This window comes from Dama dama, chromosome 29 (assembly GCF_033118175.1).
Source record: "Dama dama isolate Ldn47 chromosome 29, ASM3311817v1, whole genome shotgun sequence".
In the NCBI taxonomy this organism is placed as follows: domain Eukaryota; kingdom Metazoa; phylum Chordata; class Mammalia; order Artiodactyla; family Cervidae; genus Dama; species Dama dama.
In genome coordinates this window covers 71,496,157-71,774,394 of record NC_083709.1, presented here as the reverse complement: position 1 = coordinate 71,774,394, position 278,238 = coordinate 71,496,157, and the positions used below count along the sequence as shown (strand labels likewise).

Genomic DNA, 278,238 nt, shown 5'->3' with positions numbered 1-278,238 from the left:
CAGGAAACCAACACACTCCTGGGGCCCTGGGTTGAAGCCATGTGGTGGGTGGATAGCTGGAGACAGGCTGACGATCAAAGTCACCCCACCCTGCTGAAGCAGACCGCTGGCAGAGACTGTTCACACAGTGACTAGAGGCTTTGAAACCTGGTCCGCCAGCAAAAGAGTATAGAGAAGAAAATTCTATTTCTAATCCACCTGTAAAACGTGTGGATTTGATTTTCAGACTATCAAGTATTGAAGGTGAAAGGCAGTCCTGAGTGGCAGTGCCTCGCCCGCCAGGCCTCTGGCTCAGGCTCAGAGACGGTTTGGAGTGGACCCAGCCCACCGCCGGCACCTCGACCAGAGCCCGAGGAAGACTCATGGATGGGTCTCCTAAACGTGTGTGGTAGATAACCCTGCGTGCAAAGCCTCCAAGCCTTGGCCTGGATCGTGCATTAGAGCACGTAATAGAGAAAACAGGATGGTTGACATTGAGACAAGAGGGGACCAAATCGGTTTCGGTAGACTTGAGGTTCCCTGGACTGAGGGAAGAATGGGTACAGAGTCCAACCGGCTAGCAGACAAATGCGTTGGGGCTCTGCTCCTCACCAGAGGGCACTAACTTTGCCTCCACACTTCAAAAAAAGTTTTATTGGGGTATAACCGATTTACAATGTAGTGTTAGTTTCAGATATACAGCAAAGTGAATCTGTTATACAAACACATACGTTGTGTAACAGAGTCACTTTGTACAACAGATTCACTTTTTCCTTTTCAGATTCTCTGCCCACATAGGTCATTAGCATATTGCGTAGAGTCCCCTGTGCTGTCCCCTGGTCCCTATGAGTTACCTATTTTATGTAGCAGTGCATATGTGTCAATCCCAGTTTTCCAATTTAGCCCTCCCCCTCTTACTCCCCTGGAACTCCATGCTTATTTTCTACAAATGTGACTTTACTTCAGTTTTGTAGATAGGTTCATTTGCAGCCATTTATAGATCCCACGTATAAGCAATACTGTACGGTATCTGTCTTTCTCTGTCTGACTTCACTCAGTGTGACAATCTCTAGGCCCATCCATGTTGCTGCAGATGGCATTATTTTATTCTGCTCTATGCTAAGTAACATTCACTGTATGTGTAAACCACATCTTTATCCATTCCTCTGTTAGTGGGCATTTAGGTTACTCCCATGTCTTGGCTATTGTGAATAATGCTGCAGGGAACTTTGGGGTGTATGTATCCTTTTGAATAATGGTTTTTCCCAGATTTATGTCTAGGCGTGGGATTGGTGAATCATACGGCAGCTCTATTTTTAGTCTTTGAAGGAATCTCCATACTGTTCTCCATCGTGGTTAACACATGCCCACCAGCATTGTAGGAGGGCTTCCTTTTCCCCCCCATGCCCTCTCAAGCATTTATTGTTTGTAGATTTTTTGATGATGGCCATTTTGACTGATGTGAGGTGATACATACCTCATGTAGCTTTGATTTGCATTTCTCTAATAATTAGTGATATTGAGCATCTTTCCATATGTATCTCCATGTCTTCTTTGGAGAAATGTCTATTTAGATCTTCTGTTCATTTTTTTTATTGAGTTGCTTTTTGATATGGAGTTATTTGCATATTTTGGATATTAATCCCTTGTCAGTTGCTCTCTTTGTGAATATTTTCTCTCATTCTGAGAGTTGTCTTTTCATTTTATTTATAATTTTCATTGCTATGCAAAAGCATTTAGGTTAAATTAGGTTCCATTTGTTTTAATATTTTTGATATGAGAATAAAATCACCTCTGGATTTTATAAAAATCCTTCATGGAAAATGGTGAGGGTCAGAAATATCATGAGATTCAATAAATATAATTACCTATATATTTACTAACAGAAATAGATACAATAATCTCATAAAAACATGTTTTACCACCTAACTCGCTTCTACCTCAGAGACTTAGTCTATGCCACTGTGGTCCCTAAACTGTACGTTTCCCAGTCGCTGTGATGAAATGTCAGTGTTTTTGGTCCTGTAGTTCCTGCAGTTTCCTGTTGTGATGTTATAGACTGATGTTTCCCAAGAGTAATTTTTCTATGAATAAACAAATAAAAGTGAGAAGGACTCATATAGAGCCTTTATTAAATATTAAGGCATAAGCAATTCTAGTTTAAAAATAAAAGAATTATAATTTTAAGTGCAAATTTGACTAATTGTGCTTTTCAAAAGCTACTGTCAAATCTTCTTCACAACAGTAAATCATAAGTTATGATTTAAAATTTTCTTGTGAAATAACACCTGACAAAATGAACTTTAAGCATGACATCTCCCATCTAAACATATTCTTAAATGATTATTTCAATTTAAAATGTTTGAGTGGAACTGGAACATGTCAGTTGATTATCTTTCTATGAAGCACCACTAAGTTTATGAGACCTCCAACAGTGAGTAAGAACACCACCTTGGCAGAATCTTAGTAGTAGTCAGAAGCAGAAGTTGTGGGAACAGGTTTACAAGACTTGGGGTCTAAGCAGAAACAGTCTAAGGTGGACTTTTCAAAATGGGAATGTGACTGGGTTTAGGCAAAATTCATGACACAACAGTTTTGATTTTGAGGTACAAAGGCAATTCAGTAGATAAAAGATAGTCTGTTCAACAATCATGGGGCAATTTAATCATTATGCAAATAAAAGATAAACTTTCACTCATGCACATTTTATACAAAAATTAGTTCAAAATGGACTGTAGACCTAAATGCAGAACCTAAAATAATACAACTTTTAGAAGAAAAAATAATAAAAAATCTTTTGTGACCTTGGAGTAGGCAATTATTTCTTAGCTATGACACCAAATAACAACACATAAAAGAAAAAAATCATAAAGTGGACTTCATCATGATAAAAATATCTGCTCTTCAAAAAAAGCATTCACAGTTGAGAAAATTTAGGAGTTATGGACTGGAAATGATATTTATAAGTAACATACTTAACAAAGAACTTGTATCTATACAGAACATTTAAATAACTCAATAAAACTCAATAATAATACTTGAATAGGCTAAGAGGAGATTGAATTAATGATCAAAAACATGCCAACATAAAGGTCCAGAACCAGACAAATTAACTGGTAAATTCTACCAAACATTCAAAGGAGAATTAATGCCAATCCTTTTCAAACTTTTCTAAAAAATAGAAGACATGGGACTACTTTCAGACTCATTTTATGGAGGCAACATTACCGTGATACCAAAACCAGACAAGTACTCCAATAAATAAATAAATAAAATCAATAAATGGCTCATAGAAATACTAATACAAATAAATACAAGAATCTAATAAGAGCATGTTTTTATAACCTAATGCATTTGGGGTCACCCATTTCTATCCCAAAGATTTAATCCCTGTTGAACAATAAACGGGCTTTCCAGGTGGCGCTAGTGGTAAAAACCCACCTGCGAGAATGGAACAAAACAGAGAGCCCAGAAGTGAACCCACAAGTATAAGGTAAATTAGTGTGTGACAAAGGAACCGGGAATATACAGCGGGGAAAGACACTCTTTTTAATAAATTGTGCTGGAGAAACTGGATGATCACATGTAAATGAATGAAGCTGGGCTACTATCTTCCACCATACACAGAAATTAACTCAAAATGGATTAACAACTTGAATGCAAACCATGAAACCATAAAACTCCCAGAAGAAAACTTAGAAAAAAAAATACTTCTTCTCCTGGGTCTTGGAAATTATATTTTGGATATGACACCTAAAGCACAAGAAACAAAATGAAAAACAAGTCAGTCTATATCAAATGAAAAGCTTCTGAGCAGCAAAGGAAATAGTAAACTATAAGAAAAGGCAACCTATGGAATGAGAAAAAGATATTTGCAAACCACACATCTGACTAATAATTAATATCCAAAATATATAAGGAAATCATACAACTTAATAGCAGAAGAATCAAATAATCCAATTTAAAAATGAACAGAGGAGAAGCTAAAGGCAAAGGAGAAAAGGAAAGATTTACCCGTTTAAATGCAGAGTTCCAAAGAATAGAAAGGAGCGATAAGGAAGCCTTCCTCAGTGACCAATGCAAAGAAATAGAGGAAAACAATAGAATGGGAAAGACTAGAGATCTTTTCAAGAAAATTAGAGATATCAAGGGAATATTTCATGCAAGTTCAGTTCAGTTTAATTGCTCGGTCGTATCCAACTCTTTGTGACCCCATGAACCACAGCAGGCCAGGCCTCCCTGTCCATCACCAATTCCTGGAGATTACTCAAACTCATGTCCATTGAATTGGTGATGCCATCTAACCATTTCATACTCTGTTGTCCTCTTCTCCTCCTGCCCTCAATCTTTCCCAGCATCAGGGTCTTTTCCAATGAGTCAACTCTTCGCATGAGGTCGCCAAAGTACTGGAGTTTCAGCTTCAGCATCAGTCCTTCCAATGAACACCCAGCACTGATCTCCTTCAGGATGGACTGGTTGGATCTCCGTGCAGTCCAAGGGACTCTCAAGAGTCTTCTCCAACACCACAGTTCAAAAGCATCCATTCTTCAACACTCAACTTTCTTCACAGTCCAACTCTCACATCCATACATGACCACTGGAAAAACTATAGCCTTGACTAGACGGACCTTTGTTGGGAAAGTAATGTCTCTGCTTTTTAATAAGCTATCTAGGTTGGTCATAACTTTCCTTCCAAGGAGTAAGCGTCTTTTAATTTCATGGCTGCAATCACCATCTGCAGTGATTTTGGAGCCCAAAAAAATAAAGTCTGACACTGTTTCCCCATCTATTTCCCATGAAGTGATGGGACCGGATGCCATGATCTTAGTTTTCTGAATGTTGAGCTTTAAGCCAACTTTTTCACTCTCCTCCTCTCCTCTTTTACTTTCATCAAGAGGCTCTTTAGTTCTTCTTCACTTTCTGCCGTGAGGGTGGTGTCATCTACATACCTGAGGTTATTGATATTTCTCCTTTCATGAAGGAGATATACTCCTAGTACGTGAAAAATGCTCAATATCACTAATCACTAGGGAAATGGTATTTTGCAGAAAGTTTTACCTTCATTTTAGGTTCAAAGGATTATTAGCAAAAGAAGCCACTAGTTACACACATAAACAATTTCAATTCTTTACAGAACATTTTTTGACTTAAATTCAATATACAGTCATTAAAAGAAAAAAAATAGAAATAATGGAGAGAAGTACCAGTGTATATACATCACCAGATTAAGTCAACCTACATCCAGACATAAACAGTGCTGAAAATTCCCTTGTTAACAGCAATCTGGTGTCCCAGCTGGGAGAGGATCCCAGGCAGTGTGTCCATCTCGCGAGTGAAACTTCAAATTTCAGTTTCAGGGGCTCCTACTTATACTCTCAGACCAAAAACTGATATCATCATCATATGCAAGTGCAAAACTGCAGCTCTGGTTTTATTTTAACTTTTTACAATGCTATTTGTTTCACCTAAAGAATCATGAGATTTCATTAGACCCCAAGGGATTAACCAGGGATGCAAGAATTCCAAGATTGACTTTCTTTCTTATCTAAAGTGCAGCCTGGCTTGCTGTGTTTGCAGGCAGGCACAGAACCTGGGCAGTGTCCAGAGAGGTCAGAAGCAGGTCAGAGGCCTGATCACCTGCTTCTGAAGCCTGAACAAGACTTCCTGCATTTTAATGTCCCTAGTAAATGGAAAGCAAAACTGCAATGAGACATGACTTTATGTCTGTTAGTATGGCAATCATCAAAATGATAAGAGATGAGAGTTAGCAAGGATTTGGAGTTTTAAAGGGAACCCCTTTGAATTCTTGAGGGTAAAGTAAATTGGCGCAGCCTTTATGAAAAGCAGTATGAGGTTACCCAAAAAATTCACATTGGAACTGCCGTATGATCCAGCAATTCCACTTACGGGTTTTTAGACAAAGAAAATAAAAGCAGTAACCCCAAAAAAAATCTGCACCTCCATGCTCACTCAGCATTATTTACTGTAGCCAAGATATGGAAATAGCCTAAGTTGTCCATTGATGAATAAATATCTAAAGAAAATGTGGTCAGTCAGTTCAGTCGCTCAGTCTTATCCAACTCTTTGCAAACCCATGGACTGCAGCACACCAGGCTTCCCTGTCCATCACCAATTCCCAGAGCTTGCTCAAACTCATGTCCATCACGTCGGTGATGCCATCCAACCATCTCATCTTCTGTTTTCCCCTTCTCCTCCTGCCTTCAATCTTTCCCAGCATCAGGGTCTTTTCAAATGAGTCGGTTCTTCGCATCAGGTAGCCAAAGTATTGGAGTATCAGTCTTTCCAATGAATATTCAGGACTGATTTCCTTTAGGATGGACTGGTTGGATCTCCTTGCAGTCCAAGGGACTCTCAGGAGTCTTCTCCAACACCACAGTTCAAAAGCATAAATTATTCAGTGTTCAGCTTTCTTTATAATCCAACTCTCACATCCATACATGACTACTGGTAAAACCATAGCTTTGACTAGATGGACCTTTTTTGGCAAAGAAATGTCTCTGCTTTTCAATATGCTGTTTAGCTTGGTCATAGCTTTTCTTCCAGGGAGCAAGCATCTTTTTATTTCAGGGCTGCAGTCACCATCTGCAGCGATTTTGGATCCCCTCCCCCCAAAATAAAGTCTCTCACTGTTTCCATTGTTTCTCCATCTATTTGCCATGAAGTGACGGGACCAGATGCATGGTATATATATGTAATGAAACATTCCATTATTCAGTATTTAAAAAAAGAAAATAATCTTGTCATTTGAGTTAACATGAATGGACCTTGGTGCCATTATCCTAAGAAAAATACTTCAGAGAAAGAAAAATACTATATTATCTCAGCTATATGTGGAATCTAAGGAAAACAGAAGAAAAAAAAAAAAAAAAACAAGCTTATAGATTTAGAGAAGAGACTGTGGGTTGCCAGAAGTGGGTAATGGGGAAAGGATAAAATAGGTAAATGGTATCAAAAGGTTCACAACTGCAGTTACATTTAAAACAAATAAGTCATTAAAATGCAATGCACAACACTTAGACTATAGTTAAAAATACTGTGGCGCATATTTGAAAGTTGCTAAGAGTGTAAATCTTAAAAGTTCTCAATACAAGAGAAAACAATTGTGAAACTACGTATAGTGGCAGGTGTTAACTACAATTACAGTGATTATCATTTTTCAATATGTACAAATGTCTAATCATTATGTTGTACTCCTGAAACTAATATAATGTATGCCAATTATACCTCAATTTTTAAAAATATTAGTAAAAGCAAAACAACACGTCCTTTGAAAAAGTGTCCAAAAATTTGGAATAAACATTTTACCAAAGCTATATGGGATGCAAATTAGCACATTAAAAGCTATTCTATATCATACTCATTGGGGAAATGCAAATGAAATTCCCAATGGTATTCTTTTACATATCTATTTGGTTAAAATTAAAAAGACTGATGATAGCGAATGTCTCATTTATAGTGCCTAACTTGGAAATGACACAAATATTTATCAGTAGCTAAAAGGATAGACAAATTGTGGTATATCCCTATACTAGAATATTCAATAATAAAGATAAACACAGTGTAGGTAAGTTATAGAACATAGATTACTTACACAATAGCTATGTAGTGGAAGAAATGAGGCAAAAAAAACTGTACATGTGATATAACTCTTTCTATAAAATTCTATGTGCAAATTAAACTAGCATCCTTGGTGGTGAGTTGATGGGAAGAGCAAAGAGGGGTGGAAGAGAAAGTTTATAGAGGAACAATAAAGATCTTTGGGGAGATGGATGTGTGTGGAAAGGTGGGAAGGTGACGCCATGGTGCTGTGCTTTGGTTTCAAAGCATCAGATTGTGTGCTTCAAATATGTGCAGTTTATTTAAAATTGATTATACCTTCAAAAAGTTGTTAAAAAAAGGAAATATCTCCTTACAAAAAAGCTAAAATATTAGGTAATTAGCATTATTATTTTTCCTGAGTTTGAATTCCCAAAGACACTGTCAAATGTACTTTTCGGTGAAACTTTCCAATGAGTCCTCCTTGGTCTTAAAAGAAATAAGCTCCTAAGTCACATTTCAAAAGGTCAGATAACACTCTCCACTCTGCGAAAGTGTTTCTTACACTAAGAAAAACAAACCATCTAGTTTGCTAAGGAAAAAGGCTTGCAGAACCAGGAAAATGGAAACAGGAAGCTCACAGGAACTAGCCAAATATCCGTTGAGAAAGAGCAGGACAGCATCCAGGAAGCTTTCCTCTTTGTAGGGAAGTAGTGGGATAATGGAGAAGGCAATGGCACCCCACTGCAGTGCTCTTGCCTGGAAAATCCCATGGACAGAGGAGCCTCGTGGGCTGCAGTCCACAGGGTCGCTAAGAGTCGGACATGACTGAGCGACTTCACTTTCACTTTTCACTTTCATGCATTGGAGAAGGAAATGGCAACCCACTCCAGTGTTCTTGCCTGGAGAATCCCAGGGATGGGGGAGCCTGGTGGGCTGCCGTCTATGGGGTCGCGAAGAGTCAGAAACGATTGAAGCGACTTAGCAGCAGCAGCAGTGGGATAAAAAAATGTAACTTCACTAATAAACATTCACCAGATCTTCCTGAAGACAGAACAAAATCCATCCTTCCTGCCATAGGATAGAATGGCCTTCTCACATGCTTGAAAGATTAGTGAAGGACACCAGGACGTGCCATGTCAAAACATGCCACTTTGGCATAAGGATGCTTTTGAACTGAAAGAAATTGAGAATCAACAGATGCAGGAAGAACTCTTACTTCTCCTTTTCTGTCTAAAAGCAGGGCATGAATTTCCCCTATGACCCTGCTCTCCCCTTCCAAACCAGAAAGAAGAGAGTGACTCTTGTTACCAGAGGTGGAGAATGGGGGCTGAGATGAGTCTACATAAGCAAATCTTATGAAATTGACATCTATCTCCCATCAGTTTCCCCCATGTATTTCCTACTCACTTTCCTGTAATTTGTCAAACCTCAAAGCCCCAAATCCCTTTTTCTTGCTAAACATGGAATATAAGTCCTTGAGATTAACTGCTTCCTTTAGTTTCACTTCCTTTCTTTTGGACTCTCCTACACATGAAATATGAATAAACAACAAAAACGTTACAGTTTTTTCTCCCATTATTCTGTCTTCTGATAATTTAGTTTGCAAGCCTCTAAGATAAGCCTAAGAGGGTTGAGGCAAGAAATTTACTCTCAGACATTAGCAATAAAGGGGGGAAAATGTTTTAGTAATGACGTGGGGATAAGGTTTGGAGCTGATCAAATCACCTCAATGGTCACATCAGTCTTGTATTCTGAGCAGCTCTCCCTTGGCATCCTTGCTCTGTCGCCATTTCTCATGGTATCTGGTAGCACTGCAGTGTCCAGAGATGCAATATGCTCTCTTCAATGTGAGGCCTTTGCTGTTCTTATTGTTCAGTCTCCAGGTCACGTCCTGCTCTCCACAAACCCGTGGACTGCAATATGCCTGACTTCTTTGTCCCTCCCCATCTCCTGGAGTTTGCCCAGGTTCACATCCATTGAATCAGTAATGCCACCCAACCATCGCATCCTCTGTCATCCTCTTCTTCTGCCTTCAGTCTTTCCGAGAATCAGGGTCTTTTCCAATGGGTAGCCTTCCCCTTCTCCAGGGGATCTTCCCAATCCAGGGATCGGACCCAGGTCTCCTGCATTGCAGGCAGATTCTTTACTAGCTGATCTGCAAGGGAAGCCCTCCAATGAGTCACCTGTTCGCATCAAGTGGTCAAAACATAGGAGCTTCAGCTTCAACATCAGTCCTTCCAATGTGTATTCAGAGTTGATTTCCTTTAAGATTGACTGGTTCAGCTTCAACATCAGTCCTTCCAATGTGTATTCAGAGTTGATTTCCTTTAAGATTGACTGGTTTGACCTCTTTGCTGTCCAAGAGACTCTCAAGAGTCTTCTCCAGCACCAGACCTGTATGCTGATATTATTTTAGAAACTATTTCCATACCTCCCTTTAATCTTATTCAAGCTAAAGTCATTAAATTCTTGTTTTAAGCCCTAAGGCAGTACAGCTCACACTGCAGAGTCGTAATAAAGCTCCACATGCTTATGGATCTCAGACATGGTATCAGTGTCAGCCTCTCGATTACACCAAAAGCAATTCTGCACTCTTTCATTTCACCAAACACGGGTAAAATACTTCTGCTCCTGCTACTCGGACACAACTGAACGACTAAATGCAGCTACCTGGGAGCCTGTAAGAATTCACTGCTACTGTGCTTTCTAAAAGAAGTTTCTGCTCTCACGCAAAATTATCCCCCACATGGCAAGGCTTTTCTTTAATCATGCGGATAGCTTCATTAGGGTTTTGTGTTGTTGCCGTTGTTTTGTTTTTTTACAATAGGGCAGCTTGATAATGTATCTGGGAATATTCTTCCTGGTAATTCTAGTCTCCTTGATATCAGTAGGTCAGGCGGTCTGGTATTCCCATCTCTTTCAGAAGTTTTTCCACAGTTCATTGTGATCCACACAGTCAAAGGCTTTCGCATAGTCAATAAAGCAGAAATAGATGTTTTTCTGGAACTCTTGCTTTTTTGATGATCCAGCGGTTGTTGGCAATTTGATCTCTCGTTCCTCTGCCTTTTCAAAAAACAGCTTGAACATCTGGAAGTTCACGGTTCACATATTGCTGAAGCCTGGCTTGGAGAATTTTGAGCATTATCTTACTAGCGTGTGAGATGAGTGCAATTGTGCCATACTTTGAGCATTCTTTGGCATTGCCTTTCTTGGGGATTGGAAAGAAACTGACCTTTTCCAGTCCTGTGGCCACTGCTGAGTTTTCCAAATTTGCTGGCATATTGAGTGCAGCATTTTCACAGCATCATCTTTCAGCATTTGAAATACCTCAACTGGAAGTCCATCACCTCCACTAGCTTTGTTCATAGTGGTGCTTTCTAAGCATGACTTGACTTCACATTCCAGGATGTCTGGCTCTAGGTGAGTGATCATACCATCATGATTATCTGGGTCATGAAGATCTTTTTTGTACAGTTCTTCTGTGTATTCTTGCCACCTCTTCTTAATATCTTCTGCTTCTGTTAGATGCATACCATTTCTGTCCTTTATTGAGCCCATCTTTGCATGAAATGTTCCCTTGGTATCTCTAATTTTCTTGAAGAGATCGCTAGTCTTTCCCATTCTGTTGTTTTCCTCTACTTCTTTGCATTGATCACTGAGGAAGGCTTTCTTATCTCTCCTTGCTATTCTTTGGAACTCTGCATTCAAACCTATATGCAGGTCAGGAAGCAACAGTTAGATCTGGACATGGACCAACAGACTGGTTCCAAATAGGAAAAGGAGTATGTCAAGGCTGTATATTGTCACCGTGCTTATTTAACTTATATGCAGAGTACATTGTGAGAAACGCTGGACTGGAAGAAGCATAAGCCGGAATCAAGATTGCCGGGACAAATATCAATAACCTCAGATATGCAGATGACACCACCCTTATGGCAGAAAGTGAAGAGGAACTAAAAAGCCTCTTGATGAAAGTGAAAGAGACGAGTGAAAAAATTGGCTTAAAGCTCAACATTCAGAAAACTAAGATCATAGCATCTGGTCCCATCACTTCATGGCAAATAGATGGGGAAACAGTATCAGACTTTATTTTTGGGGGCTCCAAAATCACTGCAGATGGTGATTGCAGCCATGAAATTAAAAGACGCTTACTCCTTGGAAGGAAAGTTATGACCAACCTAAATAGCATATTAAAAAGCAGAGACATTACTTTGCCAACAAAGGTCCATCTAGTCAAGGCTATAGTTTTTCCAGTGGTCATGTATGGATGTGAGAGTTGAACTGTGAAGAAAGCTGAGTGCTGAAGAATTGATGCTTTTGAACTGTGGTGTTGGAGAAGACTCTTGAGAGTCCCTTGGACTGCAAGGAGGTCCAACCAGTCCATCCTAAAGAAGATCAGTCCTGGGTGTTCATTGGAAGGACTGATGCTAAAGCTGAAACTCCAGTACTTTGGCGACCTCATGCGAAGAGCTGACTCATTGGAAAAGACCCTGATGCTGGGAGGGATTGGGGGCAGGAGGAAAAGGGGACAACAGAGGATGAGATGGTTGGATGGCATCACCGACTCGATGGACATGGGTTTGGGTAAACTCCGGGAGTTGGTGATGGACAGGGAGGCCTGGCGTGCTGCGATTCATGGGGTCGCAAAGAGTCAGACACGACTGAGTGACTAAACTGAACTGAACTTGATATCAGTAAGATAAGGAAGAGAAAAACCTTTGTTAAACGGTGCTAAGAGAGCTTATCCAAAAGCCAGGGTGGGGGGACAACTAAAGGGACTTCTGCCTATTCTCTCTATGTTATGCTAGGACTTTATTATCAGGCCTGCCTGTGGATTATCTGAATCTCTAGGCATGTACCTTTGTTTAGAGAACTTGCTATTTATTATTGATAAAAAGTATGTTGTAATTCTGAAGGGGTTACCTTGCTTTCTGTAAGATAGAAATTCAAATAAACTCTGTCCAGTTTGGATACAAATGATTCCTGTCTGATAGAGATAATCTCCAAAATTCAGAATGATGTTTGATCTGAATCAAAAATGTAGCTGATTTTAGCTGATTTTCCCTATAGATCATTAGCTATTTTTTATCTGAAAGCTGTAATCCTATTTAAGAATTCTCTCCTCTAGCTACTATAAATGCTTCTACCCCCATCCGGTTCTTTCGAATCAGCACTACCATCATGCCGGGTCTCTTATTAATGAGTTCATTAAATCTGTGACATAGACTCATTTACATCTGCATGAGAGTCATGAGTTTAATTTATGAAACTGGTACCTTGACAAAGAGCCCTTGTGAGTAGCACCAGGTGTACCAGTCAATAAACTGTGGGCATTCAAAGAGCCACCTGCATGGACACATTCACTGGGAAACTGGTCATTTCAAACAGTATCTCTGCCATCTTTTCCCTGATTTTATTTTGGTTCATAAGAACTAAGACTTTGCAATATCTAGTAGACATGTGAAGTTTCTCTGTTAAAACTGTGTAGGCTCAGATCTGTTTTACACTCATATATTTTTTAATTGAGACTTTGGACTCTGCCCTTTTCTACAAAAGAATTAATGCCTAGTGCTTTGAAGTGTGTCTGATAACAGTCTCCCATCCAAGGCTGAAATTTGTACTGGAAAGTTTCAGCCTACAAATCCACACTTCCTCAACGCTGAGAAGTCCTTACTCACCAGCACTTCTGGGGCGTGGTTGTTCCCACTGTTAGCCTGGGGAGAACCTCTACCACTTCCTTCTTCTTGGTCTTCCCCCTTTCTTGGGGAGATTTCTTGAACACTACTGCTTCTCCTTTTCCCTTGGCTTTGCCTGTCTTTTAACAAGTCTAAACATCCTTCTTTGTTAGAGCTATTTCCCTTGCAGTCAACTTCATTGCAATTACCTTGATTGATGAATATTGGTAGCATCCTCCTATCAAAAAGAATTAATCAAACATCAAACCTGATGAATGGGGATTGATTCCACTCTTACGAGCTAAGAAGAGCTGAGAGGATACTGCTTCCATGAATGTACTTGTGAATTTTTTGGTTATGAAGTTTTGCATCCCTATACCATTTAACAATTGTATGCCTGTGAAACTGAATTTTAAACTAACACAGACTCTGCATTATTCAATTCAAAGAATACATTCCACTTACTATCCTGCACCAGAACAAATGTTGAACTAGGACCAAGGATGAATAAGCCATCTCAGCATCCCTCAACCAGGTCATAGTTCAACTGAGTTGATAGACATATACACATAGCACACGAGATTTATTTTATAAATATTATAGAGGTAAGAACCAGGTAAAAGTAAGGCATAATTAGGGAGAAACACATCACTGAAAGAATCTAGAAAGGTTTACAGGGGGCATTATAATTTTGGTGGGCTTTCAGCATCACCTGGGATTTGCTGAGTCAAAATCTGAGTAGGGAAAAATGACATCCAGATGCAAAGCATTCTGTTAAAGAACTGAAAACCTGCTTCTTTTCCGGGTCTCAGAAAAATGAAACCTTCAGTCATAGTCATTTCTTAGATGTGTTATTGTTCAAAAGACATTTTTATAAAAAAAAGATAGACTAGACTGAGGCTGTGTGTAAATTAGATTCCCTCCAAAATGTCATCACTTTTTGATTTTGATTAAAAGAAACACTTCCAACAAGATCCTACTGTATAGCATAGGGAGGGAACTATATTCAATACCCTGTGAGAAACTGTAACAGGAAAAAAATATGAAAACAAATGTATATTTGTATTATGTATATAATTGAATCACCTTGATATACAGCAGAAATTAGCACATTATAAATCAACTATGCTTTAATAATTTTTTTAAAAAGTATTTCCAAATGTGTGCCTCTTTAAAGGCATACCATAAAAGCTATGATTTCCCTAATTCCAAATCAGCTTTATCTCCCCTCTGCAGCCTCCTTCCACAGCCACCGGAGGATGAGGACTGGTACCCCAGGAACAGCCAGGGGCTGGAGCAGGAGGCGCATGTGAAGAACCTTCAGAACCCAGTGGAATGTTCGGCATTCTCTCTCATTTTCTCAAATTGCTTCCAAAGTCACCCATCTTCTGTCAGTATAAACAGTGAAAATTCTCAAGGTCACATGGAACCACGGAGATTAAAAACCAGAAGAAATGGTTTTGAGTCCCAGTTTGACAGATGGACTCTCTAAACTTGGGAGTTTAACTGGTGGGATGAGATCTGGGGAGATGGACTGGGTGGATACACACCTGGATTGGAAGCTCTGGGGAGAAGCTGGTGCTAGAAATAAAACTGGAACCTGTCAGAGAATGCAGGATTATAGGAAACCTATTGAGCTCCATGAAACGGTGCAGGATTATAGGCGATCAACAAGAAAAGGGTGGGTAAAGAGAAAAGGAGCAGAACTGAGGACACTGAACTCATTCATGAGATATTTCACCATGGAAAGAAGGAGCAGTAGATGAGGGAGAATGGCAGCAAGACTCTTGAGAAGGGCAGTTGGTAAAGGAAATCAGAAGAAGGCAGGATAAAACACTAAGACTGAATATACAAATGGAAACCTGGCCAGACCATATATAAAGCTAGAACTCTGACCCACTACCTGCAGTGACCTGACCAGGAGCCCAACCCCTTCTGTGTAATACCCACCCCAACAAGGCGTTCTGCTAGAAGCCAGATTTTAACTCTATAAGCGATACAGGAAACCAAACAATAACTTCTGCAATAATCAGCTCAAAATGCTCAGGACTTGATTAATAATTGGCAACTTCCCTAAAAATTGTGTCTTACTTCCATCTTCAGACCCACCAGAGAAAGCCAAATATGTTCGCCTAACTACTCACCTGGAATGCCACCCTGCTAGGTAGCTATCTGTCACTTGTCCACACCAAGGGCTTGCCCTCAGGGCCACCTGAGCCGCTCTTTACTTCCCACTTGCCCTGTCTGCCGTTGCATCTCCACCCAACACAAGTGGTAGTGGCTGACTGCTTTGCTGTGGTGAATCAATGGTTTGTTTTAATTTAGTTGGTCTGTGTGTGTTTCCACACATGACAGTTGAATGCTTCCAGAAGGCAAGCATGTTGATGGGCTGAGTGAGATGAGAAAGAAATGAATGTGCCCCGTGTACTTGGCAACAGGGAGGTCACGGGCGACCTTGGTGACCTTGTCATTTCACGCGAGTCCTGGGACAAAAGCCACATGTGAGTCAGCTGAACAGTCAATAAAGGTTAAGAAAACTGACACAACAAACACCAACAAATATTTCATGAACATTTTACCCAGAGGAAGAAAGGTAATTTGTACAGTAAAGGACTGCAAAATACAGAGATTTTTTTGTTGTCTGTTTTTGTTGTTCAGCCGCTCATCCGTTCCTGATTCTACCGCAGTTGCCAGTAGGAATGAAGGAGCTGATGAGAGAAAAATGCTTCTGTTTTCTTAATTAAGTGTGAACTAAAGCTATTAGCTGAGAATGAAAGAGAAGCTAGTTGGTGGGAAGTTTTCATAGACGTTTAGAGAGCAACTTACTGGAAAATATAGCAGGATTGCATAGCACAATTAATTGTCTCTTTCTGATTAGTGATCAAAAATTTAAAGTCAGTTTGATCAATCCAGTGATGAGATCTGTTCCACCTTCTTCTCCCCAAGTGCAGAAAGACTCACATTGTTGTTAGGTAGGATTGGATTTAGGGGGAGGCAAATGTATGGAGGCAGAAAGGATTTAAAGAGTTAAGAGTATTTTTGAGGAAGAGATCATAATGTTGTATGATGGAGTCTAACCTGAACAAGGAGGGAATTAAACCATGTATTGTTGAAAAACAGTCGCCTAGTGCTCGGTCTAGCTTCCCAGTGAGATAGAAATCTGGGGTAGAGATTCTGAAGCTACTGCACTAGAAGGATAGAACTTGTGGTTGAAATTTTGACTACTTAATAAACATATTTTGGAAATGGCACAGGTTCTAGTGATGACCACAGTTCTAAAGGTGTGATGCAGTGGAAACTGATGGAAGAGATTAAAGGGCAGGGAAGCAGTATAGCTATAGATCCCTGGTGTCATAATTCAAAATACTATAGGTTGTATAACAAACAATGTTCTCAGTTCCAGACCTCAGGAGTTCAGGAAATGTTACAACATGTATAATATTTATATTCCTCAAATCCACTCAGCTGAGATTTCAGGTTTCAATGACCTAGGTGGGAGAAAGTGACACCCCATCATTCTTGTCCCTCCCTCCCTCCAACCAGAGTCACATCAAGGTTCCAGCTGCTCCTGCAGTGAGTTCCAAGGGATCTCCTCTCCTACCACACAGCCTCTGCGGTGTACACATTGCCCACCTTTGGAAACGTTGCTGCCTTCTTGGACTTCCCATCACTCTCCCCTCTTTCTCCCTGATCCTCTCAGACACCAGACTTGCTCCTAAAGACTATCTTCTCTTGCATGAGGACCTGCAGAGAGCCCCAAGCAAGGAAGTAGAAAACTGGGTTACCAGAATAAGTGAGAGAGGAAGGGGAAATGCAGGAGAAGAAACAAGATTTAACATTTCCATAAATTATTCTGACAAAATTAGTATAGTCTTGGTGTTGGTGAATATATATGGTATTTTCTGAATACAGTAAGCATGCTCTAAAATGTAAATTGACTTCTGTTTATATAAGTGAATAAGAGATTTTGAAGTCTTATTATGGCTTTTCAAGTGCCTATACAAAAATCTAAGCACATAATGGCTCCATAATCAAACATTATTATTTATTTTTAGTCCAAAAGTCATTAGAGAGTAATTTTCTATCCTACTGACAAATTAACAGAAGAAAACAAAACAGAAATGCCTTTTACTTTAAACTTGCATTCAACTTTAGGAGTTAAGATAATTACAACATATCCATTCAATCAAAGGAAGCTCCCCACAAAGGAAGGAGTTATAATTAAAAAAACAAAAGTTATATTCTTGGTATTGAAAATGACCAAATAAAAACCCATCAAAGCTAGAAACTGAAGAAAAAGAAATTCATTCTCAGGAGGTATCCAACTTCCCCTGACCTCTCTTTGTAGCTTCCTGGGGTTAAGTCATTCTTATCTGTCCTTTATAGAGAATTAAACTCTAAAAATGTAAATTAAAAGTACACCATGAGTATTTCATCGCTGACTGCACCTCTGTGAGCATGTGGCTCTTCTGGTTCAATCTGAATGGCAGTCCCTGGCCTTGCTGGGTGATGTGGGGCATTCTGACACCGCGTCCGCTCTGCTGTGGGAGACGGTGGGTGGGCATGACGGTGCCTCCAGGAGGATTTGTGCATATTACACCGCCAGGACCATGACAGATAAACAGTGTAAATGAGAGGTTTAAAAACTGTCATGCGATCCTTTAAAATAAAAGTAAACATAGTAAAGATGAATATGGTGAAAAAACTAGAAAGGACTCTCTAGAAGGATACATAAGGGGCTACAGAGGCCCCGGAGGCAGTGAGGAGTGGTGACAATGAATGTGAACCTTACAGATCTGGTAACTGGAGCTCCCAGAATCTCAGCTTTCCTTTCTATTAAGAATCTTAAGCCCACAAAACAATTCAGATTGTCCTTTGACTGAATAGATAGTTAGTGTTAACCATTCTAATCCTAGTGGTAATTGGTGTGTATGTTGCCTGAATTTAATTTTATTAACTTAATTTGACTTATTTTAATCAATTTATTAACAAATATAACATTTTAATAAATATAAAAATATTTCTATTAAAATAACAGAAAATAATATAAATAGCAAATATTTTGAGGCTACCCTGGAGTACAAGAAGTAAAACATCCTCAATGTGTTTTTTCCTATTGTTAATACATGTGCATGTCTAAATAGCATATTATTTGAGTTTTGTTTGTTCTTGGAATTTTTAAAAAAGATATTACAATAAATGTTGTCTTTTTCCACTCAACAGTGTTTTTGCATGATATGCTCAGTTTGTCCTGCAGAATTGTAGCACTTTTCAAAAAACATTTATTTATTTTAATTGGAGGCTAATTACAATATTGTGGTGGTTTTTGCCATACATTGACATGATTTTAAAGCTGAATCCAGCCTCTGTACACTGACACCAAAATAAATCTTGAAGACAGAGTTTTGGATGAAGTAACATTCCTTCAGTCCTGAATGTTTTTGGCAACAGCTGATGATGGCAAACTGCAACCTCTCTGGAACGGAGGGTGCTTGTCAGATAGTTAACACCTTTCATTGGGTGGGGGTTTTAGTTCAGCAGAAGAGCTCAAAGATAATGGAAGATCAGTTCAGTTCAGTTGCACAGTCAAGTCCGACTCTTTGCGACTCCATGGACTACAGTTAGCCAGGCTTTCCTGTCCATCACAAACTCATGGGGTTTACTCAAACTCATGTCCATTGAGTTGGTGATACCATCTAACCATCTCATCCTCTGTCTTCCCCTTCTCCTCCTGCCTTCAATCATTCCCAGCATCAGGGTCTTTTCAAATGAGCCAGTTCTTTGCATCAGGTGGCCAAAGTATTGGAGTTTCAGCTTCAACATCAGTCCTTCCAATGAATATTCAGGACTGATTTCCTTTAGGATGGACTGGTCTGTTTGGATCCCCTTGCAGTCCAAGTGACTCTCAAGAGTCTTCTCCAACACCACAGTTCCAAAGCATCAATTCTGCAGTGTTCAGTATTCCTTATAGTCCAACTCTCACATCAATACATGACTACTGGAAAAACCCAAAGCTTTGACTAAACAAACCTTTGTTGGCAAAGTAATGTCTCTGTTTTTTAATATGCTATTGGTCATAATTTTTCTTCCAAGGACCAAGTGTCTTTTAATTTCATGGCTGCAATCTCCATCTGCAGTGATTTTGGAGCCCAAAAAAACAAAGCCTGTCACTGTTTCCATTGTTTCCCCACTATTTGCTGTGAAGTGATGGGACCAGATGCCATGATCTTAGTTTTTGAATGTTGAGTTTTAAGTCAACTTTTTCACTCTCCTCTTTCACTTTCATCAAGAGGCTCTTTAGTTCTTCACTTTCTGCCATAAGGGTGGTGTCATCTGCATATCTAAGGTTATTGATGTTTCTCCCAGCAATCTTGATTCCAGCTTGTGCTTCTTCCAGTCCAGTGTTTCTCATGATGTACTCTGCATAGAAGTTAAATAAGCAGGGTGACAGTGCACAGCTTTGATGTACTCCTTTCCCAATTTGGAACAAGTCTGTTGTTCCATCTCTAGTTCTAACTGTTTCTTCTTGACCTGCATACAGATTTCTCAGGAGGCAGGTCAGGGGGTCTGGTATTCCTATCTCTTGAAGAATTTCCACAGTTTGTTGTGATCCACAGAGTCAAAGCCTTCGGCATAGTCAATAAAGCAGAAGTAGATGTTTTTCTGGAACTCTCTTGCTTTTTTGATGATCCAACAGATGTTGGCAATCTGATCTCTGGTTCCTCTAACTTTTCTAAATCCAGCTTGAACATCTGGAAGTTCATAGTTCACGTACTGTTGCAGTCTGGCTTGGAGAATTTTGAGCATTACTTTGCTAGCATGTAAGATGAGTGAAATTGTGCAGTAGTTTGAACATTCTTTGGCATTGTTTTTCTTTGGGATTGGAATGAAAACTGACCTTTTCCAGTCCTGTGGGCACTGCTGAGTTTTCCAAATTTGCTGGCATATTGAGTGCAGCACTTTCGCAGCATCATCTTTTAGGGTTCAAAATATCTCAACTGGAAATCCATCACCACAGCTAGCTTTTTCATAGTGATGCTTCCTAAGGCCCACTCGACTTCACATTCCAGGATGTCTGGCTCTAGATTGGTGATCACACCGTCATGGTTATCTGGGTCATGAAGATATTTTTTGTATAGTTCTCCTGTGCATTCTTGCCACCTCTTCTTAATATCTCTGTTTCTGTTAGATCCACACCATTTCTATCCTTAATTGTGCCCATCTCACTTGACATGTTCCCTTGGTATCTCTAATTTTCTTGAAGAGATCTCTAGTCTTTCCCATTCTACTTTTTTCCTCTCTTTCTTTGCATTGATCATTGAGGAAGGCTTTCTTATCTCTCCTTGCTATTCTTTGGAACTCTGCATTCAAATGGACATATCTTTCCTTTTCTCTTTCCTTTTCATTTCTCTTCTTTTCTCAGCTATTTGTAAGGCCTCTCAGACAACCTATTTGCCTTTTTTGCATTTCGCTTTCTTGGGGATGGTCTTGATCACTGCCTCTTGTACAATGTCATGAACCTCAGTCCATAGTTCTTCAGGCACTCTGTCTATCAGATCTAATCCCTTGAATCTATTTGTCACTTCCACTGTATAATCATTAAGGATTTGATTTAGGTCATACATGAATGGTCTAGTGGCTTTCCCTACTTTCTTCAATTTAAGTCTGAATTTGGCAATAAGGAGTTCATGATCTGAGTCACAGTCAGCTCCCCGTCTTGTTTTTGCTGACTGTATAGAGCTTCTCCATCTTTGGCTGCAAAGAATATAATCAATCTGATTTTGGTGTTGACCATCTGGTGATGTCCATGTGTAGAGTCTTCTCTTGTGTTGTTGGAAGAGGGTGTTTGCTATGACCAGTTCATTCTCTTGGCAAAACTCTATTAACCTTTGCCCTGCTTCATTTTGTACTCCAAGGTCAAATTTGCCTGTTACTCCAGGTATCTCTTGACTTCCTACTTTTGCATTTCAGCCCCCTATAATGAAAAGCATATCTTTTTGGGGTGTTAGTTCTAAAAGGTCTTGTAAGTCTTCATAGAACCATTCAACTTCAACTTCTTCAGCATTATTGGTTGGGACATAGACTTGGACTACTGTGATATTGAATGTTTTGCCCTGGAAACGAACAGAGATTATTCTGTCATTTTTGAGATTGCATCCAAAGTACTGCATTTTAGACTCCTTGGTTAACTTTGATGACTACTCCATTTCTCCTAAGGGACTCTTGCCCACAGTAGTAGACAGAGTGGTCATCTGAGTTAAATTCACCCATTCCAGTCCATTTTAGTTCTCTGATTCCTAAAATGTTGATGTTCAGTCTTGTCATCTCCTGTTTAACCACTTCCAATTTGCCTTGATCCATGGACCTAACATTCAAGGTTCCTATGCAGTATTGTTCTTTACAGCATCGGACTTTACTTCCATGACTCAGATCAGTTAAAAATATTGGTAACAGAGACTCAGTAAGACTAAGAAATGCAGGGCAAGACAGCACAGCTTTAAACATGGAAACTTCCCAGCAGTCAGCCACAAAGTGCCATGAAGCCCTAGCAGGGCCACAGAGTGAGCTAGAAGCCACATAAGAAGATACAGACCTGGAGAGGTGGTGGGCACCATCTAGACAGCATGTTCCAACACCATTTGTTTCCAACAGATTGCAGAGACAGGATGAACTTTCACCCAAACTTTGGTTTGTATGTCAAAAATGATGACCCCTCTTCCCAAACACACACACACATACAAACACATACACACAGCAAGAGGTTATGGAGTGATATGTAGTGAGGTTTTCTGAAAAGAGCAAAGAAACCTTCTCCAGCTGGTCCAAAAACTGCTTGAAAGAGCAAGGAAAAAAAGATGACCTGGGGTTTTTGTGACTATTAGGAATTGGATTTGGAAAAAATATTTTCATGTATGGCTTGAATTTCCCACCTATACCAACGTGATCTCTGGTGGCCTTGGCTTGCAGTTACTTGAAGCAGGGCTTTAGTTTCCCAGCCAGAGACTGAGGTTGGGTTTTAGCAGTGAGAGCATCAAATCTTAACCACTAAACCAGTGATCGATGACAAGACCCAGGCTCTTTAGCTTTGCAGAAAAGCATTCCCACAAAGACAGAAAGTAGTGAAATAAGAAAAGTGTTTATCACGAGGAAAAGGGTACAAAGCATGTGGATAGATATACCTGAAGTCAGACTCATGTCCTCATGGAAGTTTAAATCTCTTATATAGAACATTTCTTCTAGTTTCCTTTGTCCAGTAATTTTGGTTTGCCTGGTTCAGAGTCCGAATTTGGTATATTTCAGGATCCTCCTAAGAGGTCCATGGGCAGTTAGTATCACTCCCCTTTTGACCTAACCTCCAAGTCTGTGCTTGTGTAGTCGGGGAGGTCTCTTCAAGAATAAGAAATATATGGTCTCTTATCTTCTATCTGGGCAGGGCTCAGCCTCTACCCTCGATTGTCCAGGTAATTTCAACTTGGTGTATTTGTCAACAGAGAAGGGACTCCAACCATTTGCCCCAGGGCCCCATTTATCCCCTGACTCTCATTCTTGAGAGTCCCTTGGGCTGCAAGGAGTTCCAACCAGTCTATCCTGAAGGAAATCACTCCTGAATATTCCTTGGAAGGACAGATGCTGAAGCTGAAACTCCAATGCTTGGCCACCTGATGTGAAGAACTGACTCTTTGGAAAAGACCCAGATGCTAGGAAAGACTGAAGGTGGGAGGAGAAGGGATGAGATGGTTGGGTGGCATCACGACTCTATTACAGGAGTTTGAGTAGCCTCCGGGAGTTTGTGATGGACAGGAAAGCCTAGCGTTCATGGGGTCACAAAGAGTTGGACATGACTGAGCGACTGAACTGAACCGAGTCAGGATATTAGAGCAGACAGGGGCTAAATATGAGCCGAGAAAGGGCGGGGGGCACAGGTCAGGTAGCAGGAAATCATGCATCTTGTAAAGAGCAGGGGCACACAGGCAGACAGGCAGCACTCTCCAGACTGACTGGAAATCCCACTTGTTGGAAAGTAGACAAAAATAAAGGTAAAAACAGACGGGAATCTCCTGCATCCAAATGTAACATGTTTCTCATTATGCTTTTATTACAATGAAATTTGTTTTGCTCAGTCACTAAGTTGTGTCCAACTATTTGCAATCCCATAAACTGCAGCACGCCAGGCTTTCCTGTCCTTCACTATCTCCAATAAAATTAGCCTTGTAGATAAGACACCATGACATTTCTGATCTAAGCTAAATAAGGTTAAAACTCCCTCCTCCCCTTGGGGAGATGGAGCTGGGAAGAAAATCAGGGAATACAACACCCAAATTCCTCCTTCCCCAGTGAATATTCCACCCTTTCATTTGTATGCCCCTCATAACTGGCTTGCTAAAGAAACCCAGGGCAGTGGCTCCTCACCTGTCTGCCTACTTTCCATCTCAGAGCATATTCTTGCTCAAATAAACTCTCACTTTACTTTCTGAGCTTCCTTGCTTCATCTCTGAAACCTTTCTTGATAAAGAAAGAAACTTTAACTCACCAGGAACAGGAGTTATCATCAACATTGAGGGAAAAGAGTCATGTGTCTTGGCCTAGGACCATGTGTCTTGATGGCAGGATTTCTAAAAATAAGAGAAGCACTAGGACCTCACCTTTTGCTGCTACTGTTTCTGCAGCCTGTGGCTCTATCACAGAAATATTCATGGTTCTCAAGTTTATAGAACCTGAGGTTATAGACCCTCAGGTTTATAGAATGTACAACATCCTTGTGGCAGTGTGGGAGTTAATCAACCATCTTTGTGGCAGAGGCCACAGCTGAAACCTAGTAGGAACTGCAGTTCCCTCCTGGGTACAGAAGTCCCTCTGTGTCCCTTGTTTCTTGTTTTAAAATAGGAGAAAAGGCATTAGTTTCCTAAGCCTTCCCTGAGTCCAAAGAACAGGCTCAAGCAATTAACAAGACGATAGATTCATAGGGTTCCTAGTTTCATTTAAAGGGGTGTGATAACATTATATGATGCTTATCTTCAAATTATTCTACAGAAACTAAGACACCCCACCCCCCATTGTGGATGGAGGATGGTGACTATAAGCTGTGACAGTAAGCAGAACCCAGACTAGTTGAAACCAGAAACTTGAGATTCCAAAGACATCATCCTGTTACCTTTTTTTTTTTTTTCCTTTTTTTTTTTTTTTTCCTGTTACCTTATTACCAGCCATTTGGAAGGAAGTCATATACCCTGCAGCCCTCACCCCAAATTTTGCCTTTGAAAATTCTTCCCTGAAAATCAGTGGGAAACTCAGGTCTTTTGAGCACAAGTCATCAGTTCTTCTTGCTTCATCTTCACAATAAATATTCCTCTGCTCCAAACTCACACGTCTCAGTTTGTTTAGCCTCACGGGGCATTAAGCATACGAATCCGTGTTTGCCAACATTACTGTAATGACAGTAACATGAGGGTCTCTGAAGGAGGACGTGTGTCACTGTTAGCAGCATCTGTGACCCGAGGCACGCCCAGTAACTGTGGAAGAAGGAAGAACGGGAGGGGAAGTGGCAAGGGAGGAAGCAAAGAAGAGTGAAGAAGAAAGAAACAAAAGAGGAAGGAAGAGAAAGAAGGAAGTCTGAATACGGAGGGAAGAAGCAAAATCACTGAAAGAGAGGTCACAATTTGACCCACTCGGAAATGCAAAATTTATTGCAAGAACTGAAGCAACAAACAGACAAAAAGTTGTTGATTGACTTTTGTGCTTCTGCAAAATAGGTTCTGAATTAACTTTAACATCTTCTGAAATACAGCCTCATAGCCTTAGTCAATACTGGGTCTAAGACTATAGTTATACTTTGGGTTCCCACCAAATTTAAAAAAGGCTCCATTTCTAACCTTGGGTAAATTATTGAACATAAATTATAGGAGACCATTATATCTCACCTTAATTGTAACAACTGTGGTCTTGTCTATACTCCTGTTTTTCCCAAAAATATCTCATAGTGGGCATAGCATTCTGATTCAATGAGCAATAAAATTAAGACTGGCACTTTAAAGTGTCTTGACAAAATGGGACACTATGGACCATCTCCTCAGTCAAAATATTTAATATATGGCACAAGGTAAATAAAACTCAACCCTCAAGGACTATCCCCACTGAGTTACCACTGAACAGCCCACTTAGTCCTGTTCTTATACTTGGAAAGAAAGAGTAGTGCTTCATGATGGATTACCACAACCTTAACGCCATGTTACCATCCATTAAATCCCCTGTGCCCAATGTTATTGAAATCACAAACTCAATCATATCAGAAACTGATAATATTGCTAACATAGTTTTGGCCAGTATGTTTTATTCTTTGTCTCTGTCAACAGCACCTTTGCTTTTATCTCCATAGAGACACTGGCTTCATCCAGCTTTATCCAGCTACCCAGGAGTACCTCACTTGCTCTGCCATTGTATACCATCTTTACAAACAAGATCTTAACTGTATCCAACTTTCTCAAAGAGCACAATTATGTCATCACACTGTTGACATCCTCCTCCAACGAGATTCATTTAGCATACTCATTAATGATTTTCTGCTAGTTCATAAATTGCCTTTTCATTTTGTTGTTTTTTTTTTCTGTGTAGAAGTTTTTTAGTTTGATGTAGTCCCACCTGCTGGTTTTTACTTTTGTTGCTTATATTCACTATTCTTTTTCTCCAGAGCTTTCTTCACTTTGGCCTTTTTATTTTGATATGTATTTTACAATAATATTACCAAGTTCTTTGAAAAGCTCTGTAAAATCTTTATTGAATTTCTTCAAATCTACAGATGAGTTTAGGAGATCTGACATCTTAAAGACCTTAAGCCTTTATATCCATGAACATGGGCTAAAACTTCATCATTAAGTCGCTTTTATAAGTATTTCATTAAAATTTTTATAGTTTTCCACAATCAGGGATTGCACAAAAAGGATGTGTTATTTAAAACTATGTATTCTCATTGTTGCTATTATATAGAAATGCCACTTGTGTATATATTAACCACATGCCTTGCCATTTTTATAAGCTCTGTTTTTTTAATGTTAATATTTTCAACTCCGAAATAACCTATTGCACATGGCTATTATGAAGTTAAAATGAGGAAATTCTACGTAAACTGTCTAGCTTTTTAAGTGTACCCTATCAACTCTTGGTTTGTACTGCTTTTCCTTTGTTCAAATACATGTCCCTTGGTTGGTGCTGAATGAATTTGGGAACCCAGGACTCTGGAAGTTGCCTCAACTAACTATTGCTTTTTCCAAGACAATAAAAAATAGAAAAAAACTGTGTGTCCTTTCACTTATGAACCTTATACCCTGTAAGACTGGCTGAACTGCAGAAGTCTTTGTCCTTGGGTATTGTGCTTTGGATTTCACCAAATGAACTAAGCCTGTGAGAGTAACCACTCACCAATCTGCACTAATTTCACTGAAACACCTTTCTCCCAACCCAGCAGGACAGCGTGACTTGATGCACTCTTCCATACACATTTGCATGCAATGAATATAAGATCGACTATTTCAAAAGTTTATAGTCTGTCGTTTTGCCACTTTTTTTCACACATAAAACACACAAAGAAATAAAATAATCAAGAGATTTTATAGATGAAAAAGCAATAATCTTTGATATTACAGACTTTTCAGAACCAAAGAATAATAACAATAATAATAGCATAACACCTTTAACTCAATAGCAATTTTCTTTTCTTTTTTTTTTAATATCAGGTTTCTTACAAAGAAATCATATACAGCTGGATGTGAGAATAAAAGTAAAATGTGACAGAGTAAGAGAGCAAATTTTTAGAAGTTACACCCCCAAATTTGTCTAATGTATCACATGTATACTGAAGACCAGAATATAGACTTTTCATCTTTTCAAACATTTCTTACATCTAAAGTTTTATTGATTAAAATTTCAATGTCTTCAGCAAAGGAGTTAATTATAAATTATTGATAAACATGAATTATTTTGTTGATTAAGATTCAATCATGTATGATGGTTATCAGAGTTTCTTCTCTAGGAAAGGCTTTGCTAATCTTTGAAAATGTTAATGGTTTACCTTTTTATGAGTATTGTATTAAGAATCAGTATCACTGAAATTAATGAAAGTTAGTACGTAACTGGTTGACTTTCAAAGCTAATAATGTTAAAACATTTTAAGCTACATAGAGTTTTCATAGATATTGATCCTTTCAAACAAACAAAAAAAATCCAGTGTTTTGGCTTTATATGAAAATGAGTCAAAGAACAGCTTTTTACACTGCATTCAAATTTACTTATAAATACCAGCTTGAAATAGAGGTCACTCCTCTAAGGTTTTACCATTCAGGGCAGTTAACTCATTTCCCAATGTGAAAGGCAGTAAAACACTTCCTTGATGGTCTTCTTGTCACCATTTTCCTTCTCAAAATGAAGTTCCTCTGTGGGAGAAGGTGAGGGTGGGATGTTTCGAAAGAACAGCATGTATATTATCTATGGTGAAACATCACCAGCCCAGGTGGGATGCATGAGACAAGTGCTCAGGCCTGGTGCACTGGGAAGACCCAGAGGAATTGGGTGGAGAGGGAGGTGGGAGGGGGGATCGGGATGGGGAATACGTGTAACTCTATGGCTGATTCATATCAATGTATGACAAAACCCACTGAAATGTTGTGAAGTAATTAGCCTCCAACTAATAAAAAAAAAAAATATTTATGACAAAAAAAATAAATAAATAAAGGTAATGGTCTTAAAAAAAAAAAAAAAAAAATGAAGTTCCCAGTTTGTTTTCTCTGTTTTTCTATAAAGAAAACATATATACAAGAAATACTATATATTTAAGTTGGTTCAAACATAACTGCAGTTTTGCACTGTTGAAATTTGCCAGTTGATATTGGAATACATTCTTAAGTAAATGTGGTTATGTTATACATCATTTTAATGCATGTATCATTCTTTATTTTTTTTGCTAATTACTTATTACTTGATGTTTATTTTATATTATTTTAGACTATGGGCATGATATTAGACAGAAAGTAAATTTGAGCAATTTTCTTATTCTAATTCAAACTGGGTCATGAAACAGTGGAGGCAACTGACAACATCAGTGACTCACTTGTCCCAGGAATTTCTAACAGATGTGCGATGCAGCGGTGGTTCAGGAAGTTTTTTGAAGGAAACAAGAGCCTTGAAGGTGAGGAGCATAGTGGCTGGCCATTGGAAGTTGACAACAACCAATTGAGAGCCATCATTGAAGCCGGTCTTCTTACAGCTACACAAGAAGTTGCCGAACAGCACAACATCAACCATTCTATGGTCGTTAGGCATTTGAAGCAAACTGGAAAGGTGAAAAAGCCTCATGAGCTGATCGAAAATATAAAAAATTGTAAATATTGTAAAGTAATTAGCCTCCAACTAATAAAAATAAATGAAAAAAAATTGTCATTTTGAAGTGTCATTTTCTCTTATTCTGCACAACAATGAACCATTTCTCAATCGGATTGTGATGTGTGATGAAAAGTGGATTGTATATGGCAACCAGCAATGACCAGCTCAGTGGCTGGACCACAAAGAAGCTCCAAAGCACTTTTCAAAGCAAATTTGCACCCAAAAAAGGCTATGGTCACTGTTTGGTGGTCTGCTGTCCATCTGACTCCCTACAGTTTTCCGAATCCTGGTGAAACCATCGTATCTGAGAAGCATGCTCAGCAAATCAGTGAGATGCACTGAAAACTGCAACACCTGCAGCTGGCACTGATCAACACAAAGGGCCCAATTCTTCTCCGCAACATCGCCCGACTGTGCATTGCACACCCAACCGATGCTTCAGAAGTTGAACAAACTGGGTTTGCCTCATTAGTCACATTTGCCCGACCTCTCACCAACAGACTACAGCTTCTTCAACCATCTAGACAATTGACTAGCACTTCTTCAAGCATCTAGGCAACTTTTTGCAGGGAAAACCCTTCCACAGGATGCAGAAAATGCTTTCCAAGAGTTCTGTAGAATCCTGAAGCACAGATTTTTATGCTACAGGAATAAATAAACTTATTTTTCATTCGCAAATATGTTCTGATTGTAATGGTTCCTATTTTGATTAATAAGATGGGTTTGAGCTCAGTTACAATGATTTTAAATTCACAGTCTGAAACCACAGTACTTTTGTATATATATATATATATATATAAATATATATATATATGAGATACATTGCAATTGATGAACTAATATTAATACATTATTATTAACTAAAGTCCATACTTTACATAGAGTTCACTCTTTGTGCTGCACATACTATGGGCTTAAGAAAAGTATAGATATAATCCACCCCTATATGTAAGAAGTAGTTCTATTCACTTAAAACCCCCTTTGTTTCACCTATTCATCCCTTCTTCACCTCTAACCCCTGGCAACAACTGATCTTTAAACTGTCTCCATAATTTTGCCTTTTCTAGAATGTCACATAGTTGAAATCATGTAGTATGCAGTCTTATAAGATGGTTTCTTACTTTGCAATATGCTTTTCAGGTTCTTCACATCTTTTTGTGGTTCAATAGCTTGTTTCTTTCAATGGCTACTATTATTTTATTGTCCAGAATAAACCTATTGAGGACATCATAATTGCTTCCAAGTTTCAGCAATTATGAATAAAGTTTCTATAAATATGCATGTGCAGGTTTTCATGTGAACATGAGTTTTCAGTTCATTTGTGCACATATGAAGGAGTATAATTGCTGGATTATATGTTAAGAGTATGAATATTTTGTAAGAAACTATTAAATTGTCTTCCAAAGTGACTGTGCCATCTTGTATTTTCACAAGTGAGGAACAAGCATGTATGTTGCTCCACATCCTCATCAGTATTTAGTGTTGGCAGTATTTGGATTTTATATCTTTCTAAAGTGTATGCAGTAGTACATCATCGCTGATTTAATTTATGATTTTCTAACCAGACAACCTGACCCACCTCTTGAGAAACCTACATGCAGGTCAGGAAGCAACAGTTAGATCTGGACATGGAACAACAGACTGGTTCCAAAAGGAAAAGGAGTACATCAAGGCTGTATATTTTCACCCTGCTTATTTAACTTATATGCAAAGTACATCGTGAGAAGATGTACTAGGCTGGAAGAAGCACAAGCTGGAATCAAGATTGCCAGGAGAAATATCAATAACCTCAGATATGCAGATGACCCCACCCTTATGGCAGAAAGTGAAGAGAAACTAAAAAGTCTCTTGATGAAAGTGAAAGAGGGGAGTGAAAAAGTTGGCTTAAAGCTCAACATTCAGAAAACTAAGATCATGGCATCTGGTCCCATCACTTCATGGCAAATAGATGGGGAAACAGTGGAAGCCGTGTCAGATTTTATTTTTGGGGGGCTCCAAAATCACTGCAGATGGTGATTGCAGCCATGAAATTAAAAGACGCTTACTCCTTGGAAGGAAAGCTATGACCAAACTAGATAGCATATTAAAAAGCAGAGACATTACTTTGCCAACAAAGATCCATCTAGTCAAGGCTATGGTTTTTCCAGTGGTCATGCATGGATGTGAGAGTTGGACTGTGAAGAAAGCTGAGCACCAAAGAATTTATGCTTTTTTTTAAACTTTATTAAAAATTATTTCAAAAAATATATTTCAATTCTGAGTAGAATTACTTGCCTAACATGCCTAATCATGGATACTAAAACTTTTTAGATGATTCAGGATCTGCCATCACCCTGCTATGACCCCTATGTCTGTTACACCTCCCGAGGTTCCACAAGAATCACAGTGGGCTGAAAGACTCAGTAGCATCAGTGGAAGTTCCAAATTCAATATTCCTACCTGGAGGTTTGTCAAAGAAGCAGCAAGACTTTTCCACTAGATGCTAGTATTTGGAATTGATGCTTTTGAACAGTGGTGTTGGAGAAGACTCTTGAGAGTCCCTTGGACTGCAAGGAGCTCCAACCAGTCCATCCTAAAGAAGATCAGTCCTGGGTGTTCATTGGAAGGACTGATGCTGAAGCTGAAACTCCAATACTTTGGCCACCTCATGAGAAGAGTTGACTCATTGGAAAAGATGCTGGGAGGGATTGGGGGCAGGAGGAGAAGGGGATGACAGAAGATGAGATGGCTGGATGGCATCACCAACTCATGGACATGAGTTTGAGTAAACACCGGGAGTTGGTGATGGACAGGGAGGCCTGGCGTGCTGCGGTTCATGGGATCGCAAAGAGTCGGACACGACTGAGCGACTGAACTGAACTGAATGGCGAATGACGTTAAGCATTTTTTCACACACTTACTTGCTATCTGTATATCTGCCTTGGGGAAGTGTATCTTAAGATCTTTGTCCATTTTTAATTGTTTTTCTATTGTTCAGTTATAAGAATTGTTTGTATATTATAGGAATCAGTCTTTTATCAGATATCTTTTTGCAAATATTTTTCCCAGTCTGTGGCTTGACTTTTCATTCTATTAACAGTGTCTTTTGTAAAGTAGAAGTATTTTATTTTAATTAAGACCTATAGCATTTTACACTGAATTCCATGATCCGTTTTGAGATCCATTTAATGTATACCAAAACTGTAAGGTCTTCCTCTAAATTCACTTTTTCGGCATGTAGATATTCAGTTGTTCTAGCACCAAAATAACATAAAGAGAAATAGACAATCTGAATCAGCCTATATATACTAAAAGATTTGAAACTATAATTAATAACCTTCCAAAAAGAAAGCACTAGGGTCACATGGGTTCACTGGTGAATTTTAGCAAAACATTTTGGGGAAAATGCATGCTTGTTCTCTAAAAATAGAACTAGAATGAATACTTTCTAACTCATTTTAGGAGGTCAGCATTATCATAATATCAAAAGCATACAAAGCATTATAAAAAAAAAAAGGAAAAATTCAGACAAATGAATATAGTTGCAAGAATCTTGAACAAAATATTAGTCAATCAAATTCAATTATGTATGAAGAGAATCATACACCATGAACAAGTGGGGCCTATTCCAGGTATACAAAGCTGGTTTAACACAAGAAAACAAATTTGTGTAATTCATCATGTAAACAGGTTAAAGAAAAACTATAAAGTGGTACTAGCAGATATAGAAAAGGGATTTGACAAATCCAATGTTTATTCATGACAAAAGCTTTCAGTAAACTAGAAACACAAGGGAGCTATTGCAACTTGATGTTGAGAATTTATAATACACCTACAGATAATACAATATTTATTAGTAAGAATCTAGATGCTTTCTCACTAAGATTAACAACAAGGCAAGGGTATCCCTTCTCAACACATTTTTTAACATTGTCTTAGAATTCACAGCTAATATAATTAGACTAAAAATCAATTAAAAATATATAAATCAAAAAGGAAGAGATAAAGCTGTCTTTGTAGCTGATCTACATAGCATGATCAGCTGTGTAGAAAATCTTGCAGAATCAACCAAAAAACTTTGGGAACCAAAGCAATTATAGCGAGGTTGCAGGATACATATTCACATACAGAAGCTAACTGCTTTCCTGTATACAAGCAATGAACAATTGGGTTTTGCATTTTTAAAAAAAGTATCATTTACATGAGCACCCAAAATGAAATACTTAGATATAAATATGTACTATACCTCAATGAGGAAAAACTACAAACCTCTGAGGAAAGAAATCAAATATTTAAACAAATGGAGGGATACTCATGTTCATGTGTAGGATGACCATAAGTATGATGATGCCAGTTCTTCCCAATTTGAGCTACAGATTTAATACGTGTGTCTCAGTCGCTAAGTCATGCCCAACTCTTTGCAATCCCCTGGACTGTAGTCTGCCAGGCTTCTCTTTCCATGGAATCTTCCAGGCAAGAATATTGGAGTGGATGGTCATTTCCTCCTCCATGGAATTTTCCCAACACAGGGATCAAACCCACAATTTCTGCATCTCCTGAATTGTCAGGTAGATCTAGATTCTTTACCACTGAGTCACCTGGGAAGCCCATAGATTTAATTAATCCCAATCAAAATCAAAAGTTATTTTGCAGATATTGACAAATGGATTCCAGAGTTTATAAAAACCCAGAATGGATGACACAATCTTGAAGAGGAAGAACAAAGTTGGAGACAACAACATCAAGACTTACTATAAAGTGATAGTAATCGGGACCGTGTAGTATGGGCATGAGAATAGACAGATACATCAATGGAACTGAACAGACAGCCCAGAAATAGACCCAGACATACACAGTAAACTGATTCTGACAAAGGAAAAGTAGCAATATGAAGAACAAAGATTGCTTTTTCAACAAGTGGCCCTGAAATAACTAGACATCTACATGCAGAAAGGAAAAAAAAAAGTGAATTTATAAGTAAACCTTACACCTTTTAGAAACATTCAAAATAAAAATGAATTTGCTCAGTCATGTCTGACTCTTTGCGTCCCCATGGACTACAGTCCTACCAGGCTCCTCCGTCCATGGGATTTTTCCAGGCAAGAGTCCTGGAGTGGGTTGCCATTTTCTTCTGCAGGGGATCTTCCCAATCCAGGGATTGAACCTCCATCTCCTGCATTGCAGGCGGATGATTTGCCATCTGAGCCACCAGGGAAGACTTTACTTAAAATAAAAGTGAAAGTCGCTCAGTTGTGTCCGACTCTTTGCAACCCCAAGGACTATGCAGTTCATGGAGTTCTCTAGGCCAGAATACTGGAGTGAGTAGCCTTTTCCTTCTCCAGGGGATCTTCCCAAGCCAGGGATCGGACCCAGGTCTCTTGCATAGCAGGCGGATTCTTTACCAGCTGAGCCACAAGGGAAGCCCTAAATATAAAGCATAGATCTAAATATAAAATGGGCTTCCCAGGTGGCCCTAGTGATAAAGAACCTGCCTGCCAATGCAGGTAAGAGAAATGTTCCATCCCTGGATGGGAAGATCCCCTGGAGGAGGACATGGCACCCACTCCTGTGTTCTTGCCTGGAGACTCCCGTGGACAGAGGAGCCTGACGGGGCTACAGTCCATACGGTCACAAAGAGTCGGACCCGACTGAGTGACTTAGCATGCATGCACGCACACAAATATGAAACACAAAGCCATAAAACTTCTGGAAGATAATATAAGAGAAAATCTTCCAACTCTGCAACATTCTGGGAAAGGCAAAACTATGGAGACAATAAAAAAATTAGGAGTTGTCAGGAAGTAGGGAAAAAGATGCAGTGATGAACAGGTAGATCATAGGAATTTCTAGGGTAGGGCAGTGAAAATATTCCGTATGAGATTGTAGTGGCCAATACCTGTCCTTATACATTTATTCAAACCCATGGAACAAACAACACAAATAGTGAACTAATGCAGAATTTAATTAACCACAATATATCAGTATTGCTCATCAATTGTAAAAATGTACCTCTAATGCAAGTTGTTAGTAACAGGGGAAAGGGGGAAGAAGTATTGTCAATGAAATAAATGGTATCTCTATGCATATCTGCTTAATATTTCTGTAAACCTAACATTGCTCAACAAATAAGGTTTTTTGATTTACAAATAATAGAGAGAGTTGGAGATTCATATCAAAGTGCTGATTCATGAAGGTTTTAAAGATTTAACAAAAATGCAGTAAGTGATAGTTTAGGGTTGGGAGGGCATGGGATTTCTTCTTGCAGTGACAAAATTGTTTTAAAGTTAACCATGGAGACGATTGCACATATCTGTGAGTATACTTATAATTACTGAACTACACACTCTAAATGGGTGAGTTGTAGTTCTATGTCAATGATATATTAATACATTTGGCTTAAAAGTTAAATGTCCTAAATCTGTGTTATTTAATTAAGTAACAGTAGTTTTTCTATTCCTGAAGTTTATGCTATAAGGTTCTAACATCTGACTTCCTTCTTGGATGTCAATAATGTTTAAAAGCATAAAATTCTAGAGTAAACATCAATTTTTTTTAAAATTTTCAATGACAGTTACAAGAATCACAGATGCATTGACCAAGAGTCATTAAAATATTTTCCCTCCGGATCACAGGCTAATGAGCAAGATTTTCATGTCACTACTGATGACAATATTAATTTGGAGTGAAGCTTTCAGTACTTACTTTTGAATGAAAACAATTACAAAACCCTCTTCCCCAAACACACACGTGCACACACACAAATGCAGAAGAATGCATCCTCCTTCATGAAGCTACCAACTCAGCTGCTTTTAATGAAGGACCTACAAAACGCGGAGTGCATTACAAATATCCATTCCTGTCATCACCTCAGTAAGAGATGAGCAGCTTTATCATCAGAAGAAATTGAGAGAAAGAAAGAACAGATGCACATCTGGATTATAGGGACACCTACATAAGCAGCGCCCTAGATGGAAGGCTTGCCTCCAGAAAGACATTAGGTGTTAGAAGAAACACGAGAGCAACAGAAAGGAAGAAGCTTTGGAGAACCTAATTACTTTCTTTGGTTGTTTTATTTTGTGGTATGTGTTTGACAGATTGGTTGCACAGAACTGCCTTTTCTTACATGAGTGAAATTGAATTAGTGCAATTATTTTAAATTGAGGCTATCTTATTAAAAAAAAAAGCTAAAGAACAAAGACTGATAAAATGATTGCTATTTAACTGGAGTCTAGTTGGTTTACACTGTGACGGTGGTTTCTGCTGTACACCAAGGTGAATCAGCTGTATATATTTACACACGTAGGGAGGCCCTCCGAGCCTCCCTCCCACCCCCGCCCCATCCCGCCCCTCCGGGTCGTCACAGAGCCCTGAGCTGAGCTCCCTGGTATATGGCAGCTTCCCACTAGCTGTCCATTTTACACGTGGTAGTGCATATACGTCTTTGATTCTTTTTAAATATCGTGTGAAAACCCAGCTTTTAACAGGGACTTTAGGTCACTGGTATTTGGGATGATTTTGTACTCTCTTTTCCATAATTTCTAGATCAACTTCATTTCATCAAGTGAAAAATTACATTTCACTGCACTTGTGCTCCATTTCTGCTCCACGTAACATTCTCCCAACCTTGTTCTAGTATCACCTATGATCCTGGGAGATTTAATCTAAACTTGAAAAATGACACATAGATGGTTTTGAACTCTAAGCTTAGAACATCAACCAATTATTTGTTTGAATTCATAAGACTGAAATAGCCATTGGCAGTAGAGTAACCAGGAGAGGAGACCCCCTTCTTACACCTCAAACACGTACATACATGTACATGTCACATAAGTGCCTTTACTGTAGCTTTATAACAAAGATGTTTAACCATCCGACAATTAAAAAAAAAAAAAAAAACTTTGGTACTCTAAATTCTTGTCATATTCTTCAAACTTACTCTTCTAAAAACATTCGTATAGAACAACTGAACTTCAAAGGTACATTCTGAAAAGCTTCCTCGGTTTTAAGCTTTTTTAATTTATGTTTTGATTTTTATTGGGGTCTAGTTGATCTACAGTGCTGTGTCAGTTTCAGGCGTAGCAAAGTGAAATCATTACCTACACACATACCAGTCTTTTTAGGATCCTGTTCCCATATAGGCCATAGGATTGCGGAGGAGAGTGCAGTAGGTCCTTGTTGCTTATCTATTTTATGTAGAGCTCTGTGTATATGTCAATCCCTTTCTCCCAATTTATCCCTGCCCACCTTCTTACCCCCTGATAATTGTGCTTTTTACATCTGTAACTGTTTTGTAGATAAGTTCATTTGTACCCTTTTTTCTAGATTCCACATGTATCATACGACACTTGCCTTCCTCTGCCTGACGTCCCTCAGTAAGAGAATCTCGGCCCATCCACGCTGCTGCAATGGCATGATTTCACTCGTTTTAATGGCTGAATAATGTTCCATCGAATGTATGTGCGTCCTCTTTATCTGTTCTCTGTTGATGGACAATTAGGTTGCTTCCATATCCTGGTTATTGTAAATAGTGCTGCAATGAGCATTGCGGTGCATGAATCTTTTCAAATCATGGTTTTCTCCACATGTCCAGAAACAGGACTAAAAACTTTCTTGTTATATATGCATATAGATCAACTTTTAATGTTCTGTAAGCTGTAAGATGGAAGAATTTCTGCAAGTAAGTTCATACTTTTTTCTTACTCATATTTGGGCAATCACTGCAGGCTATGATATTCAGTGCTCCTGCATGCAAGGTCTCCATAAGGTAAAATTCAGAGTTTCCTGTACTTCATTCCTATGATCTATAAATACTGAAATGAGGTAACTAGAAAGGAAATTCATAAAAAAAAATAACTAAATTATTTTTGTAGCACATTGAGCATTGTTTATTAGCATATATATTTTAAAGCACTGACTTATATTGGAATGATTTCCAGGGTGAAATGATGTTTTAGAGAATAAAGAAAAATTATTTTTATAACATATGCATATATGTAAATATATATATTAGCCAATATCCATCTCTAAACCTTTTATTCTATTTAGTTAATATTCTACTTCCAAAAAGATATGTCCATGTAAAGTTAATAAAGCTTAACTTGTAAAGTATATGTCTATGTTTAAAAGAAATACAGATGCACTATAAGCCAAATTCAGTTATTTAAATTTGTATTTCATCCTATAAATTGGACTAAGTTGCATTATATAATACTCCATAGGTACTAAATAAGTAATGAAAACTAAAATTACTATTTATCTAGATGATATTATTGACCAGAAAGTATGTCCTCAATTACTATAAATATTTCAAGAGGAGGAAGATTATCTATAAAACCTTTTTCATGTGAAGTCCTGGGTCTTACAATATGGATAAAACTTTTTCTAAACATGTATATAATTTCCTGATTTTCTTTGAAGAAATTCCTTGAAGGAAAAAAAAAGCAAACAAAACCAAACAACAAAAATAAGGAGCAAACTAATTCAGTTTATGTTACTCCTTGTGTTGTTTTACTAGATATTATTAAATTGAAAATCAATTTGAAGGCTGTAGTAACATGAAATATTTACTTAAGTAGAAGCAATTCAGCAAACTTTTTAAAGTATAAGTGTTTTCAGGCACTCGGGTAATTCATTTTAAAGATGCATTAAGAAAATAGGCTGAGATTTCAGAATAGAATTTAGTTAAAGGAGGGCTGGGTAACAAAAAGTTAACTTCTAAAAGTTTGTGCCTTGATATTACAAATACCAACATAAAATGTTTCCTGTTTTCGTAGATGTCCATCGGCAGATGAATGGATGAGGAGATAGTGGTACGTATACACAATGGAATATTACTCAGCTATAAAAAGGAACACATTTGAATTCATTCTAATGAGGTGGATGAATCTAGAGCCTATTATACAGAAGTGAAGTAAGTCAGAAAGAGAAGGACAAATATTGTATATTAACTCATATATATGGGATCTAGAAAGATGGTATCAACAATCCTACATGCAGGGCAGCGAAGGAGACACAGACAGAAAGAACAGACTTTGGACTCAGTGGGAGAGAGAGAGGGTGGGATGATGTGAGAGAATAACACTGAGACACATACATTACCAAATGTAAACTAGATAGCAGTGGGAACCCCAAAGCTGGTTTCTGAGACAACCTGGAGGGATGGAGCGGGAAGGGAGGTGGGAGCAGTGTTCCAGGAGAGGACACATGTATGCCTGTGGCCAATTCATGCTGGTGTATAGCAGAAACCATCGTAATACTGTAAAGTAATTATCCTCCAAGTAAATAAATAAGTTTTAAAAAACAAGTAAAATATTACCTATTCTTTTTAGATCTCAGTGTTGCATTAAGTATTGAATGTATAAGTAAAAAAGCAACTTTACAATTCAGTGATATTTGGGGGCAAAGTTAATAGTATTTTTTCCATAAAAAATATAATGGAAGCAAGAAATCTCTATTCAACTGGAATTTTTAAATTTTAGTTAAAAATAATAGAGGCACATGGTTTTAAAAAAGTCAAATAGCACTAAAATGTTTACTTTGAAAATTAGCTTTTCATAGCAGCCATGCAACTTTTGGCAAGTCATTTACCTGCCTGTGCTTCAGTCTCCTCATTTGTAAAATGGGGATAATAATATATCTGATTCAGAGATGCTGTGAGCATTAAATGAATCAATATATTTAAAAGACTTAGTACAATGCCTGGTCATAGCAGAATTCTAATGCTTTCAACTGTTGTAAATACTGTCCTCACCCTCAGAAGTAATCACCTCAATTTCCATAAACTGTCTCTTTTGGAACATACTTTTTGTTCTTACTCTCAATTAAATGTAAATCTATTAGAGGGGAAGCTCAGGATATGTATTCACATTTGATTGAAGTTAAAATTTCAAAATTTGGAACACATCTACATGATTCATTTTTCTGATTCTTATTGACAGAATATGGAATTCTTGTTTTCCTATTTATCTAATCCAAAATATCCAAAACATTTTCAATGTAGAGAGTAGATTTGTGATTGCCAAGGGTGAAAGAGGGTGAGAGAGGGATGGTCTGAGAGTCTGGGATTAGCAGATGCAAAACTATTATAAACAGAGTGGATAAACAGTAAGGTGTCACTACACACACAGGGAACTATATCAATGTCCTGTGGTCAACTGTAATGGAAAAGAATATGAAAAAGAATGTATATCTATGTACAACTGAATTACTTAGCTATACAGCAGAAATTAACACAACACTATAAATCAACTATAAGCAAATAAATTAACGGGGGGAAAAACTACTTTCAATGTCTGAATAATAACCACCTTTCAGAATTCATCCTGAATTTATAACTGGATTTATACATATATCTTTCTATCTCAAAAGGTATTTTATAAAGGTACGTCATAGTTTCAGTCTTTGTCATCACTTATATGCTTATGCTTTGCTAGAGTTTGCCTGGAAATACCATGTGGCATAATTGCCTATTCCACACATGAGGAGCTGGGAAGGGCATAAGGACTCATAATAGACTGAGGTTCTCATCTGATTTAAATAATTAGAATTTCAGTCTCATAAGCAACAGTTGAAGTTTTTTTTTTTTGTTTTTTGTTTTTTTTGTAGGCAACTAAAGGGATGGAGGACAACACAAGTAATAATATCAAATAAAGGCATACACTGGAATGGGATCCCCAGGTCCCACCCCAAGGCTTTTTTTGATGGGGTATTTTGGTTTCATTGAGAGGCCGGAATTCCTGGGGATGGAGTTTCATGATTAAAAAGTATGGGACAAACCTCTCTGTATTACTAATTTCAACACAGAATAATGCAACTGTATTACACACCTCTCAATTTAGAATACGAATACCATTATAAGTGTGTTTTGGGGACATTACTGAAATTCTCTAAATCACTTTGATATCCTTAAGTTTCTTAAGGCATTTATCAAAACTTTACAGGAACAAAACTCGTCTTTATTGCTAATAATTATTGGACTCAACTCCTACTTCAGGTCACAAGTTTTTAAAGGACTAAACCAGGATTTCCTTAATAGTGAAACTACAAGGCATGACTGTACTATACCGCAATTCAGTAAACTCAATTATAAATGTTACAATTCCTTTTGACAGTAAGGAGCAATATAATTCTTTGTTAGGAGCAACATAATTTGACAATTTTTCTTAAGAAAAGGAGAATTTATCAAAATATGAGTTTGGAATCAACAAGAGGCTGAAGGACTGAACTTGGGAAATAAGTAGAAACCAAACACCCTGGATAAAGGATGGGAGTGGGTCCAGGGCAGAAGCATATTTGCCTTTTGGTGGGACTCTGCTGCACTCTTTATCTTTGCCTGTGTGGAACCAACCAAAAGCTAACAATCCTCTTCTTTTTAGTTTTTTGAAGAACCTCCCCTGCTTCTGGGCATATATTTAAAGGAAACAAAATAAGAATCTCTTTAAGACATCTTCACATCTATATTCACTGCAACAAGATTATTAACAACAGCCAAGATATGGAAGTAATCTAAATGTCCATCAACAGATGAATGAATAAAAGAGATGTGAGGTATACACAGTGGGATATTATTCAGTTTTTTAAAAGAAGGAAATTCTGCCATTCGTGACAATATGAATGAACCTGGAGGACATTCAGTCAGTTCAGTTCAGTTGCTCAGCCATGTTGGACTCTTTGCGACCCCAAGGACTGCAGCATGCCAGGCTTCCCTGTCCATCACCAACTTCCAGAGCTTGCTCAAACTCATGTCCATTGAGTTGGTGATAAACATTCAGCTCAATGAAATAAGTCAGACACAGAAAGACAAATAATGCACGATATTGCCTAAGTGAGAATTCTAAAAATAGTCAAACTCACAAAAGCATAGAGTAGAATAGTGTTTGCCAGGGGCTGAAGGGAGGCAGAAAAGTCAAAGTGTTAGTTAAAGGGAAGGAAGTTCCAGTTATGCAAGATGGACAAGTCCTAGAGATCTTCTGCACAGCCTTGCAGTTGTTCAGTCGTTCAGTCATGTCCAACTCTTTGTGACTCCATGGACTGCAACATGCCAGGCTTCCCTGTCCTTAGCTATTTCCCAGAGTTTGCTCAAACTCATATCCACTGAGTTCATGATGCCATCCAACCATCTCATCCTCTGTCACCCCTTCACCTGCCCTTAATCTTTCCCAGCATCAGGGTCTCCTCCATTGAATCAGCTCTTCGCATCAGGTGGCCAAAGTACTGGAATTTCAGCTTCACCATCAGTCCTTCCAATGAATATTCAAGACTTATTTCCTTGAGGATTGGCTGGTTTGATCTCCTTGCAGTCCAAGGGACTCTCAAAAGTCTTCTCCAACTCCACAGCTTGAAAGCATCAATTCTTTGGCATTCGGGTTTTTTTATGGCCCAACTCTCACACCTGTATATGACTACTGGAAAAACCATAGCTTTGACTATATAGACTTTTGTTGGTAAAGTGTCTCAGCTTTTTAATACGTTGTCTAGGTTTGTTATGGCTATTCTTCCAAGGAGCAAGAGCTTTTTAATTTCCTGGCTGCAGTCACAGTCTACAGTGATTTTGGAGCCCAAGAAAATAAAGTCTGTCACTGTTTCCATTGTTTCCCCATCTTTTTGCCATGAAGTGATGGGACCAGGTGCCATGGTCTTCGTTTTCTGAACGTTGAGTTTTAAGGCAGCTTTTTCGCTCTCCTCTCTCACCTTCACCCAGAGGCTCTTTAGCTCCTCCGCACTTTCTGCGGTTAGGGTGGTGTCGTCTCTACCGCATGGCGCTTTTTAATGACGCTGTGTTGTGCTGTTAAGAATTTGCTAAGGAGATAGATCCTATATTGTATTCTTATCCCCGAATAATAATGGTGGAAGAGAAAGCCAACAACCTGCTTCACACACAGTGCAGGTCACAGCCCTGCTCTTATCTGCAGCGAGAATGACGTGGTTTCCATAGTAGCAGGAAACATATTGCCTCTCAATAGAAAATCATATCTGGAGAAATTCCCCAGAGCCAGGGGACGGTGGGTGTCAGACAGTCAAAAAAATAATAAGCACAGTTTCCCCAAATTTATTCATGTACACACTTTGCTTCCCCAGTGGTTCAGCAGGTAAAGAATCCACCAGCAAAGCAGAGACACAGGAGACACGGGTTTGATTCCTGGACTTATCTGTAAACCTGAGTAGGCCCTGGCTCCTGCTGGCTGCATCCGCCCCCCTCAAAGGACTCCATGACCTCCATCACCACGGCAAAACCCCATGCTCCTTTGGTTTTGATCCGCTTGTTCCTATTCCATCTTGGGTTGCAGGACCCCACTGGCAGAGCCGAAGGTTCATGCCCTCACATTGGCTGCAAGGAACGCCAAGAAGGGAAATCTGCCTCCTTCATTCATCGTCGGGCTGAATGAAATGATGTATTTAAAGCTTTTGAAATAATGCCTGACCTGGGGCTCATGTTACTCTCGCTGTATTTTCACGTCTTCCCAGAAGAGAGCTGTCTACGGGACTGCCTATTGTAAACTAACTCTAATAGAATTAGAATGTAATTGAAGAATCAAATTTTTAAAATTAAGTTAAATAAATAACGAACACATTTATTGAGAGAATCGGGCATGTGCTCTCATTTTCCTTTTTAGTGCCAATGAAACAGACTCCACAGTGCTCTCATGGTTAATTAATAGCAGGACTGGAATGAAGCCGCCACACTAAATATTGAGCCACCTAGGAGCACCACCCAAGCCTTACACATTCACTGTGACTGTCACAAAGTAAGCTCCAAATATCTTTTTACTGAATGACAGGATCCTCACGCTTTCTAATATATTAAGCTTCTGTAGGATTGGAATGAAAATTGACCTTTTCCAGTCCTACAGCCACAGCTGAGTTTTCCAAATTTGCTAACATATTGAGTGCAGCATTTTCACAGCATTATTTAGGATTTGAAATAGCTCAGCTGGAATTCCATCACCTCCCATAGCTTTGCTCCTAGTAATGCTTCCTAAGGCCCACTTGACTTCACATTCTAGAATGTCTGGCTCTGGGTGAATGACCACACAACCACAGTTATCTGGGTCATTAAGACTTTTTGTACAGTTCTGTGTACACTTGTCACCTCTTTTTAATCTCTTCTGCTTATGTTAAGTCCTTACTGTTTCTCTCCTTTATCGTATCCATCTTTGCACGAAATGTTCCCTTGATATCACCAATTTATTGAAGAGATCTCTAGTCTTTCCTATTCTATTGTTTTCTTCTTTGCATTATTCATTTAAGAAGGGCTTCTTATCTCTGCTTGCTATTCTCTGGAACTGTGCATTCAGTTGGGTTTAATCTTTCCCTTTCCCCCTTGCCTTTCACTTCTCTTCTTTTCTCAGCTATATGTACAGACTCCTGAGACAACCACTTTGCCTTCTTGTATTTCTTCTTCTTGGGGACGATTTTGGTCACTGCCTCCTACACAGTGTTATGAACCTCTGTCCATAGTTCTTCAGGCAGTCTGTCTACCAGATCTAAACCCTTCATTTAATCTGTTAAATCTATTAGATCCTGTCATCTAATCTAATCTTTATCCCTAATCTATTCATCACTTCCACTGTATAATTGTAAGGGATTTGATTTAGGTCATACCTGAATGGCCTAGTGGTTTTCCCTACTTTCTTCAATTTAAGCCTGATTTTTGCAATAAGGAACTCATGATCTGAGCCAATCAGTTCCAGGGCTTGTTTTTGCTGACCATATAGAACTTCTCCATCTTCTGCTGCAAAGAATATAATTAATCTGATTTCAGAACTGGCCATCTGGTGATATCCATGTGTGGAGTTGTCTCTGTATTGTGGGAAGAGGCTGTTTGCTATAACCAATGTGTTCTCTGGAAAATCTTGGTTAGCCTTTGCCCTGTTTCATTTTGTACTCCAAGGCCAAACTTGCGTATTACTCCAGGAATCTCTTGACTTCCTACTTTTGCATTCCAGTCCAGCATAATGAAAAGGATGGTTTTTTTGGTGCTAGTTCTAGAAGCTATTGTAGAGCTTCATAGAACTGGTCAACTTTGGCTTCTTTGGCATGAGCGATTGCGGCACAGACTAAGATTACTATGATGTTGAATGATTTGCCTTGGAAACAAACCAAGATCATTCTGTTGCTTTTGAGATTGCACCCAAGTACTGTATTTCAGATTCTTTGGTTAACTATGAGGGCTACTCTATTTCTTTTAAGAAATTCTTTCCCACAGTGGTAGGTATACCAGTCATCTGAATGAAATCTGCCCATTCCTATCCATTTTAGTTCACTGATTCCTTAAATGTCTATATTCACTCTGGTCATCTTGTGCCTGACCACTTCTAATTTGCTTTGATTCATTAACCTAACATTCCAGGTTCCTATGCAATATTGTTCTTTACAGCATCAAACTTTAATTTCTACACCAGACAGACTTTACTTTCACCACAGACACAGACACAGCTGAGTGTTGTTTTTGCTTTGGCCCAGCTGCTTCATTCTTTCTGGAGCTATTAGTAATTGCTCTCTGCTCTTCCCCAGTAGCATACTGGACTCCTTCCAACCTGAGGGGCTCATGTTCTGGTGTCCTATCTTTTTGCCTTTTCATACCGTTCATGGTGTTTTCTCAGCAAAAATGCTGAAGAGGCTTGCCATTCCCTCTTCCAGTGGACCTCATTTTGTCAGAACTCTTCACTATGACCCATCTATCTTGGGTGGCCCTGCAAGGCATGGTTCATGGCTTTATTGAGTTATGCAAGCCCCTTCACCATGACAATGCTATAATCCATGAAAGGCGATGGAAAAGCTGAAAGGAACTCAATCAGAGACCAAGGACCTGTCCAGCACTCCTATCCCAGGCCTTTATCCCCACCACTCATGGTCTCAGGGGTCATGTTCATTGAGTGCCTACCACTTGGTCAATAATCGTATTTGGTTTTACAGAGAAACAAGTCACATTTTCCTCCCTATTACAGAAGATACTGCTGTGATTTTGGTAGTGAAAATGCATTCAAAGAGCATTTCTAAAGTAAATCTTTCCAAATGTGAATATGTGGATGTTTTTTGTCTGTACATTCAATAATACGAAACTATGATGACTTAAGGAGTATAATTAAAGTAGGAAAAAAAAAAAAAAACCACTCTCCTTTCTCCCTAAAAATATGTCAGAATAATTGGGCTTATAAAAGCCTGGAATCACAAAGGCTGATGATGAAAACTATGTGATTGGGATAGCTCCAATTAGATACTTTCTAAAATATTTTTCTTTCTAAAGTATTTTAAGCTACAGAGAAGCTCGTTAACTGTAATAGAGCTCACTGAAGACGGATTCTTTAGAGATATGCAGAGCTCTGCCAGCCCTCTCTGCGTGGGAGAGATGCTCTCAGTTCAAGGCAGACTCTGGGCCCTGTGCGCGTGTGGTCAGTCGTGTCCAGCTCTTCATGACCCCATGGACTGTAGCCTGCCAGGCTCTTCTGTATATGGGGTTTTCAAGCAAGAGTATTGGTTTTCCAGTCCTTCCTCCAGGGGATCTTTCCGACTCCAGAATCAAACCCATGTCTTATATGTCTCCCACGTTGGCAGGCAGATTCTTTACCTCTGAGTCACCGGGAAGGCCCCTCTGTGCCCTGAAATCTGGCCAAAGCTGCACAGAGCTCTGAAGGCAGCTTGTGAGGGAGGGGCATATGCAAGAGTGCAACGGAGTATGGTTCTCGGGGACAATCACGTTTTAGGGGCCAAATAGTCTGGGTTTGGCCTGGTCCCCAGTCCTGAGCAAGCTTGGAAATATAATTTCAGAGTTTCTCAAGCTATACATGAAGCCTTTAGATTCTGTACCAGCTCTGTAAATCTTTGTTTTCATCGATTCACAATTTACCATGTAACCTCTTGTAATCATCACTAGTTTTCAGCAGCTTTGGACTTGTCACTTACCTTGACATCAGAGATCTACAGAGTTGCTTAAATTAATGAAAAATTCCATATGGCATGATATTATTTATCTTAAGAGACTGCCTTTCTATCCTAATGCTGTTCATTGATTATTAGATTTATCTACCTGTGGTTAACCTACCTCAAAAGTTGGAAAATATTATTCAGCAGAAAATAATGTTTCTAATATAGTGTGTCAAAAATTACATTAAAATTTCCAAATATAATCCCCAAATACAATTTTTGCTCCTTTTATTATGTTACCAATGATAAAATGATTGCCTCAGAGTTGAAGTTATCTTGAACAGTTTAGCACCCTCAAGAAAAAACTTTTATATAGATTTTTTTCTTATCTGAGCCCATTACTTTTTTTTAGTGATTTGTTTTGTAATAATTATAGAGAGCCAGGAATGTGCAAAAATAGGACAGAGACTTCAAGTAATCTTGGTTCAGGTTTCCTAATTGCTTACATTTTGTATGAAAATAGGACTCTATCAAAGCTGGGAAATGGACATTGCTACAATGCAGACGTATCATTTTATCACATGTGTTGGCACCACCACAGTCAAGATACACGCCTGTTCCATCACCACAAAGGTCTCCTTCCTGTTGCTCCTGTGGGTACACTTACCATCCTCCCACCCCGACCCCCATGCACCATCCCTAAACTTTTGGCAACCACTTATCAATCTCCTTTTCTGTCTTCTTGAGAATGATATGTAATGTATTCATATGGCCTTCAAATACCAGCCTCTAAGGCTGGCACAGTGTTTCACGAGAGCCATCCAGGCACTCTCATATATTAGTAGTTAGTCTTTCTTTGTTGTTAAGCAGTGTTTCGTGGTATTCATGTACCACAATTTGTTTAACCATTCACTTATTCTAGAACATTTTTGTTGTTTCTAACTTGGAGCTATTACAAATGAAGTTGCTAGAAACAATCATGTACAAATATTTTCATGGACATAAGATTTAATTTCTCTGGGATGAATGTAATGACATTTTTGAACATTTTTGGAAAACTAATGTAGGTAGTTATGTTGTTCTGTTACTCCTTACATCACCGAAAGAAATGGATGAGCCTGAATCCCCAGCTCAAGTGCCTCATAAATGACTTGAGAGCTCCTATGTGTGCCCTGAAGACGCTACTATTTCCTGTAGTGCAGGGCTGAAAATCAAGCACAAACCTCAACACGCATCTAGTTGATTTGCAATGCAAGTTGAACTTGCTGCCTGAAAGGGCATCTCATGTTGAATTAATATGAGGGTTTTGATTGGGAAAGCACTGGACCCTCTAAATTAGGATGGGGATCTGTGGGAAGATCCTGATGAAGCTGGGGACACTGAGCCCCTAAATTATGACAAATATTTCTTACCAGTGGCCCCAGCCCCAGTCAAAGTAGCCTCCCCTGACACAGGTGTCATGTAAGACAATGCTTATTCTCCTCAGGACCCATCCCTACCACATCTCTTTACTTGTGGAACTTTTACTAGACTTAGCTTCAGCAGGGCCCTAAAGGTGGAATACACACTCTGACTCATGAGGAAGTGTGCTAAATTCCAAAATAATGACTTTCTAAGTTACACAGAAAAAATATTGGGAAATGTGTGGAAATGGGTACTCAAGGCGTGGGATGATGGAAGAAAGAATGCCTTATAAGATTGGATGAGGCTGAATTTATGGATTCATAAATAAGACTGCATTTAACTTGCAGCTTAGAAAGCACTCTAGAAAATTTGGCTGGTTGGTTAGCTGATACATAGGCCAAAAGGTGGCCCCTCGGCCACCCCACCCCCCACCCCCCACTGGCATGAATATACTGGAAATGCTGGACTTGAATCAGTTTAGTGGAAAGAAGAACTGCAAAAGCTTAATGAGAGAAGAATGTTAGACTGGATTTATCATTTAAGACATAGACACCTGACCGGGGGGTTGGGGGGCGGGGTAGATCCAGGAGTTTTACTTTCCACCAATACTATTAGGAATAAATTTATGAGAAGACCATCAATATCCTTTGCAGACAAAGAATGTCCCCTGCCATATCATTAGACAAAGGATGTTGCAGCCATCAAGCCATCAGCCACTGGAGCCACCACTGATAGTATACCCTGAGGGGATTCAAGATGCAGAAAAACAGGATATTGACCTTAGATGTGCGTGTGTGCTGAGTAGTTTCAGCTGTGTCTGACTCTGTGACCCTATGGGCTGTAGCCCATCAGCCTCCTTTGTCCAGGGGATCCTCCAGGCAAGAATACTGGAGTGGGTTGCCATGCCCTCCTCCAGGGGATCTTTCTGACCTAGGGATGGAACCTGCATCTCTTATGTCTCCTGCATTGGTGTATGGGTTCTTTACACCTACCGCCACCTGGGAAGCCCTGGCCCTAGATGGTTAAGATGTACATCAAAGGAATAATTTTATTAAGCCCAGACTTTTGCAGCTTCTCATACATAGAAAAGTGCTAAATTCATTAACTTGAGATGTCTGTTTTATTGCTTGTTTGTTTTCTTTTTATTGGCATTTGATATTTTACTACCTGGGTTTTTTGTTTTCAGTTTGTGTGTGTGTGTGTGTGTGTGTGTGTGTGTGTGTGTGTGTTTGTTTGTTTTCCAGAAACCCCTGTATATCTTATTTCTCTTTGAAACAGTCCTCAGGGAAGTTGTAGCCCAGGAAGTCCTCAGTGATATTCCAAATAAAACATAATTCTGCACTTCTGGTTGTGCTTTTTTTTCTTTTCATTTGACACCTTGAAGACTCTGCTGTTGCTTCACTCAGTAATTGCATTGGGAAACCTAAATGCAATGAAGATAATTGACTCCTGGGATGATAGGAGCCAAGTGACAATATTCAGTTATCAAAAGCAAAGTGGGCATGGTTCCCTTAATGAACAGTAGGGTCAAAGCAGCAATCAGAATGTTGATCACAGTGTTCCTGGAAGTGAAATAGACGGGAAGCCTACTGAATTTATATTTATGTATATAAGCAGAAGAGTTCCAGGTCAAGGGAGTAAAAGTCTAACCTAAATCATAAAAACAGATCATTACATCCCTTCAATCCATTCCCAGAAACAAGCCAGTTTATGCTCCCAGAATCCCTGGAAAGAAGGTGAGGCTGGGTCTGCTTGAGGAAGGCCCCAAGGAACTACTAAAAGTTTGTACTATCAATCCTTATCTCAGCCTTTCCCAAGATGACTTTTGGCCTTTTACCAGGGTAACTATGCATTGGGGAAAAGGAAATATTAGACTTTTGGGGAACTACTGACTGGCTTTGAACTAATACTAATCCTAGGAGACCTAAAACATTGCCGTGGCCCTAAAGTCAGCGTAGAGCCTTATGGAAGCCCATTGATCAATGGAGTTACAGCTCTGTTCTGCCTCACAGTGAGCCCAGTAGGTCTCTGAACCAGTCGTGTGGCTATCTCTGCATTTCTGGAATGTATACTTGGAATAGACATATTTAGCAGCATCAGATTCTTCACATTTGTTCCTTGACTTGTGGAGGGAGGTTTATTATGGAGGGGAAAGCCAAGTAAAAGCTATGAGAACTATCTAGAAAAATAGTAAGTAAAATTTAACAACACATTCATGGAGGGGTTGCAGAGTTTACTTCCACCACCAAGGACTTGAAGGATGCAGGGACAGCAATTCCTACCACATCCTGTTTGGCTTGTGCAGAAGACAGATGGATCTTGGAGAATGACAGTGAATTATCATAATCTTAACCAGCTGGTGGCTCCAGTTGTAGCTGCTGTTCCAGATGTGGTTTCATGGCTTGAGCAAGTGAACACTCACCCTGGTAAGTTTATGTATTTAATCTGGAAAACGCCTCTTTATCTATCCTTGTCCATAGGCCCACTAGAAGCAGTTTGCTTTCAGCTGACAAGGCCAGTAATATACTTTCACTGCTCTACCCCATGGGTATATCAACTTTCCAGCCTGACTCCGTAATTTACTTTGGTCTAAACCTGATTGACTCTCCCTTTCAGAAGATACCACACAGGTCTATTACATTGCTGCCTCTATGCTGGTTGGCTCTAGCGAACAAGAAATAGCAACTACTCTAGACTTGTTGGTAAGGCATTTATGTGTCAAAGGATGGAAAATAGGTCACACAAAAGGCAGTGGCCTTCTATATCAGTGAGATTTCTGGGGGCCAATGGTGTGAGCCATGTCAAGATCTCCCTTCTAAGGTGAAGGATAAGTTGTGACAACTGGCCCCAACCAAGAAATAGGCACAGCACCTCGTGACTTCTTTGGATTTTGGAAGCAGCATAATCCTCATTTGGATGTGTGACTCCAGGCTTTTTTATGAAGCGACTCCAAAAGCTGCTAGTTTAGATTGGAACTCAGAACAAGAGAGGGCTGTGTAATAGGTCCAGGTTGCCATGCCGGCCGCTTTGGACCGTAAGATTCAGAAGATCCAATGGTGCTTGATGTGTCTGAGGCAGCTGTGGACGTCCTTTGGAGCCTTCTGAAGGCCCTTAAACGTGAACCGATGCACAGGACTTAATAATCGTGGAGCAGGGTCCTTCTCTCATCTAGGTAAACAGTCTGCTCTAGAGAAACAAAACATCGGCAAACGTTGTAGAAACTGGATGCTTAACCTTGGGCCATCAAGTTACCCTGTGACCCGAGCTGCCCGTCATGAGCCAAGTGGTATCTTAATCACCAGGCTGAGATACAGGATGTGCATAGCAACCCCAGCATCAAATGGAAGTGGTACATGTGTGATCAGGCCAGAGCAGGTCCAGAAGGCACAGTCAGTTACATGAGGAAGCAGCTCAGAAGCCCACAGTCCTCACTTCTGCTACTCTACCGTTTCTGTCCCATCCTGTACCTGTAACCATGGGGGTCTCCCCCACTGCGGTGGAGAGCTGACGGGGAAGATTCGGGCAAGCTGGTGTACGAACGGTTCTGCACAATATGCAGGCACCACCTAAAAGTGGACAGCTGCTGCCCTCACCCCGTCTTGGGGACATCTCTGAAGGACAGTGGTGAAGGGAAATCCTCCCTGGGGACAGAACTTGAGGCAGTTAGCTTGGCTGAGGGAGAAACACTTGGGAGGAGAAATAGTCAGACACACTGAGTGATCAAGGACTCGAAAAAGTCATGATTGGCAAATTGGTCACAAGGAAAATCGGGGAAGAGGTATGTGGACAGACTTCTTTGAATAGTTGAAAGACATGAAGATATTTGTGTCTGATGTGAATGTTTCTCAAGGGTGATCTCAGCAGAGGAGGATTTTAATTATCAAGTAGATAGAATGACACAATATTGATTCCCTCTGCCTAGAACGTGCTTCCTCAGCCTGGCTTGACTGGCTCCAAAATGGTATTCAACTCTGAACAGGAACATCACTTTTGCTTATGCAAATAAAATTCCCCAATTTTCTCCTAAACTTGCTTCTTACCTTCAAATCATTTGTGATTAAAAAAAACTTGCTGATGTGTTATTTAAAGTTTTGCTTTCTGAGGCTACCTTACCTAGGAGTTGGTGACTACACAGGGAAAGAAACTCTAATTTTTTCCTCACCACTGATCCCTCATGTTTTGATTAAGAAAACACTTGGGGATATCTGCTTAAATATTGGTCTTCCAGCTGATCACTGATTAGAAGTCTGCCTCTATCAACTACTGCTCTCTACTGTTTGATTTGTAACATCAGCATATTTATGGTTTACAGCAACATTTTTATAAGTTTATTATTAATTTTGCATAAATTCATCCTCCAAGATTTGTGTTCAATAATAATTTGTGTTATTTTTGTTCCATTTTCTTCCCTGGAGAAGGAAATGGCAACCCACTCCAGTATTCTTGCCTGGAGAATCCCATGGACTGTAGCCTGTAAGGCTCCTCTGTCCATGGGGTCACAAGAGTTGGACACGACTTAGTGACTAAACCACCACCACCACCAATAATAATTAGCTGAATTAGTTTTATATGTTAGGTTCTGTTGGTTTTCCACTCATCTACTACTGATTTTTCAGTATCATGTGTTGAAATAATTTTGATAAGTACAGAACTATTTTTTCCCAAAGTTATTTTGATATTAAACACTAATAATACATGTTCCCCTTTTTTCTGAAACTGATAAAAAAGACTTAGTGCTGAAAGCCTTAGTAAAGAAATTCTCAAATCAATGAAAACAATTGTAATTGAAGCTTTAAAATATAAGAAGAAATCTTCTGGTTTAACTGTGGCATTGTTCTTAACAAAATATTTCTATAATTATTAAATTATTTAACTTTAGGTGTTAACGTATACTAGAAATCAACTTTTTTATATATATCTGAAAAGTCAACTTGGCTTAAATATCTATTGTTGTTATTGTTATCATTTAAGTGCAACTAGGTTAGGAGAATAGGGATTCAAAATTACACATTTAACACAATTTAATTCATGAGAAAATATTTTGTAGATACTTAATAAGTCACATGTGTTCATTCTTTTTTAGCTCTGATAGCCATATAAGTTTTTTTACTGATTTTTCTGGAGAGTAAATCCTTAAAGTGAAAAAAAAAGTTTTCAAAATGGTGAACTACACAACTTCAGAATTATTTTGACATAGAAGATTGCTTGATTTTAGGCAACAGTTATACATTTTATTTGATTTAACTGTTATGAATGAAGTTTAAATTCCTCATCAAATGTACTAGAGTCAGATGAAAAAGGCTGCATTCATCTGCAATGCAGACCTCTCATTTTGCAGGAAGCACAACTTGCCAATACTGACAGGGTCATTTTTGGTGGTATCAGAATGCAAATTTGAATACAACCTTGATTCTGAGAAGAAAGGGAGAGTCCAGAAAAAAACTGAGCTGAGTGAATCCTTACTTCTCCCAAAAGGAAGAAAAAAAAAAAAAAAAAAAAATATATATATATATACACATACATAAATATATATGTGTGTTTATTCCAATCATTTGTAAAAGGAAATAAAGCAAGCACTTCTCATTTAACAAAATGAAACTAGATGGGCCTCACATGCACATGGGAAAGGGTCTGATTTCGTGGTAATTCAGGACTTTAAAGACAGGTTTCTCTTTTCAAAGCAGTTTCTTCAGTAGTGCACACATTATGCCAAATATTCAGCTGGATCTCAGAACTCACTTTCTATATAAATAAAATTAAACTGTAAAATCTTGCATGGGTATACATTATTATTTAATATGATGTGAAAAAGGGCTTCCCTGATGGCTCAGATGTAAAGAAGCTACCTGCAATGCAGGAGATGCAAGTTCAATCTCTGGGTCAGGAAGATCCCCTGGAGAAGGAAATGGCCACCCACTTCAGTATTCTTGCCCAAAAAATCCCACGGACAGAGGAGTCTGTTGGGCTGCAGCCCAAAGGGTTGCAAAAAGTCAGACACAGCTGAGTGACTGAGCACACACACGATGTGAAAATGCTCCAAGTTTATTTACAGTTTTGAGGGCCTGACCTGTCCCCTTTAAAAGTCTGTGAGGATTTAAGAGGAGCTCTATATTATTCTTTTCCACATATTTTTCTGAGTGTCTTTTGTCCAGGCAAGTACAGTGTTGCCAGAGGCCCACAGATTTATTCTCCTAATATAGGTCTAGTGTTACCAACTTATGCTGCATGTCTGGCCCCTGAAATAATCTGAGTTTGAAATGAGATTTGCTTCAGTCCTCTTATTTGACAAAAGAGAAAATTAAAACAAGGTTGTTTAAGGGATGTGCCTAAGTCCTGATGGTAGGACTATTTTATGACTTTCCTTGGTTTACTCATTTCCTGTGACTGCTATCACCAATTCCCTCAAACTTAGTACCTTAAAACAACAGAAAACAATTATCTAGAGTTTTGGAGTTCAGATGTCTGAAGTGAGTCTTCTGAACTAAATTCAGGCTGTCAGCAGGAGGCTCTGGGGGAATCCATTCTCTTGCTTTTTCCAGCTTTTGGTGAAAGCCCACATTCCTTGGCTCATGGCCACATCCTCAACCTATGAAAAACATTGCTCCCACCTCTCCTCCTGTCATCATATCTCCTCCCTCTTTCTCTTACACCTGCTCTGTCTTGTAAGCACCCTGGTGATCACACTGAGGCCCCTGGGGCAGTCCAGGATTCTCTTACCATCTCAGGATCCTTAATGTGCAAAGTCCCTTTTGCCTTTGGAGGAGATACACTCACAGGTTCTAGGGATTAGGCTGTGGGCATCTTTGGGGTCACTGTTCTCTCTAACATCGTGGGGGTTTTTGTCTGGTGGGCTGCTTCATTACAAAGCATTAACAGATACACTGTATGACTGTCTTAGTCTAAAGACAAATATAATTCAGGCTCAACTTTTTATGAGACACAGTATTCATGCTTTCTCCTAATTTTAAAAGAAGTGAAAATTAAACCAGTTCAATGGCCTGTCATACCTCATAGCTAAGTAGGCCCTGGATGAAAAAGGTAAAAATGCAACACAGCGTTGTGAATTTTCGTTTTCTTCATCTTTACACTAAAATTTCAGGCCTAATTGGGAGTTTCAGATGAAACTGTTGTTAATTACACACTGCTGTGGAATGTGCTATGACTTATGGCCACCTTTAACTTGATTCAAGTGTTCACTAAGCAATACAATGTTTTGGCCAATACCTGTTGTCACTAGACTGTTTTTAGACAAAATCCAGCAGCCACACAGGAAAGACAGACATCACATCTACATAATTCTTTTCTCAGCAGAAAATGCTTTTCCCAAGAGGTGCACTACTTAATTTCCTGCATCCCATATTCTTTTGTGCATTCCAGCTTAGTCAAAGATCCAGGAAGAAATTTATTTTCCTCTGAAGTACAAATCTACCTACATTCCTTCTCCAAATCGTCGGTGCAGTCTTCAGCACATGGCATGAAGGAAGAGTCTGATGATTTATTCTGTGACTTTTCAACTACTAAGAATGGCACATTGGTGTCAGTGTCTTTCCCCAGTGAAGGGGCAAGAAGACAGCCCAAATTCTCAGGCTGCATTGGGTCTCCTGAGCTCCCTGATTTAGTTTCTGTTTCTTTGTTTTTTTTTAATTATGCAATGTTTGAAGTGTCCTTTCCTTTTACAATTATTACAGAATATTATCTATGTTCCCCATGTTGCAGAATATGTCCTTGAACTCCTCTTCCACCCAATAGTTTCTACTTTCCACTCCCACACACTGGTTTATTCTCTATATCTGTGAGTCTGCTTCTTCATTGTTCTATTCGCTATGGTTTACTGTGTTTTTAGATTCCACATATAAGTGATAACATAAAGTATTTATCTTTTTCTGACTTATTTCATTTAACATAATGCCCTCCAAGTCCATCGATGTTGCTGCAAATGGCAAAAATTTCCTCCTTTCCTATAACTGAGTAGTATTTCATTGCATGTGTGTGTGTATATATTTATATATAAATCACTTCTTTATTCATTCATGTGTTGATGGACACTTAGGATGTTATCATGTCTAGCTATTATAAATAATGCAACTATGAACACTGGGATGCATGTGCCTTTTCAAGTTACTCTTCTTGATTTTATCAGATATACAGCCGGGAGTAGAATTGCTGAGTCATATTGTAGTTCTGTTCTTAATTTTTTGAGATACCTCCATACTGTTTTCCACAGGGCTGCGCCAATTGACATTCCCACCAACAGTGTACAAAGGGTCTCTTTTCTCAAAATCCACACCAATATTTGTTATCTGTAGACATTTTGATGATATCTCGCTGTGGTTTTGATTTGCGTTTCCCTGGTGATTAGCAATGTTGAGGATTTTTTCATGTGCCTATTGGTCATAGCCATCCCTTTTTTGCAAAAATGTCTATTCAGTTCTTCTTCCCATTTTTGAATCAAGTTATTTGGTTTTCTTTTTTTTAATACTGAGTTGTATGAGCTGTTTACGTTGGGTATTAATCCCTTATTGGTCATACTACTTGAAAATATTTGATCCTATTCTGTACATAGTCTTTTCATTTTGCTTATGGATTCCTTTACTGTGCAAAAACTTTTCAGTGTAATTAAATTCTATTTATTTTTGTTTTTATTTCTTTTGCCTTAGAAGACAAATCCAAAAAATAATGCTTTGATTTATATCAAAATGCATTCTGCCTATGTTTTCACCTAGGAGTTTTATGATATCCAGCTTTACACTTAGGTCTTTAATCAATTTTGTATTTATTGTTTGTATTTATCTACAGTGTTAGAAAATGTTCTAATTTCATTCTTTTACATGTAGCTTTCCAGTTTACCCATCACCACTTACTGAAGAGACTCTCAATTGTATATTCTTGTCTCATTTGTTATAGATTAAATGACCAAAGTGTGTGAGTTTAGTGCTGGGCTTTGTATTCTGTTCTAGTGATCTATGTGTCTGCTTTTGTGCCAGTAGCATACTGTTTTGATTACTGCAGCTTTGTAGTATGGCCTGAAGTCAGCTGAGGTCCTTGATTTAAGAACCAGCCTCCATGGGGGCAAGCTATAATCCTGAAAGCAGGAGAGTCTTGTCTTCATCGCTAACACACTGTTTGTTCAGTTGCTCGGTCATGTCTGACTCTTCACAGTCCCACAGACTGCAGCATGCCAGGCCTTCCTATCCTCCGCCATCTCCCAGAGTTTGCTCAAACTCATGTCCATCGAGTCAATGATGCCCTCACACTGTGATGTACTTTGAAAAATGCTATCTTGATCCAGCATAGAGAGCTCTGGCTAGAGGCGATCAGTTCCCATTCTTGAACAGCCTATTAACTCCATATCCGATCGTTTCCCTTACAGGGCTTTCACATGTTTGTCCACTAGTCCCCTGCCTTAACTGCTCCAGGGCCTGGTAGCTGACAATTAAGAACAACTTCTCTGCCTCAGAGCCCACTGGAATTATTTCAAGTAGCCAGTCCTAAGCCTGCTTACCATGAAATGCCCGTTCTTTCCCAAAGAAACCACAGTAAAATCTCTTGTCCATAATTTCCATTCACTCACTCAGCCTCCTGCCCTCACTCTGGTGATTCTCACGTGTCTCTCCATGGTGTGACGTGTTCCTCCTGTTGTAATCTATGAATATAATAAACTACCTTTTCAACAACCATCATCTGCTGATCTGTTGGCCTTCCCAAAATTAAATAGTAATAAAATCTATTAAAGCATGCACCTCTCTACAACAAATACTCATTGAAATAATGAGACTTTTAATCCAAAGAGTGCACAGAACCCAGAGTCACACATGTAAAAGAGGTTTGTAAGTTAAAATATTGAAACTATAATATGAATAGTAAGCCTTTTAGAATGTAAAGATGAATGAAGGTATGTTTAAGTAAAGAACTAATGAATGGGGTCTGCTTCACAATTGGTCTTATGGGAAGAAAGAAAAATGCTCATTCATTGAATATTAATTGCACATAAAGCATTTTATAAGAACTGCCTTACTTAATCCTTATCACATATGTCGAGAGGTCTCTTTGTTACAAACTTAGAAATTGAGGATCAAGAAATGAAAATAATTCTCTAAAGTCATATAACTAGCAATATGTACAGCCAGATTTTCAATCAAGTCTGACTTATCCCTGCCATTTCCAAAATGTAAATTTATACTTCTAGGTTCCCTCAGATGTTTTTGAAAAATATTCAGGAGTTAAGAATTGAGGCCAATTCACAGTAACAAGTTGAATATGGAAAAAATCTTTTAAAAGGATGCCAAAATTTTAAAGTCATTTTAAAAGAGAAGAAATTACAAAATGTGTTGGGTTTGGTAGGGGAAAAAAGTCATCTCCATATCTTGAGAGACAAGTCAAAGGCTCTGGTTACTTTGAAGCTGTTTACTTTATCAGGGAAAGATGGAAGCCTCTAAAATGTAAGCAAAGGGTAGGAAACCTGCTGTTACAAGCTGCCTTGTTTTCACTGTTTAGTCCCTGCCATTTTCACTTAATTCAGGTTTTGACCTTGCTATTTCCCCCCTGAGGGTACTGTAAACAGAATGTTCAATTACAATGATCTCAGAAGATTATTTTCCCAATAAAATTTTGATTATAGCCTATTAATTCTTTGATCAAGGGTTTTGCAGTGCAGTTTTGAATTTTTTTAATTACCTTTTTTTACCAGTGATGACTTTATTTTCTATGTATGTGTATCTTTACGAACGAGGCAGGCTGGGGAATAAAGGAATGAATAAACTTTGGTGAGAACCTATGTGTCAGGTGCTGTATTAAAAGATTTCTCATTATTTCTCTTTATTAGTTAGTTCTCAGAGCATCCCCTGGAAGTAAATATTATTCTTTGAGTTTATTTATAACAAAATTAATACTTGGAAAATCTGACCCATCTTTGCAAAGATAACATACCCAGGAAGAAATGATCTGGGCTTTGAATTCCTGTTGATTTTATGTTCTTTCTACCACACCAGGTTCCCATGGACATGGAGACTGTATCCTCTTGGTCACAGGATATGATTATCTGTATTACTTTTCAAAGATTTCCTATAATAAAATATGCTATTTACATCCACCATAAATATTCTTATTGATTACATGTATTGCCTTTAGATTCAGTGTTTCTATCACCACAAACTGCAGCTTAGCTGGGCAGAATCCTGAGCCTTCACTAGACCTGCGTATAGTGTTGTTCTCGTTAGAACTCACGTATCCAGCTCTCCCACTGACCAGAGCCAGAGAAGATGGGCCGGAAAGAAATTACAAAGTTATCAGGGGAAGTAAGCAAGACAAAGGAGAGTTGTAATGTTTTCTGTCTTCAGTGATAGAAGAAGAATACATTGGGTATCCTTCTTTTTTGATCAGTTTTTATCAGGAGGTTTAGAATTGACCACAAAGACTTGAGTTATCATATTGTTTTATTTAAATTAGTAGAGTCTATTGATTTTTTTTAATGTATATTAGACCAACTTGGTGAGAATATATGTGACTCATAAAAGTGATTTAAATTGAATCATGTCAAATCACATTTTTCTGAAACAAACTTAATGTAGCAAAGAGTTTTTAAAATGTTGATGCCAAATTGTAAAAGAATGAAAAGGAAGGTGCAGTTGAATCTGAATAACATACACAACCAAAATACAAAATACCACAGTAAATAGACAGCGATAAAATATGGTATTTCATCTGCACTACACTAACTCAACATTCAGAAAACTAAGATCATGGCATCTGGTCCCATCACTTCATGGGAAATATATGGGGAAACAGTGGAAACAGTGTCAGACTTTATTTTTTTGGGCTCCAAAATCACTACAGATGGTGATTGCAGCCATGAAATTAAAAGACGCTTACTCCTTGGAAGGAAAGCTATGACCAACTTAGACAGCATATTAAAAAGCAGAGACATTACTTTGCCAACAAAGGTCCATCTAGTCAAGGCTATGGTTTTTCCAGTACTGTGGACTTCCAGGACTGTGAAGAAAGCTGAGCACCGAAGAACTGATGCATTTGAACTGTGGTGTTGGAGAAGACTCTTGAGAGCCCCTTGGACTGCAAGGAGACCCAATCAGTCCATCCTAAAGGAGATCAGTCCTGGGTGTTCATTGGAAGGACTGATGCTAAAGCTGAAACTCCAGTACTTTGGCCACCTCATGTGAAGAGCTGACTCATTGGAGAAGACCCTGATGCCGGGAGGGATTGGGGGCAGGAGGAGAAGGGGATGACAGAGGATGAGATGGCTGGATGGCATCACCGACTCGATGGACATGAGTTTGAGTAAACTCCGGGAGTTGGTGATGGACAGGGAGGCCTGGCATGCTGAGATTCATGGGGTCGCAAAGAGTTGGACACGACTGAGCGACTGAACTGAACTGAATACTTTTGGGAGCATTGAAATGAAGCTTTGACATTACAAGGTCCTGACCCTCTTTGTGTAACAATGTCTCCATCATTCAAGCTCCTGAGATTCAGTCCAATAGCAACAATGAAAACAGTCCACATGCCTGGTTACAATTCTCTCCAATCACCCTTTAGGTCACTTTCAAACTTGAGCCTTCTGATCTACAGAGAGTGTCTGTTGCAATACAATAATGAGGAATTGCCATACATTATGAAGACTATTTTTTGGTTTAATGGAAGATGGTGGCAGAATCAATAGCATCAGTTTTCCTATGTAGTCATCACTTGAGAGGACACATGATATACAAGAGATCAGTCAATGAACTTCAGGATATATGTTTTTGCATAAATCCAGATGACAAGCAAATATGACACATCCTTTCTTGCCATATAGTACACTTTTCCTTGAAAGTGTATTCACATCTATAAATAACTCAATTTAAGGAGATATATATTTTTTCAGTGAAAATTTTAAATGCTTAAATCACAGCAATGCCTTGCACAGTAAATCAGAGAAATAAAATGTATAGGTCTAACTCTCCAGTTCATCTGGAGTTCCAGTTTCTACCTCCACTTTTGATTTTGCATCATATTTCTTTTTATGCTGAACATTTCCACTTGGAGGTTCATGTTTATGATTTTCCACCTGACAATATCTGTGCTTTATGGTTTTTACCTTCTTGTTCAAAGGAACCATTTTTGTTGTAGATCCTGCACTCAGAGCCATGTTCATATGAGCAAAATAAACTCAAAATTTAATTTAAAAATCTGCCTCATTAGGAAGTCTATATTTATGATTTTCAAATAGAATATTGATTATTCTTTATGTGGCAGTTTCATTTGTAATCATATTTTAACTGATTTGGTAAAGTAATGAGAAATGCAAGGCATGTTTCAATGCTTTGACTATTTTCTAGATGCATATATTTTCTCCTTGTTGCTAACTTTTAATAGTTTGACTAGGAAGTACCAATGTATTATTTTCCTTATCCTGTTTAAGACTTAACAAAAATCTCTGTATTAAAATTTTTCATCATAGAAAATTCTCAGCTAGTATCTCTTTAAATACTTTGAATTTTGCCTCTGCTTTATTATTTTTTCTCCTATTGAGACCAATTACACATATCTTAGAAATTTTGAGGATATCTTAAATGTCTCTTATGAGTTTAATTTCCTTGATTCCTATTATCTCTTGTGGAATCTGGAGTCTCAAAATACACCTCAGAGAACACTCAAGACAGTGGAGTATGGATTATTACACCAGCGGGTCCGAGGGGTCAGTTCCCAGCAAGGACCCTGATGTTTCTGAGACCCAGTTTTGTACCCTCTGCTCTATGACTGGTTACATGTTAGCAAGCTTTTTGTTGTATATGATTGAGTTTTACAACAAATAGGTGCTAAGAGAACAAACAATTAAGGTTAAAGGGGGGCGGGACAATGATTACACCTCAAGGGGGTGTCTCCATGGTTAATCTAACAGGGGCAGCCTGGCCTGGACTACAGTCTCTGTCATCTGTAGGGAGGGAAGTCTCCCAGAGACCTGGTTTTCACTAGCAGCAGTTCCTCACTCTTGGGCAGGGTTCAGGCCCAGTTCACATCCTGTCTTTAGGATGGATGACAGGCTTCAGGATGGAGTCTCTCCTGCTTTCCTCACACTGGCCCCAACAGTCTCTAATCCATGTTAGATATTTTTTATTGATTTGCTTCTAGTTCAACAATCCTGTTCAAAATGCTCTTAAGTTCACCATTGTCGTAATTTCAGATACTGTATTTTTCAGTTCTAGAATGACCATTTGATTTTCTTATAGACTGAAATTTTCTGATAAACCTTCCATTTTTCTCTTCTTCATTTATTTCTTAAATAAATCAGTTACTTCACTTTTTTATTTTTTAATTGAACTATAATTGATTTACAGTATTGTTTTAGTTTGCAGTATACAGCAAAGTGGTTCAGTTAAACATTTATATGACTACATTATTCATTTTTATTGGAGTATAATTGCTTAACAACTCCACGTTAGTTTCTTCTGTACAATGAAGTGAATCAGTTATATGTATGTATATATATCCCCTCCTTCTTGGATGTTGTCAGTAAAACTAAATAGTCTTATTCAGGCTTCAGAGGCATAGAGCAGAGCACTGCTGTGGGTGTCAGCCACCCCTGCTGTGAGTGTCCTAAGAAAACCATGATAGATAGGGAGAGGATCTTGGAATTTGTTAAATGCCTACAGGAGGTCTGGCCAACTACGCCCTGGACTCAGCAACATTCCAAGATTTGCAGGACAAAGCAAACAGTATTATGTAAAAACTTTACATAATACCAGAGCTGCAGTTTTGCTCACAAACTAATAATGATATGGGTTTGTGACATGGGGATTATGAGCAAGGGCCTGAGAGACAGCGATCTAAGTCTCACCCACGGAGCAGACGCACTGCCTGGGACGTCCTCCCGGTCGGAACTCTGGACTGCTGTTACCCAGAGCTTCACAGAGCTGTTCACGTCTGGGCATTGGCAAATCCAGTTTGGTGATCTGCGTACTATTGCTCTCCTCTGCTGTTTTTATTTCTTTCTTTTTTTTTTTTTTTTCTTATAATGCTAGTGTGTTGAAAGTAGACTAGATAGGCTGATAAATATTTGTATTGTTCATCTGTATATAACAAATGGCTTAGTTTGTTAACAAATCCTTTGAATCTGAGATGAAAGTGAAAACTTTTGGCAAAGCAGATGTGCCTCCCGCCATCCCGCCAATCACCCGCCTAGATCAGCAGAGCTCCATGCTGAGCTCGCTGTGCTGTGCGGCATCTCCCTGTTCGCTCTCTGTCTTACACTTGGCAGTTTATATTCTCTCAGTTCACCCCGCCTTCACCACCCCTCCATGTCCACATGTCCCTTCTCTACCTCTGCTTCTCTACTCCCACCCTGCAAAAATGTTCCCCTATACCATTTTTCCAGGTCCCACATATATGCATTAATATGCAATGTTTGTCTTTCTATTTCTGGCTGATTTCACTTTGCATGACAGACTAGGTCCACCCACATATCTATGAATGACCCAATGTTGTTCTTTTACATGGCCAAGTAATATTCCATTGCATATATGTACCACCTCTTTTTTATCCATTCATCTGCCCGTGGACATTTGGGTTGCTCCCAGGTCTTAGCCATTGTTAACAGTGCTGCAGTGAACACTGGATGCAAGTATATTTTCAAATATGATCCTGCAATCCCCCTCCTGGGCATATATCTAGAGAAATCCATAATTCAATCAGTTATTTTAAAGCCCTTGTCAACCACAGGTAAGAGCTGGACTATCTGTGATTCTGTTTCTGTTGTTGCTTTTTTCTCATGATTACCAGTTACAGCATCCTGCTTCTTTACCTGTCTGGAATTTCAGAGTGTGCCTGGCCCATCATTAGAGGACCCAGTGACATCTTCCACTACTGAAGGTGCTTTCCTTTGCTCTACACAAAGCATGAGGCTGATTCCCTATGTCAGGGGCTTAAAAATACTTAAAGATAAAATCTGCCAACCCAGAAAACAACTCCACAGAGGTATATGTAAAAGAGGCCTTTTATGTAACCAGGCAGACACAACCCACTGCATACATGTAAATTGTCTTTATGTATCAAAAAGAAAAATGAACTTCTGTCATCTTTTCAATAAGCAGGAAGTCACAACCTGAAGCTAAGTGTCTAAGCCTGAGGTCCCAGAGACAGGAGGACAAGACAGGAGGACATCTCTTTGACATACAAACAACAAGGAGGACTTGCTTCTCATTGTTTGTATTTCAAACAGATAGCTCCAGAATCTCCAAGAAAGGCATTCCTAGCATGTAAGACCAGCAAGAGTCTCAGTTAACTTTCAAAAAGTTGTGTATACACAGGGAGCCCAGGCTAGAGCTCTGTGATGACCTAGAAGGGTGGGTAGCCAGGGGAGAGAGGCTTTAGAAAGAGGTGATACATATACAGTTAGGGCCGCCTGCAATGTGGGAGACCCGGGTTCAGTCTCTGAGTCAGGATGGTCCCCTGCAGAAGGAAATGGCAACCCACTCCAGTGTTCTTGCCTGGAGAATCCCGTGGACAGATACGCTTTGTGGGCCACAGTCTGTAGCATCGCAAAGAGACAGACACGACGAGTGACTAACGCTCCGTGGCAGAAAGCAGCACAACATTGTAGAGCAATTTTCCTCCAATTAAAAAATAAAGTTAAATATGTGTGTGCATCTCACAGAGGTAGGAAAACCACTTACAATTTCAAATTTCCTAAAGAAAATGCAAAAGAGGAGTGAGGAAGATGAAGTTATCTTGATCTTGGGCAGCAAGGTAAATTTTAAACTTACCCCTGTCCGAGTTGCACTCCATCAGGATTGGGTAGCAGTTTTAGTGAGTTTTCTACGTTTGTTCAGTTCACCTCTGTTCCTTCCAACTGAGAGTCCAGGGTATCTAGTGGTTGCAGAAGATCCGTATCTTCTTTACAGCTTACTCTTGATCCAGCCAGACAACTGCTTCAACATCTCACAAATGTCTTGAGTGAAGAAGCTACTATGCGTTACAGGTCCCTCACGTCCCCGACTCTGTCACTTTAGTCCCCACAGCTGTCCCCCAGCAAAGCCTTCTGCCAAAGTAGCACAGATCCTCAGGCTAGAAGCAAGGATAGAGCCTCAGGGTCAACTCGCTGCTCCCGCTAAGGTCTCATCTCAGATTACCTTGTTTCCAGGCCCGACCACTATAGGTCTCTGTTTCCTAAAGACCCTGAGACTACAGAAGGCCTACTGTTTCTCAGAAGTTTTAGCACAGCTCTTTCACCTTCCATGCAAAATTCACCTAACATCTTCTGAGGAAACCCAGAATGTGCTTAAAACCCTTGAAGACTCCCATTGTATGACTCTGTGTAACTGCCAAGAGCTTTGCCACTTTCTCTTTTTCCCAGAGGTTGTCCTTGACTTTGGCCAAGCCCGGTCTCTCAGCCAACGCCCAGAACTAGCAAATACCCCTTAGGGGTAGGGAAACTCTCAGCTTGCCTGCAATTGTCATCCCTTCTTGACAATTGTACTTCACTTGGTTCTCATGCTTTCTATAGCCCTCCAATGTCATCAAAAATACAATCTTTGTAATATTTTCCTTTCTAGGTATTGTTAGCAAGACTGATGGTGCATATTGGTATATATTGGAAGCCTAGAATTCTCTCATGTTATTCCTTCAGGTTTCACTTTAAGGACAAAACATTGACCCCTGTTTCCTAATTAAAATAATATCCAAAACCTACAAAGAACTCATAAAACTGAACATTAAAAAACCAAACAACCCAATTTAAAAAAATGGGCAGAGTATCTGAATGCGCATTTTTCCAAAAAAGATGTACATATGGCCAATAGGTACATCAAAAAGATGTTCAACACCATCAATCATCAGGGAAATGAAAATCAAAACCACAATGGGATATCACCTCACACCTGTCAGAATGGCTGTTATAAATAACAATAAATAACAAATGCTGGCCAAGATGTAGAAGAAAGGGAACACTCATGACTATTGGTGAGAATGTAAATTAGTGCAGCCACAATGGAGAACAGTATGGTGATACCTTAAAAAAATAAAAATAGAACTACCATATAATCCAGCAATTCCTCTCCTTGGTATTTGTCTGTGTGTGCTAAGTCGCTTCAGTCATGTCCAGCTCTTTGCGACACCATGGACTGTAGCCCGCCAGGCGCCTCTGTCCATGGGATTTTCCAGGCAAACATACTGGAGTGGGTTGCCAAGCTCTTCTCCAGGGGATCTTCCTGACACAGGGATTGAGCCTGCATCTCCCGTGCTCCGGCCTTGCAGCTGGATTCTCTACTGCTGAGCCACGGGGGAAGCCCCCTGGGTGTTTGTCTGAAGAAAACAAAAACACAAATTAGAAAAAATACGTGCACCCGTATGTTCATTACAGCATTATTTACAATGGCCAAGATATGGGAGCAACCTGAGTGCCCGTCAGGAGATGAGTAGATAAAGAATATGCGGTGTACATACACACAATGGAATATTACTCATCCGTAAAAAGAATGAAACCTTGCCGTGTGTGACAACATGCATGGACCTAGAAGGTATTATGCTAAGCGAAATAAGTCAAAGAAAAACAAATAAGGTACGGTTTCAACACTTATGGAACCAAAAACAAAAGAACCAAAAAGTAATAAAATCAAGAGTTTTAAATACGGAGAACAAACAGGAGGAGACAGACCAGAGAGGGATGAGAGAGGAAACAGATGAGAGAGATTACGAGGTGCAAAACTCCAGGTGCAGAATAAGTGATTCACAATATGAAGTGTATGTATGGACGTATAGTCAATAAAGTCAATAAAACTATGTAATATCTTTTTAGTGTGACATATTGTAGCTAGAATAATTGAAACATATATAGGAATATTGAATAACTATGTTGCATAACAGGAACTAACATAGTGTCATAGGTCAATTATACTTCAAACAAATAAACAAACACACCAACTCATAGGAAAAGAAATCAGATTTATGATTACCAGAGTTGGTAGGGGAGAAGGATTGAATCAGGTGTTCAAAAGGTACAAAATTCCAGCTATAAGATACTTAAATACTAGGGACATAATATACAACATGATAGATATAATTGAGACTGATATATGTTATATATAAAAGTTGTTGAGAGAGTGAATCTAAAGAATTCCCAGCACAAGACAAATTTTTCTATTTCTTTACTTTTTATCCATATGAAATAACGGATGTTCACTAAACTCAGTGTGATAGTCACTTCATGATATATGTAAATGAAATCTACATGCTATATACCTTAAGTTATACTGTGTTATATGTTAATTTTATCTCAATAAAAATGGAAAAAATTTAAATAATAATAATATCATCTACATTTTCCCAATAATTTGTAACTATTAATTCTCCAAGAGCACAAGTTAACAAATATCATCTGATTTTTTCAAATGCCTCTGTCCCTGTAATGAGTCACTTCCTGTTTTGTTTCTTTTTCTGGACCTCTCACATTTTTTTTTAATTGTGGTACTTCTCCCTGGGGCACAGACATTGCAAAAGTCCCTCTACACCATCTTTCTCTCAGCTTTGTACTCTGACATCTAACCGGTTTAAAAATAAATTATTAATTTGTTTCTATGAGCTATAAACAAAGCAGGATTGCCTTCATTTGCTTAGCAAAATAGATCTTTTAATGAGAATAATAACTCATTAACTGGCTTGTTAGGTGTGCAGAGCTGTTTTAGAGTAGAGCCCAAGTTCAGTGCATTACAATGGCTTAGAAAATTTAATAGTTAAATTATACGCACAGCTTCCCTGGTGGCTCAGATGGTGAAGAATCTGACTGTGATGCAGGAGATCTGCGTTTGATCCCCAGGTCAGGAAGATCCCTGGAGAAAGGAATGGCTACCTACTCCAGTATTCTTGCGTAGAGAATTCCATGGAGAGAGGAGCCTGATGGGCTATAGTCCATGGGGTGGCAAAGAGTCAGACATGACTGAAGCAATCTTCACAGATTAAGTGAAGAGTACAATGCAAGAAATATTCACCCTGAAGAATAAAGAAAAGAATACGTCTTTGATGTGTCAGAGGTCACTTTAGAGAAAAGTAGTGCTCTGAGTTATTAATTGACTTATTCATTGATACAACAAATATTGATCAAGTCTTTTATTAAAAGTTTCAGTGACCACTGACTGGTGGCTGTTTAGAATTCTAGTTGGTAGAGAAAGTGATTAATCATTTGCAAATGGATTTGTAAGATGACAGACATTGATTAAAGTGCTGGAATATTAGATATCAAGGGGGATATTAACAGATTACCCAAAGAGGATATGAACAGCAAAATATGAGATGGTCAAAACTCCAAGTAACTTTACTAAAGTGCTAACAAAAAATTGATATGGGCCAAAAATAGTTTATCCCCTTCATGTATCATAGACATTGATTTGTAAAAGACTGTTCAGTTAAAAGCAAATAGCATAAATAACAGAAATTTTGGTCAATAATACCAATCTCTTGCTGTCTACTCCATAGTGATGTATTTTATGCTATAAAGTATGAAAAAATTAGAAGTCTTTATATTTACCATGGGAAAGACTATAAAATCTTTAGCAAATGGGAAGATAAGACCATTTGTGTGTTCATTATTTAAAACTGCAGCAGCGGGGAGTCCTGCCTGAGAGATGCTTGAATAGTCTTAGGTTAGAAGAAATCTAGCAAGCAGTAGGGCACTAACGAGCCGGAGTCTGGTCTCAGCAACAATAAATGTGTACGATATTTGAAGTAGTGAAGCAGGCTGTGTCTCCCCAAGGTGCAACCAATACAGAGAAATTTCCTTACACCCTTATATTCTTCATATAACACCAGCATCACCAGACTTTCAGTTATTCCTGACTCGATAATGCCTGCGGTCACAGATACTTGCATGTTGCTAGGTGATAACAAAGTCCAATCAATAGCAGCAGTCTTATTCAGCCTATTCCTGCAGATGAGTGATATATATTTGGGTCATGATTCAAATGTTAACTCAAGAAAGACTTTTAAAACCATGCCCACTAAATAGGATTAAGGAGTCAGAAGATCTGGGGTTCCTCTATCACATTCAACTCCCATCTCTAGATACTGAACAGTATTCACTTGGGGAACTATTGATAGCAAAATACTGCAAACATCAAAACACACCTCCAGTTCAGCCCTGGGTGGGAGCCTGGTCATGTGGACCTAATCTGGCCATCTCTTTATGCGAGAAGTTCCACCACTGAACTACGGACTCAGGAGAAGTTGGGGGAGTGAAACGAAGCACTGAATGCTTGACCACCAAGGATTCCGCTGCTGGGCTAAGATCACCAACAAGTCTTTTGAAACTTTATTGAGTAAAACAGAGTTTATTTATTTTTAATTTTTTATTAAACTTTGTTTTTTTTAGAGTATGGCTGATTAGCAATATTGTGTTCGTTTCAGGTGAATAGTGAAGGGACCCAGCCACACCTGTACAAGGATCCATTCGCCCCCAAATTCCCCTCCCGTCTGAGCTGCCACATAACATTGAGCAGAGTTCCTTGTGCTATACAGTAGGTCCCTCTTGGTTATCTATTTTAAATATAGTAGTAAGATGGAGCTTTAAATGTAAGTAAAATAAAGTTCTCTTGTTGTTTTTGTTCGGTCGCTAAGTCGTGCCTGACTCTGTGACCCCATGGACTGTAGCACGCCAGGCTCCTCTATCCTCCTCTATCTCCTGGAGTTTGCTGAAATTCATGTTCACTGAGTCGGTGATGCTATCTAATCATCTCCATCCTCTACTGCCCCTTTATCCTTTTGCCTTCAATCTTTCCCAGCTTCAGGGTCTTTTCCAATGAGTCAGCTCTTCACATCAGGTGACTAAAGCTAAAGACTAAACTTTGAGGATCCACAGAAAGAGAGACAAAGCCACCTCTGAAATGGGTGTTAAAGTCTCGAATACACAGGGCAGCCACAGTAATCAGACCTTCATGGGACCAGAGAGACCTATGTTCTCCCGAGCAGTGCGAGATCAGCATGTGAGGGTGGGTGGGATATTAGGGAGGTAGTTCCAAGGAAGCATGAGAAGGGGATGTAACGCAGTGAGAGGGGAGAAAGGACGGCAACTCAAGGTGCACAGATGAGCACGTGGCTACTATGAGAAACAGCTCAGTCACACAGGGGTCCCGGCGGGACCACACACCTCAGAGCTGTCCCAGCTGAAGGATGAAGTAGCTGGAGTATCGCGCCACCAGCTGTGCCATTGACTGGGAAATGAGACGGCAACCCAGGCACATTAACTTCCTGGCACTTCTGATCTTCCATATGTGTATAAGCTAGACATGCTCTTCCATAGGCAGAGAAAGTTTCAGACAGAGCCCTGGGAGTTGTAGCAATAAACCCTTAGCATTATGGAAATCTAGGTGCCAACAACACCTTCTATACACAAAGGTGAGAGGCCCGGCAGAGCGAGTGTGAACGCTAGAACAAAGATGAACTTAAAACCACCATGAGGAAGGTCTTTTCTGATTTCTCAGTAGAGAGAAACCAACAGTGATACCACAAATTAGCAGTCATTAACCACAGCAGATGCAGAGTATTTTTTATTTGGTATGCAGCATAAATATAACAAATATGTATCCATATTTATATTTATGCTTACTCTAATGGAGTATGTCTCTCATTCCTTGCCCTGAGCCAAGAAATTGGCTTTATCTTTTCTCATTTATTTATTGCCTAAATTAGATAAGCACTGATGTTTAATGAATTAAAAATATGAATGTGCTTGCCAACTGGACAGCCCTTTGTAGAATGAGTGCAGAACCAAGCTTGTTTGGGCATGAGTGAGTTGCAGAAAAGTGCTGTCAAGATCCGTGAAACACTGCACAAAGAGTTAATAAGAGAATGATGACCTGGGTGTGATATTGTGCATGGCAGAGGCTCCAAAAGGAAAGGGACATTCCCAGGATTCTTGGCTGCCCACAGATGGAATTTCTATTTTCTCTTTGACCCCATGGGGTAAATCAAATCTTGTAATAGAGCATGGGCCGCAACCCACATGAAAATGATAATTACATACTCAAACAAAAAGTATGTTGAACACCGGAAGTCTGATTTTGTGTAGGAATCCACTATTAATTTTTTAAATTAACTTTTTTATTTTCAAAATTAATGTATGTTATAAAAATTCTGAAATTTTAAAAATGTGCGTAGGAGAAAATATAAGTCCTTTGACATTCTAACCCTCTTAAAGTAGATGAGTTACTTTGGCATGTTTACTTCTAAAATGCTTCCAATTCGTTTCTTTACCATTTTAGCACAACTTTCTACATTTGGCATATTCATAATCAACAATGCCAACGTCTGAATATGACAGCATTTGGAAAGTGGGAATTGGTGATTTAACTTTTTGTCGATGGGTCTCTGTGTTCACTGAGGAAACTAAGGGGGCTCAGGAGACCATCCATCCCGATCTTGCCTGACCTGAGGATCTGGGTCAAAGACACACTCTTGGAGCGCAGAGATTATGCCCATGTGCTGAGACTACAGAGAGCAATAAAAGATGTGTGTTTCTCACAAGCGTCTCACTCTATGGTATTCCACTATAGCAGCCTAAATTGTCTAAGACAGAAATTGTTTACCAAGAGGTAACGGTCTTGCTGTAACAAAATACCGTAAATGATGTAAAAATGACTTTGGAACTGGGGAATGGGTGGAGACTGGAAGACTTTTGAAGTGCATGCTAGCAAAGTCTAGATTTCTGGGAACAGACTTCCAAAGATGATTCTAGTAAAAGCTCAGAAAGAAAAGAGAGCTGTAGAGAAAGTTTTCAACTTCTTCAGTTCAGTCGCTCAGTTGTGTCCGATCCTTTGCAACCCCATGAACCACAGCACGTCAGACTTCCTTGTCCATCACCAACTCCCAGAGTTCACCCAAACTCATGACCACTGAGTCGGTGATGTTATCCAAACAAATGCCTAAACTACTGTGAATAGAACCTTGGTAGAAACATGGACAGTAAAGGTCGTTCTGATGAAGTCTCAGATGGACGTGAGGAACATGTTATTGGACAATGATTACAACTTTTATCCTTGTTATAAAATGGCAAATAAATTGGTTGAACTGTGTTTGTGCGCTAACATTTTGCAGAAAGTAGAACTTTCAAGCAATGAACTTGGATGTTTAGCTGAAGAGATTTTTAAGCAAAGTTCTGAATGAGTCATTTGGGTCTTCCTGGCTGCTTATAGTAAAATGGATAGGAGACAAATAAATTGCAGTTGGAATTGTTAAGCAAAAAGGAACCAGAAATGATCGGTCTGCTCATATTACAAAAATCTGTGTTTGGGAAGGGGCACTAACAATGTGGCAAACCACCTTTTTGGTGAAAGGAGAGCAGAGTGGGTGAGAGCCAGGGCCTTCATCATCTTAGCAAGAACAGGAGTCGATACAGAACTGTGCCAATGGAAGCACTGCAAGCTGGGAAAATAAGGCAAAGGAAAACTGCCTTTCCAGGCTTCTTAGACCCTACATGATCGACCATATTCAGCTATGAATATGTATTACTGTTTAAGACAAGGGAGGAAGGACTCTGAAGATGCTTCAGAGATCATCAGGGCTGCCACACCCACCCAAGGACCAGGGAGCAGGCGTGGGGTGGGGGAACAGGTCACTCGACTTCAGTTTCAAAAGGTGGAGCCAAAACCCAGTGCAGCTATGAGGGCGCAGCGGCCGGGCATAGCCACAGACAATTCATAATAAATGAGTGTGACTGATTGTGTTCAAATAGAAGTTTATGGTCACTGAAATATGAGATCAAATAATTCTAACTTATAAAATATACTTCTTTTGATTTTTCCTAACATCACAAAATATAAAATCTATTCTTCATTTATGCGCCATATAAGAGCAGGTTGCAGGCCCAGTTTGACTGGAGGGCTGTAGTATGGCGACCCCTGCTTTCAATTTTCACATGGATTTTAGAATCAAATTGCCTTGTCTATAAAAATTCATGTCACTATTTTGTTTCAGATTGCATTAAATCTATTGATGAGTTTGAGGATAAATGACATCTTAACTGTATTGACTATTCCAATACACGGACACAGTATGTGTCTCTATTTATAGACCTTCTTTGACTGCTTTCATCTGTGTTTACAGTTTTTAGCATATAGATCCTGTGCATATTTCATTAGGTTTTCAACATGGTTAGTCAGCCCCAACACAATGGACATTTTGGGCTGGATAATTCTATGTTACGAGAGGCTACCTGGAGCATCACAAAACGCTTAGTGCCATCCTTGGCATCACCTATTAGACGTCAGCAGTGTGCACACCCCCATGCGACAACTGAAAATGCCTTCGGACATTGTGAACCAACCCCTGGTTAGGGATCATTTATGTATATATGATTATATATATATATGTGTGTATATGTATATAAAGAATCACATATACATAATATAATACTTTAATATAATACTGTATTATATATATAATACTTTAGACAATACTCTTTCAAATATAGAAGTATAATTCATTTTTTCAAGTTGACTTTTAACTTGCAATATTGCTTACTCATTTTTGCATTCTAGGAATTTTTTTGTAGAGTCCTAGGAACTTTCTGGCTTCCCTGGTGGCACAGTGATGAGGAATTTGCCTGCCAATGCAGGAGATGTGGGTTCAATCCTAAGGTTGGGAAGATCCCTTGGAGAAGAAAAACGGCAACCCACTCCAGTATTCCTGCCTGGAAAATCTCATTAACAGAGGAGTCTTATGGGCTACAGTTCATGGAGTCACAAAAGAATCAGACACGACTCAGCAACTAAACAATAATAATTTTCTACATAGGCAATCATGTTGTCTACAAACAGAATATTTTATTTCCTCTTTTTTCAAAAATTTTTTCCTTGACTTATTGAAATTGCTAACCTTCCAGTACAGTATTGAATAAGAATCAGGAGGGCAGATTTCCTTGCCTGTTTCCTTACCTCTCAGTTTTTCATTATTAAGTACAGTTTAAGCTGCAGGGCTTTCTTGTTACCTTTATCAGCTCTTTTAAATTCCTAGTTTGATATGAAATTTATTTGCTGTTATTCTGGAGCCAAGTCATGTCCAACTTTTTGCAACATCATGGACTGCAGCCTGCCAGGCTTCCCTGTCCTACACCGTCTCCTGGAGATTACTCAAACTCATGTCCACTGAGTCAGTGATGCCATCCAACCATCTCATCCTTTGTCGCCCCCTTCTCGTCTTACCCTCAATATTTCCCAGCATCAGGATCTTTTCCAACAAGTCAGCTCTTCTCATCAGGTTGCCAAAGTATTGGAGCTTCAATACAAAGTAAATAAGCCAGCTTACTGTGTTCCCTATATACTCACGAAACCACTGAGTCCCCAGTGTTTTGATGTGAACACCTGTGCCATCAATCACATCCTCTTATTTGTAACCCAGTACCTCCCAAACACCGACAGAGCCTGCACAGGGCTGGATTTGGGGGTTCATAGGCTCGCTTAAGAAAGACATTTTAAAAGACACAGATGTGCATGATCTGAACCTGGGGATGGGATTCACAAGGAGGCACATGAATAAGAACCACTGCTTCAGCTCATATTGTAGTTTTATTTCCTACAGTCCCCAGCAATAGCCTTCAAGGCAAACTGCGTTTTGAAGTATATAGAGCATTTGAATATGTACATGGAGGAAAGAGTCATTCTAAGCAGACGTTATAATCAGTCACAGAAACAGTGGCAGAGAAGAGTGCTTCCTGCAGTGACTTTTGATGACCGCTGGTCCAGCTCGATGACTGATTTGCTTGGAGTGTGGAGTACAAGTGCATTTAGGAAATATCTGGGATTGGAGTGTAGATGGCCTTGCATGTCAAGTACATCCAGGTTCATTGCCCAGGTAAAAGGGAGTCAGTGGAGGTTTTCAAAATGAATGAAGATATGATAGAATTATGGGCCAAGGACACACATCTAACTGCCGACTGTAATAGTAACTGATGTGCTGTGAATGAACGTGAGAGGCAGAAGGCAGGGTCAACAGGTGAGAGGAAGCAAAGGTCAGAGGTGGCCTGGGGAGCACTGGGGAGCACTGGAGAGCACTGGGGAGCACTAGGGAGCAGATCCTGGACACCAGAAGGTGAGGAGGAGGAGGAGACGTGGAGACAATTTCATTTCAACCACAGATTTCAACTTTTAAGGCCAACTATCCAGTTTAAGTGAGGATCAGTGTTTCAATTCACAAAATCAAAAATCCACCCTTAAGATTTGCTCAGTGCAGAATATCCTGTGGATACATATTGGATAAATGTGCTAACATTTCCAATGTAAATTTAATTTGCATTATCTCATTTCTGTATAACTTTTTGAAGAGTTCTCAGTCCTTTATTAAATTGCATCAGAATAAATGAGTTAAGAAGTTGGATTACTTTCTAGTTCAAGACCTATATGTAATTATCCTCTGTTGTCTTACATTATTGCTTTTTTACCTATGCTATTTCTTAACTTTAACATTTTATTTCTCATTACCCTGTATCCACACGTAACTCGAGGAAATAAAACCAGAACTAACTTTTGGGACAGTTTGTGAGAATTTGAGGACTTGAGGGACATTTTTAATGAGAATTTTTCCAAAGGATAGAAATACAGCAAAGTATGAGCAAGGCATTCTTCTAATATACCTCAGTCAATAACCTCTAAGTCTGAGTTCACAATGTCTATTTTCTGACTGATTTTTTCTCACCTTATGAAGGAGAATTCAACCTTCACATTTTACCGTAACTTTCATTATATGAGAAGTAATGACTTTGATGCTATCCCCTAAGGTTGTTTGTTTGTTTTTTTTTTCCAGGCCCATTTGCTTTTCCCCTTAGGGACAAGGAAGCAGGTAGGGTAAAACCGTATTTCCCTTTATCTTTCTTCCTTCAGATACAGCTGGTGGCCAGGAGGGCCAGTAGGGAAGGTGAGTGTGTGGGGATAACCAACCTTCTTTGGTTCCATTTTGTGAATAAATAAAAGTTTATAAACCTAGCTTCTTTCACAACCACCCAAAAGTGGAATCCAGAAGTACTTCAAGAGGTGAGTGGATTAACAAAATATGGTACCTCCATACAGTAGAGTACTATTCTTTAACAAAAGGAACAAACCATTGATTCATGTGACAACATAGATAAAATACATGGATAAAGTTTAATGCATTTTACTACTAAGATTGCTGGGAGGTGATGGAATTCCAGTTGAACTGTTTCAAATTCTGAAAGACTTATGCCGTTAAAGTGCTGCACTCAGTATGTCGGCAAATTTGGAGAACTCAGCAGTGGCCAGAGGACTGGAAAAGATCAGTTTTCATTCCAGTCCTAAAGAAGGGCAATGTCAAAGAATGTTCCACTTACCAAACAGTTGCACTCATTTCACGTGCTGGTAAGGTTATGCTCAATATCCTTCAAGTTAGGCGTTAGCAGTATATGAACTGAGAACTTCCAAACATACAAGCTGAGTTTAGAAAAGGCATTGGAACCAGGGGCAAATTGCCAACATTCATTGGCTCATAGAGAAAGCAAGGGAATTCCAGAAAAACACCTACTTCTGCTTCATTGATTATGTTAAAGTCTGTGTGTGAATCACAACTGTGGAAAATTCTTAAAGAGATGGCACTACCAGACCACCTGACCTGTCTCCTCAGAAACATAAATGTGGGTCAAGAAGCAACAGAACCAGACTTGAACAACAGACTGGTTCCAAATTGGGAAAGGAGTACATCAAGGCTGTATATTGTCACCCTGTTTATTTAACTTATATGCAGAGAATATCACGTGACTTGTCGGACTGGATGAATCACAAGCTCCTGGAATCAAGATAGCTTGGAGAAATATCAGCAATCTCAGATTTGCAGATGATACCACTCTAACGGCAGAAAGTGAAGAGAAGCTAAATAGCCTCTTGATGAAGGTGAAAGAGGAGAATGAAAAAGTTGCCTAAAACCAACATTAAAAAAATCTAAGATCATAGCATCCAGTCCCCTTACTTCATGGCAAACAGACAGTGAAAAAATGGAAACAGGGACAGACTTTATTTTTTCGGGCTCCAAAATCACTGTGGATGGTGACTCCAGTCATGAAATCAAAATACACTAGCTCACTGGGAAAAGTTATGACAAACATAGACAATGTATCAAAAAGCAGAGACATCACTTTACCTATAAAGGTCCATATAATCAAAGCTATGGTTTTCCCCTGTAGTTGTGTATGGATGTGAGAGTTGGGCCATGAAGAAGGTTGAAGAATTGATGCTTTTGAACGGTGGTGCTGGAGAAGACTCTTGAGAGTCCCTTGGACAGCAAGGAGATCATACCAGTCCATCCTAAAGGAAATCAACCCTGAATATTCATTAGAAGGACTGATGCTGAAGCTGAAGCTCCAGTATTTTGGCCACCTGATGTGAAGAACTGACTCTTTGGAAAAGACCCTGATGCTGGGAAAGACTGAGGGCAAGAGAAGAAGGGGTGACAGAGGACGAGATGGTTGGACGGCAGCACTGACACAATGGACATGAGTTTGGGCAAACTTTGGGGGATAGTGAAAGACAGGGAAGCCTGTGCTTCAGTCCATGGGGTTGCAGAGTCAGACATGACTTAGTGACTGAACAACAAATACAGTCTGTGGTAATTATGCCTCCTTACTACCTACTGTGAATCCTGCAGGTAACCATGAAACCCCAGCTGAGAAACAATGGACATCATGTTGCAAAATATTATAGACAATGGACAGCAAGCCTGGACATCTAAACTAAGACTTTTAGGAGGGTACTTATTGACAATAGAGAGTGTTGCACATATTTCACCAGAAAAATATGCCTATCAAGCCACAGCTTATACAAAAAATTGTTTTTTTCAGCTATTCCTAGGATAGACTATAGAAGCTAAAAGTAGTATGATGAATTAATAAATTATTATAAGTGTTTGAATTAAAGAATATGAGCAGACAGTAGGAGGGCAAAAGAAGAAATTGATTTTTACAAGAAGGATTTATAAGGAAATAGATAAACATGGGAGTACTCAAAGTCTGCAATAACTGAAAGGCATCTGAAGAATGACCCTACATTTTAGAGATTGAGAAAGTAGGAGAAAGAAGCCTGCAGGGGCAGTTGCTTTCAGAAATGACAATGATTTTTACTCCAAGAACAGTTGCAGTGTTTACTGCCAACAGAAAGAGAGAACCCAGTAGGAGCTAGACAGAAAGTGCATGCCTGGGGCACCCACCCTTTGGTGTGGTGGAGGTGACCTAAGTTCCATTTTCCTTCTCTTTCACTGAGGGATAAAGCTCATCTGGTCTTTCCCTCTGGAAGGTCACAAAGACCTTTGTGACAAGGTTGGGAGGGATGGGCAAGGCCTGGACACAGCGGTGGAGAGCAGGTCTTCCTCGCTGCCTACCCCTCTGTCTTCATCAGAGCAGCACCTGCCTAGTCTTCCCATCCTCAGAGAATCACAAGGTCCTTGGAACCATGTGAGGTGCAACATTTTGTCCTCAAGTGGTTTTCTCCGCTCCAGCACCCCTGCTGCCGGAAAGGGAAGCAGGCAGCACCGCAGATGCAGGAATCAGTAACACTCGAAACTCTGAAAACTACTGTGTCACTTCGCTGTCTACCCAGTCCTTATGACCACTGTCTTAGAATCAGGGATTCGGGACAAGATGTGGACGAAAACTGGAGTCACTCTGACCTGCACCCCCAGCACTCTGGACAGCACGAAGCTGCAAGCTATGCTCTCAACAGCTTTGAAATGAAGTTGTTTCAAGCTCATTGAAAGCACCTTTCCACCTAAGGGAGTGCCCAGGATCCCGGGGTCCAGGACACTGTGAACCCAAGATCCCTTTCTATGCATGGGATTGTACAATCTCCTGTTTGTCTTTTTAACTATTGGTTTTAAGTAAAGTGTTTCTTTTTGCCCTATTGTTTTTACTGAAAAACTATTTTTTAGTCAAGTTTGTCAATCTCCAAAATGCCTCCCACACCATATTGCTATGAAAAATTCCCTGAGATTTTTATACTACTTGCAAGGTGTTAAGCTTTATAAAAAAAATTTTTTAATGGGAAATACATTTTTATTTAGACAAATTTCACTTAGATTTGCAGAAGAGTTTCCAGGACCACAAAGAGTTTCCAGGAGCACAAAGGGTTTCTTTATATCCTTCATTCAGATTCCCCTAGTGTTACCTTACATAACCATTGGACATTTATCAATTCTAAGAAGTCAACATTGATACATTACTATCAACTAAAGTTTATTTGAATGTAACCCATTTTTCCACTGATTTCTCAAGACCACACACTGCATTTAGTCATCACATTTCTAAATTTTTTTCTAATCAGACAGCTTATCAATCTGTCTTATTTCTCCTGATGCTTTTGAAGAACACTGGTCAGGTATCTCGTAAAATGTCCTTCAATTTGGGTTTGTCTATTGTTGTCCCTTGATTAGATGGAGTTTGGAAAAATTGGAGGGATAATTTATTTTTATAAAAATACAGTAAGGGTGATTTGCCTGTCTCATCACATTTTATTAGAAGATGTATGTTGTCAAAATGATTTATTACTGGTAACCTTAATTTGGTCACTAGGTTAATTGGTGTCTGCCCATATTTTCTTCTATAAAGTTATTATTTTTTCCTTTCTGTTCTCTATTTATTAGAAGACAGTCACAATCCAGCCCACACTTAACAGAGGGGAATTAACCTTCTGTTAAGAGAAATAACAAAGAAACTTGGAAAGAGAAATAACAAAGAACTTGCAGACATATGTCACAATCACCATAGTAATTAATAAATATTTGGCATTCATCCATGGATATTCCCTGCAACAATGTAACTGTGATGTTCTAATGGTAATTTTCTCTTTTCCTCATTCTGCCCACATTTATTAATTGGAATTCTTCTGTAAGGAAGATTTTTCCCTTTTCCCCTCTTTCTTTATTTAGTTATTGGAGACAGAATTGAATCTAAATAGATTAAAGAACAAAAGTAAGAAAAAATACAAAGCTAACCTAAGGATAAGGAAAACAATATAAATACACCAAAAACATTAAAGACAATTAACATTTTTAATCAACAGTTGATACCCATGGAGTGTTTTAAAACACTTTGACAGGGAACAATATATATGAAGCATACTGTAAGTTTTTGAGACATATGTAAAAGACAATAAATCAAAGCCTAGCATATCCAAAAATTCTTACAGATGAGCTACCAAGATGATGACAACAAATAACAACACAAAAGCAACAAAGTTAAGGAGCTCCTATTTTTATAAGTCAGCAAAGGATATGGATGGGCAATAACCAGAAAACTACTTAAAATTCTGTTTGATAAACTAAGATATGTAAATTAAAGCATCAAGATACAAGCAGTCTTGTCAGTCAGCCTTGAGGACGTGGGTCACAATATGGACGTGGATCCTCTGTTCTAGCTCAACTTGGAGAAGGCTGTTGACACACAAGTTGGAATGATGCCGATAGCCAACCTTGCAGAGCGCTTCAGAATGACAGAATTTCCTTTGTAAGAATGACAAAGGACGTGTCAGGGTTTTGCACTTAGACCAACAACTTACCATTGTTAGCCTAGAAAATTCCGAGAAGACAACTGTGGTGCTCCTTGCTTGTGGTTTTTTATTCCAGTCATCAACATGCACCTCAGGTTGTTTGGACTGGTCAAGAACTACACGAATGCAATAGGAAAATATACAGTTAGACAAGGCACAATTTATCCTGTCAGCAAGGTATATAAGAAGCATCAAACTTTTCTTTGCCCATTGCCAAGTTATCATTGCATATCTTGCCACCAAGAATTCAAAGCAGGTGGAAGTGTGTGCATGGAAAAGACTTCAGAAGGAGTGCCTAGAGACTGCTCAGGTGCTCAGACACCATCAAGAGAAATTGGAGACTAGTAGCTGTGATAAGCAGAAGGACTCACCTATGCCAGAAAGACCTGAATGGAGGAGGAAGTTGGCTGAACAAAGTCAAGATTTTAGTCAAAAGAAATCCGTGGGGTCAGAAGCAAAAGGTGTCCAAAGGTAACATTGCTGTGTGGGGCAGATTTACTGGGGTCCTTTGGTGATCCCAATCTGCGGAAGAATGAGGATTTCACCCAAACTGTAAGAAAGTATGAGCTCACAGGTATTACCCAGGCAGGAACTGTTGTTCAGAAATTCATCTGTGAACCAGATGTTCTGTGAAAACATCAGAACAACGTTCTTCTGGTGAATGAATGGATCACCAATTACATCTTATTCACAAAGACCCAGCAAGCCCTCAGAAGGAGTTATAGCACTCACTACTTAGTGCTAGATCTTGTCCGAGAGGATACTGAGAAGCATGGTTTTTATGACTCCAAGAGTGAAGAGAGGCATTTGGGGTGATACTGGCTCCTTTGCAGAAAAACAGTGTGGATTCTAAGTCATAAAAAATTTCTACAGCATATTTTGGACTTCCTTTTGGGAATTTGAGACAAAGTGTTAGAAACTGGGGAAAAGAACTGTGATCCTGTCTCTTAAACTAAAACTTAAAAATTTGATAAAAATCAGTAGTCAATTAAAATAAGTTTTGTCTCTCTATCAGAAGTTGCTAAGGTGAATGTTTTCAATATGGTCTCTTTTTCAGGATGTACAAATCTTTTTATCTTTATTTTTGTCTTTCCAGCTGTGTTGGGATATAATTGACATATAGCACTGCCTAAGCTTACAGTATAATTATTTAATTTAAATACATCATGAAATGATTACCACAGTAAGTTTAGTGAGCATCATTTTCTCATGTAGATACAAAGTAAAAAGAAAAAAATATGTTTCCTTGTGATGTAAATTCTAGGAACTACTCTCTTAACAACTGTCATATATAACACAGCAGTGTTAATTATATTGATCCTGTTGTACGTTACAACCCTTGTACTTTTTATCTTATAACTGGAACTTTGTACCTTTTGATCCCCTTCATCCAATTCCCCCATCTCTGGTAACCTCAAATCTGATGTCTTTTTCTAGGAGTTTTTCTGTTTGGTTTTTGAAGTGTAATTGACCCACAGCACTGTACGCAACACAATGATTCAGTACTTTTACACATTACAGAGTGATCACCATTGTTTTAGCTTTAAAACAAAGGATCAGCAGCACTAAAGCCAGAAGGACATTTAATCAAACTAACTACAAAAAGAACTCAAAATGAACACCCTGGCTTTGCTACATAAGAGAAGCAGAGTGCCAAGCAAAGGTGCATTTAAGATCCTAACTTCAGTGATGAAGGGAACTAACATTCTACACAGACCTTTTTCCGTGCCGTCTTCCCCCAGGAAGGCCAAAGAAGTAATTCTTAAAACAGCAGTCTTGTAAAATACACCACTGATCAGTCATCTCCAGCTCCGCAAAATACAGGTTGTGAATGCTTCTGGCAAAAACTTTATACCCATAATTTGTTCTCCAGCACACATCTGAAAGCCAATGAAACTTTGCCAAGACACGCTTGCCAACAGCACCACCTTTGGAGGAAGGGAGAGGGGTCTAAGCCCTTTAGAAAGTTGCACAGGTGTTTTTTATACCATTCCCCCCCCCCACCCCGAGGTAGAAAGCCTCTCCCTTATATGTCTTACGTACATTCTCTTCACACTAATCTGTTGTGGCTCATGTTTTAGTACTGATCACCCACCATCTGTCTCCAGGAACAACTTCAAAGATGACATTATCCTTCCTAGAACAGAAGGAACCACAGAGAGTGAGAGATCTCGCTCAAGGATTTTATGAAATATGAATGCTTTTAGCCTTCACTGAGAGCTTAATCATCACAAAGATGAATGGGCATAAGAAATGCCACACTGGCTCGCCCCGGAAGATCCTTTGGCTCAGGATTTGGGGCACTATGAATGGCTTGTGGAAGAACACCCAGAGATCTCCGTCGAAAACTGGAGTTTCTGAAGAGCACTACTATTTCTATTTCAGCTAACTGTGAATCTGCCGTTTGTTAATTTAAGCAGAAAAAGGGTCTATTTTCTTATGCTTTTTTACTTCTTGTCCTTTTGTAGACTCTAATCAAAGTAGAATTCCCAAATAATAAAGTCATTGTTGCTGTTTAGTTGCTAGGTCGTGTCCAACTCACGACCCCATGGACTGTGGCCCTCCAGGCTCCTCTCTCCATGCGATTCTCCAGGCAAGAATACTGAAATAGGTAGCCATTTCCTTCTCCAGGGCACCTTCCCAACTCAGGGGTCGAATCTGGTCTTCTACATTGGCAGGCAGATTCTTCACTACCAAGTCACCAGGGAAGCCCCAGTTTAGCTTTATACTAAAAACATAAGCTTGTTATATAATTTTCTATTGACTAAAATTTTGTGGAGGGTTCACCAACTTATAAAGCAAGAGGACCAAATCAACTTTTTATATAATAGTTTATGTTCCTGAAAGTCATTCTGTGATAGAAACAGGACTAAAGTTAAATTTGCAATGAAAATGGAATAATTTACTTTTTTGCAATTTGTATTTCATAGCTACACCTGATGAAGGGTTTATAATTCTGCAGAGAAAAAAATACTTAAAACTGTGCAATCATATAGTCAGATCTGAATCTATAGTTTAAAAAGGGAAAATGTTAAATAAAGCAAATGCAAAAATAGCAACAACAATGAGCTACACTTCACAGCCATCAAAATGACAAATAAGGCCAATATAGAGGAACTGTGGCTCCCGAGACACACTGGATGCAGAGAAACTAAAGATGTAGTAGACCAGATTTTGGAAATAACTACAACAGGAGATCTGAAAAACAGAAAGATTGTTTTCATCTCATCAGTCCTAGATGAAGAGGTCAAGCCATAAGCTTTTGGAGTGGGAGCACTGACTCCAAGACCTTAGACTACCAGAGAACTAACCCTAGGGAGTATCAAATAGTGAGAACTCACACAAAGAAAGCCCTGTGCAGGGCACCTCATCTAAACAACAAACAAAACAAAAATCAGGATTACCACCTCACTCAGCCTTGCCCATCAGAGGGGGAAAAGGGGGAAAAAAACAAAACAAAACAAAAACTCAGCACAAATCTCACCCTATATGAAGCTTACACAAACCACTGGACCAAACTTAGGAGGGCAGAAATCAAAAGGAAGAAAGAATTCAATCTTGAAACCTGGGAAAGGGAGACCTCAAACACTATAAGTTTTTTTTAAAAAAAGAAAGAGAGCTACTACAAAAATGAAGGAACAAACTAGAAACACTGAAGTCCAAATAAATGAAGAGGAAACAGGCAAACTCCCTGAAAAAGAATTCAGAATAATGATAGTAAAGATGATCAAAAACCTTGAAAACAGAATGGAGAAAATGCAAGAATCAATTAACAAAGACCTAGAAGAATTAAAAAATAAACATACAGAGACAAACAACACAATTACTGAAATTAAAAATATTCTAGAAGGAATCAATAGAAGAATATCTGAAACAGAAGAACGAATCAGTGAGCTGGAAGATAAAATGGAGGAAATAACTTCTGAAGAGCAGATAAAGCAAGAAGAATGAAAAGAACTGAGAATAGTCTCAGAGACCTCTGGGAAAATATCAAACACAGCAACATTTGAATTATAGGAGTACCAGAAGAAGAAAAGAAAAAGGGTATGAGAAAATTTTTGAAGTGATTATAGTTGAAAATTTCCACAACATGGAAAAGTAAATAGTCAATCAAGTCCAAGAGGTGCAGAGTCCCATACAGGGTAAACCCAAGGAGAAACACACCAAGACACATACTAATCAATTAACAAAGACTAAACACAAAGAAAACACATTAAGTGCAGAAAGAGAAAAGCAACAAGTAACATTCAAGGGAAACCCCATACGTTTAACGGCTGATCTTTCAGCAGAAACTGCAGACCAGAAGAGAATGGCAGGATATATTCAGAGTACTGAAAGCGAAAATTCTACAACTGAGATTTCTGTACCTGGCAAGGATCTCATTCAAAATCAATGGAGAAATAAAAAGCTTTTCAGGCAAACAAAAGGTAAGAGAATTCAGCACCACCAAACCAGCCTTACAACAAAGGTTAAAGGGAATCATAGAGTCAAGAAATACAAGAGAAGAAAAAGATCTACAAAATCAACCCCAAACAATTAAGAAAATGGCAATAGGAACATATATATCAATAATTACTTTAAAAGCAAATGAATTAAATGCTCCAACCAAAAGACACAGACTAGCTGAATAGATACAAAAACAAGACCCATATATACGCTGTCTACAAGAGACCCACTGCAGACCTAAAGACACATATAGACTGAAAGTGAGAGGATGGAAAGATATATTCCATGCAAATGGGAAGCAAAAGAAAGCTGGAGTAGCAATCTTCATATCAAACAAAATAGAGCTTAAGATAAAGAAGATTATAAGAGATAAAGAAAGACAGTACAGAGTGATCAAGGGATCTGTCCAAGAGGAAAGCATAACAATTGTAAATATCTATGCACCCAACATAGGAGCACCTCAACACATAAGACAAAGACTAACAGACATAAAAGGAGAAACTGACAGTAACACAATAATAGCAGGAGACTTTAACACCCACTCACACCAATGGACAGATCATCAAAACAGAAAATTAATAAGGAAACACAAGTCTTAAATGATACATTAGATGAGATGGATCTCATTGATATCTTCAGGACATTCCATCCAAATGCAGAAGAATGCACCTTCTTTAAAAGTGCATATAGAACATTCTCCAGGATAGACCACATCTTGGGTCACTAATCAAACCCCAGTAAATTCAAGAAAATTGAAATCCTATTAAGCATCTTTCCCAACCACAACAATGAGACTAGATCTCAAGTACAAGAAAAAAACTGTAAAAAACACAAACAGATGGAGATTAAACAATATGTTTCCACATAACCAACAGGTTATTTGAAGAAATCAAAATGGAAATATAAAAAAATTCTAGAAACAAATGACAATGAAAACATGACAATTCAAAACCTATGGGATGTAGCAAAAGCAGTTCTAAGAGGGAAGTTTTTAGCAATATAATCGTACCTCAAGGAACAAGAAAACCATTAAATAAACAACCTAACTTTACACCTGAAACAGCTGGAAAAAGATGAACAAAAAAACATTAATAGAAGGAAATAAATCATAAAGATCCAAGCAAAAAGAAATGAAAGAAACGATAGTAAAGATTAATAAAACTAAAAGCTGGTTCTTTGAGAAGATAAACAAAATTGACAAACCTTTGACCAGACTCATCAAGAATAAAAGAGAGAAGAATAAAATCAACAAAACTAGAAATGAAAAAGAAGAGGTTACAACAGATAATGCAGAAATACAAAGGACTGTAAGAAGCTATCATGAACAATATATGGCAATAAAATGGATAACCTGGAAGAAATGGACAGATTCTTAGAAAAGTTCAATCTTCCAAGACTGAACCAGGAAAAAATAGAAATTATGAACAACCCAATTAGAAGCACTGAAACTGAAGTTGTGATCAAAAATCTCCCCAAGAACAAAAGCCCAGGACCAGATGGCTTCACAGGAGAATTCTATCAAATATTTGGAGAAGAGCTAATGCCTATCCTTCTAAAACACTTTCAAATAATTGCAGAGGAAGGAACACTTTCTAACTCATTCTACAAGGCCACCATCACCCTGATACCAAAACCAGACAAAGACAACAACAAAAAGAAAACTACAGGCCAATATCACTGATGAACATAGATGCAAAAATCCTCAAGAAAATTTTAGCAAACAGAATTCAGCAACACATCAAAAAGCTCATACACCATGATAAAGTTGGCTTTATTCCAGGGGTGGAAGGATTCTTTAACATATGCAAATAAATCAATGTGATATACCATATTAACAAATTGAAAGATAAAAACCATATGATCATCTCAATAGATGCAGGAAAAGCCTTTGACAAAATTCAGTACCTATTAATGATTAAAACTCTTTAAAAAATGGGCATAGAAGGAACCTACCTCAACATAGTAAAAGCCATAAATGATAAGCCTACAGCAAACTTTATTCTCAATGATGAAAAACTGAAAGCACTCCCCCTAAGATCAGAAACAAGACAAGGGTGTCCACTTTCCTCACTATTATTCAAAATAGTTCTGGAAGTCCTAGCTACAGCAATCAGAGAAGAAAAAGAAATAAAAGGAATCCAGACAGGGAAAGAAGAAGTAAGGCTCTCACTGTTTGCAGATGACATGATACTGTACATAGAAAACCCTAAAGATAATATCAGAAAATTACTAGAGCTAATCAGCGAATTTAGCAAAGTTACAGGATACAAAATCAATACACAGAAATCACTTGCATTTCTACATACTAACAATGATGAATCAGAAAGAGAAACTAAGGAATCAATCTCATTCACCATTGCAACAAAAAGAATAAAATATCTAGGAATAAACTTACCTAAGGAGACAAAAGAATTATACACAGAAAATTATAAGACACTGATGAAAGGAATCAAAGACAACATAAACAGATGGTGAGAGATTCCTTGTTCCTGAGTAGGAAGAATCAATATTGTGAAAATGACTATACTACCAAATGCAATCTACAGATTCAATGAGATCCCTATCAAATTACCAATGGCATTTTTCACAGAACTAGAACAAAAAATTTCACAATTCATATGGAAACACAAAAGACCCTAAATAGCCAAAGCAGTCTTGAGAAAGAAGAATGGAGCTGGAGGAATCAACCTCCCTGACTTCAGATGATACTACAAAGTTACAGTCATTAAGACAGCATGGCCCTGGCACAAAAACAGAAATACAGACCAATGGAACAAGACAGAAAGTCCAGAAATAAACCCATGTGCCTAAGAGTACCATATTTTTGACAAAGAATTCAAGAATATACAATGGGGCAAAGACAGCCTCTTCAATAAATGGTGCTGGGAAAACTGGACAGCTACATGTAAAAGAATGAAATCAGAACACTTCCTAACACCATACATGAAGATAAACTCAAAATGGATTAAAGGCCTGAATGTAAGACCAGAAACTATAAAACTCTTAGAGGAAAACATAGGCAGAACACTCGATGACATAAATCAAAGCAAGATCCTCTATGACCCACCTCCTAGAGTAATGGAAATAAACACAAAAGTAAACAAGTGAGACTTGATTAAACTTAAAAGTTTTTTCACAGCAAAGGGAATTATAAGCAAGGTGAAAAGACAACCCTCAGAATGGGAGAAAATAATAGCAAATTAAACAACTGACAAAGGATTAATTTTCAAAATATCCAAGCAGCTCATACAACTCAATACTAGAAAAACAAACAACCCAATCAAAAAATGGGGAAAAGATCTAAGCAGACATTTCTCCAAAGAACACATACAGATGGCTAACAAACACATGAAAAGATGCTCAACATCGCTCATTATTAGAGAAATGCAAATCAAAACTTCTATGAGATATCATCTCACACCCTTCAGAATGGCCATCATTAAAAAGTGTACAAACAATAAATGCTGGAGAGCGTGTGGAGAAAAGGGAACGCTCTTGCACTGTTGGTGGGAATATAAATTGATACAGCCACTATGGAAGACAGTATGGAGATTCCTTTAAAAACTAGGAATAAAACCACCATATGACCGAGCAATCCTACTCCTAGGCATATACCCTGAGGAAACCAAAATTGAAAAAGACACATCTATCCCATTGTTCACTGCAGCACTATTTACAATAGCTAGAACATGGAAGCAACCTACATGTCCATCAACAGATGAATGGATAAAGAAGTTGTGTTACATATACACAATGGAACATTACTCAGCCATAAAAAGGAACACATTTGAGTCAGTTACAATGAAGTGGACGAACCTAGAGCCTATTCTACAGAGCCTGTTATACAGAAGTAAGTCAGAAAGAGAAAGATAAATATCATGTCTAACACATACATATGGAACCTAGAAAAATGGTACTAAAGAATTTATTTACAGGGCAGCAATGGAGAAACAGACATAGATAATAGACTTATGGACATGGGGAGAGGGGAGGAGAGGATGAGATGTATGGAGAGAGTTAACATGGAAACTCACATCACCATATGTAAAATAGACAGCCAATGGGAATTTGCTGTGTGGCTCAGGAAACTCAAACAGGAGCTCTGTATCAACCTAGAGGGTGGAATGGGGAGGGAGATGGGAGGGAGTTTCAAAAGGGAGGGGAGATATGTATACTTATGGCTGATTCATGTTGAGGTTTGACAGAAAACAACAAAATTCTGTAAAGCAATTATCCTTTGATTAAAAAATAAATTAAAAAATAAATAAAATTAATGACCTGAAAAAAATGACAAATAAGATGGATAATAATAATATGTGTTGGCCCAAGATGTGAAGCAGAATTTTTCAAGCCCTTCTATGTCAGTGTAAATTATAGAGCATTCTGGAAAGGAATCTGGGCAATATTCAATGAAATAAAGTATGTATCCTAAGACCAGTGATCCTGCTTCTAGGTATGTATCCCAGAGATATTTTTATACAGGTCCTTAAGGAAACACACACAAGAGCTTGGTTCATTGTGACAGAGAATTAGAAATAATGTGATCTTTATTATTAGGTGAGTGGATGGGGAGTGGTGCAAGCTACAGAACACTCCGGAGCAAAGAACACTGAAGTAGGAGTACATATGACAACACAGGCAGATCTACGGTGTTGGGGGAAAGGATAAGACACAGAACAAGGGCTGTTGCTATTGTTGTTCAGTCTCTCAGCCATGTCCAACTCTCTGAGATCCCATGGAGTGCTGCACGCCAGGAATCCCTGTCCATCACCATCTCCCAGAGCCTGCTCAAATCCACGTCCATCAAGTCGGTGATGCCATCCAGCCATCTCGTCCTCTGTCGGCCCCTTCTCCTCCTGCCCTCAATCTTTCCCAGCATCAGGGTCTTTTCTAATGAGTCACCTCTTCACATCAGGTGGCCAAAGTATTGGAGCTTCAGTTTCAGCATCGGTTCAGGGTTGATTTCCTTTAGGATTGATTGATTTAATCTCCTTGCAGCCCAAGGGACTCTCAAGAGTCTTCTTCAACACTGTTCTAAAGTATCAGTTCTTATGGTCCAACTCTCACATCCATACATGACTACTGAAAAAAAACATAGCTTCGACTGGATGGACATTTGTTGACAAAGTAATGTCTCTGTTTTTTAATATGCTGTCTAGGTTTGTCACAGCATTTCTTTGAAGGAGCAGGTGTCTTTTAATTTCATGGCGGCAGTCACCATCTGCAGTGATTTTCAAGTCCAAGAAAATAAAAGTTTGCCACTGTTTCCATTGTTTCCTCATCTATTTGCCATGGAGTGATGAGACTGGTTACCATGACCTTAGTTTTTGAATGCTGAATTTTAAGCCAACTTTTTCACTCTCGTCTTTCACCTTCATCAAGAGGCTCTTTAGTTCCTCTTTGCTTTCTGCCATAAAGGTGTTGTCTTCTAAATATCTGAGGTTACTGATATTTCTCCCAGCAATCTGGATTCCAGCTTGTGTTTCATCCAGTCTGGCATTTCACATGATGTACTCTGCATATAAATTAAATAAGCAGGGTGACAATATACAGCCTTGAGGTATTCCTTACCTAATTTTGAACCAGCCCATTGTTCCATGTCCAGGACTAAGGGTTATACTAATGGAGAATCATTAACATAGATTAAAAGCACACGCTCAAAACAATCACATATTTCACAAGGCATATACCAAACATATTAAAGTGAGAGTTTTTCTGGAGAAAGGAATAGAAATAGTATGAGGATGAAGGTAGAAAAATAACATAAAAAACCATTGGTCTTTTGCATACACAAGATTATATTACTCTGTACTGAAGAATTTGATTAGCTTGATTTTAAGTAACTGAGTGATTTTTTTTTTTTTTTTTTAGGAAATTTTACTATACAAATGCCTTAGGGCACAGGAGAAACCAATACCTACGGAGAACTGGGTGAAGACAGAAAATCCCACAGAGAGTATATTCAGGATATAGATAAATAAAATGTGGTCTAGCCATATAATAAAATGTTATTCAGCTATAATATGTAATAAAATTCTGAGACAAGCTGCAACAAGCTGCAACACGGATGACCTCAAAAGAACAAAGGTAAGTAAAAGAAGGCTGATGCTAAAGGTCACATGTTTAAAATTCCATTTACATGAAACATCGAAAAAAGGCACATCTGTAGAGACAGAAAGCAGATTAGTGGCTGCCAGAGGCTGAGAGAGAAGGGGATAGAAGTGACTGTTTAATGGTATGGGATCTCCTTTGGGGGCCATAAATCCGCCTGCAATGCAGGCCCGGCTCGATCCCTGGGTCAGGAAGCTCCCCTGGAGGAGGGCATGGCAACCCAGTCCAGTGTTCTAGGCTGGAGAATCCCATGGACAGAGGAGCCTGGTGGGCTACAGCCCACGGGGTCACAAAGAGTCTGACACGACTGAGTGACTAAGCACACAGGGGTAATGGTTGCACAAAATCATGAATGAACTAAGTTCCAATGAACTGTGTACTTTAAAATGGTAAGTTACATGTCATGTGAACTTTACCTCAGTAAAAAAACATAATCTTCACAGATAGCAGGCGAAAGGGTAGATAACTTCTCTCTGAAGAAATGCAGCCTTGTGAATTCAATTAGTCTCAGTCTTCAAAACAGGAGGAAGCCCGTCTCCCAGACTGGATCATTTAAAGGAGAAGCAGAATACATTTCATGTCTTTGTAATGTGTTTTTGGACCAGGTTACATATGATGGATTTCAATAATGTTTTTGACTGTTTTATTATGTTTTCATTAATGATATTTATCTCACTTTACCAACAAACATCTGCATAGTCAAAGCTATGGTTTTTCCAGTAGTCATGTATGGATGTGAGAGTTGGACCATGAGGAAGGCTGAGCACCAAAGAACTGATGCTCTGGCCACCTGATACAAAGAGCTGGCTCACTGGAAAAGACTCCAGTTCTGGGAAAGACTAAAGACAGGAGGAGAAGGGGGCAACAGAGGATGAAATGGTTGGATGCCATCACTGACTCAATGGACATGAGTTTGAGGAAACTCTGGGAGACAGTGAAGGATAGGGGAGCCTGGGGTGCTGCAGTCCATGGGGTTGCAAATAGTCAGACACCACTTAGTGACTGAATAACACCAACTAGTTCTTTCAGTGGTTGCATATATATGTGGTTATTATCCATAATGTGCATGCAAAGTTGCTTCAGTCTTATCCAACTCTTTGGGACACTATGGACTGTAGCCTGGCAGGCTCCTTTGTTCACGGGATTCTCCAGGTGAAAACACTGGAGTGGGTTGCTGTGCCTCCCTCCAGGAATCAAACCTGCATTTCTTATGTCTCCTGCATTGGCAGGTGGGTTCTTTACCACTATCGCCACCTGGGAAACCCTACTATCCATAATACATAAGTCTGTTTATGAATTATAGAATTATTATACACATTAAATGCAATTTTATCATTATAATGAACACTATACCTATACAATTGACCCTTGGGTATCTCGGCAGCCCACCAAAGCTCCTCTGTCCTTGGGATTTTCCAGGCAAGAAACAGGAGTGGGTTGCTATTTCCTACTGTAATACTTTATGATATGTGTATGTATATATAGCCACACTTCTATACACTGGGGAAGTGTGACATTGGAAGTGGAGTTTGATACCTTATCCTGGAGACCCATGCAGGTTTTGTTAAGGGTCTTTCTTCTTTTTAGCTCATAAACAATGGAAAGCCATTAAATGTATTATGAAGGGGGTTGACCAATTTGGTAAACATTTTGAAAAGACTACTCCAGCTGTGATTGGAAAAGAGATGACAGGAGTCAAATGTGGTTGCAGGTGAAATGGTTATGAGTTTCCTGCAGAAGTCAAAGAAAACAGGTAACTTGGATTTGATTGATATTAAGGAAGAAGAATTTATGTAGCCAAATTTGAAATATACTTGTGAGAAGACCAGGATAACTGCATATTAAGAGACAAAGATGTCAGACATGACTGCTGGGGTTTTAGTTAGCCTAACCTATTAGATAATGTTGCCAGTTGTGCGATGATGCATTCAATTTCAAATATGGCAGAGTGGATGTGTATTTGATGATCCCTAGCATGGCTGACAAGTGATCAATACTTTCAAGTTGAGGCTGAGGCTGTATGATTGCTCAGCCCATATGTTAACTGAAGCCCAGGTGTTAACTGAAGTCACAGGCATGGGAGTGATGGATTACAGGATTTCAAAGTGAAACCAGCATGCGTTTCTGGCTAATAACTTGGGGAAGGATCTTCAAGCATATGTGAATTTAAGTTTTTATGCCAATATTTAAGTTAAAGGGAGTAAGTAGTTAACATTTAGTCCAAACTCAAAGTTGTATTTGAATATCATCCAACCTTTTCAGCCTTTTGTCACATTCTAATTAGTTCTGTATAACAAGTACCAAATCCGTTTTCTCAACCAGGGTGAACCTGTAAAAATCTTACTATGTTTATTCCCATTAAAAATAAAACACTACAGGAACCTACACCCTGAAAGAGGAAAATCCCATAACCCTTGGCTTTCTATCTCCTTATGGCTTATTGTCCTTGTCCTAGGCTGACTTCTGATAGCCAGATTCATGTTTAAATATTCATGACAAGACTAACTGCTGGCTACTTCTGTGTGGACTAGATGTATGAGCTTTCAAAGAGAATTCTTTTTCCTTAACAAATGAAAAAGCTGTGGGGACTTCCCTGGTGGTCCAGTGACTACGGCTTTGTGGTCCCAAAGCAAGGTGCCTGGGTTCAGTCCCTGGTCGCGGAACAAGATCCCACATGTCACAGCTAAGAAATCCCTGATGACACAACTACATTGTCTTTCAGAAACGAAGGAGAGACAGAACTTTCCAGATAAGCAAAAGGTGGAGGACTTCATCACCAATGGATCAATCTTACAAGATATGTTAAAGGAAGTTCTACAAGCTGAAATAGAAAGATGTTAATTAGTAAAAGAAAAATGTATCAAAGTATAAAACTCCCTGGGACAGATAAGTAAACAGTTAGATTGAGAAAATTCCAATGTTGTAAAGCTGGTGAGTAAAGTATTTATATAACATATCACTTATAAGTCATGTAAATATACCATTCATAATTCCAGTATGAAGAAAAAGATTAAAGTATTAAAAATAAGTATAACTATAAAAACTAAAGGAACCATATTTAAAGAATTAGATGAAAATATGATAAGGCAACAAATAGAGAAACTTAATGAACAGCTACAAATTGATTAAAAATGAAGCAAATACAAATTCTGGAATTGAAAACTATGATAAGCGAAATGAAAAAAATGATTAGAGAAGTTCAACAGCACATGTAAGATGGTAGACGAAAGACTGTAAACTTGAAGATGGATTAATAGAAATCAATGTAAAAAAATGAAAATATTTTGAGAAAAAATGAGCTAGGGGACCCATTAAGCACACTGGCATATGTGGAAATAGTATCAGAAAACAGGAAGAGAAAGGGGAGGAAGAAAAAAATACTTGTAGACATAACGACCAGAAGCTTACCAAGTCTAATGGAAAACATTAAAAGACAGTAAAATAAAAATATTCTCAGATAAACAAAGACCAGGAGAATTTTCTGCTAACATTCCAACTTATAATAATTACTGAAGGAAGACATTTGAACAGGAAAAAAAAAAGCTTTATTCTCTTAGATTTGAAAATACTGGACTGATTCATTAAAGATGAGGGTGTATCTGTACAAAATGTTTCAAAAGTTTTTGTTCAGTTTATTGATTTCAGAAACAAAGATGCTGGAAACTTATGAAAAATTTACTTTTTTTTTTTACTTTTATTTTTTTTTTTTCCAGTGGGTTTTGTCATACGTTGATATGAATCAGCCATGGATTTACATGTATTCCCAATCCCGATCCCCCCTCCCACCTCCCTCTCCACCCGATTCCTCTGGGTCTTCCCAGTGCACCAGGCCGGAGCACTTGTCTCGTGCATCCCACCTGGGCTGGTGATCTGTTTCACCATAGATAGCATACATGCTGTCCTTTTGAAATATCCCACCCTCACATTCTCCCACAAAGTTTAAAAGTCTGTTCTGTATTTCTGTGTCTCTTTTTCTGTTCTGCATATAGGGTTATCGTTATCACCTTTCTAAATTCCATATACATGTGTCAGTATGCTGTAATGTTCTTTATCTTTCTGGCTTACTTCACTCTGTATAATGGGCTCCAGCTTCATCCATCTCATTAGGACTGGTTCAAATGAATTCTTTTTAATGGCTGAGTAATATTCCATGGTGTATATGTACCACAGCTTCCTTATCCATTCATCTGCTGATGGGCATCTAGGTTGCTTCCATGTCCTGGCTATTATAAACAGTGCTGCGATGAACATTGGGGTGCACGTGTCTCTTTCAGATCTGGTTTCCTCAGTGTGTATGCCCAGAAGTGGGATTGCTGGGTCATATGGCAGTTCTAATTCCAGAAAAATAAATGACCCAATCAAAAAATGGGCCAAAGAACTAAACAGACATTTCTCCAAAGAAGACATACAGATGGCTAACAAACACATGAAAAGATGCTCAACATCACTCATTATTAGAGAAATGCAAATCAAAACCACAATGAGGTACCATTACACGCCAGTCAGGATGACTGCTATCCAAAAGTCTACAAGCAATAAATGCTGGAGAGGGTGTGGAGAAAAGGGAACCCTCTTACACTGTTGGTGGGAATGCAAACTAGTACAGCTGCTATGGAAAACAGTGTGGAAAAATTTACTTTGAAGCTTAAGTATTAGAATTTGCTTTATACTTCATAACTTTGTAAATTTCATGTGGTTATTGACTTAAATTTAAGACCGTGTATCTACATCTAGTGAAAATTAAATGAAATTTTACAATTTTCTTAATATTTTCAAAATTCACATGGCTAAATAAACATGAAAGAAATTTTAGTTCCATGCCTAGGTTGATGCAAGGCACAAATATACTATGTGGAAAATATGGAGTGACAGACAAGGGAATCCTGAGAGTAAGAATTCCTGGAATCAACCAAAACTATAGCGACAACTCCAGATTTTTAAAAGCCATTTATGGGGCTCAAGTAGAGATTTAGAAAGAAAGAAAAAAAAAAAAAAAAACAGTATTGTCTGAGTTCCAGATGGGATGAATTGAAACTTGACCAATATTTCTGTCTACCAGGATGAGAAGGTAGGACGGGAAGGCTCAGAGAAGGGAGATGAATGAAGCTGTGGGGCTGGATGGTTAGGGAGGGGCTATGGTCCAGCCTCCTCCTCTGCTAATTCCTGTCACCCCCACGGGCCCTTTGTGACCAGACCACACGTCTATGACGTGAGCCTAGTACTTTAGTCCCCAGGTGCACAGCTGGCTCAGTTTTCTGAGGGCAGCGGTGTGACTCAGATGAAGGAGAATCCTCTCTTTTTTCTGAAAAACACTTCTGATACTTGGCTGAACTCCAGCTCCCCTTTCTGGGTGATCGATACCATCCTCGCCTTTCTGTGTGGGCTGGGGCTCTTTCTCCTGATCCTTCCCTACCTGGAGAAAAACCCATCCTTTCCTCCCCCTAGGAAACAGGGAAACATCAGGAAGGTAAGGAACTTTGCCCAGGCCCACAAGCACACGATTCTTTCTTCTTTTCTGTTGTTATTTCCACTTTTCTAAATCACCTAGAGATTTTTGAAATGAGATGAAATGAGAAAGAACAGGGCATCTATTCTCAAGGAAGAATAGAACATCATGCCTCTAGGGACAAACCAGGCTGGGCAGGGGGTAGAGTGAATGCTAGGATTTCTACCCGAGAGATTTCTACCCTAGGAGATCTCAGACCAGGTGTCCTGGTGTGATAGGGGCTCCAGAGCATGCCCCAAACAAAGTGACCAGGGGCCGAAGACTGGATACTGAGTTCAGTGTCAGCCAGAGCACAGAACCCTGAACACCAGTTCACCAGTCATGAGCAAATGTCTTAGACAAGGGCTGATTGGCTGGCAGTGCTGAAACCCTAAGAGCCTCAGAGCAGGGGCTGGAGTGGGGTTCTGGCTTCAAGAAGCAGATACTTACCTGATGGAGCTCAGATTCACCTATAGGTCTGCGAGTGCATGTGCTTTTTGAACAGAGGAACAGTGCTGAAAGATCCAGGGTGAATCTCACTTGAAAATCCTTGTCAGTGAGTGGGTGAGTCAAAGTACCTCAGTTGTGTCTGACTCTTTGAGACCCATATATATATATATATATATATATATATATATATATATATATATAGACCTCTATACAGTCCATGGAATTCTCCAGGGCAGAATATTGGATTGGGTAGCCTTTCCCTTCTCCAGGAGATCTTCCCAACCCAGGAATCAAGCCCAGATCTCCCACATTGCAGGCAGATTTTTTACCAGCTGAGCCACAAGGGAAGCCCAAGAATACTGGAATGGGTAACCTATCTCTTCTCCAGCAGATCTTCCCAATCCAGGAATCGAACAGGGGTCTCCCACATTGCAGGCAGATTCTTTACCAACTGAGCTCTCAGGGAATCCCTGAAAATCCTTATATTCTTCAAAAAAGGAAAATAGAAAATATTTTTATACCCTTTAAATATGAGCTTAAAGAATGAAAGACCACAGAGCTCTGTTACTGAAACATAGAAAGTCATGTTATGTATGGACACTGTTTGATGCTTGTCTAGAGAGGAGAGAGAGAACTGGGTCCCAGGCCCTTGTTTTTTCTCTCTCTCAGCATCACATGGAGTGGAGGGGAAGAAGCAGGAGCAGAATAAGAAATGGAGCTTTGAAAGGTAAGTTCTGACATTCAGTCCTGTAAGCCCCAGGTGTTAGCCCTCACCTCTTCAGCCATGAGGGCCCATTTCCACAAATTTCAAGGAGACCAGTGGCAGGGCCATCCCACAGTAAACAGAACACCCAGGGAAGCTCTGGGAAGGAGAGCAGAACCCAGATATTTCATAGACTCTGTGTATAGAATGAAGCCGTAAGAGGTCTGGAAATGGGTGTTGCCCAGCAGACATGTGTGGGCTTCACTAAACCAATGATGCCTGGATTGGGAGGTGGGACCTCTGGGTCCAACTATGGACACCTTGTTTAACTTTGCTCAGATGTCACTGCAAGGTGACCCACATGAAGGGGTCTTTTGGGCCTAGAAAAGAGAACAACAGTCTCAAAGGCCCCTTGCTGAATCATCTGACTTCGGAGAAAACAAAGCATAACTTTAGTTCCATCCTGATGCTCCAGGCCAGTTGCATCTATCCGGGACTTATCACCCCCTGTCCAGAAACCTACCACCCCCTACACCCGCTCCGAAGACTTATCACCCCCTGCCCAACCACAAGTGTCATCTCAACAAAAGAATACTCAAAATATCCCACCTGATTGACGTTTCCCTTATCGCTTCCAGAAACCTCCCTATAAGTATGAAGCCTCCCTGATCCCTTTCGGCGCTCAGCCTGGTCGTTAGGCCGACTGTCGCCCCTCCTTGCCTGAATAAAGGTAACCTACTTCTGTTGAGGTCGTCTTTCCTTTTCTGCCTCGCCGGAACTATGCCTTACACCACGCCCATTCTCCCCAACAGGGGACTACAAGGGTAGCAAGGAGTAAGGATATGGAAACACTTTGTAAATGATAAATGCTTTCATGAGCTTCACTTCACCATCACTGTCAGGGATCATATGGCCTTGGATGCTGGTACTTGGGCTCCCATATCCCTGTTGCAACCCCTTCAAGGGACCTACACTCAATGCCCCATAAGTCCCCTAGGCTCCTGCCTTCATCCTCATGATACAGTCTGCCAATTTCCAGCTTGCAGAGATTGCCTGGAAGCACTGGAAGAGGTCTGGGACCTGACTTCACTTCTGCAAAGGAGGAGCATCTTCCCCTTCTCTCCTACGTGGTTCTTCCTCCCAGAGCCTATGGTGTGACCCCAGGACTGCAAGCAGCCTGGGGCTGAGCTAGGAGGGGGAGCACTGGGGCAGAGAGCGGCTAAAGCCTTGGAGGGAAGGACAGCAGGAGCGTTGTGAAGTCAGCATGGGGGCCGTGCAGGGCCATGGGCTGCAGGTGCCGACCCCTGCCTGGCCTGCCCAGCCCACCTGGCCCCGGGGCTCCTGCTTACAGCTCGTTCTTCACGTCTTCTGCAGACTTCTGAGGAGGCTCCCTGACAAGGGCGGCTTTCATCAGGTATCCAGTCAAGATGCCCCTGGGGATGTGTGCAAAGCAGGGCCGGCTGGAGCCCACCAGCGGAGTAGGGAAGAGGCCACTCCCACCATGCCCCCGCCTTCTCTGGTCAAATGGCCTCTTTCTCAGGACTCCACCCACTCTCCACACTCAGTGTCTTCCTTAGATTCTGTTCACTCACTTTCATCCGAGAGTACCTCCCAGCGATCAGAGCCTCTCTTTCTCCTGGACAGCCTTTCACCCTGGCCACTTGCTCTTTCCACTTCCCCACCATGCCCCAGTAATGGGGATGCCTGTCCTCCACCTCCAAGAGCCTCCTCCGACTCCCCACCACTAGGCTCTGTGCTGAATCTCAATCAGGGTGCCTGCATGTCACTCCCACTGGGCACCATCCCACACGGCTTGTCTCCACAATCTCCTTGGAGACCAGCCATCTCAGGGCTTGTCCACTCAAGCTGTCCCCTTTCAGCCCTGTCTTGGTGGCATGGGGCTGCCAAATCTTGGAGTCTCTCTACCATGACAAACTTTGAGTCCCAGCAAAAGCACCTTCCCTGCCATCCACCAGAGGCCTCATTTTGGGGACACCCCAAAAACGGGCAGATAGAGGCCAGTACCCTCTCGTTTGTCAACCCGGATGTCCAGAAGCTGCTGGAGATAGTAATCACCAAGAGAGTAGAACTGAAGTCTTGGAAGGAGAAGGAAAAGGAGGAGGAGGCAGGCTACCTCCCGAATTCTTTGGGGAAAAGGATCAGTTGCTGAGTGACAAGCAGGATGCCTTGGGTCACAGACACTTCTGGAACATAAAGGCAAACCAGAACAGCCGCTTGGTCCCGAGAAGCCCCGATATCCTGACACTTTGGGGGGCTGTCTACAGAAGACATGCAGCCAGCTCTTCTGGGGTGTCCCCTTTCTGCACAGTGAGTCTCTCGTAGCTGCTGTCACAATACCTGGGTCAGCTCTAGAGTTATGCCCTATCTTATTCAATGAACTCTCTAAGGCTGAAAAACTTCAAATTCAATCTAAAGTAACTTCACAGTTGCCATTGGCCCAGCCCTCGACCCACTCTGTGGCCCAGGTTCAACCTCAATCCTTGACTCCAACCATGCCCCAGTTGCAACCATCACCTGTGGGTCACATGGAGACCCAGGTCCGACCCCAACCCTTGACTTCAACCATGTTTCAGTTTCACTCACCATCTGGGGCTCACGTGGAGACCCAGGCTCCACCCCTACTCTTGACTCTGACCATACCCTAACATCAACCACGACCACAGGTTCAGGTGGAGACCCAGGCTCAATCCAAACCCTTGTCTCCAATGATGACTCACTTTCAACCACCATCTCAGGCTCACATGGAGACCCAGGCCCAACTCCAACCCTTGGATATAACCATGCTTCATTTTCAACCACCACCGCCTCGTGCTCATTTGAAGACCCAGACCCGTCCCCAACCCTTGACTCCAACCACAGCTCATTTTCAACCACCACTGTCTCATGCTCATATGGAGGCCCAGGCCCAACCCCAACCCTTGAATCCATCCATGCCTCACTCTCAACCACAACCTCAGGCTCATACACAGACGAGTGTCCAACCCCTACACTTGACAATAACGAAGGCCTAACGTCAATCACCACCACTTTGGGCTCACATGAAGGCCCAGATGCAACCCCAACCCTTTACTCCAACTATGCCCCAAGGTCAAGCACGACTTTGGGCTCAGTTAGAGACCACTACCCATCTTATACACTCTTTCCCAATCGAACCATCCTCCTCTGAAACACAGACTAGGTACCATGATGTATCTGACCCTATAGTCCAAAATAAGGCACAATCTTTCATCCCAGAAGCAATTCATACCCTAGAACATCACTTTTTGAAAAAGCAAGTAGAAAGTGGGAGAACTTTACCCTCTTTGATTAAAAAATCTCAGCAAGTGTTTAGCCAGGTTATTCCCAACCTTCCCCAGGAAAGCAGGTCTTCCCAGGCCCACAGCTCTGTCTCCATCTTCCCTGGGGATTTGATCAGCCCTGAGGTTTGGGAGAAATTGGAGCACCACATTTCCAAAAGGTTCATGGAACAAGAGAGCAGCCTGCCCTGCAGGATCCAAGCTTCTCAAAAACTGACGCAGCTTCAGGATCAATTCCCAAGGCCATGTCAGGCACAGGGCAGGGAGGGGCCCTCAAGTCCCTCTGCAGGTCGAGGCAAAAGGAGCCAGGATGCACAGAAGATGAGGGCCAATTGCCCAGCACGAACCCTACCAGGGACAGACCTGTGCCCTCATGTAGAGCAGAGCATGGGGGAGCCCATAAAGTTCTATACATGACATCAGCAAACCACCCAATGAAGGTTCCAGCAGCAAAACCTCAGTCAGAAAGAGAGCTGAGCCCAGGCAGGCAGCATCCAGAAAAAGTCTTGGGAGCCCTCATAAGCAAGAAGGCACAGCAGATCTGTGAGGGTCAAATCCCTGTGAATGTCCATTGTTCAAGACTTGCTGCCAACCACTTCTTAGGCCTTCCTGGAGAGTCAAATGCTCCTACAGGAACAGAAAACACGGGTTCTTCTCAGGATGGGGAAGCCTCTATGAACACCTGCCACGAGTCTCTTGTTGTCAGTCCTTATATTCAGCAGGAGCTGGAAGCTTCTGTATTAAAGATTCAGGTGAGGCACAGATGGGTCCTACTCCTCAAGGTCTTCGAGTTTATATTTAACTTAGAGTTGAAAACTGCTTCCTGCACACATCTTCCAAGATCCACCTTGAAGGTCACCAGTGACACTGGGGACCATCCAAAAGCCCAGCTAACCAAGGACTCGGGAAAACATCCTCAGCCCCATCCAGGAAAGAAAGTAACAAGAACGGAGGCAGTTCCCCACCTGGAGAGGCCCCTCACTGCCCCTTCATGGGCGAGTGAGGAAACCTGGCAGGCTCTGGAAGGACCCCCACCTGGAAATATGCAGAAACCCTCAAAGGCACCTCTGACTGGACAGGAAATCAAGCCACCTTCTCAGGACACCACATACAATTTTGTGGGCAGAACTTGGCACAGTGAGTCTGTCATGGAGGCTGACAGAGGCAGCCTGGAGTCCAGTCCAAGTCCAGCAACGGCCAGGAATGTGCCACAAGAGGAATTCGGGGGGTGGACCACCCCAGGATCTTGCTCTAGTGAGACAGTCATGGACCTCAATGAATGTTCCCAATCTTGCAGAGAACAAGAGGCTGTGGAGGGAGACCCTGCTAGGAAAGATAGTTTTGAACCAAGTCTACTAACCAAGTCCCAAATCATCGATATTGATATGAGGAAATCACAGTTTCTAAGGTCTAATACAAATCCTTCCTTGAACACAAAGTCTGTTGACTCAAATCCAGAAGATGCAGACTTTGATGAACAGTTTTGTAAGCTTGAGCTCCAAGGGTTCACAGACTGGCTGGCCTTGAGCCAGCCCCCCTGTGTGCGCCTTCAAGACTGTGCCACTGAGCGGCTTCTCAAAGACTGTCACTCAGGTACATTCACTGCCGCAAGCACCTTGGCTTCTCAGGCATCTCTGTCCTGTTTTGAGACCCTGTCCAGTAGAGAATCATCCAATTCCCAGATACTCGATGATGTTACGTCGAGTGGAGGGGGCAGCCAGGGACAGCAGGAGGCCCTGAGAAGGCAGCCCCAACATAAGAGTCAGCGCAGGAAGTTCGTCTCCACTGATGCGAGAGAGGCTAATAGGCAGCCCAAACTAGGACAGCAGAGAAAAGAGTTGGTGGTGCGGAGGCTCTACCAGGCCCGCAGGATGAGCCACCCTGGCCAGAAAAAGCAATCAGCAGAGTCCCTACAAAGCAAATCCCACCTGAAGAAGAGACAGGTTTCTTCAGAAAACCACTTCAGAGAGAGGATTAAGCACTTTCTGCAGTGGGTTTGCCCCAGTAAAGGCAAAAGACTGGAAAAGCCCCTGCAAAAATTCAAGCCTGCAGTAGACACTGCCCAGAGCCACAGAACTGTCAAAAGTCGTCTGATTACAGACAGCAAGGCTGTTGAGACTCAGGCTCTCGTGACAGCTATTGGACAGATCTTAGAGGAGAAGATGGCGCTTCACTGTGGACCACACGCCTCAGAATTAAACTGGTACAAAGTAGAACTCCAGACCCCATTAGGTCCACCTTACCGCTACCATAGGTTTCTCTCCTATCGAGGACAAAGGAGAGTGATCAGACAAACAGCCCACCAGCAGCAAGCTACGCCCACGGGCCACAGGTGTCCTACACAGAGTAAGTGGACCAGGCCCAGGGACAGCACGCGGCCCTTCCCACCCGGGGAGCCAGGTCCCCGTCCGGGAAGAGCCTGCCAGCATGGATCAAGAATGACAAGGGTCCCAAGCCGTCCCCTCCACTGTCCAAGGCACTGTCTTCTTCAGAAATATGCCTCTTCTCAATCAGAACATGCTTGTCACAGCTTTCCTAGTAGGAAAAGCCTTTTCCGAGAGAAAAATGTATACCATGCAGATAAAAACATGTTTTTCTCTTATTAGCACATCCTCTTTGTGCTAATGACTACTTCCTATCACACATTCTCTTGTTTCCTGAAATAGATGGTTTTTCTTATGAGACGTGGTGACTTTTGTCTGTGCCCTGTTTGGGGGGAGGGAAGGGATCAGGGTCCACTCTTTCCAGGTGCTGCTTTGACTTCCAGATGGAACAGGGCCATGGAAGGAGGTTTACCTCAGTGTGGAATACTCACCCTCACCCCAATTCCCTCAATACATCTCAGTTTCCATAATACCAGCGTTACAGAAACAAGCAATGGCATTCAAGTCTTGTCACAGTGAACTAAACCTAATGACCTCTCTCATTTCAGGATCTGGCTCTGTCTTCTGCTCTCTCTACTTTGAACTTGTGGGGCTGTAGGAGAAAGATTTGCAGAGGCTGAAATTCCCCTCTGGCTCAGAAAGTGTCAGACAAGTTCACAAGTCAAAATAAGGAGGGGATTTTAGGGGCAGTGTGTCCCGAGTCCAGAGGAGGGAGAAATCTTGTCCCCATGTCCTGGTGGGATTAGGTGATGCTGCCCTGGAAGCCCCTCCTCTCCCAGCAGGAGCTGAGTTGAGATGAGCCAGGAGTATCACCCTCCCTCTGTCTTTCTCCTGCTCTGGAGCAGAGTTGAGGATGAGGACCACACACTCCCAGCTCTGAGGGTGTGTGGTGGGGAGCATGGAGGCCCCCGAGGGCCAGTTCACCCCTGCCCCAGAGGCGAGGACAGCCTGCTCATGGCGCCCACCTGCCCTGGGTGGACGGGCAAGGGGCATGGCTGTGTGCAGTCACTCATGGTCTGAGGGTGGGACGCTGTGCCCCTAGGGTGGGATGCGGGGAAGGAGGCACGGGGCAGAGGTGCCCACAGATGGTGCAGTGACCCAGGAGCCCCTGGCGTCCCACCATCTACAGGCCCAGAGGAAAGAAGGCAGGGGCCCGCCCCAGAGTCCCCCCTCTGCTCCAGCTCCCAGAGCCCAGAGGGAACCCCTGGACCCCCTGACAGAGGGCCAGGCTGCCAGAGGCGAGCAGGGAAGCTTCACTTCTCCACAGTGTAAACAATCAGATTTCACACGACGGGGAGCTCGGGCCAGACTCGTGGTCCGTGACCTCTACCTACACGTGTGACCCAAGGAGGCTCCCAGGGGACAGGTGGGACTCAACAGGCCCAGGGACCGCAGGGGTCATAGCAAGGCTCACGTGCTCTCAGCCTCACTCACCCCAGAGCCCCGAGAGGGAAGAGGCCTGCAGACAGGGTGTGTCATGCAGCGGGTGGGAAGTCACCTGTGGAGAACGAGGGAGCCGTCAGCTTTCTCCCCGGGGCCCGTCCACACGGGGAAGTGGGAGACAGGAGTGATTCCCTAGTGCGATCTGGAGCTCTGCGTCACAGTCACTCCCATGGTGGAGAGACCTGCTCCTGGGGGTCCCCGATCCAGGAGCAGCAGGGTTGGCCCCGCCTCCGGGCCTGTCAGGACCCCACATGTGGGACCAGGCCCGGGGTGGGGGCAGGGGGCACAGGCCCGCCTGTGCTTTGGTTCCTCCCGGGAGCAGTCCTGCCTCTGGGCTGCATCCCCCACGGTGGGCACAGTGGTGGGGGCTCAGCCAGGGCCTGAGGGAAGGGCTGGGACCCAGGTCACAGAGTGGCCTCCAGAGCTCAGGAGGAGGGTGCAGAGAGCAGGGACCCTGGGCCCGGCTGCTGCAGGTCCACTCAGAGACACCACGAGGTGAGTGCTGGGGGTGAGGGCCGCTGACCCCCAGGACGCCTGTTGGGAGGAGTGACACAGAGGGTCCCTGACGGAAGGAGCCAGACCCTGAGCCTTTTCCTGCCTTCCTGGGCAGAAAGGCCAGCGACGGGTGTCCTCCACCAAGAGTCCCCACAGACACCCACACTGATCCTGCACGGGGACCTCCCACACGCCCACTCTGAGAGATCTCACCCAGAGACCGCTCGGAGCATCCCACAGAGACCTCTCCTGAGATCTCCCCCGCACACACCTCCCAGGTGATCCTTAGGATCTGAGTACCAACCCGCTGACCCGTCCTTCATGGGGGGTCTGAGGTCAGGTAACAAACAGGCAGCACAGAAGGACCAGGGATGGTGCCCGGCCCCGACCCCCACTCCCAGAGCTCCAGACATCCAGACACCTTCAGCATTGTGCTAAATGGGCACCATTTAGGACAGAGCTCCAGACATCCAGACACCCTCAGCATTGCTCTAAATGGGGTTCTCTGCTTGGGGACATGCTCATGCCTTTTGTCCTTTTGTAACCATTGCCTCTGAACAGAAGATTCACGATGTTCCACGTGCAGACCTGCAAAAGTCTTTCTTCCACAAATCTTCATTAGCTTGAGCTCTGTCCCATGGCTTAGAGAATCACAAATTTTAAGCATGAGTAAAATGCTTCCAAACTCCAGTGCAAGCATCTTATTTGTCCCGCTTCAGTCTTCACCATCCTCCAGTCAGATGGTGCCAATATCATATTTTTTTTATTTTTTTCCTTCCTGGGTGACCAGATCTGAACTCAAGATGCAGATTTCTTTACTTTGGAAACAAGGGCAAAGGACAGCAGCAGATGGGCTCTAGGAATAAAATAAACCAACAAGGTGTGTAGAGTCTCACCTCGCCAGGGGGCTGTGCAGCTAACACAGCGTTTTGTACATAACAGCTAGTGTCAGGCTTGGGTTTGTTTTATTTTTAAATGGAACAGGCTAAAATTATGCAAAAACTTTTCAAATGAATCATATATCTGCCAATATTCCTCTTTTGTCCTCTGGCAAGAAATATACTTATTTGTTTTCTCAAAATGTGGCAATGCCCTCAAATGTTATTATGCATATTTCTAAAACATGATAAAATCCTAATGTCCAGGAACCATAGTTTAAACTGATGAACTATTTAGGATTCATTTCTTAAATCTTTTAAAATGTACAATCTCCAAGACGAGGACAGGTTCTATATTATATTCATTATAGGGCTATAAAAGGACACTTTGCTTCAAATTCTGTGGAATCTTACGAAAGGTATCATTTAACCTATGCCTAATGTACACACATGGCCTAATAAAATGACCAGAAGGGTGTCTTCACATCTGAATGGAAGAAAGTGTACATAAATAATCAAAGTGTACATGAACATACACAAAGTGTACATCAGTCATCAAAATCCTCACATGTATACCAAGCCCTTTCCAAAAGGAGCATTTTAGTGATGTTACATATATGTTTCTCACGGCTCCTAAGCAACTAGTTTTCCTTGCCTTGTTAATATCTATCTTAATGATAGCTGTCACGCATTTATCATTGTTAAGTGAGATTATCCATCAGATGACAGCCCCTCCTCTAAGAAAAGCAGAACTGATGTGAGGACTCTTTTGGCCAACTTATTTCAACAAAAATTTCCTTCTTGTACTTTCCATAATTTACAAATTTATGACTAATTTTCTACCTTACTTACAATCTCATTGAATCACATGATAGAATATAGTTGTGGCGTCCTGTAGTATTCTATAGGGTGGTACTTTTTTTGTAATAAAAGTTATGCAGATAAGTTTCATGAGCATAACATGTAGGGAAAATTCCACACAGGAAATGCTTTACAAAGTGTAGTATTTTCTTTTCAAGTTGACTGTCTTAACAGTATTATACTGATTATTGTTCAGTCCTTTGAATTTAAGTTGAACAAACTGAAAACTGAAAACATAGACAAACGTCCATAATAGTTTATCGCAATAACATGTGAATGTGATTGTCGCTCAGAAGCAGTGCATAGTTTAATAAACTGTGTAAAACTGCAATGAGCAATGTGCACTAAAGCAACGTTCCCATCAGTCACGGCACCTACATCTATCATGTTACCTCAAATGAGTTGTGTGTTCAATGTTCATGACATAAACTTGCACTTTTACCCTGAATGAGACAATCAAGGGGACTCTATTATAAAAACATGGTCAGTATTGTCAGGCTTTATGGTCATGTGTTTATTGTTAACAAGATTCACCTACAGAAAATCTGTAAACTTTTCCCCATTTATATATACCAAATGGAAAAAATAAGATAATGGAGAAAGTAACAAAAGTAAGTCCTTTGCTTTTGGCATTTTTCACGTGAAACCATTTTGCTGAAAATGAAGTGGTTTTTAATCTGCAGATGAAAGATTGTCTCCACGATATTCAGGATCTATTGTCAGTCTGGTTTGAATTGAAGTGTATTTAAAAGAGTTCTCACACTGATTATAATGAACCAGAAATTCTAGGGAAAAAAAAAAAGCGGAGGGTGCAATTATGTGATGAGTTCTTAATACTCCAGGGGGTAACTTTTTTTTCCAAATGGATAAACAAGAAAAGAAATACAAAAGGTAGTCATCTACAATGTTAATTCTGAAGCGCTCCCCTCAATAGGTTAAAGTGCTGCGTCCACTTTTACTTTATAAAGAGCTCCCACAGGAAGCGTGTTGGCAGTGTTCGCGCACATATCCAGTTACACTTTCTGCCATACTCACACCATGGACACAGCAGGGAACATCAAGGTCTGCATGATCCAGCAGCTGCAAAGCTGACACTGCCTTTCTGAGATCCGTCGGATTCCTAACTATTCCTGGAACAGGATCCGTCTTTATCACTGCGCCTCTGGTCTCCATCCATGCGGACAGTTGCATTTCCCAAGAAGGCATAAGGCCGTATTACTCTGGAAGATCCCCTGGAAGAGGGCAGGGCAACCCTCTGTGCCCATGGACAGAGCAGCCTGGCGGGCTACAGTCCATAGTGTTGCCCGGAGTTGGACCCAGCTGAAGTGACTTAGCGCAACACGTCTCCATCACCCAGATTGACGGTGGCACCCTCCCTGGGCCTGTAGTCAGGCTGTGTCCACACACCGTGGTGACCATAGAGCCATTTCTCCAGGGATAAGCAATCCGTGCTCTCCACAGACACACGGAACCACAGAAATGCATGTGGCCCCTAAGAAAATAACTTTCAGGTGGCTGCAACATCATGCCGTGCCAGACCCAGCAGATGAAGATGTGGGACACGCCCTCTCTTTCGTGGCAAACCTGGAGGACACAGCTCTGTGACTTGAAGCATTTTTTTGCTTTCCAGTTCCTCGCCCTCACTCACTGTAATGATGTCTGCAGCTCTTCTTTTCTCCTCTGAATCCTGAAATTGCTCTCACTACAACCGCTCCATGTGGCTTCACAATCTCTGCTGTTTGTTTCCAATCGACACTGCAACCAAACAGACCTCTCCCAGCCACGCGCTGCCCTTAAACTTCAGAAGCAAGACCACCCTCTTTTCCTTTCATTCCTGCCACAATTTTATGCTGGTGACACATCACATGCCTATTTCCAATGTCAATAAATATTTCATTGACTGTGTAAATTTATTTTGCAGAGAATGGTCCCTGGAGTGAGATAAACTTTTCACCTACCAGTTCTATGACTTGGGCAAGTCACTCAGAGCCTCCAAATTTATTTCCTTCATTTGGAAAATGGAGCTCGAAGTTAACAGTTGCAGTGAAGCAAAAATGAGTTAGAATATTAAAACACTGCATGGCTAGTATTGAATCATTTTGTTACTTTTGTTGTTTGTATTATTATTACCAAGTTACTTGTTATTTGTTAAAGTATACACGATTCACTATTTTTATAGAATTAAATGACAAAAATTTCCTATCACAAAAGCTACTGTGTTATACATATTAAAAATTTTAAACCTTGTCTGAGAAAAATAAATTGAATATTCTTTCAAATAATTTTCAAATCTTTTTTTTTGCTGCACACTATTTAGTAGATATCCAAATACTAAATATCAAATAGGTTTATTTTAAATGACTCTTTCTGCAATCCCAAAGCCATTGCTTCTTTCACTTTGAACAAGCTGGACTCCCTGGGTACTTCAAAACCAACTCTGTTCTCTCCACCTGTTCGTACATGCTCCGTGGTGCTGAACCCCCAGGTCTCAGCTGAAATCCAGGGGTCCTCTAGTTATTTTCAGTAACAAGAGGAAATCTGATTTCAGTAATTAAATCACACAGGCCAGAGTAACAGTCAAAATGCCACGTTGTATTTCAACGCGAGGCAGCTCCTGTCCTCCAGGAGAAGAGCCCGCCTTAGATGGAGATGCTGCAGTGCAGAGCTGGGCCAGGAGCACCTAAACGTCTCCATTTGCCCTTGGAGTTGCTTCCTCTTCTTCCCAGCCCTGTCCGCTAGGCTCAGCTGCTCCCTAGATTACTCATCCTGAATTCTGACCTCTCCTCATCCAGCAAGGGGAAGGAGGGAAGGGAAGAAGGGTAAAAGAGCAAGAAAGGCTTGTGTTATGCCAGGGCTCTGATGGAAGCCCCCCATGGTACCACCTGCACTGTCAGAGGTTGAGAGCAGACTTTCTCTTGTGGGCATTTTATGTCATTTCCAGGGGCCTCACACTCACAGGGCATTGTCCTAGGAAGCATCTCCTCTGGTCGATCCTCACAGTTCCCCATTAATGGGCAGCACTCAGGTGGTTGCCATCTCCTCCTCTCTCTTGACTTGGGCCATGTTAAGTCAGCAGGGAAACACCTTTAGTCCCAAGGCTGAGAGAGCACTTGTTACCAAGTCTAAGCTCATGCTGCTTGCCAGGTGACAAGCCAATCTGTTGGGAGAAGAGTTGTTGTGGCAAAGAATAAAGGCTTTATCTGGGAGGCCAGCAGACCAAGAAGACTGCAGACTACCACGCTAGAGAACCATCTTCCCCAGTCAGAGTTCAGTCTTCTTGTATATCAAAAGGGGAGGGAGTATGGCTGGTGGGTGCAAACTTCTTGATGTTAGAATTCTTTACTGTTAGGTTAGTGAAGGTCTTGTAAACCCAAATGTTATTTTCATTTGTTTGAATAAACAGCACAAATGTTATTTTATATCCTGCAACTTGTTATCTTTATATAAATGGAAAAGTGTTACTCAAGAACAACAGAATGATCTCTGCTAGTTTCCAAGGCAAACCATTCAATATCACGGTTCAGTTCAGTTCAGTGGCTCAGTCATGTCCGACTCTTTGCGACCCCATGAACCGCAGCACGCCAGGCCTCCCTGTCCGTCACCAACTCCCAGAGTTTACTGAAACTCATGTCCATCGAGTCGGTGATGCCATCCAGCCATCTCATTCTCTGTCATCCCCTTCTCCTCCTGCCCCCAATCCCTCTCAGCATCAGGGTCTTTTCCAATGAATCAACTCTTCGCATGAGGTGGCCAAAGTATTGGAGTTTCAGCTTCAGCATCAGTCCTTCCAATGAACACCCAGGACTGATGTCCCTTAGGATGGACTGGTTGGATCTCCTTGCAGTCCAAGGGGCTCTCAAGAGTCTTGTCCAACACCACAGTTCAAAACGTAATTTCTTCAGCACTCAGCTTTCTTCACAGTCCAACTCTCACATCCATACATGACCACTGGAAAAACCATAGCCTTGACTAGAAGGACCTTTGTAGGCAAAGCAATGTCTCTGCTTTTTAATATGCTGTCTACGTTGGTCATAACTTTCCTTCCAAGGAGTAAGCGTCTTTTAATTTCTTGGCTGCAATCACCGCCTGCAGTGATTTTGGAAACCAAAAAAATAAAGTCTGACACTGTTTCCCCATCTATTTCCCATGAAGTGATGGGACCAGATGCTATGATCTTAGTTTTCTGAATGTTGAGCTGTAAGCCAACTTTTTCACTCTCCTCTTTCACTTTCATCAAGAGGCTCTTTAGTACTTCTTCACTTTCTGCCATAAAAGTGGTATCATCTGCATATCTGAGGTTATTGATATTTCTCCTGGCAATCTTGATTCCAGCTTGTGCTTCCTCCATCCCAGCGTTTCTCATTATGTACTCTGCATGTAAGTTAAATAAGCAGGGTGACAATATACAGCCTTGACATACTCCTTTTCCTATTTGGAACCAGTCTGTTGTTCCATGTCTAGTTCTAACTGTTTCTTCCTGACCTGCATACAGGTTTCTCAAGAGGCAGGTCAGCAATACAGTATACTAATGCATATATATGGAATTTAAAAAGATGGTAACAATAACCCTATATGCAAAACAGAAAAAGAGACACAGATGTACAGAACAGACTTTGGGCCTCTGTGGGAGAAGGCCAGGGTGGGATGTTCTGAGAGAATAGCAGTGAAACAAGTATACTATCAAGGGTGAAACAGATCACCAGCCCAGGTTGGATGCATGAGACGGGTGCTCAGGGCTGGTGCACTGGGAAGACCCAGAGGGATGGGATGGGGAGGGAGGCGGGAGGGAGAATTGGGATGGGGAACACACGTAAATCCATGGCTGATTCATGTCAATGTATGGCAAAAACCACTACAATACTGCAAAGTAATTAACCTTCAACTAATAAAAATAAATGGAAAAAAAAAGACACAGGTCAGGTGGTCTGGAATTCCCATCTCCTTCAGAATTTTCCACAGTTTATTGTGATCCACACAGTCAGTCTTTGGCATAGTCAATAAAGTCAATAAATAGATGTTTTTTCTGGAACTCTCTTGCTCTTTTGATGATCCAGCAGATGTTGGCAATTTGATCTCTGGTTCCTCTGCCTTTTCTAAATCCAACTTAAACATCTGGAAATTCACGGTTCACGTATTGGTGAAACCTGACTTGGAGAATTTTGAGCATTACTTTACTAGTGTGTGACATGAGGGCAATTGTGCGGTAGTTTGAGCATTCTTTGGCATTGCCTTTCTTAGGGATTGGAATGAAAACTGACCTTTTCCAATCCTGTGACCACTGCTGAGTTTTCCAAATTTGCTGGCATATTGAGTGCAGCACTTTCTCAGCATCATCTTTCAGGATTTGAAATAGCTCAACTGGAATTCCATCACCTCCACTAGCTTTGTTAGTAGTGATGCTTTCTAAGGCCCACTTGACAGCACATTCCAGATGTCTGGCTCTAGGTGAGTGATCACACCATCGTGCTTATCTGGGTCGTGAAGATCTTTTTTATACAGTTCTTCTGTGTATTCTTGCCACCTCTTCTTAATATCTTCTGCTTCTGTTAGGTCCATAACATTTCTGTCATTTATCGAACCCATCTTTGCCTGAAATGTTCCCTTGGTATCTCTAATTTTCTTGGAGAGATCTCTAGTCTTTCCCATTCTATTTTTTCCCTCTATTTCTTTGCACTGATCACTGAGGAAGGCTTTCTTATCTCTCCTTGCTACTCTTTGGAGCTCTGCATTCAAACGGGAATATCTTTCCTTTTCTCCTTTGCTTTTCACTTCCCTTATTTTCATAGCTATTTGTAAGGCCTCCTCAGACAACCATTTTGCCTTTTTGCATTTCTTTTTCTTGGGGATGGTCTTGATTCCTGTCTCCTGTACAATGTCACCTCCATCCCTAATTAATCAGGCTCTCTATCAGATCTAGTCCCTTAAATCTATTTCTCACTTCCACTGTATAGTCATAAGGGATTTGATTTAGGTCACACTTGAATGGTCTAGTGGTTTTCTCCACTTTCTTCAATTTCTGTCTGAATTTGGCAATAAGCAGTTCATGATCCAAGCCAATCAACTCCTGGTCTTGTTTTTTCTGACTGTATAGAGCTTCTCCATCTTTGGCTGCAAAGAATATAATCAGTCTGATTTTGGTGTCAACCATCTGGTGATGTCCATGTGTAGAGTCTTCTCTTGTATTGTTGGAAGAGGGTGTTTGCTATGACCAGTGCATTTGCTTGGCAGAACTCTATTAGCCTTTGCCCTGCTTCATTCTGTACTCCAAGGCCAAATTTGCCTGTTACTCCAGGTGTTTCTTGACTTCCTACTTTTTCATTCCAGTCCCCTATAATGAAAAGGACATCTCTTTTGGGTGTTAGTTCTAGAAGGTCTTGTAGGTTTTCATAGAACTGTTCAACTTCAGCTTCCTCAGTGTTACTGGTCAGGGCATAGACTTGGATTACCGTGATACTGAATGATTTGCCTTGGAAACAAAGAGATCATTCTGTCGTTTTTGAGATTGCATCCAAGTACTGCTTTAAAGACTCTTTTGTTGACTATGATGGCTATTCCATTTCTTCTAAGGGATTCCTGCCCACAGTAGTAAATATAATGGTCATCTGAGTTAAAGTCACCCATTCCAGTGCATCTTAGTTCACTGATTCCTAGAATGTCAATGTTCACTCTTGTCATGTCCTGTTTGACCATTTCCAATTGGTCTCTTGAGAAACCTGTATGCAGGTCAAGAAGCAACAGTTAGAACTAGACATGGAACAACAGACTGGTTCCAAATAGGAAAAGGAGTACTTCAAGGCAGTATATTGTCACCCTGCTTATTTAACTTATATGCAGAGTACATCATGAGAAACGCTGGGCTGGAGGAAGCACAAGCTGGAATCAAGATTTCCAGATGAAGTATCAATAACCTCAGATATGCAGATGACACCACCCTTATGGCAGAAAGTAAAGAAGAACTAAAAAGCCTCTTGATGAAAGTGAAAGAGGAGAGTGAAAATGTTGGCTTAACGCTCAACATTCAGAAAACTAAGATCATGGCATCTGGTCCCATCACTTCATGGCAAATAGATGGGGAAACAGTGGAAACAGTGTCAGACTTTATTTTGGGGGGCTCCAAAATCACTGCAGATGGTGACTGCAGCCATGAAATTAAAAGATGCTTACTCCTTGGAAGGAAAGTTATGACCAACCTAGGCAGCATATTAAAAAGCAGAGACATTACTTTGCTAACAAAGGTCCATCTAGTCAAGGCTATGGTTTTTCCAGTGGTCATGTATGGATGTGAGAGTTGGACTGTGAAGAAAGCTGAACACAGAAGAATTGATGCTTTTGAACTGTGATGTTGGAGAAGACTCTTGAGAGTCCCTTGGACTGCAAGGAGATCCAACCAGTCCATCCTAAAGGAGATCAGTCCTGGGTGTTCATTGGAAGGACTGATGCTGAAGCTGAAACTCCAATACTTTGGCCACCTCATGCGAAGAGTTGATTCATTGGAAAAGACCCTGATGCTGGGAGGGATTGGGGGCAGGAGGAGAAGGGGACGACAGAGGATGAGATGGCTGGATGGCATCACTGACTCGATGGACATGTGTTTGGGTGGACTCCGGGAGTTGGTGATGGACAGGGAGGCGTGGCATGCTGTGATTCATGGGTCGCAAAGAGTCGAACTCGACTGACTGAACTGAACTGATGGACCTCATGTTCTGTGATTACCATGTAGCCTTAGCTGTTTGAATTACGGAAACTTTTTCTAATTCTCTATTATATGCTTAATATTTCTAATGAAAATAAAATGAGCCTTGCTTTTTAAAAATCTAATCATTTGCTCAATTTTTCTCTATTGATAAAAATTGGTCATTAACTCTAAAGTTAACTACAAAAATAAAATGAACAAACAGACATAAGTCTGTAAGGAAATAACAATATATATAAATATAAGATACATGAACACATAATGAATTCTGCTTTAATTTTTCATTTCACAAACATAAATTCCAAATAGTTCTTATCTTTGTCTGTCTCTCAAATTTGTCCAAAGGATGTAATGAGAAGTATTGATGAATATAAAGCATATAATATTTTTGTTTGTGAATCAAAAATCCTTCCCAACTTTGATCCTAGAGAAAGATGTACAGGTATAAGAAAGGGGAGAGCAGAAGGAAGATCCTTGAGCTAAAGTGGGAGGTCACCTATTTAAAATAGTTCAAAAAGGCAATAAAAGCAAACCAAAGGAGGGGTACTATGTAAAGTCAGCAATATAACAACTGGGTCTCCTCCACAGAAATTGATTTCGACTGATTGTGATGTTCCGAAAACATGTTTGAAAACTTTGCTGTATGCCCTGTCCCTTTTTAAAGTGAAGCTACAGATTTCAGATTTATTGAAATGTGTCTCTTTTTCCTTTCCAAGAAAGAACCTCTCAACCTTCATTCACTTAGAGCAACTTCCTGGAATTGGCGCATGTATGGATGTTCGTGACTCTCCTGGAGAGGAGGTAAGGCATCACTTAACACTGTTCTCATTTGCACACGAGGCTTTTCTCAAGGATGGCATTAACAGCGATCAAAGAGTTCTGGTGAAATGCAATCTCTTATTTCTCTTTGTTCATTAATGTATTTGACAAATACAACTGGAGATTACTTGTTTTGAGGAATAGAAATTTGAGTTTCTTTCAGATTTGGAGCTAAAGTGCTCCCCGTAGTAACAAAACCTCAGTGCTTCCACAGAGAACTCGGGATTAGCTGGGAAGACACTTGGGGACTGGTAATTCGCCCTGGGCAGCTCCTGCAGGAAGGCCTGGACAGCGCCTGTTAGTGGGTGAAAATAGCAGCTCAGCTGATCAGGGGAGGCTCTGCTCCTGGAGGCCCCCAGGGACACAGCGGGCTCTGCTGTGTAAGAATGAAGTAGGGCACTCAGAGGAGCTGGGAGCGGGGTAGTGGTTGCAGGACCAGGAGGTCTTTCACGCACACACCCCTACCCAGGGCTCACACATCAAGAGAGGGTCTGGAATCAAACAGTCAGACAGGTTTGAATCCTGTGGCCCCCAAGGTAGGCAACTCAGGGCAAGTCACTCACCCACCTTCCCTGACAGTTTCCACACCTGCGTCCTGGGCACACAGATATTATCTTAGGTCATGTACAGGACTCAGGACAGGGTCTGGCTGTTCAGCCTTGATATTGCCTCAGCCCCTGGCTCACAGTCAGCGAGTTACTGTCACTGATGGTGTGAATCAGACCCACGCCAACACCAGGTGTGTTAGGGTGAAGACTCCCAAGTGTCACTGCCTGAGATGGCATGTCAGCGGATTTCAGAATTTAGTTTCCGTCTATGATGCTCCCAGCCTCGATGTACAGAGTAGTGAGTATGCCCCATAGTAAAGGTCATGGAACAGGAAGATTCCAGTGATGCTTCTAAGGGCAGCAATGGGCTCTGGACTATAACAGCCCCTGTGGTCTGGAGGTGGTGTTCCTTTTAGGGGCTTTTCCAGAACCAATAATAAATTCTTGGCACTGGTGGTAAAGAATCTACCTTCCAATGCAGGAGACACAAGAGCTCTGGGTTAGATCCTTGGGTCAGGAAGATCCCCTGGAGAAGTAAATGTCACCCCAACCCCACTCCAGTATTCTTGCCTGGAAAATTCCATGGAGAGAAGAGCCTGGAGGGCTAGTCCGTGGGGTCACAAAGAGTCCAACACACACAAGCATCTCTCTCATCTCCACAACCAAAGAGTCAGTAGATTTGTGGGCTTCTCTCTAGAAGGGATCTCCAAAACTGTTATTGCTCATCATCTCAGAAACAAAAGACGCCCTCATAGATGTACGTCTATTTAGGTATATGTTATACAAGCCGCAGTACAATGTACAAAAAGAAATGCTAAGTACTTGTTAGACACAGATGAAAAGGATCTGCTGCTAACCACTCTGGCTGTGTACCCACTGCACGACAGTCCCTCAGCCACAGTTCGTAGTTTCTGGGATGTTTGTAAATCCACGTTTCAGAGGTTTTCTTGGCAACGTCTAATTTTTGCCAGTCCTCGTCATTCACTGATCTCACCAGTAACTTGAAACACTTGTAGGGGAGCAGACACGATCAGTGCGGCCGCCCCTTCCCCTCCGGGTGCTTTGCTGGCCTCTGCAGCCAGCCGGTTCTTGGCAGGAAACTGGAAATTTAAGCCCCTTGTCCTTTCTGCGAGAGCCCTTTGGTTACAACCAGACAGCGTCGTCTGTAAGTCCGTGTGGACAGGCAGCCGAGACTGGCCCCCACATGCTGAGGGGATGGTGGAGGAGACCCCACGGTCAGCGCCTCTGTGTGGGGGTCACTCACCATCCCCAGGGGCCCTGGTGAGCCACATGGAACCGGTATGCCAAGGGCCACGGGAAGGGACTGCCGCCATTCTGCCCACTAACACAGAACAGTTAGTGAGGCCGCCTGTGTCGAATGCACAGAGACAGATTCAAACACCCTGCTCTGCCCCCACCCGGGCTGGCTTTACTGTCAGCTCCTAGGGTTTGCAGATGCCTCCCAGGAATGACCTCAGGTTTTCTACTAGGCCAGTAAACAAACAAAACCCTTGGTGTTCCAAAATTAAGTTGTGATACAGTTTTGTTGTTGGCCAAATAAATACATTAAAATATTTAAAATAAAAGCAAAACATAGCAGATTAAACTCTCTTTATGACTTTGATTTCCTAAAGGAACGTGAATTTTAATGCAAGGTGTAAGAAAGGCATAATCCTAGAATTAAGGCTGGGCCCTTTTAATTGAGCAAATTTGGTTTTGTAAAATACCTATCACATCCTCCTTCCTGTTCTCATTGCCCAGGGGCCCCGGACCTGCACTGCGCTGGGACAGGCATCTGGGAGCCCCCGGGTAGACACTGCAGCCGGCGTGGCCAAGCGCTGGCTATGAGGGTGTCCCCTGTCACATCCCTTATGCGCTCCGCCCTGAGGTCCCTCCAGCGCCTTCTGGGAGCCTATGACAGCTGATTGAGGAACGGACAACCCCGAGGGGGTAAAACACCAGGGATCCACGAAACCTCCAGGCTTAAGTAGTGTGGACGGGAATTAACTGTGGGGGAGCTGTGGGTGGTGCGTTAGGCTGCAGGGACCAAGTGAGCGAAGCAGTAGTCACAGCCGGAGAAGGAGATGGCAGCCCGCTCCAGTGTTCTTGCCTGGAGAATCCCATGGACAGAGGAGCCTGGCGGGCTACAGTCCATGGGGTCGCAAACAGTCAGACACGACTCAGGGACTAAACAACAAAAAATAGTCCCGGCCGCAAGAGCAGTTGCCATTGAGCGATCGATCACCTCTGGGTACCTGCACTGCTCTCGTTTCATAGCACAGAATTTTCCCTCAAATATCCAGATAACCAAATATAATATCTTTCAATTTACCTGAAGTGAACCAGGCACGGAGTAGGGTATGAGGTATATAGTAACATATCAGAGTCATCGAAATGACAACGTCACATTCACTACTTGGAAACTCCTTTAAACAATTTGAATGAGGTAGAGCTTTTATGCAGTTTCCTTTGACTGGTTGAAAATAGAGAACTGAATTGTCCAGAGTCATCCGAATGCATCAGTGATTTTAAAAAGAGTAGAGAAAAACAGTAAAGTGACATATTAAACAGCCTAACGTCCTCTCGATGTTTGCACATAATGTACAATACTGCAAAATGGACATCTTTTTTGATACCACCCCACCTCTAGCCCCCATGGACATAATTAATGCTGGTATTAGATAGCACTTCAAAGAATAGTGATTTCATTTTCTTACAAAGTCAGAGAAAATTGCACCAATATTTCAAATAAGTGAATCCTAGAGGAATTTTTATTAATTGATAAAGAAAATTTTTCTGAAGCAGAAATGGCATCATAAATGTAATTAAATTGGGGAACATAATAAAAATGTTCCCCAAGCCTCACTCATTTCATTCTGTGGTGATAAAACTTCATGATTGAACTTAAAATTTCCAGCAAAGTGTACAATGGCCCATGTCTGAAAGAAAGGCCAGTGTTTTGTTATTTGTTGCCTTTCCAAGGTTCATAGAAAAAGGAAGATGATTAAAATTTAAATGATTATCGTATCCGTATGGAGACAGAGTGTCCACACCAAGTGCTCACTGAGGGACTTTTAACAAAGGGCTCATGGGGGCAGAGGCAGGTTCAAGGGGATCGCTGAGGATATGGGCTCCCAGGGACGGGGGAAGTGAAAACAAGAGGACGGCTCCACCCCAGATCTGCAGGGGCCTGGCAGGGGAGGCCCCGAAGCTCGACCGTAGCCTGCCGCGGAAGACCCTTGCCCAGCTGAAGCTGTGGCTACAGAAGAATCCACTCGCTGCCAAGGTTGCATCCAAGGAGGGTGACGGAAGACAGTGAGCGCGGGCCCTGGTCTCTCCCGGCCCCTGCCCTCGTGTTCCCAACGGCCTCTCTCACTGGCTGAAGCCGCGTGTGGGACGGCTGAGGGGTGGAGCACAGAAAACAGTCGGCCAAACTTCTCCTGCAGAAATGTCAGAGAGTACTGAATGTCATGTGTGTTCATACATTAATCGTCTCATGCCTTTAAAATGCTTCCCACTCGGCCGACAGAACTGCGGTATATATCGGGAAGCAAACCACTTGGCAGCTCTGACGGGAACGCTTTCTGTAGCACCAAGCTTTGCCAGTTTCCCTCGGTTTATGATGGTTTTGTGTGTTTAGAATATTACCAAACTCAAATAATGGCTGAGTCCAAGAGATGACCTAAAACAACAAACCGCCAAGGGTAAGAGGCAGCGTCTGATGTGGAGGCATGGAAAGTTTATGAAAATGAAATGTCAGAAAAAGAAGCAAGAAGATTATGCATCAAGAGAAACAAATGTGTCTGTGTGCTCTCCCGCCCAGTCGCGTCTGACTCTTTGCAACCCCGTTGACTGTAGTCCACCGGGCTCCTCCGTCCTTGGGATTTTCCAGGCAAGAATACTGGAGTGGGCTGTCATAAGGATTAACACAGAGAACTGTTTCTTAGAATTATATAAAGTCACTGATGAGAACTTTTAAAGAAGAAAAAAGACAGGAAAAGAGAAACAGACTTTTATTGACAAGGTGAGTAGATACAGTAACGAGACCATAACAAGGAAGGGCTTTCCAATATATGACAAAATTGAACATCAGATCAATAAACTGCTTATAATGGTTGAACCATGTTGCCTTAAAGATGTTGAAATCCTAATTCAGCACCTGTGAAGAGACCTTATTTAGAAATGGGGTCTTTGCAAATGGTCCAGTTAAGGTGACAGTCGTTAAGAGAAGCTCTAATCCAATATGACTATGTCCTCATAAAAAGAGGAAATTTGGACACAGAGGCAAACACCCACATGTGAAAATGAAGGCAGATATCAGAGTGAGGCATCTACAAGTCAAGCAGTACCACAGACCTCCAGCAAACCAGCAGGGGCTAGGAGAGAAGTCTGGAACAGATTCTCCCTCACGTCCCGAAAAGGGCCAAGCTCTACTGACACCCGGATCTCAGGCCTCCAGCCTCCAGAACTGTGAGGCGATGAATTTCTGTTGCTGAAGCCACTTAGTCTGTCGTCTTTCATTACAGCAGCGCCGGCAGATTAATTCTCTGTCCTTACTGGAAAATAGTCACAGTGAGCAAGTGGCATGGCACTCCTTGGCTACTGGAGCTTTGGTAGATCTGAGACAATTTTTCAGCCATCCTGTTGCTCTGCAGGTAAAATTTTAAGACACCCGAGAGAGAGGTGTTCACTCAATAGTCAAGTTACTGGGGGAAGGAGCACCTTCCGCTGTCAGCACTTGCCACAATGAAGGGTGATATGTGAAGAATTAGTCAAGACAGAGTGCTAACTTAATTTTGATGCGAAAGTCCTTCTCTTTAAACATAGATAATGGTTTGACATAAGAGACTACTGCTAGATGACATGATCCTCTACATAGAAAACCCTAAAGACTCTACCAGAAAATTACTAGAGCTAATCAATGAATATAGTAAAGTTGCAGGATATAAAATTAACACACAGAAATCCCTTGCATTCCTATATACTAACAATGAAAAAACAGACAGAGAAATTAAGGAAACAATACCATTCACCATTGCAACAAAAAGAATAAAATACTTAGGAGTATATCTACCTAAAGAAACAAAGGACCTATACATAGAAAACTATAAAACACTGATGAAAGAAATCAAAGAGGACACAAACAGATGGAGAAACATACCGTGTTCATGGATTGGAAGAATCAATATTGTCAAAATGGCTATTCTACCCAAAGCTGTCTATAGATTCAATGCAATCCCTATCAAGCTACCAACGGTATTTTTCACAGAACTAGACCAAAGAATTTCACAATTTGTATGGAAATACAAAAAACCTCGAATAGCCAAAGTAATCTTGAGAAAGAAGAATGGAGCTGGAGGAATCAACCTGCCTGACTTCAGACTCTACTACAAAGCCACAGTCATCAAGACAGTATGGTACTGGCACAAAGACAGAAATATAGATCAATGGAACAGAATAGAAAGCCCAGAGATAAATCCACAAACCTATGGACACCTTATCTTCGACAAAGGAGGCAAGGATATACAATGGAAAAAAGACAACCTCTTTAACAAGTGGTGCTGGGAAAACTGGTCAACCACTTGTAAAAGAATGAAACTAGAACACTTTCTAACACCATACACAAAAATAAACTCAAAATGGATTAAAGATCTAAATGTAAGACCAGAAACTATAAAACTCCTAGAGGAGAACATAGGCAAAACACTCTCCGACATAAACCACAGCAAGATCCTCTATGACCCACCTCCCAGAATATTGGAAATAAAAGCAAAACTAAACAAATGGGACCTAATGAAACTTAAAAGCTTTTGCACTACAAAGGAAACTATAAGTAAGGTGAAAAGACAGCCCTCAGATTGGGAGAAAATAATAGCAAATGAAGAAACAGACAAAGGATTAATCTCAAAAATATACAAGCAACTCCTGAAGCTCAATTCCAGAAAAATAAATGACCCAATCAAAAAATGGGCCAAAGAACTAAACAGACATTTCTCCAAAGAAGACATACAGATGGCTAACAAACACATGAAAAGATGCTCAACATCACTCATTATTAGAGAAATGCAAATCAAAACCACAATGAGGTACCATTACACGCCAGTCAGGATGGCTGCTATCCAAAAGTCTACAAGCAATAAATGCTGGAGAGGGTGTGGAGAAAAGGGAACCCTCTTACACTGTTGGTGGGAATGCAAACTAGTACAGCCGCTATGGAAAACAGTGTGGAGATTTCTTAAAAAACTGGAAATAGAACTGCCATATGACCCAGCAATCCCACTTCTGGGCATACACACTGAGGAAACCAGATCTGAAAGAGACACGTGCACCCCAATGTTCATCACAGCACTGTTTATAATAGCCAGGACATGGAAGCAACCTAGATGCCCATCAGCAGATGAATGGATAAGGAAGCTGTGGTACATATACACCATGGAATATTACTCAGCCATTAAAAAGAATTCATTTGAACCAGTCCTAATGAGATGGATGAAGCTGGAGCCCCTTATACAGAGTGAAGTAAGCCAGAAAGATAAAGAACATTACAGCATACTGACACATGTATATGGAATTTAGAAAGGTGATAACGATAACCCTATATGCAGAACAGAAAAAGAGACACAGAAATACAGAACAGACTTTTGAACTTTGTGGGAGAATGTGAGGGTGGGATATTTCAAAAGAACAGCATGTATGCTATCTATGGTGAAACAGATCACCAGCCCAGGTGGGATGCACGAGACAAGTGCTCCGGCCTGGTGCACTGGGAAGACCCAGAGGAATCGGGTGGAGAGGGAGGTGGGAGGGGGGATCAGGATTGGGAATACATGTAAATCCATGGCTGATTCATATCAATGTATGACAAAACCCACTGGGGAAAAAAAAAAAAAAACAGCAGACAGATAACACTAAAAAAAATAAAAATAAAAATAAAAAAAAAAGAGACTACTGCTAACTCTTTGCACCATCCGATAATCTTTTGCAATGGACGTGTCATTTCATATACTCTGTGATCACTAACACAGTGAGGAATGAGCTCATGTAACCCTTTCAAGGTGAAGCTGGATATCAGGAGAAGACTCAGTGAAGGCATGAAAATATCAATACTTGCTCTCAGATATAAAATCAGTTCAGTTCAGTTCGGTTGCTCAGTCGTGTCCGACTCTTTGTGACCCCATGGACTGCAGCACGCCAGGCCTTCCTGTCCATCACCAACTCCCATAGCTTGCTTAAACTCATGTCCATCAAGTCGGTGACGCCATCCAACCATCTCATCCTCTGTCGTCCCCTTCTCCTCCTGTCTTCAATCTCTCCCAGCATCAGGGTCTTTTCCAATGAGTCAGTTCTTCACATCAGGTGACCAAAGTATTGAAGCTTCAGCTTCAGCATCAGTCCTTCCAATGAATATTCAGGACAGATTTCCATTAGGATGGCTAGTTTGGTCTCATTGCAGTCCAAGGGACTCTCAAGAGTCTTCCCCAACACCACAGTTCAAAAGCATCAATTTTTTGGCACTCAGCTTTCTTTATACTCCAATTCTCACATCCATACATGACTACTGGAAAAATGAAACCACGTAAAGGAAAATTACCTTGGATCAAGGTATCAGCTTCATCAATGCAGTAACAAACAAGAAATGGTAGGAAAGACTGTAAATTAGAAACTCCAGTAAAGTGATCCCTTTGAAGAGCATGCTATTGGTTATCTTATCATGTTTATATTATTTTTATTAGTATGACTTTTTCCCTTTATAAACAAATAGATAATTTAGCACTGGTGAAATACTTCCTGATTAAACATTTGCATTCCATTTCTGGGCAGACTTTATACAATGTGTTTTGATAGTAGTGTGCATGTAATCTCGGTGTTAGTAAGAAGTAAAAATGCACAATTGTCGTGAAAAAGTCTAGTAGAAAAAGGAAGTAAAATAGTCACACTATAATGCAATCATATGATAGCATGTAAAATGAATGAAGCAGATATTGTTTTTAAAAGAGCTATTCATGACATGATCTCCATTTTAGTAAACTCTTATGTACAGAACATTTGACTATAAACAATGTTTCAGAAACTATTTTTCCTGTAACTTTGAGCACAGTAATTAAATCCTCACTAGTTGTGTTTCCTTCATCTGTTAAATAGCAAGTTCGATGCATGAAGAAGTTCTCTCTAAGCTGGTGCTCTGGGACAACCCAGAGAGATGGGGTGGGGAGGGAGGGTACACCTGTGACTGATTCTTGCCAATGTCTGGCAAGAATCACCACAATATTGTAAAGTGTTGTAAAGACTCCAATTAAAATAAATTAATTAATTAAAAAAAAAACTGAGGACATTGTCCAGGATATGTACTTAAAACCACAAGTCATTGTGAGGGGAAGAAAAAGCAAATAGTAATAGAAAAATAATAGAAAACAGAAAATAATGTCAATTAACACATGGTACATATGTTCTATCTTACTATTAATCAGGAACATTCAAACTAAAGCTTTGTGATATGATGTCTTATTCAGAAAGTAAGCAAGATTTCAAAAGTCTGATAGTATCAGGATCTGGTTTAGACCATAGAGAAACAATAATTTTCGTATACTGTCCCTTTGGAAGTCAATTGAACAATGCCTACTAAAACAAAAAATATGTATATCTTACTCTCCAGCAATTGTATCCTTAAGCATCTACTCCAGAAAAATTATTTTTCTCAAGTGAGACATAACAATGTACTTGTCTATCTTTCTCAAAAAGTTAATTTTATATTATGGCAACATACAGGATGTTTAGCGCCTGGGAAGTATTGTGAGAAATTTCCATCTAAAGAATCATACTGCTTTGCTGATTAATGTTGCTACCCAAGAATCCAGCCTGATAGCAAAGACAGAAAGCAAAGCATGCAGAAAAGAAGCATTAAGAAGCAAAAGTATAACTGATTCTTTGTGGTATTGAAGTCTAAGCATTTTTGACAAATACATTCAGTCATATACTTAACATCAAAATTATCATAGAGAACAGCTTTTTCACCCCCAAATTTCCTCCTGTTGCCCTTCATATAACTCCCCTTTTACCACCCCCAACTCCTGCCAACCATTAAGTTCTCCAACCCAGTATTTCTTCAGAATGTTATAGAAATAAAATTCTAAAGTGTGTAGTTTGGGGGTTTGGCCTCTTTTGCTTAGCAAATGCTTTTAAAATTCAACCTGTAGTTCATGTGGATCAAATCTGTTCTTTCTTACGTCTGAATAGCACTGTAGAGTATGGAGGTGCAATAGTTTGTTTGTACATTCACCCACAGAAAGACATTTGTAATTTTTTCAATTTTTAAAAATTATGAGTAAACTTGTTATAAACATTTACAATTCTTTAAATGACAGAAATAAATTTAAACACACTTAGTGTGGCACTCAGTGTCTTGTGACAAACTCATCTAGCAAAATAGGAGTCTGAAGTTGGTTTTAGACAGCCACGTAGTTTTTAAGGGGACTACAAAGAAAAAGAGGTAAGAAGTTAGAAGGTCTATCAGGTGCAGTCAAACAGGAAAATGGCCCTCCTATATGCTTCCCTGCTCCTGTCTACTTTGACTTTAAAATGAGCTCTGTTTTCCTACTTCATAAGTATACATGTGCTTTTTAATTTAAAATTTGCATGGGCAAGATTTTGTTAAAGATACTCAGATAAGTTCATTGTGGCCTTGAGAGAATTAAGACACTAATTAGTAAGAAAAATGGGTCTTTGCTATAAGAAAAAGAATAGTTACTTCATATGATGAATTTTTATTTGATTTTTCAAGAAAGGTAATAAATTGGAGTCATGGAAATAATCAGTGTTAATAGACTCTCATTTTTCATTATCAGGAGGAGAAAAATAATTCTCCTCCGTGTATTAATAGGATTTATTTTAGCATAACTATTGTAATATTAAAAAAGCTTTCACTTTCTAAAGTGGCTCTGGTAGCACTACAGAAATGTGAGTGTTGTGTTAGTTGTTCAGTCGTGTCCAACTCTTTGCGATTCCATGGACTGTAGCTCACCAGGTTTCTCTCTCCATGGGATTCTCCAGGCAAGAATACTGGAGTCGGTTGCCATTCCCTTCTCCAGGGAATCTTCCTGACCCAGGGATCAAACCCAGGTCTCCTGCATTGCAGGCAGATTCTTTACCAACTGAGCCACCAGGGAAGCTCTACAGAAATGTGAAGTGCTCAGTAATGTAGGATGAACAGACAAGAAAGGCCAGATTGAATGAATGAAAGTGGACAGTGGGGGATGTCTTGGTCAGCTAAAGAGCAGAGGGAGGCATGCAGTATGGGGGCAGGGGAAATAGCTTTCACTTTAGGGCAAGAGCTTGTTCATCCGACAAACTGTCTGCTTATGAGAGAAGGATTTCTAAGGAAGACTCACTTCAAATTCTTTACCTCATTTATTTCCACTAATCCTTAATCTCAGTGAGTGCCTTGTCTGGACAAAGCTCTTGAAAACCACTCATGTGCAGACAGTGCTGTCAGCAAATGAATGGCTGTCAGCAAAAAGACAAGAGATGACAAAGGCTGGCCAGGGTGTGGACAGAGGGGAGCCCTTCTGACCACTTCGGGGATGTAAATTGCTGCGCACCACTATGGGAAACATATGAGGGTCCTCCAAGTGTTAAAAACGGAGCGTCATGTGATCCAGCAATTCCACTTCTGGGTACGTATTTGAAGGAAATGAAACCACTATGTCAAGGAAGATATCTGCAACAATAAGTCAAACAAAGGAAGACAAATACTATGTGATCTCACTTATATATGTGTGGAAGATAAAATAATTTTAAATGAACTCATAGACAAAGAGACTAGCTTGTGACCAGACTCAAAGGTTGGAGAATTAGATGAAGGGGGTCAAAAGATACAAACGTCCATTTACAAGACAATGTGCTGTGCTGTGCTTAGGAGTTCAGCCGTGTCTGACTCTGTGACCCCACAGACTGCAGCCCGCCAGGCTCCTCTGTCCATGGGGATTCTCCAGGCAAGAATACTGGAGTGGGTTGCCATGCCCTCCTCCAAGGGATCTTCCTCACCCAGGGATCAAACCCAGGTCTCCTGCAGTGCAGGCAGATTCTTTACTGTCTGAGCCACCAGGAAAGTCCAAGAATATTGGAGTCTATCCCTTCTCCATACCATTTTTGTCCTTTACTGAGCCCATCTTTGCATGAAATGTTCCCTTGGTATCTCTAATTTTCTTGAAGAGATCGCTAATCTTTCCCATTCTATTTTTTTCCTCTATTTCTTTGCATTGATCACTGAGGAAGGCTTTCTTATCTCTCCTGGCTATTTTTGGAACTCTGCATTCACGTGCTTATATCCTTCCTTTGCTTTTTGCTTCCCTTTTCACAGCTATTTGTAAGGCCTCCTCAGACAGCCATTTTGCTTTTTTGCATTTCTTTTTCTTGGGGATGGTCTTGATCCCTGTCTCCTGTACAATGTCATGAACCTCCATCCATAGTTCATCAGGTACTCTGTCTATCAGATATAGTCCCTTAAATCTATGGACCTAACAGAAGCAGAAGATATTAAGAAGAGGTGGCAAGAATACACAGAAGAACTGTACAAAAAATATCTTCATGACCCAGATAACCACGATGGTGTGATCACGCACCTAGAGCCAGACATCCTGGAATGTGAAGTCAAGTGGGTCTCAGGAAGCATCACTATGAACAAAGCTAGTGGAGGTGATGGAATTCCAGTTGAGCTATTTCAGATCCTAAAAGATGATGCTGTGAAAGTGATGCACTCAGTATGTCAGCAAACTTGGAAAACTGAGCAGTGGTCACAGGACTGGAAAAGGTAAGTTTTCATTCTAATCCCAAAGAAAGGCAATGCCAAAGAATGTTCAAACTACCACACAATTGCACTCATCTCACATGCTAGCAAAGTAATGCTCAAAATTCTCCAAGCCAGGCTTCAATAGTGCATGAACCATGAACTTCCAGATGTTCAAGCTGGATTTAGAAAAAGCAGAGGAACCAGAGATAAAATTCTCAACGTCCGTTGGATCATCAAAAGAGCGAGAGTTCCAGAAAAACATCTACTTCTTCTTTATTGTCTATGCCAAAGCCTTTGAATGTGTCAGTTCTGTTCAGTCGTTCAGTCATGTCCAACTCTTTGCAACTCCATGAGCAGCAGTACCCCAGGCCTCCCTGTCAATCACCATCTCCTAGAGTCCACCCAAGCCCATGTCCATCGAGTCGGTGATGCCATCCAGCCATCTCATCCTCTGTCGTCCCCTTCTCCTCCTGCCCCCAGTCCCTCCCAGCACTAGGGTCTTTTCCAATGAGTCAGCTCTTCACATCAGGTGGCCAAAGTATTGGAGTTTCAGCTTCAACATCAGTACTTCCAATGAACACCGAGGACTGATCTCCTTTAGGATGGACTGGTTGGATCTCCTTGCAGTCCAAGGGACTCTCAACAGTCTTCCCCCAACACCACAGTTCAAAAGCATCAATTCTTCTGTGCTCAGCTTTCTTTATAGTCCAACTCTCACATCCATACATGACCACTGAAAAAACCATAGCCTTGACTAGACGGACCTTTAAGGCAAAGTAATGTCTCTGTTTTTTAACATGCTGTCTAGGTTGGTCATAACTTTCCTTCCAAGGAGTAAGCGTCCTTTAATTTCATGACCACAATCACCATCTGCAGTGATTTTGGAGCCCACCAAAATAAAGTCTGACACTGTTTCCGCTGTTTCCCCATCTATTTCCCATGAGGTGATGGGACCAGATACCATGATCTTAGTTTTCTGAATGTTGAGCTTTAAGCCAACTTTTTCACTCTCCTCTTTCACTTTCATCAAGAGGCTCTTTAGTACTTCTTCACTTTCTGCCATAAAAGTGGTATCATCTGCATATCTGAGGTTATTGATATTTCTCCTAGCAATCTTGATTCCAGCTTGTGCTTCTCCCAGCCCAGCGTTTCTCATGATGTACTCTGCATGTAAGTTAAATAAGCAGGGTGACAATATACAGCCTTGGCATACTCCTTTTCCTATTTGGAACCAGTCTGTTGTTCCATGTCTAGTTCTAACTGTTTCTTCCTGACCTGCATACAGGTTTCTCAAGAGGCAGGTCAGCAATACAGTATACTAATGCATATATATGGAATTTAAAAAGATGGTAACAATAACCCTATATGCAAAACAGAAAAAGAGACACAGATGTACAGAACAGACTTTGGGCCTCTGTGGGAGAAGGCCAGGGTGGGATGTTCTGAGAGAATAGCAGTGAAACAAGTATACTATCAAGGGTGAAACAGATCACCAGCCCAGGTTGGATGCATGAGACGGGTGCTCAGGGCTGGTGCACTGGGAAGACCCAGAGGGATGGGATGGGGAGGGAGGTGGGAGGGAGAATTGGGATGGGGAACACACGTAAATCCATGGCTGATTCATGTCAATGTATGGCAAAAACCACTACAATACTGCAAAGTAATTAACCTTCAACTAATAAAAATAAATGGAAAAAAAAAGACACAGGTCAGGTGGTCTGGAATTCCCATCTCTTTCAGAAATTTCCACAGTTTATTGTGATCCACACAGTCAAAGGCTTTGGCATAGTCAATAAAGCAGAAATAGATGTTTTTCTGGAACTCTATTGCTTTTTTGATGACCCAACGAACGTTAACAATTTTATCTCTGGTTCCTCTGCCTTTTTCTAAGTCCAGCTTGAACATCTGGAAGTTCACAGTTCACGTACTGTTGAAGCCTGGCTTGGAGAATTTTGAGCATTACTTTACTAGAGTGTGAGATGAATGCAATTGTGTGGTAGTTTGAGCATTCTTTGGCATTGCCTTTCTTTGGGATTAGAATGAAAACTGACCTTTTCCAGTCCTGTGGCCACTGCTGAGTTTTCCAAATTTGCTGGCATATTGAGTTCAGCACTTTCATAGCATCATCTTTTAGGATTTGAAATAACTCAACTGGAATTCCATCACCTCCACTAGCTTTGTTCATAGTGATGCTTCCTATGGCCCACTTGCCTTCACATTCCAGACTGTCTGGCTCTAGGTGAGTGATCACACCATCATGATTATCTGGGTCGTGAAGATCTTTTTTGTACAGTTCTTCTATGTATTCTTGCCACCTCTTCTTAATATCTTCTGCTTCTGTTAGGTCCCTACCATTTCTGTCCTTAATTGTGCTCATCTTTGCATGAAATGCTCTTTTGGTATCTCTAATTTTCTTGAAGAGATCTCCAGTCTTTCCTATTCTATTGTTTTCCTCTGTTTCTTTGCACTGATCACTGAGGAAGGCTTCCTTATCTCTCCTTGCTATTCTTTGGAACTCTGCATTCAAGTGGGTATATCTTTCCTTTTCTCCTTTGTCTTTCTCTTCTATTCTTTTCTAGCTGTTTGTAAGGCCTCCTCAGACAACCATTTTGCCTTTTTACATTTCTTTTTCTTGGGGATGGTCTTGATCACTGACTCCTGTACAATGTCATGAACCTTTGTCCATAGTTCTTCAGGAACTCTGTCTATTAGATCTAATCCTTTGAATCTATTTGTTACTCCCACTGTATAATTCTAAGGGATTGATTTAGGTCATACCTGAATGACCTGGTGATTTTCCCCGCTTTCTTCAATTTAAGTCTGAATTTGGCAATAAGGAGTTCATGATCAAAGCCACAGTCAGCTCCCAGTCTTGTTTTTGCTGACTGTATAGAGCTTCTCCATCTCTAACTGCAAAGAATATCATCAATCTGATTTCGGTATTGACCATCTGATAAAGTCTGTATGTAGAGTCTTCTCTTGTATTGTTGGAAGAGGGTGTTTGCTATGACCAGTGTGTTCTCCTGGGAGAACTCTATTAGCCTTTGCCCTGCTTCATTCCGAAATCCAAGGCCAAATTTGCCTGTTACTCCAGGTATTTCTTGACTTCCTACTTTTGCATTCCAGTCCCCTATAATGAAAAGGAAATCTTTTTTTGGATGTTAGTTCTAGAAAGTCTTGTAGATCTTCATAGAACCATTCAACTTCAGCTTCTTCAGCATTACTAATCAGGGCATAGACTTGGATTACCGTGATATTGAATGGTTTGCCTTGGAAACAGACAGAGATCATTCTGTCGTTTTTGAGAGTGCATCCAAGTACTGCATTTTGGACTCTTCTGTTGACTATAATGGCTATTCCATTTCTTCTAAGGGATTCTTTACCCACAGTAGTAGGTCATCTGAGCTAAATTCACCCATTCCAGTCCATTTTAGTCCACTGATTCCTAAATTGTCAATGTTCACTCTTGCCATGTCATGTTTGACCTCTTCCAGTTTGCCTTGATTCATGAACCTAACTTTCCAGGATTCTATGCCATATTGCTCTTTATAGCATCATGCTTTACTTACATCACCAGTCACATTCACAACTGGGTGTTGTTTTTGCTTTAGCTCCATCTCTTCATTCTTTCTGGAGTTATTTCTCCACTGATCTCCAGCAGCATATTGGGAACCTACTGACCTAGGGAGTTCTTCTTTCAGTGTTCTATCTTTTTGCCTTTTCATACTGTTCATGGGGTTCTCAAGCCAACAATACTGAAGTGGTTTGCCATTGCCTTCTCCAGTGGACCATGTTTTGTTAGAACTCTCCACCATGCCCCGTTCGTCTTGGGTGGCCCTACACGGCATGGCTTACAGTTTCATTGAGTTAGACAAGGGTGTCGTCTATGTATAAGTTTGGTTAGTTTTCTGTAATTGTGGTTTTCATTCTGTCTGCCCTCTGATGGAGAAGGATAGAGGCTTATGGAAGCTTCCTGATGGGAGAGACTGACTGAGGGGGAAACTGGGTCTTGTTCTGATGGACAGGGCCATGCTCAGTAAATCTTTAATCCAATTTTCTGTTGATGGGCGGGTCTGTGTTCCTTCCCTGTGTTTGACGAGAGGCCAAACTATGGTGGAGGTGATGAAGATGATGGCGACCTCCTTCAAAAGGCCCCGTGCATGCACTGCACACTCGGTACCCCTGCCCCTGCAGCAGGCCACCACTGACCCACGCCTCCACCGGAGACTCCTGGACACTCCCGGGCAGGTCTGGGTCAGCCTCTGTGGGGTCGCTGCTCCTTCCTCCCGGGCCCTGCTGTGCAGTTTCGCTTGTGCCCGCCCAGAGTCTGTTTGCTCAGTCTTCCGTGAGTTCTGGCGGCTCTATGGTGGGGTTGATGGCAGCCTCCTCCAAGAGGGCTTATGCCATACCCAGGTCTGCTGCACCCAGACCCCCTGGCCCTGCGGCAGGCCACTGCTGATCCGGCCCTCCGCAGGAGACGCTCAGACACAGCTCTGGCTCAGTCTCTGTGGGGTCTCTGGGTCCTGGTGTGCGCAAGGTCTGTGTGAGCTCTCCAAGCGTTCTGGCGGGTATGGGGTTTGATTCTAAACTCAATTTCACCCCTCCTAACATCTTGCTGGGACTTCTCCCTTTTCCCCTGGATGTGGGGTATCTTTTTTTTGGTGGGATCCAACATTCTCCTGTCAACGGTTGTTCAGCAGAGAATTGTAATATTGGAGTTCTTGCAGGAGAAAATGAGTGCACGTCCTTCTACTCTGCCATCTTGAAACCTCAGCAGATATCCGTTCCCTTCTCCAGGGGATCTTCCCAACCCTGTGATTGAACCCAGGTCTCCTGCATTGCAGGTAGATTCTTTTAACAGCTGAGCTACCAGGGAAACCCAGAAGTTTAAAACAAAACAGATGCCCCTAAAGTTAGGAGAGAGTGTTCATAGAGCAGAAAGAACCTGAGCTCAGTAACACTGTGTCACCGTCATTTTTGTCAGATCACTAGAGATGGTCCCTGAAAGGGGAGGTCACAGCACACATCTCTGTACATCTCCTAATACAAAATAGGTGTTATCAGTGAGACTGGTCACAGCTGGAGCACAAGGGATGGCTAGGCAAAGAGACCAGATGGACACACACGTGTGGCAGTTGAAGAAACCCGGTGTCCATGGGAAGATAGAGGAACCCAGGGTCTAGCCACACTGGCCACAACCAGCCAGCTCAGAGTCTCAGTTCAGCATTACCTGGAGAGGGTCTCGGACTCCACCCCAGATCACTGTCTCCAGTCAGCTCTGATCCCTGACTGCTTCTTTTCCCGTGATCATTTGGGAGTCTCACTTGGGCCATCAGTGAGACTCCTTTATCCTGTTGATGCTTTTAGTGGCACACTGGAGATGGGTGCTGGATTTTATCTGAAGCCTCCAGGCTGCTAAAAGGAAACGGCATCAGTGACTTTCTACCTTTGCTTAAAGGTTGGCAGTTTTAGACTGAACTCTCAAAAATGTTTTTAATAGTCACCAAAATTCTTATATACTTCTGTTTATGAAAACACTGCTTTTCTTTATTCCTTGACAAATTTATGTTTCATCATCAGTTTCTTCTCTAAAATTGAATAACTGTTCAATAATTTTCTTTAAATGTTTTATCTACTGCTGATGGACTGAGTTTTGTTGCTCTGGGATTATGATCAGAGGGCTTCACCCCCAGAAATAAGGATCTCCACTGAGTCACACCTCGATCTTGTGAGTGAAGACATGACCACTCTGCCTTGGCAACCAGGTTAAGTGTTCATAGCAGTTGAAAGTTACAAGCAGTTGAAGGAAGAGACTCATTTGAAAGTAGGCATTTGGTTTTAGACATTTAAATGCAGGTAAATAGAATCTAGTTACCTAGAAAGACTTTAAACCAAGATTTCCCTCTAGGTGTTAGGAGGAAGAAGGACCATGTCATGAGGTAAGAGATGCCAGGGAGATGCACCAGGAATGGATCCGAGCCCTAGGTGGGCATTTCGGGAAGAAGTCCCATAGAGTTTGTGATGCATGCAGTACATCTGCCTCTTCTTGCTACTTTCTTCTCCCCAACCCTGCTCACCATATGTCTAGCTCTACAACATGAGCACGTGGTAGAACTCTGCAAATGATAACATTTGGGCACATTTATCAGCCACAATATCTCTAAACAGCAGTTTTCCAGCACACAAAGGAGAGGATAATCCAACTTACCTCCTGAGCAAAGGAAGATATGATCCTCCTGGATCATAGACCCAGGCAACCAACAGTGACAATCCAAAGGGCTGTCTCCGCTGCTGAAGCTCAGTTTCCTGCCCTGATAATTCACTGGGACTGGTTACAACACAACCTTCTCTTTTACTTCTACTTGACTTCAGGTTAGGTCAAGTTTCCTTAAACTTATTGCACCTCCCCTGAAATGTACTAAGATGTTTATGCATCTGAAAAGTATCTAATGCTGCGTTTGTTCTTTAACATTTAGAAAATACACTACTTGTTGCCTGCAATTCATACTTTACTTAGAGGTTTTTCTGTGGTCTCATTATCATCATCACAAGACAACCAGACCAGAATCTACTGAATCAGAATCACAACGAAAAGAAAATTTATCAAAGTTTGCAAGGACTGCTTTCCTCATACTACTGGATGACTTGCAAATACCTCCTACTTCCCTGTGGGGGAGCTCAGGGCTCCAAAAGGCTGAGAGAGGGTAAAGTGAATCTGCCGAGCTCAGTTCCTGTCAGTATCATTTTGCTGGGAATGCATCAGCTTAGGCTATTCCTGCAGCACACCCAGTAGGAAAAACATAGTACGTCAAGAGTGAAGAAGTAGAGAGGAAAGACACATTAAAGGGAATCAGCTTAGAGGAACAATGCATAGGCTTCAATGACAAAAGTGAAAAAAGGTTTGTATTAGAAAATATCACAGACTAAACACATAACTGTGAATGGAGAACTGAGAAGGGCCTGAGTTGATTTCTAAGTCAGTTACATGCTAAATGGAAGGCTCATGGGACAGAAACCCAGGTGGCGGAGCCCAGGGTCTGAGTGTCCTTGGTCCTCTCTCGAGGTCATCTATCAGAGTATCGTGGTGGCCACAAAGATGACTTCTGCAGGCAGAAGTTATTTCTCAGGAGTTTCATTGCTTAGTTCCCTAATACCCAGACTTTTAAAACTTGTGTGTCATGTCTGTTCTTGGCATTGCCTTCTCATGGCCTTTTAAGCCTTGGCTTGAGATAATTTTGCTGTTTCTAGAACAATAGATACAAGGGGAAAATATGGATATTAATCATTCAGTAGAAGGAAAGGGAGACGGGGGACAGAGAAGGGAGGTGAAATGTCGCTGGAGACAGGCCCCGACACTTTCCCCTTCCATCCAGAGATTCTTTATTGACTCTGAAATGAAATGAACATTTTCATTCTTAATGACACTCACATTTTCTTCATGAATTATGGAGCAGGAAGGACCTCAGCTTCCAAAAAGGCAGGAATGTAACTGTACCATGTGGGTCTTATTATTTGTTTCAGATCTTTCAAGGACAACTTCTTGTCCACATTTCTTAAAATGTCATCAGAAGCTTGAAAAATCTGACCCCGCCTCTTTCTCTGGTCCCTCTGTCCATCATTGTTCCCATAAACCTTATACGTAGCTTCAAGCTGCTCTGGACACAGTAGGTTCCCTGTGTTCTGTTTTGCTGGCTCACTTGATCCATTTCTATATGTCTTTTTTCCAGAAATGCCCCTCCTTACCTGGGCTCTCCCACTGCATCTTCATGACTAAGCATCTTGTCTTACCTGAGATGCTCTCTCCAGCCCCTTCGGAGTAAGTGGTCACTTCTTTCCAGGGCCCTCGGGACTCTCTGGAGGGCTCAGCTTCGTCCCTCAGCACACGGTCTGTTTCCCATAACCCGGTTTACCTTCATTACCACTTCTCTTCACCTCAGCATGTAATGACTCAGGCACATGGGAGACATTCATTAAATGCACTAAATGTATGGTGTTAGAAAGTGTTCTAGTTTCATTCTTTTACAAGTGGTTGACCAGTTTTCCCAGCACCACTTGTTAAAGAGGTTGTCTTTTTTCCATTGTATATCCTTGTCTCCTTTGTCAAAGATAAGGTGTCCATAGGTTCGTGGATTTATCTCTGGGCTTTCTATTCTGTTCCATTGATCTATATTTCTGTCTTTGTGCCAGTACCATACTGTCTTGATGACTGTGGCTTTGTAGTAGAGTCTGAAGTCAGGCAGGTTGATTCCTCCAGTTCCATTCTTCTTTCTCAAGATTACTTTGGCTATTCGAGGTTTTTTGTATTTCCATACAAATTGTGAAATTCTTTGGTCTAGTTCTGTGAAAAATATCGTTGGTAGCTTGATAGGGATTGCATTGAATCTATAGACAGCTTTGGGTAGAATAGCCATTTTGACAATATTGATTCTTCCAATCCATGAACACGGTATGTTTCTCCATCTGTTTGTGTCCTCTTTGATTTCTTTCATCAGTGTTTTATAGTTTTCTATGTATAGACTTTTGTTTCTTTAGGTAGATATACTCCTAAGTATTTTATTCTTTTTGTTGCAATGGTGAATGGTATTGTTTCTTTAATTTCTCTTTCTGTTTTTTCATTGTTAGTATATAGGAATGCAAGGGATTTCTGTGTGTTAATTTTATATCCTGCAACTTTACTATATTCATTGATTAGCTCTAGTAATTTTCTGGTAGAGTCTTTAGGGTTTTCTATGTAGAGGATCATGTCATCTGCAAACAGTGAGAGTTTCACTTCTTCTTTTCCTATCTGGATTCCTTTTACTTCTTTTTCTGCTCTGATTGCTGTGGCCAGAACATCCAACACTATGTTGAATAGTAGTGGTGAGAGTGGGCACCCTTGTCTTGTTCCTGATTTCAGGGGAAATGCCTTCAATTTTTCACCATTGAGGGTGATGCTTGCTGTGGGTTTGTCATATATAGCTTTTATTATGTTGAGGTATGTTCCTTCTATTCCTGCTTTTTGGAGAGTTTTAATCATAAATGAGTGTTGAATTTTGTCAAAGGCTTTCTCTGCATCTATTGAGATAATCATATGGTTTTTATCTTTCAATTTGTTAATGTAGTGTATTACATTGATTGATTTGCGGATATTAAAGAATCCTTGCATTCCTGGGATAAAGCCCACTTGGTCATGGTGTATGATTTTTTTTAATATGTTGTTGGATTCTGTTTGCTAGAATTTTGTTAAGGATTTTTGCATCTATGTTCATCAGTGATATTGGCCTGTAGTTTTCTTTTTTTGTGGCATCTTTGTCTGGTTTTGGAATTAGGGTGATGGTGGCTTGTAAAAGAATGAAACTAGAACACTTTCTAACACCATACACAAAAATAAACTCAAAATGGATTAAAGATCTAAATGTAAGACCAGAAACTATAAAACTCCTAGAGGAGAACATAGGCAAAACACTCTCCGACATAAACCACAGCAAGATCCTCTATGACCCACCTCCCAGAATATTGGAAATAAAAGCAAAACTAAACAAATGGGACCTAATGAAACTTAAAAGCTTTTGCACTACAAAGGAAACTATAAGTAAGGTGAAAAGACAGCCCTCAGATTGGGAGAAAATAATAGCAAATGAAGAAACAGACAAAGGATTAATCTCAAAAATATACAAGCAACTCCTGAAGCTCAATTCCAGAAAAATAAATGACCCAATCAAAAAATGGGCCAAAGAACTAAACAGACATTTCTCCAAAGAAGACATACAGATGGCTAACAAACACATGAAAAGATGCTCAACATCACTCATTATTAGAGAAATGCAAATCAAAACCACAATGAGGTACCATTACACGCCAGTCAGGATGGCTGCTATCCAAAAGTCTACAAGCAATAAATGCTGGAGAGGGTGTGGAGAAAAGGGAACCCTCTTACACTGTTGGTGGGAATGCAAACTAGTACAGCCGCTATGGAAAACAGTGTGGAGATTTCTTAAAAAACTGGAAATAGAACTGCCATATGACCCAGCAATCCCACTTCTGGGCATACACACTGAGGAAACCAGATCTGAAAGAGACACGTGCACCCCAATGTTCATCACAGCACTGTTTATAATAGCCAGGACATGGAAGCAACCTAGATGCCCATCAGCAGATGAATGGATAAGGAAGCTGTGGTACATATACACCATGGAATATTACTCAGCCATTAAAAAGAATTCATTTGAACCAGTCCTAATGAGATGGATGAAGCTGGAGCCCCTTATACAGAGTGAAGTAAGCCAGAAAGATAAAGAACATTACAGCATACTGACACATGTATATGGAATTTAGAAAGATGGTAACGATAACCCTATATGCAAAACAGAAAAAGAGACACAGAAATACAGAACAGACTTTTGAACTTTGTGGGAGAATGTGAGGGTGGGATATTTCAAAAGAACAGCATGTATACTATCTATGGTGAAACAGATCACCAGCCCAGGTGGGATGCATGAGACAAGTGCTCCAGCCTGGTGCACTGGGAGGACTCGGGGGAATCGGGTGGAGAGGGAGGTGGGAGCGGGGATCGGGATGGGGAATACGTGTAAATCCATGGCTGATTCATATCAATGTATGACAAAACCCACTGAAATGTTGTGAAGTGATTGGCCTCCAACTAATAAAAAAAAGATTAAAAAAAAAAATAAATGCACTAAATGAATCATGAAAGAAGAAATGAACACTTACATGATATCATGATCACTCCTAAAATCATAGTTTTTGTGGTCAATCAAAATATCTCTTTTACATCTCTTCTATCACAATGAAACAAGGTAGGTTCCCTGCTCAGCACACCTTTGATCTAACTTTTAATCTGCATCAAAGACCCTGAGGAGTGCTTGAAGTCCTCCGTTCATAATAGCCACGTCTTTGTCATTCAGTAATAACTCTCTGATGGTCCTGAAAGTCTGACTTTAAAGCACAACCAGGGATTGAACTTTACAAGAACACTGTAAAAGCTAAATTTTTCAAAGCAAGATAAACCTTAAAATAGATTTGATTTTTTTTTTTTTTTTTTTTGAAGACTGTGGGATGCACAACAGAGTCACTTTACAACCAGTATGAACAAATCAAGACTCAGTGAGCTGACGGTATGAGGAACCTGATAAGACATTTCAACCCGAAATGTCCAAAATGAAATATTGTGATGTGAAATATTATTTCACTGTGCTTGAATATGGCTGAACTTTCTGAAGAAATAATAGTTCTTTGCAATTTTAGAGAAAATAAACTAAGCCAAATAGGATTTTGCAATGCTATAGTTCTGGTTTTGTTCTACTAACAACGAAAATAATATATTCTCAGTTCATAACAAGTTAGAGAAAAAAACCTAGTTAATATGATTACCGCATTTTATATGTGTGTATGTGTGTGTGTGTGTGTGTGTGTGTGTGAATTTTCTTTCAACAAAAAATATAAAATCAAAAGCACAAAATGCCTAAATAACATTAGAGATAATACATAAGATGTCTATGTAGCCCGTGTGCTGGAACTGACAATTCACTCAAATGGAGTTAATTCACTTAGGAATTGAATAAGTATCGCAGACTGTTTAGTTTTCTATTGCCAAGTACTACAAAATTAGTGGCTAAAGTGACATTCATTTGTAAGCTCAGTTTTGTAGGTCAGAGGTTCAGGAGGACTTGACTGGACTCTTCTCCCGGTGTCATGAGCTAAAATCAAGATTTAGGGTGGGTGGGTGCTTATGGGGAGATTCTGGGAAACCAGTAGGCTTCCAGGGTTATTCAGATTGTTGGCAGAATTGAGTTCTCAGCGGTTTAGGTCTAAGGTTCCCAATACCCTGCTGGTTGTCACCTGGAAATCATGCTCTACTCCTAGAGGTCACCCATATTCCTTCTCACGTAGCCAAGTCCATATTCAAATCCCTCCAGTGCTTTAATCTCTGATTTCTCCTCTTACCTCTGTCTTCTGCAACCAGCTATAGGTGTTTTCTGCTTTTAAAGGCTCGTGTGATTATATCAGGATGGCTCAGACAGCCTCTCTGTTTTAAGGATAACTGCCACACAGCAGCACGCCCACAGGGCTGCCGTCCCATCACGCTCACAATTTCCAGGGCTTAACGTGGAGCCCAAGGGCCCCACGCAGACTTCTGCCAGAGTACGTTTTGGGATTAGACCCACAGCAGACCACAGAATGCCAGAACAGAAAGGAAACTTGGGAAATAGTAGCTTCACTTTCCAACTAGAGCAAAATCCTGTACCTGGAGTGAAGAGCCTTCATTTAAACACATGTAACGACTGAAAACACATTTCCTCACTCTTTTGGCCTGTATCATGTTTTGGTTTCTTTTATTTTTTGAATGAAGCACAGTTGCTTTAAATGTTGTGTGAGTTCCTGCCGTACACGGTGTGGATCAGCTATACGGACACACATATCCCCTCACGCTTGAGCCTGCCTCCCTCCCACCCCCACCCCAGCCTCGGGGTCATCACAGCCCACCGGCTGAGCATCGGCGCCCCACAGCAGCTTCCCCCGCCTGACCTTACACATGGCAGTGTACACACGTCAGAGCCACTTTCTCAGCTGCTCCCGCCTTTGCTTCCCTTGCTGTGTCCAGAAGTCCGTTCTCTATGTCTGTGTCTCTATCCCTGCCTTGCACATATGTCCATCGGCACCATTTTTCTATATTCCATATATTTGAATTAATACTATACTTTTCTCTTTCTGACTTACACCATTCTATACGATCAACTCTAGATTCATTCCCACCACTACAAACGACCCCGTTTCGTTCCTTTCTGTGGCCGAGCAACGTGTGTGCGTACTTGCTCAGTCGTGTCCAACCCTGACTCTGGGATACCACGGACCGTAGCTCTCCAGGCTCCTCTGTCCATGGAATTTTCCAGACAAGAATGCAGGAGTGGGTTGTAATTTCCTACCCAGGGAATCTTCCCAACCTAGGCATTGAAACTGTGTCTCTTGCATCCCACGCATTGGCAGGCAGATTCTTTGCCACCTGCCACCTGGGAAGCCCACGGCTGAGTAATGTTCCATTGTATATAAGTACCACAACTTCTTTATCCATTCGACTGTCAATGGACATCTAGTTTGCTTCCATGTCCTGGCTAGTGTAAATAGTGTTTCAATGGATGTTGGAGTACTTGTGTCTTTTTGAACTATGGTTTTCTCAGAGTATGTGCCCAGAATTGGGATTTCTGGGTCATACGGTAGTTTTACTCCTAGTTTTTAAAGGAATCTCCATGCTGTTTTCCATAATGGTTGTATCAATTTATATTCCCATCAACAGTGCAAGAAAGTTCCCATATCACCACATTCTCTCCAGAATTTATTGTTTGTAGATTTTTTGATGAAGGCCATTCTGCTGGTGTGAGGTGTTACCTCATTGTAATTTTGATTTCATTTCTCTACGAATGAGCAATGTTATGCATCTTTTCATGTGTTTGTTGGCTATCTGTATGTCTTCTTTGGAGAAATGTCTATTTAGTCCTTCTGCCCATTTTTTGATCGGATTGTTTGTTTTTCTACTGAAGTGCACAAGCTTCTTGTATATTTTGGGGTTAATCCTTTGTTAGTTGCTTCATTTACAATTTTCTCCCAGTCTGAGGGTTGCATTTTCATCCTGTTTATGGGTTTATGATTTCCTCTGCTGCACAAAAGCTTTTAAGTTTCATTAGGTCCTATTTACTTTTGTTTTTATTTTCAATTACTCTAGGAGGTGGGTCAAAGAGGATCTGCTGCAAGTTCTGTCAAACAGTGTTCTGCCTATGTTTCCCTCTAAGCGTTTATAATATCTGGCCTTACATTTAGGTCCTCAATCCATTTTGAGTTTACTTTTGTGCATGGTGTTAGGAAATGTTCCAATTTCATTCTTTTACATGTAGCTGTCTAGTTTTCCAAACACCACTTATTGAAGAGACTGTCTTTTCTCCATTGCATATTCTTGCATCTTTTTTCAAAAATAATATGCTCAAAGGTGCCTGGGTTTATCACTGAGCTAGCAAGAAACCTGTGATGATATTTGCTCCCGAAAATTTGGGGGGAACTAATTATTTTATTAAAATACATGCTTAAACTACAGCACAATTGCACTCATCTCACATGCTAGTAAAGTAATGCTCAAAATTCTCCAAGCCAGGCTTCAGCAATACGTGAACCGTGAACTTCCAGATGTTCAAGCTGGTTTTAGAAAAGGCAGAGGAACCAGAGATCAAATTGCCAACATCCACTGGATCATCTATAAAGCAAGAGAACTCCAGAAAAACATCTATTTCTGCTTTATTGACTGTGCCAAAGCCTTTGACTGTGTGGATCACAATAAACTGTGGGAAATTCTGAAAGAGAAGGGAATACCAGACCACCTGACCTGCTTCTTGAGAAACCTGTCTGCAGGTCAGGAAGCAACAGTTAGAACTGGACATGGAACAACAGACTGGTCCCAGTTAGGAAAAGGAGTACGACAAGGCTGTATATTGTCACCCTGCTTATTTAACTTACATGCAGAGTACATCATGAGAAATGCTGGGCTGGAGGAAGCACAAGCTGGAATCAAGATTTCCGGGAAAAATATCAATAACCTCAGATATGCAGATGACACCACCCTTATGGCAGAGAGTGAAGAGGAACTAAAGAGTCTCTTAATGAAAGTGAAAGAAGAGAGTGAAAAAGTTGGCTTAAAGCTCAACATTCAGAAAAATAAGATCATGGCATCTGGTCCCATCACTTCATAGCAAATAGATGGGGAAACAGTGGAAACAGTGACTGACTTTACTTTTTTGGGCTCCAAAATCATTGCAGATGGTGATTGCAGCCATGAAATTTAAAGACGCTTACTTCTTGGAAGAAAAGTTATGGCCAATCTAAACAGCATATTAAAAAGCAGACTTACTTTGTCAACAAAGATCCGTCTGGTCAAGGCTATGGTTTTTCCAGTAGTCATGTATGGATATGAGAGTTGGACTATAAAGAAAGCTGAGCACAGAAGAATTGATGCTTTTGAATTGTGGTGTTGGAGAAGACTCTTGAGAGTCCCTTGAACTGCAAAGAGATCAAACAAGTCCATCCTAAAGGAAATCAGTCCTGAGTGTTCATTGGAAGGACTGATGTTGAAGCTGAAACTCCAATACTTTGGCCACCTGATGTGAAGAGCTGACTCATTTGGAAAGACCCTGATGCTGTAGATTGAGGGCAGAAGGAGAAGGGGACGACAGAGGATGAGATGGTTGGATGGCATCACTGACTTAATGGACATGAGTTTGGGTGGACTCTGGGAGTTGGTGATGGACAGGGAGGCCTGGCATGCTGCGGTTCATGGGATCTCAAAGATTCAGACACAAATGAGTGACTGAACTGAACAGTTGATTTAATAATTTTAAAAATTGAATCTAAATTTTTTCTGATATGTATGTAGTAGTCTTTTACTTTTTCTATGTTTCAATGTTGTGACTTTGTTTATAATTAGTTTACTGTGGTATTTTAGCCTAGAAATACTCAACATCTCCTGTAAAATGCAGGCTGAAAAGGAATATAGTCTTCAATATGTGGCCTCATTCTATATAAAATATGGACATTCATCCAGGTGTTTCTCTCTGCTACTAAGATATTTTTCCTTTTAAAATTACACTTACTTCAAATTCAGACTCATGTGTTCTCATGAAGAACTTAGTTTTCTGAATAGGCTTCTAGAATTTGGAAAGTCTACTAAAGAGTGAAAAAAAAGCAACGTAATTTATTTTAAAATGGTTTCCTGTGGTTTAATATCACCTTATTATATCATTATTTGAAGAACTGGTACCTTGATAAAGAACCCGCCTGCCAATGCAGGAGACATAACAGACTGGAGTTCAGCCCCTGGGTTGGGACGATCCCCTGGCACCAGGAAGGACTACCCACTCCAGTATTCTAGCTTGGAGAATTCCATGGACAGAGGAGCCTGGCATACTATTCAGTCCATGGGTCGCAGAGAGTCAGACACGACTGAGAGAACAGCACTTTCGCTTCTCACCTCACTTAACGGCATCACACTGAAAAACTAGAAGAAAGTCAGTCCTGAACCGTCTCAATCCAGCAGTGAGTGGCATTTATTCACAAGTTCATTAACTAACTGAAAACTCAGCCCCGGCCCTTCCATCCCATCGTGAGAAGCATCTTCAGTGTATTTTACTTTCGCATCATGCTCCTCGGCCCTGCACACTTCACTACTGAACTAGTGGAGCTCAACAGTGTTTGATTTTAAAACAGAAACCACTCAACCCAAAGGGAAGAGAGAGAGACTGCACGCTGGGACAGAACCCCCTGAGGGGTGGGCCCTGAACGCTCCCTTCCACCACCACGGCTGCACAGACACCAGGGAGAAAAAGGAAATAATCTTTATCAATGTGACCACAAAGCACCACGCTTCATATTCTTGCAGAGAGACATCATTCACTTATTTTGGAAAAGGAGTGTTTAATTGGGGTAGAAGGTATATGCCAATGGCTTCTCTGCTCACCTCATTGCAGGGTCAGTACCAGGACTGGCTGTTAAGAAAGGACCACCACTCCCCGGGAATGATACATGAAAACTCGGGGCAAAGTGTCTCAGTGGACACAAAAATACCTGCTGTCCTGAGCAAGTATGACAAAATGCCATAGTCGGGGGGCTTAGACAACAAACCTTTCCCTCACAGTTCCAGGGAGTGAGAAGCCTCAGTTGAAGGCAGATCTGGTGTTTGGTGAAAGAGCCCACTTCCTTGCCCATCAGTTCAGTTCAGTCACTCAGTCGTGTGACTCTGCGACCCCATGGACTGCAGCACGCCAGGCTTCCCTGTCCTTCACCAGCTCCCAGAGCTTGCTCAAACTCATGTCCATCGAGTCAGTGATGCCACCCAACCACCTCATCCTCTGTCGTCCCCTTCGCCTCCTGCCTTCAATCGTCTTTCAGTGTCCTGTCTTTTTGCCTTTTCATACTGTTCATGGGGTTCTTAGGGCAAGAATTCTGAAGTGCTTTGCCATTCGCTTCTCCAGTGGACCGTGTTTTGTCAGAACTCTTCACCATGACCTGTCCATCTTGGGTGGCCCTACACAGCATGGCTTATAGTTTCATTGAGTTAGACAAGGCTGTGGTCCATGTGATCAGTTTGGTTAGTCCTTGTGCATAGACAGCCACTTTCTAGTTGTGTCCTCACAAAGAGGGGAGGAAGACAAATACCATACAATATCCCTCATATGTGGAATATAAAATATGTCACAAATGAATCTATCTGAAATGGCAAACCACTCCAGTATTCTTGCCTGGGAAATCCCATGGACAGAGGAGCCTGGTGGGCTATACCGTTCATGGGGTCGCAAAGAGTCTGATACAACTGAGAGACCAATGCCTTCACTTTAACCAAACAGAAACAGACTCAGAGACAAGACCAGACTTTTGGTTGCCAAGGGGAGGGGGCTGGGGAGGGGCTGGAGTGAAGGTTCGGGTGAGTGGATGTGGGCTATTATACACAGAGTGAATAAGCAACAAGGCCCTACGGTACAGCCCAGGGATGTATAGCACGTCTGTCGTCTTGGATGGCCCCATCAGCCTAGACAGTTCCATGCTCTTCCCTTCCTCCGTTTCAGTCTGGGCTACCAGCTGAGAAAGAGTTTTTCTCAGGTCAGTTCCATTTGTCTCTTAGTCTCCCGCATTAGCAGGCAAATTCCTTACCACTAGCACCACCTGGGAAGCCCCATTCTTATTTAAACACCCACACATTTCAGCCACATCAGGTTCTATGGATATTATTTATGGACAATGATTTCCCCCACTGATTCTTTCTCTATGTAGTGGAGGTTTAACAAGAACATGCGTCCTCCCTACTGTGTTTGCCACTCACATTATTTTCACAGTACAATTCACCCTCAAGCCTGTGGGATCCTTTTGCTAAACTGTGAGTCACTGGAAATGCAGGAGAGCGGGGGGAATCAGTCTTTATTGGTTAAGGTGGAGAAGAGAATATAGATGAAAATTGCTTTTAAAAAATTCCATAAGAGGAAAATCAGACTAAAGCATGCAAGACATAAATATACTGTGGCCAGTTTGAAGAAATAGGGAGAGCGATGGAGGATTTCATCCACATTTTTTTCAGTGTCTCTACCAGAAGAGAATGCCCTTAAAGTGTTTGTGGGCTAGCTCCCTGCCTCCCAGGTAACCTTGAGTTGTGTTTATTGTCAAGGTGTGCGCACAGTACATGAGCACTTAGCACACTAAAATCACAGCTTCAGGTCCCAAGTTTTGCAAAACACTGCAAAGTCAATGTGTTTTCCAACTAAAAACTACTTATTGTATCATTCATTCCCTTACCCGCTCTTGTCAGGCAGTTCCTCCCTAAATTCCAGGAACAAGGCACTGGCGTCCCATAGAAATGCCAAGGTGAACTACTATTCAACATAGTGTTGGAAGTGCTGGCCACAGCAATCAGAGCAGAAAAAGAAGTAAAAGGAATCCAGATAGGAAAAGAAGAAGTAAAACTCTTACTGTTTGCAGATGACATGATCCTCTACATAGAAAACCCTAAAGACTCTACCAGAAAATTACTAGAGCTAATCAATGAATATAGTAAAGTTGCAGGATATAAAATTAACACACAGAAATCCCTTGCATTCCTATATACTAACAATGAAAAAACAGAAAGAGAAATTAAGGAAACAATACCATTCACCATTGCAACAAAAAGAATAAAATACTTAGGAGTATATCTACCTAAAGAAACAAAGGACCTATACATAGAAAACTATAAAACACTGATGAAAGAAATCAAAGAGGACACAAACAGATGGAGAAACATACCGTGTTCATGGATTGGAAGAATTAATATTGTCAAAATGGCTATTCTACCCAAAGCAGTCTATAGATTCAATGCAATCCCTATCAAGCTACCAACGGTATTTTTCACAGAACTAGACCAAAGAATTTCACAATTTGTATGGAAATACAAAAAACCTCGAATAGCCAAAGTAATCTTGAGAAAGAAGAATGGAACTGGAGGAATCAACCTGCCTGACTTCAGACTCTACTACAAAGCCACAGTCATCAAGACAGTATGGTACTGGCACAAAGACAGAAATATAGATCAATGGAACAGAATAGAAAGCCCAGAGATAAATCCACGAACCTATGGACACCTTATTTTTGACAAAGGAGGCAAGGATATACAATGGAAAAAAGACAACCTCTTTAACAAGTGGTGCTGGGAAAACTGGTCAACCACTTGTAAAAGAATGAAACTAGAACACTTTCTAACACCATACACAAAAATAAACTCAAAATGGATTAAAGATCTAAATGTAAGACCAGAAACTATAAAACTCCTAGAGGAGAACATAGGCAAAACACTCTCCGACATAAACCATAGCAAGATCCTCTATGACCCACCTCCCAGAATATTGGAAATAAAAGCAAAACTAAACAAACGGGACCTAATGAAACTTAAAAGCTTTTGCACTACAAAGGAAACTATAAGTAAGGTGAAAAGACAGCCCTCAGATTGGGAGAAAATAATAGCAAATGAAGAAACAGACAAAGGATTAATCTCAAAAATATACAAGCAACTCCTGAAGCTCAATTCCAGAAAAATAAATGACCCAATCAAAAAATGGGCCAAAGAACTAAACAGACATTTCTCCAAAGAAGACATACAGATGGCTAACAAACACATGAAAAGATGCTCAACATCACTCATTATTAGAGAAATGCAAATCAAAACCACAATGAGGTACCATTACACGCCAGTCAGGATGGCTGCTATCCAAAAGTCTACAAGCAATAAATGCTGGAGAGGGTGTGGAGAAAAGGGAACCCTCTTACACTGTTGGTGGGAATGCAAACTAGTACAGCCGCTATGGAAAACAGTGTGGAGATTTCTTAAAAAACTGGAAATAGAACTGCCATATGACCCAGCAATCCCACTTCTGGGCATACACACTGAGGAAACCAGATCTGAAAGAGACACGTGCACCCCAATGTTCATCACAGCACTGTTTATAATAGCCAGGACATGGAAGCAACCTAGATGCCCATCAGCAGATGAATGGATAAGGAAGCTGTGGTACATATACACCATGGAATATTACTCAGCCATTAAAAAGAATTCATTTGAACCAGTCCTAATGAGATGGATGAAGCTGGAGCCCATTATACAGAGTGAAGTAAGCCAGAAAGATAAAGAACATTACAGCATACTGACACATGTATATGGAATTTAGAAAGGTGATAACGATAACCCTATAAGCAGAACAGAAAAAGAGACACAGAAATACAGAACAGACTTTTGAACTTTGTGGGAGAATGTGAGGGTGGGATATTTGAAAAGAACAGCATGTATACTATCTATGGTGAAACAGATCACCAGCCCAGGTGGGATGCATGAGACAAGTGCTCGGGCCTGGTGCACTGGGAAGACCCAGAGGAATCGGGTGGAGAGGGAGGTGGGAGGGGGGATCGGGATTGGGAGTGCATGTGAATCCATGGCTGATTCATATCAATGTATGACAAAACCCACTGGGAAAAAAAAAATAATAATAATAAAAATTAAAAAAGAAAAAAAAAAAGAAAAAAAAGAAATGCCAAGGTGAGAGAAGAGGAAAAGTATGAAGAAGAAATGCAATTTTTAGGGAAAGGGGGTTTATTTTAGTGTAGGATAAAGTCAGACAACTAAGATCATGTCATCCAGTCCCATCACTTCATGGGAAATAGATGGGGAAACAGTGGCTGACTTTATTTTTCTGGGCTCCAAAATCACTGCAGATGGTGACTGCAGCCATGAAATTAAAAGACGCTTACTCCTTGGAAGGAAAGTTATGACCAACCTAGACAGCATATTAAAAAGCAAAGACATTACTTTGTCAACAAAGGTCAGTCTAGTCAAAGCTGTGATTTTTCCAGTAGTCATGTATGGATGTGAGAGCTGGACTGTAAAGAAAGCCGAGCACAGAAGATTGATGCTTTTGAACTGTGGTGTTGGAGAAGACTCTTAAGAGAGATCCAAGGAGATCCAACCAGTCCATCCTAAAGGAGATCAGTCCTGAGTGTTCATTGGAAGGACTGATACTGAAGCTGAAACTCCAATATTTTGGCCACCTGATGCAAACAGCTGACTCATTTGAAAAGACCCTGATGCTGGGAAAGATTGAGGGCAGGAGGAGAAGGGGACGACAGAGGATGAAATGGTTGGATGGCATCACTGACTTGATGGACATGGGTTTGGTTGAACTCTGGGAGTTGGTAATGGACAGGGAGGCCTGGCATGCTGCGGTTCATGAGGTCAGACACGACTGAGCAACTGAACTGAACTGAAAGTCAGACAAAGAAAAACAGAATTTCTAAGGTAAATTTATACTACTTTCTTCCATTAGTGTTATGAATACACCAGAAATTACAACATGTCATGTATTCAATTGCAGGTTGTTTCTGATCTTCTCAAAATAATGTGTGAACAGTTTTGACCAACAGGTTTCATTCAAGCAGCCAAACCAATCATGAATATGGACACAGCATCACTCACAGGTACTGATCACCACTGCTGGCTTAGGAGGGATCAGTTTGAGGTGTATTGAAGCTAGGAGGGAAGAAATGAAAGGTGTGACTGAGTTAAGAAGGCTCACTTCTTCATTCACTCATTTGATGAATACTTCTGGGTTCCTTTCACCCACTCATAGGCTGTACCAATAGGTGCCAAGTAGTAACAGAGAGACCCAGTTGGGACATAGGTAGTACTCTGAAAATACTTGGCCCTGATGAGAAACTGAAATTATAGTGAAGCAGCCATAGCCCGGGCATACTAAAGTCATGTCCATCAGCCATGGAGGATCTGGCTCCGGATGCTTTCCTGCACTGCTGAGAGCTTGAATTTCCTCTGAACTGTATCAAACAAATACCAGGCTATTTGAAACAACATCTGTCACCTGCAACTTAATGGTCTCAAGTTGTTCCCCCATGTAACTCTGTAACCATTTCAGACACCCACCAATCCTTGAACAAACACGGCTATTTTTTGCCAGCTCCAGGTATGGTTCTTGACATAAGTTATGTAACTAACAGTGACCTTGCAGTTTTTGCCTTTAAGAGCTTCCTCCATTCTTAGTCCGGCTACAAAATGAGCTTCTTGAATGTCTTCTCCAGGCTGAGGTCCTAACAAATCCCAAACAGCTCTCTATGTCAATCAAGACTCTACTTCTGAAATTTGGGGTAACACTCCACATAAATGTGATATAGGTGCCCAATGCCTGGCTTAGCTGTGCTGAGCCATGGGCTCTTGTACTTTGAATGAGTCTTCTCATGCAAAGGGAGAAGTCAGAGCCCTGCTGGCTAGCAGGAGAAATGCTGCTCTCAGAATCGGAGGCCCACGGTGAAAGGATCCAGGGGCTGCCCAAGGGCAAACCTGTTGTTGAACTATTAGAAAATCCCGTCTCTGGCTTAGCTCCAGCCTGCAGGCCATCAGCATCTTTTGAGTCTCTAGTTAGAAGCTGCATCAAAAAAAAAAATAAGTGGCTGGCAAAAAGCCAGCACAATTTCTAACAAAGGAACGAGGACCAACATACACTCGGACTTTTTCTGCAAGTAGAGCACATTTTAAAAGTCAAATTCAAGTAAGTTAAGAACTAGAACCAACTTTCAAAGTGAGAATATTCTTGGCATTAAAACAAAGGAGGGGAGAAGGAAAAAAGATAGATCTATTTGATTACATGAAATTTAATAAATTTTATAAGTGAGGAAATATAATATGTAAAGTTAAATTATAACATATGGGGCAATATTTGTAATAGCCAAGAGAGGGATGTATAAAAAGACCATTCCAATCAATTAAAAGTTACAACGATCCTAATATATAAATGAGAAAAAAAAAAAGGCAAATTACAAAATCTGCACTAAAAATGGCCAATGTGTATTAAAAAAAATTGCCTCAAAAGGGTAAATAAAATTAAAACTATAAACAAGTGTGTTTTTTCTTTCATCAATAACAGTGAAAAGATACAAGACACCCACAGGATTCGGTACTGGTGACGAAGTGCTCGTGAACATTGTAGTGAAAAGGAATAAACTGAAAGGTGTAACTGCTGAAAGGAAGCTGGTAAGGTACGTGAAGAGCTCCAAGAAGGATAAGACAGTTCTGCTTCTGCGGCTGTGCTTAGTCATTCAGTCGTGTCCGACTCTGCGACCCCATGGACTGCAGCCCGCCAGGCTCCTCTGTCCATGCGGGTTTTCCAGGCAAGAACACTGGAGTGTGTTGCCACGCCCTCCTCCAGGGACCTTCCCAACCCAGGGATGGAACCCAGGCCTCTCGCACTGCAGGGGGATTTGTCTGAGACCCCAGGGGAGCCCAGTTCTACTTCTAGGAGAGTACAATAAAAGGATACTGCCAACTTTGAATGATGCATGAGTTATGTTAAAAAAACTGTAAATAATCTTGTGCAAAATAGGAAGATGTTGAGTAAATTATGAAAACATTAATAAGGTGAAATATTTAAGATGTTTAATGTATGCATAGAGCATTTCAATTACATGAGGAATTACTATGGCAGAATGTTAAAAAGAATAAAATTGTAAATAAAGCAAATATCAGCTTCAAAAATAAAAAGAAAATAAAGCTTGAAGTAAATATTTTTAAATGGTATAGTTTACTGATGTTAATTTCCTAGTTATAACAAACATAACAGAAATATGTAAGTTATGGGAAACTGGGTGGCAGGTTACATAGGAACTTTGTGTAGTACCATCTTTGCTATTAATACATTTCAGTGAATCCAAAATTATTCCAAAATAGAAAGTTCATTTTAAAAAAATGTTATCATGTATGGATGACATTTGGTAAAAGAAAATTTCAGTGAATTTTTCTTTATTTCATGTTTCCATCCTTTTGAAATTTTAATGTATGATCAAATATTCATAATATGGAGAAAAAGGAATCACTTTTTTAAAGCCTCAGATTTGAACATCCTCAACACATCAATTACTGGTGGTGGGGAGACAGAGAAGTGTATTGACTTATATATCCTCCCCCATAAAATGCAGAAATCGAGTGATGATGAGGAAACTCAGACTCCACAATGACAAAGACAGCTAGATGCATCCTGTCCGTGAGACTCCGAGAAGAGCACTGTGGCGACTTCGTCATGTCACCTCCCCAACATGGGGCAGAGATCAGCAAGGCTCTATAAACACATGATGGGGTGAACACCCGTTACCTCTGGGGCTAAATGTGGAGAGCCCTCTGGCCCGCCTGACCTATGGAAACCTCCCATGAATGCAGGGAGAGTCTGAATCCAGAAATGTCTCCAAAAAAATGATTTATTTCAGACACTCAGCCAGCAAGCAAACTTCCCAAGGAAGTGCACTCTTTAAAGAATAATTAAGAATGGGCCAAAATTAACATATCTATATGTACTGACTGCTTCTAAAGGACAAAAATATTTGAATTCTCATTGAATACACTATTCCCATGAAAAGATGCTCAACATCACTTATGTTGATTACATGATTAATTTCCTTCACCTTGATGCAAAGTCTAACAGTTTCAAAAGAGTCAAGGTCAGAACTAATGAATGTTCATGGGTGCTCCAACTTCTTCTGTGGGAAGTGTTTGAGATCTTCCAAGAATGGCCTTTTTCACTCATATTTTCACAAGTACATTTTTCCCTCTCTAGGCTATGCCTGTGGAATAGAATCACCAGCCATCCTGGCTTATTTCTCCTCCTTTCTTTGAGTCTTTTTTTCTACCAGCTTTATCAAGATATAATTTACACACAGCCCTGTATAAGTTTAGGGTGTACAGCATAATGATTTGCATTATGTACATCATCGCTTCTCGGCCTTTTGGCTAAGATCAAGTGAGTTATGTACATCATGAAGTGATTAGCACAGTAAGTTTAGTGAACATCAGTGATCTCATATACATACATAATTAAAGAAACAAATTTTTTACCTTGTGATGAGAACTCTTAGGATTTACTCTCTTAACTTTTACATATATAGAGTAGTATTAATTTATCAGGTTGAGCATTACATCCATAGTACTTATTTATCTCATAACTGGAAGTTTGTGCCTTTTGACTGCCTTCATCAATTTGCCCTTCTCCTGACCCCCATCTCTGGTAACCACAAATCTGCTCACTTTTTCTTTGAACTTGTTTGCTTTTGAAGTATAATTATTTCCTATCTTACAACATAGTGATTAGTTATTTCTTTATTTCCCAAACTAATCACCACAATAAGCTTTACATCATTAGTTAATGACAATATTCCCCACACTGTACATTTCATACCCAGGACTCATTTGCTTTGCAACTGGAAATTTTTGCCTCTTAATCTCCCTCAGCTAATTCTTTCCTTTTTAATTCCAAGTTGTAACTAACACTTGCTAGCTTTATGGTTAAAACTCATGGCGGTCCCAAACTTCTTGAGGTGGAAGTGTCTTTATTGGTGAACATGTCAGGCACCATGGGTCTCTATTCCTGTGACTGTCCTGGTCTTGGCATGGAAAGCCTTGCATCCTTCCTTGGGATGTGAAAGTGCTAATTTCGGTGATGGGTGGTTGTGGAGGTTGTAGGAAAAGCTCAGAAGAGAAGGGTTGAAAGTAACCCCAGGTTCGGTGTCAAATGGTCATGGCAAAGATTATCCCCCTGACCACTGGCTGATATCGCCGCCATGATGCGCAGTTTAGGACCGTGACTGATGCATGGCTGCTTTGACCTAAGTGTGGAGCCTGAAAGTTGTAAGCCTGAGCACTACAGCTTCTCTGCTTTGTGTGTAAATTCATCACTGCACTTTGATAGTGCTAGTTTAATTTTTAACTTTATGAATAGTGTAAATATCTGTGCTGAAATCCCCTGAAAGTGTTACTCAGTCGTGTCCAACTCTTTGTGATCTCATAGTTGCTGACAGGCTCCTATGGCCGTGGAATTCTCCAGGCAAGAATACTGGAGTAGGTAGCCATTCCCTTCTCCAGGGATCTTCCTGACCCAGGGATGGAGCTCCAGTCTCCTGCATTGCAGGCAGGTTTTTCACCATCTGAAGGTGAAGGGTTAAGGCCCCTCAGTTCAGTTCAGTCACTCAGTCGTGTCTGACTCTTTGTGACCCCATGGACTGCAGCACACCAGGCTTCCCTGTCCATCACCAACTCCCAGAGCTTTCTCAAACTCATATCCATCAGGTCAGTCATGCCATCCAACCTACAAGACTTTTATATTTTATTATTTATCTTACAATGACATTCCTCTCAATCTGTACTTGAACCCAGCCAATCTTGATCCTTAGTCCCCACAAAAACAGCAAAAAATGGGTTAAAGCTGCAAATGAGTAAATAAGGGCATAATAGGTATACCAATCAGGTAAAACATAATATGAAAATGATACACATATTCAATAGTTCCAGAATCAATCCTCCCTGCCTCCCAAAAAGGAACATGGAGTCTCATGGGACTGAGCCCTTAACCCGTGGGAGCTGAAACTTCTGGGTTAATATTGTCAAATGGAATCGAATGAAGGACACCCAACTGGTGTCAGGGAATTGTTTGGTGGTGTGGAAAACACACACACACCAGCTGAGTCTGTTATCAACAAATGGGGAAATGCACTCCATCTTTTATGGGAGGAATTGCAAAACTGAATGAGAAAGGGCATGGCCATAGAGAGAGCTGAGGATTAAGGTCAATAATTTCATCTGTAGCTCAGCCTCTCAGCGTATATGTGTGTGTGTGTTCTCCACACCACCAAACAATTGCTTTTTTGTTGTTGTTGTTAGCATTTTTAGTCTCTTGTGCTTTTTCTCATTTTCTTTCAGCAATTTATTTTTAATTTCATACTGGTGTGACCAGAAAAAAAATGCTTTGTATAATTTTTGTTCTCTAATTTTTTGAGATTTGTTTTGTGACCTAGCATGTGATGTATCCATATGAATGTTTCATGTGCACTTAAGAAGAATCTTTATTATACCATTTTAGGATACAACGTCTCATAGTGATACATGAAGTCCAGCTGGTCTATGGTCTGTTGTGCCAATGAAGGCCACGGATGTACTTGAGGGGTTGAAGTCCCATGTTCTTATTTAATGGGTTGGGCCCAAGTTGGCCCTGTCTCCTGTAAGTGTGTTTTCCCCTGTCCCTTCACCAGGTCCCTTGCCCCTGAGGGGGTAAGACATGCAGCAAGTGGGGCCTTTGGAGGCTCTTCAGTTAAGTCTGCCGTGGACACAGGCCTGAGCTCCCTCTGATGCTCTGCATGGGCAGGCACCCACAGTTACTTCTTTCAGTCTGCACAGATTCAGCCTCAGGTTCAAGACTTCTTTGGTCCTCACCGCTGATCACTGCCCACTGATCATTTTCTGCCATTCCTGCCCAACTGTGAAGCCAAAGGGCTTTAGTGATCTCTCTGTGTGTATCTGGGGGCAAGATATCATGCCGGGGCTGTTGTCAGAGGTCTGGGCTGCTCCTGATGCCCTGCTGAGTAAGCTCCAAGCGTGGCTGCCCTTTCTGCCGCACCCAGGCTCTACCCCAAAGCCAGGTTACTTCTGCTCCCACCGTCACGTCTTATCTCTGGTTGTCATTGCTCCAGATTCAATGCCAAACTTTGCCATGGAGTGAGCAGGGCCAAAGTGTTTGCTTTTCTAGGGCTAGGGCATGTTTTGAGGTGATCATGAGAAAATCAGCAGCTGGTAGAACAGAATTCTCTTCACCTTGCCTCATGAGCAAGCCAGCACATGCTCCTCCCTGTAAGGAAAATCCAAGTTTCCCACTGCCCATCTGTTTGTCCCAGCAGTCTTTCCACCACCCAATGGGCTTGTCTCCCTTGAGTTAGACCCCAGGAGTACGGCATCCAATCTGTGGGTCTTAGGAATCCCTGTCAAGGGTAGGTGTCGGAAGAGGAGCTAAGATGGCAGAGGAATAGGACGGGGAGACCACTTTCTCCCCCACAAATTCATCAAAAGAACATTTGAACGCTGAGCAAACTCCACAAAACAACTTCTGATTGCTAGCAGAGGACATCAGGCGCCCAGAAAAGGGTGGGCGTCCAGCTGCGTATTTTCCCTTTTCTTCTGAGTGTCCTCTAAGGTCACAGATGTCAAAAAGATTGTTTCTCATCCCTTCCTACCTGACTACCTGTGCTTCCTTCTGATAGTCTTGATTGTACTGGAATCCTTCATCCAGCTTTCTGTTACCCCTCATTGAGAATTATTCTTCATGTAGATTTAGTTTTGTTGTGTTCAGAGTGAGCTTCACATCCTCTTACCCTGTCATCTTGACTGATCCTTCTTTACTTTATTCTATAAATAATAAATATTACATCATCTGCAAATAGTGACAGTTTTACTTCTTTATTTCTAATGGAATGCTTTTAATTTTTTTTCTTTAATAATTTCTCTGCTAGAATTTCCAACACTTTGTTGAATAAACCAGGAGTGGGCGTTTTTGTCTTGTTCCTGATATTAAAGAAAAAGATTTCATTTTTCACCATAACTATAAGCTTGTCATAAATTGCTTTATTTCATATTGGTCTCTTCCTGCTATATCACTTTGTTGGGTTTTTTAGCCATAAATGGATGTTGAATTTTGTTAAATGTTAGTAGTACCCAGCCTCTGAGTTCTGAGATGTCTGTCAGGCCTCAGATGTGTGTTTAATTAGAAGTTTACCTTTCAGACTGCATCTTTGATGATTAGCAATAGGTCTCTTTTGTGGATCTTTCTCCTGTCTGGCCTTTCCTGCTGTAGAATTCCCTTTAGCATGTGTTGTAAGGCTGGTTTGGTGGTGCTGAATTCTCTTAGCTTTTGCTTGTCTATAAAACTTTCAATTTCACCATCAAATCTGAATAAGATCTTTGCTGGTTAGAGTTATCTTGTTGTAGGTTTTTCTGTTTCATCACTTTAAATGTATCTTGCCACTCTCTTCTGGCCTGCAGAGCTTCTGCCAAAATATCAGGTATTAACATTTTGGGGATTCCTTTGTATGTTATTTTTTGCTTTTCCCTTGCTGCTTTTAACATTTATCTTTGTGTTTAATTTTTGTTAGTTTGATTAATATGTGTCTTGGTGCATTTCTGTTTGGGTTTATCCTGTATGGGACTCTGGACTTCCTGGACTTGGGTGGCTTTTCTTCCCCATGTTAGGGGAGTTTTTGACTATAATCTCCTCAAATACTTTCTCATACCCTTTCTTTTTCTTGCCTTTTTCTGGAACCCATATAATTCAAATGTTGGTGTGTTTAATATTGTTCCAGAGGTCTCTGACACAGTCCTCAGTCATTTTCATTCTTTTCTCTTTATTCTGATCCTTGGTAGTTATTTCTACCATTCTGTCTTCCAGCTCACTTATCCATTCTTCTGCCTCAGTTATTCTGCTATCAGCTCCTTCTGAAGTATTTTTAATTTCGGTATTGTGTTGTTCATCACTGTTTATTTCTTCTAGGTGTTCGTTAAATGAGTAAATCTTTCTTGCATTTTCTCCATTCTATTTTGATATTTTGAAACTTCTTTACTATCATTACTCTAAGTCTTTGACAGATAGGTTGGCCTATTTTCTCTTCATTTATTTGGTCTTGTAATATTTTACCTTTCTCTGTCATCTGGAACATTTTTTCTGGCTGTCTCATCGTGTGTGTGTGTGTGTGTGTGTGTGTGTGTGTGTGTGATGAGCGTGACTCTATTCCCATCTTGCTAGTTGTTTGGCCTGACATTTCCAGAAGTGGAGTTTGCAGGTCAGGTCTTGGTGTTAAGGTGTGAACCTCTGGGATACTTTACTCTGATTAATATTTCCTAGGACCTGATATTCTCTGTTACTCCAGAAATTCAAACTCAGCCACAGGGGCTCATGCCTCATCTCTGGCCTGTGAACTGGGATCCCACATGCTGTGGGGTGTGAGGGAGAAAAACAAAAGAGAAAAAAGGGGGAAAAAAAAAAAAGAAAAACAGTAGTAAAAAATAAAGAATAACAACCCCGAAGGGGAAGTCCTGACTCCAATAGCAAAGAGAGAGAAATTAGGGCTGTCTCATAGACTGAGCTCCTGGGCCTGTTGCCTCTTGCTATGCTCAAGAGAACACTTCTTCTTTTGATTACCATCCTGTGGGACGTATTAGTGTAAGTCATTTAACCTCCAGAGGCAGACCATGTACAGGCATCACGTAGTGGCAGCTGCAAAAACTGGTTTCTGTCGAGGGTAGAAGCTACTTTCTGGGAGATACTGATGAGCTTGAGTGAGACGAAGGGAGAATGCAGAGACTGCCTCTGTTGGCCTCTGTTCCCTGAAAGCACCACCTTAGGCCTCTGGATTTCTATCATACCATAAGCCTGCTCCTCAGGCCAGAGCTCTTAGACCAGCAAATGTGCCTCCCCCACTGGGGAAAAGACTGTGGGCATCTTTCAGTTTGCTATCTGTGCAATGCTCTGGGGTTGATAGCCTGCCGAAAAGTCTCTCTCTGACATGAAGGAATACAAGCCTCCCATTGTCTCCAGAACCAGGTGATCAAGGAGGTTCCCTGGGCAGTAGCTACAGAAATCAGGGCACCAGAAGCCTGTAAAAGCTTCCTTCTGATAGAATCCGGTGCTCTGGAGTGTGGCAGAGGTAGCATGCAAACATGCCCTCTGCTGACTGTAGCTAGGTCTGGGGGTACCCCCTCTCCATAAGAAGAAGAAAAAATAAATGGTGCCTGCTGTCCAGAGCAGGACAGAGAGAATGCATATCCAGGCTGGTACGCCCCCCAGTCTCGGTCCCCAAGTGTTCTAGCACACTCTTTGATGTGTGTTTAAATTAGATGTGTGCCCCTCAGGCCAATGCTGTAATACATGCAAATGATTCTCTCCCACTTAAAGTCTGCACAATGGGCTGGGCCATTGGATGGGTGAGTGTGACTCATGAGCTCTTTAAGATCTGTTTCTTAGATCATGGCAGTCTTAGGGTCTTGTATAATGCATGCAATCTCTATTGGTTTTCAAAGCTAGATATTTGGGGGGCTCATTTCTCATATGTAGGTCTTAAAAGTTGGGGTACTCCATGTGGGGTTCAAGCTGTCTGCTTCTAGGGGGAATCTCCTGTTTTTGAGTTCCCTCCCTACTGTGTGTTGCAGTGTGAGAGGTGGGGTTAGTTGTGAGATGTGGTCTGCCTTCTCACATCTGATTCAGTGTGTGTTTTTTCTCTTTTGCCTGATCTTAGTTGTTGCTCAGCCAGTCTTTAGTTTCCCGAGCCCCCACAGGAGATTGTTCCATGTGGAGCTGTAGAATGGGTGTATCTGTGGAAGGTGGTGAGAAAAGCATCTTCCTGCATCGCCATCTTGAATCAGAACCTTGACAGTGTTCTTTCTATAACTTCTCTATTTCAATTTTCTATAATTTAAGACTTGAATCTAGGAAAACCATTAAATCTGTAGCTGGGAATAAATACAAACCAACCAAACGAAAATAAGCCAAGTTGTTTGTTCGGAGCTTGCTTTAACAAGGGAGTCAGCCACCATTACTTGCGTTGGCCAGAGATCAAAGCCTGGCAGGGGCTTTACAGGGGAGATAATGGGAGGCTTGGGTATGCCCTGAGTAGAGGCTGTTGGAACTGGGAAGCTTGTGGCAGGTAGCTAGAAGAAGGGCATATTTTTAACATTTGTGCTTATTTGTGGTCTTTGGCTGTGCTGGGTCTTCACTGAGGCGCTCAGGCTTTCTCTGGCTGTGATGAGTAAGGTATTCATTGCAGGGCGCGGGCTCTAGCGTTCAGGCTTCAGTAGCTGTGGGCTCCAGAGCACAGGCTCAGTAGTTGTGGCGCACGGGTGTCGTTGCTCTGGGGCATGTGGGATCTTCCCAGGGCAGGGAGCAGACTCAGGTTCCCTGCATTCCCACCCAGGTTCTTAACCACCAGGGAAGTCCCAAAGTAGGGCTTGTGTGACTGGTTAGGTACACACATTTGGATTTCTCTGGTTGGTCCTAAGCTGGAAGCAGGGAGAAAAATTAGAGAAGTTGTTACTTATTAATCAAGTCCTGGTCATTTTGGGCTGACTCTATCAGTCTGACGTCAGGAGGGGTGCTAGTGACTCAGTCGCCAAGGACAGTCGTAAGGTCCTTTCATTCGTGTGAGACTGACCCCCAGTGAAAATCCTGGACATCAAGGCTTAATGATGGTTGACACTGGTCTGCACACGCTGTCGCACTGTTTGCTGAGAGAGCCAAGCGCTGTCTGTGCAAGCCCAAAGGAGAGACAACCAGAGAACTGCATCGGGTTCCCTCCATCTTTTTTTTTGCTAGTCCTGATCTGTAGCCTTTTGCTGGTTCTGATCTGTGTCCTTCTGCTGACATAAACCATAGTAAGCATTGTCTGAGTTCCAGGTGGAATGAACTGAAACTTGACTAAGGCAGGAAGGGAGGCTCAGAGAAGGGACATGAATCGAGCTGCAGGGCTGAGTGGTCATGGGAGGGGCCACATTCCAGCCTCCTCGATTGCTGCCTCCTCACCCTCGGAGCCCAATGTGACCAGACCACGCTCTGTGATGTGGGCTAGAACTTTAGTCCCCAAGGACACACCCGGTGCTCAGGTGCCCGAGGGCAGCAGTGTGATGCAGACAATGGAGAATTCTGTCTTTTCTCTGGAAAGCACTTTTGATACTTGGCTGAACTCCAGCTCCCCTTTCTGGGAGATTGATACCATCCTCCCCTTTCTGTGTGGACTGGGGCTCTTTTTCCGGACCCTTCCTTAGCTCGAGAATAACCCATCCTTTCCTCCTCCTAGGAAACATGGACACATTGGGAAGATAAGGAAACCTTGGCTGAGACCCACAAGTACATGATCTCTTCTTTTCTATTATTATTTCTACTCTTCTGAATCACCTAGAGAGATCCCTGAGAAGGGAAAGAATAGGACATCTATTCTCAGGGAAGAATAAAGCATCACCCTCTGGGGACAACCAGGCTGGGCAGGGGGCAGGGTGAGCATTTCTCTCCAAAGATCTCAGAAAGCAGTCGTCCAGGCATGTTCGGGGGCTCCAGGGTCTCTCCCAAACACAGTGACCAGGGCCTGAGGACTGGATGCTGAGTTCAATCTCAAGTACAGCAAGGCGCGCGAGCACCGCTTCACCAGCCGTGAACAGGTACCTTGGACAGGACTGATCTGAGGACAGTGCTGAGGTCTTGAGAGCCTTGGAGTGGGATCCTGGACTCGGGAAACAGAGGCCCACCTGACAGAGTCAGATTCACCTACTGTCCTAAGAATGTGTGCGTTTTTGAGCAGAGGAACAATGACAAAAGATCCGGGTGAATCTCACTTCAAAATCCTTATGTGCTTCAAAAAAGGAAAACAGAAATATTTTTATCCACCTTAAAAATGCGTGAAAAGAAAGAAAAACCACAGAACTCTGTTAGTGAGACGCAGAAAGCCATATTCTGTCTGGACACTTAGAGAGGAGAGGCTGAGAATTGGGTCTCAAGTCCTCATATTTCTGTGTCTCAGCATCGAAAGGCGCCAGAGGGAAGAAGCAGGAGAAGGGAGAGGAGTGGGCTTTGAAGGGTATGTCCTGCCATTCAGCTGTGTGCCCCTGGAGTGAGCCCCCTCTCTCTGACCCTGAGGGCCCAGATCCACCGGCTCAGAGGAGGCCAGTGGCAGGGCCCGTCCCTTGGGAGACAGAACCCTCAGGGAAGCTCCTGGAAGAAGAACAGAACACAGACATTACCCAGATTCCATGCAGAGGATGAAGCTGGAGGGGCCTGGAGAAAGGTGTGGCCCAGCAGGCGCCTCTGGGCTGCACCACCAACAGCACCTGGAATGGGAGGTGGGACTCCAGGTCCAACTGTGGACACACTGTTTTGTTTTTTTAATGACTTTATTCATTTTAATTTGAGGTTAATTATTTTTGCACATCGTTTAACTTCTCTCGGATTCATGTATGCAGTGAATGATGCCCATTCTCCCCCACATAGGGATTGGTGAAGGCATCAAGGGGTAATGGATATGAAAGCACTTTGTTAGTGTAAACCCTATCACGAGCTTCACCATCACTGTCAGGGATCATGTGGCCCTGGACCCTGGTACTTGGATTCCAATATCCCAATTGTGTCCCTTAAAAGGACACTGCAATCAGCCTCCTGTAATACCCCTATGCCCTGACTTCCTCACCATGACCCAGTCTGCTGATTTCCAGCTTGCAGAGGTTGCCTGGAAGCACTGGAAGAGATCTGGGATGTAACATCACCTCTGCAAAGGTGGAGAATCATCCCCTTCTCTCCTCGATGGTTCTTCTCCCCAGAGCCTATGGTGTGACCCCAGGGCTGCAGGTAGCCTGGGGTTTGAACTGGAAGGGGGAGCCCTGGGGGCGGGTTATTATTAAACTCCTGGGGTGAGAGACAGCAGGGACATTGTGAAGTCAGTATGGGGCTCGTGCAGGGCAGTTGGTTGCAGATGCCCACCCCTTCCCAGCCTGCCCAGTTTTCTGGGCCCAGAAACTCCTGGCTGTGGCTTGTTCCTCATGTCTGCTGCAGACACCTGGGGAGGTTCCCTGAAGGCAACCTTCATCAGGTCTCCTCTCAAGCTACCCCAGGGCAGATGTGCAAAGAAACACCTCCTGGAGCCCAACAGCTGTGGCGGAAAAAGCCTGCTCCCACCATGTCCTCCGTGTCTCCTCTGCCCAAACGGCCTCTGCCTCGAGCCTCCAGCTTTTCTCCAGCCTTGGTTTCCATTCACTCAGATTCATCCCTGAGAGCCTCTCCAACACCACAGTCTCTCCTTCGCCTGGACAGTCTTCCACCCACTTGTTTTCTCTCCTTCCCCACCATGTCATCCTGATGCAGGGAGCTGCCTTCCACCTCAGCACCACGAGGCTCCTTGCTGAGTCTCCCTCAGGGTGACCCCATGGCAGTAACACTGGGCACCACCCCACAAAGGTCACCCCCAGGCTCCCCTTGGAGACCAGCCATCGTAGGGCTCGTCCATTCAAGTTATCCCCTTTCCACCCTGTCTTGCTGGCAGGGGGCTGCCAAAGAATGGAGCTTTTCCACTTTGACACACTTGGGGACCCAAAAGAATAACCTCCCACACGCTCTCCAGAGGCATGATTTTGGTGAGACCCCAGAAACAGGCAGGTAGAGGCAGGTAGCCTCTCTTTTGTCGACGCGGATGTCCAGAAGCTGCTGGAGATATGAATCACCAGGAGAGTGGAACTGAAGATTTGGAAGGAGTAAGAGGAGGAGGAGGAAGCAGGCTGCCATCTGACTTCACTGGGGAAGAGAACTAAGTCGCTGAGTGACAAGCAGGACACCTTGGGCACCAGCATTTCTGGAGCATAAAAGGCAAACCAGAGCAGCTGCTTGGCCCCGAAAGGACCTGATATGCTGATGCACTGAGGGACCATCTACAGAAGACATGCGGGAAGCTCTTCTGGGTCTCCCCTTTCTGCAGAGTGAGTCTCTGGTGTCTACTGACACAGTACCTGGGTCCCCTCTAGAGTTACACCCTATCTTATTCAGTGAATGCTCTAAGGCTGAACAATTCCAAATTCAAGCTAAATTAACTTCACAACTGCCATTGGTCCACCCCTTACCCATGCTGTAGCCCAGCCTCAGCCTCAGTCCTTGACTCCAACCATGTTCCACTTGCAGCCATCACCTCTGAGTCACATTTAGACCCAGGCCAGACCCCTACCCTTAATTCCAACCATGCCCCAGATTCAACCACCACCTCGGGCTCACATGGAGACTCAGGCTAGACTCTTGACTCCAACCATGCCCCAGTGTCAACCACCAATTCAGGCTCAAGTGGAGACTAAGGTCCAATCAAAACACTATGGAGTTGTGACTCCAACCGTAACTCACTTTCAACCACCACCTCCAGCTCATGTGGACATCCATACTCACCCCAACCCTTGACTCCAACCACAGCTCACTTTCAAACACCACCAACTCACATGGGGACCCAGGCCCGAACACAATCCTTGACTCCAATCAAACCTCAGTCACAACCACAACCTCAGACCCACATGGGGACCCACTACCCATCTCACACTCTCTTTCCCAAAGGAACCATCTTCCTCTCAACTGAAGACTGGGTATGATGAAGTGTCTTGCCATATAGTCCAAAATAAGGCACAAACTTTGATGCTCAATGCAATTCAAATCCTGCAATGTCACTTTTTAAAAAAGCAACTAGAAAGTGGGCAAACTTTACCCTCTTTGGTTAGAAAAATCTCAGCAAGTCTTTAGCCAGATCACTCCCAATTTTCCCCAGGAAAACAGATCTTTCCAGGCACGCAGATTGGTGTCCATCATTCCTGGGGATTTGATCAGCCCTGAGGTTCAGGCGAAACTGGAGGATCCTCTTTCCAAAAGGTTCATGCAGCAAAAGAGTGGCTGCCCTGAAGAACCCAAGAGTCTCAGAAACTGATGCAACCTCAGGGCGAATCCCCAGGGCCTTGGCAGACAATGGGCATGAAGAGATCCTCAAGGCCTCCTGCAGGTCTAGGCAAAAGCAGCCAGGAAACACAGAAAATGATGTCCTGGTACCCAGCAAGGATCCCAGCAGGAAAGCTCCTGAGCCAGGATGTAAGGCAGAGCGTGGGGAGGATCCTAAAAGTTCTGTACATGATCTCAGCCAACCCTCCAGTGAAGGTCCCAAGTGCGAAGTCTGAGTTTGAAAGAGAGTTGAGCCCAGGCAGGAAGCATCCAGAAGAAATCCTGGGGGTCCTTATAAACAGGAAGGCACAGCAGACCCATGAGAGTTGGATCCCTGTTAATGTCTGTTGTTCAAGGCTTTCTACAACCACTTCATAGACCTTCCTGGACAGCCAAATGCTCCTATGGGAACAGAAAATGTAGGTTGTTCTCAGGATTGGGAAGCTTCCATGGAGACTTCCTATGAGTCTCTTGTCCTCAGTCCTCATATTCAACAGGAGCTGGAAGCTCATACAATAAAGTTTCAGGTGAGGCACAGATGGGTCCTTCTCCTCAGGTTCATATATAGGTTGAAGTTGAAAACTTCTCATCACATACGCCTTCCAAGATCCACCTTGAAGACCACCAGTGACTCTGCAGACCACCCAAAGCCAAGTTAACAGAGGGCTCATCCCCATCCAGGAGAGAAAGTGATAGCAATGCAGGCAGCACCCACCCTGGAGAGGCAATTCCTGCCCCTACCAGGCAGCTGAGGAAGCCTGGGGGGCTCTGCGAGGAACCTCAACTGGCAATGCCCACAAGCCCTCAGAGGCCCCTCTGACTGGACAGGAAGACAAGCCACCTTCTCAGGCCCCCACATACAGCTTTGTGGGCAGAATCTGGCACAGCGAGTCTGTTGTGGAGGCTGAGAAAGGCAGCCTGGAGCCCAGTCTACATCCAGCAATGGCCAGGAATGAGCCGCAGGAGGAATCTGGGGATCAGGCTGCCCCAGAGACTTGCTCTAGTGTGACCGTCATGGACCCTGATGAATGTTCCCAATCTTCCAGAGAATAAGAGGCTGTGGCAGGAGACCCTGCTTAGAAGGGTACTTTTGAACCTAGTCTACTAATCAAATCCCAAATGATTAATATTGATACGAGGAGATCATGGTCTCCAAGGTCCCATAAAAATCCCTCCTCAAACACAAAGTCTGTTGCCACAAATCCAGAAGATGTAGACTTTGATGAACAGTCTCATAAGCTTAAGTTCCAAGGGTTCATAGACTGGCAGAAACAGGCTAAGGCCAAGCCACTTGCCTGCTCCTTCAAGACTGTGCCATTGAGAGGCTTCTCAAAGACTGTCACTCAGATACATTCATTGCCACAAATGCCTTGGCTTCTCAGGAATCTCTGTGCTGTTCTGAGACCCTGTCCGATTCCTGCACGTGTGATGTTATGTCAAGCGGAGAGAGTAGCCAGGGACACCAGAAGGCCCTGAGAAGGCAGCCCCAACATAAGAGTCAGCACAGGAAGTTCATCTCCACTGATGCGAGAGAGACTAATAGGAGTCCCAAACTAGGACATCATAAAAAGGGGTTCTACCAGGCCGGCAGGATGAGCCACCCTGGCCAGAAAAAGGAATCAGCAGAGTCCCTACAGAACAGTTTATCCTGAAGAAGAGACAGGTTTCTTCAACAAACCACTTTAGAGAAAGGATTAAGCACTTTCTGCAGTGGATTTGTCCCTGAAGGCAAAAGACTGGAACAAGCCCTGCAAAAAGCCAGCCTGCAGCAGACACTGCTCAGAGCCAGGGAACTGTCAAAAGAAGTCTGATTGCAGACAGCAAGGCTGTTGAGGCTCAGAATCTCATGACATCTGTTGGACAGATCTTACAGGAGAAGATGGAGCTTCACCATGGTCCTCATCTTCGCAGTTTCACTGGTACAAAGCAGAACTGCAGGCCCCATTAGGTCCAGCTTACTGCTACCACGGCTTTCTCTGAAATCAAGAGCAAAGGAGAGTGATAAAACAAACAGCCCACCATCAGCAAGCTACCCCCACAGGTATCCTACAAAGGCCCCCACAGTGAGCCACAGGTATCCTACAAAGAGGAAGTGGACCAGTCCCAGGAACAGCACATGGACCTTCCCACCCAGGGAGCCAGGTCCCCATCTGGGCAGAGCCTGCCAGCACGGATCGAGAGTGACAAGTGTCCCATGCCATTCCCTCCGCAGCCCAAGGCACTGTCTTCTTCAGAAATACACCTCTTCTGGTCAATCAGAACATCCTTGTCCCAGCATTCCTGGTAGAAAAACTCTTCTCCAAGAAAAAATGCATACCGTGCATAAGAAACTTTTTCCTCTCGTGTTAGCACACCTCTGTGTGTTAAAAGCTTCTTCCTACCACAAAATTTATTGCTTTCTGAAATAAATGTTTTTTTCTGCTGAGAAATGGTGCTCTGTCTGTGCCCTGCTCGGGGGAAGGAAACGGGTCAAGGGCCACTCTTCCCAGGCGCGTGCTTTGACTTCCATAAGGGACGGGGTCACGGAAGGAAAGTGAACCCCAGCATGGATACTCACCCACACTCGACTCCCTCCCTGCACCTCAGCGTCCGTCACACCAGAATTACAGAAACAAGCAACAGCATGAGGACGTGTCGTGGGGAACTAACCCTGAAGACCTCCCTCTTCTCAGGATGCAGCTCTGTTCCCCCACTTCTCTACCTTGAACTTGTGAGCCTGTAGGGGAGGAGTTTGCAGAAGCTGAAGCTCCCCCCAGGCTCAGAAGGTGTCAGAGACTACTCACATGTCAGAATAAGGAGGGGAGTTTGGGGCAATGCTGGCCGAGTCCAGGGTGGGAGATTCTCGCCATGTCATGGTGGGATTAGATGGCGCTGTCCTGGAAGCCCCTCCTCTCCCAGATGGAGCTGTAATGAGATGCGCCAGGCCTGTCAACTTTCCTCTCTTTTTCTCGGGCTCTGGAGAGGTGGCGAGGATGAGGGCCACACACTCTCAGCTCTGAGGGTTGCGGTGTGGAACATGGAGGCCCCGGAGGGCTGGTCCACCCCTGCCCTGGAGAAGAGGACAGCCCTGCTCATAGTCCCCGCCTCTGCCAGGGAATGGGCAGGGGCATGTCTTTGTGTGAGCAGTCCCCTCACTGTCTGAGGGTGGGACACTGCGCCCCTAGTGTCGGACGCGGGGAAAGGAGGCACGGGGCAGAGGTGCCCATAGATGGTGCAGTGACCCAGGAGCCCCTGGCGTCCCACCGGCACCTACAGGCCCAGAGGAAAGAAGTGAGGGGCCGTTGGCTCCTGGCGGCCCGGCCCCAGAGTCCCCCCTCTACTCCAGCTCCCAGAGCCCAGACAGAGGGAGGCCGCCTGGACCCCCTGACAGAGGGCCAGGCCCTCAGAAGCAGCAGAGCCTCCAAGCAGGCAGTCTCCACCTCTCCAGAGTGTAGTTGATCCGCTTTCACAGGACTGGGAGCTTGGGGCAGACTCGCAGTCTAGGACCTCTACCTGTGCGTGCATGTGGCCCGAGGAGGCTCCCAGAGCACAGGTGGGACTCGACAGGCCCAGGGGCTCTGCGACAGTCATAGCAAGCCTCAGCTGTCAGCAGCTTGCTCAGCCCGGAGCCCAGACAGGGAGGAAGCCAGCAGACACGATGTGTCACCCAGTGAGCGGGAAGTGACCTGTGGAGAAGGGTGCAGTCAGCTTTCTTCCCCAGGACCCATCTACACAGGAAAGTGTCAGTCACTCGGGCATGTCCAACTCTTTGAGACCGCATGGACTGTAGCCTGCAGGCTCCTCTGCCCGTGTAATTTTCCAGACAAGAATATTGCAGTGGGTAGCCATTCCCTTCTCCAAGGGATCTTCCCGACCCAGGTATCGCACCCAGGTCTCCTGAATTGCAGGCAGATTCTTTCCCACCTGAGCCACCAGGGAAGCCCTGGAAAGCAGGGAGACAAGAGCAGTTCTCTAGAGCGATTCGGGGCCGTGTCAGAGTCACTAATGGGGTGGAGGGACCAGCTCCAGGAGGGGCCCTGATCCGCGTGACAGCTGGAATGGGCCTGCCCCACGCCTGCTAGGACCCCCCACACGGGACCAGCTCCAGGCCTGCATGGCGGCGTGCACAGGCCTGCTTGTGCTGAGGTCTGGCCTGGCCAGGTCTTGCCTCTGGGCCGCATCTCTCAGGGTGGGCACCGCAGTGGGGGCTCAGACAGGGTCTCAGGGAGCGGCTGGGACTCAGGGCACAGAGTGGCCTCCAGAGCTCAGGGGAGAGGCAGGCACAGGCAGAGACTCTGAGCCTGGGGCTGCCTGGTCCCCCCAGAGGCATCGAGGGGGCAGTGCTGAGGGTGGGGGCGCTGACCCCGAAGACACCTGTGCTGAGAAGTGACCGAGAGGGCCACCAGCAGAACAGGAGGACACCAGAAGGGAAAATCCTGTGTCCTTCTCTTGTAAGGGGCAGGACAGCCACCAACGGAGGTCCCCACACTGTCCCCACACGGGGACCTCCCACACGCCCACTCTGAGAAATCTCACCCAGAGACCGCTCGGAGCATCCCACAGAGACCTCTCCTGAGACCTCCCCCACACACACCTCCCAGGTGACCTTTAGGATCTGAGTACCCACCCTCTGACCCGTCCTTCATGGGGGTCTGATGTCAGATAACAAACAGGAGAAGGACCAGGGACGGTGCCCCGCCCCGACCCCCACTCCCAGAGCTCCAGACATCCAGACACCCTCAGCATTGCCCCAAATGGGCACCATTGAGGACAGAGCTCCAGACATCCAGACACCATCAGCAATGCCCTAAGTGGGCACCATTTAGGACAGAGCTCCAGACATCCAGACACCCTCAGCATTGCCCTAAGTGGGCACCATTTAGGACAGAGCTCCAGACATCCAGACACCCTCAGCATTGCCCTAAGTGGGCACCATTTAGGACGGAGCTCCAGACATCCAGACACCCTCAGCATTGCCCTAAGTGGGCACCATTGAGGACGGAGCTCCAGACATCCAGACACCCTCAGCATTGCCCTAAGTGGGCACCATTTAGGACGGAGCTCCAGACATCCAGACACCCTCAGCCTTGCCCTAAGTGGGCACCATTTAGGACGGAGCTCCAGACATCCAGACACCCTCAGCATTGCCCTAAGTGGGCACCATTTAGGACAGAGCTCCAGACATCCAGACACCATCAGCAATGCCCTAAGTGGGCACCATTGAGGACGGAGCTCCAGACATCCAGACACCCTCAGCATTGCCCTAAGTGGGCACCATTGAGGACGGAGCTCCAGACATCCAGACACCCTCAGCATTGCCCTAAGTGGGCACCATTGAGGACGGAGCTCCAGACATCCAGACACCCTCAGCCTTGCCCTAAGTGGGCACCATTGAGGACGGAGCTCCAGACATCCAGACACCCTCAGCATTGCCCTAAGTGGGCACCATTTAGGACGGAGCGCCAGACATCCAGACACCCTCAGCATTGCCCTAAGTGGGCACCATTTAGGACGGAGCGCCAGACATCCAGACACCCTCAGCATTGCCCTAAGTGGGCACCATTGAGGACGGAGCTCCAGACATCCAGACACCCTCAGCATTGCCCTAAGTGGGCACCATTTAGGACGGAGCTCCAGACATCCAGACACCCTCAGCATTGCCCTAAGTGGGCACCATTTAGGACAGAGCTCCAGACATCCAGACACCCTCAGCATTGCCCTAAGTGGCGTTCTCTGCTTGGGGAGACGGTCATGCCCTCTGTCCTTTGTAACCATTGCCTCTGAACAGGAGAGCCATGGTGTTCCCCACGCAGATCTGCAAAAGTCTTTCCCCCACAGATCTTCATTAGCTTCAGCTCTGTCCATGGCTCAGTTCAGTTCAGTCACTCAGTCGTGTCCGACCCTTTGCGACCCCATGAATCACAGCACGCCAGGCCTCCCTGTCCATCACCAACTCCATGGCTTAGAGGATCACAAATTTTAAACATGAGTTAAATGCTGCCAACCTCCAATGAAAGGGTCTCATTTGTCCCATTTATTCATCTTCCTGTCAGATGGTGTTTTCTTTTTGGGAGGATAAGATCTGAACTCGTGATGCAGGTTTCTTTACTTTGGAAGCAAGGTAAAGGACGGCAGCAAATGGGCTCTGGGGATAAAATAAACCAGCAACAAGCCGTGTGGGGTTTGACTCACCTCCCAGGGGCCGTGCAACTAATGCAGCGTTTTGTACATAACAGCTTGTGTCAGGCTTGGGTTTTAAGTTCAAATGCAGCAGCCTAAAACTATGCGTAGGTTTGTCAAATGAATCTTATATCTGGAAATACTCCTCTTTGGTCCCCTGCAAAAATGCTTTTTTTTTTCCTCAAAATGTGGCAATGCCCTCAAATGATATTTGCATATTTCCAACATATGATATAATCTTAATGTCCAAGTAACATAGCTTAAAATGATTAACTGTTTAAGAAGATTCAGTATTTAAATAATTCTTTTAAAATGTACAGTTTCCAAGACTCAAACGGGCTCAATTTTATGTTCACTACACAGTTAAAAAAGGATACATTGCCTCAAATAGTGTGGAATTTACAAAAGATATCATTTGATCTTGCACATATATACACATGGTCTAATAAAATGACCAGAAGGGACTTCACATCTGAATCAAGGAAAGTTTACATAAATAATCACAGTGTGCATTACCGTACACCAAGTGTATAGCAATCATCAAAATCCTCACATTGTATTTCCAGCGCTTTCCAAAGGGGACTTCAGTGATGTCACAGACATACTTCTCACTGCTCATATGCAACTAGTTTCCCTGCTTTGGTAAAACTGACTTAATGATAGCCGTCATGCATTTATCACTGTTAAGTCAGATTATCTGCATGATGGCAATCTTTCCTCTCAGAGAAGCAGGGTTGATATGCGGGCTCTTTTGGCCTGTTTATGTCAATCAGGTGGCACTAGAGGTAAAGAACCCCCTGCCAATGCAGGAGACTGAGACGTGGGTTCCATCCCTGGGTTGGGAAGATCCCCTGGAGGAAGGTATGGCAACCCCCTCCAGTATTCCTGCCTTGAGAATCTCCATGAACAGAGGAGAACTGTACACAGAAGCTCTTAGTGACCCAGATAACCACGATGGTGTGGTCACTCACCTAGAGTCAGACATGCTGGAGTGTGAAGTCAATTGGGCCTTAGGAAGCATTACTATGAGCAAAGTACGTAGAGGTGATAGATTTTCAGCTGAGTGATTTAAAGTCCTAAAAGTGCTGCACTCAGTATGCCAGCAAATTTGGAAAACGCAACAGTGGCCACAGGATTGGAAAAAGTCACTTTTCATTTCAATACCAAAGAAAGGCAATGCCAAAGAATGTTCAAATTACTGTACAACTGCTGTAAATGAGACCCTGACTCATTTCACATGCCAGAAAAATATGCTCAAAATCCTTCAAGCTAGGCTTCAGCAGTACATGAGCTGATAACTTCCAGACATACAAGCTGGATTTAGAAAAAGCAGAGGAAGCAGAGATCAAATTGCCAACATCCGTTGGATCATGGAAAAAGCAAGAGAGTTCCAGGAAAACATCTACTTTTGTTTCATTGACTGCACTAAAGCCTTTGACTGTGCGGATCACAACAAACTGAGGAAAATTTGTAAAGAGATGGGAGTACCAGACCACCTTACTTGCCTCCTGAGAAACCTGTATGCAGGACAAGAAGCAACAGTTAGAACTGGATATGGAACAACAGACTGGTTCCAAATTGGAAAAGGTGTACATCAAGCTGTATACTGTCACCCTGCTTATATAACTTATACGTGGAGTACATCATAGGAAATGCTGGGCTGGATGACTCAAAGCTGGAATCAAGATTGCTGGGAGAAATATCAATAACCTCAGATATGCAGATGACACCACTTTAATGGCAGAAAGTGAAGAGGAACAAAAGAGCCTCTTGATGAAAGTGAAAGAGGAGAGAGAAAAAGCTGGCTTAAAACTCAACATTCAAAAACAAAGATCATGTCATCCAGTCCTATCATTTCATGGCAAATGATAGGGGAAAAGTGAAGAGTGTTCAGATTTCATTTCTTGGGCCCAAGATCAATGTGGATGGTGACTGAAGCCGTGAAATTAAAAGATGCTTGCTTCACCCTCAATGGTGAAAAATTGAAAGCATTTCCCCTGAAATCAGGAACAAGACAAGGGTGCCCACTCTCACCACTACTATTCAACATAGTGTTGGAAGTTCTGGCCACAGCAATCAGAGCAGAAAAAGAAGTAAAAGGAATCCAGATAGGAAAAGAAGAAGTGAAACTCTCACTGTTTGCAGATGACATGATCCTCTACATAGAAAACCCTAAAGACTCTTCCAGAAAATTACTAGAGCTAATCAATGAATATAGTAAAGTTGCAGGATATAAAATTAACACACAGAAATCCCTTGCATTCCTATATACTAACAATGAAAAAACAGAAAGAGAAATTAAAGAAACAATACCATTCACCATTGCAACAAAAAGAATAAAATACTTAGGAGTATATCTACCTAAAGAAACAAAAGACCTATACATAGAAAACTATAAAACACTGATGAAAGAAATCAAAGAGGACACAAACAGATGGAGAAACATACTGTGTTCATGGATTGGAAGAATCAATATTGTCAAAATGGCTATTCTACCCAAAGCAATCTATAGATTCAATGCAATCCCTATCAAGTTACCAACGGTATTTTTCACAGAACTAGACCAAAGAATTTCACAATTTGTATGGAAATACAAAAAACCTCGAATAGCCAAAGTAATCTTGAGAAATAAGAATGGAACTGGAGGAATCAACCTGCCTGACTTCAGACTCTACTACAAAGCCACAGTCATCAAGACAGTATGGTACTGGCACAAAGACAGAAATATAGATCAATGGAACAGAATAGAAAGCCCAGAGATAAATCTACGAGCCTATGGACACCTTATCTTCGACAAAGGAGGCAAGGATATACAATGGAAAAAAGACAACCTCTTTAACAAAGTGGTGCTGGGATAACTGGTCAACCACTTGTAAAAGAATGAAACTAGAACACTTTCTAACACCATACACAAAAATAAACTCAAAATGGATTAAAGATCTAAATGTAAGACCAGAAACTATAAAACTCCTAGAGGAGAACATAGGCAAAACACTCTCCGACATAAATCACAGCAAGATCCTCTATGACCCACCTCCCAGAATATTGGAAATAAAAGCAAAACTAAACAAATGGGACCTAATGAAACTTAAAAGCTTTTGCACTACAAAGGAAACTATAAGTAAGGTGAAAAGACAGCCCTCAGATTGGGAGAAAATAATAGCAAATGAAGAAACAGACAAAGGATTAATCTCAAAAATATACAAGCAACTCCTGAAGCTCAATTCCAGAAAAATAAATGACCCAATCAAAAAATGGGCCAAAGAACTAAACAGACATTTCTCCAAAGAAGACATACAGATGGCTAACAAACACATGAAAAGATGCTCAACATCACTCATTATTAGAGAAATGCAAATCAAAACCACAATGAGGTACCATTACACGCCAGTCAGGATGGCTGCTATCCAAAAGTCTACAAGCAATAAATGCTGGAGAGGGTGTGGAGAAAAGGGAACCCTCTTACACCGTTGGTGGGAATGCAAACTAGTACAGCCGCTATGGAAAACAGTGTGGAGATTTCTTTAAAAAATGGAAATAGAACTGCCATATGACCCAGCAATCCCACTTCTGGGCATACACACTGAGGACACCAGATCTGAAAGAGACACGTGCACCCCAATGTTCATCGCAGCACTGTTTATAATAGCCAGGACATGGAAGCAACCTAGATGCCCATCAGCAGATGAATGGATAAGGAAGCTGTGGTACATATACACCATGGAATATTACTCAGCCGTTAAAAAGAATTCATTTGAACCAGTCCTAATGAGATGGATGAAACTGGAGCCCCTTATACAGAGTGAAGTAAGCCAGAAAGATAAAGAACATTACAGCATACTAACACATATATATGGAATTTAGAAAGATGGTAACGATAACCCTATATGCAAAACAGAAAAAGAGACACAGAAGTACAGAACAGACTTTTGAACTCTGTGGGAGAAGGTGAGGGTGGGATGTTTCGAGAGAACAGCATGTATACTATCTATGGTGAAACAGATCACCAGCCCAGGTGGGATGCATGAGACAAGTGCTCGGACCTGGTGCACTGGGAAGACCCAGAGGAATCGGGTGGAGAGGGAGGTGGGAGGGGGGATCGGGATGGGGAATACGTGTAAATCTATGGCTCATTCATATCAATGTATGACAAAAAAATAATAATAATAATAATTTAAAAAAATATAAAAAAAAAATAAAATAAAAATAAAAGATGCTTGCTCCTTGGAAGAAAAGTTATAAAAAATCTAGTGAGTGTGTTACAAAGCAGAGACATCACTTTGCTGACAAAGATCCTTCTAGTCAAAGCTATAGTTCTTCCAGCAGTCATGAATAGATGTGAGAGTTGGACCATAAAGAAGGCTGAATGCCGAAGAATTAATGCTTTGAACTGTGGTGCTGGAGAAGACTCTTGAGAGTCCCTTGGACTGCAAGGAGATCAAACCAGTCAATCTTAAAAGAAATCAACCCTGAATATTCATTGGAAGGATTGGTGCTAAAATGCCAATACTTTTGCCATATAATTTGAAGAGCCAACTCATTGGGAAAGACCCTGATGCTAGGAAAGATTGAGGGAAAGAGGGGAAGGGGGTGACAGAGGATAGGATGGTTGGATGGCATCACTGACTCAATGGACATGAGTTTGAGCAAACTCACAGAGACCGTGAAGGACAGGGAGGCCTAGCATGCTGCAGTCCATGAAGTCGCAAAGAATTAGACAGGATTTAGTGACTGAAAAACAACAATCTCAGAAGATAATATATTTACAAAGAGGGCAACCAAAGTTGGCTGAGTGTCCTTTTTATTACACAGAACCCCAAATGCTGTAAAAAGAGAGCTTCCAAACTACCTGTCAATGGCTGCAGATTCTTCCCTCTTTTGTTTGTATGATCAATCAGTGTGAGCAGGGATGGTTTTAGAAATGGCTTGTAACAGTCGGTTGTTCTTCTGAAAGACGTTTAAAGGCTGTGCTGTGCTTAGTCGCTCAGCCGTGTCCAGCTCTTTGCGCCCCCGTACACTGCAGCCCCGCCAGGCTCCTCAGTCCGTGGGGATTCTCCAGGCGAGAATACTGGAGTAGGTTGTCATGCCCTCCCCCAGGGATTCCTCCCAACCCTTGAATATCATCCTAGGAGTTTTCCGTTTTGCTTCCTGCATCCATTTGGGGGCCTCCCCAAGTCCTGCCAAATTGTGTACAAGCTGAGAAAGATCTAGCAGTTTAGGGTCACAGGCCCTGAAAATGACTCTTAGCTCTTCAAAAAATTTTGGGGGCTCCTCCTTAAGTTTAAAGAATTCTTTGACTATAGCTCTCAGTTCAGTTTTGACCAAGGAGTAAAGAGCAACTGAGGAGGATCGCCTAAAACCTCAGACAGAGTTATCTTAAATGATAATTGTTAAATATCTCTTTAGATTAGGAGAGTAGTTCAGACAGAATTAGTAAAACATGAAAAAAGACATGGTAGGTGGGTAGCAGGATTTAAGTCTTTAGTTACATCTGTCTATACTCTTTTGTTTTAGGTACATTTTGTCTCTAGTTTTTTATAAACACTTTTATTTGGAGGATAAATGCTTTACAATCTTGTGTTGGTTTCTGCAGTTTAGGAATGTGAATCAGCCATAAGTATATGCATATACCCCCTTCTGAACCTCCCTCCCACCCCAACTCATCCCACTTCTCTAGGCTGTCAGAGAGCATGAGGCTGAACTCCTTATGTTATATAGCAACTTCTCACTAGCTAGCTATTTTACATATGGTAATGCACACATTTCAATGCATTCATTAGCCTCTTGTACTGAGTCCTTAAAAAGAGCAGGCCTTTATTTTGGAATCTTGAAAACTTCTGTAATTTTTTCATATCAATTAAAGTAGGCATCTCATTCTCCTTGTCCAATTTGGGATCTGATGCTCTCTAGGGTTTTCCTTAAATGAACAATCTTGTCTAACTGGAACACTCTGCACGATGACTATTATAATTCTAGATCAATATTAATAAAATTTTGCCACCTTTCTAGATATCTACAGCCTCAAGGTCTAGCGCTCTTACATATAAAACATAAAATAAGCTGGTGTGCCAGGAGGTGGCATGCTCAACAAGGGTGAAGGCTCCCATTTCCTTAGCCAGCCTTTGTCATCCCCAAACAAGACAGACAAACCTGTGCCGTAGTGTATCAGCATTGCCCGAGAGACGCTGCCACCACCTGGCCAGATGAGGCACATCCACCAACTCTCAGAGAGCCTCATACTGAAGAAAAGCACAGGATCCGGAAATCCCAAGAAATGGGGACTACAAACTGATTCCATACAAAATGGAGAACTATAGCTGCTCACCACCAGTTCTGAGAGCTGAATCTAGGGGCTGATACTGATTCCAAACACATACGGAAGTAAAGACTACACTGTAAGCCAATGTGGAATCTAACAAACAAAATTAGGAGCTAGGGTTTACCACTTGAAAATAGATTGGCAACAACCAAGAAATGTTACTATGCACTGGAAATTTGACCTAACAGGCTATGGGTTTGGCCTCAGGCAGAATGGTCTGCCAGCCAACCCAACCTGCCCCGAAAGGAAAGCCAATTAGTTTAGGGGCATAAATGCAAAGAGGATGGAGCTCAAACCAAGAGGAGCTTACTAACAACCTCCACAGATGGCAAGGAAGACAGTGAACTCGGAGGGCGCGTGGGCACCACAGCTGTTTCTCCTTGTCTCCAAATGTCATCAGAGATTCCCCTGAGATCCCATCGCTGCCACCAGTACCTTAAGAAACAAAAATAAAACTGAGTAAATTTGAAGATTTACTTTGAAATTGTAATAAACTGACTCTAGTAAATGATTCTTGAACCAGGCAGTATTTCATTTGGAAGATAGGGAGATACTCCAAGGGGTTAAACATCATTGATGGTTTTTAAGCTAAGTAGAGCAGGACAAGGAAATAAGTCATCAGCAAGAGAACAAGTGTAACTTCAGTGGAGGAAAGTAAACATTCAGGTGAAAACGACTTCTTATTAGCTAAACTGCAGAATTGTCTATTAGCTGGTTTGTTGCTGGCCAAAGGGGAAGTCTTCTCTCCTCCAGCTGGGGTGGTAATGTGGCTGCACTTTTTGTTTGGGAATGCAAGGTGTATTTCATCCTGTTGGGATCTGTAAATGCCTCTTTCTGTTGAGGTAATTGAGGATGAATGACATGGCATAAGAGCTCCCTCTAGAGACCTTCCAGACTCCAACTATAGTTAAGGTTTGCTCTTCTTAATTTTCACAGCATGTTTTGTTAGCAGGAGGATTCACATTGAGGGAGAAAAGGCCAGAAGACTCACTGTTAAGATGGTTCAGAAATTCTTGGGTGAATCCATGGGAGGCAGAGGTAGCTGTGGGGTCAGCTGGTGTCCACACTGTTCACATGGCTCCATCTGATGGCTTTGCAGCTTTCTGTTGAAACAGTTCAGTTCAGTTCAGTTGTTCCATCATGTCCAACTTTTTGTGACCCCATGCCTGCAGCATGCCAGGCCTCCCTGTCCATCACCAGCTCCCGGAGTTTACTCAAACTCATGTCCATTGACTTGGTGATGCCATCCAACCATCTCATCCACTGTCACCCCTTTCTCCTTCTGCTTTGATCTTTCCCAGCATCAGGATCTTTTCAAATGAGTCAGTTCTTCCCATCAAGTGGCCAAAGTATTGGAGTTTCAGCTTCAACATCAGTACTTCCAATGAATATTCAGGACTGATTTCCTTTAGGATGGCCTGGTTGGATTTCCTTGCAATCCAAGGGACTCTCAAAAGTCTTCTCCAACACCACAGCTCAAAAGCATCAATTCTTCAGCACTCAGCTTTCTTTATAGTCCAACTCTCACATCCATACATGACTACTGGAAAAACCATAGACTTGACTAGACAGACCTTTGTTGACAAAGTAATGTCTCTCCTTTTTAATATGCTCTCTAGGTTGGTCATAACTTTCCTTCAAAGGAGTAAGAGTCTTTTAATTTCATGGCTGCAGTCACCATCTGCAGTAATTTGCAAGCCCCAAAAAATAAAGTCAACCAGTGTTTCCACTGTCTCCCCATCTATTTCCCAAGAAGTGATGGGACCAGATGCCATGATCTTAGTTTTCTGAATGTTGTGCTTTAAGTCAACTTGTTCACTCTCCTCTTTCACGTTCATCAAGAGGCTCTTTAGTTCTTCACTTTCTGCCATAAGGGTGGTGTCATCTGCATATCTGAGGTTATTGATATTTCTCCTAGCAATCTTGATTCCAGCTGTGCTTCATCCAGCCCAGCATTTCTCATGATGTACTCTGCATGTAAGTTAAATAAGCAGGGTGACAATATACAGCCTTGACATATTCCTTTCCCAATTTGGAACCAGTCTGTTGTTCCAAGTCCAGTTCTAACTGTTGCTTCCTGACCTGCATACAGATTTCTCAAGAGGCAGGTCAGGTGGCCTGGTATTCCCATCTCTTTCAGGATTTTCCACAGTTTGTGGTGATCCACACAGTCAAAGGCTTTGGCATAGTCAATAAAGCAGAAATAGATGCTTTTCTGGAACTCTCTTGCTTTTTTGATGATCCGGGGATATTGGCAATTTGATTTCTGGTTCCTCTGCGTTTTCTAAAACCAACTTGAACATCTGGAAATTCGTGGTTCACGTATTGTTGATGCCTGGCTTGGAGAATTTTGAGCATTACTTTGCTAGTGTGTGAGATGAGTGCAACTGTCTGGTAGTTTGAGCATTCTTTGGGATTGCCTTTCTTTGGGACTGGAATGAAAACTAACCTTTTCCAGTCCTGTGGCCACTGCTGAGTTTTCCAAATTTGCTGACTTATTGAGTTGCAGCACTTTCACAGAGTCATCTTTTAGAACGTGAAATAGCTGAACTGGAATTCCATCAACTCCACTAGCTTTGTTCGTAGTGATGCTTCCTAACGCCCACTTGTCTTCAAATTCCAGGATGTCTGGCTCTAGGTGAATGATCACACCATCGTGATTATCTGGGTCGTGAAGATCTTTTTTGTACAGTTCTTCTGTGTATTCTTGCCACCTCTTCTTAATATCTTATGCTTCTGTTAGGTCCCTACCATTTCTGTCCTTTATTGAGACCATCTTTGCATGAAATATTCCTTGGTATCTCTAATGTTCTTGAAGAGATCTCTAGTCTTTCCTATTCTATTGTTTTCCTCTATTTCTTTGCATTGATCACTGAGGAAGGCTTTCTTATCTCTGCTAATCTTTGGAACTCTGCATTCAAATGGGTATATCTTTCCTTTTCTCCTTTTCCTTTTGCTTCTCTTCTTTTCACAGCTATTTGTAAGGCCTCCGCAGACAGCCATTTTGCTTTTTTGCATTTCTTTTTCTTGGGGATGGTCTTGATCCCTATCTCCTGTACAATGTCATGAACCTCTGTCCATAGTTCATCAGGCACTCTATCAGATCTTCCCTTGAATCTATGTCTCACTTCCACTGCATAATCATAAGGGATTTGATTTAGGTCATACCTGAATGGTCGAGTAGTTTTCCCTACTTTCTTCAATTTAAGTCTGAATTTAAGATGCTACACATGGACATCAACTGATTATATTCTTTGCAGCCAAAGATGGAGAAGCTCTATACAGTCTCCACTTCACATGTGGAGAAACTAAGCATTGGAGAATGACTTGGAGCGAGGGCAAGGCTACAGGCTGCTGGGCTTTGAACCCTGACTCATCATCTCAGGCCACCGTAGCAAATGCCCTCCCCCAAGTTCACCAACTCTGGAGAGGAGTATTGCGCTGAACTGAATTCAGTTGATAATGTTATCTGAAAATGTGGGCAGGTTGTTTGTTTATGGAATTAAATCAGCCATGCAATCTAGAGACCTAAGAGCAAGCACATGGTGGTTTTCTTCTTCTTCTAAAATCAGTTCTGAGCTTTTCTCTTTTAGGGATTCCTACTGTGTTCACAAATTATTTAGCCTTATGCTTTCCTAGGCCAGCAATAAATGGAACAAGAGGGAACAATAGAGATTAGAAATGTGTTGGGTGGATCAGTTCTGATAAATACATAGCTGTATTTTTAATGAAGATGGCATGACTGGAAATCCCATCTATAGTTATCTAGTTTTCCTATTTTTTACATGGATAAAATAATAATAATATAGGGCTTATTTCCAAAACCACTTAGAGAAATAATATGCAATTTTAAGAAATATTATAGAGTTATTATAAATTGTTTGGTTGCAAAACAAAAATAAAATGTCACCTCAAAATCAAGATTTTTACCCAGTTGGTGCAAAAAAAAAAAAAAATCCTAATACATTTCTCTAATGTTCCTAGTTGAAAACAAAATCACTTTTAAAAGGACTGCCAATTCATTCAGAACTAAAAACTTGATTCATCTTACCACACTATTTGGTTTCTCCCAGTTCACTTTTGAGAAGGATTAGATGACAGGTGTTCAACCAGGACTTTCTGTACTGCTTGTTTGATGATTAATGGGGTCTTGGCACAAGAGTGGAGTTTTTGAAAAGAAATAGGAGATGCTTTGTTGAATAGACATGGAGCTTCATTGTCCCAGAATGTAGGTATCATTTCAGAAAAGAATCTCTCTCTGAGAAAACACATTCATGAAAAGTAAAACCATTCATGGAAACAAAATCTGAAAGCAGTAATAGAAAGGGAAGTTGGGATGCCTACTCCTGAAATCTTAGTTACCACAATGTCAGCTGGCAAGCCAGGGTGAAGTGGGCTGTCTGGAGAAACAAAACAAAACAAAAGCATAAACTGCAAAAGACTAATCATTTTAAGCATCAATTAACCATTTATGGATGCTAAACTTGTGCAAAAAGTCTTTTTTTTTTTAATTGGGGCATAGTTGATTTACAATGTTGTGTTAGTTTCAGGAGTACAGCAAGTGACTCAGTTATACATACACCTGTGTCTATTTTTTTTCAAAACCTTTCCCCATTTAGTTTATTATAAAATACTGAGCAGAATTCCCTGTGCTATACAGTAAGTCCTTATTGATTATCTATTTTAAATATGGCAGTGTGCAGGGGGTCTTTTAAACCTTTAAAAGATAATGTGTTCTGACCCTATAAGAGGTCATGACAGTATTGCCCAGACTAAGGTTGAGTCATTAGGTAGGGAATTCAGAGGAAAGAGAGATTAATATAAGCTTGTGAGATGAGGTGAAGACTGTCAACCCGAATAGAGGTAAATTGAGGCAGGTTCAATTGAGAAGAAACTGAGTTTTTTTCCTGGTTCAGCAGAAGAATTATAACTCAGGAAATGCTTGCGTTAGTGCTACAGGTGAGTCCGCTGAGGGCTTGGGGTCAGCCGTATTGATGGGCCTGAAGTGCAAAGAGGGGCACGTCCATGCACAATCCCAGCAGTAAGCTCCTTGGCCTGAGGATGGGAAGAGATCCTTGGTGAATGTTCACTGATCAAGAGATATCTCTAGGTGTTCTGTAAATCAGGCATTTGCAGGAAATCAGTCTCTCCATTCTTCTGAGGGTACATGCGTGTGATTCTCCATTTCATTTCCTCCAGTTCCATTTACATTAAAATCCTTTCACACATCTAAAGGAGAGGTGTAATGCCCTGGACCCCTGGTTTTCCTACAGCTTTTGTTTGGGGAATCAAGGCCCTCCATCCTCTCTAACTCACTTGGCTCACGTCCCAACAACTGGCCAGACGGCCCAGTCTCCTGTGGCTGTCCGGAGAGCAGACGCCACCGCAGCCGCCACTTCGGGGAACCCTAAACTTAACCACCCACTTCCTAGCAGTCTTTTCGCTGTCTCGAGATCTCATTACTTACAGGATGATCTGGGTCCCATTTGCCACCAGATCACGGAGAAGGGCCTGGGCCAGGAAGTGTCACAAGCAGGCGGGGCAGCAGCCAGGACCTCTGTCAGGGTCAGTCCTGCTGCAGTCCAGCGCCCCGGACACCACGCAGGTGAGTGAGGGGACAGCGCGTCCCCCTGGCTGCTCGGAAGCCCCTGCCCCCGTCGCCAGTCCCGGTCATGAGTCCCCTCAGCTGGGGAGCCACAGCTTCCCACCAGACATGCCCACACCCTCTCGGGGCCCCACGGTCGGATGCAGTTTATGTGGTCAGGGCTATTTGACCACAGTCACGGCTGCTGGTGGCTCAGCTGCCAGCCCCCTTTCTCAGGGTTCAGGGGAGCAAAACTGTAAGGTCAGCCTGGGGCCACATGTGCCCTCAAAGGAGAAGGTTCTGCCAACCCTCCACGCACAAGGCCATCTGGTATTTTGATCACAGGGGTCCTTGAGAAGAAGGTGGTTTCTGTTACAGTTCGGGTTGGCTTTGGAGAATAAAACAAGAACAGAGAGAAGCCCCGTGTTTCCCAGAACTGGGATGCACTGCTTTCTTCTCTTCCTCATCAGTGTCTAGGCCCACTCTTGTAATTCTTGTCTTTTTTGCACCTCTCCACATCCCGCAACCAAAACTCCGTAATCGAAGAAGCAAACCTGCAAAGATGCTGGGAGACAGCAATGCACAAACACACCTTGATGAGTCATCGCGGCTGTGAGCTCCAAATAAACCTGAGCGACTCAGACAAAGGACGCGAACACATAACGTTTGGAAGCCTATGGACTAACTGATAATAGTATTTATATCTATGGGAACATAACAAGATATTTAGTTTTCAGTGCTACTAATTGCTATTTTGAATTTTCAATGTGTATATTTCTTTTACAATTTTTTAAATGGCTTCCCAGGTGGCTCATTGGTAAAGAATCTGCCTGCAAGGCAGGAGACCTGGGTTCGATCCCTGGGTTGGGAAGATTCCCTGGAGAAGGGAATGGCTACCTATTTCAGTACTCTTACTTGGAGAATTCCACAGAGGAGCCTGGCAGGCTACAGTAGGGCTTTCAGCACTACTAGTTGCTATTTTGAATTTCAAGGTGTATATTTCTTTTACAATTTTTTTAAAGCAAGTATTCATAATTTATATTACCCTGATGAACTGAAGCAAGGATCCTTCAGTGGGGAGAAGGTGGGGCCCAGGTGCCCCAGGCCCTGCGTGACTGACTTGCAGGGAGGCACGGAGGGCCCAGCTGAGCACCCAGTACGTGAGCAGCAGGCACCTGTAGCAGCTAGCGACCTCGCTCCATCCCTTTTGCGGCTGCTGCATCTTGTTCCCTAGAACCAGCTCAGGGCTCCTGGCTCATTTCAAAGCCTTTGGCTCCTTCTTCTGGACAATCTTTGCATAGCAACCACTTTCCTCGGTGAAAGCAAGATCCGCATTTCTGTTACACAGAGGCAGAAATCAAACACTGAATAATACATGGAAATTCTGGTTATGGTACCCTTAGAAATGATTGCTTAATTCTCCAAGAGACAAACCCCATGAAATAGGGGTCCGAATGCCTGTTGAACAGTGCAGCGCAGACTGTTTCCTTTGGCTGCATCCTTCTCTCCATGGAAGCTCAGAGAACTTCCCAATGCTACTCCAGCAAGCTTCCCAAGTGGCCCTAGAGGTAAAGAACCTGTCTGCTAGTGCAGGAGACATAAGAGATTCAAGATCCATCCCTGGGTTGGGAAGGTCCCCGGGAGGTGGGCAAGGCAACCCATTCCAGTATTCTTTTCTGGAGAATCCCATGGACAGAGGAGCCTGGGGGGCTACAGTTCATAGGGTTGCAAAGAGTTGAATACGACTGAAGCAACTTGGCATACATGCACTCCAGCAAGAGATTAAAATATTTTTAAACCTGTATTTCTAATTATTATCACACTATTAAGCTTCAGCCCCAAATTTGAAACCTCATAGCCAAGTTTCCTCTTTGCCTACAAGGATGGACAAAAGATACCTGTCCTCACAAGTGTTCACAAAGCCCAAAGTATCCCCTCTGTTGGGGCAGTGACACTGGGGTGATGCCCATATCAGGCCACAGTGGAATCCATCAGAGCGCTAAGCCTGGGGAATGTGGAAGGTTGAGTCATGACCCAAAGGCATCGTGATCCCTGGGACATGTGACTTTGTTATCTCAGGGGGCAGGCCATGATTAAGGTAAGGATCTTGTAGGGTCTTGACTCCGCAGTACCTGGATTAGCCCCATGCAGTCATCAGGGTCCTTATAAGAGGAGACAGAGCAGGAGCTGACCACAGACAGAGGGAGTGACATGACAGAAGGCGAGCAACAGGGAGAAAGAGGTTTGAAGATGCTGTGCTGCTGACCCTGAAGGGGGAGAGGGGGCCATGAACAAAGAATGTGGTGGGCTCTGGCGACTGGAGAGGGCAGGGGACAGGGTGCCCCCTGCAGCCTCCAGAGAGAGCACAGCCCTGCCAGCCCATTTTAGCCTCTGACCTCCACATGATAAGACAATATATTTGTATGGTTTTAAGTCACTGGATTTGTGGTTATTTGTTACAGCAGCAATCAGAAACACACACAGGCAGAAAAGGGTTAAATGATGGACTCTCCGTTCAGTGAGGGGAGAAAGGCAGCTGTCTTCCCTTCTCCCCTCCTCAGGGTATCTCCTTGCAAGCAGGAGCCTCAGTAAGAGACTGATATCTCCATGTTATAGCTCCAAGGTCAAAGGCTTGTGACCCCTGGAACTGTAAACACTTGCACCTCCAAAATTAACTCCTGAGGTGTGCCAGAGACATCCCAAAGGCAGCCACTTGTCTCTCAAGGAGATAAGAAAAGCTCTAATTGTTCTACTTTCCCATACATGTTTGCATGAGAGTCTCATCCGACTTTGCAGTCTATTCATGCTTGCTCGATAATAAACCCTGTGCCTTAATTGATATCTTTCTCCTTCGTGCCCTCGGTTTTCCTGTCTCTCTCCCCCACCCCTATACTGTACAGGGGATGGGTCTTTTGTCATTGTCTTTCCCCAGCAAGGCCTCCAGGGCCATACTGTGCCCATCATTCTGAAGTCACCCAGGCAACATCAGTTTTGGATGCCCAAGTGACAAGACCATGGGAAAGTGGGGGGAGGTGAGTGCCCTGGGCGTTTCTGCTAGAACTCTGACCTGAGGGCCAGGGGAACTTTAGGGCCCTTCCAGGTTCTGCCAGTCAGAGGAGCAGGACCTCAGAAGGAATCTACTCTTTTAGGGATCCCAGGTTCCTAAACTGGGAGAGTTGGTCATTAGCTGGACTCCAGACTCTGCAGCCTTCAGGTCCTAACAGCAGAGGGTCAAGAATGACAGGGCACCTCTCTCTAGATGCTGGGCTGTGACCCTCGTCACACGGCTCCAGTGACCAGACACATCTGTACAAACAGGCCGCAGGCCAAGCCCAGAGCGGGGACTAAAAGTCGAGGGGGCTGGTTATCACAAGTGTGCACTGGTTCCGAAAGCCTGGCCTGAAGTGTGGGGGGAGTGTGGCAGGCCCAGGGACAAGACTAAGAATCCATACGGCTTCAGTCACCCCTGACTTAGACTGATGTGCGGTTGGAGCTGTAGTCCCGCCCACATGGCATCTTCATCTTCACTTGAAGGCTCCCCACAGGAAGTTCACTGTTCTTATCAGTAATTCACTGTCAGGTCAGTGTGGCTAACATCAGAGTGAACTGGAGAAAACACAGTCATTTCAGCCTGTGGTAATTCTGAATGTACAAGAATAAAGTAGAAGAACAGTTTCTACTGTCTGTTGGCCAAGCCTGGGAGGCAGCATCTCAGATAGCTCTGAGAGGCTGCTCCTACGCAGCAGTGGGGGAAAGTCAATATATAAGATTTTGGTGAAGGGGGAGTTCAATGCCATGAAACACTCATTTTTCAAAAGGTTTTTGTTAGTCATGAGGATCTGATGTCACCATTTTAGTGCTTCTCTAGATATGAGGGCTTCCCTTGTGGCTCAGCTAGTAAAGAATCTGCCTGCAATGCGGGAGACCTGGGTTCGACCCCTGGGTTGGGAAGATCCCCTGGAGAAGTGAAAGGCTACCCACTCCCTTATTCTGGCCTGGAGAATCCATGGACTGTACAGTCCAAGGGGTTGCAAAGAGTTGGACACGACTGAGCGACTTTCACTTTCACTTAGATATGAGGAGATGCAAGGATAGCGATCATAAAATCTGTTCCTAAAAGCATCCAACTATCTAAAGACCTGTCCCACCAGATTCCCTGGAGCACAGAGGGCCTCACTCCACCTTGAACTCCCTCAGGGACTGTTGAAGGTCAACAGCTATAGCAGCATGGGGTTTAATCTCCATAGAGGCAGATGGCAAATGCCTTTGTTGTTCAATTGCTGTCAATGCTCTTGGTAAGTGCCAATTGTAGTCGACATGGACCCCGTGTGGTCATAAATCCGACTGTACTTTGGGGAGCATTTCATGACCATTTTGTCCCACGTTCCTGGGAAGGCTTGTTCCCAGTTCTGAAGAAGCTTTCTGTTGATAGGACACTCAGTGTGCTATTACAGGACTAGGTCTTAATAGTCAAAGATCTCTGGACACCTGTATTCTAGTTATGGTCCAGGAGAGTATTCCCTATCATTGCGTCTTTTCATAACTGAAAGTATGGCAAACCATTCAATATCACGGTAATCCAAGTCTATGCCCCAACCAATAATGCTGAAGAAGTTGAAGTTGAATGGTTCTGTGAAGATCTACAAGACCTTTTAGGACTAATACCCAAAAGAGATGTCCTTTTCATTATAGGGGACTGGAATGCAAAAGTAGGAGGTCAAGAAATACCTGGAGTTACAAGCAAATTTGGCCTTGGAGTACAGAATGAAGCAGGGCAAAGGCTAACAGTGTTTTGCCAAGAGAATGCACTGGTCATAGCAAACACCCTCTTCCAACAATACAAGAGAAGACTCTACACATGGACATCACCAGATGGTCAACACCGAAATCAGACTGATTATATTCTTTGCAGCCAAAGATGGAGAAGCTCTATACAGTCAGCAAAAACAAGACTGGGAGCTGACTGTGGCTCAGATCATGAAGTCCTGATTGCCAAATTCAGACTTAAACTGAAGAGAGTAGGGATAACCACTAGACCATTCGGGTATGACCTAAATCAAATCCCTTTTGAATATACAGTGGAAGTGAGAAATAGATTTAAGGGACTAGATCTGATAGAGTGCCTGATGAACTATAAATGGAAGTTCGTGACATTGTATAGGAGACAGGAATCAAGACCATCCCCAAGAAAAAGAAATGCAAAAAACCAAAATGGCTGTCCGAGAAGGTCTTACAAACAGTTGTGAAAAGAAGGGAAGTGAAAAGCAGAGGAGAAAAGGAAAGATGTACCCATTTGAATGCAGAGTTCCAAAGACTAGCAAGGAGAGATAAGAAAGCCTTCCTCAGTGATCAATGCAAAGAAATAGAGGAAAACAATAGAACAGGAAAGACTAGAGATCTCTTCAAGAAAATTAGAGATACCAAGGAATATTTCATGCAAAGATGGTCTCAATAAAGGACAGAAATGGTAGGGACCTAACAGAAGCATAAGATATTAAGAAGAGGTGGCAAGAATACACAGAAGAACTGTACAAAAAAAAGATCTTCATGACCCAGACAATCATGATGGTGTGATCACTCACCTAGAGCCAGACAGCCTGGAATGTGAAGGCAAGTGGGCCTTAGGAAGTATCACTACAACAAAGCTAGTGGAAGTGATGGAATTCCAGTTGAGCTATTTCAAATCCTAAAACATGATGCTGTGAAAGTGCTGCACTCAATATTCCAGCAAATTTGGAAAACTCAGCAGTGGTCACAGGACTAGAAAAGGTCAGTCTTCATTCCAATCCCAAAGAAAAACAATGCCAAAGAAAGCTCAAACTACCACACAGTTGCGCTCATCTCACAGGCTAGTAAAGTAATGCTCAAAATTCTCCAAGCCAGGCTTCAGCAATACATGAACCATGAACTTCCAGATGTTCAAGCTGGATTTAGAAAAGGCAGAGGAACCAGAGATCAAATTGCCAACAACCACGGGATCATCAAAAAAGCAAGAGAGTTTCAGAAAAACATCTATTTCTGCTTTATTGACTATGCCAAAGCCTTTGACTGTGTGGATCACAATAAACTGTGGGAAATTCTGAAAGAGAAGGGAATACCAGACCACCTGACCTGCTTCTTGAGAAACCTGTCTGCAGGTCAGGAAGCAACAGTTAGAACTGGACATGGAACAACAGACTGGTTCCAAATTGGGAAAGGAATATGTCAAGGCTGTATATTGTCACCCTGCTTATTTAACTTACATGCAGAGTACATCATGAGAAACGCTGGGCTGGAAGAAACACAAGCTGGAATCAAGATTGCCGGGTGAAGTATCAATAACTTCAGATATGCAGATGACACCACCCTTATGGCAGAAAGTGAAGAAGAACTAAAGAGCCTCTTGATGATAGTGAAAGACGAGAGTGAAAATGTTGGATATGAATCAATAAAGAAGTGATGCCAGATGCGAGCCTAAAAAAAAAAAAAAAATGTTGGCTTAAAGCTCAACATTCAGAAAACTAAGATCATGGCATCCGGTCCCATCACTTCATGGCAAATAGATGGGGAAACAGTGGAAACAGTGGCAGACTTCTTTTGTGTGTGCTCCCAAATCACTGAAGATGGTGACTGCAGCCATGAAATTAAAAGATGCTTACTCCTTTGAAGGAAAGTTATGACCAACCTAGACAGCACATTAAAAAGCAGAGACATTACTTTGTCAACAAAGGTCAGTCTAGTCAAGTCTATGGTTTTTCCAGTAGTCACATATGGATATGAGTGGGACTATAAAGAAAGCTGATCACAGAAGAATTGATGCTTTTGAACTGTGGTGTTGGAGAAGACTGTTGAGAGTCCCTTGGACTTCAAGGAGATCCAACCAGTCCATCCTAAAGAAATCACTCCTGGGTGTTCATTGAAAGGACTGATGTTGAAGCTGAAACTCCAATACTTTGGCCACCTGATGCAAAAACCTGACTCATTTGAAACGACCCTGATGTTGGGAAAGATGGAAGGCAGAAGGGGACGACAGAGGTTGAGATGGTTAGATGGCATCACCGACTCAATGGACGTGAGTTTGGGTAAACTCCAGGAGTTGGTGATGGACAGGGAGGCCTGGCATGTTGCGGTTCATGGCGTTGCAAAGAGTTGGATACGACTGAGTGACTGAACTGAACTGAACTGATACCTGAAAGTGAAAGTGAAGTTGTTCATTCGTGTCCCATGGGCCATAGCCTACCAGTCTTCTCCATCCACAGGATTTTCCAGGCAACAATACTGGAGTGGGTTGCCAGTCCCTTCTCCAGGGGATCTTGCCAACCCAGGGATTGAACCCAGGTCTCCTGCATTGTAGGCAGACGCTTTACCATCTGAGCCACCAGGGAAATCCAAAAGAAAGTGAACTTCGCTCAGTTGTGTCCGACTCTTTGTTACCCCATGGACTGTATAGTCCGTGGAATTCTTCAGGCCAGAATGCTGGAGTGGGTAGCCTTTCCCTTCTCCAGGGGATCTCCCCAAACCAGGGATCGAACCCAGGTCTCCCACATTGCAGGTCGATTATTTACAAGCTGAGCCACAAGGGAAGCCCAATAGAAGAGCATCCCTGGGTGGGCTAGAGTTACACTATTGCAATCATTAATCATATATCGAGCTATACATTTGATCAACTGCCTCAAGTCTAGTCATCATTTTTTGTTGGAGGCTCAGTCATACACTTGGTAATACAAGAAATAATAATCTTGTGAAACAAGCAAAATACAAATGGTATAGTTACTAACATTAGTGGAATTAAAAGTAAATATTTTAGCCACAAGCTTCCCACACCAAACCAGTTTTTTTAAAAGATCGTCAAGACTAGGAAAGGAGTCACTTAAAGCATAAATATGATTTTTCATGTGGTTCATCAAATATATCGCATTAAAGGATTTATCAGGTATGAAAACACAGCATTCAGTCTGAGCTGTAGCACAGATGCCTCCCTGAGATGCTGTAAGGTGTCAATGGTCTTACAGTTGAGTAGCACTGCCTTTCTCATCATAGAGGCCTCAGAATTCAATAGGCTAATAACCCGATTCCTACCATTTAAAGCTTATGAAAGTTGTTGAGGCTTAGTGAAAGTGACAGTGAAGTCGCTCAGTCGTGTCCGACTCTTTGCGACCCCATGAACTGTAGCCTACCAGGCTCCTCCATCCATGGAATTCTCCAGGCGAGAGGACTGGAGTGGGTTGCCATTACATATGGTCAATTACATCCTCCAACCCCAATGAAGGCACACACACACACATACACACACACAAAAGCTGCTAAATGGTCATACCAGTAGAATACAGATCTTTGACCTACTGTGGTGGTGTAGTCGCTAAGTCATGTCCAACTCTTGCGACCCCATGGACTGTAGCCCTCCAGGCTTCTCTGTCCAAGGGATTCTCCAGGAAAGATTCTCCAGGCAAAATCTGACCCACTGGGATCATACCAGTGGTAGATTGGTTGGGGTTACCACTAATTTGTTAACATGTATGACCTAAAATTCATGGGAATCCCAGGCTACACCTTCATATCCATCCTGTAGATGTGAAGGCCATAAATTAGCACCACAGATTCACTGAGTTCCATACCAATCACTCTCTCTAAGGGCATAGTTCATAAAGCACCCAGCCTTGTCTCATAATTACCAGCTTGATCATTATTAGTATGATTTAACCATTGCCAACATAGAGGAGACTTTAAACTTAAATGACCACAGCCTGGTGTTAACCATATAGATCCACCCAGTAATTGTGGGAGTGTTCCTTTTAATAGATGAGAGGTTAATTTTTTTATTGAGACTTAGCTTATCATTCCAATTGAGTTTAAATGACCCTAAGAGAAAACTTAAATCTATGGCCAGCATCAGGGCAGGTATTATTAATTGGCCAGGTGAGAGGATCCCATCTAGAAATATCATGAAGATAGAACAGAACTGAACACTCGTCTAAAATCAATTTCATAGGGGGTATCCAATCAGAACCCTAGAGAACAGAAATCCACCGAGGTAACCCAAAAGTACCAGACACAGGTAATTGGCCACAACCAAACAATTGGATTGGGTTTTAAACTAGCATAGAATTGTGTCCATGATAGAAAACATTTGATTGATAGGCATAGGTCCGAGGAATCGAGAACATTATAAGTGATCACACGAGTCAGATTAGCATCTTGGGCAAACTTTCTACTGCTGATGTCCTCTTCTTCTCATCCTAGCGTAGTGTAGTTTCCTCTGTTTGAGCATTGTTTTAAGGTGAGTTTGAGGTCAGTAGGCCTCTCTGTAGACCAGTCCAGCTTAGGGACCTTTGGAAGTGAGAGTTAACCCAAGAGTCAATTTCCCTTCAGGTGGTTAACAGTACCTGATAGAAAGGTCAGAGACAGTTCTTTAAATTATGTCTTCTTCCAGTCTTGATTGCAGGCCATACGTGAGGCATCTGATCTTCATCCAAAGATAGATTACTGAGATAAGCTTCAGAAACAACCCTAGAGTGTCCTTTAATAATTCAAGTAAATTTTACATTAATGTACCCTTCCCTGGTGGCTCAGATGGTAAGGGATTTAGTGCTTTTCTAGACATGAGGAGATGCAAGAATTTAGATCATAAAATCTGTTCCTAAAAACATCCAACTATTAAAGACCTGTCCCACCAGACTCCCTGGAGCACAGAGGGCCTCTCTCCACCCTGAACTCCCTCAGGGACTGTTGAAGGTCAACAGCCATAGCAGCATGGGGTTCAATCTCCACAGAGGCAGATGTCAAATGCCTTCGCTGTTCAGCTGTTGGCAATGCTCTTGGTGCCAATTTGTAGTTGACAGCACCGAGTTGAAGGCAATCAGCAATAGAATGAACTGAAGTGTTTCTTGCTGGCACTCATTTTCCTAACATCCCCAAACTGTTACTGAAGAATAGCTCAAACACTTCAGTTCTAAGATATTCTGAATATATGTGTATGCATAACTGAATCACGGCTGTATGCCTGAAACCAATATGGCATCACATTAATAAACTGATTAGTGTTGTTCAGTTGCCCAGTCATGTCCGACTCTGTGACCCCATGGACTGCAGCACGCCAGGCCTCACTGTCCCTCACCATCTCCCAGAGTTTGCCCAAGTTCACGTTCATTGCATCAGTGAAACCATCCAGCCATCTCATCCTCTGATGCCCTCTTCTCCTTCTGCCCTCGATCCTTCCCAGCATCAGGGACTTTTGCAATGAGTTGTCTGTTTGCATCATATGACCAAAATACTGGAGCTTCCACTTCAGCATCAGTCCTTCCAGTGAATGTTCAGGTTTGATCTCCCTTAAGATTGGTTTGATCTCCTTGCTGTCCAAGGAACTTTCAGGAGTCTTCTCCAGCACCACAGTTCGAAGGCATCAATTCTTTGGCATTCTGTCTTCTTTATGGTTCATCTATTCCAACAAAAGTAAACTATTTATATTTTAAAAAAGAGCCCAGGTACAAATTGCCACTTTTCTCTCTCTCTCTCTGCCACCATGACTGTGGAAGCTTCTGCCCAAAGGGACCCTCCACCTCACCCACGTTGGATATACAGTATCAGCAGAAATAAACTTGTATTTTGTTGAGGTTAAAAAAAAAAAACTAATATATTCTGTATTTACCTCATTAAACTTAAGGGAAAGAGCAGACTCAGTGGTGGAAATGTGTCCCAACCTGAGGCATACTTATCTCTTTATTGTGTCTTTTCAATGTACACATCCCTAAATACAAACCTAGGACCTGCACAAAGAAGATGAGAGACTTTTAAAATGGAAAGACAACTGTATGATAAGGAAAATTAAACACAACATCACATGTTTAGTGATATGTCATCCTGCCCAAATCATCAGTTAAATGTAAATATTAATCCAAATTAATTTCTGGATAGCATCTTATCCCATTTTGTAAAAGTTCATCACTTCCTTCCTGTCATCATCTCTGTACACACAAGTCTGTCTTGGATTTTTAATTTTTCAGGATGAGATGTCCACCTTAACAATTCACCAGAGAACAGTATACTGTACCAGTTTAAGGTGGATCCAGCGGATCTTCAACAAAAATGCTTATCTAAGTCTTCATTATAAAGCAACTTAAATAGGAGAGACCACAGTGGCATAATCTCTGAAACATACTTTGAAAACAAGTATATTTTTAATCAAGTCTGATTTTTTTTAACTTGTTCATGACTTTTTTTCATTTTTAAAATTTTTAATTGGAGAATAATCACTTTACAGTATTGTGTTGGTTTCTGCCATACATTAACTTGAAATCATTCAGATTTCAAGCGACTTTTATTTTCTACATCTTGCTGAGTAGAATGATTTTTTTTAAAAAGTTTGTTGCATATGCATGGGTGTGCATATGCACGTGTGTATGAAAATTACAGAGAGAGACACATCACTATGGATTGTTATCTGATTACTGTGTGATTATTATTACTAGTATGGCTATGTGATTACAGCCAATGTTATATACATGACTTTTACACTATAATTAAATGAGCCTGTACACTTCCCTTAGCTGAGGTTCAAGTCTTGAGAACACTGAATCACTTCCCAAGAGATATCCATGCCCATTTCCAAGCCAGTTCTCTGAGGAGTTAGCCGTGCTTCCAAGGAAGAGGGACGGTGGGATGGGCCAACCCCAGACTCTTGGGCCTGACAGCCATGTGCACATTTATCACTGCAGTGCACGCATGCGGTAAATCGATTCAGTCACGTCCAACACTGTGCAACCCCACGGACTGAGGCATGCCCGGCTCCTCTGTCCATGAGATTCTCCAGGCAAGAATACTTGAGTGGGTTACTGTGCCCTCATCCAGATCACCTTCCTGGCCTAGGGATCGAACCCACATCTCCTGTGTCTCCTGCACTGACAGATTCATTACCTCTGTACCATCTGGGAAGCCCGGTTGTCACTGCAGACCTTCATCAAAATCTCATTACCAATAGGTGAATGAACTTAATGAATCAATGAGAGCAGAAGTAAAGTGCTCAAGGTCTCCATGGCCAGATGCGGATCCTTCCACACATTTGGAGGAAACAACCTAAGAGTCCTCTGCTTGTACCTGCCACTGTGACCTGCACCATGTGGGGTGACCCAGATGCGGAAGGAAGCCGTGACACTGTGGTTCCCGTCAGCCTGTGAAGAAATCAAAGGTCACCCCAAGGAAGTGATCACTGATAGAACAGACCAAGATTTAAGAATAATATAGGTAATGAATATTAAATACAGGTCGGATGCCCAAAACTTCAGCATCTCTGCACTGGTGCCAAATTGAATCTTACAGACAAGAGTTTTGGGTGAAATAGCAAAGAAGAGCTTTATTGCTTTGCCAGGCAAAGGAGGACACAGTGGCCTTCTGCCCCTCAAAACTGTGTGGCCCAACCTGGGAGGATTTAATGAGGAGTTTTATAGCAATGGTTCAAGGGCAGGGTTGTGATAGGGATTAGGGTGTGTACAACACCTTCACTCCTTTAATCTGACCTCAGGTGGTTTCCTAAAATTGCTGAGTTTCTCTGGTTTCTTTAATCTGGCCTTAGGCAGTCTTCTCTGGAATGAAGAATGCTAACATCTTCCCTTGGTTAGGTGTTCCAGTTTTGTAGAAGAGCTCAAAGATAACGTTGTGTACCCCTGAGGTGAAACCAGGGCCCTGCTCCAAGGCTGCACTATTGTTTCTTGGCTGCTCCTCCCTTGTCTCTGCATCCCCTCCCTTTCCTGATTAGAAACTGTATGAATCTGCCCTTCAGGACTCAGAGAAGGTCATGAAGGCTGTGGTCCATTTCCTACAAACAAGACATGGGGGACAGAGATGCTTCCATGCCCAGGAGCTCCCCAGTGTCTCACTTGGTTTTAAGATGACTGGGGTGAGATTAAAACATACAATATAAACTTTTAGGCCTATATTAATTTGCTAGAGCTAATATAACAAAATGGCACATTCTGGGTCCTTAAACAATAGACATTCGTTTCCTCAAAGTTCAGAAGACTGGAAGCCCGAGATCAGGGTGTTGCAGGGTTGGTTCTGAGGCCTCCCTCCTTGGGTTATACTGGTCTCTCCTCTGGGTTTGCATCCCTAACATCTCTTCCCCTTGAATACAAATATACCAATGAGGACTCTACTCTCATGACCTCATTTAACCTTAATTACCCCTTTAAAGGCCCTGTCTCCAAATACAGTCATGTTGGGAGCTGGGCTTCAACAGATGGATGGGGGTGGGGTAGGGGGGATGGGCACCAACTGGCTCTTAACAGGGCTACAGAGAATTAAGAAGCAGCCCCGAGATTCACGTGATTCACAAAAAAAACGTTTTCCAACCTACATTTATTTCCTAATTTTTTTTTGTATGGTTTACTGGACTAGATATTTAGAGAAATGATGGAAAAATACATCTTCCTGTCATCAAGGCATTCATTATGTATTTTATAACTGTCTGAAAAGATAAAGGACTGTTGGCTAAGTGCTGGTGGGTGACTGACTTATAATAGCCTAAGCAGGAGTGCTGAACAAGGGACCCTCATCGATTCAGTACACTCACCAAAACCAGAGCTTCCAGCTGGCCCTGGAGTAGATATTTTATCAGGGACTTGAGTGAAGACATAGGATGGTAAATAAAGACGCCTCAAAGCTTTGTGTGTCTCAAGTGCTGAACAGTAAGAGATGGAGGATTGCCCTAATGCTGACTTTGGCTGCCCTGACCAAGGTGTGGGGTACTAGCTAATGAAGCAAGGGTGCCTCTGCACCGTCAGGAAACCAGCTGGAGAACTCTGTCAATCTGGTCAGTGTGCACAGCTAGCCAGCCACACACCAGAGCACTTCGCCTGCAGTGGTGGGATTTGGGCGTTGCACCATGTGAGGAAGTGGAGAAAGCAAGCAACTTCCCCACATTTGAGGGGCTGATCTGGGTGGACTGTGTTTACCTCTCTAGAGAAGATCCGGGAGAAGGAAAAAGAACTACATATTTACAATTCAGAGGCCTGGAACCAAGACAAAGATTCCCCACATTTAATCGGTTGTAAATTGCATTAAACAAATGACACTGCTGATTCCCCATTTTCTCATCAATAAATGGGACAATACAACCAGCAGCACTGTTTTACTATTTTACACATCAAATTGAAAACAGTGATCACCCCCTGGGGAGGGAATTGGGATCAAGGATAGTCTAAGCGGGAGCTTCTGTCTAATATCAACACCTGGCATTTTTACAAAGAAAATACCTTTATATGTTACTTGTATAATTAAACATGTATTTAAAATTCAGGCAGTGAATGAAGAGTGTTTCTGATCAGATGAAACCAAGTAATATCTATGAAATTGCCTTTTATAACTTTAAGGCAGAATGTCGGAGAGTTTATGATGCTAACCTAGCACTGTGATTCCTGGGGACAGCCATGACAAATCGAAATCTGTGATTGCACGTAAATGTGCATATACCTACATTCAGTATGGACTGTGTTCATCTACATAACACACAACAAAGATACTCTATAGAAATACACAGACACAGATATTGAACCCTGTTTCCATAGACAAATGGTGACAATGATTCTTTAATAAAGGTTTGCTGCAGGAATAATTCAACCATATGAGTTTAAAAAATAGTCTATAATATTTCTGTACATAATCTCATTAAAATACAGGATTATGTACTAAATCTCTAGGTGTTAAAGGGTGTTTGTTTTTTATTGAAGTGTAACTGATCTTTAACATAATGTCAATTTCAGATTCAAGACATAGTGATTTGATATTTCTACACATGACAAAATGATCAGCACAATAAGTCTAGTTACCATTTGTCACCACGCAAAGACATTACAATATTATGACCCATACTCCCCATGCTATACATTTCACCCCCAAGACTCTTTTATCTTTTAACTGAAAGTTTGTACCTTTTAATCTCCCTCAATAATTTCACTCTTCCCTTCTACCCTCTGGCAACTACCAGCTTATTCTCTGATCTGTAATTGTGTTTCTTGTTTTGTTATGTATGTTCTTTTGTTTTGTTTTTTAGACTCCAAACATAAGTAAAATCATGGGATGTTTGTGTTTCTCTGTATGACTTATTTCACTGAGCCTAATACCCTCTGGGTCCATCCCTGTTGTTGCAAATGGCATCATTTCAATTTTTTCTTATGATTGAGTAATGTTCCATTTTCTCTATATACTACTCATCCATTCATATATCAATGGACACACAGACTGCTTCCATATCTTGGCTATTGTAAATAACTCTGCAATGAATAAGGGTACATATATCTTTTTGAAAGAGTGTTTTGTTTCCTTTGGAAAAATATAAAGATATGGAATCCCTGGATTATATGTTGTTATTATTGTTTTCAGTCACCAATCCGTCTCCAACTCTTTGCGACACCATGAACTGCAGCATGCCAGGCTTGCCTGTCCTTTACTATCTTCCTGAGTTTGTTCAAACTCATGTCCACTGAGTTAGCAATGCCACCCAAACATCTCATCCTCTGTTGGCCCTTCTCCTCTTGCCCTCGGTGTTTCCCAACATCATGACCACTTCCAACAAGTTGGCTCATCACATTAGGTGGAGCTTCAGCTTCAGCATCAGTCCTTCCAATGAATATTAAAGGTTGATATCCTATGGATTGATTGGAATGATCTCCTTGAGGTCCAAGGGGCTCTCAGGAGTCTTCTCAAGCACGACAGTTTGAAAGCATCAATTTTCAGTGCTCAGCCTTCTTTATGGTCCAACTCTCACATCCATACATGACTACTGGAAAAATCATAGCTTTGACTATATGGACATTTGTTGACAAAGTGATGTCTCTGCATTTACAGTCTAGATTATAAGGTAGTTCTATTCTTAATTTTTTGAGGAATCTCCATGCTGTTTTCCACAGTAGCCCCATGAATTTCCATTCCCACCAACAGTGCACAAGTGTTCCCTCTTCTCCAAATCTTTGCCAACATGCTATATGTTGTCTTTTTGATAAATCCATTTTGACAGGTGTCAGGTGACATCTCTTTGTGACTTTTTAATATAGTGATGTTGAGCATCTTTGCATATGCCTTTTGTCCATCTATATGTCTTCTTTGGGAAAATGTCTATTCAGGTTCTCTGTCCACTTTTTATTTGGGTTGTTTGCTTTCTGATCTTAAGTTGTAGAAGTTTTTCATATACTTTGGATGTTAATCCCCTATCAGATACAGTATGTGGGCATATCTTCCCCCAGTCAATAGTTGGGCTTTTCATTTTGCTCATAATTTTCTTTACTGTGTAAAGGTCACTGTGGTTTCAGGTCTTTTATTAAAGTCTTTAATCCATTTTGAGTTTACTTTTCTACTTATGTGAGAAAGTAGTACAGTTCTTTTCTTATAGATGTTAACTGTCCAATTTTCTCAACATTGTTCATTGAAGTGGGAATCTTTTCCCATTTGTATGTTCTTCCCTCCTTTGTCATAATTAATTGATCATATAAGGGTGGATTCACTTCTGGGCTCTTTATTCTGTTCCACTGATCTACATCTCTGTTTTTGTTCCAGGACCATGCTGTTTTGATTACTGTAGCTTTATAGTATAATTTGAAATCAGTGAATATGATGTCTCCAGCTTTGTTCTTCTTTCTCAAGATTGCTTTGCCTATTTGGAGTCTCTTATTTTGGCTCAACCACAATACAGAAACCTCTGTATAGCCACAAATAAAGCACAGCATAAAAGTTCAAATTCCAGAATTTAAATAATTACCCTGTGCCTTACTGTTTTTGTAAATTGGGCAAGTTACGAACTTTTCATGTCTCAGTTGTCTTATCACCAACTGGGCATATTAATAGCTCCCTCTTTGCTACGAAAAATAAATGGGATTATACAAGATGTATGTAATACACAATGTTCCCGATACACAATAACTATTCAATAAACGCTAGTTGTTTAAAAAAAAAACAACAAGGATATAGGGAGACAGTTCCTAGCAAAAACAGCCTATGTCTAAAAATAATACATAGCTCAAATCAACTGCTTAACATTACATCACAAGGAATTAGAAAAAGAATATTAAATAAAATCCAAGATTAGTAGAAAGAGGGAAATAAAAAAAGGTCAGAACAGAAATAAAATAGAGACTAAGAATACAATAAAAAGATCAGTGGAATTAAGAGCTGGTTTTTTGAAAAGATAAACAAAATTGACAACTCTTTAGTTAGATTCATTTAAAAAGGACTGTTATAGACAAAATCAGGAATTACAAAAGCAATATAATACTTAATGCCACTGAAATACAAAGGATCATGAAACTTTTATGATCAATTAATATGTTTACAAATTTGACAACCTAGAGAAACTGAATAAATTCCTAGAAACATACATTCTACCAATATCAAATCATAAAGAAACAGAAAACCTAAACAGACTCATTAATACTAATGAAACTGAATCAGGAATCTAAAAACAAAAGTTCTGAACTAGGAAACTTTACCTGCTGAACTCCATCAAGTTTTCACAAAAGAATTAATACCAATCCTCCTTCTGTTCAGTTCAGTTCAGTTCAATAGCTCAGTTGTGTCCGACTCTTTGGGACCCCATGAATTGCAGCACGCCAGGCCTCCCTGTCCATCACCAACTCCCAGAGCTTACTCAAACCCATGTCCATCGAGTCGGTGATGCCATCCAGCCATTTCAGCCTCTGTCATCCCCTTTTCCTCTTGCCTCCAATCCCTCCCAGCATCAGGGTCTTTTCCAATGAGTCAGCTCTTCACATCAGGTGGCCAAAGTATTGGAGTTTCAGCCTCAGCATCAGTCCTTCCAATGAACACCCAGGACTGATCTCCTTTAGGATGGACTGGCAGGATCTCCTTGCAGTCCAAGGGACTCTCAAGAGTCTTCTCCAACACCACAGTTCAAAAGCATCAATTCTTCGGTGCTCAGCTTTCTTCACAGTCCAACTCTCACATTCATACATGAACACTGGAAAAACCATAGCCTTGACTAGATGGACCTTTGTTGGCAAAGTAATGTCTCTGCTTTTTAATATGCTGTCTAGGTTGGTCATAACTTTCCTTTGAAGGAGTAAACGTCTTTTAATTTCATGGCTGCAATCACCATCTGCAGTGATTTTGGAGCCGAAAAAAATAAAGTCAGCCACTATTTCCACTGTTTCCCCATCTATTTGCCATGAAGTGATGGGACCAGATGCCATGATCTTAGTTTTCTGAATGTTGAGCTTTAAGCCAACTTTTTCACTCTCCTCTTTCACTTTCATCAAGAGGCTTTTTAGTTCCTCTTCACTTTCTGCCATAAGGGTGGTGTCATCTGCATACCTGAGGTTATTGATATTTCTCCCAGCAATCTTGACTCCACTTATACTTCATCCAGCCCAGTGTTTCTCTTGATGTACTCTGCATATAAGTTAAATAAGCAGAGTGACAATATACAGCCTTGACACACTCCTTTTTCTATTTGGAACCAGCCTGTTGTTCCATGTCCACTTCTAACTGTTGCTTCCTGACCTGCATACAGATTTCTCAAGAGGCAGGTCAGGTGGTCTGGTATTCCCATCTTTTTCAGAAATTTCCACAGTTTATTGTGATCCACACAGTCAAAGGCTTTGGCATAGTCAATAAAGCAGAAATAGATGTTTTTCTGGAACTCTCTTGCTTTTTCGATGATCCAGCGGATGTTGGCAATTTGCTCTCCGGTTCCTCTGTCTTTTCTAAAATCAGCTTGAACATCTGGAAGTTCACGGTTCATGTATTGCTGAAGCCTGGCTTGGAGAATTTTGAGCATTACTCTACTGGCGTGTGAGATGACTGCAATTGTGCGGTAGTTTCAGCATTCTTTGGGATTGCCTTTCTTTGGGACTGGAATGAAAACTGACCTTTTTCAGTCCTGTGGCCACTGCTGAGTTTTCCAAGTTTGTGGGCATATTAAGTGCAGCACTTCAACAGCATCATCTTTCAGGATTTGAAATAGCTCAACTGGAATTCCATCACCTCCAGTAGCTTTGTTCGTAGTGATGCTTCAAAAGGCCCACTTGTCTTTGCATTCCCGGATGTCTGGCTCTAGGTGAGTGATCACACCATCATGATTATCTGGGTCATGAAGATCTTTTTTGTACAGTTCTTCTGTGTATTCTTGCCACCTCTTCTTAATATCTTATGCTTCTGTTAGGTCCATATCATTTCTGACCTTTATCAAACCCATCTTTGCATGAAATGTTCCCTTGGTATCTCTAATTTTCTTGAAGAGATCTCTAGTCTTTCCCATTCTGTTGTTTTCCTCTATTTCTTTGCATTGATCACTGAGGAAGGCTTTCCTATTTCTCCTTGCTATTCTTTGGATCTCTGCATTCAAATGGGAATATCTTTCCCTTTCTCTGCTTTTCGCTTCTCTTCTTTTCACAGCTATTTGTAAGGCCTCCTCAGACAACCATTTTGCCTTTTTGCATTTCTTTTCCAGGGATCGTCTTGATCCCAGTCTCCTGTACAATATCACGAACTTCCGTCCATAATTCATCAGGTAATCTATCAGATCTAGTCCCTTAAATCTATTTCTCACGTCCACTGTATAGTCATAAAGGATTTGATTTAGGTCATACCTGAATGGTCTTGTGGTTTCCCCTACTTTCATCACCATTAGATCAGTCTAATAGGAAATGTTAAAAGGAGTTCTACAAGCTGAAATGAAAAGATGCTAATTAGGAAAAGGAAAATATATCAAAGTATAAAACTCCCTGAGACAGATAAGTACACAGTTAAAGTCAGAAAACTCTAGTGTTGAAACGGTGGTGAATAAAGCATTTATATATCATATATAATTCATATATCACTTATAAATTCAGTATGAAGATAAAAACATTAAAATATCAAAATAATGATAACTGCAAGATGGACTAAAGGAGCCATGATTGAAGAATTAGATGAAAATATGATACTAAGTCAAAAGAGACACTCAGTGAGTACCTAGGAATTATTTTAGAAAAGGAAACCAATGTAAATCCTAGAATTGAAAACTATAATTATTAAAATGAAAATAGACAGGTTCAATAGCACACTTGAGATGGTAGCATAAAGAATCCATAAACTGAAAAGATGAATTCAGGAAATCAATGTAAAAAACAAAGAGAGAAGATGTTGAGGGAAAACGATCTACAGCATCCATTCAGCACACCATCACATATGGAAGGAAAGAGCCTCTAAGAAGGGAGATGAAAGGGGACAGGATAAAAGTACTTGTAGACATAATGGCTGAAAGTTTATAAAATTTTGATGAAAAACACTCTCCAGATTCAGAGTTCACCTCTAGAAAAACGACAGGAAACAGATCGACTCTAAGATAGATCTTGGTCAAACTGTGGAAAAACAAAGGAAAAATCTTGAAAGTAGCCAGAGAAAAACTCTTCTCCATATATGCTGCTGCTGCTGCTGCTAAGTCACTTCAGTCGTGTCTGACTCTGTGTGACCCCATAGACAGCAGCCTGCCAGGCTCCTCTCTCCACGGGATTCTCTGGAGTGGGTTGCCATTTCCGTCTCCTCTCCATATATGAGGAGACCACAATGAGATTAATCACTAACTTCCAGTCAGAAACAGCAGAGGGAAGGCTCTGAGATGCCATATTAAAAGATCTGAAAGAAAAACTTGTCACCCAAGGATTCCGTGTCTGTAATCCTTCAAAAAAGAAGGCAAAATAAAAATATTCCCAGATAAACAGACTGGGAGAATTGACTGCTAGCGGTCCAACTTATAACAAATACTGAAAGATAACATTTGAACTGAAAAAAAAACTTGGTTCTTAGATTTGAAAACACTGGGCTGATTTGTTAAAAGGATGTGTGGGTATCTGTACAGGGTGTTCCAAAACTTTTTGTTCAGTGTATTGAGTTCAGAAAACAAGGATGCTGGAAAATTATGAAAAACTTACTCTGAAGGTTTCTTTCAAGTTGTTTTATATTTCATAGCCTTGTAAATTTCAAATAATTTTTAACTAATTTTTAGTTCCCGGTAGTTGAATACAGTAAAAATAAACTGAATTTTTAAAAAAAAAAATCATAAAAGTAAAAATACCTGGGATTAACAAAAGTTACAGGGAGAACTCCAGGTTTTTAAAGAATTGATGGGACTCAAGCAATGATATCAAAGGAACCAGGAATTCTCTGAGTTCTAGGTGGAAAGAAGCAACGCTTGATTAATGTCTCTACCAGGATGAGAAGGTAGGACGGGAAGGCTCAGAGAAGGGAGATGAATGGAGCTGTGGGGCTGGATCTGTAGGGAGGGGCTATGGTCCAGCCTCCTCCTCTGCTAATCCCTCTCACCCCCAAGGGCCCTTTGTGACCAGACCACATGTCTATGATGCAAGCCTAGCACTTTAGTCCCAAGTGCACACCCTGGCTCAGTTGCCTGAGGGCAGCAGTGTGATTCAGGTGATGGAGAATCTGCCATTTTCTCTGGAAAGCACTTTTGATACTTGGCTGAACTCCAGCTCCCCTTTCTGGGCGATCGATACCATCCTTGCCTTTCTATGTGGACTGAGGCTCTTTCTCCTGATCCTTCCCTACCTGGAGAATAACCCATCCTTTCCTCCCCCTAGGAAACATGGAAACATCAGGAAGGTAAGGAACTTTTGGTCCAGACTGACAAGCATAGAAAATCTTTTTTATTATGATTTCTACTTTTCTGAATCAACCAGAGATTCTTGAGGTGGGAAAGAACAGGACATCTATTTTGAAGGAAGAACAGAACATCATGCCTCTAGGGACAAACCAGGCTGGGCAGGAGAGAGAGTGAAGACTAGGATTTCTACCCGAAGATCTGAGATCAGGTGTCCAGGTGTGGTAGGGGATCTGGGCATGTCCCAAACACAGTGACCAGGGGTTGAGGATTGGATACTGAGTTCAGTCTCAGGCAGAGGACAGGACTCTGAGCCCTAGTTCAGCAGCTGTGAACAGTGTCTCAGGGCTGATGATCTGGCAGCGCTGAAGCCCCAAGAGCCTCAGAGCAGGGGCTAGGGGGCGGGCTGGTATCAGGAAGCAGAGATCAACCTGATGAAGCTCAGGTTCACCCACAGTCTGAGAATGTGTGTGTTTCTTGAGCAGAGCAACAGTGATGAAAGAAGTACAGAGTGCATTTCACAATGAAAATCACCTTTCGTTCTTCAAAGAAGGAAAACAGAAAATATTTTACCCACTTTAAAAATGAGTGAAAGGAAAGAAAAATCACAGAGCTCTGTCAGTGAAAAGTAGAAAGTCATATTATGTATGGACACTAGTGCCTGATGCTTGCCCAGAGAGAGGAGACTGAGAATTGGGTCTTAAGCCTTCATTTTTTCTCTCTCTCTCAGCATCCAATGGAACGAAGGGGAAGAAGCAGGAGCAGCAAGAGAAATGGCGCTTTGAAAGGTGAGTTCTGACATCCAGCCATGAGTGCCCCGAGTGCTAGTCCCCACCGCTCTGGCCATGAGGCGCAGCTCCACGGGCTCTGAGGGGGGCCAGTGGCAGGACTTCTCCCTTGAACAACAGAACCCCCAGGGAGTCTTCTGCGAAAGAGGGCAGAATCCAGATACTTCCCAGATTCCATGTGTAGAATGTGGCTGTGAGGGGCTGGAAAAGACTGTACCAAAAGGGCGTATGGGCTGCATTGGACTAATAGCACCTGGATTGGGAAGTGAGCCCTCCAGGACACATAGGACACATGGCTTAACTGTGCTCAGGTTCAACTGCAAAGCGATGCCTGTCCATGTCGCCTACAGGTAGGTGGTGAGGGCAGTAAGGAGTAAAGGATATGGAAAAACTTAAGTGATAAACCCTTTCATGAGCGTCACCATCACTGTCAGGGATCATGTGTTGTTGGACACTGGAGCTTGGGCTCCAATCTCCCAATGGTGTCCCCTTAAAAGACAGTGCACTCAATTTCTCTAAGACCCCTAGGCTCCTATCTTCACCACCATGACCCAGTCTGCTGATTTCCAGCTTGCAGAGATTGCCTGGAAGCACGGGAAGAGGTCTGGGACCTGACTTCACTTCTGCAAAGGTAGAGAATCTACCCTTTCTTTCTAGGGGGTTCTTCTAGAGCCTATGGTGTGAACCCAGGGATACTGGCAGCCTGGGGCTGAGCTGGGAGGAGTCCTGGGGGCGGGGTATGGCTATCATCCCGTGGTGAGGAACAGCAGGATATTGTGAAGTCAGCTCTGGGGCCATGCAGGGCTGTGGGGTGCGGCTGCCCACCCCTGCCTGGCCTGTCTCGTCCTCCTGGCCTGGCAGCTCCTGGCTGCAGCTTGTTCTTCATGTCTCCTGCAGACACCTGGGGAGGTTCCCTGACAAGGGCAGCTTTCATCAGGTCTCATGTCAAGACTCACCTGGTGAGGTTTGCAAAGCTGTGCCTGCTGGAGCCCACCCACCATGCAAGGAAGAGGCGGCTCCCACCGTTTCCCCAGCTCCTCTGACCAAGCAGCCTCTACCCTGGGCTTCTGCCATTTCTCCAGGTCCAGTCTCCACTTACTCAGACTCATACCTGAGTGCCTCTCCAACACCAGAGCCTTTCTTTCCCCTGGACAGCCTTTCACCCTGGCCACTGGCTCTTTCCCCTTCCCCACCATGCCTGCCTCATGGGAGAGCCTGCCCTCCACCTCCAGCACCCTGCTCTGCCCCAACACCATCAGGCCCCATGCTGACTCTCACTCAGGGTGACTCCACGACACTCGCGCTGGGCACCACCCCACACAGGTCATCTCCGCACGCCCCCTGGAGACCGGCCATCTCAGGGCTTGTCCATTCAAACAGCCCTGGGTCGGCCCTGGCCTGGTGGCAGGAAGCAGCCACAGCCCGGAGCTTCTCCACCTCGACACACTTAGAGTCCCAGAAAGAAACCCTTCCCCTCTACCCACCAGAGGCCTCATTCTGGGGAGATCCCAGAAACAGGCAGGTAGAGGCTGGTAGCCTCGCTTTTATCAACCCTGATGTCCAGGAGCTGCTGGAAATACTCATCACTAAGAGAGTGGAACTGAAGTTTTGGAAGGAGAAAGAAAAGGAGGAGGAGGCAGGCTACAGCCTGAATTCTTTGGGGAAGAGGATAGAGTCACTGGGTCACAAACAGGACACCTTGGGTCACCGACACTTCTAGAACATAAAAGGCAAACTTTATCAGCTGCTTGGTCCCGAGAAGCCCCGATATCCTGACACTTTGGAGGACCGTCTACAGAAGACATGCAGCCAGCTCTTCTGGGGTCTCCCCTTTCTGCACAGTGAGTCTCATAGCTGCTGTCACAGTACCTGGCTCAGCTCTAGAGTTATGCCCTGTCTTATTTAATGAATGCTCTAAAGCCAAACCTTTCCATATTCCAGCTAAAGTAACTTCACAACTGTCATTGGCCAAGCACTTGACCCACCCTGTGGCCCAGGCTCAACCTCAATCCTTGACTCCAACCATGCCCCAGTTGCAGCCACCACCTCTGGGTCACATGGAGACCCAGGCCCAACCCCAACCCTTAACTCCAATCATGCCCCAGTGTCAACCATCATCTGAAGTTTCTGTGGAAACCCAGTCCAGCTCCCAAATCGTGGCTTCAACCATGCCTCACTCTCAACCACCAACTCAGGCGCACATGGAGACCCAGGCCCGACGCCAACTCTTGGTTCCAACCATGCCTCACTTTCAGCCACCACCTCGGACTCACATGGAGACCGAGGCCCGCCCCCCACCATGGACTCCAATTACGTGCCAATTTCAACCACCACCTCGAGCTCACATGGAGACCCCGGTCCGATCCCAACTCTTGGCTCAAACCATACCGTGTTTTCAACTACTGCTTCGGGCTCACATGAAGACCCAGGTTCCACCCCTACTCCAGACTCCATCCATGTCCCAGTGTCAACCACCACAACCTCAAGCTCACATGGAGATTCAGGACCAATCCCTACCTTGGACTCCAAACACGCCCCAGTTTCAGCCACCTGTTCGGGCTCACGTGGAGACCCAGGCCCGATCCCTACCCTGGACTGCAACCATGCCTGAATGTCCACCACCATCTGAGGTTTCCACGAAGATCCAGGACCACCGACAATCCTCAGCTCCAACTATGCCCAAGTTTCAACCACCACCTCAAACTCACATGGAGACCCAGGTCCAATCCCAACTCTTGGCTCAAACCGTGCCTCACATTCAAGCACCACCTCAGGCCCACATGGAGACCCAGGTTCCACCCCTCCTCCGGACTCCATCCATGTTCCAGTATCAACCACCACAACCTCAAGCCCACATGGAGACCCAGGTCCAACACCTACGCTGGACTCCAAACATGCCCCAGTTTCAACCACCTGCTCAGGCTCACATGGAGACCCAGGCCCGACTCCTACCTTGGGGAGGTAGAGGTCAGGCAACCAAGCCTCAATGTCCACCATCATTTGAGATCTCCATGGAGGTCCAGGACCACCAACAATCCTCAACTCCAACCATGCCCCAGTTTCAGCCACCTCCTCGGGCTCACGTGGAGATCCAGGCCCAACCGACACCCTTGACTCTAAACATACCTCACTGTCAGCCATCTTCTCGGGCTCATATGGAGATCCAGGCCCGACCTCAATCCTTGACTCCAACCATACCCCAATATCATCCACAACCTCAGGCTGAGTTAGAAACCATTGTCCATCTCTCACCCTCCCCCCTAGTCCAGTCATCATCTTCTCAACACCAGACTGGGTGGAAGACACCAGCAGCCAGGATGTGTCACCCAGCGTGCACGGAAGGGACCTACAGAAAATGAACACGCCATCTGCTTTACTCCTTGGGCTCATCCACGGGGGAAAGTGGGGAGACAAGGGCATTTCTCCAAAAAGATTCAGGGCTCTATTTCACAGACACTCCCATGGCGCACAGTCCCCCTCCAGAAGGTGGCCTCTGGTCCAGGAGCCGGCAAGAATGGCCCCGCCTCCATGCCTGTCAGGACCCCACATGTGGGACCAGGCCCGGGGCTGTGGGGGCAGGGGGCACGGGCCCGCTTGTGCTGTGGTTCCTCCTGGAGACTAGTCCTGCCTCTGGGCTGCATCCCCCACGGTGGGCACAGCGGTGGGGGCTCAGCCAGTTTGAGGGGAGGGACTGCAACCTCGCTCATGGAGTGACCGCCAGAGCTCAGGAGAGGGGAGCAGAGAGCTTGGATCCTGAGCCTGGCTGCTGCCAGGGCCTCTCAGCGGCACCGAGAGGTGAGCGCTGAGCTGGGGGTGCTGGAACTAAGGTGCCCGTCTGGAGACATGACGCAGACGGGACACTGCCAGAAACCAGACCTGGGGAGTCCCTTCCTTCTCCTGCCGTGAGGGGCAGAGAGGACAGCACTGGAGGGGCCCGTGGAGAGTGGGCCAGACCCACACTCAGCCCAGACGGGGACCCCTGATATACACACACCGATCCAGCACAGGGCCCCCAGTAACCCCACACAGAGACCTAGACAGACCCACACTCACCCCAGACGGGGACCCCCCATATACCCACACTGATCCAGCACAGGGTCCCCAATGAAGAGTGGGTCAGACCCACACTCACCCCAGACGGGGACCCCCCCATATACCCACACTGATCCAGCAGAGGGCCCCCATGAAGAGTGGGTCAGACGCACACTCACCCCAGACAGGGACCCCTGATACACCCAGTGTCCCAGAACAGAAACCTCCCACACACCCACACTGACCTTGCATAGGGCCCCCCCAGAGACCCACACTCTCCCCAGACAGGGACCTCCCACTGACCCACACTAACTCCGCACGGGATCTCCCACAGACAGAGACCTGCCCAGGAACCCTCGGACCTCACACAGAGACCTAGACAGACCCACACTGACCCACACAGAGACTCGACTAACCTCACTCAGGAATCTCCCACAAATCCACCCTGATTCCACACAGGGGTCAAGCACAGATTCACACTGATCCTGCTCAGCGATCTCTCGATCACCCACACTGACCCCACACAGAGACCTCTGATAGATGCACATTTACCCCACACAGGAAACTGCCACAGACCCACACTAAGCAATCTCACACATAGACCTCTCTTTGAGACCCCCACACAGACCTCACAGGCAATCCTTAGAATCCAAGTATACACACTTTGATAGTTCCTTCATCAGTTCAGTCACTCAGGCGTGTCCAACTCTTTGTGACCCCATGAATCGCAGCACTCCAGGCCTCCCTGTCCATCACCAACTCCCGGAGCTTACTCAAACTCATGCCCATCGAATCGAGTCAGTGATGCCATCCAGCCATCTCATCCTCTGTCGTCCCCTTCTCCTCCTGCCCCCAGTCCCTCCCAGCATCAGGGTCTTTTCCAGTGAGTCAACTCTTTGCATGAGGTGGCCAAAGTATTGGAGTTTCAGCTTCAGCAACAGTCCTTCCAATGAACACCCAGGACTGATCTCCTTCAGGATGGACTGCTTGGATCTCCTTGCAGTCCAAGACACTCCAAGGTGTCTCCAACACCACAGCTCAAAAGCATCAATTCTTCGGCACTCAGCTTTCTTCACAGTCCAACTCTCTCATCCATACATGACCACGGGAAAAACCATAGCCTTGACCAGATGCACCTTTGTTGGCAAAGTAATGTCTCTGCTTTTTAATGTGCTGTCTAGGTTGTTCATAACTTTCCTTCCAAGGAGTAAGCATCTTTTAACTTCATGGCTGCAATCACCATCTGCAGTGATTTTGGAACCCCCAAAAATAAAGTCAGCCACTATTTCCACTGTTTCCCCATCTATTTGCCATGAAGTGATGGGACCAGATGCTATGATCTTAGTTTTCTGAATGTTGAGCTTTAAACCAACTTTTTCACTCTCCTCTTTCACTTTCATCAAGAGGCTTTTTAGTTCCTGTTCACTCTCTGCCATAAGGGTGGTGTCATCTGCATATCTGAGGTTATTGATATTTTTCCCGGAAATCTTGATTCCAGCTTGTGCTTCCTCCAGCCCAGCGTTTCTCATGATGTACTCTGCATATAAGTTAAATAAGCAGGGTGACAATATACAGCCTTGACGTACTCCTTTTCTTATTTGGAACCAGTCTGTTGTTCCATGTCCAGTTCTAACTGTTGTTTCCTGACCTGCATAGAGGTTTCTCAAGAGGCAGGTCAGGTGGTCTGGTATTCCCATCTCTTTCAGAATTTCCACAGTTTATTGTGATCCACACAGTCAAATGCTTTGGCATAGTCAATAAAGCAGAAATAGATGTTTTTCTGGAACTCTCTTGCTTTTTCGATGATCCAGCAGATGTTGGCAATGATCTCTGGTTCCTCTGCCTTTTCTAAAACCAGCTTGAACATCTGGAAGTTCATGGTTCACGTACTGTTGAAGCCTGACTTGGAGAATTTTGAGCATTACTTTACTAGCATGTGAGATGAGTGCAATTGTGCAGTAGTTTGAGCATTCTTTGGGATTGGAATGAAAACTGACCTTTTCCAGTCCAGTGGCCACTGCTGAGTTTTCCAAATTTGCTGGCATATTGAGTGCAGCAACTTTCACAGCATCATCTTTCAGGATTTGAAATAGCTCAACTGGAATTCCATCACCTCCACCAGCTTTGTTTGTGAGTCTGACATTACTGAACAAACCATGTGCACTGTCGTTTGCAATGTGAATTTGTACATCCAATATTTACAATAGTACGGAAATTCTTCAAAAAAATAAAATTAGAATACCATGTGATCCAGCAATTCCACTTCCAGTCATAGAGTAAAAGGAATTAAATCTTTTTATTCTAAAGAGATATCAGTACTTCTCTACGTCCTTTGAAACTTCATTCATAGCAATGGCATGGAGAAGAGCCTTCCAGTTTGCTGTGGATGAATGCATAAAGAATACATGATAACATGTGACACCACACACAAAAATATACACACATAACATACACAATGGTATATTATTCCACCTCAAAAAAAGTACATCATGACATTTACAAGAACATGAATGAACCTGGAGATCATTATGCTAAATATTGTAAGCCTGATAGAAAAGAACACTGCATGTTATCACTTATGTGTGGAATCAAAAAAAGTACAGTCATAGAACACAGAGTAGAAATTGTTGAATTGTTTCTGTAGCTGGGCGTGGAGGAGATGCAAACAGGTTGGTAAATGGATACAAATTTTCTGTTATAACATGAGAAATAAATGAAAGAATAACGTCTGAGGACCTAATGTATAACATAGTGATCATAACTGATAATACTCTATTCTGTAATTGAAAATATCTGAGAGTAGAATTTACATGTCCTCATATACAAATGTAAATATGTGAGGAGTAACGGGTATGTTAATTAACTTTATTGTTAGAATTCTTTCACAACATATATGTATGTCAAATAATCATTTTACGTACTTTAGATATACCATGGTTTTGTCAGGTATGCCTCAAGAAAGAGAAAAAAAATCAACAAAATGGACAAAACTACTTAAATTTACCATTACATAAAGAGATAAGAGAAAAATGTGTAAAATCAGAAAGGAAGGGATATTATTACCAGATTTATAGACATAAAAAGAAAATTTGGCAACTTAGATTAAATGAGAAAGTTTCTAGAAACATCCTACAAAGTCTGAATTATGAAGAAATACAAAATCTAAACAGCTCTAGAAGTCAAGATATTGAATAATTATCAAAAAACCTCCAATGACTGAACACCCCGCATCAAGAATCTTCATGGTGAATTCTACCAAGTGGAAAGAAGAACTAACACCAATTCTTCTCAAGTTCTTCCAAACAATTAAATAGAAGAGGCCATTTCCTTACTCTTTCTATGAGGTTACCATTCCACTGATTATAAAGCCAAAGACACGACAAAAGTACACAACAGACCAATATCCCTTATGAATACTGATGCAAAAACTCTTTAAAAAACGAGACAGAACAACACATTAAAAGGATTATACATCATGACCAAGTTGGATTATCTTGCAATGTAAGGTTGGTTCAACAAATGAAAATAAATCAATATGGCATATCACTTAAAAAGATAGAAGGAAATAAACATCATGTGATCATCTTAATTGATGCAGATAAAAAAACATTTCACAAATTCAATGCCTTTTTGTGATTAAAAAAAAAAGTTGATGACTGCAACATAATGAAGGTCACATATGAGAAAAGTCACAGCTATTAAGTGGTAAAATCTTTCCCGTGTAAATCAGGGACAAAGAAAGGATGCCTGTTTCACCACTTCTATTCAGTACACTACTAGAATTCCTAGACGAATAAATAAAACATGATAAAAACTAAAAGATATCTAAATCAGAAAGGAAAAATAAAATTATACTTGTTTTCAGACAACACGATATTATATGAAAACCTTATGATTACACACAAAAAAACACCCTTAGAATTAATAAATGAATTTAGAAAAGTTGCCAGATATAAAATCAACATTTAAAACTCAGTTGTGTCTCTATACGTTAACAAGGGAAAACATAAGAAAGAAATTAAGAAAGCAATACCATTTATAGGATCATGAACTATAGAGTAAAATACTAGAAACAACTTAACAAGGGGAAAAAAGACATGTATATAGAAAACTAGAAAATATTGCTGAAAGAAATTAATAAATATGCCAACAAATGTAAAGGCATCTTGTGTTCACAGGCTAGAAGACGTAATGCTGTCAATACTAAAAGTGATGCACAGATTACAGTCTCTAATTATAATGAGGCCTTCCTTTTTTTAGAAAATAAAAAATTCATCCTGAAATTCACATGGAATTCTAACAGTCTGAATAGGCAAAATAATGTGTAAACAAAATAAAGTTTGAAGTTTCAAATTTCTTGATTTCCAAACTTACTATAGAAGGGGGTGGTTTCCAGATGGTGTTGGAATTGGACTGGGAAACTACCTTCTCCCATGAAAATACATCAAAAGATAACCTGTATGTGGAACAATTCCCACAGGAAATCTTCTGAACCCTGAGAGAGGATTGCAGGAGTCCAGAAAGGCAAGCCAATCTACTTGAAGTGAGGTAGGGCAAAATATAAAGACAAAAAGGGAGACAAAGGATTTTGGGACTCCATCCTGAGGAGGGGGTCCTGAAGGAGGAGAAGTTTCCAGGCAACAGGAAACCCCCTCACAGGTGGGGTTATAGGGGAGCTTAGGAACCTCAGATGGAAGCACAATAATGCAGAATGGAGAAAATTCTGCACAGAGGTTGTGCCAAATGGCAATTTCCAGCCAAAAAGCAGCTCACACACACTCATCTGCCTACAGCAAGTGGGGGCTGGCTGTGGGGCTTGGTCCTCAGGGAAAGGACTGGGGCTGAGTGCTGTGAAGATGCTCCAAGGGTATTCATGTGACACAGCACAGCAGGACAAGGAGAACTCTGGGACCACTAGACACAAAGTTCACTTCTGCGAGAAGGCTCTCAGGCAGCGCTCTGATTCTCCCTGCACGCACAGAACGAAGAACAGCACCCTCGGGAACAGCGAGCAGGGGAGAGCAGGCTGCAGCCTGTAGCCCCAGAGGCAGAAAAGCAGGCCCACACCTGCCAGAGGCAAAATGCAAAGGACACGACAATCTTGGCCCCAGGGGTCACATCCACAGCCAAGCTGTGAGTGGTCCCAGGGGTCACAGCTACAGCCAAGCTGTGAGGGGCCCCAGGGGTCACATCCACAGCCAAGCTGTGAGTGGTCCCAGGGTCACAGCCACAGCCAAGCTGTGAGTGGCCCCAGGGGTCACAGCCACAGCCAAGCTGTGAGTGGTCCCAGGGGTCACATCCACAGCCAAGCTGTGAGTGGTCCCAGGGGTCACACCCACAGCCAAGCTGTGAATGGTCCCAGGGGTCACAGCTACAGCCAAGCTGTGATGGCCGCGGATCTTGGCCCCAGGGGTCACATCTACAGCCAAGCTGTGAGTGGCCGCGGATCACTACCCACATCTTCCTGGAACCCTGAGTGGCTCAGATCAGCCAGCCAGCAGTGTCATAACCCAAGATCAACTCCCCTGGGGAAGCACACCACTCACCTAAGACTAAGGCAACCTCCACAGGACCCAGCTGGGAGCCCAATCGGCTTGGCTCCACCAAGGGTCCCACACACCAGGCCCAACTCCCCTGGGAAGCGCCCCATCCACCTCAGGCTGTGGGGACACCCTCTGTGGCCCAAATACACCGAGCACTCCCCACACACCCTAGCAGCTCTTGCAGTACCCGTCCCTCTCCACAGCAGAACTGAGCTAGCCAGCCCAGAAAAGAGGCCGCTTTCACTCCCCGGTGTCAGGGCAGGGATCAGACACTGGAGAGAGACTTGAAAGCCGCAGTGGGCCAAAATTCAAAGAAGCTTGAGCAAAGCAAAGAAGGGGGAACCTCCTGAGAAGGGGCAGGTGCAGCAGATTAAAATCCCACAATTAACCTGAGACTATGTGCTTTAGGGGATTCTGTAGACTTTGAGAGCAAGTACAAGCTGGGGCGAAGGGAGATCTAAGCCCGAACTGACTCCACACTGTCCACAACAAGTCCAGAGACCTTCCTACGTATATCGGAGGGCCTTCTGAGTAGGCAAATCAACTGGAGCAGGAACAAGGAAGAATCACGCAGACATTCCTCTCACTATCGCCCTATATACACACCCCACTCCCCATTTTTTATTCTTATTTTTTCCTTTCCACCCTCTTTTTTTTCTCATATTGTCCTAAAGTGGTTCTTTATTACTCCTTTCTGTAGCCCACTTTTACCTTTTTTAAAAATAAAATTAAGGAAACACCATATTTTAAAACTAAATTCTGTACTTTTTATTTTTGTGTTTGATATTTTGTTTTCAATAATGTCCTTTGAGAGTCTAACCTTCGTTCTATGTTTTTAACTTTTGCTTTTCAATCTTTTATTATTAATTTTGTTTATTAAGAGTCAGCAAGATCCAGTGCAGGATGCCCCATGCCAAACCTTCAGCAAAATAAGAACACAATCCCGCACATTAGCAGATAGGCTGCCCAAAGTCATACCAAACCCATAGATACCCCAAAATCACTACTGAAAATGGCACTGCCCTTCAGAGAGACACGATCCAGCTCCATCCAACAGAACACAGGCACAAGTCCCCCCAGGCAGGAAACCTTCACACTAGTCCAACCCCACGATGGCGGCCAGATTCCACAATTAAGAAGAACTACAACCCACTCCAGTACCCTTGCCTGGAAAAACCCATGAACGGAGGAGCCTGGCAGGCTACAGTCAACGAGGTCGCGAAGAGTCGGACACGACTGAGCGACTTCACTTCACTTCACAACCCTCCAAGCAAGAGAGTTCCAGAAAAACATCTATTTCTGCTTTATTGACTATTCCAAAGCCTTTGACTGTGTGGATCACAATAAACTGTGGAAAATTCTGAAAGAGATGGGAATTCCAGACCACCTGACCTGCCTCTTGAGAAACCTCTATGCAGGTCAGGAAACAACAGTTAGAACTGGACATGGAACAACAGACTGGTTCCAAATAGGAAAAGGAGTACGTCAAGGCTGTATATTGTCACCCTGCTTATTTAACTTATATGCAGAGGACATTATGAGAAACGCTGGGCTGGAGGAAGCACAAGCTGGAATCAAGATTGCCAGGAGAAATATCAACAACCTTGGATATGCAGATGACACCACCCTTATGGCAGAGAGTGAACAGGAACTAAAAAGCCTCTTGATGAAAGTGAAAGAGGAGAGTGAAAAAGTTGGTTTAAAGCTCAACATTCAGAAAACTAAGATCATGGCAACTGGTCCCATCGCTTCATGGCAAATAGATAGTGAAACTGTGGAAACAGTGTCAGACTTTATTTGGGGGGCTCCAAAATCACTGCAGATGGTGATTGCAGCCATGAAATTAAAAGACGCTTACTCCTTCAAAGGAAAGTTATGACCAACCTAGATAGCATATTAAAAAGCAGAGACATTACATTGCCAACAAAGGTCCGTCTGGTCAAGGCTATGGTTTTTCCCGTGGTCATGTATGGATGAGAGAGTTGGACTGTGAAGAAAGCTGAGTGTCGAAGAATGGGTGCTTTTGAACTGTGGTGTTGGAGAAGACTCTTGAGAGTCCCTTGGACTGCAAGGAGATCCAACCAGTCCATCCTAAAGGAGAGCAGTCCTGGGTGTTCACTGGAAGGACTGTTGCTGAAGCTGAAACTCCAATACTTTGGCCACCTCATGCAAAGAGTTGACTCACTGGAAAAGACCCTGATGCTGGGAGGGACTGGGGGCAGGAGGAGAAGGGGACAACAGAGGATGAGTGGCTGGATGGCATCACCGACTCGATGGACATGAGTTTGAGTAAGATCCGGTAGTTGGTGATGGACAGGGAGGCCTGACGCACTGCACTTCATGGGGTCGCAAAGAGTCGGACACGACTCAACTGAACTGAACTGAACTGAACTGAAGAACCCTCCAGCCTAAAGCAACGAGCCACCAAACAGCAAACTAAATAAAATGAAAAGATGAGAAATATACAAGGTGAAGGAACATTATAAAAACTCACTAGACCAAACAAACAAAGAAGAGTCAGGGAGCCTATCAGAGAATTCAGAACACTGATAGTAAAGATGATACAAAACCTTGAAAACAAAATGCAGTCAGGGGTAAAAGCAAATCACTACTAAAAAGTCATCAAACAACAGTGAAAGAAAGCTAGACAGAAAGAGGACAAAACACCTGCAAAATATACAGAAGACAATTAACTGAACAGTAAGAGTAATCCCTACTGATCGATAAATAATATAAATGGATTAAACAGTGGTTGAATGCTTTAAAAAAGAAAAAAAAAAAAACAGACCCAACTGGAAGTTATACAAGAAACTCATTTTAGATTTAAAGACACATATAGGCTCAAAATGAAGGGATGAAAAAAAATACTCCATGCATGTAAATACTAAGCAAAAGAAACCAGGCGTGGCTACTCATATAAAAGAGAAAATAGATATTAAGTCCAAACTTGTCTCCATAGAAAAAGAAGGTCTCTATATTTTAATAAAAGAGTCACTTCAACAGGAAGATATAAAAATTATATATGCATACAGCATCAGAGCACATAAAGGTATAAGGCAAATACTGGAATTAAAGAAAAAAATTGATTGCATAAACTGCCCGAAAGGAACTTCAATAATCCCCTTATAAAAATGGATAGAAAATCAACAAACAAACAAGCCTTGAAAACACTAGAGATCACATGCTCCTTACAGACATATTTGAACATACCACCAAACAGCAGCACACATACACTCAAACACAGGCGACATTCTCCAGGATACTTAACAGGCCACAGTCAGGTTTTAACAACTTTAAATAGTTTGTTTTTGAAATTATATTGTTTCAAAATAATTATTAATGAATTAATTAATAATTAACAAATTTGAAATAATTTCAGGTATCTTTTCTGACCACAATAGGATGAAATAAATCCCTTAAGAGCAAGAAAACAGGAAAATTGAGAAATATGTGCAAACTAAACCATACATTCTTTTCCCCACTTCTGGTTTTATTGAGACTTAACTGACATTGACCACTGCATAGTTTTAAGACATACAGCATAATGATTTGACTTACATACATCAGGAAATGATTATCACAAGAAGGTTAGTGAACATCATCTCATATGGATCCAAAATAAAAATAAAAGAAAAAAATGTTTCTTTTGTGATGAGAACTCTTAGGATTTACTTTCTTAACCCTCATATATAAAATACACCAATTTTAATTATATTTACATGATGTATAAAACATTTTTTTAAAAAACCATGGGTCAAAGACAAAATCAAAGGGAAAATGAAAAAGTCTATTGAGACAAGCTAAAATGAAACCCAACACACTAAGACTTAGGGGATGAGCCAAAAGCAAAACTACAGGAGATGTTCATAGTGATAAATGCATACAGTAAAAGGTAAGAAAAACTTCAAATAAAAAATTTAATTTTATGCCTCAAGGAACTATAGAAAATGAAAACACTCATCTCACATTTAGCAGAAGGAATTAGACAACAGAAAAATAATAGAAAATATAAACAAAACTAAGTAGTGTTTTTCTGAAAACCCTAATGTGACAGACTGTTAGCTAGATTAAGGAGAAAGAGAGACAAATCAATGAAATCACAAATGAAAAAGGAGGAATACAAATGATGCCTCAGGAATAAAAGAATCATTAGAGTCTATCATAAATAATTATGTCAACAAATTAGATAACCTAGAAGAAACAGATAAATTCTAGAAACATACAACCTATTAAAACTGAATCGAGACAAAATAGAAAGTCTGAACAGACCAGTAACAAATAAGGAGACAGAATCAATAATGTAAAAATAAAGAAAATACAGGACCATGTGGCTTCACTGGTAAATTTTACCAAACATTAAAAGAATTAACACCAATCCTTTTCAAAGTCCTCCAAAAACACCTGGAGACGAGGGAACACTTTTAAATTAAGTTTACAAGGCCAGCATTACCTTGATATCAAAGTCAGACAAAGACATTACAAGAAGATTATAGAACAATATCTGGAATGAGCACAGATTCAAAAATCCTCAAAAAATATTAGCAAAGCTAATTGAATAATTAATTAGAAGGATCCTACTCCATGATAAAGTGCGATTTATTCATGGCATGCAAGGATGGTTCAAAATACACAGATCAATCAACATAATACACTACATTAACAAAATGGGGGAAAACTCATGATCATCTCAATAGACGCAGAAAAGGATTTGACAATGTTCAACATTCTTTCATGACAAAAACTCTCAGCAAATCGGGTACAGAAGGATTGCACCTCACCACAATAATGGCATATATGAAAAGACCACAGCAAACATATTACTCAACAGTGAGAAAAAGAAAGCTTTCGCTCTAATATCAGGAAGAAGAAAAAACGCCCACACCCACCACATTTATTCAACATAGCACTGAAAGTCCGAGCCAGAGGACTTAGGCAAGACGAAGAAATAAAATGCATTAAAATCAGAAAGGAAGAAGTCAAATTGCCTCCATTTGCAGATGACATGATCATATATGTAGAAAATCCTAAAGTCTCAAAAACAACAACAGTGACAATGGCAACAGAAACCATCAGAACTCATAAATGTATTTAGCAAAGTTGCAGGATATAAAATCAACGTATAGAAGTCATTCTATAAAAGCGATGAACTATCCCAAAAACGATATTAAGGAAAAGGCACCATTCTGAATATAAAGAATGAAATGCTGTGCTATGCTGCGCTTAGTCACTGAGTCGTGTCTGACTCTTTGTGACACCATGGACTATAGCCCACCAGGCTCCTCTGTCCATGGGGATTCTCCAGGCAAGAACACTGGAGATCCATTATGCTATCTCTCCAGAATACAACCTCCTCACCTCTCTCCCAACGTATAAAGAGAAGGACACTATATATGTATATCAATCCTCACCCTGAATAAACGAATATATTACCTACTACAACACACATGTATAAACACCCTAACAGTCTGCAAAGAAATACATTTCAATCGTCCTAGCACTCCATACATTATGAACACTTTCATAATTCATGCACCTAATGATGGACACATACAAATCAGTATACACAAGTAAGGCACATAGAAATATCTCCAGGAAACCACTTATGAAAAAACTTCCATACACCAAATGATCCCTAGCTAGTAGAAGCCGGCTCATACATCTGCGTATACTAACAAATAATCACATCACATATTTCTAATATATATAAATGAAATTTACCAACTCCCCTGTATAAACCTGAAACCTCACCTTCTCATCAGATATACACATACTAACTTCTCAAAATATATAAGCCTACTGAAAAACAGAAATACAAAGCACTAGAAAATATTCCTCCAAATGGCCATGCCCCTTGAATATACAGACAAGCTCATTATACACACAACTCTCCATAAGCCCCAAATATAACCACAATTATCCACTACACTACAAATATGCAAAGATATGACTATATACATATACTCTGTTTCAAATACATACCACACTACCTGCATATGCTTATCCCACATTCCCAAATTCTCACACAGAATTAATCCTCCCATCTTGCAGAATACAGAAACACATAAACACGAGTATAAACAACATCCACCAGCCCCAAAAAATAGCCACAGACTTGCCCCTACACAGCAAAATATATATAGATGGCCCCATTGATAGCTCCTGAAAACCCACACACACAGAAACCGCAGAACCGGACAAGACCTGGACACAAATGCTGCCCTCAGTACACAGATTATCACCCGACATTCCTCACGGACACAGAACAGGCTGTACACCCAAACTAGAATACACCACTACTTTTCCTAACATTGCCGTTACGCATATGAAAATCCACCATGCAACACATACAAATCCCCAAATTCATGGGTGAAAATAGCACAGGTAAAAATAGTCCTCAAACATCAAGCGCCTAATCACCAACTACTTGATGCCTGTGTACAACCTCAACACCCTCCAAACACAACACTCACCCTTAGACACTCTCACCAGAATAGAGGCGTGAACTCCCCTTAATCACAAGTATCCACAGACAAAACCCCTGCACGTCGGACAATCTACCAGACCCCCACCAACCAATTAATTAGGTGCAAACCCCATCTGTGCTTGCAAATCAATCATGATTTGACATCAGACTACAAACAGATGTCTGCTACTTCATCATGGACAAGAGGGCCCTTTGAACACGTGTTGACCGATATTTTCACGTTACATAGGAAGACATCAGTGAAACCGTGAGCATGTATGCTAGATCTTCACTCAGTCTCCGCTCATTTTCCAATGACCTGCGCTACTTCTTGCGATGAGCGCTCTCCAGTGGAAGAAGTCCCCTCCGGCGCTCGTTCTCCCCAGAAGGCACCGGCGAGAACGGCGCCTGTTAACTGCTCTCACGGCTGGCCCCCACTGCAGGCCCTGCAGCCGGGGCAGCATTCTGGCAGCCTGCTCCCCGCGGATGCCCGTGAGCCTGGTGCGAGCGCCGCCCGGGAACCGGGCGCCCTGGGGGAGCGCCCCTGCCCTGACCAGGGCACGGGTCTCCCCGGCGTGAAACACCGGCATAGAGCGCCGCAGCTGAGCGCTGAAGGCTCGGCGTCTCCCTTACCTCAGACACCTCCCGGTTCCTGTGATGGCCTCTAGGGGCTGCCAGCAGAGCCCGCCTCGCCCAGGCCAGGCTGGCCGTCGGGGCTCCGCCCTGCGCATCGCAGCGAGCGCTCCCGTCTTCCCGAGGGGACAGCCGTAACCGACGCCGGGAGCAGCAGTTGGACGACGGCCGTCGGCCCGCCCGCGGGGCGTGCGCGTGCGCGTGCGCGTGCGCGTGCGCGTGCGCGCAGACGCGGGCACGCAGCTGTCCCGGGAGGTCGCTGCCGGAGCCGAGCGAGGTGGAGGGTCCGGGCACGCTGGGGAGCGCCTCTGTCCATGCTTCTCACCCGGGCCTTCGCAGCACTCTCTTCTTAAAACCAGCTGTTGTGAGATGCGCACCGGTGATTTTTACATTGCACACGTGAAACGCATGCCCTTAGATACAGGCGTTTTGGAGACCTCCATCCTGAGCACCGCCGCCGCCGCCGCCAAGTCGCGTCAGTCGTGTCGGACCCGGTGCGACCCCACAGACGGCAGCCCACCAGGCTCCTCTGTCCCTGGGATTCTCCAGGCAAGAACACTGGAGTGGGCTGCCATTTCCTTCTCCAATGCACGAAAGTGAAAAGGGAACGTGAAGTCGCTCAGGTCGTGTCCGACTCCTAGCGACCCCAAGGACTGCAGCCCGCCAGGCTCCTCCGTCCATGGGATTCTCCAGGCAAGAACACTGGAGTGGATTGCCATTGCCTTCTCCACACCCTGAGCACAATATCCTTAAATTGGGGGAGTGTTTGCATGCCCTTTCATGCCTTTTCTTGCCCTTGGACTGCAGTTCCGTGATTCTTGTTTATGTCTGTCAAAAACCAGTGGGTCCTTTTCCCTAGTAGGCCAAAAGTTTGCATTAAAGAACAATTCTAGCAAAGAATTTCAGATCTGGGAAATGCTCTGATATACTACTGTCTGCTGACTCCATTCCTACACTTTCCAAATGCATTCACTCTACTGAGTATTTCTTCTTATTTATTTACTACATGGAGGTTCTTCAGTAAATGTTGATACTCACATGTTTCCTTGCAAGGTTTTTGTTATGTCAATAACTTTGATCAAGACTTGAAAATTTGGGTCAGTTTCAGTTGACACAGCAGTAGCATGGGAATAACTATATGCTCCCTTCCATTTATATTTTATATTGGAGAATATAAGCTGCCCAATCTTAAAAGAAAGAAAGAAAGAAATAGTTTCAGAATCAGCTTATTGATTTGGGTTAGTAATACTTTACAAAGAAAACTCTGTCATCAGATTCTCTTAGTGATCAATTCCAAAATTAGTACCATTTCTACTTCACAGGATATCTCTTAAAACCCCTGATAGCTAACAATACTGAGAGCCTCCAAGCACACAGATTGAAAACTCTACAAGACATAAGCATGGGATCCCACTGTACTCCTAATGTTCCATGCTTTAGCAGAATACAATCGATCATCTAAGCTCTGTGATCCATAACCATAGATTTTTTTCTCAGCAAACAATACCTGCCCGCCACCTTTCTGCATGAATAGTCAGAGATCATGGTCCAAAGGACTTTTGCTACTCCCTTCTGTTGCCTGTCTCCCCAAATGACTTCTGGACTAATTTAATAATATCTGCCTCTGTGGTCTGATTTTGATGGAGTACAAAATGATTGTAGACGTGAGATGGTTTAATTTTTTCCACAATTCAATTTTTATGTCGGTGGCCCTGGGAAGGCCCATTCAAACTCTACTCAGAACCATGAATGAGACTCTTTTAACAACTGATTGACAGGACCAGGGGAAGAGTCAACGAGAGAGCCGGCTTTCTGAAGTGCCAGGGTCAATATTTCGCCTCCCCATTCCTCTAGTGTGAAGTTACTGGTTAAAAATGATTTCATCTTTTCCCCTGAGAAAGACTCAAATAGTGAGAAATGTCTCCAAGTTGTTAATTTCTTCACCCCTTAACAGTTTGATTGTTGTTTTGTTTTGTTTTAAATAAAGTTTACTGTGATTTTCCTTAAACTGCTCTCACCTCATCTTCTCAACTGAGGTCAAGGGAGAGTGCTCAGAGTAGGTAACCCAGAGAATAAAAAATAAAAAGTGAGGTGCCTGCAAGAAGACGTTTTTGTGCTGAAGAGCACTAAAGGCCTGGGAAATATGCAGATGGAAAAGACATTCCCTTCAAGTGACTGGTAAAACCTTCTGCAAGTATCGAATGTATGCATCATTGAAATCTTTCAGATTTAGAGCTGGGGAAAAGGTTAGAAATCAGGAGGAATGGGCATAGGTTAAGGACAATTTCCTACACAGTTGTAACAAAGAAGAGGAAAGAAACCTGAGTTCTGAATTCCCAATTCTCTCTCTTTCTTTTTCAATATGGCCACTGTTAAGGTTTCATACAAGTCTGCCCTTTTGAGGCATTTTTTTCCTTTCGTTATTTTTCTTTTTTTCACCAGGAGTAAAAAACTTTTTAAGCAGAAAGAAAAACTTGTGTCCCAAGGGACTCAACTGCACTTTTAAATTTTTACAAACCTTAAAAAGCAATATGAAAGAAAAGGACTAGAGTTTTTAACGAATATTAAAATTAACTCAAAATGGACCATACATTTAAGTGTAAAATCAAATTTTGAAACATTTTTAAGAAAGTAGGAGAAAGTCTTTGGGTCCTAGGGATTGGTGGAGGCTTTTTACACGTTGAGAGCAAAAATATTATTCATAAAAGAAGAGAAAATTGGATTTTACAAAAATTCTATATTTTCCTACAAGAAATACACCTCTGTTAAGGATGAGAAGCAGGTACGGGTTTGGAGAAATTTTTTGCAAGTCACACATCTGACAAAAGTCTTAGAGTGTATAAAAGACTATCAAAACTCAATAAAAATAGGAACAATTCAATTAGAAAATGTGGAAAAGATATGAAGAGACATTTCACCAAAAGAGGACATCTGTTTGACAAGCAATTCATGAAAAGACGTTCAAAACTCCTGGTCTTTAATGAAACTCAAATTAGGAATACAATGAGAATAATCACATGTTGATTTAGAACAGCTAAATTGAAAACTAACTTTACTGTTAGTGAGTATGCCAAGAAATTAGATTTCTGATGGTGCTGCTAAGGGAAGTGTAAAATGATACAGTCACGCTGAGAAGCAGTATGGCTGTCCCTTTAAAACACTAAACATTTCCTTCCCATGTGGTCCAGCAATTGCACCCCTGGCTGTTTACTCCAGGAAATGAACACAGGGTGACAGGCATCTGAGTGCGGTCTGCAGCAGTGTGAAGAACAAAGATATTCAAGTTCTGTAAGAAAGATCAAGATTGGAATTCCTGTTCCCACTCATTCCCACTAATGTCACCTCTGAAAAACTGCTTAATCCTGCTAGGCTTCAGTTTATCTTTAAAAAGCAGCGAAACCAAGATGATAAAGCTGAGCACAGAGTCGGTTTCAGGCAATGGGGAACCGGCTGGGCTGGAGCTGACATTGGGTCCATCTGTTATGCGGATATGGCATGTGTTGGAATCCCCTGGTTAGAGGTCTAAAGAAATAACATGTAGGAAGGCCGGGCTCCAGGGCACAGGCAGCCTGGGGCTGCTGGGGTTGGGAGGAAAGTAAGAACTTAGGACCAGTGGAGCGGCTCCTGGTGCAGCTGAACTGCGTGAGCTCCCCGGACCTTCTGGAGAATGCGTGTGCACCACATGGCGTCTCAGTAGCTCCCTGACTCCAGGGCCCTTGGCAGTCTTGCCTGAGGACCCATCCGTGAGTTCACCACCAAGGGAGGGAATGCTAGTCTTCCCCCTTCCAGAGACTGCTGGGCTCTTAAGGGCTGATGCTGGTGGTGGTACCTCAGTGGTAGAACTCCAGCCAGATGCAGGGACTGTGGGAATGTGTGGACGCTTGTTAGACACTCTGGAGGCCTTCCAAGCTCATCTTGGGGAGGGAGTTCTGCGCAAGATCCTGGCTCCAGACATGGGATCCGTGCAGGAGTGCATGCGAGTCCATTTGTGGTTGTCTGTCAGTGGGAGTCCAGGATATATGGGAATGCCAGGATTGCAAAGAACTTGGCCTGAATCTAGTCCATATCGGATATCTCTGCTAAAGGGGAACTTTACCATTTTATCGTGTGTCCTAAAGGCTGGGGTGGGTGCATTCTGAGGCCTCCTGGGATGCGGCGGGCTACACAAGGACTCTGTGTCGGGTAGACTGGCAGGAAGGATGATGAGAACATGGCTTCAAGGCATATTGCCAGGCCGCTAAGTCCTGAGCCAGCGAAGCAGAGAGAAGACACCAGGCTCCTACTGCTGAAGGTGTATGGACATTTGGGACAGGCTGGCCTGGGGCCCTGGCCAGAAAGGAGCAGTTTCATGTGGGGTTGAGGGCCAGGAAGGTGGGCAGTGAGTTTGGGACTATGGGGGTGAGTGAGGGATGATGGGATCCATGAGGGAACATGGGGTGGGTGAGGGATCAGTGGGGTCCGAGAGGGATCAGTGGGGTCCTTGAGGTATCATAGGATTGGTGAGGGGTCTTGGGGGTGGGTGAGGAACAGCTGGGAGTCAATTCTAGGAGCAGAGGTGTGAGGACTGCCAGGCTGGACCTCAGCTCACAGCCTGGCGGGGTCCCCTCGCTGTATCTTCTAGTCAGTGGGCCAGGCCCCCCACATGCAAGAGCCTTCTGTGCTATAGGCGGGAACCCCCTTCCTCATGGCCTGGGTCATGTCCTCCAGTCCAGCTCAATTGTCCTGATGCGGGGAACATCCCCCTACCTCCACAGGGAGTAGGTCGTCCCTTCTCCAAACCCGGGGAGTGATGCTTCTTTACTTTGAGAAAGATTCTTACTCCCCTGCAGTATAGACACCTGACACTATGTCTTACTTCCTATTACGGGCTGAATTCTGACACCCCCACCCCCAGTTCTGCGGCTGAGGTGGTAAAGAATCTGCCTGCAATGCGGGAGACCCAGGTTTGAACCTAGGGTTGGGAACATCCCCTGGACAAGGGAATGGCAAACTACTCCAGTTATCTTGCCAGGAGAATTCCATGGACAGAGGAGCCTGGCAGGCTGTATACTCCATGAGGTCACAGAGAGTCCGACATGACTGAGCAACTAACACACACAAAATTCTTATGTCGAGTCCTGACCTCCAGCACCTCAGAACGTGACTTTCTGCTGGCAGCACAGTCCAGCAGGTGGGATCTCGGCTCTTCACCCAGGGACCGAACCCATGGCCCCTGCAGTGGAAGCCTGGAGTCTTAACCACTGGACAACCAGAGGTCCCTAGAATGTGACTTTATTTGGAGTAGAGCTTTTAAAGAGATAATCAAGTTAAGATGAGGTCACTAGGTTGGGTCCTAATCCAGTACGAATGGTGCCCTTACAGAAGGGGAAATGTGGACACAAACGCACAGAGGGAAGACGATGTGAGCACACAGGGTGAAGATGGCCATCTATGAGCCAAGGTCAGAGGCCTCAGACTTCTGGGCTCCGGAACCGTGAGATGATCGATTCCTGTTGTCTAAGCCACAGGGCCTCTGGTATTTGTTCCGGCAGCTGGAGCTGACTGATGTTCTTCCTCTGAGGCCTGTGCATCCCCACGGTAGGAGCCTCCCTTCTCTCCCCCCAGCTGGACTCCAGTGTCCCCACCCCGCCCTCCTCCTGCTGTGATGTCCCAGCCACTTGCTGTTCCCTTGTCCGGGGAGTCAGACGGCAGACCTCAAGTGAAGGGGTGCGTGCTGAGGGTCAGGAGGAGCAGTAGGGCCCCAGGACAGGATCAGGATGAGTCTTTCATTTGCTTTTATTTGGTTTTTCAAGCTTGGGTTGTGGGGGTCACAGCTGGTGGACGGGGAAGCCAAGAAGGGACCCTTGAGAGCTGATGGGGCTGAGGGAGGGGAGGGGGGAAGGTTCCAGTGAGCAGGCTGGGTCCTGAGGCACACCGCTGGAGCTGAGGGGCTTGGCCGATCACCACAGGGCTTGCCTCGGGGAGCCAAGCAGGAGCAACGCCAGGGGCCAGGTCTGTGGAGGCACAACGGCTGTGCCCGGCGTGGACGCGCCGGCAGCCCGCAGAGACTGGTGTGGAACCTGGGTCTGTGCAGGAGTGGTCGTTGGCTCAGGGGGTGGTGTAAGGGCAGACGTGGGCTCGGGGGATGTGTAAGGGCAGAATGGGCTCAGGGGGATGTGTAAGGGCAGACGTGGAATCAGGGGAAATGTAAGGGCACACGTGGGCTCAGGGTGGGGTGTAAGAGTGGACTCGGGCTCAGGCTGAGCTGCCTTGTTTTAGGGTAGCCACTTACCCTCTCTGGGACCTGTTTGCTCACCTTTAAAACAGGGGAAAACAGGGAGTATAAAGAAAGCCTCAAAATTCAGATATCCAACATGGGACTTCCTTGGTGACCCAGTGGTTACCAATCTGCCTTCCAATGCAGAGGACACTGGTTTGATCCCTGGTCAGGGAACTGATATCCCACGTGCCACGGACCGACTAAGTCCACGTGCTGCAGCTACTGAGCTCACGTGCTTGGAGCTCACATGCTACAACTAAGAGTGGCCCACACGCTGAAATGAAGAGCCTGAGAGCTGTAACTAGTGCCCACCCAACACAGCCAAAAGAGGAAGACAAACAAACAAATGCAAAGAAATACACACACAAAAAAATATCCTAGAGTAGACTCATATCTGGAATATATAAAATACATAAAGAGCCCCTAAAGGCAGAGACAGAGCCCCCAACAGAAAAATAAGAGGGGAAATCTTGAAAAGAAATGTTACAGAAAAAGATATCCAGTGATAATAAATATGTGAAAGTATATTTAATTGGTCATCAAGAAAATCAAACTACAGTAAGCTATTAAAATGAAAAAAGATGGAAAGTGCTAAGTATTAGTGAGATTATAAACTCTCATCTACTGCTCCAATGAGTGGAAATGGCGAGCCACTTTGGAGATGTTTGGTAATATCTGCCAAAGCTGAATACATGCATACTTTTTACTCCAACAATTCTAAGCAAGGGATTCTGTGAAATAGAATATAAAACATTTGGAAGTGAAATGAAATGAAAAGCTTTGAGCACTAAAATACCCATTAAGAAGGTAACTGATCACAGAATTCAGTGCAGACAGGAGAGTCCTATAGAGCAAGGATCGTGAACACACTGCACCCACAGGCAACACTATGGATGAGTCTCACAAATACAAAGCGAAGGCAAAAAAGACTGACAACAGGAAATAAATCCTACTGATGGAACATTCAGAATCTGATCTAAGGTACTGAAGGTGAAGATGCTGGTTTGTGCTGGGTGTTGGTGACAGGAAGGAGGTGTGAGTGGGCCTCTGGGGTATTGATCACATGTTGCCTCACTATGTGAAAATTTATCCAACTTATGAAAAGAGCATGGGTGTATGTATGTTACACTTCAATAAAAACTTTAAAAATGCCTCAAGAATAGATGTCATAGATGCCCTCATGTGCCAGGGGCTTAGGAAGGGGGTGGCCTGGGGGACGCGGCCAAGGGATGGAGCCCAGGAAGATGCAGAGAGGAGGAGATGGGAAGCCCAGGGGTCCACAAAGAGAGCAGAGGACCACAGCCCCTCCCCAGAGAGACTGAGGCCCTGAGAACAGCAGGGATACAGACAGGGCCTGACTCACGTGGCAGATGGACTTTCCTGCCGAGAAGTCCCCGGCACACAGAGAAGTTTTTGCCTCTCGCATGTCCATATAACATGTTACAGAACTTGTTCTCAATGAAGCTCACCTTACCCTCCTGGAGATGGAAGGGTTCGAGCAGCGGTGCTGCGAGGATAAAGAGGAAGTCAGGGAAGGATGCTGTGGCCTAGCTACAGAGCTCTGCCTTACCAGTCAGCACCAGCCCTCAGCTCGGGGCTTTCTCCGCACAGCTGGGCGTTCACCCTTGTCTCAGTCATCTACCTGTGCCTAGTAAGCCCTCCTGTGTTTCTCAGACTTTTCCAAACTCATCCTATTCCCCCACCTCTTTCATAGCAACAGGCCACACTCCTGTTCCACAAAGGGAGCAGGCAAGTCCCTCCAGCACCTGCCGCTCACTGGTGCTTAGCAGCCACTCACCAACCGATCTACCCTTTCACTAACCTTCCCATCCACTCACCTTTTGTCTGTTAGTAACCTTGCTTTCCATCCACCTGTTCCTCCATCCACCTACCTATCTTTCCTCATGCCATTCGCCCACTCACCCTTTCATCCATTTGCCTATACACTCCTCTTTTCATTCATCTATTTTCCCCTCCATCAACAGACCCACTCACTGCATCTCTCTGCCCACCATCCTTTCTCCCATCTGCCCAAACATCTACACTTCCACCCACTCATCCTCCCACCTTCCCCCATTCATCCTCTGATCCAATCAGTCATTTATTCATCATTCAGTTTACTCATTTATTCCTCTGTTCTCGTGTTAAGTATGTTTTAACTAATGATACAGGGGAACATTTTTAATTGGGGCAGACAGGGTAAACGAAGTAAATAAGTAGCTTTACTTTAGATCTAATAAGTAGTATAGAGGAAATAAAAGAGGGAGATGTGCTATTAGGGGCGGCCTGTTTTAGCTCACATGATCTAGTAAAACTCCGCAGAGGAGCAGCTGAGCTGCTCACTCCTAAAGATACAAGTCATGACAAGATTAGTTGGGAGAGGAAATGAGTCCAGGGACACAGTCAAGGTGGAGACCTGAGGTGGGAATGGCCTTGGCATCATCAAGGCAGGAGGGAGGTCTGCTGGCTGGGGTGGTGTGGGTGAGGGATGGAGCAGGAGATGAGAGAGAGGAATGGGCCTGAGAGCCAAGGCAGGGAGTGTCGACCTTATTTTAAGAAGAAATGAGAAGCACTGGGGGTGATGAGCAGGGGACTGGCATGACGCCTGCTCTGAAGCAAATGCTCAGACAGCTGTGTGGAGAGTGACACAGAGCACGCAGGGTGGGAGCCGGGACCAGTCTGGAGTCCGGGGAGGAGGGGCCTGGGGGCAGCTTGGGATACCTACCAGGAGCCAGGCCCTGCCTGGGGCGTGGACTGGGATGTCAGGGTCCCTGTCCTCAAGGAGGAGCCTCTGTGTGTGTGTGTGCGTGTGTGTAAAGTGTTTATACATGTGGTGTGTGTGTCTCTGTGTGTGTGTGTGTGTGTGTGTGTGTGTGTGTGTGTGTGGTGTGAGAATGCTGCGGATATGGTTGTTTGTCCTGTGATTAGGGTGTGTTAGTGACATACTAATAGGCAAGGACCAGAAATGCTGGAACATCCCACCCAATGAAGACAGCATCTGTATAAAATGCCTGGAGCACCTCTGTAGAGAAACACCGTACCAAATTATGACCCAACTAATAATTACAAATAAATACTCTCTCCCTCCCTAATTTTGTGTCATAAGCATTTCACCAATCATAAACCACCCTTTCTTTAATAGAAACTCTCACTCATAAGCTTGTGCCTCCATCTCTCCATTTTCAAACATTAAAACACAGTTACTTTCCCGTGTCATTCAGTCCAGTTAATCAGCCTACAGAGCAGACGGGTGAACTGGGTTGGGAAAAGAGCAACGCGAGGTTCGGAATTCATCAGGCAGGCTCAGAGATCAGAGGTCATACTTGTATTTTCTTTCCACTTTTCCCAAGCACCTCCTATGCCACTGGGAAATCAGAGAGGTTGTCAATGACCTGGAAGGAGTCAGGCCCCAACCATGACCTTTGAGTTGGATCGAGTCATCTCAGATCTGTGGTTGATTTAAACCTTGGAACCAAGAACCAGAAAGACTTCAAGAACTCAAATTCTTGATTCCAAAGTCAAAGATTTCCAGACTTCAGAGCTTTACACTTAGGGAACACCAAAGCTTTAGAAGCACACACTTTCAGAACCAGAAGTAGAATGGTCCAGTCCTCTGGAAATGAAGCACAGTGGGCCAGGGGGACCTTTGCCTGGAGACCCCTCAGATGGAGCCACACCACACCACACTTACGGAGCATAAAAGGCAAACCAGAACAGCTGCTTGGTCCCAAAAAGACCTGATATCCTGACACTTTGGGGGACCATCTACAGAAGACATGCGGGAAGCTCTTCTGGGTCTCCCCTTTCTGCAGAGTGAGTCTCTGGTGTCTGCTGACACAGTACCTGGGTCCCCTCTAGAGTTACACCCTATCTTATTCAGTGAATGCTCTGCTGCTGCTGCTAAGTCTCTTCAGTCGTGTCCGACTCTGTGCGACCACATAGACGGCAGCCCACCAGGCTCCACCATCCCTCGGATTCTCCAGGCAAGAACACTGGAGTGGGTTGCCATTTCCTTCTCCAATGCATGGAAGTGAAAAGTGAAAGTGAAGTCGCTCAGTCATGTCTGACTCTTAGAGACCCCATGGACTGCAGCCTGCCAGGCTCCTCCATCCATGGGATTTTCGAGGCAAGAGTACTGGAGTGGAGTGCCATTGCCTTCTCCAAATGAATGCTCTAAGGCTGAACAATTCCAAATTCAAGCTAAATTGACATCACAACTGTCATTGGTCCAGCCCTTACCCACGCTGTAGCCCAGCCTCAGCCTCAGTCCTTGACTCCAGCCATGTCCCAGTTGCAACTATCACCTCTGGGTCAAACAGAGGCCCAGGCCAGAACCCTACCCTTAACTCTAACCATGCCCCAGATTCAATCACCACCTTTGGGCTCACATGGAGATTCAGGCTAGACCATAACTCTTGACTCCAACCTTACCCCAGTGTCTGTTAACACCATCTCAAGTTCAAGTGGAGACCCAGGTCCAATCAAAGCACTTGACTCCAACCACGACTCATTTTCAACCACCACCTCCAGCTCATGTGGACACCCATGCTCAACCCTAACCCTTGACTCTGACCACAGCTCACTTTCACCCACAACCATCTCACACTCACATGGAGACCCAGGCCCAACTCCAACCCTTGACTCCAACCATACCTCACTTTCAACCACCACCTCACACTCACATGAGGACCCAGACCTGACCCCAGTCCTTGACTCCAATAAAACCTCAGTCACAACCACAACCTCGGGCTCACAAGGGAACCCAGGTCTGACCCCAAACCTTGACTCGAATCATATCTCACTCACAGCCACAAACTCAGGCTGACATAAAGACTCAGACCCAACTCCAATCCTTGACTCCAACCAAGCCTCACTCTCAACCTCAATTTCAGGCTCATATGACAACCCTGGCCTGACCCCAACAATTGACTCTAACCATGCCCCAAGATCAAGGACCACTTTGGGTTCAGTTAGAGACCGCTGCTCATCTCACCCTGTCTTTCCCAATCCAACCATCTTCCTCTCAACTGCAGACTAGGTACTATGAACTCTTGCCCTATAATCCAAATTAAGCCACCATCTTTGATCCCCAGTGCAATTCAAATCCTGGAATATCATTTTTTTAAAAAGCAACTAGAAAGTGGGAGAACTTTATCCTCTTTGGTTAAAAAAAATCTCAGCATGTCTTTAGCCAGGTCACCCCCAATCTTCCCCAGGGGAACAGGTCTTCTCAGGCCCACACCTCTGTCTCTATCATTCCTAGGGATTTGATCAGCCCTGAGGTTTGGGAGAAACTGGAGTACCATCTTTCCAAAAGATTCATGCAATAAGAGAGGGCCCTGCCCTGCAGAACCCAAGAGCCTCAGAAAGAGATGCAGCCTCAGGGGGATTCCCCAAGGCCTCGTCAAGGCACTGGGCAAGAAGAGGCCCTCAAGTCTGTCTGCAGGTCTAGGCAAAAGCAATCCAGATGCACAGAAGATGAGGTCCTGGTACCCAGCAAGGATCCCACCAGGGAAGCACCTGTGCCAGGAAGTAAAGCAGAGTGTGCGGAGGATCCTAAAAGTTCTCTACATGACCTCAGCCAACCCTTCAGTGAAGGTTCCAAGTGCAAAGCCTGAGTTGCAAAGAGTTGAGCCCAGGCAGGAAGCATCCAGAAGTCCTGGGGGTCCTTATAAGCAGGAAGGGAGAGCAGATGCATGAGTGCCAGATCCCTGTTAATGTCTGTTTTTCAAGGTTTGCTGCCAATCACTTCTTAGACCTTCCTGGAGAGTCAAATGCTCCTACGGGTACAGAAAATGCAGGATCCTCTCAGGATAGGGAAGCCTCCATGAACACCTCCCATGAGGTCTCTTGTCCTCAGTCCTTATATTCTAGGAGCTGGAAGTGCATTTGACAAGATTTTGGGTCAGACAAAGATGGGTCCTACTACCCAAGGTCCTCAAGATCACATTGAGCTTGAAGTTGAAAAGTACTCACTGCATTTGCCTTCCAAGGTTCATCTTGAAGGCCCCTCTGGGGACCACCCACAAGCCCAGTTACCAGAGGGCTTGGGCAAACATTCTTATCCCCATCCAGGAGAGAAAGTGATAGCAATGCAGGCAGCGCCCACCCTGGAGAGGCCCTTCCTGCCCCCTACCATGTGACTGAGGGAACCCAGGGGGCTCTGCGAGGAACCTCAACTGGCAATGCCCAGAAGCCCTCAGAGGCCCCTCTGACTGGACAGGAAGACAAGCCACCTTCTCAGGCCCCCACATACAGCTTTGTGGGCAGAATCTGGCACAGCGAGTCTGTTGTGGAGGCTGAGAAAGGCAGCCTGGAGCCCAGTCCACATCCAGCAATGGCCAGGAATGAGCCGCAGGAGGAATCTGGGGATTGGGCCACCCCAGAAACTTGCTTCAATGAGACAGTCATGGACCTCAGTGACTGTTCCCAATCTTCCAGAGGACAAGAGGTGATGGACAGAGACACTACTTGGAAAGGTACTTTTGAACCTAATCTCTTAATCAAATACCAAATAATTAATATAGATATGAGGAGATCATGGTATCCAAGGTCCCATAAAAATCCCTCCTCGAACACAAAGTCTGTTGCCACAAATCCAGAAGATGTAGACTTTGATGAACAGTCTCATAAGCTTAAGTTCCAACGGTTCATAGACTGGCAGAAACAGGCTAAGTCCAGGCCACTTGCCTGCTCCTTCAAGACTGTGCCACTGAGAGGCTTCTCAAAGACTGTCACTCAGATACATTCATTGCCACAAACGCCTTGGCTTCTCAGGAATCTCTGTGCTGTTCTGAGACCCTGTCCAGTGGAGACAGGTCCAATTCCCGCACATGTGATGTTACGTTGAGTGGAGAGGGCAGCCAGGGACAGCAGGAGGGCCTGAGAAGGCAGCCCCAACATAAGAGCAAGAGCAGGAAGTTCATCTCCACTGATGCGAGAGAGACTAATAGGAGGCCCAAACCAGCACAGCAGAGAAAAGGGCTGGTGGTACCCAGAGCCCTCCAGGCCCGCAGGATGAGCCACCCTGCCCAGAAAAAGGAATCAGCAGAGTCCCTACAAAGCAAGTCTCACCAGTTAATCCTGAAAAAAAGACAGGTTTCTTCAGAAAACCACTTCAGAGAAAGGATTAAGCAGTGGATTTTCCCCCAATAAAGCAAAAGACCAGAACAGCCTCTGCAAAAAGGCAAGCCTGCTGCAGACACTGCCCAGAACCAGGGAACAGTCGAAAGAAGTCTGATTTTCGACCTCAAGACTGTTGAGGCTCAGGCTCTCATGACAACTGTTGGACAGATCTTAGAGAAGATGGAGCTTCACCGTAGACCTCATCTTCAGAGTTTCATTGGTACAAAGCAGAACTCCAGGGCCCCTAGGTTCAGCTTACTGCTACCATAGGTTTCTCTCCAACGAAGAGCAAAGGAGAGCGATGAGACAAACAGCCTGCCATCAGTGAGCCAGCCCCATGGGTCACAGCTGTCCTACAAAGAGTAAGTGGACCAGTCCCAGGGACTGCAGGCGGACCTTCCCACCCAGGGAGTCAGGTCCCCGGCCGGGCAGAGCCTGCCAGCAAGGATCAAGAGTGACAAGTGTCCCAGGCCGTCCCCTCCACTGTCCAAGACACTGTCTTCTTCAGAAATACACCTCTTCTGGTCAATCAGAACATGCTTGTCACAGCTTTCCTGAAAGGAAAACTCTTCTCCAAGAAAAAATTGCATACCGTGCATATAACACCTTATTTCTCTTGTGTTAGCACATCCTCTGTGTGCTAAGCTTCTTCCTACCACAAAATTCGTTTCCTGAAATAAATGGGTTTTTTTCTCCTGAGAAATGGTGCTCTGTCTGTGCCCTGCTCGGGGGAAGGAAACGGGTCAGGGGCCACTCTTCCCAGGCGGGTGCTTTGACTTCCATAAGGGACGGGGTCACGGAAGGAAAGTGAACCCCAGCATGGATACTCACCCACACTCGACTCCCTCCCTGCACCTCAGCGTCCGTCACACCAGCATTACAGAAACAAACCACAGCATGAGGACGTGTCACGGGGAACTAACCCTAAAGACCCCCCTCTTCTCAGGATGCGCCTCTGTCCCCCCACTTCTCTACCTTGCACTTGTGAGCCTGTAGGGGAGGAGTTTGCAGAAGCTGAAACTCCCCCCAGGCTCAGAAGGTGTCAGAGACTACTCACATGTCAGAATAAGGAGGGGAGTTTGGGGCAGTGCTGGCCGAGTCCAGGGTGGGAGATTCTCGCCATGTATGGTGGGATTAGATGGCGCTGTCCTGGAAGCCCCTCCTCTCCCAGATGGAGCTGTAATGAGATGCGCCAGGCCTGTCAACTTTCCTCTCTTTTTCTCCTGCTCTGGGGCAGGGGTGAGAACGGGGACCACACACTCTCAGCTCTGAGGGTTGCGGTGTGGAACATGGAGGCCCCGGAGGGCTGGTCCACCCCTGCCCTGGAGAAGAGGACAGCCCTGCTCATAGTCCCCGCCTCTGCCAGGGAATGGGCAGGGGCATGTCTTTGTGTGAGCAGTCCCCTCACTGTCTGAGGGTGGGACACTGCGCCCCTAGTGTCGGACGCGGGGAAAGGAGGCACGGGGCAGAGGTGCCCATAGATGGTGCAGTGACCCAGGAGCCCCTGGCGTCCCACCGGCACCTACAGGCCCAGAGGAAAGAAGTGAGGGGCCGTTGGCTCCTGGCGGCCCGGCCCCAGAGTCCCCCCTCTACTCCAGCTCCCAGAGCCCAGACAGAGGGAGGCCGCCTGGACCCCCTGACAGAGGGCCAGGCCCTCAGAAGCAGCAGAGCCTCCAAGCAGGCAGTCTCCACCTCTCCAGAGTGTAGTTGATCCGCTTTCACAGGACTGGGAGCTTGGGGCAGACTCGCAGTCTAGGACCTCTACCTGTGCATGCATGTGGCCCGAGGAGGCTCCCAGAGGACAGGTGGGACTCGACAGGCCCAGGGGCTCTGCGACAGTCATAGCAAGTCGCAGCTGTCAGCAGCTTGCTCAGCCCGGAGCCCAGACAGGGAGGAAGCCAGCAGACACGAAGTGTCACCCAGTGAGCGGGAAGTGACCTGTGGAGAAGGGTGCAGTCAGCTTTCTTCCCCAGGACCCATCTACACAGGAAAGTGTCAGTCACTCGGGCATGTCCAACTCTTTGAGACCGCATGGACTGTAGCCTGCAGGCTCCTCTGCCCGTGTAATTTTCCAGACAAGAATATTGCAGTGGGTAGCCATTCCCTTCTCCAAGGGATCTTCCCGACCCAGGTATCGCACCCAGGTCTCCTGAATTGCAGGCAGATTCTTTCCCACCTGAGCCACCAGGGAAGCCCTGGAAAGCAGGGAGACAAGAGCAGTTCTCTAGAGTGATTCGGGGCCGTGTCAGAGTCACTAATGGGGTGGAGGGACCAGCTCCAGGAGGGGCCCTGATCCGCGTGACAGCTGGAATGGGCCTGCCCCACGCCTGCTAGGACCCCCCACACGGGACCAGCTCCAGGCCTGCATGGCGGCGTGCACAGGCCTGCTTGTGCTGAGGTCTGGCCTGGCCAGGTCTTGCCTCTGGGCCGCATCCCTCAGGGTGGGCACCGCAGTGGGGGCTCAGACAGGGTCTCAGGGAGCGGCTGGGACTCAGGGCACAGAGTGGCCTCCAGAGCTCAGGGGAGAGGCAGGCACAGGCAGAGACTCTGAGCCTGGGGCTGCCTGGTCCCCCCAGAGGCATCGAGGGGGCAGTGCTGGGGGTGGGGGCGCTGACCCCGAAGACACCTGTGTGGAGAAGTGACCCAGAGGGACACCAGCAGAACAGGAGGACACCAGAAGGGAAAATCCTGTGTCCTTCTCTTGTAAGGGGCAGGACAGCCACCAACGGAGGTCCCCTCACTAAGAGTCCCCACAGAGACCCACACTGTCCCCACACGGGGACCTCCCACATGCCCACTCTGAGAAATCTCACCCAGAGACCGCTCGGAGCATCCCACAGAGACCTCTCCTGAGACCTCCCCCACACACACCTCCCAGGTGATCTTTAGGATCTGAGTACCAACCCGCTGACCCGTCCTTCATGGGGGTCTGATGTCAGATAACAAACGAGAAGGACCAGGGATGGTGCCCGGCCACAGCCCCACTCCCAGAGCTCCAGACATCCAGACACCCTCAGCATTGCCCCAAATGGGCACCATTTAGGAAGGAGCGCCAGACATCCAGACACCCTCAGCATTGCCCTAAGTGGGCACCATTTAGGAAGGAGCACCAGACATCCAGACACCCTCAACATTGCCCCAAATGGGCACCATTTAGGACAGAGCTCCAGACATCCAGACACCCTCAGCATTGCCCTAAGTGGGCATCATTTAGGACGGAGCGCCAGACATCCAGACACCCTCAGCATTGCCCTAAGTGGGCACCATTTAGGAAGGAGCGCCAGACATCCAGACACCCTCAGCATTGCCCTAAGTGGGCACCATTTAGGAAGGAGCACCAGACATCCAGACACCCTCAACATTGCCCCAAATGGGCACCATTTAGGACAGAGCTCCAGACATCCAGACACCCTCAGCATTGCCCTAAGTGGGCATCATTTAGGACGGAGCGCCAGACATCCAGACACCCTCAGCATTGCCCTAAGTGGGCACCATTTAGGAAGGAGCACCAGACATCCAGACACCCTCAGCATTGCCCCAAATGGGCACCATTTAGGACAGAGCTCCAGACATCCAGACACCCTCAGCATTGCCCTAAGTGGGCACCATTTAGGACGGAGCTCCAGACATCCAGACACCCTCAGCATTGCCCTAAGTGGGCACCATTTAGGACAGAGCTCCAGACATCCAGACACCCTCAGCATTGCCCTAAGTGGCGTTCTCTGCTTGGGGAGACGGTCATGCCCTCTGTCCTTTGTAACCATTGCCTCTGAACAGGAGAGCCATGGTGTTCCCCACGCAGATCTGCAAAAGTCTTTCCCCCACAGATCTTCATTAGCTTCAGCTCTGTCCATGGCTTCAGTTCAGTTCAGTCGCTCAGTCGTGTCCGACTCTTTTCGACCCCATGAATCACAGCACGCCAGGCCTCCCTGTCCATCACCAACTCCTTATCCTATTTGGAACCAGTCTCTTGTTCCATGTCCAGTTCTAACTGTTGCTTCCTGACCTGCATACAGGTTTCTCAAGTGGTCAGGTGGTCTGGTATTCCCTTCTCTTTAAGACTTTTCCACAGTTTGTGGTGATCCACACAGTCAATAAAAAGAAATAGATGTTTTTCTGAAACGCTCTTGCTTTTTTGATAATCCAATTGATGTTTGCAATTTGATCTCTGGTTCCTATGCCTTTTCTAAAACCAGCTTGAACATCTGGAAGTTCACAGTTCACATACTGTTGAAGCCTGGCTTGGAGAATTTTGAGCATTAATTTGCTAGCATGTGAGATGAGTGCAATTGTGCAGTAGTTTGAACATTGTTTGGCATTGCCTTTATAAGGGTTGGAAAGAAAACTGACCTTTTCCAGTTCTGTGGCCACTGCTGAGTTTTCCAAATTTGCTGGCATATTGAGTGCAGCACTTTCACAGCATCATCTTTTAGGACTTGAAATAGCACAACTGGAATTCCATCACCTCCACTAGCTTTGTTCGTAGTGATGCTTTCTAAGGCCCACTTGACTTCACATTTCAGAATGTCTGGCTCTAGATGAGTGATCACACCATCATGATTATCTGGGCCGTGAAGATCTTTTTTGTACAGTTCTTCTGTGTACTCTTGCCACCTCTTCTTAATATCTTCTGCTTCTGTTAGGTCCCTACCATTTTTGTCCTTTATTGAGCCCATCTTTGTATGAAATGTTCCCTTGGTATCTCTAATTTTCTTGAAGAGGTCTCTAGTCTTTCCCATTCTATTGTTTTCCTCTATTTCTTTGCACTGATCACTGAGGAAGGCTTTCTTATCTCTCCTTGCTATTCTTTGGAACTCTGCGTTCAAATGGGTATATCTTTCCTTTTCTTCTTTGCTTTTCACTTCTCTTCTTTTCACAGCTATTTGTAAGGCCTCCTCAGACAGCCATTTTGGTTTTTTGCATTTCCTTTTCTTTGGGGTTTTCTTGATCCCTGTCTCCTGTACAATGTCACAAACCTCCATCCATACTTCATCAGGCTCTCTGTCTATCAGATCTAATCCCTTAAATCTATTTCTCACTTCCACTGTATAATCATAAGAGATTTGATTTAGGTCATACCTGAATGGTCTAGTGGTTTTCCCTGCTTTCTTCAGTTTAGGTCTGAATTTAAGACTCTACACATGGCCATCACCAGATAGTCAATATCGAAATCAGATTGATTATATTCTTTGCAGCCAAAGACAGAGAAGCACTATACAGTCAGCAAAAACAAGACCAGGAGCTGACTGTGGCTCAGATCATGAGCTCCTTGTCGCCAAATTCCTGTTGAAGAGTTTTTTTTAAAAAATGGGTCACTTCATCCTATCAGGGAAACATGAAACTCAGATGAGCTTCCCACTGCTAGAAGAATCCTAAGCCTTCAGAAAAGAATAGAGAACATGTCTAAAGGATTTGAGAACGTCAGAGCTGTATGTCCTCAGAGCAGGACTCCCCAGGCTCTCCAATTCTCAGTCCTTCATGCTCTCTCTCAGGGACAAAACCTCCCCAGTATTAGGTAAATTAAATAAATAGTCTTGATCAGGCGCAGAGACAAAACAGATCAGGCCTCTGACCTTGCTTTTAACTTGCCTGGACACAGCCCTGACTTGAGTGCCCTGATTGCCTACTGTGAGTGCAAGCTTTGCAGAACCATAGGCAAGACAGGAGACAAGTCTTGAAATTGTTGAGCCCCCAGAGGGACACTGGCCAACCAAGCCCCGGGCTTAACAATATTCCAAGTTTTACATGACAAACAAATAGCATTAGCCTGAAACCTAGCTGAAATTGCTCACAGATTGATGATGGTATCAGTTTGCATCCTGGGATTATAAACTGGAATCCCAAACTGCAATATTTGAAATCTCACTCATGAAACAGATGCATTGCTGGGAACTTTTCCCAACTGGGACTCCAGAAATGCTGTGTCAGGGGATTTCCCCGTGCTGTTTAATTCTGGATGTTAGTCAAAACCCAATTCAGTGATGTATCCTCTGCTGTTTCTATTTCTCTTTTCTTTTAACATTAGTATATTGAAAGAAAGCTAGATAATTCTCTAAAAAATTTTGGTATTATTTATTTGTGTATAACAAGTGGCTTATTTTGTTAACAAATTCTTTGAACCTGAGATGAAACTGAAAACTTTCTGCAAAACACCCACCTTCATCCTTGTCAGTTCACTGATCCCCAGAGGTCCTGTGTATCCCTGAGAAGTTAGGTTTCCATGGAGCTAGACTGGTTGAAGGTCTTCCCTGGTGCCTTAAAAGAAAGAATCCACCTGCAGTGCAGATTGATCCCTGGATCCCTGAGTTTGATCTCTGGATCCCTGAGCTCGATCCCTGGGTGAGGAAGATCCCCTGAAGGAGGAAATGGAAACACACTGCAGTATTTTTGCCTGGGAAATCCCGTGGACAGAGGAGCCTGGCAGGATGCAGTCCATGAGGTCGCAAAGAGTCAGACATGACTGAGCATACACACACAGGTTGGTTGAGACCTAGTGATACAGCTGACCAGATTGATACTCAATAGTCCCCATGGCTCCTGGGGCAGTTGGGTTCAGGGACACAAGACTTTGTAGACTTTCACCACCTTGGCCCAATGTGGAGTTGTCCTTGCCCATCAGCTGTGCCACAGAATAGCCAGCAACACCTGGAGCTGTCCAGCCGACTCTCAGGGCCTTTTCCTGAGAGAGCACTTGGTTATCTGGCCTCTTACCCAGGAAGCACCATGACTTTTGACTGCTGCCTGCTACACCAACAACACACCTCTGAAGGTTCTCCTCTGCATGCCATCTGCCCACCAGACCCACCCTTCTAGGGGCTCAAATGCTAGGACCACAGAGATGGTGAAGGAGTGCCCACCAGCGTAAGCCGCAGACACCCCTCTATCCACACGCATGATTTCTGCTGAGGATCCCCGACACTGATGGGAATTCTTTCATCCACCTGCTAGGAACAATGCAATGATTCAGAAAGATGAGGGTCCATTCACACATATTGCTTATTTAGCTTATATGCAAAGTACATCATGTGAAATGCAGGGCTGGATGAAGCATAAGCAGGGATCAAGATTGCCGGGAGAAATATCAATAACCTCATATATGCAGATGACATCACCCTTATGGCAGAAAGCGAAGAACTAAAGAGCTTCTTGATGAAAGTGAAAGAGGAGAGTGAAAGAGCTGGCTAAAACTCAACATTCAGAAAACTAAAATCATGGCATCCAGTCCCATTACTTCATGGCAAATAGATGGGGAAACAATGGAAACAGTGAGAGACTTTATTTACTTGGGGCTCCAAAATCACTGCAGATGGTGGCTGCAGCCATGAAATTAAAAGTCCCTTGCCCCTTGGAAGAAAAGTTATGGCCAACCTAGACAGCACATTAAAAAGCAGAGACATTACTTTGCCAACAAAGGTCCGTCTAGTCAAGGCTGTGGTTTCTCCAGTGGTCGTGTGTGGATGTGAGAGTTGGACCATAAGAAAGCTGAGCACAGAAGCACACCAGCCTTCTCTGTAAATGGGATTCTCAAGGCAAGAACACTGGGCTGGGGCAGCTGGGGGCGAATCGCCACGCCCTCCTCCGGGGAATCATCCCCACCCAGAGTTAGAACTGGCTTGTTTTATGTCTCCTGCATTGGCCGGTGGGTTCTGTACCACTAGCATCACCTGAGAAGCTCAGAAACTATCATGCTAAGTGATATAAGTCAGACAAAGACAAGTACTGTATGATTACACTTCTTTTGGAATCTAAAAGATAAATGAACAAACATAACAAAACAAACAGAGTTATAGACAAAGAGAACAAACAGGTGGTTAGCAGAAGGGAGAGGATTGGGTGGGGGGGGGAAGAAAGCAAAAGCTGAGGGAGATGATTGAGGTACAAGGTTCCCGTGGCAAGAGTTCCGTGGTGGTCCAGTGATCAAGAATTTACCTGCCAACACAGGGGGCATGTGTTCAATTCCTGATCCAGGAAGACAACACGTGCTATGGGGCAACTAAGCCAGTGCACCTCAATTACTGAAGCCTCCATGCCCTGGAAAATGTGCTCCACGAGAGAAGCCACAGCAACGAGAAGCCTGCACACCACGATAAAGAGTACCTACTCCCCGCTCTCCACTAGACAAACCCCTCGTGGAGCAACAAGACCCAAGGGAGCCAAAATAAATAAATAAATATATATATTTTAAGTTCTAATTGCCAAATAAATGAGTGTGAAATGGGTAAGAAATGTACACTGTGGGGAATATAGTGAATAACTGTGTAATGTCTTTGTACAGTGACATATCATAACAATTCCTATTATTTTGAAATGTGCAGAAATATCCAATCACTATGTTGTGTAACAGCAACTAACAGCATTGTAGGTCAATTATACTTCAAAAACAAACAAATGCACAGAAAAAAGAGATCTCAAATTTGTGGCTACAAGAAGCCAGGAATGGGGAGGTAGGAATTAGATAGCTATAGTCAAAGAAACAAACTTCTGGTTATAAGAACTAGGAAGGTAATATACAACATGATAAATATAATTAATACTGCTCTATATGATACAGGAAACTTGTTAGAGTAAATTCTGAGTTCTCATCACAGGGAAACACATTTTTTTTCCTATTTCTTTAATTCTGTACCTATGTGGGTTCACTAAATTTATCGGGGTGACCATTTCATGATGCATATAAGGCAAATCACTACGCCGCTGCTGCTGCTAAGTCGCTTCAGTCTGTCCGACTCTGTGCGACCCCAGAGACGGCAGCCCAGCAGGCTCCTCTGTCCCTGGGATTCTCCAAGCAAGAATACTGGAGTGGGTTGCCATTTCCTTCTCCTAATCACTATGCTATGCACCTTAAACTTAAAAGATTAAAAAAGAAAGAAAGAATGGGCTTAGGTTAATATTAAGGTATCAGTATTGGCTCGCTAGTTGTGGCAAATGTGCCAAGGCCATCCAAAGATCTTATCATTAGGGGAAACAGGGTGAGGAGGAATACTAGAACTCTTCGTATTATCATTGCAGTTTTTCCATACATCTAAAACCATTCTAAACTAAAAGGTTTATTTAAGTATAAATCAATAAATTTTTAAAACATTTACTGAAAATCATTGACGTGTCCTTTGTATAAATGAACTTCACGGTTTAAAAATCGTGTTGAAGTAGAGTTGTTTGGCGTTGGTCTGGGGCGGGGCCAGAGCAGGGTGGGGCCGGGCTGGGGTCAGTAACCCCGGCAATGGGCAGGGCGGCGGGGATCCCCCGCGGCCCGGGCCAGCCTGCGGCTCTTCTCTGGCTGCTGCTGCTGGACGTGGCCACCGTGGAGCTGCGAGGGTCCCCAGCCACGGCCGCCCCCGGCCCGACTGCAGGCGATGCGGGAGCGTTGGGGGGCGGCGCCCCGACTTGGCGAGCACAGCGGTTGGCCCCGGGAGCCACAGGTGCGTTGGGGCCTCCATTCGGGCCACAGGGCCTGAGGGTGACGGCCGTGACCAGGGCCTGGTGAGTCACTCAGTCTCATCGTTTCTCTGCCCTTCCCGCCAGCCAGGCAGCCCAGAGGTCCCCTCCACACAGGTGGGTCAGGCCCTCCTCTGTGAGGCCTTAGGGTCGGAGAAGACCCAGTCCCTTTGTGGGGCGAGGGAGTGGGGACCAGCAGGGTCTGGTCCGGAGGTTGGAGGCTGGGTGGAGGAAAGCGCTAGGTCTACTGCGTGAACGGGCCTGAGTCCAGGGCCCAGGGCTCTCACTTCCCTCACCGCCGCCCTGGGAGCCCAGGCCCTAGACCAGGATGCCCGGTCTCAGGGGGCCTGGGCACACTCCTGCCCTCCCAGGAGTGAGTCCTGGAACCAGGGCTGTCCTCATTAGCCCACTCCTTCTTCTTTTAGAAATGGAGACTCCTGCAGAGTCAGAGAGGGCTGTGACTTGCCCCAGATCACTCAGCACCACAGCTTCTGCCTGCAAATCTCCCTCCCTGAGACATGGGGTCAAGTGGAGGGAGCACAGGCCCTTAGAAGTCATGATCTTGAGAGAGTAATCTTGGCAACTTCTGAGACCTTTAGTACTTTGATCTACAAGACAAGGCATTGAGGAGGCTAGTTGACGGAAATGAGGTCTGTGATGTGTGCAGCCCTTGGCAGCTTTGCTCAAGGATGTTCATCTGTCTGCAGACGCTCCTGTGAGCTGGTCCCTCCTTGCCCCACCCCCCAGGCCCCTGGGTCGTGACCCCACAGGGCTTGATGCGTTGTGCTCTGCCCTCCCGTCCTCAGTGGCGGCCGGTGAAGCAGAGTCCTGGCCTTTTGGCTAGGCTGCTGGACGCCTGGCCTTTCGGCTAGGCCGCTGGACACCTGGCATGGTTCTCCCATCTGTGAAGCGGGGCGGCCTTCCTGGTTGTGACATTTGGGGCACCACCAGTGTCTCTGTTACAGGTGGCAGGGGAGTCTCCACAGTGTGCGGGAAACCCAAGGTGATGGGGAGGATCTACGGCGGCCGGGACGTGGAGGCCGGCCAGTGGCCATGGCAGGCCAGCCTGCAGTCCCAGGGCTCGCACGTGTGTGGAGCCGTCCTCATTAACTCCAGCTGGCTCCTTTCCACCGCCCACTGCTTTCTCAAGTGAGTCTCCTTCCTAGGCTGCCAGCACAGGCTCTGGCAGGGGAGGGGGATGCAGGGGCAGAGGAGAGAAGGGGGATGGACGTCCCACGTTAGCTCCTCTGGGCCCTCCTCTGGGCAGTGTGTGCCTTCAGAGGCGTGTCGTTCCGCCTTTGGCCTGTGTTCCCCGCACCTGGACTGTCCTCCCCGCTCACCTGCCCAGATCGTGGGCATGCTCCACCCTTGGCCCGTGTATCTGTCCCCAGCACAGGGGAGCCTCAGGAGACGGACAGTGTCCATCCTCGCTGCCATGCGGTGTGGACCTGTCTCAGATCACAGCTTCTGCTCAGTGTCGGCTTGTTTCCAGGTGTCAGACTCTCGGCGGGGGGGCCTGGCACCGCATGTGTGGCCAGCAGCTGGGAGATTCTTATTACTCCTGCGAAGCTGTGTGCCCGGGAGGAGTCGCGGTCCCTGGCGTGCATTTGAGGAGCCGTGTTATGAACTAGGCTCATAAGGGGGAGGTGGGCTCGCTGGGAGAGTGACAGGGCTGCTCAGGAGTCTCCTTCACTCAGCCACGCGGGGCTGGCTCGGTGCCAGGCTTCTGAACAGAGGAGGGGGCTCACCAGGGCGTTCAGGCACCGCAGGCCAGGTCTGGGCGCTGGAGCTTTCAGGGCTCAGGGTCTGTCAGCACCCACTCTGAGCCATGCTCCGTGCAAGCCCCTCTGTGGCATCAGGGGTGGCAGATCCCACCTCACCATGTCTCCATCCCGTCAGAAGAGAAAGCCCAGCATGGACAAGGAGGGCAGAGCACATGGGGTGGGGGTCAGGAGAAGGGCTGTGGAGAGGGAGGGCTTGCTGGAGGGGAAGGGTTCATGAGGGGAACACGAGAGAGGGGCTCCAAGTAGATGGGCCATGAAGACAGTGAGGGTGGGGCGAAGATTTGGCAACTGTGTTGGGGGAAAAAGGCAAGGTTCCATTTCCTGCACCCATTTGCTCATTTATTTAACAAATCTTTTGTCCTTGGAACTAAGTGGAGAAGCAGGCCTTGGGCATGGATGTGTTTAAAGGTGGGGGATGGTTAACAAGAGTATGGGGCCCGACGGTGGGTTGTGTGGCGTCTCGGGAAGGGTGAAGTTAGAGCCAGGACTGAGCCAGAATGCCTGCTGCCTACAATCAAAAGGCCTTCATGTGATGACCCCACCGAGGACCTTTCCAGAACAAGGATTCAGTGCTTCTGCAATTCTAGTGTGTGATGGAGACGCCAGCCACATATCTGAAACTGTAAGCAGGGCATCAATCAGCCTCAGGAAAGAAGGGCTCCTGAACACTAAAAATGGGGAGACGAGGAGTGGAGGGGCCCAGAGGGGTGCGGGCAGTTAGACGAGGATGCAGGCAGAGAGCGCGTCCCCGCTTGGAGATGATGGTGACAAGGCGCCTTTCCTTCTCCAGCAAACCCAAAGCCCCGGAGAGCTACCGGGTTCTGTTAGGGAGCACCCAGCTCTACCAGCACGGCCCTCAGACCCGGGAGGTACCCGTGAGCCGGGTTATCACGCACCCAGACTTCGAGAAGCTGCATCCCTTCGGGAGCGACATCGCCATGTTGCAGCTGCTCTCTCCTGTGAACTTCACCTCCTCCATCGTCCCCGCCTGCCTCCCAGTCCCTGGCATGAAGCTCCCCAGGAACTCGTCCTGCTGGATAACCGGCTGGGGGATGCTCAACGAGGAAAGTGAGAGGGTGTGGGGGAGTTGGGGGGGATGAGAGGAGGAGGAGGAAGGGGAGAAGGACAGGAACAAAGAAGGGAGGTGTGCCTCCATCTGAGGGGTCCCCAGACAAAGGTCCCCCTGGCCCACTGTGCTTCATTTCCAGAGGACTGGACCATTCTACTTCTGGTTCTGAAAGTGTGCGATTCTAAAGCTTTGGTGTTCCCTAAGTGTAAAGCTCTGAAGTCTGGGAATCTTTGACTTTGGAATCAAGAATCTGAGTTCTTGAAGTCTTTCTGGTTCTTGATTCCAAGGTTTAAATCAACCATAGATCTGAGATGACTTGATCCAACTGAAAGGTCATGGTTGGGGCCTGACTCCTTCCAGGTCACTGACAACCTCTCTGATTTCCCAGTGGCATAGGAGGTGCTTGGGAAAAGTGGAAAGAAAATACAAGTATGACCTCTGATCTCTGAGCCTGCCTGATCAGTTTAGAATGATTATGACTTAGAGGGTTTTACTCTCCAGACCTCACTTTGGTTTTCTCCCAGCTCAGGTTGTCTATCTAATTTGTAGACTTGTTAGGCAAATTGTATTTTTTAAGATTGAAAGAGGAGAAAAGTAGACCAAAACTTATGAGCAAGAGCCTTCACTGAAGAAAGGAGTGTTTATGACTTGGTAAAATGCTTAGGATGCCAAATTAGGGAAGGAAAGAATATTCATTTGTAATTATTTGTAGGGTGATAATTTGGTATGGTGTTTCTCTACAGAGGTGCTCCAGGCATTTTGAACAGATGCTGCTTCAGTGGGTGGGATGTTCCAGCATCCCTGGTCCTTGCCTATTAGTATGTCAGTTAACAGTCAATAATCATAGGACAAACAACCAGGTCCCCAGAATTCTCACACCACACACATATAACACATGTATGCCACACTTCACACACACACACACACACACACACACACAACACATGCATACCACACTTCACACACACACACACACACACACGCGCGCGCACACACACACACAGACAGGCTCCTCCTTGAGGTCAGGGACCCTGACATCCCAGTCCACGCCCCAGGCAGGGCCTGGCACCTGGTAGGTATCCCACTGCTGCCCCCGGGCCCCTCCTCCCTGGACTCCAGACTGGTCCCGGCTCCCACCCTGCGTGCTCTGTCACTCTCCACAGAGCTGTCTGAGCATTTGCTTCAGAGCAGGCGTCATGCCAGTTCCCTGCTCATTACCCCCAGTGCTTCTCGTTTCTTCTTAAAATAAGGTCAAAACTCCCTGTCTTGGCTCTCAGGCCCATTCCTCTCTCTCATCTCCTGCTCCATCCCTCACCCACACCACCCCAGCCAGCAGATCTCCCTCCTGCCTTGACGATGCAAAGGCCATTCCCACCTCAGGTCTCCACCTTGACTATCCCCCGGACTCATTTACTTTCCCAACTAACCTTGTCATAACTCGTTTTTTTCCATATGGAACTCTGCTGCTCCTCTGTGGAGTTTTACTTGATCATGTGAGCTAAAACAGGCTGCCCCTAATAGCATGTCTCCCTGTTTTATGTCCTCTATACCACTTATTAGATCTAAAGTAATGCTACTTATTTACTTCATTTACCCTGTCTGCCCCAACTAAAACGTTCCCCTGTATCATTAGTTAAAAGATACTTAGCACAAGGACAGAGGAATAAATGAGTAATTGAATGATGAATAAATCCGTGATTGGATGAGAGAATGGATGGGGGAAGGTGGGAGGACGAGTGGGTGGAAGGGAAGATGTTTGGGCAATGGATGAAAGGATGGTGGGCAGAGAGATGGAGTGAGCGGTCTATTGCTGGAGGGGAGAATGAAGAGATGGATGAAAAGATGAGTGTATAGGCAAATTTATGGAAGGATGAGTGGGTGAATGGGACATGAGGAAAGATAGTAGATGGATGGAGAAATAAGTGGATGCAAAGCAAGGTTAATGATAAACAAAAGGTGAGTGGATGGGAAGCTTAGTGAAAGGTTGCTAAGCACCAGTGAGTGGCAGGTGCTGGAGGGACTTGCCTGCTCCCTTTGTGGAACAGGAGTGTGGCCTGTTGCTATGAAAGAGGTGGGGGAATAGGATGAATTTGGAAAAGTCTGAGAAACACAGGAGGGCTTATTAGACATAAGTAGAAGACTGAAACAAGGATGAACGCCCAGCTGTGCGGAGAAAGCCCCGAGCTGAGGGCTGGTGCTGACTGGTAAGGCAGACCTCTGTAGCTAGGGCACAGCATCCTTCCCTCATTTCCTCTTTGTCCTCGCAGCTCCCCTGCTCGAACCCTTCCATCTCCAGGAGGGTAAGGTGAGCTTCATTGAGAACAAGTTCTGTAACATGTTATATGGACATGCGAAAGGCAAAAACTTCTCTGTGCATGAGGACATGCTGTGTGCCGGGGACTTCTCGGCAGGAAAGTCCATCTGCCACGTGAGTCAGGCCCTGTCTGTTTCCCTGCTGTTCTCAGGGCCTCAGTCTCTCTGGGGAGGGGCTGTGGTCTTCTGCTCTCTTTGTGGACCCCTGGGCTTCCCGTTTCCTCCTCTCTGCGTCTTCCTGGGCTCCATCCCTTGGCCACGTCCCCCAGGCCACCCCCTTCCTAAGCCCCTCGCACATGAGGGCATCTACAGCATCTATTCTTGAGGCATATTTTAAAGTTTTTATTGAAGTGTAACATACAGACACCCATGCTCTTTTCATAAGTTGCATGAATTTTCACATAGTGAGGCAACATGTGATCAATATCCCAGAGGCCCCGCTCACACCTCCTTCCTGTCACCAACACCCAGCACAAACCAGCATCTTCACCTTTAATACCTTGGATTAGATTCTGAATATTCTGTAAGTAGAATTTATTTCCAGTTGTCAGTCTTTCTTGTCTTAACGTTGTGTTTGTGAGACTCATCCATACTGTTACCTGTTCAGTCTCCTTACTCTACAGGACTCTCCTGTGTCCATTGAATCCTATGATCAGTTACACTTTAATGCGTATTTTAGTACTTTCCAAATTTTCATTTCATTTCACTTCCAAATGTTTTATCTTCTATTTCACAGAAACCCTTGAGTAGAATTATTCGATTAAAGGTGTGTGTATATTAAACTTTGGCAGATGTTACCAAACTTCTCCAAAGTGGTTCTCCATTTCGATTCATTCGAGCAGTGGATGAGAGTTCATATCCTCACCAGTACTTAGCACTTTCCATCTTTTCTCATTTTAATAACTTACTGTGGTTTTCACTTTTCCAGTGACGAATTGAATGTACTTTCACATATTTTTACCTTTGGACATGTTTTTCTGTAACGTTTCCTTTCAGGATTTTCCCCCCTCTCATTTTTCGGTTGGTTTGTCCGTCTCTTCCTTTAGGGGCTCTTGTGTATTTTACATATTCCGGATATCAATCTACTGCTGGACGTTTGTTTTGTGGGGTTTTTGGCCTCGCTCTGTTTGTTGCGGCCGTGTTGGCTGGGTGTGAGTCGCGACGGGCAGGCTTCCCGCGGCAGCGTGTGGGCTCCGCTTTCCTTGAGGCGTGCGCGCTTCCCGGCGCGCGGGCTCCGCTTTCCTTGAGGCGTGCGCGCTTCCGGGCGCGCGGGCTCCGCTTTCCTTGAGGCGTGCGCGCTTCCGGGCGCGAGGACTCCGCTTTCGTTGAGGCGTGCGCGCTTCCGGGCGCGCGGGCTCCGCTTTCCTTGAGGCGTGCGCGCTTCCGGGCGCGCGGGCTCCGCTTTCCTTGAGGCGTGCGCGCTTCCGGGCGCGCGGGCTCCGCTTTCGTTGAGGCGTGCGCGCTTCCGGGCGCGCGGGCTCCGCTTTCGTTGAGGCGTGCGCGCTTCCGGGCGCGCGGGCTCCGCTTTCGTTGAGGCGTGCGCGCTTCCGGGAGCGCGGGCTCCGCTTTCGTTGAGGCGTGCGCGCTTCCGGGCGCGCGGGCTCCGCTTTCGTTGAGGCGTGCGCGCTTCCGGGAGCGTGGGCTCCGCTTTCGTTGAGGCGTGCGGGCTTCCGGGAGCGCGGGCTCCGCTTTCCTTGAGGCGTGCGCGCTTCCGGGCGCGCGGGCTCCGCTTTCGTTGAGGCGTGCGCGCTTCCGGGCGCGCGGGCTCCGCTTTCGTTGAGGCGTGCGCGCTTCCGGGCGCGCGGGCTCCGCTTTCGTTGAGGCGTGCGCGCTTCCGGGAGCGTGGGCTCCGCTTTCGTTGAGGCGTGCGGGCTTCCGGGAGCGCGGGCTCCGCTTTCCTTGAGGCGTGCGCGCTTCCGGGCGCGCGGGCTCCGCTTTCGTTGAGGCGTGCGCGCTTCCGGGCGCGTGGGCTTGGCAGTTGCCGCACAGACTTAGCTGCCTCGGGGCATGTGGGATCTCAGTCCTCTGACCAGGGATTGGACCTGCATCCTCTGCATTGGAAGGCAGACTCGTAACCACCAGACCACCAAGGAAGCCCCACTGTTGGATACTTGACTGTGAAGCTTCTTTTCCCCTCTCTGTGGTGTCTTTATGGTGAGAAAACAAGCCTGGAGAAGGAAGGTGGCTCCCCTACAATAAGGGCCACAGCTTGGGCCCCTGCGTTCTGACCCCAAGCCCCACCTGACCCCCACGGCATCATCCTCAGGGCCCAGGCTCCCAGGCTGGCATCCCGTGCTGATTCTTCCACGGATGGTGTCGTGGAGCAGGGGGAGTGTCAGGGCTCCGGAGGGAGACACTGCGCTACCACGTGACCTCGGGCGCTCGTTTCCGCTCTGAGCCTGCGTCCTCATCCACAGCGTAGGCTTTGGAGGCCTCCGTCATGGGATTGTTGCAAGGATGGTGTAGTGGGTTGGATGGCGTCTCCTAAATTTGTGTCCCCTAAATCTCAGAATGTGACCTTATTTGGAAATAGGTCTTTGCGGATACGGTTGTTAAGCATCTCAAGATGAGACCTTGCTGAATTTAGAGCGGGCTCTAAATCCAATGATTTGTTTTCTTATAGAAAGAGGGAGAGACACAGATAGTTGGCTTCAGACTTCTGACTTCTAGAACTGTGAGATCAATTTCTGCTCTTTTCAGAGCTAGCCAGTCTGTGGAGATAGGCTTTGGCACGCCAGGAGATGCACACAGGAGGGAGGAGCTGCCCCTGGCCCACAGGATGGCCTCACTGACGGCTGTTCTCACGGCCGCCCACGGGGCTGCTGAGCCAGAAGCGGGAAGCTGGGCCCCTTGCCCTCCTTGCAGGTTCCCAGTCCACAGGCAGTGGTATGAGCGGTCTGGCTGTCCGGCCTGGCCTGGCCTTCTCACAGAGTCAGCCGCTCCCGAAGGTGAAACGAAGGGCTCAGTCCCCCGCGCCCCCATCCGCTGTCACCCCGGACCTCCCTTCCAGCCTGCAGAGGTCCTGCCCACGGAGCCCAGGGCTGGAACCCTCTGTCTGCTTGCCTGCTGGACGTCCATAGTGACCTTGAGCCCACTCCTCTCGTTTCTTCCCGGCTGAGGACGGCGCTGAGATGGACCCCCAAGAGCCAAGCCATTAGATGACCCCTCCTCCCACTCTCACCCTTTCAGTCACCACAGCCTCCCTGAGACACTCTGTCTGGACTCGTCTTCTGCTGCATCGCCTGTTCCAGGCCCCACCGTGAAACCCAGGCCCCTTTTCTCTCCCTGGAAGTACCCCGCCCCCTGCACAGGGCACCCAGAAACAGGTCTGAGGAGAGACCGGCCACAGAAGCATTCGGTGCTCAGACTGTGGGGCAGGAGAGCCCTGGTTTCGGTATTCAATATCATTTACTGGGATTGTGACCTTAGCTGAGTTTCCTCACCCATGAAATGGGGTTGCTAACAGCCTCCTCTTAATAAGGTCCCTGTAGAAAAGTTTAATACTGTTCCTGACATTCAGTAGGTACATAGCAAGTCTTGGCTTTCAGTCTCCTGGCCTGGTCTGTCTCCTTCTACCAGGATTGTACCTGTTCTTCTGGGCCTGTCTTAGACCTGTCCTCTCACCCAAGGTAGAATTCACTGCCCTGGCCCCATCCAACACATATATACTGCCTTGGTTTGCTCTGTCTCTTCAATAGTGCAAACCGCAGCTCACTTTCCACGGGATACACTAGTGTTGGAGCTTCCTCTGCCTTCTGAGAGCTCCCCAGGGAGCAGGAGGCTTTTTGAGCCCTTCCCATCTCCCTCAGACTGGCCCAGATTCCACCATAATATCAGCAACCACGAGGCTTATCTGCACGAATCCTGGAGGCCTGTGGTAGACAGGGACCAGGCCTTCCCCTGGCCTTGAACAGCTCAGGGTGGGTACACTGTGGGGAGGGACAAGGGCACCCCAGGTGGGAACCCCAGAGGGGAAGAGCTGAGGAGATGATGGCACATTCCCAATGTCCAAGCAGCCCCTGGTATGACTTTCTTGGTGCTTTGGTGACATCACCTTAAATTGGTGGCTCAGACAACACATGTATTATCTCACATTTCTGGACCTCAGAGTCTAAAGTCAAGGTGTTGACCTGGCTGCTTCCTTCTGGAGGCTCTGGGAAAAAATGTTTTCTTGCTTTTTCTATCTTTTTAGAGGTCCTCAGCAATCCTTGGCTCATGGCCCCTTCCTACGTCACCAAGTCACATTGCTCCTCCCTCTGCTCCTGTCATCACATCTCCTCTGACTCTGACCTCCTGCCTCCCTCTTTCCTCATGGGTACCTTTGTGTTTATGTTGGGTCCAGCCAGATAATCCAGGATAATCTTCCTATTTCCTGATTCTCAACTCCATCACAGCTGTAGAGTCCCTTTTGCCACATAAGGTAACATAGCCCCAGGTTCTAATGATGAGGACGGCCGTCTTTGAGGGTTACTTTTGGCTAGCCACACCGTATACCCTTCTCTTCCCTTCAAGTCACCGCTTCCGCCACCCCTCCCTCTCAGCTGGAGAGCTGGCTTCCTGTTTCACTGGCCTGGGTGCCGTTCATCTTCCCAGTCCAGCGGCATCTTCCGTCTCTCCTGAGCCTCCTGGCCCGTCGTGCCCAGTCCCTCCTGGAGTTCCGGGTGCACAGAGGCTCCCTTGCTCCATACTTGTCTCCGCTTTCGCAGCTCTCCTATAAACGTGCAGGGGCAATCTCCCTGCTGCCCAGTCTCTGCCTCCTTCCCCCAGGGACCCCTCCTAACAGCCCTGGATCTAACCCGCTCTGCCCAGGAGTATGCCCAGGGCCCCGGAGCCTCGTGGCCAGTGTCCCCAGGAGCCTGTCTTGCCCGAGCCACCCGTGGCTCCAAACCCTCCTCTCACTCGGCACTTGGGCAAGCCTCACTGCCATTTCCTGGGCACCAGGGCCAGCCAGCTACTCCACTCTGCACCTGGGCCCCTCCCCTCCCACCGCTAAACGCTGGAGGCCCCGGGGCTCCACGCCTAGCCTGTTCCTCCCCTCTGCACAGCCTCCTGAGATAGGCTCTGCTGTGACAGTTCCTGTTGCCTCCTTCAACATACTGTCCTAAATCTGACTGTTTCTCACCACCCTGGCCCCTCCCCACCCATAATCTCTTGCCTTCTCTCCTATAGCTGCCTCTAGACAGGTTCCTTCTCTACACAACCCAGATCACAGCACCAGAGCAAGCCAGGTGCTCGACATGAGCTGGACAGTGCTCCACAGGAGGCAACCCCAACCCCACCCTAAGGCCCTGGGAACCCGAGTCCTGTCTCCCCGACCCACTTCCCACATGTCGTTGCTCCTCCTGCCGCCCGCCTGGCCATCCCTCCTCTCCTCGTCTGCGCTCCCCGCTCCCCCTGCGCCAGCACCAGAAAGTTGGGTTGTCCTGTTTGGAATCTCAGCTCGGGAAAGCTCCGTGTCTCCACCCTATGAACTGCCCTTCCCTTCCTGTCCTGTCCCTTCCATGGCTTGCTTCCACATGTCACGTCTGACGATGGCAGGCTGGTTGCCTTCTTTACGATAACTCTGTGAAGGAGGAACCTTGACATTTCACCCCTGTGCCTGAGGGCAGAAGCTGCCCTGGATGCTGGACATGCGTGTTGGACAAGTGTGTGGAAGGCAGGATCCTATCCTGCTCCTCTCACCCTGCCTCCAAGGATGACCCCTTCCCTTTGGGTGATGAAGTGAGAGGATTTCCACCCAGGTGGTCCTGCCCTGACAGCATTTCAGGACTCCAGTAGCTCCTAGCAGCTCTCAGGGGACCCTCAGCTGCTCCCTGACCAATACAGGCTGCCTCCCCCAGGCCTGGGTATGGGCACTCTCTGAAGATGCTCAATCAAGAAGTTGAGAGAAAACTAAAGGACTGACTAAACGAGTGAAAAAGGAGGAGGACCTGGGTGGGGACGTGCTGCTGCAGCTCAGAATTTGCAAGATCCAGGTCTGCAGCAACTTCAGCTGGCTAGGTTCCGCTCTTAGAGCCCTCTTGAGCTCAAATCCTGCAGCTGTCTGTCCCTTCTCGGCCTTGGACAGTGCTTTGACCTGACTACCACACCCTCCCTGGGCATGTGAAAGTGAAAGTGAAGTGGCTCAGTCATGTCCAACTCTTTGCACCCCCATGGACTGTAGCCTCTGTCCATGGGATTTTCAGGGCAAGAGTACTGGAGTGGGTTGCCATTTCCTAGGATCCATATGTTGATGAATATAGATCTGTGATTGTTTTGAGGGTCAATCAGGACTTCCTGAAGCAGGATTCCAGTGCCTACCTGCATGGCTTAATTGGGCTGATCTGCAGTGGGAAGTTGCTGATTGGAAATTCACAGAATGAGGCTGGAGGGCAGAGACTCATAGGCCCCACCCTGCTACCTGGTCTCAGAACTGGCTCAGTCACCCACCTGAACTCCCGTTTCTTTCCTAGGGCGATTCCGGGGGTCCCCTGGTCTGTGACTTCGCCAGTTCCTGGGTTGTGATGGGGCTGGCCAGCTGGGGCTTTGACTGCCGACACCCCATCTACCCCAGCATCTTCACCAACGTCACCTACTTCACCGACTGGATCGATGAGATCCAGAGACTCACACCCCACCCCGAGCCCACGTCTGCCCTTACACCACCCCCTGAGCCAACGACCACTCCTGCACAGACCCAGGTTCCACACCAGTCTCTGCGGGCTGCCGGCGCGTCCACGCCGGGCACAGCCGTTGTGTCTCCACAGACCTGGCCCCTGGCGTTGCTCCTGCTTGGTTCCCCGAGGCAAGCCCTGTGGTGATCGGCCAAGCCCCTCAGCTCCAGCGGTGTGCCTCAGGACCCAGCCTGCTCACTGGAACCTTCCCCCCTCCCCTCCCTCAGCCCCATCAGCTCTCAAGGGTCCCTTCTTGGCTTCCCCGTCCACCAGCTGTGACCCCCACAACCCAAGCTTGAAAAACCAAATAAAAGCAAATGAAAGACTCATCCTGATCCTGTCCTGGGGCCCTACTGCTCCTCCTGACCCTCAGCACGCACCCCTTCACTTGAGGTCTGCCGTCTGACTCCCCGGACAAGGGAACAGCAAGTGGCTGGGACATCACAGCAGGAGGAGGGCGGGGTGGGGACACTGGAGTCCAGCTGGGGGGAGAGAAGGGAGGCTCCTACCGTGGGGATGCACAGGCCTCAGAGGAAGAACATCAGTCAGCTCCAGCTGCCGGAACAAATACCAGAGGCCCTGTGGCTTAGACAACAGGAATCTATCATCTCATGTTCTGGAGCCCAGAAGTCTGAGGCCTCTGACCTTGGCTCATAGATGGCCATCTTCACCCTGTGTGCTCACATCGTCTTCCCTCTGTGCGTTTGTGTCCACATTTCCCCTTCTGTAAGGGCACCATTCGTACTGGATTAGGACCCAACCTAGTGACCTCATCTTAACTTGATTATCTCTTTAAAAGCTCTACTCCAAATAAAGTCACATTCTAGGGACCTCTGGTTGTCCAGTGGTTAAGACTCCAGGCTTCCACTGCAGGGGCCATGGGTTCGGTCCCTGGGTGAAGAGCCGAGATCCCACCTGCTGGACTGTGCTGCCAGCAGAAAGTCACGTTCTGAGGTGCTGGAGGTCAGGACTCGACATAAGAATTTGGGGTACACAATTCAGCCCTTAGCAACAGGAAGTAAGACATTTTGTCAGGTGTCTGTAGTGCAGGGTACGGATCTTTCTCAAAGTAAAGAAGCATCACTCCCCAGGTTTGGAGGAGGGAGGACCTCCTCCCAGTGGAGCTAGAGGGAAGTCCCCAGTGTCCAGGACAATTGAGTTGAACTGGAGTATATGACCCAGGCCATGAAGAAGGGAGTTCCAGCCTGCAGCACAGAAGGCTCTTGAATGTGGGGGACCAAGGAGACTGAGCTGGGGACAGAACGAGGAAGCCCTTGTCAGGCTTCGAGCTGAGGTCCAGTCTGGCAGTCCTCACACCTCTGCTCCTAGTGTAGATGCCCAGCCATTCCTCACCCACCCCCACGTCCCCTCACCCACCCCCAGGGTCCCTCCTCCTCCCCCATGTCCCCTCCCCCACCCCCAGGGTCCTAAACTCACTGTCCCAGCTTCCTGGGTTTGATGCCTAGGCAGGAAACTAGATCCCACATGCCACAACTAAGAGTTACCATGCTGCAATTAAAAATCCTGCATGCTGCAACTAAGATGCAATACAGTCAAATAAATAAATATTTTTTAAAAAGAAATATGCATTCATGTCTACCATCTGCAGGCCCCCAGCACACAAGAGTGCTGCATTCCCTGTTCTCATTTTTAGGTGCAGAAGGGACATAGTGCCCTGAACTGAGTTACAACCAAAGAGTAAAACCTTGGGTTGTGGGGACGTCAGGCTGAGGGTGAGAGACAGAGAAGGGGCATTACAGAATTGTTGAATCAAGGCCCACTGCTTACCACTTACAGAATCAAACTTACAAACAGATAGAAAGGAAAGTTGCCTTTAATCAGAGTGCCAGCACTCTGGGAAGATGGTAAACTCAATGTCCCCCAAAAAAACACTTCTGGAGGTTCTGCTCAATCATGAAAATTTTAAAGGAAAAGTGAAAGTCGCTCAGTTGGGTTCGACTCTTTGCGGCCCCATGGACTATACAGTCCATGGAATTCTTCAGGCCAGAATACTGGAGGGTGTAGCCATTCCCTTCTTCAGCAGATCTTCCCGACCCAGGAATCAAACCAGGGTCTCCTTCACTGCAGACAATTTCTCTACCGGCTGAACTACTAGGAAAAGGAGAGATGTAATCTCAGTTAATCCTTGAGATGGAGTCAGAATCATTGCATGCAGGCTCCAGGACTTCTCGTGATCTTCCTCTAGTCCTTATCTTGTTCACACAGTTTGTTTACAGGATTCCTGAAGGGGAATCTAGGAAAGAAATCTGGTCACCTGCTAATTATTTATTCTTAGATTCTTACTTCTTTGCCATACTGAAAGAACTGACAAGTTAGGCAAGGGATTTTGTGATTAAAAGATCTGAAAGGTGTTCTCAGGCCTGAGTGCCTGGTTAAAGGCTAGGTACCACATAGCCTTGCTAACGTAGCAAGGACAGAGGCTTTCTGCTGAAGGCGGCATCCAGCAAGGAGCTGTTTACACGATGAGATGGTGCAGGTGCTAGTGCACCCAGTCGTGTCTGACTCTGCGACCCCATGGACTGTAACCCACCAGGCTCCTCTGCACATGGGATTTCCCAGGCAAGAATACTGGAGTGGGTTGCCATTTCCTCCTCCAGGGGATCCTTCCAACCCAGGGATTGAACCTGAGTCTCCTGCATTGCAGGTGGACTCTTTACCTGCTGAGCCATCAGGGAAGACTGAGGTGGTATAGATCAGGTCCACATGTTCGGGAAATAACATGTCACTCAGGGCATAAAGCAATGTTTTTAGAGTCCATAAATCTTTCTCTCCCACTTTCTTTTCTAGAGATCTTAATTTTGAATTCCCTTTTTTCTTGTCTTACACTGATTCTTTTTCCCTAAGTTATTTTCTCTTGCATTGATAAATTTCAGTTTTCTACATCCTGACATACATGATTAAAATTTATTTCATTCGCTGATACTTGTGTAGTGACGTTTGTTTTGTTTTACTGCTTCTTATGCATGGCATCTGGTCCCATCACTTCATGGCAAATAGATGGGGAAACTGTGGAAACAGTGGCTGACTTTATTTTTCTGGGCTCCATAATCACTGCAGATGGTGATTGCAGCCATGAAATTAAAAGACGCTTACTCCTTGGAAGGAAAGCTATGACCAACCTAGACAGCATATTAAAAAGCAGAGACATCACTTTGTCAACAAAGGTCTGTCTAGTCAAGGCTATGGTTTTTCCAGTGGTCATGCATGGATGTGAGAATTGGACTACAAAGAAAGCTGAGTACTGAAGAATTGATGCTTTTGAACTGTGGTGTTGGAGAAGACTCTTGAGAGTCCCTTGGACTGCAAGAAGATCCAAGCAGTCCATCCTGAAGGAGATCAGTCTGGGTGTTCATTGGAAGGACTGATGCTGAAGCTGCAACTCCAATACTTTGGCCACCTGATGTGAAGAGCTGACTCATTGGAAAAGACCCTGATGCTGGGAAAGATTGAGGGCAGGAGGAGAAGGGGATGACAGAGGATGAGATGGTTGGATGGCATCACCGACTCAATGGACATGGGTTTGGGTAAACTTCAGGAGTTGGTGATGGACAGGGAGACCTGGCGTGCTGCAGTCCATGGGGTTGCAAAGACTTGGACACAACTGAGCCACTGAACTGAACTGAACTGAATATATTACTGGTTTACTGCAAAAGGATGTAACTTAGAAACAGCTAGGTGGAAGAGGTGATTAGGACACGGGATGAGGAAAGAAGCAGTGTTCCCATGGACTTGGGAAATAGTATGGATAAGTTCATCCAGAGTACCCACAGTCAAAAGGATTGTTTCCAAAATGTGAAAAAGCAGTTGAGAAACATGGAAGACACTTTAAGACCTCTCAAATATATATTTAGTAGTGGGTGAATGATTATGTGTCATGTGAACTATATCTCAGTAAAGGTGCCTAAAAACAAAGATAGATCTAGATCTAGATATATAGGAATTCCAGAAGAAAATAGAAAGGATGCTAGTGAAGTGTTAGTAAAGAGACAGCAACTGATAATTGTCTAGAACTTAAAAAAAAAATCTGAGTTCTCAGAGGGAAAGACTTAGATACAGTCTAGTGACTCTGTAAAAGCATAAGGAATAAGAAAAGCTTTAAAGACTACAATACAGAAGTAAAAAGTGTATGCAGTTGAAGTCCTCCTTCATCTATACCTTCAATATCACTTCCTTCTCCACCTATCAGCCCTATTAACTGCTTAGTGTATGGGTGTACATCTATATCCATAGTGTATCAATATCTATTATACTATTTATCCATATTTATACAAGTATATAGTTCCGTATGTTTGTTTTTAATTAATAAAGAGGATCTTATAATACATTTACTGTACAACTTTCTCTTTTCATGCCACAATAAACCATAGGCATCAGATTCAACTTTTTTATTGTAATGTTTTTCTTTTTTTAATGTTATTTAAAAATAATGTTCCTGGAACATCCCTGGCAGTCTGGGAAAGTCTCCCTGCTTCCACTGCAGGAGGCATAGGTTTGATCCCTGATCAGGGAACTAAGATTTCACATCCTTGCAGTGTGGTCTAAATTTTAAAAATAAATAAAAAAATAATGCTTGCTATTCTTTTCAAATTCAGAAAAAAATACAGAGGAGACCATAATCTCACTCTCCATCTATGGATATTTTTAAATAATAAAAGCAATAATCATTCATGGCTAAAGAATAGAAACAGTTCAGAAAAGAAAAACATGATAGCGTGTGATTCTTCCTAGAAAAAAATTACATTTATTAACATATACTATCCATATAGGTTTTCCTTTTGTTTTAAAAGTTAACACAAAAGAAGTCGTTATAACATTGTTCCACACAATGATTTTTCACTTAATAGTGAAAGAGATCTTGGAGATCTTTACACACTAGTTTTATGTAAAGCCATAGTATTCTTTTCTTTTTAATGGATTCACAATATTCCATAAAACATAACATATTGTACATAAGTACAACCGTTTACTCTAAACGGAACACATTGCATATAACCACAGTCACTTACATCCTCTGATGTTCCTTTAATACTCTCCTCTTTTAATCTTCGTTTTCACTCCTTTGGCTGCGCCGGGTCTTAGCTGCAGCAGCACTTGGGATCTTTGGTCTTCGCTGGGACATACAAGATCTTTAGTGGTGGCAGGCGAGCTCTTTTCTTTTTTAAGTTGGAATGTGATTGCTTTACACCTTGTGTTAGTTCCTGCTACAATGAAGTGGATCTGTTACACGTGTACATCACACCTACGCCCTGTCCCGCCTCCCTGACCTGCTCCCCCGCCCCCATCCCACCCACCCACGTCAGCACAGAGCCCGAGCTGAGCTTTCTGTGCGTGGCAGCAGGCTCCCACTAGCTGTCTCTTCTACACAGAGCAGGTGTACACATCAGTCCTAACGCCCCGTCAGTCCTGCCTTCCCCGTCCCACCTGCAGCCACGTGTCCATTCTTGACACTTGCATCTCTATTCCTGCCCTAAAAATAGGCTCACCTGTATCATTTCTCTAGATTTTACATATAAGGGTTAATATACTGTATTTGTTTTTCTCTTTCTGACTTACTTCAAACTCCATGTCTATCCACATCTCTACAAATGGCCCTGTTTCATTCTTTTTAGTGGCTGAGTAATATTCCATTGTATCTGTATATTCTTTATCCATTCATCTGTTGGGCATTTAGGTTGCTTCCATGTACTAGCTATTGTAAATAGTGCTGCTATGAACACTGGGGTTCATGTGTCCTTTTGAATTATGGTTTCCTCAGGGTATATGCCCAGTAGTGGGATTGCTGGGTCGTATGGTAGTTCTATTTTTAGTTTTTTAAGGCACTTCCATACTGTTCTTTACAGTGACTGTACCAATTTACATTCCCACCAACAAAGCAGCCATATCTCATCGTTTGGTTCTCAGAGGATCTGGACTAACACAGTATAGCTGGGTCTCCTTGTTTCACCAATCTATTTGTCTATTCTAGGTCTGCTATCACAGAAGTTTAATTACCACAGCTTTGTGTATATTTGGAAATTCAGTTGAATACACCCCCTATATTGTCTTCTTTGTCAGAATCTGCCTATTCTTATGCATATGCTTCCAACTGAACTTGTTTGATAAATGTTTTTTTTCTTTTTAATTAATGCATGTACATGATGACAAAAGGCTATGTGAAAAGTAAGTTTCCCCTCCCATCTGTAACCCTCACTTCCAGAAATTCCCTTCTCTGAGGAAACCATCTTTATTAGATTTTTCTGTATTGTTCCAGAAGTATTCCAGATATACACAAGCATGTGTGCATACGTATACATACATACGTTCCTTCCTTCTTGGCCCTGATTGTAGTGTGGTATGCACTCTGTTCTGTACTTTGCTTTTTCATTAACAATAGATCTTGGAAAGCTTTCAATGTCAATATTTATAGCTCAGCTTCATTCTTTTTAATAACTATTTAGCACCCTATTGTTCCCTCCCAATGCACATTAAGTAGTTCCCAGTCCCTTGCTATAACAAAGAATGCTACCGTGAATCAAAGGAACTTTAGAATCATCTTGTCAATTTTTTTTTTTAATCCAACTGGGATTTTAAGTGAACTTGCCTTGAAATTTATAGATTTAATTTGGGCAAAAGAAACACCACTATATGTGGGTCTTCCAAACCAGCCCATGTACAATGACTTTCCATTTAGTTAGAAGGAAAAAAATTTATGTCCATTGGTCAGCTTTTACAGCTTTTATAAATATAGGTCTTGCACTTTTGCTTAGATTTTTTCCCTGAGTTTTTGTTTTCTTTGCTTCTTGTTCTTTTTTAATGATTACCACAATAATTTTAGCAAACATCCAGTATCTCATACAGACACAAAATAAAAAGGAAAAAATATTTTCCCCTGTGATTTAGGATTTACTTTTTTTAAAAAGGGCTTCCCTGATGACTCAGCAAGTGAAGAGCCTGCCTGCAGTGCAGGAGACCAGGGTTCATTCCCTGGGTCAGGGAGGTCCCCTGGAGAAGGGAATGGCCACCCACTCCAGTGTTCTTGAGACATTTCATTGTGGTTTTGATTTGCATTTCCCTGATGATTAGTAGTGTTGAGCATCTTGTCATGTGCCCGTTGGCCATTTGTATGCCTTTGGAAACATGTCTATTCAGTTTCTTCACCCATTTTTGATTGGATTGTTTTTTATTTTTTTGATGTTGAGTTGCATGAGTTCTTTATATATTTTGGATTTTAACCCCTTACCACATATATCATTTACAAATATCCTCTCCCTTTCAGTAGCAGCTTTTTCATTTTGTTGATTGTTTTCTTTGCTGTGCAAAATCTTTTTAGTTTGATGTAGTTTCATTTGCTTGTTGTGCTTTTTTTCCCCTTCCCTGGGGAGCTAGATCTAAAATAATGTTGCTAAGACATGTCAAAGAGTGTACTGCCTATGTTTTCTTCTAGGAGTTTTATGATGTCAGTTATTAACATTTAGGTCTTCAATCCATTTGGAGTTTGTTTTTGTCTACGGTGTGAGAGTGGAGTGGGTTGCCATTGCCTCCTCCGCGCTGCAGCTTGAGATGGGTGCAAACCAAACTCAAGTAGGGAGACCTCTGGTGGTGACTGCGAAAAGTACAGTCTCAAAGACCAGGCTGCGGCTGGAGGCTTACGGAGGGATTCCGAGTCCCAGAACCCACTCCAGTGCCCTTGCCTGGAAAATCCCATAGACGGAGGAGCCTGGTAGGCTGCAGTCCATGGGGTCGAATAGAGTCGGGCACGACTGAGCGACTTCACTTTCACTTTTCGCTTTCATGCATTGGAGGAGGAAATGGCAACCCACTCCAGTGTTCTTGCCTGGAGAACCCCAGGGACGGGGGAGCCTGGTGGGCTGCCGTCTATGGGGTCGCACAGAGTCGGACATGACTGAAGCGACTTAGCAGCAGCAGCATGGTGTGAGAAAGTAGTCCAGTTTGTTTCTTTTCCATGTATTTGTCCAGTTTTCCCAAGACCGTTTATTTTTATTTTTTGAAATGTTTATTTGGCTGCACAGGTCTTAGCTGCAGCACATGGGATCTTCAGTGTTCATTGCATCACGTGGAATCTTTAGTTGCAGCATGTGAATTCTTTATTGTGGTGTGCATGTAGGATCTAGTTCCCTGAGCAGGGATCAAACCCAGGCCCCCTGCATTGGTAGCAAGGAGTCTTAGCCACCGGACCACAAGGGAAGTCCCCCCAATACCATTTATTGAAAGGCTATCTTTTTCCCATTGTATATAGTCTTGCCTCCTTTGTCATAGATTAATTGCCCATGTATGTGTGGGTTCACTTTGGGGCTCTCTATTCTGCTCCACTGACCTATGTGCCAGTATCAACCCCCCCCCCCCCCCCCCCCCCCCCCCCCCCCCCCCCCCCGCCCAGCACTATGCTTTGCACCTGAGACTAATACAATATTAGCCTGTGGTTGGGGTGGTTGGGTCACAAAGCAGCCGACTGCAGAGCCCTCCCTCGGGTGGGTCTCTGGGCTATTGCTGGTCCACTGGTGGGTGACGCCAGATGGCTGGCTGCAAGGTGGGGTGTCTCAGAGCCAGTGTCAGCCTGCTGGTGGGCAAGGCCTGGGCTGTGGGGTCCCTGGGGCTGGTGGCAGCCTGCCGGTAGGTGAGGTTGGTTCCTGACACAGCTGGCTGTGGACTCCGAGGTGTCCCAGGTGTGTGTGTGTTAATCACTCAGTCGTGTAGGACTCTTTGCAATCCGGTGGTTGTAGCCCACCAGGCTCCTCTGTGCCTAGAATTCCCCAGGCAAGAATACTGGAGAGGGTAGCTATTCCCTTCTCCAGGGATCCTCCCAACCCAGGGATGGAACCAGGGTCTCCTGCACTGCAGGGGGATTCTTTACCATCTGAGCCACCAGGGAAAAGCTGGTCTCAGCCCACTGGTAGGAGAGACTAGACCCTGAGGCATTTAGGTGAGCGGCTGAAGGTGTCTTGAGGCTGGTGTTGACTTGCTAGCGGGTGGGGCCTGGTCTTGTCTGGCTAAAGGGGTTGGGATAGCCCTTGGGCTGGCGTTTCCCCAGGGGTGGGTGGAGCTGGGTACTGAGGTCTCTGGCTGCAGAGTTCTAGGGTTCCTGGAGTGGGCTTTGGCCCACTGATGGGTGGGTTTTGTCCCCAGCTGTTTGGGGACTCTGGGGTTCCTATGGCAACTGGTCTGCTGATAGGTGATGTTACAGCCCTGCCTGGCTAGCTGCTTGGTCTAGGGTACCCCAGCACTGGTGCTAACTGCCTGACGGGCAGGGCCACGTCAGTACTAATAAACTAGAGTGAGGATTCCAAAGTGGCTTTTGACAGCATCGGCATCCTCATGGTGAAACAAGCCCAGCAGAATGGCTGCTTCCAGAGTCTATGTCCCCAGTGGAGTCCCAGTTGCCTCCCTCATCTATGGGAGGCTCTCCAAGACCAGCAGATGGCCCTTTTCAGATGACTACTCCCATCCTAGATATCCGAGTGTGTGAAAAATTTTGTCCGCTTGCATATTAACCTATTTGAACCAGGATATGTTCTATATGTTAGCAATGAACAACTGGAAAAGCCATATAAATGTGGCATCTGGTTTCTCTATCTCAAAATATGAGATGGAGAAAGCATATAGAGAATCACTCGTGGAACATTTTTATGGGCCAGGCCTGAAGGAGGCGTACATTACTTCTGCTTACCTAAGGGTAAATAAAAATCCAACACGTACACTGGTTTCTCTGTCGCTAAGAGGAGACAAGATCTTCAACAGGAGCTATGCACTAAGTCACTCTCCTGAATGCATTGACAGGATGGAACATTAGGATTTCTTCATTGGGTAAGTGTTGAATGTGTTCTGTGTTGGGGAAGACATGTGAATCTGATCTGCAGAAGCAAAAGCTAGCTAGTTGTTATCAAACTGAAAGCATTAACAGCTCACCAAAGTGGTATGAAAGTGGTCTGGAAATTATTTTAAACTGGAAACATCTCAGCAATCAGCAGCAACAGAAAAAAATTGTTATCTGAACTTAAGCAGAACCTCTAGAAAATAGAGCTGCCATTTACCCTCCTCCAAGAAAGTTTCCTTCTTGGAAGAAGACTAACCCTCAGCACAAGAAAGTATAAACTCGGCTGCGTTTATATGTGTTAGCCGCTCAGTCATGTCCAGTTCTTTGCAACCCCATGGACCATAGCCCACCAGGCTCCTCTGTCCGTGGGATTCTCCAGGCAAGAATACTGGGGTGGGTTGCCATTTCCATCTCCAGCAGATATTACCGACCCAGAGATCAAACCCAGGTCTCCTGCATTGCAGGCAGATTCTTTACCGTCTGAGCTACCAGGGAAGCCCAAACTCAGCTGACATTAGTATAAAAAAACTCAAAAGAACCTTCCTTTCAGTGGGAAACATACTTTCCCTTTGAAGCCCTAAATCATCCCCCTTTTTTTAAGCTGGTATATAAACATTTATCTCTGACTAGTCAGGGAATTACTCACTACTGAGTACTCTTTTGAGCATAATAAATTATTCTTTGTTAATCTGTCTATTGTTAGTTAATTTGCAGCTTCCCCCCCACCCCCGCCCTGCCCACCCACCCATCCCACAGACAATGATCAGTTTGACCTCAGTTGTTGAAGTTTTCCTTCCCTTATTTACATGGACACACAGTTTAGCTATATTCTCTGTATTCCCTCTGTAGCTGTGGCCCTGTAACTGAACATTAGTCAATGGAACATGAGTGTTGAGGAAATAATTTTAAATAAATTTACTGACAACCCAGGAAACATTTCCACAAAGGTACTCAAGAAAGAAAAAAGTTTTATCATTGAGTAAGCATTACACCATACCTATCACAGTTAATGACTAAAAAGATGTAAAATCAAAAAGAAATCTCACCCTTTTATATACACACGTTAACTATCTTTACTAAAGTGGAAAAATATCTTTTCTTTTCTCATATCTTTTCAACAAGCGAGAGGTCCCATCTTGTAGCCAAGCATCCCCGGTCAGACCAGGTAGCTAGGAAACCATGCTTCTGGAGGTTCAGTTTCAAAAAGGTGGCTCCAGAAAAGAGATTCCTGAGATGCTGAACTGGCAAGAAGCTCACTTAGTTCTGAAAAAGATTTACATACATCTCCAGGAGACAGAGAAAGCAATTACAACTTCAAGTTTTCTAAAACAAAATGCTAAAATGAAGGAAGACGGGAGAATTTTTTTTTTTTTCCGCTTTGGGCACAAGGGGAATTTTAATTAGATAAATTTTTAAATATTTTAGATTTGTATTTACTCCTAGGTATTCAGAATTAATGTACACCTCATGCAAGCCTGGTCTGTAAATATGTCCCATGAGTGATTCTCTACAATATCTAGTAATCAAAAAATACTTTTTAAGGACTTCCCTGGTGGTCCAGTGGCTAAGACTCCATCCTCCCAGTGCAGGGGGCCTGGGTTTGATCCTGGGATGGGGAAACTAGATGCCACGTGCCGCAACTAAAAGCCCACATTTCACAACCAAAAGATCCCACATGCTCCAACTAAAGACTCTGTATACTGCAACTAAGACCTGGTGCAGCCAAATAAATAAATATTTCAAAAAAATCTTTTAAATGCCTTATCAGGTATTAGTAAATATACCACATATGATTGCTTTGTGAAGATCAAATGCATAAGATTTAAGATAGATATACTCTGTTCATTTTGTGAGTGTTTATACAATGTGCAAGGGACTTGAAATGGGACAATGTAAAAATCCTTTAGTATAGTTGGGTTAATGGGATTTCCAAGTGAAAAATGCAGCTGCGTGATTCCCAAAAGGCACCAGAAAGAACTTGAGATGCTGCTGTTCTCCATGTGTGCTAATGTGGCTATTATTAGTCTGAGGAGGGAAGTTCTAGAAAATTGTTGCACAAATAGCTTCCATTTGGGAGTTTTGTTTTGTTTTTTTCCAAGTTACATTTTAAATTTCCATTATGGTGAATATTTAATTGTAACAAAAAATAAGTTGCATTTGCATTAGCATACCCCATAACACCTAATTGGCACATAAATTTCACTGAAAGGCAATATTCCTACTTCATTAAAATACTTGCTACAAGAATTCTGTGATGAAATAATTAAACAAATCTCAAATAAGGGTTAACATATAAGTTTGTTGCATTAGGGAGCGTTGGGGTTCAGGAAACAGTCACAGAAGTCTAGTTCTAAAATGTGTTTTAAAAATATGTCTCTTATAATCATAATTTATTTTTATGTGAACCATAATTGATTCTAAAAGAAATGTAAGCACCTTTTTCCTCAATGGGAGATAGTCTAAATAGTCTTCTATTGATTATGTTAATTATAACCAGGATCTGTGAAATCATAGTAGCTAGTTAAATAATACAAATTTTATGAACAAATTTAATTTCCCTTCATACGTATAGAATGAGCAGATAAAATTTCCTACATCAAACAAAAAAAACGGGCATCCTAATCTTAAGGTTAAAAGTTATAGGACAATAATTTGATGTTGAAGTGGACTCTTACCTGACATTTGGCATGAAGTGCACATTCAGCAACCATCAGTTTCCCTCCTCCCTTCTTTTCTATATTGTGTTGAATTGTTCTTATTAAATATGGTATTTTTTGTTTATTTAAGGAAGTAAAAGTTCAGCCAGCATTGAGCATCCATATGATTATTGCCCAGTCTTTGAACACTCCTTGATGACCCAAGTTGAAGGGAACACAATTTGATGTCTGAGAAAGGAGGGGACGTGAACTGTAGAGGGGCAGGCGCTTGTTTCAACCAAGCCTCAGGCAAGCTGCAACAGCCAAGGAATTTAAGCCCCTTCTCCAGGGACCTTCCTGGCAGTCCAGGGGTTAAGACTCTGCACTTTCAATGCCGGGGGTGCAGGTTTGACCCCTGGTCAGAGAACTAAGAGCCCGTATGCTGTGTGCTGCAGCCAGAGAAAATAACCCTGTTCTCCAGGACCGTCTTAAAGTGATTTTATTCATCACACTAGTTGACTGTGTGAGGGAGAGCTAAGATTTTCGTGTGTGTGAATTATATCTTTTGTTCTGTTTATCGTGATCGTGAGTAACAGCTGAGAAGACCTTGGAAGGACGCCTCGGACTAGAGGTTGTGAAATAGAGAATGTGCAGGCAGTGCGTCCGCTGGTTTTGTTTTTGTTTAATCATTCTTACTAGTAATTCACAATGGAAACTTTGAATTTCCTAAATCTGTGTAGTTCTAAAGTAAAGTTAAACATTTACTAGTTACAGAGAAGTAGAAAAGAATGTCTATTCTGAAAGGGCTTATAATCTACTAATAAATGGGCTTTCCAGGTGGCGCTAGTGGTGAAACATGTGCTAAAGCACGAAATGCAGGAGACGAGCTCAGTCGCTGGGTGGGGAGGATCCCCCGCAGGAGGGGATGGCGCTCCACGCCCGTGTCCGGCCTGGGAAATCCCGTGGGCAGAGCAGCCTGGCAGGCTCCATGCCACAGGGCCACAGAGAGCTGGACAGGGCTGAGCGACTGAACACATGAATCTAAACTCATGCAAAAGCATGACAAAAATCAGTTATCTATCCAAAAGATCAAAGTGATTAAATACAAAATAAGTACCTAAGGTAGAGAAAAGAGCAATCACAGCTGAACTGGCTTGGTCAGGAAATCTCCTGAAATGTTAGCTGTGAGTCATCTTCTCCTATACTCACTCTCCTTTGAAGAACTCCTGCATCTGTGTTTATTTTCAATTAATTTTTTAATTTGGTAAAATATAAAAAGCATATATAAAGCATATAAAAAGCAAATATAAAATGATTAATCATTTTAAAGTGTACAGTTCACTAGTGCCAAATACATTTACACTGTTGTGCAATCCATCTCCAGAACGATTTTCGTCTTGCAAAACTGAAACTCTATACCCATTAAATAACTCCTCATTCTCTTCTCTCCACACAACCCCCCACCCCAGAAACCACCATTCTACTTTCTGTCTCTATGGATTTGACTGCTCTAGGTACCTCATGTAAGTGGAATCATATGATAGAGTAGAACATCCTCAAATGACCATACCAAACCCAGCACAGGCTGGGCAATGTAGTCTGGCTGTAGGCTGAGGAAGGAAAGGAGACTGGACTTTGGCAGTCCTCCTGCAGTTTGCAGAGGAACTAAAATCCTGAGAATCACGCAGTTCTTCCTTCTCCATCCCTCTATGCCCAATCCATCATGGAGACCCATGAATTCCACTACTCATGAGCTCTCTGCACCTAGCTCCTCTGTCCCCCACCATTGCCGCTGCTGTACATACTTGTTCAAATCCTAAGTTACAGAGCTCCTCTATTGTCAGGTACATAGAGGGCTTTAGGCCTCCCAGGTGGCACTAGTGGTAAAGAACTCACCAGCCAATGCAGGAGATATAAGGCACGTGGGTTCGATCCCTGGGCCAGGAAGACCCCCGGAGGAGGGTCTAGTAACCCACTCTAGTATTCTTGCCAGGACAGAGGAACCTGGCGGGCTACACTACTGAAACACCTCAGCACAGCACACAGCGCGTCTTTATCAAATGAACCGTCAGTGTGCAGAGAGTGCATGGAAATGAAGCATTTAATTTTGACTAATTTATTGACAATGATCTACTTTTGTGTTTATTCTGACTGTGACCTGGCTTGAAGATGTGACGGAAACCTTCCCCAGGAGTCCTTACAGGATTCCTTTTCTTTTGTGGAATGACTAGGTTCATTAGCTGCTCGTGGCACAGGAAATTTCCTCTCATATTGTTACAACAAACGCCCTTTCATTTGAGTAGCTTGACTAGCTTCCTGCTCCTAGTCATCAAAAGATCTGTCAGTAAATTGTTTTTTTTTTTTTTTTTTGAAAGTATACTTAGCATCTAATGTGGGTATCACATGGTACTAAATGTTTGAGTGTTATCATATCATCTTGCTTGGAAAAGTTCTTTGGTGGTGGCTGGTGCCCAGTCTAAAGAAAAGCAAGACCTCTGTATTATTTTTCTCTTGCTGTTGTAACAAATTACCACAAATATATAGGGGCTTATGGCTTCCCAGGTAGCTCAGTGGTAAAGAATCTGCCTGCCAATGCAGGAGACGTAGGTTCGATCCCTGAGTTGGGAAGATCCCCTGGAGGAGGAAATGGCAACCACTCCAGTACTCTTGCCTGGAAAATCCCATGGACGGAGGAGCCTGGCGGGCTACAGTCCGTAGGGTCGCAAAGAGTCTGACACAACTTAGCAACAGAGAACAGCATAGTGGCTTTAGTGGCTTATAAAAATATCCATCTGTAATTTCGGTTCTATAAGTCAGAAGTCTGCAGTTAGTGTCGAATTTTTTTTAATTTCCTGTTTTATTGAAAAATAATGAACATACATCACTGTATATGTTTAAGGCATACAGAATGATGGTTTGATCTACATATGTTGTGAAATGATTACCACGATTGGTTCAACTGACTTCCGTTCTCACATACAATAAAAAGAAAAGCATTGAGAAAAGAGCTTCTCCTTGTGATGAGAATTCTTAGGATCTGCTGCCTTCAGCAGTTTCTTATGTGTCATATAGCAGTGTGAACTATAGTCACCATGTTGTACGCTACATCTCTAGTTCCTGTTTATCTTATAACTGAAAGCTTGTACCTTTTCACTACCATTCTACAGCCCCTTCCCCCTCAAAACTCCGCCTCTGCTAACCGCAAGTCAGATCTCTTTTTCTATGAGTTTGGGTGTTTTTGTTCATATTTCTTTTAGATCTCACAAAAGGTGAGCTTGTATAGGACTTGCCTTCTCTGTCTGATTTATCTCACTAGCATATTGTCTTCAAGTTCTATCCGTGCTGTCACAAATGGTAGGCTTTCCTCATTTTTTATGGCTGAATAATATTTTGTTTAATATATATGCCATAACTTCTTTATCCATTCATCCATCACTGGACACTTAGGTTTTTTCCATGTCTCACCTATTGTTAAAACAATAATTTTATCTGTAAATTAATTTATTTTAATTGGAAGCTAATTACTTTACAACATTGTAGTGGTTTTTGCCATACATTGACATGAAGCAGCCATGGGTGTACAAGTGTCCCCCATCCTGAATGCCCCTCCCACCTCCCTCCCATCCCATCCCTCAGGGTCATCCCAGTGCACCAGCCCCGAGCACCCGTCTCTTGCATCGAGCCTGGACTGGTGATCTGTTTCACATATGGTAATAACATGTTTCAATGCCGTTCTCTTAAATCATCCCACCCTCACCTTCTCCCACAGAGTCCAAAAATCTCTTCTTTATATCTGTGTCTCTTTTTCTGTCTCACATAGAGGGTCATCACTAGCATCTTTCTAAATTCCATATATATGTGTTAATATACTGTATTGGTGTTTTTCTTTCTGATTTACTTCACTCTGTATAATAGGCTCCATTTTCATCCACCCCATTAGGACTGATTCAAATGCATTCTTTTTAATGGCTGAGTAATATTCCATGGTGTATATGAACCACAGCTTTCTTAGCCATTCGTCTGCTGATGGGCATCTACGCTGCTTCCATGCCCTAGCTATTGTAAACAGTGCTGTGATGAACATTGGAGCACATGTGTCTCTAACGTTTAAAAATACATGTAACTGAACTACAGTTAACGTGGTTTGGTCTAGTTATAAGATTACATCAGAAACTCAGTTTGAAGTAAGGAAGACAGGATAGCATTGCAAGCAGTAAGACTTCTAACCCCAGCAATATCTCTCACTAGTAGTGTGGACTTGGTTAAGTTATTTAACTTGTTATAAACCAATATATTATTATAATAATTCATTTTTATTAATTTATATTATTACACTAATTGCTACATAATAATGATAATAAGAACACCTAAACCATTGACTAATTATAAATTATATGGGAGTGCTTATAACAAAATGTATCAGTTCAGTTCAGTTCAGTCGCTCAGTTGTATCTGAGTCTCTGCAATCTCATGGACTGCAGCACGCCAGGCCCCCCTATCCATCACCAACTCCTGGAGTTTACTCAAACTCATGTCCATTGAGTCGGTGATGCCATCCAACCATCTCATCCTCTGTCGTCCCCTTCTCCTCCAGCCTTCAATCTTTCCCAGCATCAGGGTCTTTTCAAATGAGTCAGTTCTTCACATCAGATGGCCAAAGTATTGGAGTTTCAGCTTCAACATCAGTCCTTCCAATGAACACCCAGGACTGATCTCCTTTAGGATGGACTGGTTGGATCTCCTTGCAGTCCAAGGGACTCTCAAGAGTCTTCTCCAACACCACAGTTCAAAACTATCAGTTCTTCTGCACTGAGCTTTCTTTATAGTCAAACTCTCACATCCATACATGACTACTGGAAAAACCATAGCTTTGACTAAATGGACCTTTGTTGGCAAAGTAATGTCTCTGCTTTTTAATATGCTGTCTGGGTTGGTCATAACTTTTCTTCCAGAGAGCAAGCGTCTTTTAATTTCATGGCTGCAATCACCATCTGCTGTGATTTTGGAGCCCAGAAAAATAAACTCAGCCACTGTTTCCATTGTTTCCCCATCTATTTGCCATGAAGTGATGGGACCAAATGCCATGATCTTAGTTTTCTGAATGTTGGGTTTTAAGCCAACTTTTTCACTCTCCTCTTTCACTTACGTTCAAGAGGCTCTTTAGTTCTTCTTCACTTTCTGCCATAAGGGTGGTGTCATCTGCATATCTGAGATGTATAAACAAAGTGTATATATATGTATATGTATATATATATATGGGCTTCCCTGGTGGCTCAGTCGGTAAAGAATCCGCATGCAATGCAGGAGACCTGGGTTCAATCCCTGGGTTGGGAAGATCCCCTGGAGGAGGACATGGCAACCCACTCCAGTATTCTTGCCTGGAGGATCCCCATGGACAGAGGAGCTTGGCGGGCTACAGTCGATGGGATCGCAAAGAGTCGGACACAACTGAGCGACTAAGTAGAGCTCAGGTGAACTGAGGCAGAACTAAAGAAAAGCTGTTGTGTTAGGGTGAAGTGACAACGCTCTCAGAGCTTTTCTAACTCCAAACGTCTGATTTACTGCTTTATGAAGAAACTGACCGCTCTACAAATAGGAGATCTCTGTGAACCGTTTGCTAATGTGGGAGGAAAATGTAAATGGAGTTGGTATCACTAAGAGAGCTTGCTAAAATGGAATCAGGACGCCATTGAGATAGTGTAACGTATGCAAGTCTCAGCCTGGGTGGAATCTGATCTTCTGACTACTTACTGTCCTAACGAAGGCATCCAGAACATCTGTCAGAATTCCAGCACACTTCTGGTGCCTTCACCCTAGAATGACTTGTGACAGCCTGTCTACGTACTGGACCTTTACCCTAAAATGACTGGTGGGAAGACTGGTGACTGGTGACAGCCACCCCCCAAGGACAAATGTTTCCTTTCTTGTGTCCGGGTCCAGCCTCATGCCTTTTGCTTACATAAGCCCCTGACTCTTTCTCTGCCCAAAACACTCTTGATTTTACCTGAATCTTTGTCTCCCAAACTGCATTTCTTAAAACCCCAAATAAACGCTCTCCTTTTTTTTTAATTGGAGGATAATTTCTTTACAATGTTGTGTTGGTTTCTGCTTTACAACAACTGGAATCAGTCATAACTATGTATTTATATCCCTTCCCTACTGAGCCCTAAACTCTTATTTGTAGGCTTCTGCATTTTGTTTTGTTTTGGTTGATATTAAAGACAAGCTAGCTTTCTTATTTTGTGATTATTAGTCCCTATAACCATATTTCATAAAAAAAGAATAAGTGGTACAGAAAAGGAAAAATTTTAATTTGAAATATTTTTCTGATTTTAAATTGAAATATGCATAATTTGTGAGCATATGAATATATTTATCTATTTTTAACCTAAAAATTTATATTTTGTTTGAAGATTTTCTTTTTCCTTTCCTGTACTCCGTAAAGACAAGTAACAGCCTTTGGGTTTTCTATTTTCTGAGTTCCACACTGAAAACAGGATCAAAATTAGAGTTTAGATTTAATGATAGTAAAATTAAAAGATGATAGTTTTACAAGGTCTCGACATTTGTAAGCATATCGTGCGTCTCACAATAAAATTGATTTCTTTTTCTTGAGTATTCAAAAGGAGACTTTTTAATTCCTAATTCTGGTTTTGTACAATTGTATAATTAATGATGATGATCATATTAGAAGGGGAGATTTATATGTGTTGGGGAGGTGGTGGTGATGGGGAGGCCCAAATAGAAATTATAAATAAAAGAAATAAAATTTCATTTTTTAGAATTAAAGTACAATCACAATATCTATGAGTTTTGAGTTAGGGATGTGTCACTTAAAAAGAAAGACAGGCTTCTGGATTGCAAGACTGAAGCTAAATTGAATTTATTTTATAGCTAAAGAATGTGTCAGTCAGAAGAGGAAATGATGGGCCTTTTAAACAAAAGAAAAGGAAACTTCCTAAGGAAAAATTTGGTCTGCTCATTTAACACTGCTCAGGGGAAGAAACTTACTTGGAAAATTTTAGAAATCACTTTCCTAGAGACAAATCTGACCCAATTTTGAAAGTGCCTTAGCAATAAGAGCTCAAGTTAACTTATTCCTTTTATTTCATTTCCATGTCCACTCTTCAGCCTTGTGGTCATAGTTTTCCTTGCTTCCCATGGAATCGTGCCTTTTGGGTAAGACTGTGCTAGGTTTATTGCCTTGAGTGTTCTGGGCTCTGCAGCAGGTCTTTTTTTTTTTTTTTTTTTAGAAATCCAAACATTGACACTCAGTCTTTGGGCACTAGCTCCTTTGAGAGTGGTTAGTGTAAGCTTAATCTAAGCCTGCCTAAGCTAACCTTTAAGCATTCAGGGGGGATGAATCATACCCTGCAGGCACCTTAGTAAAGTTATCAAGGTAATGGCACAAATTACCTGCATTTTTCCCTCCAAAGAGCTCTGCATCATAGTTTCCCTTCGAAACACCAATGCAGTTGCTGCTCATCTCATGAATCCACTGAAATACAGTACAATGATATTTATGGAAAGCTTTTTCTCTTAAGGTTTCCATTTATTACTTAACAGAATCAAAATAATAGGAACTCAAATAATTTCCTTCTGCTCTTTCAAATATCTTTCTGTCCTGCAGATGAAGTGACCTCTAAGATGGAAAGAGAAACCGTATCCCTAAAATGGTATTTAAAATTAGATGAAGATAAAATTGATGAAATATTCAAACTTGTGAGAACTATGGAAACCCCACAGAGAAATCAATTATTTGGGAGGCAAGGTTTTGAAAAGCATTTAAGTGTTTTGAAACAAACAGATGAGCAATAACAAAATCAATTATTTTGCAATTGTTATATAGAAAATTTAAGATTATTTTAAATATATTCTATATATATCCCAATAGCTAATATTAAAATCTGAATCTTTTATAATGCATTGTACTGTGTGTGAGAATAATAGGTCTGTTCATTGGATAAAAAGTAAATTTGTCAGAAGTTATGTGGAAATGCAAGGGTAATTTTACTATTTTACCATAATGGTAAAATGAAAGAAGTAGTAATAATGTGGATTAACATCTAAAATTAATGCGCCTTTCAGTGGACATGCACACCTGGATAGCCAGTAAGAACCTACTGTATAGCACAAGGAACTGCGCAATGTTACGTGGCGGCCTGGGTGGGAGGGGGGCTCGGGAGAACGGACACGTGTGGCTGAGCACCTTCACTGCTCACCTGGAATTGTCGCAGCATTGCTTTGTCATTGGCTTTATCTCAATACAAAATAAAAAGTTTAAAGTATAAAAAAAAATTATGCTCCCTTTCTTTATTTGCCTCAGAGATTTGGTCTTTCCAACAGTCCTTACTGACATGTGAGACCCCAAGGACCTGGAAAGGTTAAGCTGCCCATGATGCTAAGAAGCGGCGGAGCAGGATTCTCACCTACAGAGCTCAACTCCGGAGCTTCACCTCACCATCAGTACAGTAGGTCCCGGAGAACTGGTGCTTACTTGAAAATGCAGGCTTCTGGATGTAGGTTTTGTCTGTGCTACGTAAGGGAAGTCTAGGTAAAGAATTGTTCACTGAGCTGTCAAATGCAGATACAATTTCAAGAAGGAAACTGAATACCTCCTGACTATCCTTTTATAAAAATTTTTGGCTGCACCAGACCACTGGGAAAGTTACCTTCTGACTATCCTTGATGACTGTTGGTAAATCCATTCAAATTCTTTACATTTAATAGTACAAACAAATGTGGTTAAAGCAAGTTTGAAGTCAGGAATGCCAAATTAATTTGCCTCTCTATCCCTATGTTCCCCTTCACAGCTAAGATTTTCACCGGAGCACTGGAGAATTCTTTGCTAAATATGTATTCCACAAAATGTTATTCTCATGAAATTTTAAAATCTTTAATCAGTAACTTTGGTAAATGGTGGACTAAATGAAAAAATAAAATATTGAACTATGCAGCATTCCCTATGTTTATTTAATCATGCAAGTCTTCTTTCTTTTTTTTTCTTTTTTTTGCAAGTCTTCTTTCTTCAAATGAGCATCTTGGGGTTTAGTGTTCCCCCAAACACCCTATAAAGAGCTACCCTAAGCCAATTTTTCAAGCACAGTTATAAGGTTCTTTTTGGTAGATTCATGTAGCATTTATTAGTTAGAGTGGATGAAGACTAACGATGCCTCCTTAACCTTGCCACCGGGTTATAAGGAAGGCAAGTCTGGCACATAACTATGAAACATTTACTAAACAGAAATTCATTATTAATAAAACATGCATGCATGCTAAGTTGCTTCAGTTGTGTCCGACTCATTGCGATTCTATGGACTGTAGCCCACCAGGTTCATCTGTTTATAGGATTCTCCAGGCTAGAATACTGGAGTGGGTTGCCACGCCCTCCTCAATCTTCCTGACCCAGGAATCCAGTCAGCACCTCTTACGTCTCCTGCATTGGCAGGTGGGTTCTTTACCACTAGTGCCACCTGGCAAGCCCACAATAATAAAGCATAAGGTAAATCTCAATAAAATTCAGATTTCTGCTCTGTTAAATGCACTGATCACAGCCTGCATGAAAGATTCACTCGAGGCAGAACAATACAGGCAGAGTTAAGTTCAACTTTTGGACTCAAGATCTTTTAGAGATCAAGCCTCAGGTACCATCCCTAGGGTTACTGGTTACACAGTTTGCTAGATTTTATTTCCTGCTCAAAGAATAGAAGGGATTGTCTTAAAATATTTCTGCCGCATGAAAAGGCTTGAATAACACTTGTTTCACCAATGACAGTAAAATCAATTGGCACAATTTTATGTCACCTTGTCTATACTGAATTTTCTTAAAATCATTTCAGACATTGTTACACACACATTGGGACATGTTTTATAACATCAGTTACCCTAATTTGCATTTTAGAGCAATGTGGTTGTGGTGTGAAATTATGAAAGG

At 43.1% G+C, this 278,238-nt stretch overlaps 1 protein-coding gene and 1 pseudogene across 1 annotated transcript; both read left to right on the top strand.

Annotated features, from left to right (window-relative positions):
• The first annotated feature begins 28,340 nt into the window (after window positions 1-28,340).
• Window positions 28,341-81,198, top strand: LOC133048784 (nicotinamide/nicotinic acid mononucleotide adenylyltransferase 1-like; annotated as a pseudogene).
• Window positions 81,199-98,797: 17,599 nt separating this feature from the next.
• On the top strand, window positions 98,798-255,983 carry LOC133048783 (putative serine protease 47). The gene is made up of 8 exons (XM_061132541.1): window positions 98,798-98,947; window positions 221,009-221,129; window positions 221,234-221,482; window positions 243,765-244,001; window positions 244,983-245,166; window positions 246,592-246,869; window positions 249,138-249,298; window positions 255,636-255,983. Exons 1-8 carry the CDS (start codon window positions 98,798-98,800, stop codon window positions 255,981-255,983), a joined length of 1,728 nt encoding a protein of 575 aa, XP_060988524.1.
• The last annotated feature ends 22,255 nt before the right edge of the window (window positions 255,984-278,238 follow it).

What these genes read in the sequence shown, in the direction of transcription:
- LOC133048783 (XM_061132541.1), top strand. Translation starts at nt 98,798, where the DNA reads ATGGGGGCCGTGCAGGGCCATGGGCTGCAGGTGCCGACCCCTGCCTGG. An exon ending in GTTGGCCCCGGGAGCCACAG is followed by an intron (nt 244,002 to 244,982) that starts GTGCGTTGGGGC and finishes TCTCTGTTACAG; the next exon opens with GTGGCAGGGGAGTCTCCACA. An exon ending in CAGGAAAGTCCATCTGCCAC is followed by an intron (nt 249,299 to 255,635) that starts GTGAGTCAGGCC and finishes TTTCTTTCCTAG; the next exon opens with GGCGATTCCGGGGGTCCCCT.